This window comes from Sylvia atricapilla, chromosome 5 (assembly GCF_009819655.1).
Source record: "Sylvia atricapilla isolate bSylAtr1 chromosome 5, bSylAtr1.pri, whole genome shotgun sequence".
NCBI lineage: Eukaryota > Metazoa > Chordata > Aves > Passeriformes > Sylviidae > Sylvia > Sylvia atricapilla.
Window position 1 is genome coordinate 42,427,978 of NC_089144.1, and position 288,358 is coordinate 42,716,335.

The 288,358-nt window shown below is 38.7% G+C and overlaps 4 protein-coding genes and 1 long non-coding RNA gene across 8 annotated transcripts in view; 1 reads left to right on the top strand and 4 right to left on the bottom strand.

Annotated features, from left to right (window-relative positions):
* Positions 1 to 197, bottom strand: part of DUSP6 (dual specificity phosphatase 6) — a 4,865-nt gene extending 4,668 nt beyond the window's left edge. Inside the window, exon 1 of the mRNA XM_066319256.1 lies at positions 1 to 197. This exon is cut by the window's left edge and continues 723 nt beyond it. The gene's annotated coding sequence lies outside the window, so the exon portion shown is untranslated.
* A 34,341-nt stretch (positions 198 to 34,538) lies between these two features.
* Positions 34,539 to 85,805, bottom strand: POC1B (POC1 centriolar protein B). The gene is given in 13 exon segments (XM_066319258.1): positions 34,539 to 36,471; positions 39,525 to 39,749; positions 61,158 to 61,244; positions 68,691 to 68,843; positions 72,843 to 72,911; positions 73,665 to 73,798; positions 74,175 to 74,290; positions 75,165 to 75,272; positions 76,547 to 76,726; positions 77,499 to 77,670; positions 85,361 to 85,445; positions 85,693 to 85,748; positions 85,751 to 85,805. Coding segments are annotated over 13 exon segments (1,542 nt in total). The 3' UTR covers positions 34,539 to 36,369.
* Positions 80,672 to 85,257, bottom strand: GALNT4 (polypeptide N-acetylgalactosaminyltransferase 4). The gene has a single exon (XM_066319257.1). The coding sequence runs from the start codon at positions 84,878 to 84,880 to the stop codon at positions 83,129 to 83,131; it is 1,752 nt and encodes a 583-aa protein (XP_066175354.1). The 5' UTR covers positions 84,881 to 85,257; the 3' UTR covers positions 80,672 to 83,128.
* Positions 85,806 to 95,789: 9,984 nt separating the features above from the next.
* Positions 95,790 to 156,899, bottom strand: ATP2B1 (ATPase plasma membrane Ca2+ transporting 1). Of its 4 annotated transcripts, none has more exons than XM_066319260.1 (22): positions 156,798 to 156,899; positions 130,194 to 130,605; positions 125,197 to 125,394; positions 124,116 to 124,370; positions 123,910 to 124,035; positions 123,383 to 123,526; positions 120,538 to 120,576; positions 119,999 to 120,160; positions 118,445 to 118,659; positions 117,044 to 117,286; positions 114,497 to 114,738; positions 111,586 to 111,823; positions 110,531 to 110,710; positions 110,355 to 110,442; positions 109,950 to 110,056; positions 108,591 to 108,782; positions 108,182 to 108,395; positions 107,732 to 107,943; positions 105,757 to 105,864; positions 103,730 to 103,912; positions 103,339 to 103,497; positions 95,790 to 99,147 (listed from the first exon to the last, which is right to left on the bottom strand). In XM_066319260.1, exons 2-22 carry the CDS (start codon positions 130,396 to 130,398, stop codon positions 98,836 to 98,838), a joined length of 3,822 nt encoding a protein of 1,273 aa, XP_066175357.1. In that variant the 5' UTR covers positions 130,399 to 130,605; positions 156,798 to 156,899; the 3' UTR covers positions 95,790 to 98,835. The 4 variants fall into 4 exon arrangements, with proteins under 4 accessions (XP_066175357.1, XP_066175358.1, XP_066175359.1 ...); XM_066319261.1 differs by having other exon boundaries at positions 103,339 to 103,425; positions 156,798 to 156,898; XM_066319263.1 differs by having other exon boundaries at positions 99,006 to 99,147; positions 103,274 to 103,425; positions 156,798 to 156,897.
* Positions 156,900 to 190,117: 33,218 nt separating this feature from the next.
* On the top strand, positions 190,118 to 208,421 carry LOC136360885 (uncharacterized). Its single transcript, XR_010743529.1, has 4 exons — positions 190,118 to 190,304; positions 201,826 to 201,986; positions 205,714 to 205,904; positions 208,019 to 208,421. It is a non-coding gene; the product is annotated as an uncharacterized lncRNA (long non-coding RNA).
* The last annotated feature ends 79,937 nt before the right edge of the window (positions 208,422 to 288,358 follow it).

Here is a 288,358-nt window from a genome sequence, read left to right on the forward strand (position 1 = left end):
TCGCCGCTGCAGCCCGAGCCCTTGGGCTTTTCCTCCGCCACGAGTGAATGAAATCCAATTAACGTGCCGCCGAGTGGGGCTCCCCGGCTCAGCATGGAAGCGCTGCGGCGGTGGCGGTGCCCCTTCCCTTGCGTTCCCCTCCTTTGCTGCGCTGCCACCGCGGCCGCCCGCAGCGCCCCTCGGCCGCGGCCCCGCGCAGCCCGACTCTCCTCAATGGGCACAACCGCGCTCCGCTCAATGGATACATTCTCCGCATCAGCCAATGGGGGCGCGCGGAAGGGGCTGTTGCCGCGGCGACGGGCCGGCTGGAACAGGTTGTGTTGATGAATCGTTAATGAGTTTGTCATTCACAAAAACGGAAAGGAATTTCCGCTCCGGATAAGCCGAGTGCAAACAAGCGGCAGCCGCGGCGCGGCGGGCGGGGGCGGCGGGGGCAGGTGAGGGGGCGCGGCCCGGCGCTCCCCCCTTCCCTCCGCCAGCAGCAGCCGCGGGGCGGCCGTCGCGGCCGGCGGAACGAATGGCACCTTTTTTCTTTTTTCTCCCTCCCTCCATATTTTCGTTCCCTAAGCCATAGCCCGCAGAGGCCGGCCGTGTTCCCCCCAGTTCCCCCGAGCTGATCGTGGCCCGGCTTTTCATTAGGGTGTTCCGGGAATCCCATTTTTAGGGAAGTAGGTAGGCTCTGTCCTCGGCTGATCCCTACGGGGGTGAAGAGTAAACCCCGAGCTAATCTCTTCCTACGCGGCCCGGTTCTATTCGCTGCACGCAGCGCAGCCGGGGAGCCGGCCCCGCCGCAGGAGCAGCCCCTAGGCGCTCCTGCTGCGGTCCGCGCGGGCCACCCCACAAACGTGAGCAGGGAAAGTGGCCCGGCCGGCTTCTCCAGGTAGCTTGTGATTTAACCGCGCTCGCCCGGCCGCGGCGTGAATCCGCCGCCAGCAATAAGCCCGCAGTCCCCCGGGCCGCGGGGAGCTCCGGGGCCGCCGCCGGCCCGGCGGGGTCTGGTGCGGCCCCTCGCACCTGGCAGCGCCCGCGCTGGCTGCCCCGGCCGCCGCACCGGCTCCTCCTGCGGGTGCGGCCCCGCCGCCGACGTCCTGCGCTTCCCCCCGGTCCGGCCGGGCCCAAGGGCGCCGCAGTCCCCGGCGCACCGGCAGGCGGAGGGGAGGGCTGGGCTGCGCTGCCCGTCGGAGCGGCGCTGGGGTAGCAGGGGCCGGGGACCACCCGGGGCCGGTGGGCTGAGGACGCCATGGGGCCGGAGGCTGAGCCGGGAGCGGGTTAGAAAATGGGTGAGGGAAAAGCGAGGAGCGACAATAAATCAGGAGAAGCCTGGCCTAAATGCTAATCCTGCCACCAACATCTGCTTGGAAGTAAAATTGTTCGAGAGAGGCTAATCTCCCTTCCACTGCCTACTGAGCTTCAGGGCTCACTGTTTTTAACCGCAGCTGAAGGAGGTTCTTTAGCGAGTGGCTGGAGACTGTGACCCGGAGAACAGATAGTGGCATGGGCAGTCCTGTATGTTCCACACAGAAAACATCCGTGATGTTAATTAAAGTTGGCACATGAGTCGCTGCAGTTTCAAACAAGGTTGACACGCAGATGGCATTAACGATATCCTCCCTAGCGGGGATTTGAGAGGATCCCTTCTTGCTACCTTTTTCAGAAGCTTGAAAGTGGGACTGAAGTGTTACACAAACCTTGCCCCGCCCCTTAGCCGGGAGATTTCCTTGAACTGATGTTCAACTCACTGGGCACACCACACACCCTGTCCCATGGCTCAGCGCGGGCAACTTGTCCAGCCCACCTTGCCCACTATGGATCTGTCCTCTCTCCTTTCCAGGCTGTTCTTACCAGTTGCTTCACTTGCTGTTCTGCTCTCCATGTTCAGAATATGTGCTGTTTAAATGTCCAGAGCAGTGGCAGATCAAACTAGAAAGCAGGAGCCTTTGGTTTTATTTATTTAAGCATTTCTTGGGTGGGATACCTGCCTAGTAGTATAACAATACTACTACAATAAATAATGATAGTATTTAAAGTTATTTTTATCATTATCACTCAGTTTTGATGGAAATACCATGAACATTAAAGGGTAAGTGTATGAAGGCAGTGAGATGCTGGATGAAGCATACTCCAGAGAGTTGTATTTCCAAAGTGAAGCTGGAGACAGGCTTGTAACGGTGGTAGCTATAGCCTGCTCATTGCATGGCAGCAGTCTGAGGGTGGCATTTGGTGAGCTCTCCAGGCAGGAGAGCTTGCACTGCAGCGGAATTAAACCAGTCAAATACAAATAGCACCCTTTGAATTTGTAGTAGTACCTCTAGTACCTCCCTCAGGACCAGCTGAAGAACTCTACAGGAGAATGAGAACTATGTGACACCTTGTTGTCTTTCTGTTAGCATGCATATATGCACTCCCTTTTCCTCTTTGTGTCTGAACTGCTCTGTCCTGTCAGTCACTGAGGGATGCTGGAGCAGATTCAGTTAACCATGCTACCGTCTGATACTTTGTCAGAGACCAGATGTACAACCCAAACTTCACCAGGAGATCATTTATCCTTCAACTTCCAGAAGATTTTGTAGTACCTGAGCAGTGACAAAAGCCAATCTCTGGCAGTTAAGTTTTCAACTCTGATTTTTTTTTTTTTTTTTGGGGGGGGGGGGGGGAGGGACATGTGTTTGTTTATTTATTTGTTTGTTTGTTTTTATTTTGATTTTGGATTTTTAATTTCTTGTCTGCAAATAGGACTTCTTCAGTCCAGCTCAAAGCTTATCAATAACAAATAGTCCATTTTGCTGGCTTTGGGACCATTTTGCTCATTTGTAGCATGTGTAGAGGGCCCAATAGATCTCCATGAGTGCTTATGACCTGAGCTTGTCTTGGCCAGACATGTAGACACAGAGTACGAGGGCAAGGCATAGATGACAACAATTAAAATTTAGTGTTGCTTTGCCCAATTCCTTCATATCTCTCCTTGTAATAGAAGCCCTGGCCCTGAATTAGAGAGACAGGTTATCTACATAGTGTAATGGGAGAGAGAAGTACTAAAAAGTCAGGTATCTATGACGTTTTGAAACCAGGCCAGCTGGGTCACTCTGATACACTTCACAGTCTGGAATACTAAGGCAGCAATGCAGAGGCATCCTCAGAAGGCTAAGTACTGATGAAGTTTCTTCCTGCATTTGACATCAGGGATGAGGATTTTTTTTTATACAAGTGCTTTCTTCCTCTGAAGATACAGCTTCATGCCTCTCTTCTACTTAATTGAAGCAGAATTTGATAGGAGTCTGTCTTTCTATGAGAAGATGGGGCATAAAATATACAGGAAAGGGTTTTCTGCTTCTTTGGTCACTCCTTTCCCATGTTGCATCAATCAATATTTTTGAGAGAAGGGACTCCAGCCTTCATTTCCCATGTCCCACTGATGATGTGAATCAAAATGGCAGAGACACCTTCTGTATCTGCACTGTTTAATTTCAGGGAAGCAAAGAACACTCTGTCTGCTGGAGAAAGCCAAGGAGCATAACACATACTGGCATCAGGATTTTAGGTGAGATGCCAACTCAGCTCAACTCTGGAAGCACAAGAGCTTGGAAAATGTAGTGAAGACAGGTTTCTCTGACAGGTCATACTTAGGCAGGAATTTTGAGGATCATGACTATCAGCTTTGACTGAGCCAGCAAATGCCTGTGATTCAGCTAAAAAGTCATTCAGCTTTAGATGCTGGAAGTTAGAGGTTCACATTTTACCTACTTATTTCCTCTCATTTATCACTTTCAGAAGGTTTTCAGAGAGGACAAACTGCACTCTGGAACTGCTCAGTTCCTTTTGCTGTCTCTAAATTGTGCCTGGTGGAATCAGCCTGTACTTTTACATGCTTACCTTGCAGTCTATGATTCTCACCTTCAGGTTTATCTCTAAGTCCTTTATACAGTTCCTTTTAGTTTCAGTAAAAGTGAAAAATCAGTGTATGTCTGTGTTGGTTTCTGTGAATGATCTATTTGAAAATAGAAATACACAAATCATTCTAGACCAAATTGTCCATAAAGCAGAGTACCATTGGTGTAAAGCTAGTTAGTGCAAAGCATCTCAAAGGGAGAACAAAAGTGTCCTATAAAGCATTTTATTTATTTTATGTAAAGTACAAACAATTTATGGAAATGACATTTAACTGGTTATTCAATGCCCAATTATTCATGTCTAAAATAATTCCTGAAGTTGGAGAAATAAAACACTTGAATGACTCCATTTAGGAAATCCTTTTGACTCAAGTGCTTTCCTTGAAACAGCAAATAGCTGGAAGACTTCAAGCACATATTTAGTTGTGCCTTGTAATAAAGTAATGTAATTAGCAATTACTTAGGAATGATGCTTTAACATACTTAACAGCTACCACAGACATCCATTTATTTAAGAGGTTTTGTTTTCTTTTGATTCCTTGTGGTATAAACAAGGTTCCCTTCTGAATGCAGCTCATGAGTTCTCCAAATTGCTCCTTAGGGTGTGCAGAGGTGAGCAGTTTTGTTTGACAGCAGATCAGTACTGGCTGTTGGATTCTCTTCTGAGAGGATAAAACTAAGCTTGTAGGAGGGCAGTGTAAGGCATACATTTAACAAGACTCACAGTGTATTTGGCCAAGCACAGAGGCAAGTGCTATAATATTTTTTTTCTTCTTTTTTTCCCTTCCCACCACATGCTGCATGGATAGTGACACTTTTGGTGGCACTGACCTGTGGATCACTTCACAGTGGTTTGCTATCTTCTGGCAACAGAAACATAGTACAGGTGGACAGCTGTCTCTTAAAAATAATAAACATATATATGTTTATTACATATTACACATTACATTATTATTAACAATAATAATGAAGAGAACAGAAGGCTACATGTCTGCACACTTTTCTTATAATTACATGTTAATTTGATAGCTATCAAATAAAAAATGGACTGTATGACAGCAGCAAAAATCAGAAGCAGACTAAATTATAAAAGTGCTACTGTGTGTGATCGCATGAAAATACAGATACACCATTAAATTTGGTGTCAGTGATTAAATCAATAAATTTGCTTACTGGTTGGAATGTAGATTTATATGGTTCTGTTGCCTTAGCTAAGGAATAGGGCAATTCCTATCTAAAACTCCTGATGCGTGGTGCATCAGGAAATGTAATGCTATTTGTATAAAGACAACAATGTGCTTATATTATTTATTTGCCAATACCAAAGAGTTCAATAGTGTCCAGAGACTGTTTTCATGTTGTGCAGGCTGGTGTTTCTCTCTGCTGTTGTCAGCTGTTCAGTGGCAGCCTGTATGACACTATACTGGGCACACACATCACACTAGATGAGGCTGCTGAGGAAATGCTCTAATCTGATTATAATGCTGCCCATTTTGATTGAAGGGCTAACTAGGGCCTAACATGTGTTCTTACCTGGGGAGGCATTAGTACTGTCACTCAAGTATGTTCTGTCAATAGCACTGTCCCATTTTTGTCCCATTCATTCACCCTACAAGGAAGCAAACCTGACAGCATCAGGGAAGCATGGAAAGCAGCTCCCTCTTCCCAATGCTAAAGCTTTCTTTTCCTCTGTGTTTGCAAAATCACCTGCTACCAAATCTCTCTGTTCTGACCATGGGAATAAACCCTGCCCCTAGGATGACTAAAGGCTTTTTCTAGACCATGAAAAGAGTAAACAAAGGCTGTGTTTGCACAGTGCAGGGTAAATCAGCTGTGCAGAGAGCAGAGCAGGGACAACAAATTATGTAAGAAAAAGATCTTCATCCTGAGACAGGCATATTCAGGAAAAGAAATGCTATGCAGCTGTCTTACGTTTTGTTTCCAAAGAGAGGGAATTAGTAGTTCAACCAAGGCATGAACAATTCAATTTCCATTATTTTTTTCTATATGGCCACTGAAATGTGTCCTGAGGACCCCATGGAGCTGAGCACACCAATTGGCTCCAGGATGTCACAGTGGGAGACACATGGACAATTGTGCATCCTGGCACCTGCAACTTCCATTTAGCCCTTCTGCTTTACCTTTCACAGATGAAAAGTTCCTCAAAGGGATTTCTCCTGGGCCAGGAAGGACCTGCACCAAACCAGATATATACACTAAAAAAGGTAAGAGTTTCCTTATAACTGAGCCTAGAGCTTTCCCTTGTGGCCTGCTGCTGCCAAAAAAGGCTCGTAAAAGCTTGTTGAGGAGGATGTACCAAACTGATGGCCAGACCTAGGTGCTAAGATGTGCTACTCTGTTTAAAAAAAAAAAAAAAAAAAAAAGAGCTCAAGTCGCATGCTGATTTTGAAGCACCCATGGTGTTGTCTTCCAGGAGATGGAATGTGATGTAAGTCACACAAACCTTTCTGGTTTAGTTTGCTACAAGTTGCACCTCCATTCTCCCAAAACAAACAAACAAACTAACTAACTAACTAACTAACTAGAATATAAAATAAAGTTGCCAAACTTCAGTGGTCTTAAGGGGTTGGCCCCTACAACTTCTAAATCCCACAGATCAGACAGGTTATTTTATTTGGAAACGTGAGAGACTTTAGTTGGTAGGAGAGGGAAACCAGTAGAAAGAACTTGATGTAAATAGAACAGGTGGGGAAAGGGTAATGCCCTAAATGTGGAGCAGTATTATAAATGTCTGGGGCAATATTGGGTTATGTACATTACTAGAAAAGTATATATTGAGGGAACAGAGTCCTTTTGAAAGGCATACATCTCAAGGTAAGCCATAAATGGGTGTGGTAGTCCTTTTAATTTGTATTTAGGAGCTTTGCAGTATAAAATATACCTCGAAGGCTGGGTGTGTACAAGCGTAATCTCTGCAAATGTTGGCAAGACAGTTACTGTTGTCAAGTTTATTCTGGTTTTAATATGCTAACTAAATAGCAGAACTGTCACATCCAAATACCAGGTCATAACTGGGTATACCATAGCACTATGAAATTATGATTACAGTACTGTTCGTGGTCAAAGATTTTGTCACTTATTTGGCACATTGGTGTCACCAACATACCACAAAGGTAAATTATATTAAAATACTGCTTTCTCTGAGTAATTTTGTAGCAGAGCTGTAAAAGATAAACCATTTTCACAAAGTTTCCTATTCTCACTAAATTGTGTGCATAGATCTCTGCTCAAGGGCTTGCAAGACATTGTTGTAGAGACACCTACAGCCCCATGCTTTTCAGTGGTACACTGGAGCGTTCCTGCTCTTTCTTAGAGGATTTTGTCTGGTAAACATTATAAATGTTGATTGGTTATTGTCTTTTTTTATTCTAGTCTCAGTTTTCAGCAACCTGCTTCATTTCATGTGGCAGTCCCATCAGCTCAAAGAACTTTAGCATTTCTGGTTCACAACATAATTTGAATGGGAATAAAAAAGTGCAGGAAGCAAGGACCAGCATTCAGTGGTTTCCTGCTCCCTTTCCAGTCTGCACCAGATTAGTGCCTTAGCACAGGGTTAGGGTGAGCTGCATGGAGGTGAGCCCTTTCTTTCAGATAAGGTGTATGGCCAACTGTAATAACTGGATTCAGAAAGGTGAATGTTACACAGCATGGAGATTAAAACTAGGTGAGTTGTAGGTACAATTGCTTTTTTGTCGTGTTTCAGCAAGGAGAATCCTGAAGACCACAGCCAGGTGCATCTAATCCCAGTCTTGCCCTTGTATGGGGCTCAGGCAAGTCTTTTGAAAATAGAGACTGCCTGCAGTGCTACCATTTTTGGCTGCTTCCTCTGTGATTGGTGGACAGGATCCTGAAGATATTGAGGGGTTTGGATTTTTTTCCCTGAGTGAAGTGTAACTTTATTTAATCAGGGAAATCACATTAGAATTATGCTATGGATGATGTATCCTAGATGGTTAGGTCGTCAACACGTAGAAGAACACTCAGTGAGTCAGCCCTGCAATTTTTGGTGGAGTAGGTCTATTCCGGTGTGTGGGTGTTCGCAGAACAATTACGTAAGTGTCAGGGTAACGAGGAACTTCTGACATTTCTGGCAGCTTAACTGAGTTCTTTTCAGTCAAAAATACACTAATTGTTGTTCTCTTGCATTAAACACACATCGTTGCCTTAACTGGATTTGGGAGGCGCTTTTTTTTTGTGTCAGTTGTCAGGGCAAGATACTGGAGCAGTTTTATTCTTGAGAAAAGAGATTTTTCACAGTTACAGTGAGACAAACATTTATGAGAACCATTTAAATCTTATAAGAGGGTGCAAAAGTTGATATGCCATATGCCGGGAATTTACTATGATAAAACTAATTACTGCTACTGAATGCAAGGGCCCATCAGCATTTTCATTACACCCACCCTCAACACCTTGTCTTTTTTTTATTATTTTTTAATTTTTTGTATTTTGGTTTGCCAGGATTTTCTGCCTATATAATTTTTCCGATGGAGAATGACAATGCAGCCTCCAAACTAATCCTTGAAATATGTTATGTCCTATATTCAAGGCAAATAGATTCAGTACCCCACTGAAGAATGGTGTATTGCACTGCTTTTCTACATGTATTGCAGATGGAAAGAAGAACTGGTTTGTCTGCAAAGTTGGTCAGACCAGGTCAGCATCCAAATGACACTTTCAGAAAAGATTTCTCTCTGGAGATTAAATATGAAATAAATAAAAACTGGCAACTGTTTTCTTTCTTATTTAATCCAACCATGCCTTTGGATTTGGATCCAAAACCCTGTAGTCCAACTAGTCAATGGGATTAATTTTTTTAAATCTGGATAAATATTAAATATTTCATATTATCGTAACCTTGATACTGTCTCTTCTTCTCCATGGAACAATTAATGAGCCAGATCACAGCTTTGAATGGTGCTGAGCATCCCCCTTACATATCTGAACATCTAACGAAACAACATTCATCATGGATTTTGGAGAGCCAACTAATGGCTGCAGGATGTTTTGAATCTAAAAAGATGTATTTCCTGAAGTCAGTCAGACAAAGGGGCTGTGTTATATGCTGTGTAGGTTCAGAGCGAGAGCAACCTACCAGCTGTGTTGGTGCTTGTCCACATTCAGTGTATTGGCTGTGTTAGCAAGTCCTTACTGTGGCTAGAAGTTTGTGAGGATTCCACCAGTGACAGTATGTGGTGGGGAATCACCAAAGAACCTGGGTTCTTTGGTCTCAAACCAATACAGTTTTGACCAAGAATTTTTATAATTAATGAGCACAACTTCAGCCTAGATGTTCTGTCTTAATGATGTGTACATTATGTGAGAGTAATAATTGGATACAGTGGACCATGTGTGTTTGGGGGGTTTGTTGTGTATTACTTCTCTTTAAAATAGCAGAATCAAAGTTTGAATATTAAGTTGCTGCAATCATCCCATTTGCTTCCCCAAAAGTTATAAAATTTTAGAGGTCTGCAGCGTGAACTGATTGCCTTATATTGCTTGTAGTCTAGTAGACTGAAGGGGTTCATTGTTCTCGTGTGTGCAGGAGGAATTGCTTAAATCCAATGAGCAAAAACAAAGGAACTCTCAGTGCCTCATATTTCTTCCCCAGGATTTATGCAAAGAGGAACCAAGTCTTCTGCATTGAGAGCTTGAGATGAGAGTGCTCTTCACTTCAGCTCAGTGCCTTCAAGTGCCACCCCTGTTGGTTCATGTAGTTACTCAGGGAAAACTGCAGGCAAATAAGCCAAGTTCTAGTATTCAAAGAGCTCTCTGCACTCAGTGATAAAATTCTCTTTTAGATTCAGAAACAGATTCATTATTTAAAAACCATTGTTCCCACTCCTTTAAATTCACCAACAACACCTGATGCTTCTGCTATGACGGGTGGACAAGAACTGTTAGAAACAGGTAGGGAGAGGTCACCTACCCACATCACTCAGCTTCAGGGCAACTCAGAAATGTACCACAGGGATTTTCTTTGAACCATTTTGTTAGCTGGACTTTTTTATTTACTGAAAACCTACAGAAGTAGGTAATAACACAGATATTGTGTTATTAGTTGGTAAAGCTAAGAGACACATTGTTATGGGAAAATACTGATTACTACCTATTAATCATCCCTCTTTACTGAGGACATACCTTTGATTCAATCACTTTGAAGGTATTTATCATCCATAGTATTTCTGCAGTTTTTCAAGCTAGGTTTAGCTGACATAGTAAGGCAAAAGCAGTGTCTGGAATAGGACCTATGGTGAATTGTTGATTGTCTCTTTGCTCTTAAAAGCAAAGCCTATATTGATTTTGCAACAGAGTCCTTGAAAAAAATATATTGCCTATTACTTTAGAAGGTAAATGAGGCCAAAATGTCAGAGAAATTAACCAAGAACTTTTTATTTTCAGGACTTGGAACTGATCAGTTGTTCTGAAGCTGGGTTCAGTACATTGCCTGTAGAAAGAAGGGGAAGATAAACTTCTGACCACAGACAGTACAGATAAGAAAGGAAAAAGAAGCCAGAAGGATCAGGTGCAGCTGTGGCAAGTTTAGGTCCAACCAGGCATTACAAGTAAGGGAAAGATGACCTCAAAACTTTGTGCCAACAGCTGCTCTGTGGACTTGTACAGGTTCAGCCCCATGTCCCTTTTCTCCTTGCCTCCCAAATTCCCACTTGACTTTCATACTCAGGTCTCCAAAAACATGACTGCCACCCTTCACTACGGATTGAAAAGTTTGCCTGTGAGCTATTCCTGGGCATCTGATGTGCGTCCTACACACACAACATCTAATGGCCTGTTGTGAGGCACAGTGATGGGAGGGCTACACGTGCTTGTGAGCAAGGAGCAGCATTTGTTGAGATTGCTTTTGCCTAAGGCCACCCCTTGGAGCAGGAACAGCTTTGGGAGCAGTCAGGAGACTTTCTGCTCACTTGGATGGTATTATGAATTGTGGCTGAGGACGAGGAGGAAGGAGCAAGGTCTAGACAGAATGTGGCTGCCTAACCTGAGAGAACAGCTCCCCATGAAAAATGCTGGCCCTACTCTCTCTGAGAAGAGGTTGCCCATCAAGTCTGAGCTCTTTTTACTGGCTTGGGGAGAAGGTGCCTTAGTTGATATTCTTAGATAGTGACTATTTTCTTTAGCTGTGTAATTTGCCCAGCCAGGCCATTTGTTGATACTCAAGGTGTCGTTTCTGTTCCTGAGGCTGGGTAAGAGGGCACCCCATGCTTCTTTGTGGGCATGGTCATTTGGAGGAAGAAATGCTTCTTGAAAAGGGGCACATGGGACCTTTTTTTCCTGACTCCTTTCCTCCTCTCAGGTCCAATGAAGAGTTTCTAGGAAGCAATTTATTGTTGTCACTTTTGGGTTGTTTTAGAAGACACAGTACTTCTAGAAGACTACAGTTATTGTATACTTGGAAGAGAGAAGATGGGTGTGTCAGATGGGTGTTTCAGAAGATGGATATACCATTTTGTTCATTCAAAATGGATTTCTAAGACTGGTATGTCAACGATTTCCTCCAAGGGTTTCCTTAGCACAAGGTACACGTTTTTCTGAAATTCTGCATATGTTTTCAGGACTTCCATGAGAACATGTGGGCTATATTTGCTATGAAGTGGCCCTTGGACCAGGGTGAATTTTACCTTCCAAAAATCAACTTCAGCTGAAGCAACTCAGAGACCATGTAAAAAAAAAAAGAAATTTTGCCCTGCTATCAGTGACATTTGTGAATCAAATTGTGAACCATCCATATGGCTAAACAGACTATCCGCACTCCTCCACAAGTAGTCACTTAGAGGATGAAAGTAATATTCATCCTGATCATCTGTTTTGTAACAGGATATTTATCTCAAGCTTTCAAGAATGTCATTGTTATTGGCGGAGCAGGGGAATGGGCAGTAAGACAGAATCTGTAATAGATTATCGATGTTGGGAAGTGAATAAGCTGGAGGGAAGGAAACCTGCCTGAACCCCATCATTACCTGCCCTGCTTTTTCCCAGAAAGAAGGGCTGTAGGCCCATAACAATATAAGGGGAAGAAGAAGGAGGAAATGTTCTCCCTGTGGTCAGTTAAGTGTTCAAGGAGACTAAGGGGGGGTCTGAAAAATGGTAGGACCCCAAAAGGGAGGGGTAGCATATTTAATGTGTCTGAAGGAATGACTGGTTCAGACAGGGAATAGGGACAAGTCTGTAAAATTGTTTCTGTAAGCAAGAGAAAGCTAATCCAGCTGCGCTGCAGGGAGGGTGGCAGTGCAGCAGGCAGAATATCAGCTCAGGGACTCTGGCCCAGTTAAGCAAATGACACGGTTCTGACTGATTCTGGCACAGAGTACGGCTCAGCGGCTGTGGCTGCCTAAAAACCACCTAATTTAAACTCCATTTCTGAACTAAGGAGCATGAAAATTTCAAAGCTTTTTGCTTCCAGTGGAGACTTCCAGGGGTAGTATTAATAGCTTTGGTGAACTGTGCTCCATTGATTTAAAGCACCTGTGCTTCTGAAAGTCAGGATTTATCAATTTTTTATCACTTACACAGGAAGCAGTGCTGGGCTTAATGCTATTTATCCAGCTGGACATATTGACTTTGACTTAGGAGATCAAAGCATTTTAGTTAGGGGTTGTGTAACATCTTCCTATAAGAACTGTCAGAGGTAAATTTACTAAAGCCTGAAACTTTGATTGATGATCATTTTGCATGAGTGTTCAGCATCAGGAAGCACACAATAAACCCTTTCTCTTAATGGAGGTACAGGCTGTGGCCTCTTTAAACATACATATTTTGAAAGACATTTCATCACCTCCTTGAGCATAACAGTACACAAAACCCTGCAGGTGCACTTGAAGGTGAGATGTCCCTCAGCTCCAAGGAGGTGACCCAAGATCCTTTAAGATGCAGTTTTGTATAGTGCAAACCTGGAGCCAGTAAGGAGAGTAAGTTATTTGTCTCAGGGTTTTTTCTTCATTTTCTTGCCCTTTAACCATTGTAATAACAGCATTTTCAAAGTAAGAGGTTGGAAAGTACTCCCTCAGGAGCTCAGAGGATCAGTCCTGTGCTCCTGTGAATCCTTGTAGCAGTGGCAGATAGATCCAGCCCCTCCTTGAGGGTATATGAAAGAGATTTGACTTCTTGTCCCAGCTTAAGGTGACACACATCACCTCCTGTGAACCAGCTTCCCCCAACTATTTCTATCTGAGTGGTACTAAATACACTTGTTAAACACTTTGATATCTTATATCACTAATTACTGAGGGTTTGTTCAGATACTCTAACTTTTAAAGGCAGAACACTGTCCTCCTTCACTAGGGTAATGAGGAGAACCTGCACAGAGTTACCTGTGATTCAGGCACCTGCAGGCAACTTGCTCCTGAGCAGCATGGCATTTTGAGTGATGGTAAATTGCTGCTGCCACTGTTTTGTCTGATAGTCACAGCATCCTTTGTCCTGAGAGTGCCACAGCCTATGCACAGCTGACCTGTGTTACTGCAGTGCTCAGGGGTCTCCTGTCTTGCAGAAGGAAATGTTCAATGGGCTTTTCCTCTATTTTCCTTTTTGTTTTTAGCTACAAACAAACACTAAATATTTTGAGTGTGGATTGCATGGCTCAAGGACTCAGGATGATTAAAAGCAGGAGACCTACAGAGACATCCAGAAATTATTGTTTTTAACAGGACAGGAACTTTGTCTGAAAACAGGATGACTTGCTGCAAAAGACGCCGACAAATCCCTGTAGAGCTTTAGAAAAAACAAGCAGGCGCCTGAGTGTGCTTTAAAAAAAAAAAAATCCTGCCTAGTAATAAAAAGGGACGTGAGGGTAAACAGGAAAAGAGCACTCCACACTGTGAGCAGCCCAGAGGAGGAGAGGCTGGGAAGAGCACTGATCTGAAAACCTGATATGGAAACTAAAGGGAAAGATTTCTTGCTATTTCTCAGGGCAAATTCCCTGTAAAAGCCTCGATGAAGCTTTGAGTGGCAGCTGCCCACTAGTTCCTGTGTGCTTTTGTTCTCGTTCTGGGTGTGGGAGGGTAGCACATGCCCTACAGGTTTTGTTGGCTGAATTCTGTGGCTGTAAAGAAGTGTTCATTCTGACTTGCTTGAAATACAGGCTAAAGAGACAGTTCTACTGCATAACTGTATTTCCTGACAACGAAGTGACTGCAGTTCTGCACACCTGTGCAGTTTTACTGCAGTACATTTCACTTTTCTAATTTTAGTGTGAATCTCATGACAAATGTCATTTTCTCCCAAGCCCTAGCTCCTCAAGTTTTGCAGTTTCATGACAGTCTCACTTTTCATGAATCTGAATGCAGTCTCTCTAGCCTTCATGCCTAAGAAAATAAAATCTTGAACTCAAAGGCAGCCTAGCACAATGCATAAAACAAAACTCCTATTATTACTAAGTTTTGGATGGTGATTTTTAAAATCAAATGCTACTTTGAGACTCATGCTAATTTTCAGACTCAAGTACTAAGCAGGTTTTCTATTGGAACAGACATACTGTTAGTGAGACACCGATAGTGATAAAGAGGATGGGATAGGCATGCAGCATCAGGTATAGGCCCAGGTATACCAGAATCATAGGATGGTTTGAGTTGGAATCGACCTTAAATATAATCTAGTTCCAATATCCCTGCCATGGGCAGAGATGCCACCCAATAGATAAGGTTGCCCAGGGTGCCATCCAACTTGACCAATTTGCAGGGATGGGGCATCCACAATTTCTCTGGGCAGCCTGTTCCAGTGCATCACCACCCATTGAGTAAAGAATTTCTTCCTCATATCTAATTTAAATCTCTCCTCTTTTAGTTTAAAGCTGTTTCCCTGGCCCTATCACTGTCTATCCATATAAAAAGTCACTCCTCCCTCTTTTATATAAGCCCCTGTAAGTACTGGATGAACACAATGAATGCCAAAATTCTTTGCAACAAGTTTCTGCTGCTCCGAAGTCAAACACTTCCTCAGAAGTGAAATAACACCTTAGTGGCCAAAGGAGGATTCAGCAGGACATAAAATGTGCTGACAGTAAAAGATTCATCGTCTCAAATGTAGGCTCCGGTACCTACCAAAATGCAGGCGAGTGGTTTGGGCTGGTGGCCATGGTGTGACTTCACACTGGGGCTGTTAGGATGGAAGTCATTCCTCTCTGAGTACCAAGAGTTGACACAGTCAGCTCAGCCACAACAGCTGTGCTCCTACCATCATTGCAAGAGCACTGCTTTTGTCTTTCTTTGGGTCCTGTGGAAAATACAGCAGTTCAGACAGATGCCTGTGACCTTACAGGCACTGATGGGAGCTACAGAGAGACTTTTGGATCACCTCCCCTGGATGCAGCCCTAAATCCCCACTAATGAATATCAGGTCCTCTGGTGCTCCTTTGTCTCCCTGCAGGTGTTTACCAGCCCTGGCCTGGGAGTGCCTCCGTGCTCCTCTGTACAAGGCTGCCTTCCAGAGAGGCTCCAGCCAGTGTGAGTGGCAGGGAGCAGGGAAGCAACACTTGTTTATGAGCTTTTCTGATAATGGAAAATACATTAGTCTCCACCCTTTTCTGGATATTGGTTTAAGGGAGACAAAGAACAGCTCCTCACCTGGGAGGGGAACAGATGCTGGAAGTCCTCAGGGCAGGGGCTGCCCTGAAGCTGGGCATCTCAGCCTGGGGGCCACTGTGCAGACAGTCACAGGGGTGACAGCTGTCCCTGTACACCTCTTCATCCCTACAGCTGGTATCAAGCACCTCCTGCTCTGGACTTGTTTGATTTCAATTTGCAATTTGTTCACCTGCAGCATTTGGTTTTACACTGGCTTTCTCAGGCAGCCCAATACCTCGGGCAAAGGTTTTTTATCCACTCTTTTTTAAATTACATAATGGACTTGGGGTTTTTGTTTTTGTTTATTTTTTCATTGCTTTAGTATAAATGAAAGGTGGTTTGCTATTCTTAATGTATGTGGCTGCTCATAGATCAAACACTTACCTGTAACCTGCACCCTCCAGCACTGCACTACTGAGGCTGTTACATAGTAGAAACTATGATCAGAGACATTTCCAATTTCCAAGAAAGGAAATTAAAGCCAAACAAATTTTTTTATCTCCTCAAAATTAATAGAAATACCATCTGCTTAGTCCACTGATTACCTCATTGTTTGATACTCATATGCATGCTTACAGGAACACAGCTATAGCAGCATGCTTCAGTTTTCCTCTCTAACTTCCAAATTCACAATGAATACAGAATACAAAAACCTACTTGCAGGCTATAGATAAGCATGTCTGTGTAAAGATTTTGAGAATTTCATTCTTACAAGATGTTCTTGTCCTCCTCAGACAAGCAAAGAAAGACATGATATCATTTGTATCAGCCTAAGAAAAAATAATTCTAAGTAGACATGCCAACATGACAAGCTTGATTTACAAATGATTGTAAAACAAGTGTGCAAGATACTGAACATCATCAGTGGGGGGAAAAAGTTAATTCCTTCTCCACAAGAATGAGATACTTAAACTCTGCCCTAAAATGAATACAGATTTAGTATGATGTCCCAGCTTCCATATTCAACTCTCAAGTTGCCAAAAGAGCACAGCAGAAGCACCATCACTGAAGATCTAACATGGCAAAAGATCTCTCATTTCTGTTAAAAAATGGTGAGTTCAGGGCAGCTACCTAGCTTTCTGCATTTTTTTCCATAGCTCTATCCTAAGACCTACTGACTTCTCTTTGTCAGTTTTTATTTGAAAAGTGCATGTTATGAGCTTTCTTTTCCCCAGTGTTTGCATCTGGGGACATTTTAATGCTTGCGAAGGAGTGGTTCATCTCAGCCTCTTGGAAGGGAGTCACAGAACACTGATGCCATTAGTGTAGCATAATTTTTAGGCTATTCACTCTTTAATGGGCTATGAAGTAATTGGTTATTTCAGTGCTGCCCAGCAGGGTTCTTGGCTTGGCCCAGTGTTGCTCCCTCAGTGGCTGCCATGGCTGTGCCTCACAAATGCTTGGAAGCACAGACTCTCTTCACTGACAAAAACAAGCCATTCAAACCAGCTATTTTTCTGTAAAGAAAGCTCACTCTTTTGGGTAGTGAAAACATAGCCTTGTTGCAATACCACTCTCTCCCCAGGTGGACAATGCCATTGCAAGAGCTGGCCAGGCAGCAGGGAGGTTATGTTGGTCACAGAAAGGAGCAGCCCAATGCATGCTCCATGGCCAGGCACAGTGGTGACTCCTACAGTCAGCTGAGCTGTCTGTGGGAAGGTAACTTCTGGGGAGAAGACAGCAGGGAAGAGACCAACAGGGAGACAGTCTGTGATTAAGGTTTGGAGAAAAAAGGGCTATTTGAGCAATAGGGAAGGACCTCTGGAGACAATCCAGTTCAAGTCCCTGGCTCAGAGCAAGGGTCAGCCAGAGCAGGATGCCCAGAGCCAGATTCTGCACCTTTAGCTCTCAGTCTGAAGTTGGAAGCCTTGAAGGAGAAGTTTGGCATTGCACAGTTTATGCCAGACTTATGCTGAGAGGTTCTAAGGTATGTGGGATGATGGTCTAAAAAGATCATTTCAATGAAGTTCTTTTTCTTTGTATTCCAATCAGTCACCTTTTTCTTCTTGCTCCAGGTATTGTTTTGCATTATCCTTGCCATATGGAAGAAAGGAATGGTGCTGTTCTGATCTGCTGCCATAAAAATATGAAATGTTGTTTGTGTGATCTTCAGGGTAGATTAAAACTGGGAATTCCAACTTTAAGGGGATTTATACATGTCAAATTTTATTTGCCTTTAAATCTAGCAAGCTACAGTAGCGTGAAATTTTCCTAAAAATTAGAAGTCTTGTCAGAAATGGATTTGTATAATATATGTTTTATTAGTCTTTATAAAACCTGCTTCAAATTAAGATGTTAACTGATAATTTCCTTTTATTATTTTAGATATTTCAATTTATAAAAGTAAAATTTGATTTTTTTCGCCATCTAGATGCTGAAAATACTCAGTAAGGAAATAGTCTATAGAGACAGAGACAGTATTACTGCTGCCACTGAAGTCCTCCTGGACTTCTGGCAGCAGAGCATGACAAGAATACAAATGCTTTTAGCAAATCCAACACTGAAGGGTGCTATTTAGCATAAAGATTTAAAAAAGAAATAGTGTGCAGATGGGAGCTGCGAGTAAGCATCCCTCCAGTGACATGTATCTTCTGTGCTATGGTTTTGTGGTGAACAGTGGCTCTGGGTTAATGGTTGGACTCGATGATCTTAGAGGTCTTATCCAGCCTCAGTGATCAGCTGCACCTGAGTTGTGAGGCATGGTGATGGAAGAGCCAGTGCAAGGGTTACTGTGTTGTCTGTTTGCCTAACATTATAAAATGGCATGTGGATTTCCTTTGCTGAAGGATTTCCTTTGCCACTCCTGGTAATGGGAATAATACATGTTACACCCAATTCCCACAGAAGGCTTAGGTATCACTGTCCTACCTTCCCAGTACTCTGGTTTCTGAAGAAATGGGGTGGCTATGGTGGCAGTGAGTCAGTGGTCCCCAGGCAGGTTCTCTGCTTCAGCTAATAAATCCTTTGGGAACTGGGCCAGTAGCACAACCTAGTGAGCTGGCCATTCAGTGCCTTGAAGAAGAGCTGGCCTGGCTGTATGGTTCATGCTCAAATGGAGCCACACTGGAGACTGCCTCTCTTTTCTGTCTCAGGAGCTGATACTCTCATGTCCCAGCCACTTCTGTGTGAGCTGATGTCTTTGGGCTTAGCCCCATCGGACACAGCCATCCTACTTCTTGCCTAAGTACAGGCATGGCTGTGTTGTGCTTCCTACAAGCCAGGAATCCTGGCTGCTTTAAGCCATCATCCCAATGGCACTGTTTGTCCCCTGGATAGTTCAGCCTGGACACTAGGGTGGAAACAGATTTGAGACCAGCTCTCATTATACCCCTGTAAGAACTAGACAAATTCATTATTCTTACTGGGGAACTTAGGGTACAGGGGAGATTGGACTTTGCACCACTGTGTTTACATGCTGTGGCCTGTACTGTGGCAGCCCAGTCCCACATGGGGATGGATTCTTACCCTTCCCATCTTCATTTCTTAATTAGACAGAGGCAAAGTTGCAAAGCAAAATATAAAGTTATTTATTAGGGTACATTATACCAGTACTTAAAAACATTGCAGCAAAAAACTCAAATAGCATAGAACTTTATCCCCATGTATCTTGGATAAGATTTTATGGTAGCACAGGAACAGTTTCTGAGGCATTTGACATAGAAACTGCATCTTGTGGCCCTTCCTCCTGGTATGAAATTCCGAACATTTTCAAGGTTTGTTGGCAGCGCAAATGGCAAGTTACTGTGGGTTAGATGAAATGATGCTGCCACAAGTGGGAAGCAATAGATGAGGAGGCAATGACAGCTCTCAGGGTGCAGATGGATGCACTTAACTGCAGCACAGGACAGTTGTATTTTCTTCAGTCCAGAATTGCTGGTAGGTCATCCAGAGTCACCGCTGAGGGAAATAAAGCTGAACTGATTACTAATACAGATTCTCTAGTTCTTTTCTCATAGTCTGAGTCTGTACATCATAGCTCCAGGTTAAATCATATGTGTTAGGAATGAACATAAATTAGGTACAGAGCTCAGAAGTGCAGATGTCTGGGGAATCATATGTTAACGAGATAAAAATTGTACTTTTCCTCCTAAATGCAAGTGGACTATTTAAAGAGGAGAATTTTCCCTGGGGGAAAGACCAGTTCTGAGGGTTTTTTCCCATTGTTTTTCAGCATCATTTCAGCCCAGTCAAGTAAGCCAAGCTACCAGGAACAGGGCAATATCACCTGAGTGATACAAATGCTGCTGGAGAAGGAGAGGAAGAAAATGAGGGATTAGTTGCTGTGGCATTTTGGCAGGGTATTGAGCTAAATCCCGAAGAAAACCAACCAGTGTTCAACTGGAGTTGAGAGCTGCGGCATGAGGGACAGAAAACTGGGGTGTATTCTCTTTCCCAAAAATTATCCTCTGGTAAAAGAGGACCAATAACTATGAGGCAAAAAGAAGTATAAGGACAAGTGAAGGAAATTCTTAGTAAGGGACAGAAAATGACAGGCCTTTTTATGGTCAACTAACACCCTTGTCAAGCAGCAGTGTCCCACTGAAGAAGGATAATCCTGGACAGAGAACAGCCAGCCAAAGAAGGCATTTCAAGAGCAGGGTGTATATGATGCCCATACTTCATCTCCAGGCCTTGGTGGAGGAAAAGGCAGAGAGACTGTCCTGATGAGTAGAAGCAGGCATAGATGGTATGCTCCTTCTTCATTTTTTTTAATGGGGCTGATACTTGGGCTGAACACGTTCATTTGTATTGCATTGCACAGTGTGTGAGTGCTTAGCAGACGTAGGAAGGTATCTGAAATCAAGGTGTTAATGGAGATCAGGACCAGAATGACCTAAATGTGATCACAAATGCACTTTTGCATTGCACAGCAGGACAGTAGCTCCCACACTGAAACAAAGAAGGGGTTTGAATGTGTGGGCTGCTGGCTTCATGCACTGTGGCAATGACCTACACATCGATGCTTATAAAACATCCTAAAGAGTGTCTGGAAACAGCACTGGGGTTTAGCAAGGGCTGAGTAGCTCTCCAACACATTACATTTGAATCCAAGGAGTGAGGGACCTGAATTGGGCTTGGGCCAACCAGCAGCAGTTCAAATCTTGTCAGTAGTGCCAGGCTATACACCTGTGCAGACTTAGTTTGAGCAAAATACTGCACTGGGGCTAGTACAGGCTGGGCAGCCTTTGCTGGTGGGACTTTCTGAAGAGAGTGGAAAAACACTAAGCTGGACAAGCAGGGAAAGAAAGGAGGAGAGATTGAAGACTATTCTGTAAAGAACCCAACTATGGCAAAGTGCCTGGGAATGAGCTTCCTGAGAGCAAACTGTTTCACTTGAAATGCTGTGTTATGATAGGGAGTCAAAGCAAAAATTATTATTGACTTTTCAGGTAAAGGACTGAAGTGCCAGCATGAGAAAATGAGCTCTTCTTGGTTTGCCATAGAGGTGTTTGTTAAGCTTTCATGTGTTAAGCAACAGGAATGCAAAACCTCTTTCAGTGCAGTGACAAGAGGCATCAGAAAAGTATGAGTACTCATCTGATTTAAAAATCAACTTTTGCTAGACTGGTGTTCCTGGCAGGTTACACCTGCTTCCCACCCCATGCCTTGCTGCCACTCTGTCTGGAGCAATGTGCTCTTAACAATAGCTGGTGGCTGGAAGGTACAGCCTGTGCTGCATGCTCATTTCCCCTTCCTCCCACCCTGATTGTTATTGCAGCAGTCGGGAGCAAGAAGGGCTCTTTAACACCATTAAGCTGTGAGAAACCGTGACAGTGAGGACCTGACTTCATGCAATATGAAATTGAAGAAAAATATTTAAAGAGAGAAGATGCCTTCCTGTAAGTACTTTGTACTGTAAAGTGTATGTATATACACAAACACTCACATGCACATGCATCCGGGAGAAGGTGTGTGTCCGTGGGGGGAAATCCTGCCTGCACTGCTCAGTGAACAAATTCCCACTGATCTTGGCAGAGCAAAGCTTCAGTAGCTCTCTGTGCGTGTGCTGGGACCTTGTTCAAGTGCTCAGGCAGGCACACTGTGAGCACTTTACTCACTGTAGTACTGGGGCATGGCAGCTGGCCCATCCTGGCAGTGCACGCAAATACAGCAGGGGCAGGAGGGCGTGCCCTCAAGCCAAGCCCCACTCTACATCACCCTGCTGGCACTGCCTCCTGCTCACACCCGGGCTGGGGCAGCTTTGCCTGCAACTCACAGGGCTCTGCCAGAGAGTGACCTTGCCCACCCCAAGGGACTGGCAGGGGTCTTTGGTCACCTGCTTGGTTTTGGCCTGGGGACTTTTCCTTTGGGCTTTTTTTTCACTCTCGTTGTCCGTCTTTTAACATGTGTTTAGATTAATGTAAAAGGTGGTGAACTGCCTTCATTTAGTCTGTTCCCAAAACAGGTAGAATAGTTTTTGAGGGTCAATTAGAAATGCCAATAAGCCCTTGCATAAGCCCAACATTACATTCACTGATTTCATCTAGCTTATTTTACCCTTTGGTCTGCCTTTGGGCAGGTAGAAATTCAAGAAATACAACTGACCTTAGTGGTTACTGTCTTGAAAACTACTATTTTAAGGTTGATTATAATTCTGTTCCAGTGAATCTTTTTCAACTGTTTTGAATTTGTGCAGCTCTAAGCATCTTTCAATAATATAGATGGAAATTAGGATATCAACATAATGAATATAGATCTAGGTTTCTTAAGGTATTATATTTGGAGAGCCATTAAAAGCAATTTAGGGCACCAAGGTTTAAAGACCTGCTCTAGTATGTTTAGTTACAGTGTGCCAGAACTTAAGTGGCTATTTTCACCTCAATCCCTGCTTACAGTGAGCCAGACACCTGATTTTAGTAACAGAAAATGAATGTTCATAACTATCACTTTCTAATAGCTGGGTTCTCATTTTTTGTCCTTCTCTTGCACCACAAGTATCACAAACCAGCATCAACATATGTGACATTAGCTGTTCCTTCATTCTGACTGCACACTCCAGCTCTTGGAGCATGGAATTAGGTGACTCCCAAAAGCAGAGCTATGATTCCTGCAGGAAAGCATTATGTATCCATGTCTGGGACAGATCTGGGGCAGTATGCCAAGCACTCCTGAGAATTTGGCCTAAACTGTAATTACCATGACTGATGGCTGCCCGCTGCTGAAAATCTGCTGCAGTGTTACAGGCGCTGAACATTTGGACAATCCCAAGATAAAGGCCAGCCAGCCAGTGCAGTGATGCCTTGGTCTGAGGGTGATATGAAGGACACCAGAGCAGCGGCCAGAGCTGCTTGTAAAGGAAAGCAAAAGTATGTTCAGACTAAGAGACACTGTTTGTTCAAGATTCCAAATATCTGATGAAACCAACCCAAAACAGGAATATTACTGAAAAATGTCAAGCATACCTATTTTTGTGTAACAAGTATAAAGTACTGAATCACTTCCACAACAATCTGAGGTACCTTTAAGACTAGCACGTCCTCAGTTCTGTGGAAGGGCCTTGAACCAAGAACCTTCCTGTTGCTCTAGACAAACGCATCCCCCCACTTCCACGCGGAGTTGTGCTCCCTTGGCCATGCTCTGCATTTCACTCAAAAAGCTGGGAACATTGCAAGCTGATGAAGAAGAAAAACTACTGAACTATTTTGGAGCTCTTAGTGGGTGAAATTCATTACAATTTAATGATTTTTTCCATTCATTTTAAAGACATGTATGAACTACTTCAGAATGTCATAATCATCTGGTTTTTAATTTTTTTTTCATATTCTATACACTCTACCCTTGGCACACCCAATATAGGGAAGTGTGTACAGGATAACACATAAAGGATTGTGGTAACCACTCTATAAAGATGTAAATTGCAGACATTCCACAGTACCTACAAACTATATTCTATCACATTTACCTTCAACCTGTGATGTCAGCTGCCCCAAGCATGTCTGGATGACCCTACATGTGTTAGCAATACACTGCAATGACACACATGTGCTCCCACACAGCCCATCCCTGCACTGGCAGCACAGGTTTCTTTGTTCAGAGTCATATTATGCATGTGTTTGTTATTCGTGTTCCTGCTTCCCCAGTTTCCCTTTGATGTAAATTTAATACAGCTGCTTTTTTTTTTTTTTTTTTTTTTTTTTTTTTTTTTTTTTTCCTCTCTCATTATTTGAAACAGAAACTCTGGGACAATAGCAGCATCAAGTATTGGATATATGGAAAAACATTAGGCAGTGTGTTATACTTTTTCTGCAAGTCTAAGCCATAACAAAAAATACATATTGCTCAGAAGAAAAATAATAGGCTTGACATTTTTCCAGGAGCTACAGACTTTGAGTCAGGCTGTGATACCATGGCACTGAGCTGGCCAAAGTCTACTACAGAGTGTTTGTGTCAGGGCTGCCAGGAGGAGACTGCCTGCCTACAACACTGTTGGAGACATTTTATTTGAAGTGGGCATTGGCTTGTAAGTCCCTTGCAAATCCTATAGTGTGCCATACAGAGTTTTGGAAAATGAATGGAAAGACTTATGTGAAGGTTGAGAAAGATGCTTAGCCCTAAGCTTTGTATTCCTCTTTAAATGTTTCTGAGCAACACCTTCATCCGTTATCAGCTTTCACAGCGTATGAAGATCATGCTACTCTGTGTATAACCTTTAAACAAATTTTCCGTGATTGCTGGCCCTGGTTCCCAAAGCAACTGTGAAAAATGAACGGGACAGATGGAAGCAGCCTTTCCCAGTGGATGCTACAGAATATTTCTGTAATGATTTAAAGCCATGTTAAACAATAGCTTGTTCACATTCAAATGCAGAGCATCCCAAGATGCTGCATGAGACAGAGGAGAGAGCTGAAATTGCTTTTGCAGTGATGCTGGGCACAATTAAAAGCTTATGTCTGAATCATACATCTATCAAACTGCTGTACAACAAGGGAAAGAGCTCCCTAAGTAGCTTTTTACAAAACACTAAATATACTATCATAACAATTAAACCTAACTATCCAGCTGCTGGTGAATTATGTACATGTGGTACTGTGTCCATCATGTCTCCTCTCCCCCCTTTAATCTATCCCTTTCTGCTGCTAGAAAATAGCAAAGGTCCTCCAAGGAGCAGCTGAAAAATTTAATAAAAGTAAGTCAGAACTGCTTAATCTGTTCTTGTGATCTGGCTGCACTTTTTCTGAAAATCATGATTGTTCCTTTGGCAAAGTTCAGTGTAAAGTGAGAGCTTTTAGTGTGGCCCCAAAAGAGGGGAGAAAAAAGCCAGTTGCTGTCTTCTCTTTTGACATGGCAAATAAAGGCAAATGTGTGAAGGTATTAGAACCCCACTGCAGAGCAGGAAGAGGAAAACAAATGACACCATGCCATATGCCTGTAATCCAAATTTAAATGCATTCAGATTCATTTCTCTTCTCCTCAGCTTCTCTTTTCCACACCACTGAACAAGCATGTTTGACAACAGAGTGTGGGAATTTCTAGTTCACTGAGCAGGTTTCCTTTCTCTTTGCCCCAGCATCTACCTGAGGCTGCAGCTCCAAACCGTCACCACGTGCTTTAAAGCAAGCCCTGTCTCCTCTCACCACACAGCCAGGCATTGCACACATTGCCAGGGACTCCTGGAGTAATTTGGAGCAAATCAGGAGACAACAGACACAGCTTTAGATTAAGCATTCTCAGTGGCCATGCTGGGCTTTGCAGGAAATCAAATCTTTTAGGCTCCCTAATGATGCTGTGCTTAACCCAGCACCTTTCCCAGGTATGGAGTTTCCTGTGCTTGAGCAATACAGCAAGAGAAGCATTGAGAAGGTGAGCAGGACCTTCTGCCTTCAGTAGGCATGGAGAAACAGGCACAGCACCCAAGGTGATACCTCAGTGCTACTGCTGAAGAATCAGGTAGGGGGAAAAATGCTGCAGGGTGCTTAAGACTGGAAAATACCTTGGAGTTGGTGGGGATGTGAACAAATAAGAGGAAAGCACTATGAGCTACTTATTAGACGCTGAATGGATAGAGATGGGGAGAGAAGGTTAGTGTGTCGAATCAATCTGCAAGCACCAAAATTATTTTTAAAAATGCAAAAGGATGCACTTCCCATTATAAAATCAAATAGGAAGAGCAACAAATAAATAAACATGGTCTATGATTCATAAAACCATTGTTAGATAGATAGCAGAATCCTTTTCTCAGGCAGGAGAACAGACAACTTCATCTGCAGCTTTTCTCATTCCTACTTTTCACAAGGTCCTTCCTCTTCATCTTCCCATTGACATAAAAGCTATTCGCTGGACCTATAAGCACAGCACAGCTTTTCATTGTCTCTTGATTTAAACTCTGTTGCTTTCTCCCTCGTAGGGTATCTCAGATCTCAATGAGAATTCAAAACACTTGCTTATAACTTTGCAGTCTCCAGGTTTTGGGTTTTACATCCCCCTCCTTGCCAGCCTTTTCAGATCTCCATCCCACTGCTTCCTACACAGAGTACAGCTGCCAGGCTGATGATACAGATGCAGAGATAAAATTCATTTCTCAAAAGTTGGCTATGTAAAAGGATTTAAATACACAGTTCCAGATAGTTTTCTCTGTATGCATTTTCTTTATGCTTTTAGATTCTCCACATTGATCTTTGCCTCTTGAAGAGGTAAAGAAATCAACAACAACCGCCATGCTCACTCGTGCCACAGAGAAAGTGAGTAGGTGGGGAAAATATCAAGCAAGTGGCTCAATAATTGTTTAGTCAAGCAAGAGGCTGCTCTGCAAAGTGCTAGGAAACAGGATCTAAATGGACCAGAGCCATCTCTTCCCTTTGCCCCAAGCCAGACTTCTCCCACACTAGGATCTCCTCAGCCCTTCTCCAGACTTCTTCAGTGTCTTGTCCAGTCCCCAGCCACTCTGTGTTTCTCAGATCTACTCCTTCATCTCCTTACCCCAGTCTCATCTCCACACTGAGCTAGCCTTGGTCCCACTCTATTTGCATTTGGTCTGGTCTGGTTCATTCACTGTGACAGCTATCAGCGAGCTGCCTTCCTGTGTCCTCAGAAGAAATGTCTCCTGCACCAGTTATTTCCCATCAGCTGTCTTTATGCTTTCTGATGCTAGAAAGGCTCCAGCCAAGATCTAAAGGGGGAGGTCACGTATTATCTTATTCTTTAAAAAGGCAGATAATTTCTTGAAAATTTCATCCTGAAAAGGATACCTAGCATGGAAAATTTCAATCAAATGTTGGGAAATGTATGCAAACAGCCTCTTACAAGAAGAAATGCAGGAAAGGAGGGCTATTTGTGGCACACCAAGTCTGTGATTGAATTATATGAGCTCTTGTCCAGTGTTTTCCTAACCAGGAGCTCCCAAATGAGTTAGGTGATTCTCTATGTCAAGCCATATTAGCATTGTAAGAATTGTAATATTTACTTAAAATCTTCTTACAGACAATGTCCTGATTCAAACTGGATTCCATAGCTGTTGCAAACAATGTCATTACCATACAGCTTGTTATACCATGACAGCTGGCAGAAGTGAACTTGGTAATTCACATACAACTTTGAGAATGTGCCTACTTTTCCAGCTCTGTCACCCACAATAAATTTTTAATGGCTGCTTGGACAGTCTTTTACCGAACACGACTATACTGATGCTGCCAGCCAATGGAAAGAAATGTGAACATGAGGAAGGTTTCTCCTGGCATATGCTGAGGTTCTGCCCGTGGCCACTTTTTGCTGTGTGACTGTGAAGACCATGCTGGCTCTGTCATGTGAGGTAACCATGAGAGAAATCTGCAAGAAGGCACAACATTTTGAGGTTGCCTCATGTTATTCAGGGTTTGACAGGTCTATTGTTTATACAGCATTAATACCAAATTGATGCTTTTGGGAAACTCCACCCATGAGTGACCCAGAACACTTCCTGATATGCCCAACAAGACTTCAGCCAAGTGCAGTTATTGTCGGTTGTAAAATAACTTTTCAGAGGAAAAGGATGGGAGAGAACACAGAGGCTGAAAGAGGGTGAAAACACAGAGCAGAAGAGATAAGCAAAGAACTGGTGGGCTACAGAAGGATGGACAATATAGGCATGACAAATATTAGTGCAGAAGAAAGCAGAGCTTGTCAGTCCATTTGTGAAGACTTTGCAACCAAATTATCAGAGACTGCATTTAAGCAGAATGGGGTTCATATTTTTCCTCTCCCTATCTCTCTCTGCCTGCATTCAGCCTCTGCTGGCATTCTCTTCCTCTCACACCCTGAAAACTTGAAGCCTCTTCTCCTCAGAAGTTCCAGGGTCTGGCAGGACTTACAACATTGCCTAGAAAATTACACTGGAGCACATCACTTTCTTTCCCAATTCTTTCTATAGCTCCTGGTCATGCTGTGAGAGCAATACAAGGCTGATCTTGTTGGCTGTGCCAGCCTCTTGAGCAATCCACTTTCAGATGTAATGGGTCACTGATTGAGAAACTAAAACTAAGAGGTCTGGAAAAAATGAGATACTCTACTGCTTAAAGAGAATATTAAAATTATGCTTGCAGCTGGATTTTGTTGTTTGGTAACACCAAGACCAAGCTAATGGTTAAATTTGAATAAATAACTAGATCTTTTTTGATGTTGGCCAGATGCTTCTCAGTCAAATGCTTTTCAAAGCCAAGTTAACCCAGATACACAAACACAATCAACATACTGATGCTGACTGAAGTCAAAAACAAGTATAGGATGTTATTAGAGGTTAAGAGTTTGGAGTTCAAAGGCAGATAAAGGTGACTGCCTTGACATAAGCCCTGAGGTGGAAGGGAAGTTATCTGCCTTCCACAGCTTGCTTCACCCATTGAGCCCCCAGGATCCCAGCACATGCCTGCACAAGGCCCTGTCCTCAGATCATCCCGCATTAAAGAGAAGGAAGCAAAGATCTGGCACCCCCAGGTGATTCAGAATGAAGTGCAGAGAAATATCTCTGGCTCCAAGGGAAGATGGAGCAGATAAACCAGGGAGCAGCAGCCAAATCACCAGCAGCTGGCCACAAAGGTGGCTTTCTAGAATATATAACTCTGTGACCGAGGTCCCAAGAAACCACCTCATGCCCACAATTCCAGCAGCCAGAGTGACCAGAAGACAGTCAGCCTCTGTCCCAGAAACTGGCCTGGAGGAAGTGAGTGAAGGAGACAGTGCTGAAGGGCACTGTTAGCATGGAGAAACCACAAGGCAATTGGGCATTTTAGAAAATAGACAATATTGGCACTGGGAAGTCTCGGGAAAGTGCTCAGAAATAAAGCTCAGTGTGATACGAAAAATATTTCACTTCCAAGGCAGTTTAACTGGAGTAGCTTCTCAGGAAGGGAGGAAAACTGCCCTGGGTCTACCATGTAATAAAACATGGGACTGGGACATGCGAGGTCCTTATTATCAAAATGTCCAATTCAGGACAATCAGAAAAAGCCAAGCAGAACCAACGTGTATTTCTGCCAAGACCTTTTACCTCTAATAAAAAAAAAAAAAAAAAAAAAAAAAAAAAAAAAAAAAAAAAAAAAAGTCGAAAAAGAAGTAAAAGAAGTCAGGAAGAATGACAGGTTCAGTCCAGAGCCATCCTGGAGCCATGGAGCCTGGAGAGCTGCCAGGCAAGCTGGCAGGAAGTCAGGCGGGCTTGTGATGGAAACCTGCCCTGTGTTTCATCGGAAGTTCATTCAAACAGAGACGCTTCTGCAAAACATTTTGGTTACAACAAATCAGCATACTCTGACAAAAACCTGGGCTGACAGAAACCTCCCAGCCCCTGTTCCTGATGGCATAATCATTCCTTACATAATAAAAAAGAAAAAAAAAGGGAGGAAAAAAAAAAAAAAAAAAGAGGAAAGAAACTGGGTGTGTCTTAACTAACGTTAATAGGCTACATTATATATAGTTTTGTAAGTGACTCCTTATGTGGAGCAAATCTTAAAAAATGGCTCTCAAGCATGTCAGTCTGATCTTCCACAAGTGGTGAAAGCTCAGCTTTGTTACTCTAAAATGTACACATAGTTAATGGTGTTATGTTAGTTAATTAGTGTTAAGTACCATTACTTAATGGTGAAGATGGAGCAAATTTATTGTATCCATCATCTTTCCTTTCTGAATAGCATTTTTCAGATATTACAGGTTGTTAGTTATTAATTCCTCCTTATTCCTACCAAGTCCATTGGATAGGAAAATACTGATAATTTCTCCTCCAAACACAGATTCTGTAACAAGGGCATAACTCTCTCATAGTTTGAAATTATTAACTAGAGCATTTAGAGAAGAGAGAAATGTAGAAAATATATACACTACTTGGAATACGTGGATGGTTGACAGCATTTTTCTTCATTAAAAAAAAAAAAAGAAAAACTAAAACAAACAAACTAACAAACCAAGACATTTGAATGATACCAGAAACCTCTCTTGGTCTCTTCTTCCACCTCTTCCAAAGGAGTACCCAAAAGGCTATAGGAGAAGGCCTGTAACTGGGGGCCTAGTTCCCATTCTTTACCTGAGAACCAGAGCTAACCTGGGAGGCTCTAATTCAGATAGCTGTGAAATAAATAGCAAAGTACCCTTTTAAACCAAGTAGAAGCTCAAGTTAACTGATGTACTTGTTTTTTGAGTACCTTTAAAAGAAACAGACATCAGCTGAAGGTAATTTTTTTTTCTTTAACCCCCAGTTATGTGAACACAGTGCACCAGATTAAGACATTTCCAGCATGTAAATTCAATCATGTGGGAAGTCCCACCGATTTCAGGCAGTGACTTCCTATTGAGTCAGCAAAGCACTTATGTCTGCATGTGATTTTAAGATGACTAATCTCCCTGGCTGCGCCTGCACTGGTGGGGAGGTGCATCAGCAGGATGTCCTGCGGCCCTGGCCCCCAGCAGACGCCCTGGCTATGTCCTGCCTCTGGTTTGGGACAAGACTGGTGTGACCACAAGTTCCCACCTGCTGTGCTTTCGTCCCTGTGCCCAGAGCCAGCAAGAAGTGCACTGTGCTTCTGTGTAAGTGTAAGAGGCTGCAGCCAGGCTGACAGGGGGATAGGCATCACTGCTGCTGCATGGCCAAAAGCTCAGCTTCATGCTTAGTCTTACCCACATGCTGAACCTCTTTGTAAATCTGGACTGGTACATCAGCCCTGGCTCGAAGGAGACTTTCACAACTTCTCTAATGAACCTCCACAGTCTTTCAATAATGCAGCTATTTATAGGCTAAGTCTATGCTGAATAAATTGCAGAAGCTGCACAAAAGCTCACAGTGTTTCAGCAATGAACCTGCAGAGAAACATCAGAGCAGACCAAAATCACTCAGTGTGGTTACATATAATCAAGTATAATCTATGTTTTGCATGATTAGACTCACTGCTTAACCAAACAGTTAATGCCATTTTAACACATTTATATAATTTTCTTAGAAGTGAAAGCTGTTTTTGTAAAGTACAAGAATTTTCAAGTCTTAGACTAAGGGCTAAACCCTGCTCTTGCTCACAACATCAAACATCAAATTTTAGGTGAGGCATCACTGAAGTTTAACAGAAGTCAGCGCATCAGCGCAGCCAAAGCAGTCAGCACAGAAATTGGACATTGTCAGAAACCATCACCAACCATCTCATCTTTCTCTTTCAAATTACTCCTTTTAGGCCTTAGCAAACATCTTGGGTCTTGCAGTCCCAGCATATATTGTGAAATGAAAATATTAATTAAAAAATGTTCAACTGGTGCACTCATGAGAAAGCATTGCTGCTGTTCTTTTAATCACCTAAGCCTATTTAATTTTAAACATTTCTGAGACGTGCAAGATATAGGCAGCACAAAGCAGCAGGACTTTTTGCATATGGCTCACCTGAATTTTTCTTAGAAGGAAGTCAGAGAATTTTACTGCTTTGACCTTCCCAGACTTATGTCTCTCTGACACTTGTTCATAGAGTCCCAGTAAACAGCAGATTTACATAAACATGCTTTGCTTATGAATGCTATAAATCTTTTCTTAAATCTTTCGGGAGAATTGACCTTCTATACAAGTGTTAGAGTAAGCACTGCAGGCCTTTGGCTTTCACTACTGTGGCCAGAAGAGGGTTCAGTAACACCCTTTAACATAGAGACTCCCAGCTCTTGCTACCTTCTGTGTCCTAAGGTTTTATCTCTCTAAAAGGAGCAGGGATTTCCTCTGGGGATTAGGAGATAAAAACCCAAGACAGAGCTACTATTTCATTACATGACAAAGCACAAATGGATGAAAAAGACAGTCAGTAATTGTCTTTCCTTTTCCTCTTTTGGCAATTGATTCCTCTTTAGCTGCTCTGAAGGTTCCTCTTTTTTACCCAGGTAAGGGCACAGGCCCCAGATGGACTTACAAACCTAACTGCTACTGGGAACTACGGAATTTTATAAGGCATTGAGACTCTCAGTATCTCTTCTCAGTCCATTCCTGCTTCCACAAGTGCACTGAGCAGGTCCTTGCTCTAGGCATGGGAAAATCGTATGCCCCCAGACACCAGCAGTCTTAGTATCCTCATCAATGCCAATGCTCCATCTTGAACTAAATTTTCCTGCACTGGCTTAGACTGTTGATATACCCCAGGCAGAGAAAGTTCACATCCAGCCCTCCTCAGACTTTTGAAGGATGAGGTTAGGCCAGGCATATGAATCCAAACTGAAGTTCAGGTTGCAGTGGACTTGTATGAGTAGCCTAGAAATTCCCAGAGACCTCTGAGCAGAATTATTAAACTATCCAACAGCAGCTCTTTTCACCCTGACACATCCAAATCGTTTTTTTCTACCTCTATCATTAACTTTTGCTTCTGAACTGTGGGAAAATGAAGTGACGCAGGACAAAGACTTTGACCTGATTGTGTAGCTTCATGGCAGAAAATGTGTTAGTGAAAAAGACTATTTTTCTGCTTTAAGTTTTATTTACAATTACACTGGCTGCACCTTGTCTAGAACTGCTGTCTTAAAAATAAATAATTTAGAAAGGATGGCACATTTTGCCTCATGTAAGGTACCTCAGTGCTCACCATTTGACAATAAAATTAAAATTTGACAATATCAATCAACATTGAAAAATTTTATTTTCATATTATTAAGATATTTAATTGTAGGTACAATAGTAAGTTATAAATATGCTCTGTGTAAGATAATAAAAGCAGCTTGTCACTCACTGACTAGTTTAGAAACTCTTTTTTCTGCTGGATTTAAAATTTCTGGTGAAATTGGTGAGAAGTGCACTCAGCACATCATGTTAGCTGAGTCCATTGAAATTGCACCTGTTCTTGGATGCAAGTCATAACAAATGCAACCCATATACATTGTAAAGAAAAGGACTTGTATGCACTTTTTCCAATTAACATCTGCCTTTTGGCAAGTCATTAACCTATTTTCTCACAAAGAAACAGCTTCAATTGTATTATGCATCCGAAGCGTGCAAAAGTCCCTGAGGGGGTACTCTGACAAAAACATACTGTTCCTGGATCCAATGTGAACATACATATTCATTAATTGTTTGGGGCAATGAGTACAGAATTTCTGATTTTTACAAGTCTTACAAGGTAAACAGGTTACATAAAGCTATGTCCCTGGAAATAGCTACATCCTGGCTACTGTTGCTCAGTAGAAAAATCAAGAGTGATTTTATGCTGTGATATGGCAATGAAAGTAATTCAGCAACACTGTAAAAAACCTCTAGGAAGAAAAAAAAAAAAACTTTGTTTACCCTAAAAATAGTACAGCATGTTTATTTCTTTAAATAGATATAAATAAAGACGGTAAGTTGTATTTTTCAAATCCCTCATGCTATATGGATCAATTCAGGCCATCCTAAAATGACAATGAGAACCTGTTCTACCACCATTTTTCCAGCTAGAAGATTGATATAATCAGAATTTAAAACTACAGTTTAGTTTTCATGAAGATGATAATGAAAGAACTAATTATTATCTTACAGGTGTAAAAGCAAGAAACAATCCTCCAAAGACAAGGGAATTGTTCAGATACATTCATCTCTGGGAATTGGTTTTCCAAAACCCTAAATTGATAAAAAGTATGTTAACAATAGCAAAAAGTGAATGCTGAAGTAACAATTGGTAGCATTTCTTTCAATTTGGAAGAGCATTTTTAGTTTGAAATGTCTGCTTGAAGTACGTTGCAATGAGCCGCTGAGCTACTGCACAGTGCTTTGACACTTGAGGAATTTGAAGTTGGGTTTCTCCAGAGACAGTCTCCCAGCAACAACTGTTCCTGCCACCACTTTCTTCTTCTCAACACACAAACCCCAGGGATCTACTACATGTCATTCTTTTTAAGAAGTAATTGAGCCATTTTTGCAGTAGCGGGCCTGAAAGCTGGAAGCAGTCTTTCTCCAACAGGGTGGCCTATTTATATATAGTATCAGAGGGATAATTTACCCTGAGGGAAACTGTATTGCATCAGGTACATTGTTGAGCTTGTTTAGAACATGTATGGGCTATCAGTACTTCAATGCAGTCTCCAACACAGATATAATTTTCATAACTTAAAGATCCAAGCAATTACTTTTTCATATAGTGCAAAAGCCTAACTAAGACTAAACAGCAGTGATTTTTTTTCTAGTTTCATAATTCAAATTAGTAAAGTAACCAGTTATTTGACAGAGTACAAACCCTAGAATAAATGCTTCTGGGAGTTTAACAGCCTTGGCAGGTGCTTTTAAAGGAAGCACCTCCATTCCATAACTTCATTAGAAATTATATGGATCAAGAGAATAAGATAACTTGCCCACATCAATGCTTTTTGAAAAGAAACATCATATTAGATGGTTGTGGCTGTGTTTTAGGAGAGCCATGACATCTTGGGAAAAATACATCCATCCTGTTTTCAAGCAACCATGACCAGACATCCTCCCAATGTCATCGTGTTGAGTTTCAGTATCAACAGACCACCCGACAGAATGACAAAAACATGCCTTAAGTTGGGAATGTTATTTTGGTTCACCACATTCACAAACAACGGAGGAATAATCTGGATTAAGTAGTGAATGTGGCAGATAATAGGTACTGAAAAGAAGTAGGGATTAGTGATAGGAGCTAAGGCAGAAGGGAAAACTTCAGCAGAGACTTTATTAAAAAATATGGAAGTAGAAGAAGTATCCAAATCTTATTGATAAACAATCCTGAAAAAACTTAAAAGAAAAATCTGCAGATTTAAGAAATTACATATATAGTCCACTAAGACAAAACAAGAAATAAGCAAAAATGTTAACAGCTACGTGGTTTTGTGTCTTCCAATGGAGACAAGAAAAGGCAAAGACCACAAGAGTATTTGCAAATTCATTAAGTACACTTGATCTAAAAGAGAGCATTTACATAACTTTGTGTTATATAGTAGCATAAACAATTGCATAATCAAAGGTCAGACTGGAATACGTAAGATCATTCTTTGACAAAAGAGCTGTAGCTAGGATGCTGTACAGAAACAGTTGCATTCAAAAATTTTATAACAGACTGTTTCTTTGCCATAACCAAGTGCTCAAGACTGAGCTGCAAATATGGAGTACCTACTGGTGAAAATCAGAGTTAACTAAGGAAGTGAGCAGCTGTCTGGCTATCTGAAGGTGCTTGCTGTGAGAAAAAATAAGTTATGCAAGAAAAATTGACTGCACATTTCTGTGGCTTGAACTGCAGTCATATTCGCACTCAAGTGCAAATGTTGAAGCTCATGTACTAAAGTTAAACTCTGTTGATATTAATGACGTTCAGTCTGGGAAATGGGCTTTATCTATATACAGTCAGTTGCAGAACAGGATTAAAATGCTCCCTCATTTCAAGTGTCCTAATTTTCAACATACATGTAAAGTTACAGAAACAGATAATTACCTAGTCTTGACTGTAGATTTACAATGGTGTTCTGCAAGTGCCATTTAAAAAAATAACAGACATAAAGAAAATAAATATTTTCCATTAAAAATAAGATGTAAAATCACCTAAGAATTGCATTTTTATTAAAAATAAAAATTAAATCCAAATCATCATACAATGCAAAGTTTCTCCTGACTTATATAGCTGCATTTACAATGCATTATATGACAGGGTACATTCATAGCATGCAAAGCTTGAGCACATGTCAACATTCTCAAAGAATAAGAATCTTTAGTATTTATGACCTAGATTTTGCATAGTTTTGTATTTGGTTTAAATATATTCTTTAAAAGTAAAAACCTGATTTTTTGGGGGTTTTTTGTAAATATGAAAAGTGAATTTTGACAAGGATGTGATACGCAGAAGTGTTCAAATGCATCAGTTTTGCAGCTGAATTCACATAGATGCAATTACAGTTTCAAAGTTCAAATTACTTAATTTTTGTATTTTTAAATAAAAGCTTTCACACTACACCCTCTTGCAATCATTACTAAAATGTTTAGAAGATATAGAATAACTCACTACATTTTGGTAAAACACTTGAGAATACGTAAGGGACAAAGAACACCGCTGGCATGTTTGGTATAATGTTTTACCTAATTTAGGTGTTTAAGTAATGTTGTCTTAGCACAAAGAACATGATTTTCACAGTCCTTGCCTGAGTTTAAAAATCTGCCCAGTGGTAATCTGCATAGTAACTGCTATTCATCTATTAGTGGCTTAGTTCTATTCAAAGATCTTCTTAGGTAGAAACAAGAGTCCTGGAATGTTCAATGGAAATTATTTAGAAAATGCTTGTTTTGATTGGGCTACACTACACTTCATTGAATAGATAACCAGAATATTTGCTTGCTACCCATGTTTGAAAATGTTTGAAACCCTTTTTTTTTTTTTAACTTCTTCCATTTTTATTACTTTCATTTAATATTTCTGCTTATAGCAAAATCCAGTGAAGAAACATTCCTTGTGATTTTATGAAACATATTCATCAACATAGTTCATTTTCATGTTTTATTAGTTCTGTTTTCCCTTAAGTAACATTTTTTGCTGATCTTTCATGCATTCTTTCAATTTATCTTCAGTACAAGTAAGACGTTGTTCCAGGACTGAAATAGTCTGCATGAAGAAGAGAATAATTTCAATTTGGTTTATATTACTCACACAGTATTATAAAAGTGTGCAACACAGTAACATAAGTAATTTTAGCTCTACAGGAAAAAAATACTGTAAGATGGCTTATCCTTAGCTATTCCACTATTTAAAACTGTCTTTAAAAATTAAGGTTTCATCTCCCTGGAGAGTGTCTAAATGTTTTGGTTTTCACAAAACATTTTCCCTGAAAAAGAGAAATACATACATGCATAATGTAAAGTATTCTGAAATACTATGTGAAAGTTGCATTCATATTTCAATAGAAAGACAGCCAACACTGTGACCACAAATGATGTCTTTCAAAAACCTAAAAGAAACTTTTAAGGCACCCTCAAGAAAAGGAAGTTAGGAAAAAATATATTTACTAAATGGCATTCATACTCTAAGAGGTTATCATGATCAGAAAAAGTAGGGTTTTGGACCCAACCTGGCAGTTTCTTTTCCATCCAACGTACTACACAAATCATTTTCAACTCATTACTTGACTCTGTACTTTCTAAAACCTATTTCTTCCTACTTAAAATCCTGCCATGGATTGAAACAGCATCTCTCTGCTAGGACCCTGGAATTCTATGGAAAGAACAAGGACCTGTCGGGGGTAGGTTTTGGATTTCACATGCAGTTCTGGCCACTCAGAAAACAGAAGGCGACTTTTGGTAATACCCATATAAAAGCTGATTTCGAGTCAGGTAACACGTGAGCAGCAGAGGAGATCCTGGCTTAGGCCCTGGCTGCCCCCAGGGTCGCTGAGGCCGGCCGGGTCTCTGGAGCCACTGTCCCAGAGGAGACAGGGCTGCAGTCCGGCAGGTGTCCGGGTCTCTGGAGCCACTGTCCCAGAGGAGGCCGGGCTGCAGTCCGGCAGGTGTCCGGGTCTCTGGAGCCACTGTCCCAGAGGAGGCCGGGCTGCAGTCCGGCAGGTGTCCGGGTCTCTGGAGCCACTGTCCCAGAGGAGACCGGGCTGCAGTCCGGCAGGTGTCCGGGTCTCTGGAGCCACTGTCCCAGAGGAGGCCGGGCTGCAGTCCGGCAGGTGTCCGGGTCTCTGGAGCCACTGTCCCAGAGGAGGCCGGGCTGCAGTCCGGCAGGTGTCCGGGTCTCTGGAGCCACTGTCCCAGAGGAGACCGGGCTGCAGTCCGGCAGGTGTCCGGGTCTCTGGAGCCACTGTCCCACAGGAGACAGGGCTGCAGTCCGGCAGGTGTCCGGGTGTCTGGGGCTGTGGCAGGGATCAGGGCTGGTCGTGGCAGGGCCCTGTTCCGGGCCCCCTGGCTGCCAGCACCCCTGGCTGGGGGGAAAATGGGGCTCCCTCCCTAACTCCACACTGGGCCTTACAGAGCAACTGGAGCCGCTCACACCATCAGATGGAGGGATGGAAGAGAAGGTATCCATCAGCCTCCTCCCACGGCATGGCTTTTAAACATTTGCAGCTGCCGCTGCAGAGATCACCTGACCACCGCAGGCCTGGGCAAGCTTTAACTTTTTTCTGACACAGATTGAGACTTTAAAACTCTAACCCTTCTCAGATATGAAAGAAAAAAGGCCAAATTGGGGACATGTAAAGGGACAATATAGAGATCTCAAAGTCAGTAAAGGAAGAGTGACTTTTAAGTGGTAGAGATGATGAGTTGCCTTGGTTCTAGGCTGAAAACCTCCTATGGATTATAGTAACAGGATAATCTTTTAAATCGTGGACAATATAACTTGGGGAGATGATTTGTGGATTTGAGCAAAGGTACCTGTGATGAACTAAGTGAACATTTTTGTGCTCCCATGGGAGGCTGAAGAGAGAGAGGTGAGAAGAAGCCCTCTGGCAGTGAAGAAGTGAGAAAACTATTTCTCTTCTCTGTGTTGAAAAAAATCCTTTGTTTTTTTTAAACATCACATTTTTAAAAAGTACCACCCCAATTTGTGAAGTCCATGGCCCATAGGTAGTCATGGGAAAGGCTACATGATATGAGAAGGTCCACAAATGCAGATTCTTCTGGGCGAGCTGCTTTTGGTAAAAGTTACCAAACAATAGGAGTGACTTGTCTCTCTCAAAGACTGAATGAAAGACTGTTTTATAAGTGGTACTGACCTGGGGTTCTGAGTTTTGCCTCTTTACACTGTTTGTAGTAAATGAACAGTTTGTAGCGAGAGAAAGGGTTGGTTATAAAAATTAATTTGTGTTGTTTTTTCTTTTCTTGTTTTTGTCTCTTAGTGTATGTTAATAAAATCTGGTTTTACTTCTAAGTTGAACCCGCTTTTGCTTTTTTTTTTTTTTGCTCCCAAAATCCTATCTCTCAGTTAGCAAACAAATTCAGCAAATATAAAACCACCACATAAATGGTGTCATGACTCAGATAAGCAAACCTAAACTATAAAACATACATATTGCAAAAGATCACAGAAAAAAACCCCCTCAGCTACTTCATTTTCAAGTTTTATAATGTCAATATATTACAGACTACAAAGAAGTATCTTAAAACATAAGCTAAATCTGGATTAAAGAGATGCATTGAGCATTTGCAAACAAGTGATTCCGAGTCACTGATTGAGACTGAGTATTTGTGCAGTTTGGCACAAATTGGCACTAGGACTTACTGCACTGCTTGGATTCCCACCTAAGCCAACACCTCACACACTAAAAGTTTGGAAAGGGATTTATTGGTATATTGCCAATTTACTTTATTCATCCCCTGCTAGTGCATGATTGTTGCAGCTGAAATGTCTGCTAAACAACTGGCTTCTGACAAAACTACTCTAGATCTCAGTACTGAAAAACAGCAATTCTCTTCACTCAGAGTTAAAAATACAGCAACAATCTTTACGATTATATACCAGGAAGCTTTCACTTTAGCAAACAAAACACATGTAATCAATATTCTCTGAAAGCAAAACACCAAAACAGTTACTTGACTATAGAGCTATTCAAAATAACCCCATAATCTTTAATGTTCTGATTTATGAAAATTACTCCAGGGTATTGTTGCCCTTTGTGCTATGCACTGTCATTTAAGTGTCACCTGTTATTGCATACTTACTAGAGTTAACATATCCAGCTGCCCCACAATGTGGTTCAAAGCACGGTCTACGGAGGGGGAGATGCCTCTGCGCTGTTTCACACTATGCATAGCTGACCCACTCTCATGCTCTGCCTTCCTTTTTGATCTTCTTGCCAAGGAAGAAGTGGGGGGACTCTGCAGTTCTTCACTTTTGCCAGTACTCTTGAATACAGAAACATCATTTGAAGATCCAGCCACCTTTGTCTTCATTTAAGTGGAACCATACCATAAGACAGGAGAGCCAAAAGTCAGGTTTTTAATTTAAAAAAATCTACACATATATGCATACACACAAGGACAATCAGATTTGCTTTTTAACCAGGTCCGATTCATAACACTTCCATTTGTTCTGACCTAAAAGAGAATTCCAGCTGTGATGGATGAGGCAATAAGGGAAATCTTAACAATCTTTAAGTACATATTTCAGGTATATATGATTGAAGAGCTACATGTGGTATCACTAGGCCTTAAATTAAAGCTTGAATCAATACAATTAGTGAGGGGCATTTTCTTCATAAAGATAGATCTAGTCAACAAAGAGATTCACTCAGAGTAGTCATAAGGATGAAAAATCCACATGTGACTAGATGACCACAATCGCTCCTTCCAACATCATAGTATGAAACTATTGTTTAATATAAAGTAACCTCTTATTTCAGCATTTAAAAACAGTAGTTTTTAGTTGTTTGTTCAGCGATGGTACTTTTTGAAAAATCGATTCCTTCAGAAAATGGGAGAAGGAAACAGAAAAGATCCACACAATGCAACATTGAGAGAAATAACTATTATGTATAAACAGTGCTTCAGGCTAAGTGAGAGAGCATGATCTTCCCCACCAATTTGGTTCTGTCTGTGCCTTGAAGTTCTTAATGGTATTTTTGAGTCATGAAAGGTTAAATCATCACTAATTCATTAGAAATTCCTTCACAACAACTTTACCTGATTATTGATTTATTGAGATTTCTTTGAAAACTTCTTATATTTTCAGACAATATTAGTTTACTTTTACACTAAAATAAATTGTGGTAGTTAACTTTTATTATTTGTAATTACATTTGATATGTAATTAGAAATAGCAAAACTTAACTACATTTACTAAATAAACCTTTTAAATGGTTACAATTAAACTATTTCTCTGGAATCTACTGACAGCCCATGAAAATATTCATTAGCTATGCAAAGGGAAAATTTTAGTCTCACCTGATGTATTTAAAATACACAATTATTGTTGTATATTACAACAATTACAGTTGTATATTACAATGTGCCCGAAATATATTTATGTACTAAGGCTGAATAGATTTTCAAAACAGAGAGTATTAAAATCATTGTCAAACATTAAAAAAAAGTCCCCTGAGCCTCTAAAATAATCTTGTAGAATGTAAATTACTAGGCAGAATTATTGGCAGACTTTTACAAGATTACCTAGGCATATTGATGAGCTTCTGTCAAGAATGGTTTACATGTAGTTGACCTTGCCTTTGAATCACATAGGATCAGACTGATAGATTAAATACTACCACTATGATAACAAAAATATTTTAAATTTAATTAATACTAAATAATATCAATATTATTGTGAACTTATACTGCTGCATTGTCCACAATAACATTCCTGTGTCTTCAGTGCCATCCTGCCAGTCCTGTGTGGTGGGAAATGGCTGAAAGCAGAGACTGTGGTGAGTTAAGAGAGCAAAGAAGCAAGTCTTACAGTCCTCTCAGGGTTAAAAGTTCCATTCTGCAAGGACATGTCTCAAGCCCCTAGGCAAGAACCCAGGAAGTGCAGAGCATGACATTAGTAGAGACAGGGGCAGATACCCGGGTATATTCTTCAAACCTTAACTGACAGTGCTATGAAACCAGAGGGAACCCATCTGAAGATCTGATAGTACCATGGTATTCGCTGACATCACTTTCATTGATTTCTTTACGAACAAAGGAACAGATTAATTCACAGCAAGATACTCCCAGTTTCCCTTCAGCCCTCCTTTCTGTGCTTGGTGACTGACTTAGGCAAATGAACCAGGCATGTCAAATAATGAATGGGCGATGCAACTAACACTGAAATCTATCAGCGATGTCTATTGATACCAGGCTGTGGCAAAAATAAAACCGTGCTAGACATCAAACTAGGTATTTCAAACATTAAACATTCAAGGCTATTCTACAGAAAGACCTAATGGTTACAACATTTGCACTGGACTAGGAGAACTGGCCTTCTTAGTTCAAGTCTACTTAAATTCATGAATCATAGAGCAATGCTTTGTCAGCCAGGCTGTTGCCTTTTAAATGCACAAAACTGTGGAAGAAAGGGGACTCTCTCCAGCCATGCTGCTCAAGTTATGCCACTAGTCAACAGGAAGCTTTAGTTCAGTGCTCAGCCAGGAGCAGGTAAGTTCTGTTCCCATGAGAGGCTTTATATTTTTTATAAAAAGGAATAAAATGAATAAAAATTCCAAAAGAGAAAGGATATGAACCTAGAACTTTCCCACTCCTAACTAGATGGTTTAATTACATCTCTCTCTCCAATACCATGAATTTAATTTTCTTCTCAACATGAAAAAAATTTGTTATGTTAACTTCAAATTATTCCAAAGAGTTGTATATTACAAAAGAGTAACTTGTTAGCACAAAATAAAATAGAATACAAATGGCTTGGGTTTTGGACAAGATAGGCAGAAAATTAATTTCTCATATCACAAAATCTTTGTCAAGGAAAGATATGGACAGTCTTAAGATGCAACAGTCCTATATATACACTTACATGTTCTTCAAAAACATTTTGTGATATGAGATACTGTTAATGAAGTCCTAGAAGAACTGATATTCACTGTGTTATTTCCAATTGACAAAGATGTATCTGACATACTTGGGAAACAGTATTAATGGAAGGCTTTGGCATGTTTACTAAATCACAAGATGAATATAGTCTCAAATGCTGATTAATGTGGGAAAGATTAAGTTAAATTTGGCATTCAAATGTTAAAGACAAAATATTGCCATGTGTTAAAGAATCCCTGTCTTACAACCAATCACACTATGAAAAACACTCTTGCATTTAACTGCAATAGAGAGTCTGTTAGAATAGACTTCTCAGTGATTTATCTAGAAAAACAGGAAAATAGGGAGTTTACAGAAACCTTGCTTTTGTCTGTAAATCTTGACTCTTTGCCCAGAAGATTTCAAACCTCAACCAGGATTAGCTAAATTTGACAGAGAGACAAAGAACTGACTAAGTTGCAACAAATTTTAGGAAAGTTGGAGGCCTGGTACATGGAACACATTGCAGGAAAATCAAGCAGAAGCCAAGCATTACATATTCTGCATGGCAGCAGTAAACCTTCCCAGTAATCACATGCCTTAGGAAACACAGGCAGTTGATAAAGGAAGTTAAAAGCATCAGTGAAAAACACTCAGTGCAGGGATATTTTGTAAATCTTACGCAATTGTATTTTGTAGACACCTCTATGTGTTCTCTGAGAATTATAGCATCTATTGCTGATTTTAATCAAACCTAAGGAAGAGTAGGGTTCTCAGAAATAATTCAGGTCCTGAAAGCTCCAGGAAACCATTTACCAGTACTTCTCATCTCAGGTCAACACAGTTCTGCAAGCTCACACTCCTTAACTCTGAAGGAAATAAGAAAGTGCGAGTAAGACCTGGGCTAGAACCCAGATCTTCCAAGACACCAGGATAAATAAGCTCACAGTAAATAAACTTAGTATTGTTTGCCTAATGTTTACAAAGCTACTTGTACTTATGTTATGGGCAGTACAGTAATTTTCTTGCCTTTGAAATATAAAAGCAACTAATTGCCACAGACAGAACTGATGGAACTGTAAACTCTAACTGATACTCTCTGACTTTGCTTGAAGGCATTCTGCTTTGCAAGTTCAGTGTCCCAAAGATAATCTATTAATCCTCCAGTATTCAAAATTAATAAAAAATAGATTTAACATTCAATGACTTTCAGAAATTGCTTCTGTGATTTATGATGATTTAAAATTAATTTAAATGAATGGAAAAGGAGAGGAAAACAATCTGAGATTATTAGATATTGCTAAGTTCTAAGAACAGTTTTACTCTGATGTTGGTGTTTCTGTTTCTTTTCAAACAAGATTACTGCACTTCACACTGAAAATTAAGTAGAAATTTCAGTATGAGCTCCCATAAAGTGATTACAAATTTTGCTCTTAGACTTGGCCTAAAGAGATTCTTTCAACCCAAGGAGGAAAGCTGTCAATTCAGTAAAGAGAGCAAATGCTAAGCTATTAAAAGTCTCACCACTTTTTTTCTACAGTAAATTGATCCAAAGTTCAATATATCACACAAATAGGCTATGAAAGAATGTTTTGTATCTCAGTAAACTGCCACCAGCATTGCAAGTCAGAGTAGTGGAAAAGTCTTCTTGTAATTTACTGGGTTAAGCAGCAAATTGAGATTTTTCTGTTACATATTCAAAGACTTAGGAGCAGAATTGAACATGAAAGCATTTATAGAAGTGAGGCAAAGATCTTGATGTTTGTCAAAAATCAAACACAGATAAGCAAATAACTGAACTTTCAAAACTTGTGAGAGAAATGAAATGAGACCATTTCAAATTTTCAACTTACCTAACTTGTGTTCAAAATGGTTATTTTTATAATATTATGGAAATCTGTAGAGATTTTTTTAAGCACGGTCAGACATCAAGTATGTTGATATAACTTTAAGGTTATCTGCTTTATATTTTAACCTTTTCAAAATCTAACTTTACAGTCTCCTCCAGCTCAGCAAAGGGTCCAAAACTGCTGAAATCTAACACAACACTCAAATGCTGTAAAGGAGTGACACTAGTCTCAATAAATTTCCTTTACTTTTGGATACCAGTCAGTTCATGTCCAACACTTTCATTCAGCATAATGTTTTATTTTAAATTAAGTTCTTTGTAAAGAAAGTATTTTTACTCAGTCTATTTCACATTAAATGTTTCAAGAATTAAATGTTGTCGTTCCTTCAAATTAGCCCTTTTCTAAAGTACTTGAAATGTTACCAATTCATAAACAATTCTATATGTCACCAGCAATGGAGTAAAAATGTCTCATAATTCAAAAAACCCCAAACTATTCTGAAAGTCATCAGAGCTATAGCTTGTTTTGAGAAAATAAATTTTAATAAGGCAATCAATTTTAAATTGTTACTTCTGAGCAAAGCAAAGAAGAAAATTAAAATGTATACAGTGTTTCCATTCACAGCCCATTAGTAATAACAAAACCCACATTTGGGCAACTTCATGCAAGTTACAAATAAGGAGGAGAAGGAACAGATTTAATTAATCAATAGGAAGTTATTACCATGACATTACCAGCGGATGTTCAGCAGAAAATTAAATTTAGCTTATAAAATGATGTCACAAACAGCAAACCATAATTGCTCATCTTTGTTTTCTGTCAAGCAAAATAGCCAAAACTCTGTGGGTGGTACTTGATCAATTTGTAAAAAATCCTTACACATAACCTTATCACCTCTGCCTGTTCCCAAATGTTTTCCCATGAAAAATTCACACAGCCCATAGGCACAAACAGTGCATCTCAGTCTCTCTTTGCTTCATGACTGTGAAGAATAGAATCTGAGTAAAATGCATCCATATATAAGGATGCCTGAGCAGTTTTATTTTTAGAAATAAAAAAAATTCCCTCAAGGAAAAACAAAAGAAAAGAAGAAAAAATACAAGTCTCTGTCACTCAATTTGCTACCAACAGGCTTCAATCTCCTACAAGCTCCACAGCTGGAAACTACAGACCATCATTTCTAAAAGCATATCTTAGAGATCTCATAATTAAGATGGCTTATAAAAAAGTGACATTGGTAAGCTTCCTAATGAATCACAAAAATTGGCATGGTCTGCTTTTTAAAAACAAACCTTCAAATTTTGAACACATGGTACATTTGCTGACTAACAGTAAAATACTTCTGATACTGTGATTAAAACAACTACAAATAATTAGTCATAAGTAGGGCATTAAGCTCAAACAGAGCAAAGAGCAAAAGCATAACTGTGTCCCACCTTACCAGATGCTGAATTCCTGTGTCTTTTGGTTATTTGAAATCATGAGAAGTTCTCAGGAATAACAGTACTATCATTATCACTGCTTTTTTTCCTTCCTCTTGTGAACCTACCCTCATATAAAAATGGTTCACTGTGGAAATGCTAAATTTAGCCATTCAAGAGTTGTAGTTTTTTTTTTTTTCTCTGTGGTTTGGTTTTTTTAGGGGGTTGTTTTTTTGTAGGGCATAATTATCCACAGACCGTTTCTACTGCTTTGAAATTTTTTTCAGTCAATGAGAGATTCACATAAAACAGCTCTCTGATCTATTAGTCTAACACTGAGTATGTTAAATCACAATCTGTTTTATCAGTTCTTACTGAAGAAAACTTCCCTGTAGTTTCAGCTGATTTCCTCTCCTCTTGCATGCACATGAATCAGCACAGCAACAACTTGCCATGTGCCAGCTGGGGCTTTCTGCCCCACGTTATCTGATGAGGTAGCTCTGGAATAATTTATTTGCAAACTTTATTGAAGTTTTTCATTCAAGCAGTAAAGTGTAGCTAAACTATGCAGTGCATCCAGAACAAAGTTCTACTAAGAATTTCTACCATGAGCAGTCTGCTTTCAAAACTTGTAACACAAACTTTCACACTTCAATCAAGGTCTTTCATGTCATCAGAGTCTTCTTGAGCTTTTAAAAACATGCCCAGGCTGAAATAAAAAATTTAAAGCACTTAACAGAAGTGCATCACATCCAGTCTGACATGAAAACACTTTGAAGGACCACTGAAGGTAGCACACCCTTCAATTTAGAGCCTGATCATGAGCAGTGGTACCAGGTTACAAACTCACAGCCAATAAAACAAGCCAAACTATCAGAGTGTATTCTTTAGCAAAACTGGTATTTTCACCTAAGATGGAAGAGCATAACACTTTAAGTCTTGAAAATAGTAAATTCAGCCCGAAGCTAAATGAATTTATAGAAGCCAGAAGGCCAGTACAAAGCAATGAAAACTAGTAGCTCACTTTGGAGGGGTTTTCAATTTATTAACCGAAATTCTGATGCACTTACAGCTATGGTCTGATTAATCAGATTATTTACTTCTATCAGGATGACAGCTATACTGAATTTAGTATTCCTGTGATGGCATGAAATAATAAACTCTCCTGTCCATAGGCATATCTTAAGATATCCTGAAAGTTCTATGCAAAGAACTCGTACCACATTTTACAAGCATCCTTTCACATACATAATGAGAAACTAACTGACTACATGGTTTTCTTATGACATCTTTTTCCCAGAGTGCTGCTTCTGGTTTGAGAAAACACAGTACATCCAAGGCACTTAGTATTTTATGATTCCACATATACAGAATCTAATACAGAACAAAAATATTTTCTCTGTATTCCATCCATGTCAAGAAAACACTGAAAAAGAACATAGAATAAGCCTTGATTTCTCCAATAAACATAAAATAATAATTCTATTTCCCTAATAAAAACTTCTTAGAAGTCCACAAATATTTGAGTGCATCCAGTAGAAATAAATAAAATTCCTGAAATACTTCTTCCTAAACTCTCAGATCATCATTAATAAACTTTACTTAAAAAAGGTGATTTTTTCTTTCTAATTTGCTCATTAATGTTAATTTCTAATATAACAGTACCCTGCACAGAGTCAGCATCAGTTTAAACTTTTAGAAAAAAATAAGGATTTCCCTCAAAAAAACCATGTAATTCTGGTGAAAAGTCAGGATTTGATAATTAAAAACCAACTGAACAAAAAAGCCCACAAAACAACAAACAAAGAAACAAACAAAAAAGCCCCCAACAAAACAACCAAACAAAAAACCCCAAAGCACATCATGAACATACAAAACAAACCAGGCAGAAATCATTGGAGGTTCATTTTCCAAAGGTGAGAATCTCATGCCAGGAAGTCAATTCTAAAATAACACTCGGGAAGACTATATTCAAACATTTTCATAAGTTATAAAAACACTTGCATAGGGACTAAAATGTAAAAATCTACCCTGTAGAAGAAAGGCAAAGAAAGGTAATTAACTACCTCCAATGTATCTTCAGCAAGAAGCTTTGCAAAGCTAAGGAGAAATAACATGACACTATAGAAGCATTTCCTACTATTTAAAATTACAAAATAAAATAGCCAAGTTTAATTTATGCAAAGTACTTCGGACTGCTTGCATGCATACCCAAGAAAACATCTTATGGTTGAAATAAAAAAAAAAAAAAAAGTTTTCATAATGGCTTCTTTTTACCTAGAGTCCTAATAAAAATTATATTTCATACTCTGCTTGAACTTCTTATCCATTCCAGGGCAGGGAAAAGCTAAAGGAGGGCATGAGGAATACTTGAAGAAAAACTGGAAACATAATGACTCAATAGAATGAAGTAATGACAGAAAATTAATAACCCTATGTGGACAAGACCTCCTTTCTACCACTATAAATAGAATATTCTGCTATTTTTGATATTACAACTGTTAATGAATAAAAACAAATGTATAAAAGCCCTAGAACTTTCCTAGCTTGTGGGTAAACTCCCTGTATCTCAAACAGCAGATTGTGGGGATTCACAGAGGGCATCAAGCACATGGGAGGAAGGAGGCAGGGTTATCCTCAGAGTGTGAGGGAAAGTACAGCATCTTCACCAGGAACACATGTAATCAGAGAAATGACAGCCATTCTTCTGGCTATGCTCATGACTCCTTTCTGTCCTCTTCCCTCTACTGAAAAAACTGAATGGAAGCCTTTAGACCAATACTCAGATAAAAAAGTCTAACTGAACTTTACAAAGAAACAACACCTGGTAACAGTGAGTTTGTTGTACAGAGTCTTAAATTATATATAAAGGACAGTACATAAAGGACAGTACTTCCTTTATCTCATTGAAAGTCACCCAGTATATCCATATTCCACATGAATTTACAATGAAAAGAGATGGATCAACAAATCCAGAGGAATTTATTTTTCTTGAAGGCATGTTTACTCCTGAGGAAAAAATAAATAAAACAACATACTTTACAACATGCAACTGATTTCTCCTAGATAAAGCTTTCATACTTAGTCTGTTGGGGCAAAACTAATCTTGAACAACTTACACTGTACGTAAACAACAAGAACTAAAGAAATACACTTCTGTCTTAAACCTCACCTCTTAATAAGAATGAACAAAAAATTACTGAAGACAAAATCCTGAAGAGACAGACTCTGCCAGAAAAAGAACTGAAGCCTGTGAATAATGTTCTCCTGAGGCCTGCAGAAAGCTGAGAGGGGCTGCAATCCCTGGGTTCCTGCCTGCCCAAAGCAGAATTTTGGTGCTCTTCAAGAGTGGAAGGCTGGCACAGGGCAGAGCTGCCTGTGCTGCAGAGCCTGCCTCCAGGCACTGGCACCGTAGCAGGGCCCCCTGCTGCAGGAGCACATAGGAGCTCTTTGCCAGCCCCTACATGACTATATTCTGACATGCATATCTACACACAATTTACTTTCAAAGTTATATGCAAAGGTCAAAGAAACTTCTTTCTGCCAGCACAGCTGCATCTGTACCAATGGTTTTTGTCAGGATAAGTGTTGGTGCTATGGTACGAATTTTCTTATTTTGCTACCTCATATCAATATAACTTTTATATAACTTTTTATATAATTTTGTTGCACAGACTTTTAAATTGCCTCCTGTTAGGGCATGCTATGGGGGCAGGGTGTTCACACGAAGATTTCACAGAGAAACCTCTTCTTAGCTGAGATCTGGAAGCCTTGATTTCCTTTCAGGGCAGCAGTAACCAGAGGTGGTAATACCGCTTGACCAGGCAGCTATGGACAATACCACTGAGTTTGTTTACTCCACAGAAGCAAGTGTCAAATCTCCTCTAATACAAATTACTTACAGGAAAATATCAAAGAGTTAAAAGCATTTGGAATTGAGTTAGAAACCAAGCATAGCAGAGTCGAAAGTTAAATCCAACAGGGCCAACATAACAGCTTGAACAGTTTGCCAAAGAGACAGATACTACTATCTGCAAAAGAAAAATATAAGTCCAATATTTCATAGCTTGGAACTGAAATCCTCTGACCGTAGCCATAAAAAATATATTTCACTCTGTAATAGAAGAAAAAGGGTTTCTTCCTCAGCATTTTACCAAGGCTTTTTGTTAATGAAGTGCTATGCCTATAGTGGTGGATGGAGGACACCACTATTTATGGAGGACACCTTTGTTTCAAAAGCACATCAAACACTTTAACGATAGTATCACAAAAAACTGCCATAAGGATAAAATGAAGCTTCAAAATTTTGATTGAAAAGTTAAATTTATGTGCTTTTATTAGATTTCACAAAATACCTGGAGAAAGTAGCAGAAGTCCATCCTCAGCTATTTCAGTGCTCAGGATTAGTAAATATGCTGAAGGTTTAGATAAACTGTCCTATTAGTTCAGGTAAAAATAATACTCAGTCCGGCTTTGTTCAGAGGTGGGAATGTAAAAAATTGCTTTGGTAGCACCAGAACCATTTTGTACTTAAGTCAGTTGAGTTTTACAATTTACTGTGATAGGAATCAAATTAGGGAACAGTAGAAACTGAGAAATTTGAGAATTATATACAAACATTCAGGAAATGTTAACTTCGGAGTAGTCTGACAGGCCTGTTACACTCTTGAAAAATAGTTTCTATAACTCAAGGATTATTGGTACTTTAAAAGTATCAGAAACAAAAGAAGCCGCAGCAACAGCATACTTATTAGCTAGAGATGTTAAAGCATTATGCATATTTTTATGTGTCTAATGAGGTATTTTTATCTTCAATTTCAGAAGATATTAAATGTTGTAATTGTATTCCTGGCAAAATACTTTCTAGTCTAATGACAGCGAAAAAGACTATTCGTTTTGAAATAACTTCACAAGTCAGATAATGATACTGATTTTTAATAAATCCTGCAATAATGGAGAAAATATCAGGGGAGTGGGGAAGCTGAAATTCCATCAGTAACCACAAAGGATAAACAGGACAACTGTGTGGTCACAGACAGCATGAGAACTATGTCAGGAAAAAGTCAAAAAGTCAACTAAAAGGTTGACTTAGGACATATAGAGCAAATATTTAAGGCCTAACATTAATACAGTTTGAGGGGACAAAAAAATAAATGGTCTTTCAAACTGAGGACCTCTCTAATGAAATATTTAGTCAAACTGTTACTGATGAAATTATCCCTTCTTTTTATACCCATAATATGCATGCTACAATTTTATTAATGCGTTTTAGGTTGTAATGCATCAGGAACTCAATTAACTAGCTAGTGTTTCTTCAAAACCAGTTACATCAGAAAGACACTGGTTTTAGTGACTCCATTGAAATCTGCTCTTGTTTTAGTCCCATACAAAACACACCAGCAGTCTGGAAAATCAAGTTAAGAGCTGACAAAAAAAGACATCCTCTAAACTATTAAAACAGTCAGGGACACTTGGCATTCTGACTTCATTCAACTGTCAAAATGCAACTTTTGTACATGTGCAAGACACCAGAGAAGAATACACTACGGAGTAATACACCATAGAAAGCAGAGGTGTTGAAAAAAATCTACAGTGATGCATAACTGGACAAAATGATAAACCATTATGATAAGGTTACTGAGTGAAGAATTAAGTATCTTACATGCAACTAACTGAAAGTGCTAAGCAAATAGTATTGTACCATTTCACTCCACTTGCAAAAATTTGAAGTATGGACACTGACTTCCTTTCCCCAAGAGATGTAAGGAAGGATGAAACATCTTGGAAGAGTAACCTTTTCAGTGAGGAACACTTGATACTGCTTAACCTAAGAGCAGTTTAAGGACAAAGCAATTATTTTAAATCTCTGTTGCAAGTAAGGAGTCTTCCTTTACAATAAAAATACTGCAATATTTAACTCAGAGTTGTATTGTGATGCCTTCACTTCAGGATCTATCACGCAGAGTGGAACTCACACCTTGGTGTGCAGGAAATATCCATGCAGCTAGAACATGCCAGAGGACAGCATCTCTCCCCTCCTCCACACCCCCCTCCTTCACCTAACCCAAATTGCTACAACCAGAGTACCGTATGTCAGGGTATACAGAGAAAAAAAAAGAACAAGCCCAAACCCAACCAAACAACTTTTCAGAGCAGTAATGCCACATACCTCCACTGATAGTGTCATCCACAGAGCTACTATTTTTTTCCCAAATACTTTTTATTGCAAAAAGGCAACAGAATCCAGTGTTCCTCTTCCAGAATTGCTAACCATAGACTGCTTCTCACTTGTGTTCCTCTGATGTCATATACTCTCAATTTTTACTTTACAATGCTTCAAATTCAAGTAAAATTATGGAGCTGCCTCCATTCAGTCTCTGCTACCTGCTGTTTACAGTACAGTCATGCATCAGAATCCTCTTAGGCTGAAAAAAAAACCCCAGACTGAATCCAACATAGGTACTGCTTGAACAGAAGGAAACGATTATTACCAGCTCCTTTCCTCCTATTTTTTTCCACTGCAACTTAAGAAAGACGTTCAGCTGTTGTATCCATGCAACACATCTGTATGTATTATAGCACAATCACACTGGATACATGGCTCCACAGACATCAGTCACTTCAGTTAGGTTACAGCAAGCTCTAATCTACTCCTTCATCTCTAAAATTTTTTCTCATTTTTTTTTCCTTTGTGCTCGTATTAGTGTTTGGACAGCTGAACAAATCAGGGAATTGACTTGGATGGAACTAACCAGATAAAGACAGTCATTAACATAGAAATGACTGTGAAATCCTCCTTTAGCATTGTTCTACCCTAATTTCTAATCCCCACACTGTTTTGGTGGAAGATACAAGTCAAGATGTTTTTCTACATCAAACACCTATCTGCTGAAAAATTTTCTTTCCTTAGTTGCTCAATTTTATTTAAAAAGTCACATTTTTTCAGTCTTGTTTTAAGCAACCTATGTAATTTTTTGGATGTGACTCAGTGTTTCCATTATCTCACATTAGGCAAGTAACTACATCTCTTATTGCAAACTCGACAGTAATGCAGCATGGCTTCAATGATAGATGTGTTTTATTGGAACAACTATTATATTTGGAAAACACTCTAACAAGCTTTTAGTCAGAAAGCATCCTCTGGGTTTAGATATCACTCTAATCTAAGTGATAAACAGAATTTGCTAGCACTTGTTTAAGTACTGTCATTTAGGGAAAAAATACGAAAATATTAAATCAGTATTCAACTGTTTGCTTTTATAACAAACTTGCTTTAACAATTTTTAATAACATATGGGTTTTATATAGAAATAAATTTCATTTTATAGTCAAACTTCTACTGCAAAGTTGCAAGCATGTTGTGCTAAACTTATACTCCAGTTGTATTTAAGAACAAAGGGTAATTCAAGGGCAGTATTTTAGTTTTACAATCTTGTTTTCTGACATACTTGATCTGTAGCTCAGCTTTATTATGCAACTTATGATAAACAAAAATAAAATCTTGCAGCCTTCTCAAAGACACACACTATGAGCTAAACTAAGTATTCCCCTACTCCTTAGTCCCACAAAATGTGCAATCTAAGAATTATTGAAGTCCTGTGAATACTAAGAAGTTAAAAACTTTATTTGTACTGCTGCATAAAAAAGTTAAACTAGGTGCTTACAGGGTAACAGAGCCACTGAATGATAATTTCATTAACTTCCATTAAGCTAAATGACTCACAAATGGCATTTAGATCAGTAGTAAATCATCATCTAGGTCAGCAGGAAGCTCATTACAGACTGACAAGCCAAGTGACAGAAACACTTTTCTACAAGTGCTATAGTAGTAATTTCCTGTGTGAAAGGCTTGCTGCTGTTCCTGCATTCCTCAGGGGACACTTCTCCTCAGAGGATGTTACTCTTCCCCAGGAAGAGGAAGGAACCAGTTGTTATTGGATGTGTGGGCTGATAGCTGTCAGGCATTTTCTGCGTGCCACAGAATCAGCTGTGAGAACTGTGAATACAGCTTAGATTTCCAGTCAAAGCAGAGGAAAACACTGCTCGAGCAGACAAGGTCAGAGCATAAATGTACAGTATCTCAGGAAACTCAGGGAGAAATAATACCTGGAACTTCCATCTCTCTCGTTCCCAGAAATGTGCTGATGTGCTAAAGGAACAATATAGAGACATGGATCAACTTGAAAGGCATTCCTGAAACACAGCTGTCCTGAGTAAGACCCTACACAAAGCAAAATTTTGCCAGTTCTAAAAGGCCTGTTATCTTACAAAATATTTGTGTATGTTTGGATGTGTATAATTTTTTCCTGTTAGGTCCTCTCCTGTTCTATAGGAACTCAAGCACGCTACATATGTGTTGAGACACTGTTACCCAGTGGGTCACCAGTAGCTACTCTATGACTATTCCAGTATCAGTTCTCATCCACTGACTTTTTCTTAAGTGATGGCACTAATATGTCTCCTTATTCTAACTGCTAATTTCCAAATCTCATTAAAAAACTAATCTGCCAATTATTTGATTATAAAATTATCAGGGAGACAGAACAGTGACAGACAAATAAACAGTACAATTTCATAATGTACATTTCCTGAGGAAAGCAGGCTAAAAATAGTATAGGAAATCTTATATTCTTTGGCACTCTCTAGTGCCCAAATTCAGAACTCAGTCTCCAATAAAAATCTGACTTTCTCTCCAGCTCCAGTTCACTCAGAGAATATAATCAGGACCATTAACGAACATCAGGACATGTATTATTACTTAATTATGTAGAGGCACAATATACTTCCTGTTCTCTCCCTATAAACCAGCAGTTACATGCTGTGTTAGAATAGCATCACCGTAAAACACAAGGACCATTCGGATCATATTCCTCTTTTATTACACATGTTGGATACACCTTCAAGCATTTGATCCTTAGGCTTTATTTTATACTAGTGGTATCAAAACATACTGCTTTTAAGATTACGTACACAAGTCTTTTTGAACGTGCCTAGACATCTACAGCAGCTCAAAATGCAAGTTTAGAAATTGACTGTTCAGTATATGAAACACTTCATCTTTTTGGCACTTGTGATGAGTAACTTCATTCATATACACCTACCCTCTTTAGAAGGCTCTTAGCTGGGCAACAGAAAAAGCTGTTTCTACTGCTTCACAGTTATTCCAAATGTATTAGAGGTAGCGTCTGGGAGGAATGGTAGACACATTTAGCTGCAGTTTTGGGGAGAAGGCAGTCTATCCTCTTGCCCCAGCTCCACACACTGTACCTTGCACACCTGCCTAGTGTGCAAAGAGTAGAAAGGTCTGTCTTAAGCGTAGTATAAGCCAAGATGACACTAAAAATTGCCTGTCTAAAAAAGATTGGACAGAGAGAGGGATTCATCTGCAAAGACACAAAAGCACAATTCTTATTTTTATTCTGCAGCACTTCAGACTTCCTCCATTTACAGTATTTATTCTGTGTTTGTATAAGACTTCAGATGAGCCATTCAGAGCCTGTTTGAGAGTTTTTTGGTGTGCTCATCTATGAAAAAGGTGCTGACTGCTTTACCTCAAAATTTTGGAGACACAGGATCTCTTCACGCTATTTCCTAATTTAATTCTGTTTATCATTGCAAGTTCAGGGAGTTGACTGTTCAAAGAAGCATTTACTGGTAATCAGAAGAATGGCAGTGAATGAAAAAAGTTTACAGCGATTCAGGGAGTAGCCTTTCTTATTTTTCTGTCTGGGAACAAAGAAGATAAGGTGATGGAAGAGGCTGGAAACTGTCAATTCTTATCAAAGCCCTTTTACTGCTGGATTACTCCCCAGTGCAGAGCTCAGTCTAACTGGCAACCGAGTTTTGGACAAGGAACATAAGTGGGGCAGTGATTCCAGGCTTTCTTTCAAAGGGAATACTGCTGGAACTTTTCTTTGGTAGAGAAAAATATGCATATGTAATTATCAGAGTTTTTGTCTGAGGACATTTAGTAAAGTTGATATCCATGAACTACAGAAAGCTGTTTGTTGTGCTTTCAAATGATCTATAAAAACCAGCAGAGGTAACTACTCTGCACAATGGAGTGCCACATGAGTTTTGTTCTACCAGCTGTTCCCTTCTGAATTGGACTTAGGCCCCAGAGGAGATGATCTATGTATAAAATTGCCATTGCTTCCTTTCTTCCTTTTACCCTCGCCTTAACCTCATTGAAGACAGTTGGTGTTTATTTCCCTGTAAGGCTGAAGCCAGGAAAGAATGGAAACCAGAATAAATGTGAAGTTGCATGGCAAGGAAAATATGAAGTGTTTTAAAAATTAGTTTTTAAGATATTATTTCTATTGTCATTCCTCTCTTACTGTATTCTGGAGTTATGTTAAGCCATGCAAGGAAGAGACATTACTCCAAGATCTTTTCAAAGCAAACTCCCATGAGGAAGAATGGTTGACTAAGCCTTCATGTATGCAGAAATGGAAGAACAGATGCAAATTTTTCATTCATAATTGCTGTCTTTCCAAATACGTGGGGTGTTTTTTGATTTGGAGCTTGGTTGTTTTTTGGGGGCTTTTTTTAATTCAAAACAAAGGCAGAGAAAAGCGTATAAAAATGCCTAAATCCTGAAACAGAAACTGCAAAAGCAATGTGCACAGAACAAGTTGAGAGTATCTGTACAGATACTTACATTTTTTTGCCTCAAGACACCAACTACAAATGCAGTACAGATAAACTTTCTATTTTAAAACTTAGTATGTTCTTTTTGCTCCAAACAGAAACAATCCTTATCTTTCCTTAGTCAGTAATTAACCCAGTCTTAACTTCATAGAAGTTGTACTGTAAGCGAACAATAAGAATGTCTTGTTTTTAGTGTTAAATGGCACTGGAAGAGAAAGAACAGCAAACATCTCCCAGCCAGCACAGACATTCTGACTTCCAGATTACAGTACATTGCTTTGCTTCCTCCAAATCCTGTTTACATGAGCAAGGTCAGGGGATGAAACATTAGACAGCCTCTACAGTGATTTCCTGCTTCTGTCAGTAAAAACTACAGAGACACCATCAACTTTCCCTTGTTTCCAACAGCTTACTAGGGACCAGAGGTTACCAGTGTATTGCCTTATAGAATTTAAAATACCCAGCCTCCCTCACGACTTAAAATTGGAGGATGAAACAGAAACTAATCCCAAAGAGAAACTTCCAATTTTTCCTTTTCAATACATCAGAAAACAAAGGCAATGTTAAGCTGCTTCACACATGGAGAACGGGTGGGAGAGAGGCAGTAATGCTTTCAGAATCTTCAATGAAATAGAAAGGAGGAAAAAAGCACCAGCCCAAGCCCCCAGATTAGACCCCAATTTAGTGAATATTTTCAGAGTGCAAAAGGCTAGAACACACCTAATTTCTAACAACTGCAACATATAAGGACTCCTAAAATTGAAAAAATTAGGATATTACACAAGTACCAGTTTGTTAGGCATACACAGCTAATTTTTATAGTGCTTTCAATAATACACAGAAGAACTGAATAAATGAATCATCAAATCCAAAGCTATTTTCTAACCATAATAATACACAGGAATTCTTAATGGTTTTGTAATTGTAGCCCAAAAGAAAGCAACTCCATACTGAAGATTACACTGAATTTTTTTCCACTGACACAAGGATCAGACTCCCTTCACTGAGTTTACAAAAGAAGTTGCAATCAGTATGAACCTTAGACGAAAAAAGATTTTTCACCATGTTCAAAACAACTGGCCTTAGCACTAAGCTAGAACAGAAGCTGAAAAGATAAGGTGTTCACAATTCAGGGAGTTTAATAATATAAGTGTTTTTAGTAAAAATCCCTATATGAACATTCATATCTACATATCTTACCTTAACCTCTGAAGCAAGAAAATACAACTACGTTAAAAAAAAAAAAATACAAAAGCAGACATTTTAAGTGTAGAAGCAGTGATGGATTGTTGGTTTTGATGAAGCAAGAAATTAAAATTCCTTGAAAAGAGGAGGAGGAGTAGGAAGAAGAGATAATAGTATTTTCTTAGACAGCTACAGCTCAAAGCAAATGAACTGCTGAGAAAATATCTAAACATGTATTTTAAATTCACAATAAAAAAACCAAGAGTGTTATATTTTTAAATAATTGTTTTAAAAATCTTCTCTAGGCAGACTGTTGTCAAGAATAGATGATGGTGATACTTTTCTGCACCCTAATCATCTATAGTGTGTCCTCTTTCAGGCCTCTTGGTCCCAGACAGACACTGACATCCTGGAGCAAGTCGAGTTGAGAGTGAACTAGATAACTAAGGGCTGGAACACGCAATATCTTGAAAAGCCAGAGAGCCAGGTTTGTTCTCTGGAAGAAAAGATACAGGGACATCTTGCTGCCATCTCAGATATCTAACGGGTAGATAGAAAGAAGACAGACACCCACATATTAGAGGACCACTCTGAATTGAAGACAACAGACATGTTGGAACATAGGGTATTCGAGTTACATATTATGAAAAAAATTTTCCTTTTCATCAACCAAACACTAGAGTAAGCTGCCCAGAAAGGTGGTGGAACCTCTCTCCTTACACATTATCAACAAATGAACTAGACAAGGCTTTAAGAACCTGATGCAAGCAGGCTTTGCTTTAAGGGGAAGGTTAGATGAAATGACTCCAAACCTCCCTCTCAACCTATACTGTATTACTCTCACTAACAAATCTTCACAGAAGAAGGAAAAGGAAAAACCTCTTTGCTCTGTCACAAATCATCTTAGGGGCAGTAATAATGTATTTCTCATAAAGGAGTAGGAGAGCTGAAGAAAAGATTCTCAATAAGAAGAGCACCTTCTCCTACTGTTCTTTCTCCTGGACTAGACTGAGACCTACAGATGTTTTTGACCACTTACAGTCAGGAATTTTGGTAGTTATTTAACAAATCATTAAAAGGTTTTCTATAGACTTCCAATCTTTCTGAAGACTTTTCAGGGAGCTCTAAGAAACTCACCAGAGATCCTACAAAAGCTTCAGTGCTGTTACTCACCCAAGAGAAAGGCTGTATTTCTCGGATCACTATCTCAAGTATCTCTCCTTCAGTAGAAAAATTAAATATGTTGATTAGCTACTTCCAGTGGTAGAGGGACTTGCCACTGTGTTTTGCAAGTAACCCTAAGGTCCTTCTGTGTTACATGCATGATAAATTCATTGAATAAGAACGTGTAAAGACACCTAAATGCAGACTGCATTTTTCTCTCTGCACCTACCAAAAGGGCAGAAGAATTCCTTATGGCAGAGCATTAAAAGAATAAGTAGTTATGGATAGGACACATGTAAATTAAAACAACAATCTGATCAAAAATTTTTGTTATTTGAACAGCATTCTTTCACTAGAAGTAGTGCCAAAAAGCCATAAACAGATTTAAAATGGGTCTTGAAATGTTTGCAAGGAAAAAAAATGCACAGTGGTAATGTCTTTGACAACCAGTAGAAAACGAGCAACCCATTGGGGCTGGAATTAGGGATATGTATGAGGTAGGATGATGAATTAGACTAGGAGTAGAGAATGTCAATCTCAAGTTGGAAAAGGATTAAGGAAAAAAAATACAAATAATGCACAAAAGCATTATCATTCAATTGAGGACAGACTGTATTAAGAGGAAATCTGTCAGTAAAGGTGTGATGGATATAAGACCATAATCTGCCCTTTTCTCATTTTTTCTTATGAAGAGCATATCAAGCCTCTATTAGACAGTCTCTCCATACATTAGGGAAATTGAGAAAGCTTCAGATAAAAAGGTCCAAGTCATTGAGATCCAGAACCCTCTAGAAACAAGACACAAAGAGGTGGCTGGCCTGATTAAGAAACAGGTGATAATTCCACAAATGACAGAAGCTGGTAATGCAGCAGATGGACACTAGACAGGAAGATGATGATAAAGGATGAGTTGAAATTAGAAAGGAGGGAGGACCAGATTGGTTGGCAAAGTTGGAGAAAGTCTTACTCACTATGGGAGAGAAGGATATTAGTGGCAAAGAAAACATGCAAATGATGCCTGAATTTGTGTTAACAGGGGCAGAGTTAGAGTTAACCTGTGTTGAAGAGGACAGCTGCCCTTAAGGCTACAGGCCAAGTAACAAGGTTATAGGCATGTTTCTAGATGGAAAAATATGCAGATGGGGAATGCTGAAATGAAACAGTGGTGACAATCAACGATAACTGATAGACTGAGATGCTGGGGAAAAAAAAGTAGTGATTACTGACACAGTCAAGAAGCACAAATTCTGAAGCAACATTTTTGTAATGAAGATTGTAAAGCCAGAAAGCAGTCAAAAAAATGCTGTACTTCTTGGGTCAATGTATTCCTCCATGTTCTGAACATAAAGTTTTATAAGTTGCTTTCATATCAAAGGAATTATTGGAGACTAAGTGATTTGTGAGTATATAATAAAGAATTACAGTGCAACCATACATTTGAATTCTGTGATGAGCAGAGTAGGTAATGAATACAGAGTACTTAATAGCAATAGGTAGTCAATAAATTATATCTACCACAATCCACTATCTGTGAAGCCTACTAAACAGATGTCTGTAAGTCTACAAAGAACCATATTTCCATTGTGAAAACATGACACAACTGATAAACCTTAAAATATCTAACATTATCATCTCTCAGATACAAGTCATTATATGATTATTTGTTTTGAAGTAAAGGTTTCTCATCAACCTGTGCATCATAATCTTCAAAAATTATCTTAAAGAATTTTATATAATACCTTCACAAAATCGCTCTCATAAAGCATTCATGACAAAATAGAACAGCAGAAACCACACTTGCTGCCTTCTTGTAAGTATTAACCCTTTAACCACACAAACTCTTTATGGTAACTAAAATTGCTCAAGATACAATTTGTGCCTTCACAGGAACAGATTCAGAGCGAAAAGAAAAATTCTCATTTTAACCTAATTCTAGAACAGCATGTCTTTTAGATTTCATACCAGGAGAGCATATTTCTCCTCCCACGAAACTACCGCTAAAACATTGCCTTCCTCTCCTCCCACATGCCATACCAATGTCACATGTAAAGCCAACACTAGAAGACTCTAATCCTATCACTCTGTCTTAAAACTTATTACTTTTTTTTTTTTTTTTTCCTTCTAGGTAACTATTAGATGCCTTAACAGGAGCAATAATAAAACTTCACTTTTAGAATTGTATCACTGAGACAGTGATTCTTTAGGGTTACCATTATTTGCAGATAAAGACAGAGCTACAAAAAGTGTTTGTGAATAAGCCACAAATTTTAACAGTAATATTTAGATGCACTGAGCATGGGCTTATAAATAGAATTTGTCCTTAGTATAGTGGTAAAATTACAGGTATAAAATGAAACCTTTGCTATTACACCATCTTCTGGTTAGACTTGGGAACTGTGACAGAAAGTTTAAGTTGAGAATTTAGGATATTGAGCTCTGAGCACTTGACAATTGCTAAAAAATCTATTTTGTTCATATGGACAGCAAAAACACATTTCTATTACATCTTAGCTATACCCTATCCTTCTTCTTTTTCTATTTTTTCCTTTTTGCCTTTTTTTTTTTTTTTTTTAACAACTTACAGGAGTACTGATACTTGAAGATGGTATAATATCGATGACAGTTGGGTCAGGTGTTTGTTTATCAGGGACGTCAAAGGTAGGGTTCACCTGTTGAAAATGAATTATATCATTATTTCAGCACCAACAGAGAAAAGGAAATAAGACAAATAAAAAGTGAGGACACACTTAGCAGCTCAGATCAATTGGTTCCTAATTCCCATTCAAGTTCTAAAGTCATCCACTACTGAATGTTGATATGCTTACTTCTTCTCTACTAACTCTGATTACCAAAATAACTATGAAAGCACTTCTGTGGAAAACAAGAAGGTGGCAACACTGAAATCTGTGATAAGTTAACAGATAGAACACAAATGATGTTGCTCCTGAAGCCACAAGAAAAACTGCTTTCTACTGAGACAATCAGATAAGTCATCACAGTATCTGCAATTTTTCTCTTAGTATCACAGCTACTACTTGCTTATTTTTGGCTATGAGAGTGAATCTATAACTTTTGCAATATTTTGCTAATGTCTTTTCCTGAAAGTGAAGCATTAAAAAAGTATCAGAGAATATGAATTGAGAAAGCTGCTGCTTTTATCCTATTTTAGGTTTCACCTAAGGATTAGAATAACCTCCCTATAAAATCTGTGTGTGTATTATCCCTACCATTATATTATCTAGGTGTATCACAGCCTAGGATGTTTGCCCTCTCAGCATGATACATGGAAGTACTACTCTTACTATTTTATGAACTGGCAAAATTTATAGAAAGACTAGATGACTTTCAAATCACCAAGAAGTCCAATGTAATAAAGAGAAATTAACTCTTCTCTTTCCAACTTTTTATCAGTAATCCAGAGACAGTATTAATTCAAATCACCTTATTAAAAGAGGAAAAAAAAAACCCAGAACCCCTAAAACTCACACTTGCCTAGTGACACAGTTAAGTTTAGTCACTGAAAATTTCTTAGATACAAGGGTCATTTTATTGTGACTTCTCAAGACGAAGATTCTAGTACCTTCCCTGAAGATTGTCAGAATTCTGGCTCAGCTGGAGCTGCTCACTTGGTAACTGCTTCAGTGCTATTTCCACAAGGAAGAATCCCTGATGCTAGGGTCCATACATTGGTATGAAGACCTCTAGGTCAGAGATATGTTTGTTAAGTAGCTTGATTACAATCTCATATCTGGAATTAATAGCCAAGGAAGGAGGGCAACAGCATCTTGTACTGCCTTGAAGACTTTTCATTCTGTTTATTTAGATTTCCATCATTTACATGCAGAAATTTAGGCTAAAATTAATAGAAGCAAGATCTCCCTCAGTGAATACAAGTGGAAGAAGATAGACGAAGTTTACTAGGAAGCTAAAAGGTAAAGAAATATTTAAAAACAGATATAACCTGATTATTTAAAGTGAAAATGATTCTTACACTTTGCAGCACTTACAAATCAGATACGACAAACCTTTCTTAAGGGGAGATCTTGACACTGTTTTTAAGCTTGTTCACTTTTCTGAGTAGCAGTACTTAGCTCTTTTTATTCAGTTTCAACAAGCCATTCTTCATCTATGATTTTTTTGCTGTCTTCTGATTACAGGTACATCAGTCAAGAGTGAGCAGGGACTCAGGGACAATCATGAAAACCCATTCTGCTACATGGTCATCACAGCTGAACACTTAAAATTCTCCCTCATTTATAGATATTAGGATCAAGTCTTGCTTTCTTCCAATTTTATCAAATAGACTTGGAGGAAAGAAAGGGAGAGAGAAGAACCAAAGCCAGGTAACATGGTCTATGTAATAACCTTCTATTTAGCTGAAAATTCTACCATTTTAACTGGACTTCTCCTTCTGCATTTTCTCTGCAGAAACATGATTAATCAAAATCTCCTCTTAATATAGTATTTCTTACCACTTTTTCACTGTAAAGGTGAGCAGGAGAGGAACTGCAAATTTTACCATTTCACCTCTGTACATATTTTGTCTATTGAGATTACATAGGCAACAGTCCCAGAGAGTTTACATTTGTTTAGTGCCCAGGTTAACGAGGGTCAGTTGCTTTTGACATTGTCAGCTCTACAATAAATATAATTAATGCATTATCCAAGTGCCAAACATACTATGGGCAGGTAAGACTAAAGTAATTTTCTGACATGGATCATTTGGGCACCAAAGAGAGGACAATTCATCTGCAGGATTCTGCAGAAGAGGGACAGTAGATGCTCACTAGCTATCAGTATCCTAATGTGGAGGAAATACTGTAGTATTATCACTAATAGCTCTTGAAACATATTCTTTGACATAGTATCTCTTTGTTATATACATTTGAGATATTGCAGAATTAGTTAAAATCTTGATACAGGTTGGTCAATAAATACATGGTATCATTAAGTTAAAAAAATATGCTCTTTTTGTAAAAGTTGTCACATCCTGGAGCTAGAATGGAAGTTTCTCTAAGTATACTTCTGCTTATTGCTTTACCAGTGATAAAGTGAGGATGAGGAGCACTGTAAACACTGACTGGGGTGGAGGAACTGTCATAAGCCATACTAAAAGAATTAAATATAAAACTATTGAGCAACTAGGCAGAAATAGCATCTGAAAGGTCTCTAAAAGCATGCAAAAATATAAAGGCTGTGTCTAAGTCCTTCATACAAACATTAGTGTCTAATATTGCACTAAAAATGAATGAGGTAATGGAACAAAGCTAAATGTAAAAGTTTCAAATTACTTGACATTTCCTGATAAGGTGATGTAGTTAGCTGTAAAATAATGCTACCAAGGGAAGTCTTAAAGGTAAGTCTTTGAAAAGACTTAACTTTTAGGAACAAGACAGAAAAAACAGAGCACTAAAATGCAAGGTAGGGAGTACTGTCACGTATTACAGGTTTTCAAAAACACTCTTTCAAAGCCTTGCTTTAATTACCTGGTAAACTGATACATAAATATTCTCAATATCATCTTCTAACATAATACAATTACCACATTTTGATCCATAGTACAATAAAATGTATTTGAAGGGAAGGCTTCTACAGAGTCTTTCATGAATTAGAAAAATAAAGTTAATAAAATTAGAAGAGGAAGTTTTAAATGACTCACAAAGTATTACTTAGGAAAGTGATTTAGCTACTGGTGAAATAGTCTCTCCAAACATAGCAAGAGAAAATTAGCTTTCAATTTGATTAAACACTGTTCTTTGTTCTAGACTGGGCCCCTCAAGCCAAGCAAGCCATATAATCTTTTTTTCTACCGCCACCTAGTGTATATTTGAATTTCCTTCATCTAAGACAATATTCACAACTGAAATTACACTGAAAATTTTAAGATTAAATTAAATCAACAGAAGCTATTTGTGCACAAGAGAAACTCTATGCACCTTAATATGTTCGAACCTCATAGTTGTTTCAAAAGAAACTAATTTCTAATCTTCCATTTATTTTAAAGAAGTCTTTAGCACATGAAAGATCAATTACGTACAAACATGGCAAATTCAGAAATACAATTCTCACCAAGTGGAATGCAGCTTTTAGTATACTTCACTAAAACCGGATAACTGATTAAACATACTGTTTAATGTTTTCAAATAACTCCACAAGGTCCTTACGTCAAACAGAGACAAAACTGGGATTTATCTCAGCTAAATTTAGGCATACTGCCAGACACCTGCATTTGAGGTGGTAATCACGTAAGATTACTTCTATGGTCAACAGAAAAAAGTAGGCACCTTTAGAGAATTAATAATTTCCTTACATTTCTAAGTTGTCTGAAAAATTGCAATGATTATAAGCATTAAATCTTTACTTATTGAATATTCAAGGATCACATTGATCAGTGCAGTAGGAGAACAGTTATAAAGTTTTACAAGTCAAGAACGTGAAATTCAACACTGCATTAAAAACTCAGACTACTGCTGGGCTGAGTAGAAGACACAACTAATGATTTTCTTGTAAAATTGATTATGCCTCAAAAAATAGGTAGGTAGAGAGAAAAAAAATAGGGAAAGTATCTGAAAGGTATCTGAAATATTACTGCTTTGATGTACAGCTTTTAAGAGTGAATAACAAGAAGTTATCAGAAAAGGCAAAATACACTCAAACTCCATCTTTCTGTCACTATCCAGAAGGTAAATCACCAGATGATACCTGCAATTCTTAACACCCTTGTGGCAGCTGCTTTATACAAAACAGCATTTCCAACACGTGATGTGTGAAAACATTGCAACTGTGTCTCTGACCCAGCTGAATAAATTCTAAGCCAGTTCCATTTCTGTGTATACTATTTCCCCAGAATTAAGTCCTGGAATTGCAGGGATTTCTCTACATTGAGACAAGCAGGGATAGAGAAGCAATAGCTAGCCAAAAGCAGTAAAAAAAAAAAAAAAAAGCATGAAACATTAGGAATTTTAAAAAATAGAGGGAGAATTACTTTCCATGTACATCCATTGAACTTTTTGTGTTCTAATACCTTTAATCTTATCCTAAGGCAATCCCGCATCATTCCTGTTGGAGAGGTGACTAAACTTAACCAGCTGAGCATAACTCAAGGCAATGTATCACAACACATCTCAAGCATTTAGATGACATTGTACTGGCTTGCAGCAAATCTTAAGCAGTCATTGATATTTTTAAAAATCCCATCTGCAAACTGCCTCCTCTGCTGGCCTGTAATTCTTGCATGTTACCAAGTCTCTTAGAATTGTGTTACTTCTGTTAAGATCAATTATCTTATCCTGTTCACATAGAAATACAAAAAGAAAGGAAAAACATTAAGAAAGGAAGCAGTTCTGCATAATCTGAGGTGTAAATGAGATAAGAAGAAAAAAGTGTCATTACAACTGCTGTGTTGTAGTGAATAGATCACAAAGAGAGATAGGAGAATCTCCAACACTCTTCAAGGCCCCCTAACCAGACACTGATGTACCACTGACAGGAAGAAGAGATGATCTCCTGAAGTTCCCTCTGACAAGCCTGTGATCCCATTCCTCTTTTCCTTCATATACTGGAAACATGATGAGCCACTGAAAGACAAGGGTAGGACTGCAGTGGAACAGCCTAACACAAGAATTCTCTTCATTGCCTCTGGCTTAGAAAGAGCTTGATATGTGGAAAAAATAAAATGTTTTAACTGAAGTAGGACAAAATTACTTTTTTCTTTTTTTTCCTTCTCCAGAGTACAGCATAGTGGGTTCTAGACATTATGCTTTTTCTCAGTTACAAAAGGATATAGTTAAGAAGATAGAACACTGAAGAATTTCAAGCACAGTGCTACCTAAGAACTAGTGCATGCCAACTAAAGCATGTTGCTGCTGGTAGGTACCTGATAGCAGTTTTGTCTGAATAAATTATGGTTTTGTCCAGTTGGTGAGGTCTATTCTTCCTCATCACAAGAAAAATCCCACAATTGTTGAGACAAACAGGAGGAGCAATAAAAACAAGAAAAGGCATATGGAGCAAGAAAATTTGATAATTTCACCTTAATAATACCATCTCAATTATTATACTATTACTTTAATTCTAAAAGTTAGCTGCAAAAGATCACAATTACTATATTATTTCATTTACAAATATAAAAATATATTAGAGTAATGAGTTTTGCTGAAACTTTGTCTCAAAACATGATGTTTACTTGAGAGAAAGATATTCTTGTGAAAATATGATGTTAATAGAAAATTAAATACAGCAACTCTTGTTAAAATCCTGAAATCAGGCCTGAAAATATAAAACAAAGAGTCTTAACATTTTGCTATGACAAAGCCATAGAGCTCTTTCACTATTGTGGAGAAGCTCAGGCGCCTATATACAAATGCTGCAGCCATTAATAAATGCAGACATAAGGCTGAGTTAAATCTGTCAAAGCTAACTAATAAATAATTTCTTGACATTCAACTATTGAATTTCCTTGATGAGCCCTTTCAGTACTGATAATGAGGCTTCCTAGCCTTAGTTTAACTTCAGCTTGAACTCATTAATGCTTTTCCAGAGCTTCTCAATTACCCAAGACCAGGAACAATGGAAAAAAAGTTCTGAAAAATTGGTTTAGAGTATATTCACATCTTTGCCAGGCATGTATGCAGCAGAGAGGTGTGAAAACATTGACCTGAAAAGAAAACAATGGACCCTCCCCTTGCAGCTATAAGCTACTATGTTTGTTTAGCACATGTTATAAATAGGTGCAATTTGAATGGTCTTGAAGCAAAATGTTGCTCCAGCAAGACTGGCTGGAATCTGCTGGCAAATGCTGTGATTGAGTTTGTTCTGGCACTGACCAACTATACTGAAGGCTTGTACCAGTAAACTTAACTTCATTTATTTACCTTATAACAAATATGAAAGCCCAGCACGGAAGTTTGTTTGTGAAGCTTGTCATACATGTGGTCATCCTGTTCTCACCAAAATGCTAAGCATTAAAAAGCTTCACATCCGACTTGACACTAGAACCAGGCACAGAAAAAATCTTAGTCGTGGATTTTATCAGAGTTCCCTTCCTCCAGAAAATGTTTTCAACCGTTATACTACTCATTTGCAACACAAATACTATTCATATACTATTCATATTGCAACACACCTACCCACCCCAAAAAATGCTCAATATTTGCAAATGCCAATGTTTTAAAACTCTGAGCAGGAAACAAATGCCATGGCAGCAGTATAATTTTCTATGTAGGCAAACAGGCAATGGTGAATTTCTGTTGTACTCTGATAGCATATTACAGCAATTAGAAAGTTCCCAGATTTATCTCAGATACAGTTTTTCAACATTAGAAGAACCTGGAGACTATCAAAAAAGAAAGAAAATACAGAAAAAAATTGCCATGGAAAAGCCAGCCAGCTCTATCAGAGACTGCCACAAATAAAGCATAAACAATGGCCTCACTGAAGGTGTAGCACTGTTTATCTATTGAGCATAACTTTCAGAGAGTACTTGACAAACATAGGACTTTCCTAATACTGACACAGAACATTTGACATTGTACTTCGGTTCCCTAATTTCCAAGACTTTCAATGGATGCCAGTAGATAGTTTGACAGTAAAGTAGTTCAAGAATGAAATATCAGGAAATCAGACTACATCATGACATAAAACACATTGCTAGCCTAGGAAGTCTTTTAGATAGATATCAAGACCTTCTCACAATACCTAAAGGTCTTGGGAAGAGGGACAGCTTGTGACAATCAAGTATTTGACTATCAGTAAGATCACCACTTCATCATGCTTATAATGATGTATTTTGATTACTATTCTAAAGCTCACTGGAGATTCAGATGCCTCCTGCAACACCTGCAGTATTATTTCAGAAACCAGATTATCGCACATTTTGTCTGAATCAGATATAAAGTACAGACATAGAAGAAGCAATAAAATAATTTCAGTATAAACCTGCCAGCATCAGCTTGCCTAGTAACCCTAATGCAAATGCATAAATTATAGTTGCTTCCAAAGTATATGCATAACAATAAAAAGCTCTCTGCTATACACAAAACACATTTAACTATAAACGTCAGACAGTGTTCACAGAAGCTTCTTGTTTCCTATATTAGACAATTTATTGCACTCACCTGAACTGACTGAACCTTTACACCATGGAAATGAGATGACCTTGGGTAAATATCAAGAAGATGAGGAGGATCATCAATATGTGTTCTTCTAAAATTGTGTTTGACAACTTCTTCATAATCCAATTTATCAAAGTTGGTTTTCCATAGTAAAGCCTGTAAGAAATCTTCATATCAGTAACTACTTGAAGGCTATTCAGTACTCAAAACATAACTATTCAGTAAAATCTGTTATTACTAGTAGATCATTGCATCATAATGATACTGTAGTGACGTCTGAGTCTGATCTCTACTGCAAAATGGGCACTTCCCCAGAGTTTATTTACTTCAAATCTAGAAGATGTGGTTCATTATATTAAAAAAATAACCTCTAAATACATCTATAAGCACAAAACAAACTCGTGTCCCACTGAACTGTTCCAAGTTACTTTTCTGCCAGATCAAGGGATCATAAGCTGTTAAATTTCTGCCCTCTATAAAGGCTTGCAGGTCTAACAAAAAGTTTGAAGGAATAAGAGAAAGAAGAGTTTCACAGAACTCTAAAACAACTGGTTCCTATGTTTTAGCAACAGGAATCTCTTTTCTGAACCTTGCCCAATTATGTTCTAGGTAGAAACAATATACAAGTCACACAATGACCAAATGCAGAAGGCCAAAGGATATAGAGGTAGTCCAAAGGTATTCTATCCAGTCTTCTGAATATTGTGGGAAATGAAATCATAGCACACAACATTGCTCTCTCATTTAACAAAATAATTGCATATTTAAGTAATTTAATTAAATTTACATGACCTGTGAACTCCTTCTTACTTTACATACCAAGGAAGAAAAGAGAAAAGGTCTTTTGAGACACTTAGAAATTACCAGAAGTCCAATGCTGATATCTACAGCTGCTAGCTAAATTAAAGAAAACAAAGAGGGGACTATAATCTGATTTAAAATTACTTCCCTGTCCAGCCAATAATATTTCTGACAGACATTAGAAGTATTTTTCAGATATTAATAATTACTGAGCAACACAAATCACAGATTTGTTCACAGAAATTTCAAGGGCACTATATCATTGTTTTTAATACATGCCTGAATAGCTGTATTACTACAAGTTCTTTTTAGGCTCAACATCTGTCATGACTCCCTTAAGTCAAAGATCCTGAACATGCACTAGGAGACAGTATACCAATAAAGGTGAACCCAGACTAACTCAGACATTAGTAACAGTGAAAAAAGGATGCACAGATCTCACTCAAACTACCTAAACCCTCCTCAGAACCTTCCACTTCCAGGACTGTTAGGTGATAGATCACTTGATTCACAGTAGCTCTTGCTTTCTCTTCTTCCTCAGTTTTGTAGGCTCTACTATTTCCATCATTCAGTCCAGAATAAGGCTACTTACATTATTTAGTCACTTCCCTTCATTTTTTCAGGCTAAATTTCTGCTGGTTTAGTAATCTGAAGTGTTTCAGCATTGAGTGTACCTAAGAGTATAGGCAGGAGGCAGATCACCTTTTATCAGGGGTGACCATTTGAGCTGTTCAAGCTCTAAATATGTTTCATTTTGTTCTATAGTGAAAGGTCATGTCCCTGCAGCTTCATTATTACAGATGAAAAAAACAGCATGGAAACATCCATTTATGCCTTGAGTATCTCAACTGCCATGCGAAAGTGCAAAAGCAACCCTAGAAACATGGGTATTTCATAAAGAAGTATTTCCCTTCAAACCAAGGCCTTCATCAGACACAAGTTGTCTCTTTTACATAGTAATTGAATTAACAGCACAGGCTACTACTTTCCAAACAAACAGGTATAGCTTTACTCCTTCACATAAAAGGTCTTCTATTTTCCATGGCAACAGGTTAATGAAATAAACTGCCATGTGCACATATAGCCAAAAATGTGAGGAACACGAACTTCAGAATACTACACTTTGAGATCTTTTTTGTTTGAGGAAAGAAGCAGATATAAAGAAACAGAAGTATCCAGTGTTTGTTTCAAATATTTAACCTGCTTCTGAACAATGCTGTCAGCTGGTTCTGCACCAACCAGAAACCTGATACAAGAAGCAGAGATACTGGTTTTCCTTCTTTGATGGAAAGGTACGGAAAGATCTGTTGTTTGAAAACATAATAGTCTTGAAATTACGTATGTATGAAGGAAGCAGACTTCCATAAACTTAGAATGTGTCAGCTGCCTCCAATTCATGCTGTGAACATACAGTATATTTTGGGAACTGCATAAGGGGTAAGAGATGAAACTTTTATGGCTGGCCTCTGCCCATAAGAGTGACATTGCTGTTCTGCCAGCAGAACTTTTCCAACAAATACACTCTACAATTACAGTAAACCAACTATCACAATGAGTTGAGAAGTCCCACAACCATCCTCCTGGCACACCTGGAACAAGGCTGTAGACAGTCAGCAAAATAGGATTTTTGAGAAGTACATGTGTTTATACACCAAAAGACAATGGACACTGAAGAAAGAAGTTCTTATGCTTACTACAGATGAAGATATACACCTTGGTAGTTACCCAACAGTGGTTAGCACATTTTAAAACTTAAAAATGTGAAAGTTGCAGTAAAGTAAGTACTCCTCTCCCACTAAAACTTTCATAAAACAAAGGAAAAAACTTCAACAAACACAGGAAGGTCCATTTTTAAGTAATTTAAACAGTTATTAGACCTGCTATGACTACTTTTTAAATTCAACATTTAACTAAGGAAGGTGCTTTCTGATGAAACCGGATCTTCCCTCTCATATACTCAGCATAAACCCGCTGTATCAAACTGCTGAGGAACATGAGACATAGGTTTTTACCTACTTTCTCCATGCTCTCATGCCCCAGAAGCTCTACAACAGAAAATCACGGCAGGAAAAAGGCAATGACATGACTGCACTGAACATGTGATTCATGGGGCCCCAAATTCAAAGGAACTTTGAAGTAAGACAGGCATTCCCAGGGTGTGTTGGCATTCAATGGGGAGGCTGTGTTAGGCTTAATACTGTAGGTCCTTGCCTTCAACAGAGCTTCTCAGATTAATCTTCTGTCATGTGACCTAGTCAATACACACACTTTTGTTCCTCTCAAGTATAATACACCAACAGTCATAAAATACTCACAGAAGGTAAGGTCAACAATTCAGAATCACGAAGAATCTAAGTTGCATTTTGGGACTTATGGAAAATAAAAGAACATACTAGTAGGTCAAGAAATAAATATATTTCTCCCATTTTTGGTTGGTTTTTGTGGGTTTTTCCCTGCCTGTAAAATTAATATTGGACATTTGATAACATTTTCACTCTCCAGTAACTTCAAGTCTTGTCAGTACTTCTTACTTAACACTGTGAGAGAAAGCAATTTTTTTTTTTTATTTCCCAAGACCATCTCTGCTACTAGCCGAAATTTATTTCAAACTCCACAAAACAGAATATAGCCATGAATTGTGGTAAACTCAAAAGACCTTAATTTCAACAGCATAGTTTTTTATATCTACATTGAGCTTTTAGCTTTCTGTAACAGGAAACAATAAAAAAGACAACTAATATTAAGGAACATTTCAGATTGAAAATTTAAATCTTGTGCTACAAAAGTTCTTTCTTTTTGGAAACTTTATAGACCTGATAGAGACGATTTATTCTTAATTATGAGTTATTAAAGCAGATGGCGATTAATTATAAGACCTAGTGTTTAACTTTTTTTTAATGCTCAAATGACTCTTCTTCCCTTTTTAAAATCCAGTACTTTACTGTTTAACCAAAGTAAATTAAAGGTAACACAAGAGCCTTTTTTTCCCACTTCTAGCCAAAGTTTTTCCAGTAATACAACTTAATACCTACAACTACAGAGTAAGGACTTTAAAACCAGTGAAAATCCAACAAAGCAGCTAAACCCCAATATTAATTGCAACACATCTACTATGTTGACAATGGATTACAAGACTTTAAATATTTTTAGTTAAAAATCACTCCTTTCTTTTAATATGTAAATAGAAGTGGCTAGTCTTCTCCTCATCATAACATCCAATGGAAAGCCTATAAAACACACTAGTAGAAAAAGTGCATGTGAGTAATTAGCACGTTACTGTGGCACACCATATTTAACTCCCACCCACTTCAACAAACATTAAGACATTTCATTTAAGGGGACAATACCACAAACCTGAGCATCCCTTCCACCTGAGGCAAATTTTTCACCACCTTTTGAAAAAGCCACACAATGTACAGATCCCTGGGGAAAAAAATAGCATACAGTAAAATTAGGCTATTACTGTAATCGTGGTATTCTAGTGCAAAGAGAAAAACACTGATGCCATTACCTAACACAAAGGATTTTTCAATTTTAATAAAATAAGGAACAATTTTACTGTAGTGAAATTTCTGCAAAACTTGTCTGAAAAGTTAATATCGCATATTTTCATAAGATGCTACACTACAATTGCAACAATCTATACTAGGAAAACAGTGGCATTATCCTTAGATTTTATACTTCAGCTTTGCAATGAAAAATTACAAAATATATATTACATTACTCAATACGTTTGAATGATTAATTATCAAAAATAGAGTTTGTTTGGCATTAAAAGGAAAAGGAGGAAATGCCTGCCATTCATAAGAGAAATTATCTTCTGTAAGCTTCCCTCTCCTTAGAAAACACTGTCTTTCGATAGACAAAATGACTGAAGTGCCAAATAACATGATTTTGAAAATCAAGTGAATTATTAATGAATTCAGAACATCACTTTTTACTTAACATCAAGCATGTAATAATGACAGATAAAAAAAAAACATAGTTACAGGTAAAAACTGATGCACTTCCTTAACCACTTGTGACAAGGTGCATTAATACAACACCTTGCTGTCCATTAAATTTTATCTGCAAGTTGCAAGATAAAAGACACAAAGACATAAGCATTACTTTCCCTTTGTAAAGACCCTGAACAACCTATTAAGATCTCCATTTAAAGAGGATTATTGTGTATACCTTGTGTCCATGAAGAGTGTAAATAAGTCTTTCTCCTAAGAGGTCCAGAATCTTAAGGGTACCATCAGTAGAAGCAGTGATGAGGTAGTTACCAGAAGGATGGAATGATATACAATTAACCCCTGCTCTGTGAACTGATTTACAGAAGACAATATTCAAAGGCTGTAGATATCTACTAGGAGGATATGTACACTTTATTTCTTTGCTTTTTTCTACTTCCCAAAGAACTACTACTTTTAAGGGAAAAATGACCAAAGTGCTGGGGCATAGAAGACTCTCCAAAGTATTTGATTAGTCCTGCTCTAAAAATTAAGATAAGCAAAGAAATAAAAAGGATTCAGATTGAATTCTTAAGGTTGCTAGACTACAAAAAGATACTTACAACATGTCAATATGACTTGTTTGTCTACTTCACCCAGTAAGGGATGAAATAACAGACTCTTAATAAATCACATTTAATTGCAAAGAATCCCACTGTAAAGAAAATAAAACAAAATACATTGTTTTTACCTTTGAAATTCTGCAGTAGCTTGTTCATTCGAATATCCCATAGTTTCACTGTGTTATTGGAACCTGCAGAAGCTATACATGTTCCACTTGGATTGAAATCCACAAAAGTTGCAAATCTAAATATAAGTAATGAAAACAGATTTATAATGTGCTTCCCCAGAAATATTTAGGTGTGTGTATATATATGAAGCCCACAAAATTAACACTGAACTGTCAAAAACTTGTGTGGAATCTGCATGTATGGAAACTCAAATAAGGCATTTCAAGTAACTGAAATAAGCATAAGCAAACAAGATGTGTGTGATAAATCATAATCTCAATTTTGTTGAAAATATGGTATAGTTCATCCAAGTCAAACCTTCAAAGTTTATGCTAGAGTACAAAGTCCCTAGAAGGCACTGCTGCAAAGAGTTTGTAAGCAACAAGTAAAATAATTTTGTCTAAGAATTAAGTATCTAGCTATAAGAACATTTTGGACTCGAAAAAGGATGAAGGCAGCCAGGAAATCAGCAAAGCAGATATACAAGATAAATATTCCACTGACTTGTTAACTACAACTCTGGATCCAAGATGCTTAAGAAAAGCACGTGTAAGTAAAAGCAAGTATTTTTTAAACTTAAATAAGGCAGATCACTGAAGGTAACAAAATATTGTTTTCATGAACAAGTGGAAAAGTCTTCAAGCTTTCTTCTTGTTGAAGCACCCAGTATCAAATAGCATTATCAAAAATGAGGAAAAACATAGATTATTCCAAAATCCAAGAATAATCTCACTTCTGTTCGGATTATCTCTTGATTGTTGGAAAACAGATGCATAGCTGCAGCCAGTTAACCTCTTTAGAAAAACATTATTTGAATTCTTTTACTTGGCATGGATGGGAGAATTCGGTTTTCAGATTTAACATATATAGCTGTTAATGCCACAGAACATTAAATTAATGTCATTAAAAGTACACTATTAAATTTCTTCTTTCTTTCTAGTAAAACTTACCCTTCATCATCTGAGAAGCTATTAACACAGATTTTATTTCTTGTATCCCAGATGTTAACAGATTTGTCCTCACCACAAGATGCTATTATTCTTCCATCAGGTGAAAATCTGGAACACACAAGTGTATGCATTACTTAGCAACTGATCCTGCCTAGATTAGCATTAGAGACATAAGCAGCAAAACACCAGAACTAAGGAAGCCTGTTTGAAATAAGGATGCATAGCATCTAAAGGACATTTGAACTTCTAGTACTTCTCATGGACTAATAAAACTGAAAAGGAAAGCTTCTCCCCCTATTCCACTCTGCCTCATTTCACAATCAACTACAACTAAAAACAGAGCCATAAGCAAAAGGAAAAGAGGGGGCTAGCGGGAAGGTATCAGCAACCTGAGGATGTCACTTCAGATGACAAAGAGATTATTACAGAAAATTTTAAGTTAAAAGACAAAGAGGACACAGTAGAATCTTGTGTTCAATGTTAACCTATATTTATGCTGAGTTCTTTCTAAACTTACAAATAGTGGGCAAAGCTTTCCCAATTATTCCTAGACTAGCAAACTAGGTTTTTAAACAGGAAAACTGACTTCTCTATAACTTCCTCGAGTATTATTATTTCACTTATTGACCAACTGCACAATGACATTAAAAAACTGTTCAAGAACTTTCACATGTGATTTCCTAGAGCTTTCCTTTTTCTTCTTAACAATCAGATACTTCAAAATTTGTAGGGTTCTGCACTTCACCAGTGTTCAATTCCTTTCTCCAGAGGCTTATATCAGGCCTTTCTTAGCTGTAGGGTTTTCATTAATATGGGGGAAAGAAAAAACTTTAAAAACCAGCAATCTTTTTTGTCTTTGAAGAGCTGTCCTGTCTTCAAAGAGTAAGAATCCTAACTTGCTGTCCAAAGGCCTTTTCTTTTACCTTTTCTAATTATGTAAGCTTATCTCATATGGATTCATGACCATTTTTAAATGCCACTACTATTCCAAGAAGAGTTGAGAAAACCCCTACAAAGCATGATAAATCTAGAAATGAGTGCTGGGAAATAAGTTAATACAACAAAAAAGCAAACAAAATTGGGGAAAGACAAGATAGTGACTGAAAATGAATACAGAAGACCCCATTTATTCTTTATTGTAATAGAATGAACACACAGCAACTGATTCAGTACAAACACATATTAACACAGAGCAAGGTTTCATACTTCAACTAGGAGATCTACACAAAACTTGTGTGCGTAAGATTAATTTATTAAAATTTAATTATTGGTGAGAGATCATTATTTGCCATTCACAGACTTGTCTTCTCATGTTTCTACCCTGGAATATAAAATCCTCTTTGTTAGGAATTCTACTTTACCAAGAGAATAAAAACACTTACTTGGCACAGCGAACCCAACCAATGTGTTTGGACAGGGTAAACAAAAGGCGCTGATAGCAAACACTCCATATCTTTATTGATTTATCGTTGGATGCCGACACTACAGAGTTGCCATCATGGGAGAAGCCCACACTCCGAACAGATGCTGTATGACCTTTCAGTACTGATGATTCTCCATGACTGCAGGGGGAGAGCAGAGAAAATGAAACAAAACCCCAAACACCAAGTCACAAATCACAATCATATTAAAGAGCTGAAATCCCCATAAACTCAATGTTAGCACATTTAGAATCTTACCCAAATGAAAAAGCAGTATACAAGAGGCCAAATCTTAATGTCACCGTCATTTTTTACTTATTTAAATATTATTAGAATAACATTCCTTAAGTTGCATTTAACATGACCAATTTTACAGAACAGTGCAATTAAGTAGCAGCACTGGCCTTTAGTTTCATTAGTATTAGAAAGAGAATTTTTTTTAATATAGTAATCTATAAAACACTTGAAAGTTCAAGTAATATCAGTTTAAGATCATACTGAATAACTCATAATTACTACTACTCAAGAACAGTCTGATTAGGCGAGTCAATTAAATTTTTTTTTTCAAAAAACTGTTGTTTTCTTCATCACTTGTCTCCCCAAAATGAAGTGCAGCCATGCAATCCTTATTAAAATATAACATTTATGCCAGAGAATATTAGGAAGCATAGTTCTATACATGTGAAATTGTGACCTCTAAGTTGTTATATTTTTCTTTTGAAACTACACAATATTCAGAAAATAACAAAGTAATACAGTAAAGAACTGTGTTGCTCATGGTCTCCAATCTCTGTTTCTGTCAAAGCCCAGGCATGTGGGAAAGAAAAAGAAACTTGAGTAAAGTCCAATATTCACAATAATGAAACATGTACTCAACATTGCTCACATGCAAGGAATCCATAGTTATACTCACATGCAAGGAATCCATAGCCTGACAGTGTGATCATGAGAGGCTGAAGCCAGCACCTGACCATCTGGTGAGAACTCCACACCTGTAACTCCTTCCTCATGGCCTGCAAATCTGTAGGCTGTGCAGCGTGTCTTCAGCTTCCACAATATAAGAAACCTATCCACAGAGCAGGTAACTGGCAAGAAGTAAAAGATATCAGGAGTCTGCTCACTGTTCTGATAAAAGTCAGAGCTAACGACTGTGGATCTGGATTCACTAGAGAACTGAATGGGGAGGGAGAAGTTATTAGGTTTTAATGGACACTTTGCCTGAGCAGAAGCCTGGTAGCAAGTAATGCCAACACCAGGCTTTCAGAAGGATGTCACAAGACCGGGAGAAGCAAAGGATAATTGTTAACAGGTAGCTCTCCCATGTACTAAGCCAACTGGCTTACGAGTACTTTGAAGATACAGAGCAAAATGTTCAAAGCCAAACATCATGCACATCAGTAAGTATGAATCCAGAATTGGTTCTACCAAATCCTAAAAACAGTACACAAATTCTTCAGTTATCTCATTCCGATTTCTGAGATGGACTTTTCTTCAAGCATCAAGTGTTTAACTTCAGAAAAACATGCCAACTTAAGACGTGACTTCTAACACTCCAGATACCTACACTTGAGTGAAGATAGCAATATATGATAATTCTATAATCCTATTTAAGTATCAATTTTATAATACTAACATTTGCCTAGTTTAAAAGAGAACAAAGTTGTCAGTATGAAAATAGAAAGAGCATGTTTGATGGTGATGCTTTTGCAGTCACTTTGCAGGTGAAATACACTATTTACAGTCAAAAAGGCAAACCTAACTTTTACCAGAGCTTGATAGTTTTCAAGAACCTGTAACAAGCAAAGACAATAAGCAGTTGAATTAAACTGGTACATGTGATTTTCCTACATCCCTACCGTCTTCATCTCTGCTAAATGCTAGTATATAGATATAAATAAAACCAAGGTATTCACACTCCCATCCCTCAGCTGTCAAATCCCTAACCCTAGTAGAGAAAAACAGGGGCCTCCTGGAAGTTGCAAAAGTACATGAATATGGCTTTTCTCTACACAGTTTCTTTCAAGCACCAACATAGCACAAAGAAATTGAGTTTCCTTACAATCACATGTTAAGGCAAGCCTCAAACAAAATATTAACATACTAAATATTAACTATTACATTTCCTTTATGAAATTTATATAAACATACTATGTTTATTCCTAAAAGACTAGCTTCTGCTAAAAGGTGTGAGACCAGACTATCCCTACACCCACATCAACAGGCCAATATTTGACAAAGAAATACAGGATATTTTTCCCCCACTTCAATTCTTTTTCAAGTCTTTCTAATTGTACTTGAAAGAATTCTGTTTTTGGCTAGTGTGATCTACAGTAGAGTAAAACTAAAACAAAAAAATGAAACATAAGCTAAAACAGAATTTGAAGGCATCAGGCTGGATATGTGAAACAGACAAGACCGATGGCTTCTAAAACAAGTCACTGATGAACTACCAAACACCTGTGGTATCTTATGAGCTGCATGAAGGCTGTGCAGTATCAGCTTTTAGTTCTAAAAACTGAGGGAAATTTTCTTAGAAAGATGACAGCACCATTCATTCAGAGCCTGGTTTCTTGTAGCTTGCTGTCTCATAGATGGGGCCATCCTAAGGTAAATGAGACACAAGCAGTGACCTGAAGTTCTCCTTTCTCTGGGACATCCATGACTATCTTCCTTATTTTCCCTCTGGACACCCTGCTGCCTATGCAATCTTAAATTTTGGATCAGAAACAAAACAAAAAAAAAGGCACAGAAGGTACAGAAGAATTTTTTTAGGATGTACCATAGCACAAATAGGCCTGTTGCTCCTCAGAGAATACATGACATAACCATGTTTAGAGGTGAAAGAAAATTTCTTCCTGCTATGATCAACTGAAAAATATGACTAAGATGTAGAAAGCTGAAACTTCACAATGAGCTGATTTCAATATACAACTTACTCCAATTTATAACCTGAGTGCCTTTTTTTTTTAAACATCAATGCTTCTGTACACATCTGATACATCATCAGATAATTTGTTTTTCTGCTGATGAGTCATTACAGAACTGAACACCAAAAAAAAGAAGACCTGGCCTTATGCAAAGGCCAAACAGAGATATTTACAGCAAAGTGCTGTGTAAACAGATACCTGAGCTTCACATATGCCATGAAAAAAATTTTATGGTATTTGCAATGAAACGAAGTTCAGTTTATGCATTGTGACACATTTTTATACATACACACACAAATATATGAACACAAGTAGTTATTATACAGAATTACCATTTCACTCTCATTTCCCACAATAATAAAGTGGCGACTAAGAAAGTTGTGCAAAGATCAAAAGAGACAAACTCACACAGGCTCGATGTACATCTCTCAAAATACTGAATACAATTAATCACTCAGTGCAAGAATTACAGGGCAGATGATGGCTGTGTGAATATTCAAACCCTACCACTGCCAACAAACCTCCACACTTTATAGGAATCCTGCAGCTCTCAATGATACGGGGTACAACATCACAATACAAACACATTTTGCAATGAATTGCAAGATTTCCTATTTGGAGAATAATAATTATTAATTGAACCTCTGTCAAAAAATCCAATCCAGTATTCTAAGCACAGTGGATAAAATACAAAAAACTTTTAATAACTCCCATAAGTTCAAGTTATCGGCAGTTTTTGTTGCATTCACTATGCATGTACCAAGAGGAAAAGAACTGAGAAGTTAGCACACCAGCCAACATTTAATGTTCTGGATTTTATTATTTCAAAAGAAATCCCAAAGCCCTCCACATTTATTCAGTGTTAAGTTTACATTCATTTTCTTTTAAGTCACTTAGAATCAGTAGTTTAAAATATATACAAGCGTTCATCAAATCTTCAAAGTCTAACAGAATAGAAAAGCATTCAAAGTTCCAGATTTTCCAGAAATCTGTACATACTGAAAAATAATTGGATAGGGGTATTGAAATGGTAAGGTGTTGTTTATTTCTTCCTTCTTTCTTTCTCTTTCTCTAGTCCCTCCTCCTTTTATTCACATGTTTTTTATTCCCATTGGGAAGATTTTTTTTTTTTTTTAAGGCCCGGTCATTTATTTTGGGGTTGTTTTTGCTCTCCCCAGTTTGTTACTAAATAACTCCAAAAATAGGAAGGGAGGTCATGGGGAGGAGGAAGGATTCAGATACATAGAATAACTTTTCAAACTGAGAGGCAGATTCACTTATAATTATTGCTTAAATAGATAAGGAACACTTTGAATGCCAGGTTTAACTTGAATGCCTTTCTTTATAAAAAAAGCAGTTTTTGCCAAGTGCTAAAAAATTGTCTGTATAAAATTTGCATAGTCTATATTCACACCATTTAATTACTTTTATCTGAAGAAACATGCATTGCACATACTATTTATGATCTGCCACATAGGAGAACCTAGGCCTTTTTCCTGGCATTTCTACTGAATGTAGCAGTTTTCTATTGAATGAACAGCAAGCTTTCCACAAAAGCACATACTTGATATCATTTATTGCCCCAGTACATAACAATTGGTTGCCTCTTCAAATCTGATAAATGGTTCATAACTTGCAGGTCCACAAAAGAATTCCTGCTGCAAAGTGGAATGCAATTTTTCAGGAATGTTTCCCTTATGTAGTAAAAAGTTCCCTTATTTTTTTTCAAACAAAAAAAATACCCTAACAACAACAAAAAAAACTAACCTAGGGGAAAAAATGAAGATTTAAGGGGGGGAATTAAATTGATCAAATTGCAAGTAACTGCCTAAAAATAAATTAAAGTCTTACAAGAATCCATGCCACACAGTGGCAAGCATTTTTAGCATGATTCAATGCCGCATTCCAAGCTCCAAAATATTCTCCTGTTCGTCTTCTATCTTAACCTGCTTCCTCCCAAACCTCTCAAAGCTTTAAAGTCACTAAGATTTAAGAATATGTTCTAACTTACTCTCACGTTATTTTTGGCAAAACTTCAACTACATCAGGTCTCACTTTTAATTTTTTTAACCCTTCTACCTATTAACACCTGTAGCAAATGCACATCCACCACATTCCTCAAGTCTCCAGATTCCTAATGCTCACTAGCTTAGTTTCTACCCGCAAGCCCCATGTAAAGACTCACTGCACTATGGCTACTGAAGAACATTTATCACTTCAGTGAAAGTCATCAAAGCAGCTGGAATGCCCAACACATTAAGAAAAGTGTTCAACTTAAATCTTATGAAACTAAAATACAGATACTAAGGGAAGATTTTTTTTTCAAGAACACAATATATCTATCACAAAACAAATTAGTGACATGGTTCAAGAATCAGTATTCTTCAAAAACTCAGCATAACAGGAAAAAGAAAACATTCTAAATAAGTAATTTTGCGAACCCCCTTCCTCCAAAGCTGTTCTTTGTCTTTTCAACTCCCCTCACGTCAGAAGCTTCAGCTTCCCAGCCTTACCCAAGGTCTCCAGTGGTATTGTTTTGACTAGAAAGAGGCAGCTTATGCTGTATTATTTCGAAACTCTTTCTAGGGCTGACCCATGCCAACTGTTGCCAAAACATAAAAAGCAAAATAAAACATCCGAAGTGTTCCTCTATGTTACCTTCCTCTACCCTGCTGACAGACCAAATGAAAAAAACCATCAAAAACCAAACTACGATTACATAACTTTTGTGACCTTATGACGTGGGGCTGAACACGGAAAAGCTTACACAGAGGCAAGGCACACATTAAACATATAGCTAAGAAACAGCAGTGGCTATGACAATTTTGTGGTTCCTTTCCTTCTCCATTGCCTTTAAACAAAATTCTTACTTGTAGACATCCCTATTTCTTCCATTTGTGATATAACCAACATGTCCTTGGCTCCACTGCTATCACACTCTCCTCTAAATGCACGAGAGCTCCTGACTAATCCCCATGGGGTAAGATTTTCACAGTAGGTACAAGACCTGCAAAGCAGTGCCAAAGCTCTTCTAGTAAATAAACTTCCTGTTCCTCTATATAATATAGTACCCTTAAGAGTATGTACATTCCCAGAAAAATGCAGACTATTACAAGGCTTAGATGTGACTTTCCACATCAATGTCCATTCAATCACATGCTACTGTAGCATTACTTAGGGTGTTAGATACATATTTTATAATGTATCTGCAAAATAGGTAGGCTAATACCACTGCAAGAACCTTAACTTTTACTTCTGTAAATAATTTTTTTTGTTTACATATAGCATTATCTTGCAGGATTATTGCATAACTTTAAGATGAAAAAAATCCCTCCCCAGTCCACTCAGAAGCCTTTGTTTTATCATAACCAAGACTGAGCAAAGTAATAATGTATCAAAATCTTACAAAAATAAAAGGTGTTAGATGTTCTAATCCATCTTCTAGAAACTGAGCCCCACTATATACTTCTGCTCTCCATACAGTTCATCCTAGTTTCTACATCACTACAGATACATCTGAAAACATTCCAAGGTATTCAATCAAACACTGTCATCTGCTCACACATGTAAAAAGCTTGGAGATCACAGTCCATTTGATGCATATTACCAGCAGTGATTATTTTTCAAATTTCCAAATCTGATTTTTATCTCCAGCATTACAAGTTCTCATTTGCACATCAGCATGCCCCTCAGTCGTACGATAAGCAGTAAGGCACTTCCCCGAATGAGGATGATAAATAGTCCCATCTTCTTTGAAGTGCCAGATAATAATTTCTGGGATGGGAAATCCATCTTTTGGGCAGCTCCTCATACCTATGAAGTCCTCACGCTCAGGGACTTCAGCGCATAGCTCAGTTACAGAGTTAAATCTAATCTCCTGATTTGACGTATATTCAAAGAATTGGTTGCCTCCTTGACCATGACAGCCAAAGAGAGAAAGGTGAGAGCCGGTAGGATTATGTTCCTGTAACACATAGTCAAGGCACTCTGAAGGTATTCCTGTGCTTCGGATAGCACCGTGCCAGCCTGGGCGATCTTCTGGTACGTGCAACTCAGCAAATACATTTTTTAAATACCAGTGAAAACTCTTGCATTTCAAACGCTCTCTAAGAATCTTTCTTTCAGAAATGTCTCCATAGTTTTCTTTCCTTGCTGAAGGATTTCTGTTGTAAAAGTGATCTTTGAACTCATCCATCCACACCTCAGCAGCACGTGCTGTGTTCTGAAGGAAGTTTGGCCTAGCATAGGGCGCGCGCTTTGGAAACACATGGCCCACGTGGGAGCACGGATGAATTTCCAACATGCCTCCACACTGCCAAACTCTAAACGACAATTCTAAGTTCTCCCCTCCCCAAACATCCATTCCTGTATCATAGGTTCCCAGGTACTCAAAATACTTCTTGCTGACAGCAAACAAGCCACCAGCCATAGTTGGGGATCTAATTGGATCGGTTTCAGATTTGCGCCGGAGACGTTCGTGTTTAGGCACCGAGTGCCACTGGAACGTCAGGCGCCAGTCAAACCCCCCAATCATGGGCTCTGCCGTTTGCATGTAGTACTCAAACGTTTTCCAGTCGATGGTGTCAATGACAGGACAAACAATAACAGTCTCATTCTCAGCAATCCTCTCAAGCAGTGGTTCCAGCCAGCCGGAAACACATTCACAGTGACAATCTAGGAATGTGAGAACATCACCGGTAGCGAAGGTAGCGCCAATCAAGCGTGCACGAACCAATCCTTCTCGTTTGTTGGTTCTTATCAGGCGAACTCTTTTCAGACTGCTTATGTATTTTTCGAGTTCAGCCTTCAAATACACTTTATCGCTCAGGTCATCCACCAGTATAATTTCTTTCAGAAGCACTGAAGGTGATGTTTCAAGAACACTATGTATAGTCCGCAGAAGCGTTGACCAGGCTTCATTGTAGAAAGCAATTATAACAGATGTTGTGGGCAGTCTTCTGTAGTTGTAAGATTTAGTTTTGCAACCACTGAGTCGATTATCTTCAATGTGCCGGTGGAGAGAAATTTTATCACTTAAATAAATATTTATTGCATACTTCTCTATCAACTCTTCTTCCTGTTTCTTTTCCTCAGGACTCAGCTGTGGGCGTGAGGGTTTACCCCACTCTCCTGGAGCATAAGGATCAGGTGGGGGTTTGTCATAAACTGGACGAGCCAAATCGACAGCTTCTTCTGCTCTGTCAGAAAAGCGCCTTTCCCATTTCCCTTTAGTGATGCTCTCGCCGGCGAGGGAGGCACCGAAGGAAGAAACCGACAGCTCGACCACAAAGTAAGCGATCATTAAGAAGCCGAGGAACACGCAGCTTTTGCGGACCCACGTCCATCTTCTCGCGAGCCGGATCCTCATCTTAGGCAGTTAAAATCAGCTTCTCAGCAGAGAGGGGTCCGTGAACTCGTGCCGGGTCTCCCCGCGCCCCCGGGGAGGAGGGGACTGCAGGCACTCCCAGCCTCGAACTCAGGCCGCCGACAGAGTTTGCAGCCAGCCCTCCGTAGCGGGCCCGGCAGATTGCAGGGGGACCGTGGCAGCAGCAGAGCCACGGAGCAGCCCCCTGCCCCTTCGGCCTCGGCGCTCCCCTCACTTACTTCCTCCTCCTCCTCCTCTCTCCCCGCGGGACAAACCCCTCCTCCCGCCTTGTGGTTTGCTCAAAAAGTTGTCGCTTAAGGAAGGGGCAGAGACTCCTCAGCCCGCCCGAAGGCGCGGGAGCCCGCCCCGCCTCCGCGCCCGGACCTGCGCCCGGAACCGCCCGGCGGCTCCGGGGAGGGAAAGAGGGAGGAGGGAGCGGCCTGCCCCGCTCGGAAAGCAAACGGCGCCCGGCCCCGCACTCACCCAGCCCCGACGCGTTCGTGTTGAAGGCAACGCCCGTCACCGCCGCCGTGTGGCCGCGGAAAGGCCGGATCAGGACGGGGTCCTCCTGGGGAGAGGGTGCGCACCGTCAGGCTGCGGGCGGGGGCGGCCGCGCTCGCCTTCCCCCGCCCCTCACGGGCCGCTAACGCCCCGCGCGCGGCGGGAGCCGCCGGTCCCGGCGTCGGGAGCGTTTCAACCAGCGGCGGCCGCGGCCGGGCAGCCCTCGGCGCCGGGCGATACCCGCCGGGCGCGGCTCGCCCGCACGCCGTTCTGGCTGCCGCGGCCGTCGGCGGGGGCCGAGGCCGAGCCCTTACCAGCGAGGAGGCCATGGGCGGAGCGGGCAGGAGCGGCCCGTGACAGCCCCGCGCTCCGGCGCGGCCGGCCGAGCCCCGGATTCATCCGCCGCGCCAAGAGCGCGGCTCCCCATCCGCCCATGCGCGGCCGCGCTGCGCGGGGCGGGGCCGCACCGCGGGCGCGGTGCGCGGATCGCTCTTAAAGCCGCAGCGGCCGCGGCTCCGCGGGGCTGGGGTCTTCGGGGAGACGGGAAAGTTAAACCCTCCCAGACCGTCCACCGCCTCGGGACACTGCGGCTTAGGGGGTGGGGGCGCTGAGCTCTCGGTGCGGGGCACGGCTCGGCGGAGCCGCAGACGTGGGATGCTCGGCTAGCGGAAGGTCTGGCCTCTGTTACCTCGATTTTGTGACTTACAAATTAATGCAAGGCAGCTGTATTTAAAACCTCAGGCTGATTTTGTATTAAGCTACCTTAGTTTGGCCTCTAGTCTTCTTTTTCTTCAGTTGTTTCTTATTTTTGTCAGGCTTTCTAGATTTCTAAGTTGGCACTCACGTCTGTATCACACAGAGTGGGCTTTTAACAGACCTTTAATGCTCAGGAAAAAAAATACACCTACCTTAAACAAAAATTAAGAAAACCCCAACGCTGCAACGTTGTTGTTAGTAATGCTGTGTTTATGCAGCTTCATGGAAAGCTGGGTAAGGGAACCAACCTCGCTGAAAAGTACTGCTCCCATAGCTACGCTAGTAAAAACAGGGTTGGCGGCACTTAGCAAGGAGAAGGGCTGTGATGTCAAAGGTGTCATTCGATACGCGAGTGTTCCTGAAGAAGTATCTCATTCTGCAATTACCCTTTCTTTCCTTTTTAAATCCAGTCTGCCTTTTACTGGTTGTTCTGACATTAAATTTCTACATCTACAGAATCAGGTCAGTAATTAGGCCAACATATAAGAATTGTCACCTATAGGACAGTTCCAAATAAATGGTGTTTAACCATGAAATGCACATTTAAAATAATAACTTTGGAAGTGGTAAAAAAAGTAGGATTATCGCAAGTATATGAGGCAGTTTTCATGAAAATCTACTAGCACTCCTTACATTGAGGTTATGTAAGTTGATAATTTGCCATTTTGACTTCACAATATGAAACCCTTTTAAAAAAATAAGTGGTGGGACAAGACATATTGATTTTAACTTGGACCTATCAAAAGCTACAAGTTTTCTGCCGTTATTTAGTTTTGATTTGGCTTATTGATGGAGTTTTGTTTTGGTGTTTTGGTTTGCCTTTTTTTTCCTTCTACAACTTTACCCTCCCATCCTTTCATTTTAGTCCCTGTGACTTAGATCACAGAATAAAATGTAACATTAAAAAAAGCTGGTAATGATAAGACTTAAATGTTCTGCAGTCTACCCCTCTGAAGGAACAGTAAGTTAACTAGTTAAACTTAAATTAGGGATAATTCACTCTTATTAAAGTCTTCCAGCCTTTCTCAAACTTTTTTCCAACCATCTTCTTTCTGCCAGGTTTTTTCAGCTGTCGGTGTGTCTCATCAGGGAAACTACATTTAGATTCTATCCCTCTGGGCCAGTATTAAACTTTGTGTGATCTTAATTTATTCTGCATCTTCTCGTCTCCTGAATGAAAGTACCACCTCTGCTACTTTAATTGTGTGCTACATATTTTTGGGGTTGGATCTGTTCTGGAAGCTCCTTAAAATCTAGCAGTAAGAAACTTGTTACTTTTTTTAGAAACTAAGCTGAATGACAATTCCCAGTCCTACTGAGTCCTTTTGTCTTCTTTAGGACTGCTATGCTTCTAGCAGCTCAGTATATTTTACTAATTTTGGTATGCTAGCAACAAACTGGAATCTCTACCTGCCCACGAAATTCCTTGACTATAAATTACCAGGTGATAGGCATCAAGCAAAGGAAGGGCTGTGATTTTGGAGAGTGGCATCCCTCCTTCTATAAACTGATAGATGAATGTTTCTCAAATTGTAGGGCTTACAAAGTTAGTGTGTTCCTTGCTGTTTCTCCTCACCTGAGAGTGCTTTGAGGACTCAAAAATGCTGATAGGAAGCAACGTATTCCTTTACTGCAGACATGTAATCAACTATAGTAACTGTAGTTATAAAGCTGGCAGGTAATAGTTTTTATGATGATTATGTTCCTGCATTAGTATGTATCAGTTTTATTTTTAGATATTGTAACTCCTAATAATACAGTTATGAGTTGGCATTGTCTTTTTAAGATTGTGATATGCAAGAGCAATTTGCTGTAATAAGTTGTTGTGCACTGTGATGACAATGATAAATGATGCCTCAGAAAGTATGTTCAAGCATCGTGTGTCATCAGGGTGCTGTTTCAGCAGCTATGGAGATTTTTTTTTTCCCCTCAGACACTGTGTTAAGGTAGTATATGTCCAAACAAAAATGGTATCTAGAGAAGAACGCTTTAAGATGGTAATTCCAGGCTTGTGCTGACTGCATGGTCACTGCAGGAAAAGAATTAGTAAGAGGATGTGTAGAATTCAAGGACACATGGACAAACATGATAACCTTGGGGCATGTATGCTGCAATGCACGCATTAATTACACTAATCACATATGATTTCATAATAATAATTGATGTAAAACAATACATAAGCACAAGGGGCAAATACAGTAGGAATATAGTAGCCCACCAAAAATTCTTTCATGTCTGAAAAGAGGTATTTTACCTTAGTGTTAATCCTACTTTTAAATAAAATTAAGAGCCCCTACTGTAATTATGTGGGATCCTATTGGGAGCAGCTGTGTTGGCAGCAGAGCTGTCTGGGCTGCCAAGAGGCCTTAAGAGGTCGTACTCTGTCACTAGAGGGGAGTGTGAGATCTGCTTTACCAGCGTGGTGTTGGATATTCATCCACCTAGATGCAGGAAGAAAATGTAGTCCAAGGGCATAAAGGTTGAATTGCATGCTGTTTTGTTGTTGTAGTACCATTATACCTTATGATCTTTTCTCCTCCATCAACATGGTTATGAAAATAAATATTAAACCTATGAAATAACTTGTGGAGTAGTGTTGGGTTTTTGCTTCTGTTGAAATTTTCTTATCAAAATCCTGTTACAGTCTGTTTGCCAAGAGAATGGAAAAGAAAACAAAGAATATCAAGTAGGTACATAACGTTTTGAAATAAAAGGATGATTTGGAATGCATAGGATGTTACTTTTAGTCTAAGAAACACTGGTGTTCTGAGGAAATTAGCAGATGTAATGGCTGAGCCACGCTCCATCATATTTGAAAAGTCATGATAATCAGGCTGTGACTACTAGTCAGTGGCTGGAGTGACATTGACTACCTGTAACTATTTTAATTGCTTCCTTATCACACCCAGACCCTGGGAACGGCCGACCAGTCAGCCTCACCTTTGTGCCTGACAAGATCATGGAGCAGGTCCTGCTGGAATTCGTGTCAAAGCATATGAGAGGTGATTGTATGAAGGTGATTAGAGACAGCCGACATGGCTTCACCAACAGCAAATCATGCCCAACAAATCTAGTGGCTGTCTATGATGGAATCACTGCATCAGGGGAAAAAGGAAAAGTAAGTGATGTCACTTCACTTCTGTAAAGCCTTTAATACTGTCCCTTCCAGTGTTTTTGCCTCTAAATTGTTGTAGCTTTGATGGATGGACTATTAGATGGGCAAGGAATTGTATGACTGCAACCAAAGAGCTACCAGTGCTGAGTGGTATCTCCCCAGGGGTCTGTTTTGGGGCCTATAGTATTTACTATCTTTTGTGATGACATAGATAGTGGGATTGAGTGCACCTTCAGGAGGTTTGTGGGTGACAGCAAACTGAGTGGTTCAATTGATATAAGGGAAGGGATGCCATCCAGATGACCTTGACAAGCTTGAGAAGTTGCATGTACAAACACCATGAAGTTTAAAATTGTCCTGCACCTGGCTTGAGGCAATGACCGGTATCAATATAGACTGAGTGATGAATGGATTGAAAGCAGTGGAGCAGGTACTGGGAATAGCCAGGGATGAGAAGCTGGACATCACCCAGCAGTGATACGTTGTTCTTGAGTGCTTGTATCAAGCAGAAAAGCTGCCACCATAGAGGAGATAGCTAGACATCTCAAGTTCCAGAATGGGTGATTCCAAAATGGGTGGTGTCATTACATCATATCAAGTCATGCTTATAAAATAGTAAAAATCTAATCAATGGGCCCTATTCCACTGGTGAGGCATGCATGTATAGTGGGCCATTTTGGAGGTAGAAAGTCCAAACTGCAAATACCTTACCCATTCCATGCATTCCTTTTTGAAACTCCCTTTCCTCTCCTGCAGGAAGGCTGTATACATACATAATGTGCATGTGTCAGCTTGTGTCAACTTCTTCTTGCAGTGGTTCCAATTATGAAATTTTATGCTGATCTGAGCATAATGACAGGTTCTGTTTCAGACGGACAAATTCCTGAATGGCTGAACAGGCCATGTACCATAGAGTGGAGTGAAGCAGAAGGAGGCATCTGCTTAGCATCACAAAATACTGAGCCAGGAAGAATGCCTCCAGTTTTCTCATTAGAACATGCTTGCAAAAAATACAACCCCTCAGGCTTCCAGTAACGTTCTGTTGTATCACAGAATGTTACCTGTTTTTATTGTCTCGCATTACTAATTGCAAAGCTGCAGCATGTGGACATACTATATGCAGAATCTCCATCACAACCCGGTTGCAGTTCCCCAGGGTGTTTTACAGTGACAATTAGCAATACAGATACTGTGGAGACTAGTCCTAGCTGCAAGGAGAGTCAACAGGGCCATGTAGCAGACAAGACATGTGCGAAATTGCTGCAATTCATTTTCAAAGTTACAAGGAATACCTAGTTGCCACAACTTTTGCAGGTGCAGTAGCAGGAATTGCCCAGGGAGCATGGTCTGGTGGCTTCTGCCCATTCAGAACAAATCCAGGCAGTTTTCCATCAATATGCTGTAATGCTGCAACCTAACAGGTGTTTTCACGCCATGCAATCTTTCTGACAGAGACAAAATACTAAATTCAGGCTAAAATGATCAGAAGGAAGCCTATTGGAGATAAGAGGTCTAACTTACTCTGTGCACTCTTTACATTTTTCCCTGCTAATTCTTACTTAGAAATTGTTTGCTGGCTACTTTCATTCTAGTTTAAGAGAGATCATCTTTAACTTGGTTTATATTTTGAAGAACACAGCCTGTCATTAATATAAACAGCTTATTCTTGCATCCATTAAAGATGCTATTTTTTGAATTTACTAGCTGTTGCCAGAAAAAGATCTTCCATGATTGCTACAAGAGCTGCCTTCAAGATCACTCCTGCTGCAAGGAAGTTTTCCTGCCTTAGTATTCAATACGATCATGAAACTTTGTCTTCACTAAAAATATATGAACACTTGGAGATAAGCACATTTTACTTGTGACACACCACTTAATTATGTTATCCATGTTTAATTTTGGTATTTTAAATAAAAAACACTAGATTAAGTTTCTTATGTCAGTTTACCAAGAACAGTTGGTGTTCTAGTTTTGTTATGCTCCCTCAAACCTATCATCACTTGTGTGAAATCCTAGAGTGATCCATAGTGGTAGTCAAATTTTGGTATTCAGATTCACAACACAGATCATCACTGGTTCTTCTCCCAGCCAAAACAAGAAGTAAAGGTGAGTGAAATACTCTAGCATAAGTAGATGTCGGATGTAGTGCTCCTGACATTAGTGCCTCAAGCTGGATGAATCTGCTTTAAAACACATGCTTTTCAACTTGTATATTAATGCTTTTTGCTCTTCTTACTCCTACCCTGTTACCCTGCTTTCCTTCCCCAAAAGTTGTCACAAACCTTCTCATTGCTCATATCTTTCCTTCTGCTCTCCCATTTCAATTCCTACTTCCTTCATCTACAGTGCCGTGGTTGTTAGTTCCTCGAGCTCTAAACTGGGCAGCAGGAGTCACAGGGGGAGCACATCTGTGAGTTTTTGCTGAGCAGAGACCACTCCACACCACCAGCTTGCAGCAGCAGTTTACCCAGAAGTGGTTCTGGTGTTGTTGACCACACTCTCACAAAGCTGTTTAAATAGGAGCGCTGCAGGAAGAAAGGAGTGGTAACCTGGGCCAGCATCACATATTGCAACGCTACTCTGTGAAGGGCTCAGTTGCAACCCAATCACATGCCTGCAATGAGGTGGAGCAGTTTGCTTATAAAAGCTACAGTTTTGCTGGAAAGCCAACAAGGCTGACTGTATAGATATTAAAAGTTGAACTTGTCTATGCTCCCTGCTGGAGTAGCAAAAGAGATCCTCAACACCAGGAGATGCTCTTTGAGAGGTGTCTAAGTTTGTTCAAAAGCTTGGCGATGGTAGACCAACAGGCGTGAACAGAAAAATAACAAATCTTCTTAGAAATGGATAAGCCTTTTCATTTCACAACACAAAAGCAAACCACTTAAGCTGTATAATTTTATTATGGCACTTAGTACCTAAATATTTTTTTTCCATGAAGTTTCCCCTAAGGCCTGATTTCTGAGTTTCAGCACAGTCTTAAGACTTACAAAACTAAAACAAGGCAAGAAAGCCACAAAAGTGCATCTGTTTTATTTGGCAATATGCCAAATGTAGTCAGTTTAGAAATTGCTACCTATGGCTTGACTGTTGGACTTGGATTGATTCCAAGTGCAATATTTCAAATTAAGTATATGATAGCATGCATGAGTGTATCCCCATATTTCAGTCTTCTGTGTAAATTATAGTCTTTTATAACTATAAACATACTTTGCAGTGCTCTTTGTCTTGATCCGTTAGAATAATATAATTTTCATCAACTTTATATGCCTGCAAAAAGAACCTTCTTTTTTTAGAAGCTGGCCTTAAACACTTGAAACCAGAATAAAAACATAAGAGTAACTTTGAGAAAAAGGACCAAGTTCTTCCAAGACAGTCCTAAATAGAGATCACAGCAATGAAACCACACACATCTTCAGATAAGCTAGAGATTAATCTTGTTTAAAAACAGCTACATATTTTTTTTCTACACCTGAAAGAGGCAAATAACAGAATGAGAAATCCTTTCCCTGAGGAGAAGCTGATTTCCACAGGTCTGTAGCTTTCTAGAGATCATGTTAAAATCTGTGGGCTTTCCTATGAACTACAGACAGTCAGTTCCAAAAGGTTTATTAGAGCAGAAGTGATCTAAGCTCTGCTATCACGGTAAGCATTACAGCAGGAAAATATCAGCAGGCCTTTTGGTCAGGTAAACTTTAGAGAAGAGGAAGAAAATAGTCTGTTGCTTTCTTGCTTTGCCTCAGGATTGATAATTTCAGCTACTGATGTCTTAATTGAAATCCATCTATGTATAGAAATAATATCCATGAGGATAATGAAGAAACACAATAGAATCACACCTCCTGCTCTAGAATTTCAGGATCACAGAATTACTAAGGTTAGCAAGGGCTGCTGCAGGTTATCTACTCCAAACGCCTGCTAAAAGCAGCATCAGCTACATCAGGTTGCTCAGGGCTGTGTCTAAGTGAGTTCCATAGTGTCTCCAAGGATGAAGACTCCCTAACCTCTCTGTGTTTTCTTCTGTTCAGGCAGTTTCATTTGCTATCACTTTTGACTGGCTGGGACAATCAGAAAATAATTTCTTATAATGGCATCAATTTAGCTATGTTCTGTTAAGACATGATGTGCTTTATAGAATCTTTATGGACTAAGTAACCAGCCAAGCCATTCTGGTGAGATTTGGTCTGCAAATTCTTTTGGGGTTAAAAACTTCATAATGAAACTCATACTTTGTTTTTCTAATTGAGAAAAAATCTGTCTGTCTCTCTTATTCTTTCTTTTTCCAAAGCCAGTTCTTTCCATAGATCTTATTGAAAGAGCTGTCCTATGAATTGCTCTGGGCTACAGCACAGACAAATTCTACCATATAAAAAGTACTCTCACAGTTTACTGAGAGTGGTGAGGTCTTGAAGAAGACAGCGGAAGAAAAGATCAAAAGCCAAGACAGACATAGGATAAAGGAGACAAATCCACAACTGCATATCTTACACCCTCCTGTCCTTCACTGATCCTCTACAATCATCCTTTGGCAGGCTGGAATGGGGAAGACAGGTAGGTGACACCAAGTTGTAATTCATATATATATTCATATATTCATTCTATACTGCTAGATTTATGAGAACAGAGCCTAGTTGATTTGGCAAAAGGAAAGAAGCTAAGAATGGATCATGTTTTGGGGTGATTAATATATGACAAAAAGTACCTTTTCTTTTTATTGGAATGCTTTTTGAATTATGGTCCTCACTGAATTAAAATGTTGCACTGATCAGAATATTAATGGCCAATATATGGCAAGTGATTGAAGAGAAATCTTCCCATCTCTAAAACAATGTTGTCCAAAACAAAATCCTGGTTTCTACCAAAATATTAGTTCAAAGAATTTCCTATTGCGTGCATTCTGTGCCCAACTCACGTATCCTTTGACAGGTCCAACTGCATGGATCTGAATTGTCTAAATTGTTTATTTTGCAGATTTTCTCCTCAAATACATAGCACGAAACACTATGCAGTAGCTGCCAGCACAGTATTCAAAATAAGATATGTATTTCCCCACAAAAAATCTGCCAAATACAGGCTTACCTTCAGGACATAACCTTAGGTCATAATTGAAGAGGCTTTGTACCTAACAGCCATCAGAGCAACCAACTTTTGAAAAACTGAGAAAGTCAAGTTAAATCCTATATTTGTAGAACTGAAATTGTCAAGGATTATAACCAATATCTTCTAGGGTTTATTTATATAGTGGCTTTGTTTTATAGAGTATTTTATTGTATCTTAAATAAAAAGCTTCGGGAGGATTTTCACACAAAGCATTTGAACTGTACATTCTGATTCTCTACAAGAGACTGGAAATACAGGAAAAGACAGTATTCATTCTGTGTCTGAGCAGTTGCCATAGAGTGAATCCAAGACTGTGCCTTTGCCAAGGAGGAAGACATTGAAAAGTTTTCTGCATGATCATACCTACAAGTCTTTCAGCATAATTCAGCTTCATACCCTGCAAGAGAGTCAGCCTAGGAAAGCAGATGAAGATGTTCAGAATAGTTAGATGCTGCTATGTTTGCAAGGGCTCAAAGGGATACTGAATGCATATTCCTATTTTAGTGAGCAGTTGCTGCTTCAGGTTTGTATTGACATTTGTCTTTACACCAGAATGTGAGATGATGTTCCAGTATTCCAGAATGTACACTTCCACCAGAAATACTCCTGTTAGTTATTTTTGCAAGTTTAGATTCCCACCATCTTCTATCTGGGGCAAGTCAAGGAACACTTTTCAAGATTATAATTGTATAGATTTTGCAGAAAACTCTAGGTATACATAACAGTAATAGAGTTATTATCCAGTGAGCTTTTACATGCTATCTTTTTTCAGTTGTCCAAGCCCATCCCATCATTTTCTTAGCAAACCCTCATCTCTGAGCACAAGGGACAAGTAGTACCTGTAGGAGGCCTCTGTTTTTGAGACTAAGTCATATCTCCTTGGTGGATGCTGCAAACTCCTGAGGAAGGTGGTTAGGTATTTCTGCATACCAGTTCAGGGGAGAAGATTGGCAGGAACAGCTCTAAGGCTCTGAATTCTGGCCCAGACTTTCTCATGACATAGCCCTGAATAAGCAGGCCTAATCAGTCTGGAGATAAATTGGAGCTGGACCCTTCATGCTGGCCAGGCTCATCCAGAAAGTTAAGGTACTTCAGCGAGGGCTTGAAATCTGTAAGATCAGGAGAGATGCACTGCTGGGGGAGATGGTGCAGGTAGAAAAAAGCAGCAGCTCCTTAAAACCAAGTACTTGCATTAGAAAAGTTGTACAGACATAAAAATATTCTACTTTAATTTATTTAATACTTACTATGATCTGGATTATTCTAGAGCTCTGCAGTGGCTAGAACTACTAGCAGTAGAAATTGAACTTAGGAGGCCTTTGGAATCACTTTCCAACACTCAGTATACACAAGTTATCCTTCCATGAATATTACATTTGCTTGCTTACCGCAAAACACATTGGAAAATTTGTTGTTATTCTAAGAACGCCTCCAAGAATGTTATTTCTTTTTTTTTTTTGGCTGCTTGTCCTTGCTACAGACCCCTGCATTTACCCACTCATTTAGCATTAAGGCATTTGTTGCCGTTATTCTCTCCAGACTACTCCATGATGCAGCATTTTCCTCTTCCTGTTAAGGCCAATGCAGAAAAAAAATGAGTTCTCTTGCATTACCATTTTCAGCCCTCCTTCAGAGCCAAGATGAGGTGTTCTAACATATTCACAACTACACAGACATCCCACCCAGGAAACCACATTTTAAGCCACTCCAAATAGTAGTCAGTCTAGTTTATGTTTAAAGTCACTATTGCTCAACTGTGACCCTCTTGAAAGCAAATGAGTGTAATATTGTAGCTAGAGCTGTTTTATAGAATTGGTGTGCATTTCAGGTTTAAATCAGTACTGTACTGACATTCAAGAATTTCAGTCCCCATACAGACTGAGATGAACAGCACTTTTATTTATTTCAGTTACAAGAAAAATGACAAGTAAACCTTACAACCAGAAAGGCAATGAAGGCCTCATGAGTTTAGTGAAAACCATTTCATAATCTAGGCAATATTATGATTTCTTTAGATCACAAAGAAAGCATACCCCCCCCCCTTAAACAACTTTTCCTTATTTCTGTAAGGAAGTTTCCTGTAAGGACAGCACACTGATGTTAACAGAATCAAGAGGGACCAGCGATGTACAAAGCCTACATTCACCCTCCCACCCCCCACAAAAGGCTTAAGTGTAGATTTTATTCCAAAAGATAACATGCAGTCATGATCACATCTAGAGAAGAGGGGAAAATAAAGTCTGTTTTGAAATGAAGTCAAACCATTACTCATTAATGAAGTTAAATGAAGATACTTTTCCACATGGCAGTGTACTTCACAGATAAAGAAAGCTCCCTTTATTTAAAGCCAATGCTTATCTGACTTTGTAGTAAAGAGAAAATAGCTTACATAAAAACTGACTCCCCCTCCCCCCCAAGCACTCTAGATAAGAACTATGATGTAAGAAAAGTGCTAGAAACATGTGGGAGAAATTACTATACAAAGTGTCAAGTGCAACCCCCCACCCTCAACCCCCTTGCCTAGAGAATTCAGTGTATTTACTGAAGTACAATAGAAAAGATGGAATTCAGGAGTGGTTGACAGTGGGATACAGTGCCACAGGTTGAACAATATCCACTAAAGGACAACCCCAAGCATGCATGTACCCCACCACATGGGAAAGATGTGCTTGAGCTTACCAACCTGCTCATTTCTGCAGTTAGCTCTAGTATTATTTCCTTCCTCATTACCAACTTAATTCTTGCAGTCCTTTGAAGGGACCACTTTAAAAAAATGTCCATAATTCTAGATTATTTGACAAAACAGGATTGCTATTTTAAATAATACAGAGCTGGAAAAAGAAAATCTTACAAATCATGTCTTCTGTTGCTCTTTTAAGTGGTATTTGACCTAGAAAACATGAGGAAGTGCCAGACCAACTATTGTTTCAGCATCCTTCGCTGTCTGAACAATACAACAGAGGCAGACCATAACTTCTTCAGTCAATCTCTAGTCGATCAGTTCTGGTGCATTTCACCTATGCTTTGTCAGTTCTCAGTCTCCCCTCACTTAAGCAGTCAGGGATACATTCATTACATGGTACTCACAGTAAGTCTCGCAATTTCAGGCAGATCTATGAATTCCCCAGGAGTATCCTTTTGACTCAGTGAAGACTTTTGAGTACCTTAACTTACATTCATTCTGGAGGCAGCCACCATGATTCCATTTACCCAAAGAGCTATTTGGAGTGGGGCTGTTACCATCTTGAAATTGCAGTTTAAAGGTAAGCAGTAACACAGAAGAGTACTTTCTGTATTTCCAGTGAAGGAGCTGAGAAAAAAAAATCTGTAAGAAATCATTGCTGCAATTTTATTTTAACAAAAGGGCAGATTTATTCATGTTTACAAACAAGTTTCAAAAACAAAAAGGAGAACATGTATGCTATCCACTAACGACCTTTCAAAATGCCAACAGCCCTCATGCTGCATGAAGGATTCTATAGATTAGAAAAAAATCACAGTTCCACTCACAGTTCACCAAGACAGCACTAAACTAACATGATTAGACAAAAACAAAGGACTAAGATTCTGATGTATTTTGATTTAATCCATTTTGCCCGAGATAACAGAAATATTTCAAGCAAGTTCCATCACGTATTGATGTCCTGCATTAAACAATCCTACTAAGTTCTGAACAAAAGTTATTAATTAAGTTTCTCAAAATTTTTAAAAATTAAACAGTTGTTTCAAAACCATTAAGTAGTAAATGTATTTAAGAAACTAATTAGGACAGAGGCCATAACTTCATTAGAACACCACTGCTCATGTTTTTACAAAGCATTAGTGTTATCTATTTGGCTATTAGTAGTAGCAATTTATCTACAATATTTAACAAGGTAAATTGCAGGCAAAATTTAGTACAGTTTCAATAGAAACACCCTTTTCCTGAAAATACAGCAGTATTTGAAGGACTAGTTTTTTTGGTTTTTTTGTTTTGTTTTTTTTGTCTTCTCTGCATCATTTATAAGGAAGCTTCCCATCTATGAACAGGAACAAAAAAGTATCTACAAACCTTGTAAACAGATCTGTATCATTTATAAACATAAATAATCCAAATTATTAACAGCCAACAGCAGAAATTAAAGTATCAATTCAATGATCCAGGGCCTCCTTGCCCTTCCCAGCTTTCCCCTCAGAAAAGGATCATGATAAACTAAAGCTCTGCTAACACACTCTTCAGGACCATTCTTAGTACAACAGATGATCCACAGGTCACTTTTGCTGAGTTACTGTTTATCTGTCAGAGTTCATTATTACTCCCACCCCCAGAAAAGCACCCTCCAGTCTGGCAGAAAGCTTTTTTTAAAAAAATAAATCTACATTCGTACAAGTGTTTCTTCTGTTGAAGTCCAAGACAAGAATTATCATCTTGTCCATCATAATGTGTGAAGAGACCCAGTTTCAATTTCTTTACAATGCAGCTAGTGTGTTAACATTCAGCTTACAATCAGAGTGATGTTTCCAAACTATGTAGTGGGCTCCCTGGGGATGAAGAGGTAGCAGACTTGTTCTTGTCTGTTGTAAGGTGAATTCCACTGTCAACCGCATTGTTATTTCTATTGGGAGAGGGAGGGGGACTAGAGTTGCGTTTTGTTGGAGCATCATCTTCAGCATCAGTATCATCAATAAGGGGAATATGAGGCTCGGAATCTTCTATTCTAAACTCAGGATGCGTCATAAAATTGTGAATTGAACTTCGTGTCTCAGGTTTCTCTAGCCCCTCATACAAGGAGCTACGAAATGCATTCACCACTCGGATCTGTAAACAAAGAAAAAATATCGTTAAAATGCTACAGGTTTATTGATAATGGCATGGTTCTTATGAGCTTGAATCCACAAACAGCTAGACATGAGTGAATCAAACTTGTATGATGCAGTGGAACTTGCAATAAACTGTAAAAAATGAAGAGCATTTCAGTAGAGCACTGCCAGTCTAAACAGTAAGAATAAAACTTGTGAAAGTACTGCAAAAAGCTGAAGGGCCCTAAAATTCAGACATGGCACTAGAATTACTTAACATGGGCTAAGCATTTTTCAGAAGTGAAGCCAACTAATATTTACTTATTCAAAAATTAAATAAATTTCAATGAGTGTTTTCTTGAATATTTGGGTGAGATTGGAGGGAGGGAAGGAAGGGAGAGGCTGAAAATAAGTTGGGGGATAAAAGGGCCACTAATTCTCATGCTAGGAATTAGGCTGTCAACTGACTATGGAAAAGCCAAGCAAGTGTAAGCCAATGTCACAATGAACGAACATTTACAAAGTCATGCAAAAAAGGATACCGCTGTAACAGCTGTAAATATTCGAGTATATAGCCATTTACCACTCTAGAGAAAGCTCCTTAGTGAACAGTGCTTTGGAAACTTAAGACCAGAACTAGGAAATTGGATACTGTATTGTACAGTTTAGTAGCCAGGACAGGTTGTAACTTTGAAGAGGCTACTAAAGCAGCACCGAGTATGAGAATAAGCAGGATGATCAGCCTTTGCGTGAGTCTTCAATTTACATTGAATTCATGGACACAATTCCCAGGCTAAGGACTGTTTTGTGTCTTTTTGTTGTTTAATATTTTTTGACCCAAAAAGCTAAGCTAACAGAATTCATAAATAAACCTTCCATAGTAAAATTATATATACATAAGAGAGTACAGCTTTGTTCCACAAACTGTGCATGTCCAGGCTGACTTGAATTTAAGCTTTCTGAATATTATTTGAATGATGAAACCAGCTGCCCACACCCCCCCTTTCTCATGCCCCTTGTTTCCCTGACCAACTAGAGAAACTCAGGATTCATTCTTGAGCTGATAAAACAAGTAAGGTGAGGCAGAAGTTATTGACTGATTTATCCAACACTTTTCCCGAGACGGTTTCCCCCACTGTTGACTCAATTCTCAACATCCCTACCCTGAGCAAGTCTCCGGCAAAGCACTGTGAAATAGTATAAATAGTAAGCAGTAGAGCAACTCTATAATAAACAAGAACTTGCTGTTACAAACAGCAAGTGAAATTTAAAGCTTTTTTTAGCGCATCCAAGATGACTTGTTTCAAGCTGAGAAATACATCATGACTAGTGCTTCCAGAGTTTCTCAGCAGGAAAAAATAAAGTGACTTCCAGGTGAAGGAATGAAGCTGGAAGGTCAAGCAGATCAAGAGCAGAGACTTCAAAAAGGCTAAGATGTCAGGGAAGTTCACTGTAAAGAGAGAAGGGCTCTTCAAAAAGCAATGTGTTAAATCAAATTGGTTAGGCAGAACCACTGTACATGAGAAAGTCTCATGTCCCAACTGTGTTCTTTGACCTCTGGAAGTAGCATCGTTTTCCTCTGCTCCCTCAGACCACTTGCACAAAGAATTTTACTCCAAAGCGATCATGTCCCCATTTTTATACTACAAGTACGTGCTGAGACCAATTAACCATGGAGGCAAGGGAAGAGGGCACAGGGAATAAGGTGACATGAGAGAGGGATGAGGCACATGATCGAGGGGGAGGACATAACTGCCAGTAAGGGGAGGATGGAAAAGAAAGTGAATGTGCTGGAGAAAAGATTACAACAGCAACTAGTAGTTTACTGTTCATTGCTTGAAAAAAATTGAGCATGCTGTCAGGGAGCTGGCACAAGGTTTAAACAAGTCCAGCCAGCTGCCCCAACTGTCTTGGCACTTACCAAGAAAATTAGCAGTGACAATGCCAGACTGAAAGTTTGCAATGACTTTATTTGGCATGATGCATCCCACTGTGCCATTTATGTGGCAAAATGAAATATGAATGTCTCATGGGCCTGTTTTTTCATTGCTTACAGATGAGAATTTAAAACATCAGCAGCAACAAAAAAACAATTGTGGCTTAAGAGGACAGCTGTAATTATCATAGAATATATGCATACCCACAACAAAGGCTTGGTTCCTATGCAGAATGCATACTACAGAAGTGGACTAAAAACTACAGGAAGCCCAGGACCTTTAGAGTCCAGCCACAAAGGCAGGAATCAAACTTTCAGCACTTTAAAAGGGAAAATCTAGTGTTTTCAAGGCTCTATTTTCAACTATTCATGATAATTAAACTAGAGGAATAACTATAAATAAATCATGTAAGTGAGGTGCAAACAAGACAATTTGTTAAAAGTAATTCATACTGTCATCAGGCCTTCCTCATATTAGTACCAGAATAGCAAGGAATGCAGTTGGCACTCCAAATCCTCCTAACCAGATGGCTGCTCAAGGGTTGCAACCTTGCTTCATAGGAACTATTTTCCAACAAGCTGCTCCAAAAAAGAGACAATAACACATGTGCTTCCCATTAATCTATATTAACTTTTATATAACTTCTAAAAAGTTATTCTTCTAGAGGGTGTAGCAGGAGACTGTAATAGTGAGGATTAAGAACTAGCTCTCTGCAATGGTAGCTCTGTATCTGCATTGGTCATTTGATGCAATGAGATGCTGCAGTGCCCAGTAGATTCTGCTCAAATAGCAGCATGGAATGACATTGCTCTCTAGAGAATTCTGAATGTCTAATTAATGTTCTGGAGTGTAGTTAGGGATACAGGTTACTAATTAGCATTTTAACTAGGAGATGCAATCCTGTGCATCCTTAAGTGTTAAATCTACTTTTCATTTTGTGTTCTTGAGGCATGCAAATTTGTGAGCTGAGCTTCTCAGTACGATTGCAAAGTAGTAGGGAAATACCTGTCTCACCATTGGAGAACAAATACAGGGTAAATACTTGTGCAAGCTCACAGATGAATTCTGGCTGACCCCAAAAATAAAAAATAAATTTTAAAAATAAATATGAAGAGACCATTTCACTTAAGACAGCTCCTGAAATTAAGGGTCTTCATCCATGTGGTAATCTGTAAGTTTAAGCAGGGAGGGGAAGGAGGAGAAGAAGCCCTCTCAGAGTTATTAAAAAAAATCAATTATTTAACCCGTCTCTAGGAAGTTAGAGAAGAAAGTTAAACATATATTAAGATGGAAAACTCTGAACAAGATATTGGCTATCAGTATTCAACTACAACTACTATGCATCTTCTGGCTCCAGAGTTTAGACCTACATCCAAGAGTAAATAAATCTCCAGCCTCTACAGAGAGGAAGGCTGAAACTGAAATGCCACTTAGAGCATAATATAGAGAGGGTAGAATTGAGGTGAGACAAACTTCACTTTCAGAGATGGCTTATTAACTGCTCCCAGAAGAACCTAGAGAGGAAAAAAGAATTCTTCAGAGTCGAATGAAAGTTTTGGCATTTAATACTTAAAACTTTTTTCCTTTTTTATTAGCTACTTCATATTCTTCTGACTTGTATGCATTTTAGAAGCCTTGTTTCGCCATCTGAATCCTGATGTTGAAAAAATTGTTATTCAGTAAATAAGGTCCAATGAAAGCGGAGATTCATAAGTTCCTTACAGGCTACAAAGAAAATGTATTTAGTACTCCATGTTCTAACTACATTCATATCTTCAACATACCATTTGCTTCCGAATCAGCTTTCATACTAAAGTATTGTTTGTGCTGCAGTGCAAGAGATCTATTTTTGTTGACCTGGTCCATGATTATACAGTTAATTCACTTATTCAATGCAAGTCACCCTAAGAGGCATATACTCGAAAATTTACAACAGTTTTCCCTTTTTATCTTAAAAATCCGTCTGTACACGAATGGATGAAGGCACAGGATGTGCAGGCTCACAGCTTTCGCAATAAAGTCTTTTGTTGAAATTGTTCCACCTGTTCTCAGCCCTCTAAGAAAAAAAAGTCTTGAGGACTCCACTTTGTGGAAGAGCTCTATAAAAGCCTGAACGATGATTTTAAGTACTAAGGAGAAAATGAGAAACGTTAGGTACGTGAATTAGGAAATGTTAATTTCATGCACTTTAGGAACACACACTCACACCCCACAGTAGTAGAAGCAGTAGTAGAGGAAAACACTACATGTGTAGGGGTAGAAATATTTGTTACATCATGGTGCTGGCTGGCGATGGAGGGTTGCCGCCTTAGAGCCCCCTGAATGGTACTTCCACTCTGGAAAGCATTCACTACATCCATCTGCAAGGAATCAGAGATTGTGACAGCTTGCTCAGCAAGAGAGAGAGAGAACAAGAGAAAGGACCATCCCATCTATAACACACAAAAAGTAAAGAAAAAAAAGGCACTTTTTAAAAACAGAGCAGATACACAGGCAAGAGTTGCATTTAAAGCTGAAGAAAACAGAGCACCCTGAGGGATTACACATCCATCCATACCCCCTTTTGACAGTCTCAGTCACACCAGTTAGAACAGCTACCTTAGTCAAAAATGGAGAGATTTCCCTCATAACACCCACTGCATCCTACCTTTTTCAAGACCATACCTGAGTTTGTATCCTGTTTAGGCCCCTAAACCACAAGATCTGACCACGACGCAATTCTCTCTCAGCATGATCAATCTCCTCTACATCTTCTGCTAGTTCTTCTTCAGGAATCTCTTCCTTTTGTGTTCCATGACCAGCTTCTTTAAGGAATTTCAGTCGGCTGGTTGGAATTGTTGAAATCAACTAACAGTGGATGAAATGTATAAATCAGGATTATTCTCTTTTTTAACAACAAAAAAAGACTAACAGCAGTCTTAGATTTTAACAGATAGCCTGCATACAATTAGCAAAGTTGAAAAAACTAAATTACATAGACAGGCATGAGTGCATCAATGTAAAACAATCACTCCAGCTGAATAGCTGCAAAGCTGTGAGTATACTTACTACCTCAACCAAGGTGCAAAATTAAACTTGGACTACAAAACAGCCTTGCCAGGGACAAAGAATTCCACATTAACATTGCTTGACAATACCAGGAAGTAGCAGTACTGAAGCTACAAAAGCCATTAATCCTGTAGATTGTACTTGTATCTAGAGCTTTTAGAATTTCATCAGTTTGATGAGCATGATGTGTCACCTCAAGTGGGATCTCCATCACCTAAAGTAACCATAATTAATTCAGAAATAGAGAAGAGACATTCATTCATTTGTGACATGGGAGATATCAATCCATTTGCAAGGTGAGTGGCGTTTCTGAAATTATATGTATCTCAAACTGTTACTTTGCTACTTGGTGTATAGCAGTTTATATATCTTAAATTAAACAAAAGCTAGATATGGTTAAGGGAAGTCATCTTTTGGTACATTATATCTAGCAGATCCAGATCAATTCCACTACTGCTTTCCTTGATCATCGCAAACCTAGAAGACCATTTCTGCAGCTGCAGAGGAAAAAAGTCTGCTCCAAAAGCGAGATAAACAGCCCTTTATGCTGAAACTGCTACTATGAATGCTCCCAGCTCACTCTTCAGTTTCTATTATCCTCAGAAAATTAAAGCTCTTTGACTTTAATGAGATGCTAGAACAGCATGAACTGCAGCAGGAAAGCTTTGCCCTTGCAAGACACATTGGGTCAAAGGTATTTCAAGCCATCTCAATTCTCTTCTAGGATACTTTTAAACCTCAGAGTGACTCTATTTGATTTATTAAATAATTAATTTTCCAGAAAACCTTGTTTAAAAGCTTAGTCACTATTAGAATATGTCTATGTATGTATTTACAACTAAAATTCATCCGATCAATTTTATGGTGAAACATGAAGTGTCTTTTACTTAGTGGAAGGAAAGAAACTGTAATGGAAAACTCTTCATGTGGTATGAAAAGTTTAGACAACTATGTCATTAAATAATAGAAAACTCTGTAGCTCTTAAGTTTCACGTAAATAAGCTTGCTGCTTACAAGCACTGTTGTGCATGCAATAGTAATGACACTCGGGGGGGGGGGAGGGGAAAGGAAATAAAAGTCCATATGTAATGGTTAAATAGGTGGGAAGAATTTTCAATTATGTCACAATTATACAAATGAAGATTAAAAAGAAAGTTGGGTTTGAGTTTTGCTGCACTTCTTGCTACTCCAGGAAGTTTTTAAATCAAGAAAATACTTTCAAGTTTAGCAATTCTGATTTTTCAAGAAAACCATTAAGCACCAAGTTGAATATATTTTAACATTAGCATGTTCATTGCATCTTGTATTCTTACCACATTTTCTGGTACTCATATCTGGCTGAAGATATAATTTCATATTTAAAAGGTAACTACAGCTGCTTCTAGTTAAAAATTGATAAACAAAGCAGCCACAGCATCTAGTTATGAAATGTAAATAATTGACCCACTCTGAAGAAGGAATATTCAGCTAAGAATTTTCTAGCTATTGAACAAATAAGTTTTAATTAATATTTACTGTTAGTCTTCATATATTCATATAGTCCTCTTGAAAGATCTGAATGCTAAAGACAGTGTGTTTGGTTTTTCCATTTAAAGTATACTGTTCCAAGTAGATCTTTAGCATTTTGAAAATTCCTAGTTTACCTGGCCCCAAAGTAGTGTGCCCATGCCCAGGAAAATGGACCACAGCCACTGTTCAACTGAGAGTTCTGAGCAACTGAAAGGCTTTCCACCAAACTGCACAATAATTATCTGTGAAGAAAAGCATAATTAAACATATATCCATCTGTGACCTGTTACTAGAAAATTCCCTAATGCTTTAAGATCACAACAGACAGCTCTGCAAAAAAACATGGGATTTCCCATCTTACTAAGCATATTCTTCCACTGTCTCAGCAGTTTGAGCAAGTTTCCAAACCTAGGCCGTATTCTTCTGCTTTTCAGTATTTCAAGAACCACTCATTTACTCTTCAAATGTCACACCCATAAAAAGTTGTTGACTCCTCAGTTTTGCTTGTAGTTTTTTTCCCCTTAATTTCATGATTACAGCATGTATTTGATGCTACAAATGTACAGTGATTACTTTTTCTATGAACACTCATCTTGGAACTAGGTTCAAGATTCATAAATTTGTATTAATAGAATTCATAGATCCCTAAGACATGAAATATCTCAGAAGTAATTTAACAGAATATTACTATGTATCACATTAGTGTTAAATATCAGACTTTAAATCTTGTAGTAAATCTTGGGGGAAGGGGGCAGAGATCTCATAAGCTAAAGTAAATGAGCTGCTACTGCCTTAGCTGTTACAACAAGCTGTATGGGCCCTAATTAGGAATGTATCTCTCTGCACAGGAATTATATGCATGAAAGTCTGCCCTGGACAATCAACAATTCAAAGCAGCAGGGCAGGCATGAAAAGGTGACATTAAATAGGACACCTAACAGCTGAAAAAGCAAAGAGTATCTTCTGTTATTAACTCAGAATAAAATACTGAGATGACAAATCAGGAGCTGAGAAGGCATTCAGTCTGGAACATTTATAAAGGGAACACAGTGGCAGTCAGGAGTAATTTCTAAATGTTTGGCTTTGTGGCACAACAGTCAATCTGCTGCATATGTAACCCTAAAAATAGGAGCAGCTTTCTGAAGAAGAGTAATCTACATAAATCTATACCTAAGAGAGCAAGGTCCCTGACTTAATGTGAAGCAACAGTGCATAAGTTTCCAGTGCTTGAAATGATATGATTTCCATCAACTTCATGAATTATCAAGTCTAAGGAGAAGTTTAATATGTGGGTTATATGTTCCAAATAACTTAATCCAAAATGAAAATGGGTTCTGTAATTAAGTAGTGCTGATTTTTTTTTATTTCTTCTGACTAATTCAAGTGAAGGCTATTTAGAGGGTGAAAATATTTCTTGTAAACTATTTTCTATAGATTCAGTTTTAAATTGGCAATTCTTAACTCCATGTGAACTTAATCAACTGAAGATCATTTCATTCCCTTTGTTAGCATGTACTGAGTTAGCTAACTAGCTTTTATGAATTCCTCTATGTGCCCCAATAAAAGGTCCCTAGGCATCAGGTTTTTTCACTTAAAACAGCACCTCTACAATATATACCAGTAGGTTTATGTACTGATTTCTGCACCAGTAAGGTAAAAACTGACACTTAAATTTCTAAAGCTTATTCGTGCCCTAATCTCATTAAGAAAATAAAAGAAGTTGTACCTTTTCTATAATTGTTTAAATGGACCCTCATTCAGATACACAGGTCGATAGTATAAGATTAAGGGGCAAGGGGTGAATGGACAGATAACATGTATAACTTCTTCATATTTTGCCAAGAGACTAGAACACTAAGATAAAATTGAGGAACCAGAAAATTCAAAAGGTAACTACAAATATAGCATTCCAGCATTACCAATTTCAAAGAAGTCTTACCTGAAAACTCCATCAAGCTGAACTTACAACTTTATTGTGTGCTTGACCCTGAAGGTTTTCCACATTACAGAAATTAGATCTCTGGCAGTAGTTGATTGACATTTCCAAGGTAAGCAAGTACATTAGTGCACTAACTGCATTTTCTCCCCACTGTCCAAAAATCTACTTACCTGCACAACAAATGTTCCCAGCACAATAGAACAGAAGATAGCGTTGTTAAAGATTCCTTCAAAAACATTTCTTTCACCATGAATCTTTCGGGCATTAATTTCATTAAAAAGCTGCATCATCACAAATGTATTAAATACTATAGTATAATGCTCTGAAGGAGGAGCATGCAGAGGTGCATTTCTTCCACTATCGATATCAAAAATTTTCTCACCTGTACATAAAAGGCATTTATGAACAGCTTAATTAGTGTCTTTACACACACACTACAGAAAAAAAAAAACAAACAAAACCAAAAACAACACACACACCTAAAAACAAAACAAAATAAAAAAAACCCACCAAAAACAAACAAAACAAAACAAAACAAAAAAAATCAACAAAAAACCAGTTTTAAAACTACAAGTCTATACAACATTCAGAATAACTTTGCAAAGCCTCAGCTTTCTTACCAGCAAACAGGAGAGTGAAGACCACTACAAGCTGGTAGAATGCATGACCCAAAATGTTCTTCATCATTGTACGAGAAATCAAAGGTTTGTTTCTACCATAAGGCTTCCGCAACAGTAGAGCTTCAGTGGGTGGTTCTGTTGCCAGGGCAAGAGAAGCTAATGTGTCCATTATGAGATTTACCCACAGCATCTGCACGGCTTTAAGTGGAGAATCCTATAAAGATAGATACATAAACCTTCCAATAGAAGTGCAGAAATTACAGCTATTTAAGGAATTTATCATACAATATTGGCACATTCAGAAGAGGATTATGTTCTTTCGACTACTATTTAAGTGAAAGTTTTAACTCAAGGATTAATCAATCATGACTTTTTCAACCTTTATTAGCTGATACAAGCTGGTACGTACTTGTGTTATGCATGCTCCTGTAAAAGCAACAATTACTGCTACTACATTGACTGTAAGTTGGAACTGAAGAAATTTGGAGATGCTGTCATAAACATTTCGTCCCCACATAACTGCTTTAACAATACTGGTGAAGTTGTCGTCTGTAAGGATAATGTCAGAAGCTTCTTTAGCTACATCTGTTCCAGCAATACCCTGATAGAAAAAGAAAAACATTATGAAATATAACAGGATACACTGACTTTTTATTACATGTCTTTGTCGCTATTATGTCCTTGGTCAGCATTCACTTGGATGCACAGTGTCTGAAGGACTCCTCTAATGTAGGCATCCAAAGGCCTTTTGAAATAAGTTCTACTTGAAAGCTCTGCTCAAGCTTGAGAAAATGAAAACCAATCAATGCTCTCTTTAAAATAAAGACCTTAATATAAATTTGAGACTTGACAGTAAAGACACGTTAAGTTCTCTAAAGAAATGTTACTGAACCCTGTTCAAACTGAAGGCCACCAGATGGTGCACTGCTACAGTTCAATTATTTTGTTGTATGGATTCCAGCAGCAGGCAACACATGTGCTTGTGACACAGTAGGATGATAAACATTACCAAAAACCTTTTGCAGAAGGGCATTAGCATTGAACAGTAGAATATGCAATGTCATTGCAAATGAGTTGCAAAGCAACATGACATTCCTAAATTTTAAGCACCTCTAGACTCCTACAGCACCCAAACAGCTGTGTTCTGTTTAATGATGCCTGAAGACACCTACTTCAAAAATCCTTATTTTTCTTTTGGCATTCCAAACCCACTAACTCAATAGGAAATTTAATGATCCTTATTCTTGATATATTATTTTGTCAAGGAAATGAGTCACCTGCACAGCTATGTGTACACTTGAAAAGGTACCTTTAGATACCATATGGTATATTTGAAATGCTATTTAGGTAAGCAGTTAGAGAAGATAGCTCCTTACACAGATGAACACAGACAGCAACTGCAGGAAACATTTGAATATGTATACATGAATGGGACACAGATGATTAAGCACATTTCGTATCACATATTATGCTATTTACAGCCTGAAGCCGCTTTCAGAAATCTTCAGTATTCTGTTCCAGTAGTTTGCAACAAGGTTTTGTGTAAATGATTTCTTAATCTGCAAGTAATTGGCAATCTGTATTTTTAAAGTTTAATTCAATGGTGAATGCCACAAGGACATTTTACATCAAATTAAAAAAAGTGTGGTTACATTGGAATGTGGACTTCATTAACATAGTTGTATACTAGGTTCATGAAACAAGGTTCTTTAATCTTAAGTGATTTGATAAAATATTGAGGATTAAAAAAAAAAAAAAAAAATCCTACCATAGCAAATCCAACATCTGCCTTCTTCAAAGCTGGACCATCGTTGGTACCATCACCAGTTACTGCTACAACTTGCCTCTGGTCAAAGACAGTGCTGTCAATTATACCTAAAATAAAATGACACACAAGTGTTATAGTTCTAAATTAACAACACAGCAGAGACTTAAACAGAAAGAGAAACCCAGTTTTTGTCTTTATCAGTCATAAAATGAAAAAAAAAAAGAACAACAAAACCAAGAGTCACTGAAAAAAGTTCTTATTGGCTCGATTTCTCAAGCAGAACAGAAAAAGTGAGTTGGAAAAAACTTAACAGACATTTCTCATTGTTCAGTCCTATTTTTTTTTCCTAGAGGCACGTGGAAAAAAAAAATTAGCTTTACTTACAAGCTCAGAATTTTTACCTACCTTTTACTAGAGTGTGTTTGTCAGTGGGAGAAGATCTTGCAAGAACACGAAGCTTTGGCCAAATTTTATCTATTCGCTCTTGCTCTATCTGCAGAAAGAGCATTGGTTACATTTTACACACATGGAAGATTTAGAATATCTGTTGATCTACTTGATGAGCGAGTCAGTATGCTTACCTCTCCTTTTTCATTGCGTATTCTCCTGTTAAAGTCTTTGCCTTCTAAACACAAGAAGTCTTCACCAGGATTCAGAATGCCACATTTCAATGCAATAGCACGAGCAGTGTTAATGTTATCACCAGTGACCATACGTACAGTTATGCCTGCCCGCTGACACTTTTTTATTGCATCAGGTACCTGTAAGCCAGAAAAAAAACCCCACAGGCTCAGAGACTGTGCATTATTAAAATAAATTTATTTATTTTATGTGAATGAAAGGAATGTTTATGGCTCAGTACAAGATAACTGTTATTTTAAAATAAAGCCTGTAGCCATGGAACATTAAAAAAAATTAAGTAGCATACCACAATTCTTTTACTAAAAACCACACAAATTGCAATTCTGGCAGGAGGCTTTGTACCACTGCTATGTCTGTTGTTCTCCTTCCTGCAATTTTTCAAATACTGCAGTATTCAAAAATACCACCAAATCTTCGTGACATACTAGGTTGTGCTGAGTAGTGGCACTGTGTCTTGTGATCATGTGAAATAAACTACAGCTCATACTCAACTACTTCACCCATAACTTTTACTGTGAAGTGACAATAGTACAGATCAGCCGAAATTTCCATGTGCATATGGCATAAAAGCTTTCACTATTGAAAAATGTTACAACTCAACCACAAGCCAAATTCTTCAGTTCTCAAGTGACAAGCTCACCTCTCTCCTTCATTCCCATGAGAAGCTGGTAACAAGCACAATGGATAATCTTATCTAAACCAAAAGTCCCAGTACTCCAAGTGGTAAAAAATAACAAGTTGTTTCATTTGCTAAGATCCTGCACAATAAGTACCTTAAGTTATTAGTTTGTGCAGAGCTTCAGTAGCACAGCATAAGTGACATTAAGTAGTTTTAATCTGCTCTTATAGCTCCATTAACTTTTCCTTCAAGAAATTAGATTTTCATTTATTAACTATGCTTAAGGCATACAATAGCAGTTCAGTTTCTTGTACTCTGCATGAAAAACATGAATCCCGTGTAACAGAACCACTGCAGCTTAGCTGGTGACCTTACCTCAGGTCTCACAGGATCTTCAATCCCAACAACAGCAATGCATGTCAGACCAGTAACAATATCATTTTCATTGTCCCACTCTGGCTCAGGCTCTCCTGCTGGGAAGTCTCTGAATGCCAGGCAGATGGTTCTGAGGCCTTCAGAAGCCATTGGCTCAATTACAGTTTTCACAATATCATCGCGGTCCCTAGGTCTAAATACCTTTGGTTCTCCATTAGCACTCAGTATTTTGAAGCACCTAGAATGAAAGGTTTAAAAAGTTATCAAATTTTAACCAGAAGTTCAATCCACTCTTTAGCTTATTAGTCATCTCCAATAAGTTTCAGTAAGCTGTGTTTTCACTAGACTCACACACACTGGCACAAAAAGCCAGTAGTGATATCGCTGCAGTAATCTTCTCCAAATGCACTTTATTTCTTTTGTTGATAAACATAATGTCCGTAGAAAGTTATTTGAGCCAGTCATGCTAGGATGAAAGTAATGCCCGATGAATTTCACATACAAACATCAGCTACCTCCCAGAAGTATCCCTTTCTCCATTGTTTGTAAAGAGATTGGTGTCTGCACCGGTTGCATCAGGCAATCCAGCTTCAAGCTCAACAAAATAATCCCACCTTGTTAACAGCCATAGAGTCTCAGAAATAAGTACACTTTCAGAAGACACATGTGCTGCTTGAACAGCTGCAAGCACTAAACTTACAGCACTATAAGCAATTTCAGGTACTGCTACCCTTAAGAACAAAAAATGCTTGCAACCCTTCCCCTCCAGTCTAAACGCAGAGAATTCAGAGAGCATCTGGTATGTGGGGCAATGTGAAACATTAAATTAAAAACAAATATTGAAACTGATTAAAATGCTTGTATAGGAGACTAGATTCACTACTATGCACTCTAGCATTTCAATACATGCTCTTAGTTATGTTTCTTCATGCCGAAATACCACTGATTTCACAGACAGCATATGTACTTTACCAATACTGATGTCATGAATATGACACTACCAATGATTTTGAACAAGAAATTTAATCTTGCTCATGTGTTCTTCACAAAGTTTTGCCATAAAGTAACACCATTATGCATCTGTTTTACAAATTAGTATCAATACTGCACCAAGGAAAAATAAAAAGAAGGAATTAATTACTTTCATTAAATATTAAGTTCAGACCTTGCAGACCTGCAAAGATGACAAGTGTTACAGTTAAGTGCACAGTCCAAGGCTTTAGGGAATTCCCTAAAAGTTTCCACCTTGCAGAGAAAATAAAAATGAAGGGCTTCAAAATTCATATCATAATTGGAAGCCTATGTGAATTTTCTGATTTTACTTATCTGTTCAAATGTCAGCAATCATTAAAGGTATCTAGAGTTAGCTGCAATCGTAAGGCTGGTGACAAATTCAAACATTCCAAAATGACTAAACACACATGAGTTCTATGCAAAGACCACACTGAAACTCACTTCAAATATTTGACTAAGTGATAAGAATAAAGTGCTCTACTTGCAACGGTATCAGCATTTCTTCTACACTTACTAGTGACTCATTTGTGTCTTATAAATGCTTATGTCCAAGTTTCAGTATTCAAGTGTAGTTACATATGTTATAAGAGAGAAAGAGCAGCACAACTGACAAACCAGATTACAAGTGCTTCATAGCAAGCAGCTTATGATGGCTAAATCTTTGTCCTATTCAGTGCATACTCTGAAGTAGTTTCCTATTTGGACACTATTCCTATAATATTCAAATCAGTCTAGGTTTTCTTGTTCTTTGCCAAATGCCCTTATTATTTATTTTCTTATTTCAATTATTAAGTCAAGTGGACCACCATGAGTCTGGTATTACTGAGTTCTAGTGACTTCTACAGGTCAGTTGTGCAATACTGTAAGTTAGAAAATATCACAGAAGATGGAAGTAATGTGAATATAGGCAAATCTATTAATTGATAAGGTTTGGCTTAAAATCTAGAAAAAAAAAAATTAAGTTCCATATCAAGAGGAACAAGAGTCCTCCCAAGACTGACATTTTGTTCTACGCAAAAAAGTTGAGAAGGAATAGTTCATATTTTTTCTTTAGTACATTAGTACTTTTCTAGATAATGTTTTGGAGATTAATTAACAAGCAAAAAAAGTAAATTTAACTGATGAATATAATCTATGTGCTAAACAGTGTGACATTAGAACCAAAACGGGCCTGGCTACCAACTGCTGTTCCTAGAGAACATGAAGCATACATGTTTGACGTCTCCCCTCATCTAGTTAAGAGTTACCACAGCTGACTTCACATCTACAAAGGTTTGTCCCAGTGGTGCCTAATCACTCACTAAGTCTAATCTCATTCTAATAAATCCTTCATAGGTGGGCAGATGGATAAGGAAACAATTGCTTTGTCATATTAAAACTCCTCAAGTTGCTCGAACATCCAAGTTCAACTTCCTGTTAAAATAATCAAGTTGAACAGGAAGTTGCACAGTCTAAGCAGTAATATGCTAAAAGATATGACTCTTCAAAAGTACAAGCCCTCCCTGGAATTTAGGCATATCAACTGATAGGACTTTACTAGAAGGTAGGTGAGCATTTTGATCAACCACATCTAAAAGTAAAATAGTTTAACTAAAGCATGACGATCATGTCTTCCTTTTGATTTTTTTGTTTTAAGGGGTAGGGCTGGGAGTGCTTCAAGTAAAGTAACCAAAGTGCTAATGGCCCATGTTAGTGTAGAAAGTCAAATAAATGAAGAAGAAAAGCTGTGAAGCTGCAGTCACAAGGGTATAGGACTGCTGCACCTATCTGCTATTAGAGAGACAAGTATTTCACAGACAGTGTGTCACAATGTTGTTTAGCACTGTAGTCAGTCTTCCCACCTATCACAACATTTAGCCAAATTTAAGTGTTGAATCACAATAGTAATTGCTCTTACTTTTTAAGAACTATCTCAGAGGCACCTTTACTGAATATCCGGAAACTGCCATCAGAGTTTTTTAACACAGTACTCATCGATTTTCTAACAGAGTTGAAGGTGTACACTTTGTACAAATCCTCTTCTGGTATCTCATTTCTTACGTCCTGATAATCACGTTTTAAATCCAAGAGCAATCCCAGCAAGGCACATTCAGTTTTATTTCCAACATGACGTGGTAGGCCACCTTCTTTTTCAGGAGGCTGCAAGAAGAAGAATGATCATTGATTACGTTAACTTATAAACCACTGAAGCACAGCACATAGAAAACAAGGAAGGACAAGCTTAGTTCTGGGATGGGGAGGTTTCCTTTTTTTAGTAATGACTTTATAAATTCCTATTAGCCATGACTTAAAAAAATACTGCTGCTTTTTTAAAGTAACTTCTGTACCTATTTAGGATCTTTCAATCCTTCAGAAATCACCCATTAAGTTCATATCAATCCCAACATGACCTTTCTAAAAGACATTTTCCATTACTTTAAATATTTATCTGATCAACTGGGTGGAGATCCTGAACAATTATTTTGATTTTTAAAGTACAGATAAGTTCATATATATTCACTTTAGCAAGCTAAATGGCATTATTTCCGCTAAATTAAAGTATCCCCTCCTGTAATAATTCTTCAATGACTTAGATGATGACCACATCACCTGTTAGCCTTCTTTTGAACAAACTAAATCTTTAAGCTTCTTAAGTCTCACTATAAGTTCTGTTTTCCAGGCCATGGCCTATTTAACTGGAAAGAGTTCAGAAACAAGTTTCCAATCCCTTAATACCAGAAAAAGTTTCTTATCTCAATAATGTGGGATATGCACATACTAGTCCTATAAGTGAAGAAGTATTTCTCTCAAATATTTGAACTATACTTATAACACTGCAGTGTTTTTTGCAGCAAAACAGGGAGAAGCGCATACTAAATCTGTCTGTCTCAGGTAGCTAGAGCTGAACTACATTAATCATAAGTCCATTTCCATTGTTCAGAGCTGCAAGACTTTGAATTTGGCTGTACTGAATACTCACACTCATTTATTTTTAATGTGCAGTTTAAGACATCCAGTTCAGGGTGCCCCAGTATGAGAGATATCAACATCTAGGAGTAAGTGTATCCATGGCACACAAAGATAATACAGAGACTCAAGCACCTGACAGATGAGGATGAGCTGAAAGGGCTAGGACTGTTCAGTAAGAAGACAAAACTGGGAAAAAATTTTGGCGTGTATTAAATGCCGGAATAAGGCAGGTGGTTAGAACAATGGTATGGACTGTTTAGGCAGACTTCCTAGAGGACACCAGGGAATACATACAAAATGAAGCTTTTGAAACTCCATTTTAATATAAGGAAACCCCTTTTACTCTAAGTGTGATCAAATACTTATCACACTGCCCAAAGGTTGCAGTGTCCCGTCATTTGAGATTCTAAAATCCTGAGGGGGTGCCCTGAGCAATGTGCTGTGGCTGACTCTGCTTTCATCAGGAGGAGTGGACAAGGGGTTCCCTTCAGCCCGCTCTGATTCTGTAGAGCAGACTAACTCTACTGCAGTGGATGTAATTCAGTTAAAACTGTAGCAATAAGGGACTTGGTCAGTTTATATACAGCTACCTTTTGCTGGACACAGAAAGAGCTTTAGAAAACAGACTGTGAAACTCCTCCCATGCTGTAACTCGTTACAACATTTCTATCTTGTTTAAGAGAAATCAGTGCTGTCAAACTTTATGTGCTGCCTTAAGTACTGCTATTGTAGAAATTCTTGCAGACATACAATTTTTATTGGCTGATAAGTAGCTTTTGAACTGAGTTTTCACTGCCATTTGTGAACAAAGTGGAGGCTTCTACAAAATCTTGAAATGCTAATTCATTTCCTAAATCCTACTCCTAAAAAAAGGAGGTTAGAAAACATGTTGGATAACTAAATCAAGGAAGCTATATTTAGAGTTTTGTAAAATAATGCACACAAAGCGTTAAATAATCCACTATTTAAAATGTGTAGCAGTCCATTAGTCTTTCATTTCAAAACATTTTGCAAGTTTTAAACAAGACTTTGTCAAATATGTTACCATTCTAAAACTTACAAATTTATATGGCAGTATCTAGAATAAAAACACATTCAGTTCCTTACCCGTAGGTACATTTTTTCATTTTATTTTATTTAATGTACTACTCTTAAATATTAATTGTTTAATGTTTATTTTTAAGTTGTGCACAAATCCAGCCAAGACACTCTTCAAGTGGAGTAAACAGCCCCACTTTTAAAAACAAACAATTGCAAACTTGTAAGGAAATAATGTTGAGATTTTATCTTTTATCATCACTTCTAACTGAAATAAGCTATTTTTTCCCCATTGAGTTTCAAATGAATGGTTGAGCAATTTACAGCAGGTACAAAATACCTTACCCTGCATTGTGCCACACATTTACACTTGAAAACTGCTTTTGGCCATCAGACAATTTTCATCTTTCGCGAAAGCCACTCAGTTATCTTGACTGGAATGAAGAAATCCACTTACCAGTATTTTGGAAGTATAAGCACAATTAACAGAAATTCCTGTCACAAGATAAGCCATAGTTTTCTCTGGAATAGCTTCTGGTTCTGGAATTTTTTTATAATGTTTTTCATTTATGTAGGCTTGGACCACTGTCATTCTGTTCATAGTCAATGTTCCTGTTTTATCTGAGCAAATAGCTGTTGCATTGCCCATAGTTTCACATGCATCCAGATGTCTCACCAAGTTATTATCTTTCATCATTTTCTAAGGAAATAAAAACAGTTGACAGCAATCCATGACCATTACTTCACTTCAGAAATTTTCATTTATGGGGCCCAGTCCTACACAGCACTTTCAGAAAACATTAAATCATCTGGCATATTTCAGAGGAAGAACTTGCAGCTACCACTTTCTGTATAGATTCGTCTAAGTCTATGATGTTACAGTAAACTTCATTTTGAACAAGGTACATAAAGACAGTCTCAATTTCATGTACTTGCATGTCACACTGGCTATTGATACTATTCAGACTGTTAGGAGCAAAGAGTTTATGGTGATATTTAGAAATGGAGAAGAAGTAAGGTTTGAGCTTTACCAGACACAATGTTTAAAAATTGTTTCTGCTTACAAGAAAAGTCTAATACAACTAATTTGATCTATCTGAAAATCAGATAATACAGCTTTTAAAGGTCCTAGATTCAGACTTATAGTCAAATGTAAGTGGGAGTCTAATGTTTCAACTAAAACAGTGAGGGTTACATGAGTTCTATAGCCTAAATATCACTTTAAATTCTTTCTTTAACAATATACTATGCTTGTATAGTATTTTCACCTTTAAGAGAAAGATGAATTTCATATAATACAATAAGGCCACTACCAGTAAGTGCTGTAAGTTATGAATTTAGAATACAGCCTAAGCACCTATCATCTTTACAATTAGATTTTAGATAAACAATCAGCATGCTGATGCAGTGAGAAAATTAAGAACACAAAGAGGTTAAGTTAAAAAACGTGCTGTATAATAAGCAGAAAACAAAATGCTTTACACTATTCAGTCTTTAAAACAGTCTGGAAGTTTTCATAGCAGTTGTTCAACACATCAGATAGCTAGAAGTTCAGATTTACAGAAAAGTTTGTCATTTACAATCTCTAGAGCATCTGTTTATTGTAAGCAAATGCTACATACTGAACCCATTCATCTTTAGCTAGTGACAACAGGCTAGCAATGCTCACTGTTCTTGTCCATGTGTATTCATTCAATGATGAAGAAAAGTATTGCAGGAGAATTCTTATGCAGTTCAGAAAACAAGATAAGATTCTTCACAGTCTGCTATATGTATATGTATAACTCAGTTTGCATTTAACAGCTGATGAATACACCCATCTACCTAAAAAAAATTTATTTGCCCTCTACCCACTTACCTTAACAGAGTAAGCCAGAGATATAGTGACTGCAAGTGGAAGACCTTCTGGTACCGCCACCACCAAGACTGTAACTCCAATAATGAAGAACTTCACAAAATACTGAATATAAATTGGGGTACATTCAGCAAGCCAAGGTCTCTTCTGAACCCAGAAGGTATCAATTACAAAATATAACACAAGGATAATGACTGTGATCGCAGACATCAACAAACCTTGTTAAAAAGAGAATAAGCAGTTTTAAGAAATTATCTCAAATATTTGGCAATACAGACTGTCGATACATGCAAATACTTCTGCCTTTATACAGGCTAGTTTAGAACTAGGGTTTCAAACAGGCACATCAAAACATTGAGGTAGTTCTCAGAGGCATTCCAGCTTCCAATGCAAGTATTTCCTCATGCATTTCACATAGAAATTCCTAGATTTTTTTTCTCCAATTCAATTGCAAAGCATGGAGCTAATTAGTAACAGGACAGACCAATATGTAAAGTCAATTGACTAAGCAGAATAAGAAGTGAAAAAAATCAGAAGCCTTCACCAATTTGATGCTGACTGATTTAGCAGAGTGAGTCAGTGCGGTCTCAGAGCAGGAGGACAGGAAAATCCATGCATGAACTAGCTGAGTATTAAGGCTGTGTGGGGAACTACAATGGGTCAAAAGCTACATAAAGGAAAACAAAACCTCTTGGATGATATGAAAAAAATGATCTTTGACAAGGACAGAAGTTTACAGTAAACATGTAATGAAATTTATTAATCTCACTGAAAAATGAATATTGCCATACACAACCGCACAGTGTTACAGCTAGAAGTTTCATTGTTCCATTTCAGGCTGCAACTCTCTAATGACATAAATAATAAAATCAGCCCTTCTTGAGCTGTGGGCTGGGCTACAAGTCTTCTTGAAATTCCTTCCAGCCTAAACCTACCAACAATTCTACATGGACCAAAATAAATCCTGAAATATTTGAATTAAACCACTACACACTAGAAAATATAACCTAAATTTTATACTGAATTTCACTGTTGTTTTAGCCTACTTCCAAGCAGCAACAATCTACCAAATATTTTGACAAGGCAGCTGAATATTAGCTGGTAGAAAAGTAGGAAGTCAATAAAAATATTATGCATAGGCATATGTTAAGTGGATAATTCTAGACCTCTGAAAGTACTAGAGATAACCTCATTGACTGCACCACATTTTCTAGACTTAACTCAACTTACAGTTCTCTTGGTACATTGCTAGATGCTATATCTAACTTAAAAAGATTTTTTGTAACAGCTGTCCAATGTCATGAAGCTGGAATTTTCCCTCCTAGAAGCTGGCACTTGAAAGCCTGAATCTATTTAAATAAAGAAAAATAAAAGCCATCCACATGTCATAGCCTGAGAGGCCCATCAGCATACTCAAGCACAACAGGGCATACTTCCACGTATTAGAATTTTGCACTTAAGTAGTCAGCCTTGAGTGGTTTGATTATTTTATCTCTTCAAAAACTATGCACGTTCCGACTTTTTTTAGCATGAAATCAACATAAGGAGACACTGTACCTGCTTTGCCAATCTGAACTGCGAGCTTTGTGAGTTTGCCTTGGAGAACTGACTTTTCTTTCTTTGGCAAGTTTGCTTTCTTCTTGTCTTTCTCATCTCCATCTCCACCGTCCTCACTCTTCAGTGGTTGCATTTCCATGGCTGCGCCATCCTGAGCTTTAGCTAGACGATTTTAAAAAAATTGTTTAAATCTGTTAAAATTTTTTTTTAAAAAGTTTAGTCATTGGCGAGGCTTCCAAATCAAGAATACCTAAAAAGCTGAATACACAGCTGCACTAAATACAATAGCACTGAGTATTATTTTGTATCCAGAGAGGCCATACTACACATGAATGCTTAAAGAAGTGCGTTGTGCATAGGTGATAGAATATCAGGTTCAGTGAAACATTTGTTTTGGGCAGATTCACTTAAGCCATCTTTACCACAAGCACTTTGGATCTAAGGATTCAATACACATTTTTATAGGAAAGTCTGTATTCATCACCTACACTCCTAAAAGACGAAGACTTGCAAGAAAGAATCAGAGAACCTGCATTTACCTTTGTTACGATTTTCAACGGCTCCATCTTGCTTTTTACCTGTCAGAGAAGGAAATAAGTTGTGTTTTAAGATAGCTGTGCAGAATTCATTATTTTATTTATGTTTTCATGTAATAAACAAGAAACTGCATTTAAAAAAAAGTAAAACATGTAAGTCAGCTCACAGCACATTTTGGAATTCACTTTTCCCATACAAGACTGCTGCAATGTCTAGCATGGTTAAGTTTGTACAAATTACTGGTACTGACACTTATGGCTTGTGAGGAAAGCTTTACAAAAGACTTCCTGACACGGTTTTCTAGGTAAGATATTAATGACAATTAAGTCATTCTGGTGGCCTCCGTCTTGCTGTGTTCTTCCAATACTTGCCACCAATAACTTCTACCTGACTACCTCTGTAAATAAATTGCAGTGCTTCACTTTGAGAATCAGTGCTTTTGTTTTGTACAACATTGCAGAAGCTACAGTAGTATAAAATATTCATAAATCCACAGCAAAGCTTAGCAGAAGTACAGCACTGGATTACTGGATCTATGCTAACCCTATTTACACAAACATAAGCATAATCTGGAGACAACATACCTCTGTGAAAATAGCTCAAGTTCATAATAAAATATCACTCCTACCTGTGTTCAGAATATGACTCAAGAGATCATAAAGAAACACAGTGAAATAATTAATGAATTTAACAAGTGAAATATTAAAGGTAATTGGAAGACCAACAAATCACTTGTTGTTTTGGGGGGCTAGCAAGTGACAAACCTTATTTCTAAGTAGAGAAAGCAAGGGTTATAATTACTGTTTGTTATAACCTGAAATGAAAGCACAAAATTGAGGAACTTAAAACAAAACACAAACATTTTCAGTATTACTGGTAATTCGCCAAGTTTTTGTCCTAAGGTTATATAGTTCAAAATTTACAAGAGTACTCAAGTAGAAGAAAATCAGAGTTATCAAGCAGTCTGTCTGGCATGACATTTAATATCTCCAGTATACCATTAATATAGACAGTCTGATTTCTATACATAAGATCCTTCCCAGCATTCTCACAACAGTGAACAGGGGAAAAAAAGCCTTTTCACTTTCTCCAGAACATGCCACCTCAGACTTCTTAAGAACTTATCACTGTTTCCTAATTTTGTATTTGTTCCCTCTAGTTCTCCTCTTCCTCTTTCAACAGTGAAGTTCTACATTTGAGTTACTTGTAATTTCTTGTACATATATTTGCTTTCACTCTGAATCATGCCATACACAGCCAGCTAAATATAGTCCCTTTAATCTCCTTAACATTCACAGAGAAGTTAATTTAGTTTAACCTGAGTTTTATCAAGGAGAATCTTATTAGGCACCTAACTTAAGGGAAAGAGGAAGCTGTCTATCCTGGGAGACTAAAAAAAACCCACAAGTGTTCGGGTCCTAGGATACACCAAAACAGTACTTGTCAAAGAGACTTCTGCTTTTAGAATAATAAACACTGGCAGAATATTAATAAAAGCTATAATCCTCTCAGTATCTCCTATGGCAGCTGGTACTGTTGTTTCTTTCTCCTTCCACTGTAAGGCGAAGAGCACAGGACGGCAACTGTTTCACACTAATGACTGCAAGTGTTGCACGTCAGCTTTTCCTTTTTGCTATCATGCTTGAGCTTGAAACTAACTTAGAACTTTCATTTTGCCATAACAAATCTTTTTGTACTTATAAAGAAACTCACTGGTTATTTTCAAGTTTCAAGAAGGGTCAGAATAGTTAAGTATTTCTGGGTTAAGACAAGACAAAAAAGCTTCAATTCAAATTTCTGCACAGAGCACACATTTTAGCAATTGCCTATTGAGTTTGAAGGTCTCTGAGAAGCTTAAAACACATTTCTCTGTGAATTTTCCATTGTTTTGTACCCTCTGATAAAAAATAGTATACTTTGCTTTATAAATTAAGTTTTGGTCCTAGTACAAAAAAGCCTCAGACTTAGTCCCATCCAGAAGACTTCGTAATGGCTTCATGAAAAATTTTCACTGCGAAGCTCAGGGCTAAACATGCCTTGTGAGCAGTACTATTGAAACATCACTGCTTAGCATTTTTAAGCTTTGATTCTCAGGATAAAGACTAAAGTTGGATAGGTGACCTTATAATAAAGAAGACATTTCATGCCTCACAGAAAGGGCTCCAAAATATGCTCAGTTACAAGCCCCCCATCCTTCCAAAAGACTAAGTTACAGGAAAGTGCTGTGCAGAATTTGCCCTCTGTACATCTCTGAGCATTAAAATTTCAGCTCTGCAGAAATGGAGTGGTGGAAATGCCACTCAAATTGCCACAGAAAATGTCATTTTTAAATCAAAATCAGTCATATTTGTTTAAGTCATTCACAAGCTCAGCAGTATGAAAGACCTAAGCTTCTCCCCTTCAAGTGTTATAGAAGAATTCTGTATAAGGGGCATTTTCTATCTGTGAAATGTAGAACTAGGTACTTATCAGGCTGAACTTCAAAATTACTTGTTTTCCATAAACAATTTGCTATTAGACATCAATATACCTTGAAGTTACAAGATGAAAGTTTAACTATTTATACATGGTATGTATGCCTGGTTAGGAATTGTAAACTTTCCAAACTCTGACTGATCAATGAGATCTGAAGTTTAACTAAATTCCATGTGACAAGAGTTATTAGTAGTGGTGCACTCCCAGGTCACTGGACCTAAGTGGTTTTTCCTGTGAAACCTAGAGAAGGCATGTGTTTTTATAAAAGCTTTCTGGCTTTGGGTGACCGGAACATGTTTTTATCCACTAATATTCAAAAGTTCACCACCATCCCCACTCTTCCACTAAGGTATTTAAGATTAATGTGCCTACTTTTCTTTTCCTTCTTTTCTTTTTCCTTCTCCTTCTCCTCTTCATCTCCTCCAGCCCCAAGTAAAGTAAAGATGATTCCAGTCTGAGAGTTGACACCTACAGCAGTAACCACCATTCTTCCAGAGCCTTCCATCACGTGTGTACCTGAAAGATTGAATTGGGTTTTCCACTGAGACATGAGCAGTTATATGGCAGAGCACACAAGTACTTGGAGGAAATAATCTTTTAAACTTGATTTTGGAGAAACGATGAGCTGTGTATATGCACGAATGTGCTCTCCTAAAGCTTTAACTGCCAAAGCTATCTCGAAAGTAAACTCATAAGCAATTACACAAAATGTTTGTCAGTTTTATAGGTCTGATCACGCCAACAAAGTTTTGTACTTGTTGGACTGATTTGGGATAGTTCTAGGAGTCAACCTAGACAAAAAAAAAAAAAAAATTTCTAGTTTTAGCCTCAGAATTTTAAATAACCAGCTTGCCACAGAAACAAACTACTTCATTCAAAAATTATCAAATGCTACTCACCTGACAGCAGCATAGGATCTCTGTCCAGAGATTTCTTAACATGATCAGATTCCCCAGTCAGTGAGCTTTCATCAATTTTGAGGTCATTTCCTTGGATGAGTACACCATCAGCCGGTAAAAGGTCACCTACGAGAGATCACTGGGTTTGTTGACTGCAGTTCCTTTTTTAAAAATCAAAGAAAGTTCAACTTTAAAAATATGTTTACCATATTTCACTTGTGCAATATCTCCAACAATTATGTCAGCTACTGGTATTTGGATGACTTGGCCACCTCTGATGACTGTGAATTTCTGTTCTTGTTCAATACGGCTCTGCAATCCCCGAAATTGTTTCTCTTTACTCCAGTCATTGAAAGCTGTTACTAATACCACACAAACTACAGATAGGAGGATTGCTGCTCCTTCAATCCAACCTGCTTCAGATTCCTCCTCTTCTTCACCAACATTTACTGATCCACATACTGCAGAAAACAGGTTTTAGATTTAAGAAAGTTCACAAAGATATTTCAACAATGAAATTTTGGCAAACAAAAAACTTATAGTTGCTAAACATTTTCCATACTAGCCTTCTTTGCAATTTTACCTTTATTTCCATAAGGGTAACACACAAAGAAGCTAAAGAACCTGAAAGCTAGAGCAACTTGAGGAAGTTAAACCACCCTGCTTACCTGAACAAAAGGGAAGTTGATATAGAGAAAGTTACCTGTCCTTATTTTGTTAAATGATGGCATAAGAATGCCAGACTGGTAAACAACATTCTGCTTTGTCAACATATCCCACTTTACATTTGTCTTAACAAACCAGATATCACAGCAGAAATTCAGTTTAATGAAGTCCCAATCCCTTTATTTTCTGTTTAAAAGTATAAGTATAGTTTCATTTACTAAATTCTGAAGTTACCAGTGTCATATCATAAATCAAGGAAAATTCAACACTTGTTGACTCTCCAAAGAAAGCCCATGACTGCAAATTATAAATTGCTTAAATATTTGAGGCAAAGCTAAAAAAAACCCCACTTGCACAAAGACTAGATTTCAAATAAGTCCTTGCTCCTGCTACTTGCAATTTACCTTTGGTCAGAATAATACCAGATCATGACCAAGGCAATCTCATGTTGCCCTTTTAAGGCAACCTAGAGTTTTAGTAATGTGCTCTCAATAAGGAACAATAAGCTGCTTTTCCACTGACTTACTGTCTCCCATCAGATTTAGAGTAGAAGCATGTTGAACCACGAAAAGGCAACAGTATAATAAAAGTAGATGCCTGCTTATTAGGAAGTTTACTTACATGATTCATTTCCTCCTGGAGGCTGGTAAAAAGAAAGGCCCAAGGATACTACGGCTGCAATTTCTAATATAATTAGTGTAACGTCCTGTAGTGCTTCCCATACTAACTGAAGAAATGTTTTTGGCTTTTTAGGAGGTATAAAGTTCTTCCCAAAAACTGCTTCTCTCCTTTCTATATCTGCTGGATTTCCACTTAAACCTATTTAACAATAAGACAAAGTTAGTGACACTTGCACACATTTCACCCTCATATTAGAAGTGACTCAAGTTTCCCACTCATGGAATCAAGTCCCACTACATATTTCAGTAACAATACCAAAAAAGCCACATCTCAAACATTATTACATAAGTAATACCCTTAAATCAGAGTCACTATAGAAAGGCCAGCTATATCTCACAATTCTCACCTTGCCAAAATAAAGTTGATGGTCTACCTGCTTAATATGTCACTTAATATGACATAGGAACAGAGTAATAATAACACACATACCTTTGTTCAAAGTAAACAAGTTTGCAAGACAAGATCATTAGTAGAGTTACTACTATTGAGACTGAGTAGCACCATAAAGCTTTAGCAAGACCACAGCCCGTGAAGGCAGCTCTGGTTCCCAGTGTAGGGATTCTGTATTCAGAGACAACATCCTAGGATCCTAAAAGTAACGTAACATTTATAATGAGATGTTGATTATAATTAAAAATGTAACTATTATAATTATTGTATTTCAATATTAATTATTATATAAGATACTATTAAAAGTTGTTGAAGCTCTGCAGGCATCATGAAGAAAAGATTTATGATGCTGCTTCCACCTGGAGTGGTGGTAGTTATTTGCTCTTTCGAAGCTTCATTTGCTTTCTATCTCCTCTCACACAGAGAGAGCCCAGGTTAGCACTATTGCCAGGTCAGTCACCTCAGTTTTGCACCCATCTTCTTTCTTATATGGCACATTTGAGTCCTCCTCTGTCCCAATTCTTTTACCTTCCTAAAGGACACTAGCAGACAAGAGTGAGGGGCCTACAGGAAAAGCTACAGCATGCTTCATGGGCTTGCCAAGATCTTAAAAATAAAGGAATAGCAAGTATTTTCAGTGCAAGGTCAAGCACTCAAGGTCTTCCGTGAGCATACCTCCTGGCTACTCCTCTTACTCTTCTAAAAGTTTCCAGCCGACTAACCCACCATTCAGAATTAAGCTACGAGCTCGTTTTTCAAATCAAAATTGCTAAACTTCAAGGCACATTCAGAGCAAAGGTCTGGATATTTCAATCATATTGACCCCAAGGTTATGATCAGCACCAGTTTAAAGACAACTATTTTCTTAGTAGCAATTTTTTTAGTAGCTAACCCAACTGCTTATTGATTAAGGTGTTGCAAACATACTAGGTAATAAATAAGAACAGTAGCCACTGCAGCTGGCTTTCATAATAAGGGGGAGGGGTATTTAACACCTCTAACAGACATAGAATCATCACATATTTCAAGACACTTTGCAAAGGCTACTGAACTGCAAAGCTCAATTTTAAATGCTAACAGCTGCTATGGAATCACTTAACTGAATCGCAAACTACGTGCAGATCGTTTCAGAAGTGAAATGAATTAAACATACTCTGTGTATATGATAAATTACATTTATTCTAACAGACTTCGATTCACCTTGAATTCATGTCTTTGAAGGAGCAATTGTACTCATTAGCCAAAACCTTACACTTCTTGCAGCTCAAGCTTTAAGGTGCTTACTTTCACTCTCAACTCAAGGAGCACTGCAAGGAGCACTGCACTATTTTCAAAATCAAGCTATACATTACAGGATCTTTACAGCGCGGTCATTCCAAAAGGCTGGGCCATATTGCTATTTTGCAAAATATATTACTTCTCTATTCCTTTAACACGGCAGAGTTTGGAAATTTATTTACATCATGTTATCAGCATCACTTTCTTCCTCCCTTCGCAAGGGTACTACAGTGCAGAACATCGGAAGTATACAGCAAAGTTCTTTGAAGAATGAAAAGTGTTTCCAAATGAGGCTCTATAAAGTCAAGCTACTCTCAGAACCACTTAGTGAAGATTAGTAAATAAGCCTAGCAAAGAAAAACCATTTGTATTTTTAGTATATGCTATAATACACCATGCACCATTACTGAACTTGCAGTTTACCACGCAGCTGGAAATTTCTACAGTCCTGAGGTCAAAACTACTGCCATTCTTCATTATGTGTCTTAACCAGAGTAATTTACGTTATTTGGTGTTGAGTTTAAAAAATATTAGCCAAGGGACTAGTTAATGATTCTTATTCAAATTTTATTAGAAATATCTGTATCTGTCCAGAATGTAAGACAGACTTCTGCTACTAAAGATATATCTTTCATATCTTTATATATGATAGCTATGTATTTCATATGATATATCTAAACATTCATTTTGCACATTTGTATACAGGCAAGCAGTAAAGTCTGCACAGTGTCCGTTTTAAAGTAATACTGACAAAGGACTGTTCCCATTTCAAATCAGGTAAGTTTAATCAAAATTTTGCCTGAAAACAGACATTGCCTTATATTGTCAACAACTTGACAGCAAGAAATGGAACAAGATGAACTCATCCACTGTGTACTATGTCAGAACTACCTGTACTTTTCCTGTGAAGCCACTGGTAATTATATAGTGGAGTGTCATGTCATAAAGAAAGCATCTGATATGGGGAAATGTCACAGGGCCTTGCAGGTATACACATAAGGTTTTGGAAAGCTAGGATTAGCATAAGGCATAACAGTTTTCTGCAAGAGCTTCCCTAGACTTTTTTCCATTAGCACTGCCTCCCTTTCTATACTTATGATTTGAATTTGACAAAAGTGGAGACTTAATTCTACCTTTACAAGAGCTCTCCAGTACTACCTCCAGAAAGTTTAGAGCAGGTTACCTGACAGAAAGGCTGATTCTCTAAAATTTCATGTGGTTTAGAGACAAAATGACACCTCTGTTGGATGCTGCTCTAACTTAACTCAATTAACCTTTTCTGAGCCTGTTAACAATGTTCAGCTGTTGAGTCTTTGGTGTGTTATGAGCTTCTCTCACACATAAAAAAAGATGCTCTCCTTTTATTGAGTCACTGTAACTGATTACAGTGTACATCTAAATGTCAAATCTTTTTGAAAGTGAAAGGCCTTGATTATTCACCCTCAGTATAGGACAATCAACCTTCAGGAAAGGGCATCCAACCCTTGAGTTTTAGTGTGCTGACAGTCATCACTCCCTTGTGTTAACCTGTATGTTTGTTACATTAAGAGACAAATTGAATCCTGCAGTATATATAAGAGGTATTTGGTGCTTACTGCATCAAGGCTGTGTTAAGTGGTACACCCACCTAGCTTGCAGTAATAATGGACCTTCAGCCTTGCAGATCACTGTACAACAGAATTCAACTCTCATTTCAATTTCCAGTTGTAGAAAACTACATCTCTTTTCATTGAGAAAGGAAACTGCCTTTCAATACTATGCAACAGGTCAACAGGGTAACGAGAGTCTTTTGCTTCTGAGATGTGTTACACTGCTTATACACTACAGTGCTTCACACACATGCACTGTACTTGACAACTGCCAAGGAACAGAAGTTTGTATTCATCAAGTTTTACAAACTTCTTCATCCTGAAATTGGTCTACTCTCATTCACTGGTAGTTCAGCCATGTCAGCTGGCTGCTTTCAGTTTGGTAAGAGGAACCCAGTTCATAAACTGGTAATTTCAGGAGTTTAGAAATCAGGAGTCTGGCCTCAAAAGCAGATCAAGCCAAAACATGCTAAATGCAGATGTACCCAGAGGTACCTTACGGTATTAGTAGGCTGTTCTTGGTCCAAGAAGACAAATCTTTCCATAGCATTTCTGAAGAACAGAAAGCAACGGCTCTCCAGGATTAAGACAGCAGATACTTTACTGCCACTAACATGACACCACATTGGTTAAAAATCTACGTGAGTCCTTAAATGCAGAGACACGACAATTTGCCAAAATCTTGATTTTGGTAATTCTCAATTGCTCAACAGCAGGACTTCTCAATAAGTTTCAGTTAATGTTTTTACAGTTTTTTATTTAAGTACAGTTTACTGCAAGTACTACAGTATGTAGATAGATATATTAACAAATACACTTAATAGCTTTCATTTACATTGGAAGAAAGCAGTAAGAAAAAGCCAGGTCTTAAGGACAACTTCTGGAAGGTTCTTAAGGAGACTTCATAAATTTATTTAGGTTATTTTTTCACAATTGTTAAATCTCTTGCAGTAATAACTCTAGATAGCAAAAACATCGTGTAGCTACACTTTACAGAAAGCCACTAAGTACAACATGATAAAGACTCCATAAGCTTGTTTCTAGGGAATAAGGTCATGTAATCACTTTGCAAACCTTCCACTAAGAGTACCCGTTAATGCTTCAAGTTATATTGATACTTATTTTGCATGGCTCAAATGAAACACGGAAATACTGCAGATTTAAAAACTAGATCCTGCTATTAAGAATTCAACATAGCACAAACAGAAAACATGTAATCAGTTTTTAAAATTGCTGCATTAGCAAATCCAACAACTAGGTAGCCACACAGAAGCATTAATAAGCCCTAATTAGATTATTAAAACCTTGGGCTCAACAACAGCATGATCTGAATTGTGAACTATAGGTCATGTGAACTATTCAGAAAACTGGTGCTTTCACAGTGAGCTGAACACTGCTATGTTGCATTGCTATTTCATATGTGAGTATTTATCTACATCAATAAACTTTGTTCCAAGAGCAACTTCATTAATACAACATCTCACATGCAGTTAGACCAACCAAAAAAACCTCTTGCTTACTTATTACCATGGAATAATTCTGTCTTAAAAGAACAAGAAGCAATATTTTGTTATGGCAACTAAAATGCTTTTACAGACTTTGTTCTATTAAAAAAACCAGTTTGCTGACTAAGGTTTTTCCTAAATGGAGTTTCCTCAATAAGTGTTAAAATTTACTTACCTTCATTTGGTGAAGTTTTCAACTTTGTACAGATGCCATGTACATCACCATAGCATTCCTGTATTTTATGCAGTGCATCTGCAGCTCGAAGTTCCATAAGAGAACGGAGTTCTGCAAGAGTAACTCCAAAATCTCCATGATTAGCTTCTTTTACAGCGTTTTTTACGCTGCTATATGCAACCGAGTTGTTTGCCATGTCACCCATGATGCATGCAGTCTTTAGCGTAGGCGGTTTCCAGTAAGGAACAAAATTTCAATTTAAAATATTTCCAAAAGGAAAATAAATCCTTTGGGTATGAAGACAGTCAGGAGAGCAGACACATCACCCAAGCAAGAGAGCCCGTCTGGAGAGAGATCTTTGAGGTTGTCCCATGGTGCGTTCTGTTCCCCAAAGCCAAAAGGCATGTACAGTCTAGGGAGAGAATAAATAAATACACATTCAGTTACATAAGAGTTACACTGAAATCTATTGTAAGACAACACTCTATTACTGAGGTTACAGAACAATTTCCTTTTTAAATTTTCTATAATGTTTTTAGTTTGCATTCCACAGGCAAGAGTGACAAGGAAGAAAGGGGAATAAAAAGGACGTTTCCAATCTCAAAACAACCATGCATTATTGGATTTCCTTAAATCATTAACTTTGTAACAACTGTTGCCTTTAACACTGGCATTTTCCTTCATATGTCCATATGGTTTATCATCAAGCAGCAACCTTTAAAATACCTAAAATTAAATCTGTTTCCAGGGAAATGGAGCTTGCAGCATCCACAAGTGATGTCACATGGGGAAAGAATATGCTCAAATTAAAAGTCCCCGCTTTCCAATGACGCTCTCACCTCAGAGTTTGGGAAGAGCAAGCATTTTTGTGTTCCCATTAATTCATTTGTGCAAATCTCAAGATAAACAACTTCAGCACTAAGCTAGCCCACACATGAAGTACTTTTGTATTCTAAGTAGGATTATATCTTCAGGCAGACCTAGCTTTTAATAAATTTTTCATGCCCATACAGTTTTAGCCCTGCTCCAGCCCACTTCATCACAACTGCAGCCTTGCACAGCATCTCTGTTTAATTCTTTGAAGAGAGGGGAAAATTGCACACCACCACCTTTCTACAGAAGGGGTGAGGAGACTGAGAGCAGTTCCCCAGAGCAGTCTGATGATCAGTGCATTGTAGCTGAGAGATTATCATCTAGCCACGGGACTCTGAACTTGCACAGGCATTCTATACATAACCCCTGCTCAGCTGACACATCTTGCACATACACATGTAGCTACACAACAGTGCAGTGCACACACAAACTCCTCATGCCTGTGTGAAGACATGCTGTGTGCCAAAACCAGATGTCTGATCATGTGAGTCAGTTTTATTGGCACAATGGAGTGCAATGAGCATGTGTAACAACATATTCCCCCACAAAGCATGACTGCCAGGCTCAGATGAACAATAACTTGGACACTTCCAGGTCAACAAGACCCTCAGGTGTGATATTCCTAGCAAAGACAAAAATACGAAGGCAAAGTATCAGCAAACAAAAAAATTTTAGCTACTTCCCTGACAGGTTAGAGGACTGTTTGTCTGAACTGCTGAGTCTATGTTGAAGTAAAGGCATAACCACCCAACTTTCAGAAATTTAAGGTCTTGATTCCAGGAAAGACTCAAATTTCTGCTCTGGAAATAATCAGTTGCAGCTATATCAAATTTAAAGCACCATGTCACAGTACTTCACTTGCACTGTAAGCCCCCAAACTGATGTCACCTGACCACAAGTGACAGGCCCATCTCTGGCAGACCTACAACTTCTACAACTGCAACTGCTCTTCCTGTCACAGGAGATTCTGAGAAAACCACTGTCCATGGCTGTTTTCCAGAGAGTAACAAAAAGCATACAGCAATCAATATTCACGTTCATAAAATTTGCAACATCCTATTGCATAAAAAAAAAGTTCTTAATGTAAAAATTAATTAAAAATCTTTTATGTTTTCTCTGTTACTTGCAAGAAAATATTGCAACAGTTGAAGAGTCCATGATGATGATGCTAGCCTGCATGCTAGGATGTAGTTTTGATTAAGACTCTAATGAGTTCTGTTGGAGTATCCTGCAAGTGAGGAATTTCATGCAAACCATGTATGAAAGAGTTTTCTTCAAAGACACACCACATTGTTATCTAATGCCCAAAAGCTGGATGTTGTTGTCCAGCTGGTAGCCTAGGAGGATTTATCAGCTGGCATCTAATCATAAGCTATGACAGTATAACAAGAAGCAGATCAGGCAAATGAGTTTGTATAGCTATGGAGAAGATGCTGCAGCTGCTAATTAGGCAAAAATAGACCAAGCAGAAGGCCCCACAACCAATTACATCAAACTTGATTCAATTTTAATTAAGAAAAGCTCTGTTCAAGCCTCTAGCAGGAGCCCTGTACTTAATGCCCAAATACACCCAAATCCAAAAGAAAAGGATAGGAAAAGCTACAGCTCTAGTCACTGTTCACTTGTCATCAAAACGTTGTAAGACTTTCTCTCCCCATATATATGCATAGAGTGGACAAATCTAGGCTTCATATGCAACTGTACCTAAGGGCAGTAACTCTGCTTGGTCATAACTCAGTGTGCTTTGTGCTCCAGTTCTAGCCTCTCTATACATCTATATCTATTTTTACTAATGAATAATAATCCAGATTATTAATAAGTTTATACTGAAAGGGGTTCTCATATGCTCTAAGTGCTGCCGTACCCAACATACCAATGGACCCTTAGGGTTCACAGGCAAATTCAATAAGCATGCATTAACTACAAAAACAGTGCAGTTCTACCAATCAGATCTAGTAGTGATACAAACTATTTGGTACATCCATGTTAGCAAAGAACTGTGGAAATTTGAAATGAACAGTATGAAGACTTCAAATTCTGAACACTGAGCAAGTGCAATGTTGCTCCAAATGATAAAAACTTGATTAAACATTATCAATTTTTACACAAAATCAGGATCTGCTTCAGTAGTCCATTTGTGCCAGACATTTCAACAGAGAACACAATAGCTCAATAGCTTCTTGTTTTACAGTCACAGGATAGACTTAGTTTAACACAGATGTTTCTGTAGGAATCAGCAAAGAAACTTTCTTAAAGAAATATCCTTAATGCAGTTTTTAAGTAAAACCTTGCAACATTCGATCAGTTCCTGTTACAGCAAGTTCCAAGAGTTCACTTTTCTAACATTAGTGGCAATGCATAATGAAACTATTAAGACTGAAATTTAGTAGCATAAAAGGAAGTGGATTTTAAAGCTACAAAGATTATCTAACAGTATTTATCTTCACAACTAATGAAATATTTTATTTGTTTTGACCAGTGTTTCATTTCTCACTTATTGCATCAGCCATTTGAAATAACTGAATAGCATGAGCTCTGAAGCACCATAGTTTAAAGCAACTCACCTCAAACTTCTAATCTGTTAATATCTCAAATTTTAAATTCAAGAAACAGTTATAAAACTAAAACTCATTTATACACCACTGCTGAAGTTCCCACCTATTTAAAGTTTAATTCAGTTGAAGTTTTGTGTTAGTGTCCAGCAGTGTCCTGCTGCATACAAAATTATTATGATGTTTATCATTTATTAGACACATCAAATTTTGGATAATCCTTTATCACTGACACTTTGTTTATCCCTTTATATCACTGAGACTAGGAATAACTTCAAAAGCTATTCTCTTTCACATTCAAGTGACTAAAATCTTGAACTGCAAAGGCACATTATAATACCAGCACATACTCTCACAGGTAGGATTCAGATACTTATGTAAATCCCTTTGAGAAGACCTTGCTGCTCTTTGGCTGTAGTACCCTCACTGACACATCATATCATTGTAGCTACTTTTGAGTAACTTCCTTACCCAAATCAAATTACTATTTATTGCTAAGGGACTGTGTTTTGTTACCAGACAAAGACACTAGTTCAAACCCATAACCCATTAAACAGAAGTTAGACAACTTTACCGGTGTTAAAAGTTCAATGTCATAAGCTTCTGTAGTTGGACTGGAGAAAAGAAAAGCTCCAAACAGAAGTCTACATGTAGAGACAATTACCAAAGCAGTAAGAAACTATAGATTACTTGTGTATTTGGTACTACCAGAACATTCTGTGCTGACCAAATTAGAAGCTGCAACATATTTTTTTAAGATTTCCTGTGGTGGCCCAATTCCTATTGCTCAGATGCACGGGACCTAGCATACCTTTGACTTCTATCCAAGCTTTTCCTATGATTACATTTACAATTAAGACTTGTTTTACTAACCTACAAGGAAACACAGTTTTCTTAATCAATAGTAAAACACTTAAGCACACTCATACCTCAAGAGTCAAAGCTTCACCAGTTATAAATCTTGTGTCATTTAATTTAACTTATACATTTATACAGTATGCATTCAGATACTGAGCATTAGCTGGTAGCATTTGACCTTCAGCAACACACTAAAACTGGGCCCTGTAATATAGGAAAGGGCTTGCAAAGTGATTATCTCAGGAAAGCCTTTGTTTAATCTAATTAGTTCAATGAATACCAGACAGATCTGCATACCAAGAAGCTGTGGTGATAAAAACTGTCCCCATATGTTTCAGCTGTCATGCCTTTTAACCTGCTTACAGTTACAAAGATACTGAAAATATATATGCTTTTGCATACTTGAGTTTGGGTGTGATCCACAGCTTCAAGCCATTACATAACATTAGGGGAAGAGAAATGGGAAGTTGTCTGCAATATTATAATGGAGTATTATTACAATGAAAAGTAACTGTAACTGAGAAAATAACCTGGAAATCACACTGAAATTGACTGAGGTCTTGTGCTCTGAAGGGTCAAACTTCTTAATGTAAGAGACAGATCCTCCCACCTACTTGACAGGCTACAGAAACTCACCAGCTGTTTCACAAGGAATATGAATGAGTGCTGATGAAGCAAAATGTTAATACAGAACAGTATGCATTTAGAAGTCTCTCTTCTGTAAGTTAAAATGTGCCTAACTGAGCAAATAGGAGCTACATAATTTCAGTGTCATGCTATTGTTTTAGAGCAAACATCTCAGCCTGGTTTATGAAGAGAGAAGTACAAGCAGACAGAAGAACTAAGGGGCAAAGGGCACAAAGGAAGTTTTTAGCATATAATCTTCAGCCTTTAATATGCCCAACAGTGTTGTAATGACAAGTTTCAGTTATTACAGCCTGTGTGCTATAAATGGTAAATTCATCAAAGGTCATGACTTTTGCTTAGTTTTCAAAGAGAAATCTGATTTAATTCTGAAGCTTAATCTCCTGGGAATCAGATGTACTTACCTATCTGAAATAAAAACTGGCCTAGATTCTGCATTGGATCTAAACACTGGTATTGTCCCTGCTTGTGGGCAGGGAGGTTGGACAAGATGACATTTAAAGGTCCTTTCCAACCCAAATTATTCTGCGATTCTGTGATTTATGGCACTTAATCTAAGGAATTTGTGCTGCCTACTGTGATTGACACTTGTAGAAACCATTTCATCCATTGGTGGTTTCTTTCCTTTAAAACACCAATTTTTTTTTCTTATTGAAATGATAGCAAACAAATAAAAATTTCAGTAGTCTAAAGTCAGTTTGCTAGTAGTACAAATTAACAGTGTTCACACACAGGTTCTGCAATCATTTTCCTCCTATTTTGGTAGCAGCAAGGAAAAATTGTACAAGTCTTGAAGGTGAGTTATTATGGCATGAAGGACATAAGCTGCTCTTACAAAGCAGCTTGGTCCACAGCCTCTGCCAGAAGCCCAGCAAGCAAGCAGACATTTTGTTATGCCATCAACCATCTGCACAGGCTTTCATTGCCCTGCCTTGTCCAAGGCATGGCCTCTCCCCACTCACAAAATAACTCAGCTCCAGCTGAAGTGACACCTGGTTTAAGAAACTGGATCAGAAAGTGCTGTATAGAACAGTCTGGGTAGGAAACTATTTTATCAAGGGTTTAAACTAATCATTATGTAACCAAATAGAGGTAATCAAATAGATACTACTGATCCAAAAACAGTCAGTCTGATACAACAAGAAAGGCTTCAGAAAAATCTATGACCAATTTCAAGGAACATCAGACTTTGAGACATACTGGAATATCCCAGAGGACAAAACCACTGTGATCAATAATCATTAAAGAAAGCATCAAGTGTTTCACGTGTTTGAAACACTAGACTTTCATAGTCACCTACTTCATATTACATTGCTGGCTTGTCCACAAGACGACAAACACTTAAGACAAAACCATGCAAAACCGTCAAGTTTTAAACCACTTTAAACACCTCTCTGCAGTTCACAGCTCTGATCAACATTCAGGCAGCTTCCCTCTTCTCCACCCACAGACCCTGAAGCTTCTTTCTCTTTACTTCCTTTTCCTAGGCTCATCTACTTTCTGCTCTGTGATGACACTACAGACTACATTCAAGAGCACTGTTTGCAATATAAGGTTACTCCAGTTTAAGAGTATAATTCCAGTGGGGGGAAAAAAAAAAAAAAAAAAAAAAAAAGCTTTTTCTGTCTCATCCAGAATTTTGAGTGTGTTCAATTATCTATAATGCATTTACTGTGTGTGTCAGCTTCCTCATCTAACTTGAGGTGAGTGAAGCTGCCAAAATTTGGACCAAGGGAGCTGATAGCTGAAGGCAAATCTGCTGGTGTTTAAAATGCAAAAAAAAAAAAAAAAAAAAAAAAAAAAAAAAAAAAAAAAAAAAAAAGTTTGCCCAAAGCCCATCAATATTTTCCTTTCCTTCAGATCCACTGAGTCCTAAATAAGATAACTGAGGATTTCAAGTCTCTTAATCCTGCAGAGTTTAGGAAAATTGTGCTGTAAATGAAGTTCTTTTAACAGATCTGTCATATTAATAATAGCTAAATATATAAACCTAAATGTCCTTTTTTTAAAAAAATGTCGTAAAGTCAGCCATTAACAAATACCTATATTACCAGGTTCATGAACAACTTTCCACACTTTTCTCATCAATATGTCAAAACCATACAGACAAAAATGACAAGACAAAGCTAAATTTACTTAAAAAAAGATAGAGTGGTAGCATATCAACTCTCTAAAGTTATGCATCATAAGATTACAACAGAGTTTACTGGCATTCCCAAACTGCAAAATGTGTTCTGGTCACAAACCCTGACAGGTGTGTGTCAAATGAGGCATATGACATCACTATATGCAACTAAGTTTCAAGTAAAGGTAAAGTGAGATGGTGCCAATTTTCATCCAACAGAGATGGAGTTGAATCCCTGGATTTCAGTCACTTGTTGCATTTAAAGCTCAGAGCAATGCATCCAGCTGGTCAGTTCTGACAATGTCATCAAACCAGCAGCTGACTTCATCAGTTATTCCTACTGGTCTTGAGAAATCTTCTCACCTTTTTTTCACAGAACTTATATTTACCATTTCATCCTGATTTGAACACTCTGCAATTTTTTTTTTTCCTTTCAGAAAGTATTCTTTTATACTAGTATCCATTTATGCAGAGCAGGAGGCTTTTGACTATGATCATGCATCATGACATCAAAGAAATGCAAAAAGCTAATTTAGATTTATGAGCCTTCAGGCAAAAGCCAAAAGTCCATTCTTACCTGATTTTTCTTGTATTGAGAAAACTTCAAAAGAAATTTAAAATTAGTCTTAAAGCTACTAGGAAATATTTATGCCTATGATATTAAGCCTAATTACTTCCATAAAGTCATTCTGTATATAACCAATTCCTTTCTATTAGAGTAGTAGAATTAACTTATTTCAGTTAAAAGTTTTAAGGCTTTTATTGCTATTTTGGACTACCTTACTACTATGTATAAACAGTGCCACAGAATATGGCACTATATGCTCATTAAACCATACAGGTAATATACAGATCATGATATTAATGTGGTAAAGGATCTATTTATAATCCTCAAAATCACCATTCCAACCAAGCAAGAATCTGGAATGTAAGCAATATAAAACTAAAGCCTCAGGTCTGATCATCCATCTCAGTGAGCCCACACTATGGCGCTAAATAGAATATATGTTTTGTCCTCTTGTGGCCAAATTTTAAGAAGTTTCCCTCTTGGCCTGTTAACAAGCCAGTCTGAGAATCTTCATCTTCAGATTTTTCACAAGCCTTCTGGGAGTACCAGACCACAGTATACCCCTATTCTTAAGCCCTCAAAGAGCCTTACTTCTTCAGATATTTATATTTTGAAAGCTATGCTTTCAAAATATGCCCCTGAATGTAATTAATCCCTGCCTGCCAGAAATACACCAAATAAACTGGCTAAAAGAGTCATTCTGAGAAAATCCCTTTCAAAAATTGCAATTACATTTGTCATCTTCTCTTCCTAAGGAGACAGAGGGTTTTTTAATGAGAATACCATAATAAGTCCATACTTGAGCAGCACTTTGAGAAATACTTCACAACTTTGCTGCTCCTGCTGTTATGGCAAGAGGTTCAGGAGTCCTTTTTGTTTGTGGGGTTTTTTTGGTTTTGGGGGGTTTTTTTTGTTTGTTTGTTTTGTTGGGTTTTTTTTTTTTGTTTGATTGGTTTTTAAGGTTTTGGGTTTTTTCACCTCAATATTTGAAATTGAGAATCCAGTGTACAGCTTTGCAAAAATACAAGAGTGAAATCTCTTGGAAAGTTCTTTATTACAATTACACTGGTCCTACCTTTAGCTCTTTTTGATAAGTTTTTTAGAGCTTAGCTCACTAATCCATTTTACTGGGCCTCCACAATCTGGTACAGTGTAAGAAGCATGTTCAGTAGGTTTCACCTCAGGGTATTATCTGACATATTTTACAATTTAGTAAGGCTATATATTGCTTTATCCTTCAGGGACAGATCTGGCTTCAAAACCAGTCTTTCCTCATGATAATACTTTTCCATCTCTCTGAAGTCTGACACACACTTAAAGGCTAGGTTGTCATGCTGCCTGCACTGTCACACACTTCTGGCTACTCCAAACTTTCTCATTTATGCAGGTTTGGTTGCTGGTCTGGGATTGTTTTACACACATTGAAGCGTTACTGCAATATAGCTATTGTTACCTGTCTTCAGAATGATGGTAACTGCTCTGTGATCAGAACACACATGACAGTCCCATGTCCACTACCCAATATAATAAATACTTCTCTCAGAAGTTTGTTTCTTTAACACAGGGAATATATAAGCAGTATTGGTAGACAGAATGCACAAAGCTGAGATTCCCATCACAGCATTTTGTAACTAACAAAGCAGCAAGTCTGTCACATCCTCAGGTGACCAAAGGTACGGCTGTGCTACAGTGACACGGTGTAACACTCCCACACTCACAGAGGTCCTGAAGCAGCTCTCATTATTTGACACTAACAACACTGCAACTTACACCTGCCACCCTTATCCTTTTGCAATGGGAAAAGCCATCAACTCTGCCAACTGCATTAATGAAGTAACAGAGTATGGGAGGTCTGCTGTTGCAACAGCCACACAGGCAACCCCGGGCCCAGAACATACACTACTTCTTGTGTCCTTTTTCTACTCTTCTTTACAGCACCTCAGCCACTGAGAGAGGGGATTTCGGTTTGGGTCCTGCTTTTAGTTCATCTCTCGAGATATACAGAACTCCAAATGATTTTGGCACTTCTTTACTAATGCTTTTTTCTTCTTTTCACTGCTCTGGCTTTCTCCATGTACTTCTATGATCTTTAAAAACAATTCTTTTCCAAGCCATGAAACCTGCCCCTCCAGGATCCAAGGAGAAAGAAAGCACCATGCCATGTTGCCAAGCCTCCACTCTCCCATTAGCTGTGATGGTAGGCATGCATTTCATGGCTCTACATCTGTGAGAGGGTTACTTGTAGTTATGTGATGCAGAAAGCTGTAATCTAAAAAGGATCTTCCCCACCTCAGTGAAAGAATTTAAACAGCAGCCTTTCTACTGTTTGAACAAGTTTTCCCACAAGACACCAGGAGGGGCTCATTTATTTGTAGAAGTCATACAGGCAATGTAGATATGCCAGCTTAAGGGACAAGATACACGTTCAGCTGCTGCTAGAAGCATTTTTATCATGGAACTATATGGCTGCAATCTTTAAGATAACATTAAATATCCCTTCAAGGAAATGTTCCTCTTCCATCTCTTATTTCAAGTTGTAGTGGGTTGAGCAAACCTAGGATGCAAGTCAAGTGATGTGCCACTAAACAAATAGCATGGTACATCACTGTTCAGTGAAAGGCAGACACTGTTTGTTTAGACTGAACAGCAAATTCACCTAACTGTCAGATAACGGCTCAAGCAAATTTAGTAAATTTAATTAATTTCTCAGTTTTGGTAGGCTATACAAACTGGTTACATGCAGTCAATAATCACAGCCTCACTCTCAGTTGTGAAGAACTTTATTGTGCATAACTCTTTAGATTTCTGAGATTACAAAGACATCAGTGCTTGATTAATCAATTAGAAAAAATAAAGCAATTAGGGAAAAATGCAAATAAAGCCATGCTCCATGATAATATTTTTAAGTCCTATGCCACACAGTAAAGGAAATCCCTTATCCAGTTTCCCTTAAACCAAAGGCTTTAAGTCTTCACTAGCATCAGTGGGTCCTAATGCACTTTGCAGACAGCTCTGCTTCCAGTCTAATCCGCAATCATTCAAATTATGAGGGAACTAGGCATCTAATTTAGCTCTGGGTAAAATCCCCCAGGTAGGGAAAGGCCATGCCTTGAAGAACTGCACTGCAACCAGCCAAACGTACTCAGTGCTGAGGATCAGCTGTTAGATTCCCTTCACTCCCCTGCCCTATGAAAACACAAGGCTAGAGAACTGAAGTGGCAAACCCGCAGGCACTCACATGCCTGGAGCATAACTACCTTTGGCATACACAGTGAGGTGTCAAGCCTTCTGATGAGGCAGCTCTGAATCCTCAGTAGCACTTGCTAGTTTAACAAGCTTAATATTAGTCCTTCCAAAAGATGGTATCTGATTGAGAGCCTAATGCATTTGGCGCAGCTAAATGCTCACCGTTCAGCTGCAGCTGACCCTCAGGGCCAAGAGCCTACCCACCCACAAGGACTACAGGTCATCATTCTGACTCACCAAAGTCAGACATATTTTGTTCCTTCTACACAAAGCTACTTCCTACAAGTGTTGGTTTTATAGTGGCACATTGTAACTGTGCAACTGTAGCAATTATTCTGTCTCTAGTGATACCAAAAGCATACAGTATCTCTGAAGAAAGGGAATTGGGAAAGGCAGTATCAGCTTCTCCACTCAAGTGACAAACTTCAAGCATCTTGCTGAATTTGTATATGTTATCACTGCTGATGGCACAAACTCCTTAAATAACCAAGATTTGTATGTTCAGCTCATGGCTTCCTCAGAGGACCAGCACGATCGCACGTCTGACTGTATCACACCTCGGCTCTTTCACTATACAGCTGAGTAGGGGCTCACAGACCAACTTGTGTTGAGTCAGAAGCCAACTATATTTTTAATCTAAACCCTACAACTCACAAATTTCTCTTATGCAGGTAAAGCAGAGTAAGGAAGACAAGAGCTTCCTCTAGGATGAAGCTAGTAATACTTAGTGAAATGCCTGTTTCCCCAGTGGAGAGAAGTGACTGGGAAGATCAAGTATCGTGAAACAAACAAAAAGTTACACAGCATCATGAAAAAAATATAAACACGAATTACCCAAACTCTCACAGTTAGGGGCTTATCTTTCTGAAGGTAATTTCGGGAGATTCCTTCTTTGTTCCTATTGCTCCACTTTACTAAGCAAACTCCTGTATCCCTGTTTTCCTCAAAGGATGCTATCACCTGGTTCCTCAGCATTTTTAATAGACCCTTTAAGCTTGAAGGATTTAACACAACATTTGGAGAAGAGAACAGAGATTACTAGGAAGCAGCTGTAACAGGACTGTTCTCCAAAAACCTGCTTTTCAGTCCCATTAAGGGTGATTAATTTTAATTAGCTTGTCAAGGGAAATATATAGAAAGAAGCCATCTGAAAACTTCTATAATTAAGCCTTTTTTTAGTAGCCTTTCAAAACAACAACAACAAAAAACCTACTTGATGTAGGCAAGTCTTATAAAAAACTGGTGCAAGTATGAAATCTGCTAGTAACAAGTAGCAGACTTGTTATTCACACTTTCAGACCTGAGGTAAGGAGAACGCGGGTAAGGAAGATGAAATGAAACTTAATAAAAAGTTCTACACAGTGAAAACCAATTATACACTTCATTTCAAAGTTGTTACTAATTTGGCTTAAGTTGCACAGGAATTCAAGTCTGTACACCATGACAAGCAGATTCACAGCCAAGTTCTACAATGGTCTCTAACCTATTAATGCCTTCGTTTGATTTTATTTTCATTATTTTACAACATTTGTTTTCAATTTTCTTCTTTTCTCAAGGAAAGAGATGTTTTGAAAGAGACAAAAATTTATACCAGTGGACTCGTAAATCATCTTCATGATAATTCAGATGTAGCAGCCCAGTTTATAAACATTGTTCCCAGTTCACCCTCTGAAAAACTTCCATGCATTATACTGAAAGTTTATACGTAGCTTTGCATGTTGCACTCAGACTTGTTACCAGTAGCTAGCAGCTTGCTCTAGATTACTAAGAGCAAGTTGCTACTTAGTGTGTCATACCCCTGCTACAGGAGTCAGATTTTTGCACATGTATCCATTGCCTTTGAAATCTGCTCTAACCATTACAACATGAAATTAGGGAAGAGGCTGGTTTGTTTGGGGGTTTTTTGGGGGGAAGGGTGACTTTGGGGTGGTGGTGGTATAATTAATTTTGTTGGTATTTGAACAGTTGAGAATAGTTATAGGAAGTCAGCAATGTGATCAAAGAATATACAGTCAGAATCCAGAATCAAACTAAGTGTAAAAGAACAAACAATTTTAGGCAGTTACACAGCTGTCTGTCAAAGTCACAATCTAGTTTGATGTGTGATGCTTCAGGCACATAATTAAGCTAAACAGCTTTCAAGACAGCTTTCTTCCTTAAAACTGAAAAAAAGTAGCTAGTCAGTAAAACATTACCTTGTTGTTGAGCAATTATTATTGAAATAAGCCATCAGCTGTCACAAAGTATTTTTCACAGAGCAAATATTTTCAAGTATTTAAGCAATTACATCATAGCAAAATTGCCCACAGGAAGCCTAAACCAAGCTATTATACTATTTTAGGATATTTTAAGACCAGGATTCTCTCACTCCTTATTTTGGAGATTTCTGAAACCTATTATTAGATATTACTAAAAAATCAATGCACTTCCCTGTGCATGGAGAATTCTCTATTGTTCTTGTTTGACAAGACCAGGGTTGAAGGCAGACATTGCTAAGCTAAATTTAATGGCCTATATTATGGAGGTCCCCAAGTTTTGATTTGCTTGTCAACTTACATGATCCTTAAAATAGAACTTTGAACATTAAAAATATATATATATATTGAGCATGGCAGTAAAGCTCTGAATTCTGATCATAAGCCAAGTCACAGGGATAAACTTCAAGAACTTAATTCACAGTAGCAGGGGAAGAGCAGCATGTTTGATAGAGGGAACTACCAAACTCACTTGCTGTGAGAAGATGACTTGTTCTAACCTCTGTGAAGGCCTGGGCAACTGTCCGGTTTTTTGCAGCTAAACAGTCCCTTCCCAATAGAGCAAAGCCTGAAGATATTTGCAGACAGCCACAGGTACACACAAAGAGAAATTCAACAGAAGGAACTACAGTGGCTGCACTGAATTCTTAATTGAGTTTGCACAGTAGTTTTACTGTTCTGGAATTTTGACAGTTATGAATTATACAAATCAAGTGTCAGGACAAAAGTCTGTTTTCCAGGAAATGCATCTTGCAGGGTCAAAAATCCAGAAAATCTCCTCAGACATCACAACCAGGAGCCAGATTCCACATCACAAGGCTCAAAGATTCCTGTTCAGACATGTTTTGAATTGGCAAATTGCAAAAAGTCTGTCTGGTTTATTATTCCACTTATCTGGCTAGTGACCAGAATATTAGGGAGGGTTACACTTTTAGTTCTCTGAAACTGTTAAACTGCCACCAAATTCCACAAACTAAAAACATCCAGAGCAGTAGTGTAATAGAATAATAATTCCAGAAAACAAGATAACAGAACTAACTACATTGGCATGTAAAGATGTCAATTGATTTCCAAGTACAATTGTTTTGATTATGTTCATAATATCTATATATACCAAGACTTTGTTCAAGCCCAAATTTCTTCCATTCTGGCTGGCAATTTTTATATTGATTATCTCTTCACATAGAAAGAAACAAGTAGCCTCAGAATAAGCAAATAAAGGTATTTGGCACTCTATAGAAATAGTTACATTTTCTTCCCCCATGTGAGGCTTCTAATCATATCTCCTTATGTACATATAGAACACAATATCTATAAAAGTAGAGCTTAGATGTATAACTAGATGTACAAGCATTTTAATGGATAGCCCCATCCAATTGTTGATACACAAAAACAGATCAGACTACAATTACAAAGGTATATACAACACCGGTGTTTACCATTATAGCAAGAGATAGCATCTGAGACACCTGATTAGCTTTCAGCAACTATTTGTTGACCCATTTTTCAGGAAAATCCCTCTTCTATTCATTAAATTGTTCTTAAACTCAGAATTACACACAGGCATATTTGTAAGAGGTGCTACTCAGCTATTAAAAGTCACGAAAGCTACTTTTGCAGAGCCAGCAGAGGGAGTACAGACATCATTTTACTTATCAGCTGTGAAAAAGATACCTTGTAAGAAAGCACTAAAAGAGCTGTGCCTGCAAATCTAATGCACTTAGTTTAAAGCATGCCAGGAACTTCCTCGGTCTTTCATAGACATGTATGTAAGTGGGCAGTAGAGTTGGTGTTTTGTTTCTGATCCTCAACCAGCTGTCACGTCTTAAAAGTCTCATACATGACGAATGGCAGGAGCAACTCTTAACAGTAATAACAAGTACCATAAGGTCTAATGCTTCATACATGTAAATAACACAAACAAGAACCCAAACAAACAAACAACAACCTCAACAACCAAAACCATCATATAGCTGCAATTCAAGTTTTTATTCCTAGGGATTCTGCTGTTCCTCAGTTTCTGAAAAACTAGACCCTTGTAATTGGCCATTTCTAAGAAAATAACTTCAACTGGAGGACAAGCTGAAAAACTCAAGAGTTCAAGACAGCCTTAAGAAAAGGAGCCAGGATGTCACATACAAGTGTTGGACTGGAAGGTTACAAACAGCAAACTTTTCTGCTGATATTCACAGACCCACACAGCTCCTGGCAAATCTGGCTTTACACAGCCTCTGAGCCAAGAGCTCTGCTGCTTTATTTAGCATTTCCATTGATCAGCCTGCTTTGGAGTTGACAATTATGACTGAACGGTGTTGACACAGTGGCGGCTGTGGAAACAGTTTGGAAAGGGAAATTGGCTTTGAGCAGACAGATTGATAGCTTGTTGCCATCTCATGGAGGTGAACCCAAAACTCTAGGCCAACATGAGACAAAATACCTTCCCAAAAGGCAAAAACTCCACAAATGGGCACCCACATTTTTTAATCTCCAAAACTGACTGGATTTTTATTTTTTTTCTTAAATAAAGTCCACATTTCTTAACTTGTTGGTATGAGGCAAAGCTCATATAAAAAATAAAATTTTTTCCAATCTTAAGCATTTATCAAATAATTTTTTGGGGTGGCTATTTCTAAATTTCACTATTTAGAAGTTTGTATATGAGAAACTCATACAAGTGCAATAAATGCCTTTGTCTCAAAGTTTCCTTGAGAAGAACAGCAAAACACTCCTCCTTCCAAAGAAAAATTTCCATCATTTTAAACTTCACATGAACTTTAAAAGGCTTTGACAGCTCAAATAATTTGATTTTGATCACTACCTCCCAAAGAAGAATGTGCCTGTAGCTACATAATTTAGCCTTCACTTGTTTCAGGTTTTAAAAATAGAAGAACCAACCTTCAGCAAATTAGATGGCTGTTTCTTCTTCCCATCAACATGAAAGTGGTGTTCACTTCTCAGCTTTGTTTTCACGTGGCAGATTCACACAATTAGTAAGTCAGAGTGGGCTGAACTGGATCCCATCATACAGAGCTTAAACAATATTTTATAGCTGACTAAAAAGTTTTACCCCTATCATGCAAAAAAGCCACCTCACAGTTTTGCTGCTGAAACTCAGAGCTCCTGCAGCGCTCTCCATTCCTGTGCTGTGCCTGTGTGGTTCCCAAGACTCCAGCTAGGCTGCTCAATACATTCTATGCAGAGCAAACCACAGCAAGGAAAGCCATGCTTCTTCCATCACAAGCACGGTAATGATCAAGTACCAGGATGCATACCAACCACTCTGATCATCCCCTCCTTTCCTAAGTCATTGCAGTCTCTTGCGACAACAGTGAAGTTCCTGCAGGTATACACGAAAAGCTAATGCAGACAGTAAAAATGCTTTTCTTTCCAAGCGGAATGGTTATCTAACCAGACTTGCCACACAGATAATCCAATGCCAGTGCCAGCTCAAAATACAGCAAGGAACTACACTGAACCTGCTTGAGTGAAGCAAATATGAAACCATATTCACAGGAAATATACCACAAATTCTAATTCATCCGGCAACTGGAGCCTTGCTAAGCTCACAACTAACCATGTTTCTAACACACTTTTCATTTGAGAGGCTGACATTAGGCTTCTAATCAGCAAGTTAAGACACATGATCCATTTATATAAAGTAAGTAGGGTGTGGTGGAAAGGGCTGAAAAGCCCCTTGAAACATGAGCACTTCCTCTTGGTGAAGTTTCTACAGAAATTTCCACAGAATTTTATACTTTAGAATTACTACAGATGCCTTTAAGAATCGACGGAGGCTTCTTATCTCAGTTTTAAACCTGAAACCCTTCCATTTAGTACACAGCTGAACAACTACTGTTTCTAACATTAATCACTCCCCAAGATTTAGTACTTCAATAATTGGTAATAGACAGCATGCAGCAGATGCAAGAGCTTTTTTAAAAGTCAGTGCTGAAATTGTGCTCTTCCCCATCACCTGTTTTCACCCCGTGAAGGGTCTATCTCAAGTTCTGAAGCCAGTGCACATTTCACGGGTTAAAATTTTACATTCCTTCCATCATATGCAAGATTCACCTGACCAAACCAGAACACCCACCTTTAAGGTAAGCACTTCAGGTGTTTCTTGTAAATAGGCAATGGAAAAATTAAAACATATATATCAAAATATTAAATTTAGGCACCTAGGACATGATCTAAAATAGTCACATGAATCTCATCTTGGATGTGCTTGTGTCGCTTGAGCAACAGAAGCAGCCCAGAGTGACTAGTTTCAGTTTTTTAAGACGCTTATGTAAGTGGCCAGGATTGCTCTGCCAAAGTTAAGCACAGTCGGCTGGGCTGAACTCGCATATCAAGCAGCTGCACTACCATGTCAGAGCAAGAGGAAGGATGTGGCTTCACAGTTAGTTTAGGACTACCCAAGCCTGTGATACTGCCAGAAGGTACAGCCCTGCGCCAGCACCGCCGCTCACCTGACCTCAAGGTCAGGGGACAGCCCTAGATGAGAGCCGGTGACAAGGATGACAGCAGCAACACCTGCGGTTCCTCCTGAAGGTCACACAGTGACAGGGACTGCCCCTTCCAGCCGGCACAGGCCTCACCAGCTCAAGTCAATCATGGAAGCTCTTCTCCACACCCCCACTCTCATCCTGGGAAAAAGGTGAGGCTAGCTGCACCTGCCCTGCAAGGCTCCACTACAGACCATCACCAGGGTCCCTCTTCAGCCTTCCCTTTTCCAGGTGAAGCAAAGCCACCTCCCTCTACTTCTCCCCACACCCCGCAGGACAGCCCCGCATCGACTGTCAGGAGAGGTGCAAAACAAAGCACCATTTTTGGATGTGGCCTCAAAAGCACAACTTAAGGCAAAACCCACTGGTTGCACACTTGCTCATGCTGCCCAGCACGGGCCAGTCCTTGCAGCACAGGAGAGTCCTGCAGCTGGCTCAGGCTCTCTGTCTTGCAGGGTGACCATGACCTTTCCTACAGGCATCCTCCTCCTCACAGTAGGGTACAGGTGCCAGCCAGCCTCAGCTCTCCTGTTCACCCTCACTCCAGGAATCTAGGCCATGCAGTAGCCTACAACCACGTCACCATTTTCAGCTACTGCCAACTGTGACAGTGAAGAGGAAAGCCCATCAGAAGTGTTTTTACTTTGTCAGCTCAGTAATGCTCAGGAGGGGCCTATAAGGAGCTTGAAATTGGCCTGTTTTTACAATCGCTGCTTTAAAAGCAACATGTATTAACTTTGTCCAGTTCAAAGCATTTTGCCCAGGATTATATATAAAACCTTATTCTCTATATTAATTTCTGTAGCCTTATATTTGACTATCAATAGAAGGCAAATATAAAGCTTTGAGCCTACGCAAATTCAGCGTTCAAGTTTTGGAATGAGAAGTTCATCTATCAAGAATGTTACAACTATCTTCCCAGAAAATATTAAGTACTCCCCTCAAGCATACATCCCCTGTATTTTTCCATCTGGTAAACCAATTTCCTGTGTTAGAAGGTAGCACAACACAGTTTTAGGTGTCAGACTTCACACGACCAAGACAACTTTTTCTAAACCATTCTGCTAATATGGTTTGAGGAGCTGCTCTCCAGTGCCAGGTAACACCAGGATCAACAAGAAAAAAAGCAAGCCATACACAAATTATTCACTCACGAGCAAGACCTAGCATGCACCACACTTCATATGCTGGTATTTAATTTTGGATGTGCGGATTTTTACCAAAGTTCTTTTAAAAGGTTCCTATAACCTGGTATGCATTGCAGAGAGAGTGACTCTGTGGGAAGGATAACTCCACTGTAAGTGCCTCCACTACCAGTAAACAACACATGTACACACAAATTCAGAAAAAGAGACCATGCTTTTCTCAAATCCCAGAGAATTTAGTCTTTTATTCCCAAATCTCTTTCAAATCACTTTAGAAATACAGCTCTAGTTTAGGAACAAATCCTTAGATCTGCAGCCACCACAAGATCTACCTATTATCAAAATGCATCTGAAAACAGACTCTCTGAAGATGTCAAGATGTTTCACTATGCAAAGCAAGCTCATTGCAGAATACGAAAAATCACTGTCAATGTTAACTACATGGATTTGAACAGAAGTAGGTGAACACAAGCTGAAATGATTTGTGTTATTAATAAAGTAGAAGTAAAGCAGTTGTGCTAACAGTGGCAAAGCACCTTCCCTACTCTCTCCAGCTGTCAGTCTCAACCATGCATATTTGAAAGCCATCTGGTGCAGACCCCGACAGCCAGTTTAAATCATTTCATGTTTCATACAGTCTCAGCTGAGTGAGGCTGATAGACACTGCTCTAATTTAAGTATTGATTTGCACTATGTTCCATAGGCTTCATGAAGTTCTGTACCAGCTTCATTCCCAAGTGAAGAAAAATTGGCAGATCCAAGCAATGTAAAGCAATTTGAAGTGCAGTATTAACACTGATAGCAGTAGCACCTGGATGAAAGTGAAAAAACTCTTGTTCAATACAGATATTAGGATCCTGATCTACTATCTACTAGATCTAAATAACCAGAAGAGATTCAAATATACCACCCTTTCTTAAACAGCCTAAGGGCTAATCATACCTTCCACGTTTTCTATCCATTTATTGTTACTATCTACTCAGTCTTCTCTGTGTAAAAACATCAGAAAGCAAATCTGGATGCTCAACACAACAAGCACAATTTCTTTTCCTCCACTGTAGTATCAGAAACCACCTAGGCATATAGTCCTTGTTTTTTAACCCAAATATAGTTTTATGAAACACCGTTAGTTGAAAACTGGCACTCAAACCACTTTCCCATCTACTGTCAAAACAATAACTTCAAGTTCTCCCATGTGAAAAGGTTAACGCTCTCCAGGGAATGGTTTCACGTGACAACTGCACAAGGAGGAACATTCCCATCCACCAATCCAAAGATCCGTGTTACTTCCCACATGTGAGCCTCACTTCTCACATTGGAGAGACCAACTTGGGCACAGAGATTTTGTAACGAAGCATCTAGTGGTACACTGAGCAGATTTAAAGTGGCAGAAATGGCACAAAGGAGGGGAGAATTATTGCAGATAGCCTAGGATGGAAATGAAAGTAGCCATGAGGCCACCTCAGCCAGCCCATGAAACTTTGCACTCACAGTCACAAGACAAATAGGCAATTACAAATGATGCTCTCTCTGTCCTTAGTCTCTTGGACTATGCTGATCAACAAGCAGCTTTAGAAGGTCATCATAAAAGTCTGGCAAAACTTTGGAATATTAAAAAAGCATCAAACTTCAACAGAAGTGACTAACAAATCTTTTGATGGGGACTTAAAAGAGTCTTATCTCTCAAAACACCTACTGCACAAAACCAAATGTTTCCCAAGCTTTTGGAGAGTCACTGTGACCACCTTCAACTTTTTAAAAAGAATATTTGTAGTGTCCTAAAAAGTGTGCTGTAGTTACAAGACTTCTTTATTGCTAGTGGCCTAAGTTCCTTATTTCAATACAGACCATAGCACAATGGTTATTTCTTTCTACAGTGCAAAAACTCCATCAAACACAGCTAGTGACTCTTCCTCCTCTCCCACTATGGAATCACCGGTTGTTTTACTTAAAATCTAGATGGAAGCCCAAATACACACCGCAAGCAACACATCCTTGTATTTGCAGAGACAACAGAGGCAATCCTGAAAAAGCCATACAGACAAGCTACCAGTCACTGGTCAAATAACAAGCACAAAAAATGTTATGTGATTTTTACATAAGGGCACATTTGTAACGCTCCAGCAAGGAGCACTTGATTTTTCTTTCACTGCTGTATGGAATGTAAAGGTGATTAAGTTCATCTTTGATTCAAAAATATTAAAATTTAATATTAAAGTTTTAATGAAGACATAAGCAGAAAAAGAGCACACCACTATAACCCTTGGGGCGCACATCCCAGAAGCTGCTTAAAGCAGAGTGGGCTGAATCATCTTTCCTGCCTTGAGTTGGGGTTTGTTGCTATCAACTATGCAGAATTTGGTACATCCTGGGCCTCCTCTGACCAGACACTGTACACCAAGTGGTGAGAAAGCAATAGTGTTGTTTTCCCTGCTGCTACCTTATCTTTCTGTGAATATAAGGGCACAAGTAAGGGTAGCAGATTACAAGTGATAGGCTCCCAGAAGTGTGTTTTAAGAACATGGTGTTTCCTGTGCTCACTGGGAATTAAGGCAACATCCAGCTCATACACTATATATATTAAAAAAAAAAAAAAGGAGAGAGACATGCAAACCACTGAAGTCCACTGTAAATACGAAGCCATGCAGAAACTTACCTAAATCTATTCTACAAAGCAGCATCAGATTATAGCCAACAAGAAGCCAGGGCTACCCCTAGTGCTGAGACTGGTCATGCAGTAAGTGGCAGAACCAGCTAGACTTAGTGGCCAGCACCAAAGTTTACCAAATGTAATCCTCAAAATACATCTGTGTACTCTTTAACGGTACAGTACAGTTGCAGACACCAGTAAGGAGGAATAGATTTTCTCAGTCCACTCCTCTTTAAAGACAAAGCAGATGTTATTTATCTGGTTTTTAATAGCAATTACATATTATCTCTTACTGGACAAAAAAATAAGTTATATTTTATTTTCACATCTAGTTTTGATTTCTTTTTTAAATGCCTCCTACATTTTTCTTAAATTTCTTCTCCCACAAGACCTTTGAAAAAGCACCGGGAGAAAGCCTCATACCTACTTTGCAATTCACCAAAATTAAACTAATAACACCTCTTGCTGTCATCTGTCAGTTAGAGTAAGATTTATAAGTGGCAGCAGAAATAATTTTAATAACGTTTACTGGAATATCAATAGCTTGAACAGACAGATCCTTCAAAGACACTGCTCATATCAAGTGAAATCTGTCATGAAAACTAGAAATTCATTTTAATTAACTGTATTTGAAAGCCTGATAATTTAAAAATAAAAGACAAACTGGACAATACCATGTGTTTGTGCAGAAATGACATTCTGTGTGAGTAAATGCAACTGTTCCAAGATGGGTTAGTCGAATATTTTGCCTGTTGATTTCATTGTACATGTCACCTCCTGGAAATCCTCCTTCTAGACTGCTTGTTATCGTTGCTTACATCTTTTGTGTGAAACTGCTGAACACATTTTAATTTTTTACACGTGTTAACAGATGTTTGGAGGGCTTCACAAACAAAAAATTCTTACCTACTTTTTCATCACTCTGCTGTTCAGTTAATGAATATGGTCTTTTCAGCTAACTGAAGCCTAAGTTAGGAGAAGACAAACATCAGGTGTTGAAAAGTGAAGGAATCCAATCTTTATAAAGGCAAGTTATTTTGAATTAAATTAATAAATCTTAATGCTTGTGAGAAATATTCATCCTCTACATAAAGCATCACAGGTTCACTTCTCTTTTTCAAACCATCAACAGTATCACCTTGTCTCTCCTGCCTCCCTGGTTCTTCAATTTGTTAAACTTTGCAAAAAGAAATAAAAATGTCTTCAGAGAAAATTTAACAGGTTTGAATAAAAAAGAAAAAAAAAAAAAAAAAAAAAAAAGCCTGCTTGAGACCATTGCACACACTCTAGGAAGCCAGTAGGCAGAGCCAATCCTAGCTTTTTGAATACAATTCTGCAGATTCCTAGATTTTATCTAGTTTTTAATTAAAATTCTCTATAGAGAAAGATCCTTATCTCCTTAACTGCAACTTTTAACAAGTCTTATTATTACTTATTTTAAGACAAGTAGAAAATACTAGAGAATACAAATTTATTACTGCAGTTTTATTGATCCTTTTGTAATAAAGTGTGCATGCATTTCTGTAACAGAGATCTCTTCTAAATTCAAGCAGTCCTCCTTATTTGTCAAAAGATATTTACTTTAAAATGCCTGAGACTAATCATAGCTATTTGCTATTCTGCATTAAATTTTGTTACCTGAAACCTGACTTCACCTTTCAATAAAACACGAATCCCTTTTTGCACTAGTATTATTTTCCCTTTGAAAAAAAAGATAACATATATAAAAATAAAGAGTTCAAACACTGAAACACATTACTGAGGTCACATTTCAGTGGTAAAGAACGCCATTAATATTTAGTCTACCTTAATGGAAGAAATTCGAGTTCGAAGATACTTTAGGTTATCTTGTCCACGCTCATGTCAAGGGAGACTTGCTTGCTATGGCATGTTATTGATTGTTTTGCAGGTTCATTATGAACTTGTCAGTTAGTAGCAAGTTCCCAGCTCAAAAATCTTAAATATTGGTGAAGTTAATTATTCCAAAGTACCTGTTTTAGAGGTGGCTTTTGCAGATGGACCCTATGTTTCTTCCTTCTTAGTATCATCTCATGATTACCTCTCATTTATCACATTCTTCTTTCCAAATAAATTCAAACAGTTTAAAATAAAGGTAATAGTAGTAATTACTAGACATTCGTGACTTTGCTACAGGGCACTTTCAAGCCTCTCAATTTCCTTTGAAGCTTTCTACAACACAGTTTAGAGGTTCACAATTTTAACAGCTGACAGAAGTTCTCTATATTGTGGTCCACAAAAGAGTGACTTTCTAAATTACTCTACTTTTTAGACTACAGTGGATTTTAATTCGCAGGATTATCCCCAGATTATTAGCCGAATATGTATTACATGAATGGGGATCCTTTCCTGGTATATTACCTGTAGATAATGCAACTTTGTGCAAGAAAGTAATACACAGTTTAGTCAATGCTAATGGGACAGAAGTCTTGTTTTCTGCTTTAAGTTCCCAAAAACATTTGCTTAATATGCAGAAGTCACAGTATGTGTGCTTACAAATAGCACATCCAAAATTCATTCCCTTTAGAATTAGTTTCGACTTGTATCGTTTTAATAATACACATGGCTTTCCATGCGTTTTTCTTTGAGTGGACAGAAGTAATAATGTTGCAATTTAGCACTGACATAGAAACATTGATTAGGAAAACCTGCAAGTATCTGTACGAAACAGGATCCATGTTTCCTTCAGCTAACTCAGCCTGGGTCGGTTACCATAATCATCAGTAGGAGCAGCAATAAACCGAACCACACAACGATGCTCTTCAGACCGAAAATTTCACATTGAAGTGTATGAGTTTTTTTCCTCACTGAATTCAGTGACCACTTTTTCCACTGACACCGAGAGTTTCCATTCATTATGCCATAAGTATTAAAGTACATTGGAAGCTATGCCTGCCAGAAGAGCCAATAGTTTAAAGATACACAAGTTTACTTCTATGGGAATTCACGATTTGTGATGTTTGGAAGAAATCCTTGAAAAGCGCCAACAAACAGCTGAAAAAAGGTAGCCCTGGCTATAGCTACAGATACCACCTTCTGAACGCACAGTATCATGAACTAAGGAATTGGCAAGTTGTCTAGCCAACACCTTTCCAAGCACTTAAACGCATTATTTTAACCCAAATTCATTTGGACCCAGGAATGTTTAAGAGATGTAGCAGCCTTTCTACAGGGGGTGGTTTCCCAAATTCACACTCACTTCACTCTCCAGGAAGTCAACAATGGCAACCACTAATGATGGAAGATATTTCACAACTACAGTGGGCTTGGAACTTGACAAAAAAGAAGGGAGATGGTTTGAATAGTCACCTACCCAGTCACCTCTCAAGCACTGGGAGGCGAGATACCCGCAAACGTTCTCTGAATGAGAACGTTTCAGACACTGCATTAATGTACAATCACCAGCTCCTTCTGAACAGACCTTGAGAAGAAAGCCTCACCAACTAAAGTTACAAATTTACAAATGCCACGTAGAACGGGTATTTAAGGATTTCTGCAGTGTGAATCTTAAAACGACGCGGAATTTTGTTACTGTTCATGTCTGTCGTCACCAGCCGCTACAGTTTAAAAAGTCAAATGTAAAAAATATTTCTGTGCAGTATGGATCATGCACAGCACTACATAAACGCCTGTTACAGCTGAACTAATACGCTGTCCCTCAGGCTACGAACCCTGGGACAGACTCAACCACGGCTCTCCGTTTCTTAAAACACTTCCCCGGCCTCAGGCTGAGCCCCTTCCTGCCCCTCGTGAACACCACTCGCACGGGCGCTCTAAAGGAAACGCTCCCGCGGACCACAGACCGCCTTTCATGAGATCTCTCTCTCGAAATCCTAAGCCCTTCCGACTTCAGCCTTTACCGACTGACCATGGGGCTCGGCAGGAAGCCAGGGCAGACGGCGGCGGGGACACCCACCCCACTCCGCCCCACTGCGAGCGCTGCCTCCCGCGCTCGGCAGCGGCCAGCCATCCCCGGCGGAGGCTCCAGCCCGCTCCCAAACTCACGTGGTGCGACAGCCAAAGGTTACATGCACCGCTGGGACGAGGATGACACCGCTCTGAGAGGCGCTTCCCACCGCGGAGCGGCCCCGAGCGGGGACAGGCTCACATGCGGCGAAACGCCCGCGAGGGCTTCGCTCTCCCGGCACCCGAAGTGGTGCCGCATCCCTTCCTCGTCCGCGTCGGTCGATGAGCAGCCCGGCCAGGCATCGATAAATCAAAACAGCCCGTCCGCTCCGACGGAAAGCTGCGTACGACTCAGCCGCGGCCAAAAACACCGCCCTGGGGGCGCGGCGGGCGGGCGAGGGAGGTAGGGAGGCGGCGGGGGAGGCTGCGCGGGTGCCGGGCTCTCAGCCCCCGCGGGGCGGCGAAGTGCCCGGGATGTCGGTGTCGTGCTGCCGCAGAGGGCTAATCCCGGCTACTTAACCCGGCGGGCGGCGGGGGCTGAGCACCACCTTAATCCACGGCGTGTGCGCGCCCGCCCGCCGGGAGCTTGCTGGGCCGTGGCGTGCCGGCCGTGTCCGGCCGCGGGGTCCCCGACGGTGTGGCGGTGCGCTCCCGCGGCGGCTCAGCCCCGCATCTACTGCCCTCAAGGTCACGCCGTGTCCCGGCTAACACGGCGGCGGCCAGGTGCACGCTCCTGTTACCTGCGGGGAGAACCGGCGAAAGCCCGGGAGCGCGGCACCCGGTCCCTCCGGCCGCGCCGCCGCACCGAGCGAGCCCGGCCACGGCTCGCAGCCCCGAGGCGTGAGCGGAGCGACGCTGCACCTGCCGCCACGCTGTTGCCCGCCCCGGTCGGCTAACCGGGAGGAGAACCGCCCCGAGCCGCAGCCGCGCTTACCTCTGCGCCGTGGGGCCGACACGGCCGCCAGCCGGGGGCCAGGACGAGGCGCCCGTGAACCTGACGCCGCCCGCTCGTTCGCTCGCCGAGCGCACAAGGTCCCCGCGCTCCCCGCCCTGCCCACGACCAGTCGGCCCCGCCGCGCCGCCCCCGCCCTGCGGCCGCGAGAGGAGGGCGGGAGAGGGGGCGGGGGGGTGAAGCAGCGACCGAATTGGGGAGGGAAGGAGGGAGGGAGGGGGCACCGGCGCGGGGAGAGCCGGGGGAGGAGAAGGAAGGAGGGAGGGAGGGGGGTGCGGACCGCCCACCCCGCCCCCGTCGCCTCACCGGCAGGAATCAGCGATTCGCCCTCCTCGCGGGAGCTCCCACCGTCGCCGCCGCCGCCGCTCCCCGGGGCCCGCCCGCCTCCTTTCCCCCGCACGCACCGGGCAGCGCCGAGCGCGCCGCCGAGCCCCTGCGCCGCAGAGCAACCGCTACAGGAGCCGGGCGCCACCGGGCAGGGCGGGGCGGGGCGGGGCGGAGCGGAGCGCCGCGATCCGCCCGCCTCCCGCCTCCGCCCGCCCGCCGCGGTCACTCACTTGCCCGCGCCAGCCGCCCCCTCCTCTCCCGGCGCCGCGGCCGCCGGTCCCCGCCGCCTCCCTCGCCGCCTGCGGAGTGCGGGCCACGTGACGGGGCCCCTCGCTCGGCCGAGGAAGGGGGGTCTCGACGTGCGGAGTCTTCAATGGGGGAGGCGGAGGCGGGGCCCCGGTAGGCACGGCGCCCGCGGAGGCGGAGCCCCGCGCCTGTGCCCGCCCGCCGCCGCCGCCACTGGCGGGAGGGAGGCTGACGCGCTTGTTTCCATGACGTCGGCGGGCGGGGCCGCGGCGTTTGATGGAGCCCGGCGGGCTTCGGGGGTCGGTGACTTTGCCACGAGCGGCTCCCGCGGGGCGGGGCGGGGGCGGGGCGAGGCGGGCCGTCGTGTCGCCTCCCTCCGCCCGCGGGTCGCGCTGCGCCGCCAGCGGGGACGCGGGCCGCCTCGGAGGGGCGGGGATCCCCCGGCGGCGGGAGAGGCCGCGGTCCCACGAGGGAGGGGCGGCCGCCGTCCGGACCGGGGAGCGTCGATTGCCCCGGTGGGCGGGGGCCGTGCGTGGTGCCGGAGCTGTCCCGGGGGCGGTGCCGTCGGGGGAGGCGCCCTAAGGGACCGCCGGGCGCCTGGGGTGCGGTCCTCCCCCGCCCCAGGGGCCGCGGGGGCGCCGTGCGGTGCCGTGCCCGCCGGGGCCGGGGCCGTGCTGCCCCACGGACTCGCCCTCCCGAGAGCGGCCGGTGGGAGCCGCGCTGGCGGCTGCTGAGCAGCGGGCGCGGGGAGCACGGTGCAGCCTGGGCGAGGCTCCGTTGTATCTGCCGGGTTGCGCTGCGGCAGGAGGGCCCTGTTGCGTGGGGCCGCTGGCGGGTCCGGAGCGGCAGGAACCAGCGTATCGCTCGCTGCCGACGCTGGGGATTAGGGAGCTCCGGATCCAGCCTCCCGTCAGGCGTGTCCGCCCCTCGGGGAACCCTGGCAGCTCCCTCAGGAGAACGGGAAAGGTGTGGAGGCCGCAGATGTTCGGCGCTTCCCGGTCTCCAACCGAAGGCTTTTCGATTGGAGAAAGAAAAACAAATGGGGTTATCAACGTTTGAGCCCATGTGAGTTGTCCGGGGAGACGGTGGAAGTGAATAACAGGACTGGGAATTAAACTGGAAATTAAAATCCTGATTTCAGTTCTCCGCCAATGCAGTAGATCTCCCACCACCCTCCCCCCTCCCGAAAAATACCCATCCATAAATTATGTCATTCTATAACGTATTTGTTTGGGGGGTTGAGCTGTGTTTTGACATTCTCCACTCTCCTCTGTTGGACATCTCACACGAATGACTGGCCAGCTGCATCCCAGGCTGTCAGGTTCTTGGAGCCTGCCATAAATACCCTGTTTCACCTTCGTTATCATTCAAATCCTAATACTGCAAAGGAAATGAATGGAGAAGCTTATGCATCTCTACAGTCGCAGACCCGAGATGATGCAGAGCTTAGAGGGTTAAAGCAACAGGATGAAGTCAGCACAAAGCAGTCCACAAGGACTGGCAAATAAATAAATCATCCTAACTACGCTATTATTATGGCTTGCCTGAGGTTCATTGTCTCTTTCTTTTTTACCTGAATGTCTGTTATGTTTTTCTCCTTGTTCAAGAGAAGCAATCAAAGAGGCTGCTAGAACTAAATGGCTCCTGCCCATTTTGAATGTTGCTAAAAATAGTACCTTACCTCTCCATATCTAGAGGTCAATTGAAAAATCAAAATAATGAGGTAAACAACCCTACAGACTGTTCTGTAGAGGAGATTTCTTACATTTCTTCCCAGAAGGAGACTATAAAACTATCCGAGCATACGTAAAACAAATTCTCTTGCATTCTGCTTGCAGTTCAGCATCATTCTCTGCACTTATGTCTCTAGCTCAGTGAGGCTTCCTTCCCCAGGCTCTTGGAAATTACATTTCTCAATACAGCTTTATAAGACTGCCAGATGTGTTCTGCACAGTTTTGTCATATCTCCTAGCTCTTGGGCAGATAAAATTAGCTTTGGTACAGCTAAGAAGGAGATGATGTGTTTAAAGCACTGCAGTTTGGGTACATGTCTGTACCTGTTTCTGTTTGTCTTGAGAGAAGTTAGGTTGCGCTTCGGTATTTTTTCTATGAAACGGGAATACTGTCCTATTTTCTTCACACAAAAGAAGCAAAGGTGGCAGGGGTACATATCATTATCTTTTATGGTAGAATTCTCTAAGTGGATACATTTCTCAAGGCACACAGTTGTCATTTAATGTTCCTCTTGCATTGATATACAGGACTAGCATAAAAACATGTAACACATTGACTGAAAATAAGGACAAATTTCTTAAATCTCCACAAAATCTTCTCCCTGAGGATTTAAAATTTTTCCAAATTAATCTTCAGTATCCAATTTTAATATTTTTTTTTCTTTTTGTGAGAAAGAGGTGCTCCTGCTGTTTCTAAAGACTAGGATGTATAATTGACTAACAGAAAACGTTCCTTATAATGTAGGTCACCAACAGTATAAAGCAAGCAAAACCAAGATGTAGAAATGAATATTTCTGTAGGTCTTTCATTTCACTTTGGAGGAAACATTACCATTTCACGAAAATTCAGATTGGTTTGCAAACCATTTGGAAAGGCCAGACTTGACGAATCAGAGCCAATACTTCATCTCAGTCCATGACCAGCGTGCTAACGACACAAGCATCGCACATTTCAATAGACACGGAAAATGTGTCACAGCTAATTGAAGTGGATTGCCTCTATCTAATCTGCTTACTATGAGACTTTTAACGCAAGAGTAAGAGTTAGAGTATTTTGATCATTACAATATTTGGTCAAAAAATTATTAAGGTGGCCAAGATCTGAGTGCTCACCTCACCATCCTGTATCAACTAGGGAATTTTTGGCAAAGTCTCATGATGGGCTTGATCTGAGAAGAGAGAAAACAGGCTTTTCATTGTTTATTTATAGATCTTAACTTGCTTGAAACAGTTTTATTGACTGTTCTGCTGGTGCTGATTCTGTTCAAACTCAGTCAGTTTATTAAATTGAATGGAAGTGGAGAGCACAGAAAAAGCATGAGAAGTTAGGGGAATATTTGTGTATGAGCAAGGAGGTATGAATGTCTAAACTGCGACGGGTTTTGCAGAACCAAATGTTTCTGTACAAGGTAAAGGTGCCCTAGTTGTCTTACTCAGTTCAGTACTGCTGTTTAACCAATCTCTTCAGTCCACCATGGAGAAGATTCCTGTTTTCTATATCCCTGGCTGATGCCCTGACCTCGTTCCTGACAGGCCCCGGAGGCTGCATCTTGCGATTGTTCCAGTAACCTGCACCCTAAAAGATCAATCTGTTGCCTAAAACACTATAAACAGCCACCTAGATAGGCAAACAATAGACCATTCACTCGTCTTGTAGATAGCACAATGCCCAAATTGCTCTATTATTCACCCATGCAGCCTAGCAATGACTTTGTGTAACAAAACAGTATCATCATTTCATCCTGAAATCCTCCACCCTACCCTTAGGAAAGAGGTCTATCTGTAAACATTTGCATTTCTATCAGCTCAAAATTCTTTCTCTTGACTGGTCGGGAACGATGGATTTGTGCATAATGTGTTTCCCCTCGAGAATGCATGTGATAATTTCAAATAGTTGATTTTATTTTCTCTATTTCCCTCTCAACAATTTTGGATAATTTGGTTTTTCGTTTGCTGTTTTTTCGCATTCAGTTTCATGTTTTACTGTGATACTGCAGGATCGGGAGGGTGGAAGATTAAAAGAATAAACAAAGAAATGTGAGGAGTAACAGTTATTGCACAGATCAGTTTTCATGTATATTGTATATGAAATGTATCAGAAAAAGATACACTGAACTTGATATGTTAGCTGTTTCTTCTTTACGCGTACTTTTCAAGTGAGCCTGCAGCTCAGCAACATTACAGTTCCAAAGCAGATGAAAGAGTGGAAGGCTATTTCCTGAGCAAGGACACGATGTCTACACACAAAAATAAATAAAGAAATAAGCAAACAATCAAAACAAAGCAACAAACAAACAAAAAACCCGAAAAAAAACCTGGAAAAAAAAAAAAAAGAAAAGAAAAAAAAAAAAAAAAAGAAAGAAAGAAAGAAAGAAAGAAACCCAAAGCATAAGTCCTGGAATTGATGGAGAATTTGACCAGTTAAAGGAATTCGAGCAGGCATGAGAGAGACAGGGAAAATCGAACAGGGTGGGGTAGCAGTAATTTACACGTCTGTAAAGAGCAGGGATGGAGGAAAAAACCCAGCCATTTGTGAAGCCTTTCATGATAAAACATAAATCATTAGAACCAAGCATGGATGGTGGTTATGTAGTAGGACTACGGGTGCCTCTTAAAAAGTGAGAAATGACTGGTGAATGGATGTGTGTTATCACTCAGTAAATAACTACTGAAAATGCATCCAGTGAGCATTCAACTACCTCCACAAAAGTGTACCTTCCTATGTAGTACTTCCCCAGTTTGGATACTTTCTCCCCCATGGCAAATTCATTCTTGAATTCCTAAAGGATGGCCAAAGTTTCAAGCAAGGTTGTGCTGGAAGCAATTTCGTCCAGCTGGCTAGAAGGGTTTGTTAAAAATAAGCTACTGTTTTCATTTCCCAGGAACTGCTTTTAGACATCAGTTCTCAGTGCCTGTCCTTGGTATGGACAGACATCGCTCTTGCAGCTCACCTATCACTCCAAGACTCAAAATGTTAGGCATGTCCATTTATACTTAACAAACTACAAAAGTCCTTTCGGGAATTTGTGGTATGTGCAACTCTGGATTCAAAGGAAAATGTTTGTTCATTAGGTTAATGATACTGTGGGTGCTTTTAGATATGATGCTTTTTAAGGCTTCTTACTAGTCTGATGAAGTTGTGGCCTTATCTTTGAGAGCTTCTTTGCGCTGATGCTAGTTTGTGATGCTTCATTGATTTCACTCCTTTTTGTGACATGTTCATGCTGACTGAATATCTTCTTTGTAAATTGTAATGTTGTGTTTCTCTCCTCTGTGATCAAGTGACAAGAGACTTATTTTTCCTCCTCTCCCTAAGATAAGAAGCAAAAGGAGTAACCAAGCTATCTCCCTCCGATCAGCATCACTGACCAGTCTGAGTCACACTCCTGACTCAAAAAAATTTGTTTTATGAAGAATAAATGTAGCCCTTCCCTGATCTCATCAGTGCTGGGTAATTTTCTTAAGAAAAAAAAAAAAATGTCTCTTAGCAATGCTAGTTCAAAGTCCTTTGGATAATATAATAGATAACTCAGTTAAGCTTTTGGTTCCTTCAGCAAACATTGGCATTTCTGCCCCTTGGCAATTATTCAAGATGAGTTTGATGCATTTAAGTCATTAGAGGTAACAGTTCCCATTCTGCATTTCTTTCAAGGAGGAGTAACAGAAAAGATGCACTACCTTATTTCTACTCCCTTAGTCAAGAATTAATTGTTCAAATGATAAGTGATTACCGGAACATAGCCAAATAAAGTATTTGTTTACTTTGTTGATCACATACAGCTCTAAATCATCTTGTCTGGTTTCAAGATACTAAGGAAATTATCTGACCTACAAAATTACTTTTGAAGAATATTACTAATGATCTACTTCAGATGCATTTTTTAATAGTTTAGAACTCTGGGCTCAGCCTTGCAAGATTTATTTGGGAATAATTTTTTCAGATTACAAATACAGATTTGAAGATTATCAAGGCCAAAATTTTGATATCTATGAAAAGGTGGGGATATAAAATATCTAATATCAAAGCTTCAAAACAAATCACCGTCCACAGTAGTATAAATTAACAAAAGTATTTCAAAAGTGTTTGTATTTGTGTATATTTAGAATCACTGTATAGCTTACAGTGTTTAAATGTAGACTGTGGGCAGTCAAAAGAAGAAAGTCTTGTCTTGAATGTTGCTTCTATTGTCAGGTAATAACAGAATCATATATATTAAGGTAAGTAGAAACAAACTTAAAAATAATTCAATTAGAAAAATTTACTAAGTTCTTGTAACACAAACTACATTTCTAATATGTACTTGATGAAAAGATCAATAGGATTTTCCTCTAAATTCCCTTTTGCCAATATGACGATATGGCAGCCTTGTCTTGAGCTAGAGGAGCTTGAATATATCCTGTTATGGGTACATCTAGCAGTAGTACTGCTGTAGGTTATCTTCAGGTTACAACATGTTAGGCAGCAGCAAAGGTGGCATGTTTTACAAGAGAAGTAGATTAAAAGATAGAAAAATATTTTGTTAGTGACAGCAGTCCAAACATTGACAATTTTGTTATTTTCAGTTCTGACTGGACTCAATGAGAGCTGCACATGCTTAGTAATTAATAAAGCTGACGTCTATTTTAGTAAAAATATCTTGGATTACTAAAAGATATTTGAAAATAAATAAATGCAAAAGACTTTTAGATCTATTCAATATTAGATCTACAGTAAAACTTAAATTTGTTTATTTAGTGTGTTCAGCTTGATGTCAAAAACAACCAGGCCATTTTACTGCTTAACCACTTCTCAGTGCCTTTCATGTTCAAGCCCCCAAGCCCTGGCAGTGCCTTTTTAATGAAGCTATGCACTCAGAATTGTCCACCAGGACAGCAGAAAGGGCCCACAGCTGCTCTGTGAAATTAGTTAGGAATAATTGTATGAGATGTCCTTGACAGCATTTGTACTGGCCTTTAAAAGTGTTGCAAGATCAGCTGGCCCTAGGAAGAAAATGACTGTGGGTCTGTTAAGAGATGTGGTTCATGGAGTTTCTTAAGAATAAGGTTTGAGTTGCAGGGTCGAAGTACCAGAACTATCACAACCTGTTTTGCAAATGTCAAAAACTTTGATCTTTCTAATCACTGTGTGTTTATCTGCCTCCCACCTTTATGGGGTTCTGTTGAAGTTCGTGATGCTCTGTCAAAGTACAGGGAAATGTAAACACTTGGAAAAGGGTCAAGAATCCCCCTAAAAGATAGTGTTGGTATGTATAAATAATTATAAAAATATGCATATACATATAGAGGTCTTGCTTTAGAAGGAAATTCTAATCTAAAAAGACTTACAGCTAAAATTTTAGAACAGTATTATAATTAGCAAAACAAATAAAATTTTTAAAATTGTAAGACAACAGTAAAATGATCATAAATTCTGTCAGTATTAGAAAATTCACCTTGCTACCTAAGCCAAAATTTTTCCTTTCCTAATTACTATTTCTTTTCCCATATCCCTATCCATTTCAGTTTGCCGTGAAGACAAGCGAAAACATTCATTTTAGAAAAAATGTTAGGAGAGCTGATGGTTTTAGATGGGAACCATATAAAATGTTGTTGGATTTTGTTTGTTTATTTGCTGTTTCATTTGTTTATTTTTGTTTGTTTGTTTTAAAAAAGGAACTAGAACTCTTATGGCAAACCATGGAAGTTAACCACAAGAAATGAAATCAGCAGGAGTTAATTAAGACCTCTGTAGCTGGAAAAAAAGATAGTGTTGTACAGATAAGATTTGTTTGGCTTTTTTCCCTTTTCCTCTGATCTATTCCTCTTTCCTAAATTAGATTAAAAACTCCATGAAACATTAAATTGGCAGGCAAGTAAAGCTAAGATAAAGCACCTCTTTAAAACCCATAATGCCAGGAAATTCAGAGATGTAGCTATTACAACACTCTTACCCCATACTGCAGTACTTTTAGTGTGTAGTTTCTCATTGTTGACTGAGATAGATAAAAATCACATAGTTTTTTTGCCTCCCTCCTAAAATTTTTGTTTTAAGGTTGAGGAGTAGAGTTTTTACATTGTTTACTACAATATTTCTACTTTCCTCTGTAATGTGTTCTGCACACTGGGTTGTATTCTTATAATATTTTTGGGTTTATTGTTGACAAAAATAAATACTATTATGTGAGAAAAATCAATGAATATAATATATATCTCATACTTGCATTAGATGGGGCTTTTTTTTTAGTTATTCTGTTGCAAGCTCCAAACAGATGAGGTATATAGATTAACTTGAACTTGTATGTGCCTTTGCAAGTTTAGGACATAAACTGCCTAAAGGAACTCAGGAAATTTTATTACTTGTGTTGTGTCAGGGAGTTTCTGCATCTCTCTCAATACAGACATTGTCTTCCATGTGCAATATTTAAAAGCAATTTCCAGAACTGCTGCCTGTCTTCTGAAAATTAAAAGAAGTGCACTTATATGCCATCCTTACGAGAAAAAGGAATGTTTGTTGGGGTTTTTCTCTTGAAATATTTCAACTTTATTGCAGGCCTGAAGTACATTAAAGAAGCATGTGATCTGAAGCCTCATAGAGTGTGTCATTTTCATCAGGGTTAAAAGGATCAGCAAGTGCTTTAAAAAATCAAAATCACCAGGCAGGTCCAACTTATTTGTTGTTCAGCTTCCCCACTTTTTTACCTGTGGCCCACTGGGTGGAAAGGATGAACAACTTTGCTGAATGCTCACCTCTTTCACAAAGTAGTACAAATAGTTAATCATATAAAATCATATATAATATAAATCATTCACCTGTGTTCACCTGTGTACTTTAGTTTGTATTTTGAACCATTGGTGAAACAAGAGGTGTGATACCTTCAAATGCATCTAAATTATATATCAAAAGTTATTTATTAGTGTCTAAGACAAATATTTCATTTGTATACCATAATCTGTATGGTATGGTGTGTTTCTGCTTGGCTTTAGTGACACAAATTTTGGCGTATTGCTATGATTATGATGATGAAGATGATGATGATGATGATTTGTTTTTAAACATGACTCATGAGATTTCTGTATGCTGGTTATATAATGCTTCTTTCTTCCTGATACTGTCTGTTCTCTACTTTCGGCTTGCTTTTTTTATTGTTATTTTTTAATTGTGTGTATTTAGTTGACTAATGATCTGTTTAATTAATTCAATAATTAAAGGATAGTTGTCATATTTACTGTATATTAAATGCCTTAATTTTTAGATGTGAAATAATTTTTAGTATTTAGTGCTTTCATTTTATTATTTTATGGAGTTCTTATACTATGATATCTGTTATGCATAATCTGTTACAAAGCAAAGCAAAGCAAAGCAAAGCAAAAAAAATTTTTTTTAAAAAATAAATATAATCAGGTATCCTTGATGAAGCTTTGTGCTGTCAAAATCAAATAATCAAATGCACAAAGGAGGAAAAGGTGATATTTGTGAAAATTGTGGAAGGCATATCAAAGTTTCATGAGAATTCAGATGAACTGAAACAATGTATATTGATAAGAAAACATACTTACTTTTTAGTGTGATTAAAAAGGCAAGAGCCTTCTAATGGGTTGTCAGTGCAAGAGCTTTTAAAAAAGCTAAATCTCTAAATGCCAGATAGTACCAGTTTAGGTGGTAAATAAATGAAGCAATATTCACCAGAATGAGCATGGCAAGCTTCTTATAGTCCAAAGAAATGCTGGGGGGAAAATACCCACATTTTATTTTTGTCTCCTCTGATATTTGCTGTTCTTCATAGTTAATATTTATCCTAACTGTGGGTTTAATATTGCTTTGACAAAGAGAAGGTATAATGAAAGAAAACATGCATCAGTCATTAACATCAGTTAATACTCTAATTTATAAAATTTGAATGTCCTTAATAAAGTTGTAAATCCTTATTTTTAAAGATAAAATCTAATCTACAAAGACATATTTGTGTGATTTTTGTTACATTTTAAGTTTCGTATATTGTTCACTCATTAAATTTAGTTTTACAAGTTAATACTAGTGTTGTACTTTAATTAATATAGTTTGATATAATTGCTACTGCCTATCTAATGATAGAATAACTTTGTAATTAAACAATATGCTTTACCCACAAAAAAGTTTCCATGATACAGTTTTGGGTTTTTTGTGGGTTTTTTTCGTGGTTTTGTTTTGGTTGGTTTGTTTGTTTGTTTAAAGTCCATGGAATTGGTGCTGATTTCTTGGTGAAAATTTAATCACACTTTTTCATCACCCTCATCTTTTTATTGAATGCCTACATAAATGTTCTCTTGAACTTTGGGTGTTGGATTACAGGTAAACAAGGATCAAAACATTTGATTTTTTGGTCACTACTCTTTGGAAATGGAAAATAAATAAGAAAAAATAATGTCTCTGAAGAGTTGAATCAAATACAAGTTGTTTCTCATAGCCAATATAAACATACCAGGGCTATGCCTCTGCAGGATAATGATGAGATGCTTTGGAGAACAAGAATTCAAATTTCTATTTTTGATGACGGGTGGTTGTCTTCCTTTAATTGTACCTCTCTTACAAAATAAGTCATGTGGTCTTTAACTACTCAGTTTTGTAATCTCTCTCTACTAACTTACACAGTCATTCAAATGTCCTGTCTGTACTGCAATGTCTACTCATCAAATCTGTAATCAGTACCACTTGTACAGTGGTTTGGAGTGATGTGTCACATCAGCATTACAGCCTATCTGACAGAGACCACTGCACATTTCTGAGGTTTTTCAGAGACATTGTCTCCTTGTATGTCGTCAGAGCTGCTTTATCCATGAAAAACCCTTTTCTACTCTAGCAGCTTGAAAATCTTAAGAGTATTCCCCTTAGGAGAGGTGACTTATACAGTATGATGGCAACATCCATCAGCTTCTCTTCAGAAAAAAACCCTACAATCCCCATAGTGTAGGTAACATCACACTGAAGAGCTTTCAGGGAATTCCTCACTGAAAATATCTGCCAGATTGTTTATGCTATGGGGGAACAAATGCTAGGGAAAGAATAAGGCAGGAACTGATAAAGCATAAAGGCCTAAATCTTGAAAATATAAATCCCATGTCTACCAGAGCTATATGAGGGTAACAAACCACATTTGGTTTCAGTCTCACCTCTCCTGAAAACATCCTCTGCTAAAGCTGAGAAGGAAAACTTGCCTTTATGTCTATCAGACCACAACATTTGGTTATTTTTATAAATACATTGCTATTTTACTTGTTCATGTTCATAGTTCTTCAGTAGCCAACAAGCAGCAACCAGAACACATACATGTCACCACAGTTTAACTATTCCAACTTGAAATGTTTGCTAATGGCTAGGATGTGTTCTTAACTTAGTTTTTCTGCCTTTTGCCCAGTTTTTAATATCAAATACTGCATATTAGATCCAAATTTTGATAATGTAAAGCACTACTTTAGGCAAATTGCCTCTAAGGGTAAGGCAGAAACATTTTTTTTTTTTTTTTATTTTCTAGGGCAATTAATTAGACTTCTACAATGTTGCTCCCACACTTAAATTAATCTCCATATGTTCAGTTATCATGGGGGAAAAAAAGAAAGAAGAAACTGAAATGAAAACTCATATCTACAACACTGCAATGTATATTTCAGACACTTAAAATTCTGTCAGCTTTCTGGGAGTTCATAACCTCTTTATTACATGCTTAGCTAATCAACACGTCATAATTTCTACACAAACAATAGCTCTGTCACTTTTCATCATATATTTAAAACAAAAGGGGAAAAAAGGAGAAGTGTCACTGATGAGATTTTAGTACTTTTATTCCATGCAGTTTAGGATAGTTACTATTTACCTGTAAAATACTACTTTTGATTTAAATAGTACTTCACAAGTTACTTGTCTTGTGATATATTGTCTTTGGTTCATTTAACTTCTTGTTTCATTTCCTAGGTAATTTGGAAAGCAAAATCCATACTTGCTTGGTTATTTTTCTGAATTGCCAAAGTTATAATAGGTCTTTTTACAGACTCTTTTACGCACTTTAAATTAAGTATCTTGTGTGATGGGTGGACTCAGGAGAAAAAAGAAATAGAGGAAGCACATCAGAACTATGGAAACACTTTAACACAGGAAATGTTAAGAACTGGCAACTAGTGAAATGTAGCAATATTAGTTTGTACTTATGTATCCTTAGTCTGATACATTTGTTTTCTTTATGCAACATCCCTGTGTTTTAAGGTATTATGTGTTCCCAGCCAAAAGTTCCCACCCTTGCCTACAGTGTTTCAGTCGCACTCAGTCTGGCTGATCAGCAGGTGTAACAGCAGACAGGATTTACTGTTGCATGGGGTCAGGTTGGGAGAGAGTTGCTTTTCCCAATGGCAGCTCTTCTGGTGCTGTGGTGCGCGTTGGTGCTAGAAAGGTGTTGATAACACACCAGTGTTTGGCAGCTGCTGAGCAGTGCTGGCACAGCACCAAGGCTGTCCCTCCAACATTGTCCCCTTACCAGAAGGCTGAGGAGGGGCCAGTTCTTGGAAGCGGACAGCCAGGACAGCAGACACAAGCTGACCAAAAGGATATTCCATAACATGTGGCATCTGCTCAGCAACAAAAACTAAGGAAAAGGGGGTGGAGGCACTTATTATGAGGTTTGATCTTTTGGAGGAACCATTTACATATATGAGGGCCTACTTCTCAGGTCAGGAAGTGACTGGACAACTCCTACTGATGAGAAGTAGAGAAGAAATATCTTCTTTTCCCTTGCTTCTCTTCATAGCCTTTTCTTTTTCTTTATCAACCCTGAGATTAGCTAAGTTGTTTAGGGCATGGTGCTAATAATATTAATTTTGTTGATTTGGTCCCTATGTGGACTGTAAAGTTAGACTCAATTATCCTTTTGGGACCCTTCCAACTCAGAATATTCTGTTATCAACTGCCTCTTTCTGACCTGTGAGGTTTGTTTTGTGTTTTGTTGTTGTTGTTGTTGTTCCCTCACCCTGCCTTGCTGAGGAAGAAGAGTGATAGAATGACTCGGTGGGCACCTCTCATCCGGCTGGGGTCAACTCACCACAACCGTATCGGCTCAAATCTTGCCCAGCTAGTAAGTCACAGACTCAGCCATCCTTCTAGGCTGGTGTATGCACATGTTTAGGGTCTTACCTGTACAGGTCTGGTTGATAAGGAGTTTTCTTCTCCCAGCTTTTGGAAAGGAGCATGACAAACGAATTCTAGCCATCTAAAAAGGCAGTTGAACCATGCTGCTACTATCATTCTTTATTCTACAGCACCCATAGTTTCAAGTGCCCCATATGAACCCTAAATGAACTTGCTAACCTGGATTTTATAGTTTCAGTAAACAGAATTACACTAAGGAGGAAAGAGTCCAAGGCTTTATGTAAAGTTCTGCTTGATATGCCTTATCTGTGATCGGAAAGTTCTGTGACTTCCCCATCTTTCAGGCCTCATTTTTAACTTCTGCATATCCTTAGGTCTTATGATCTTATTTCTTACTTGGTTTAATGTTTTCTTGAAGCTACTATCTGCTTTCTTCTATTTTTATTTCCAACTGGGTCTTTCATCTGGCATGGCAATAGGACCATTAAGACAGAGAAGACTGTCTAGCTGTAGCCCAGACCTGTGTGTTTTTGTTTTTCTTTTCGTTTGTAGAGATTGAAGACGGATGTTGGAATTTAATCAGTCTAAAAACAGCCCTTCCTCCTTTCCCTTTCTCTCTTTCCTTCTCCTTCTCCTTCTCCTTCTCCTTCTCCTTCTCCTTCTCCTTCTCCTTCTCCTTCTCCTTCTCCTTCTCCTTCCTATTTTCTCTTCTTCTTCTTCTTCTTCTTCTTCTTCTTCTTCTTCTTCTTCTTCTTCTTCTTCTTCTTCTTCTTCTCCTTCTCCTTCTCCTTCTCCTTCTCCTTCTCCTCCTGTCTTTCTCCCTTTTGTCCCACCCTTCTTCCCTTCCTCTCGTGTTTTTCTTTTTTCTTCTTCTTCTCTCTCTGTAGAACCACTAAGGAATTCAGTAAGACTTCTGAATTGATTGTAACTATATAACTAGACCTTAATACAATTGTACTTCTGTGTAAGGGCAAATGAAAGAGACATTGAGTGAGAAGATTTCCATGGAAACAATATTTCAGTAGCAATGAAACATATTTCTCACCACAACTGCTAAAAATAACTTGACAAATAACTTCAAATAATTCGACTTTTTTTTTTTTTTTTTTTTTTAATAGAACAGGAAGAAAAACCATAGCACTTCTCATCTGGAGGATAGTATGCCTCATTCTGAGTTCTGCATCACTAATTCTTTAGTAGGATAACTTTTCATTTCTCGACCCACTTTTTAAAGCCTATTCTGATGTTACTTATCCCTGTTCATCTAGACAGAGGGATTACAAAGCAAAATGGGCTACAAGGTGTTCTTGGTTGCTTGTCACTTCCTAAATTCTGCATTTTAATGTTTCACAGCAATCTTAAGATCAATTTCCCTGGAAAAGAGCAAGCAGTTTGTACCTGCATATTCTTTGCTATTGCAAGGAAACTATGTCCTCTTTTACCTTACTTAAATTTTTTATGGAAAGGTTGGTTGGCAGTTCCTCTACAAGGTACAATAGAGCAGTTAAATTGGATAAGCAGTCCTTTGTGAGAACTCTCATTTTACCATATATTCTGCTTCTACTGTCATTTGGCTTATGAAATTCCCTTTGGGATCTCAGTTTATGTTTGTATCTCCAATAGTCATGTAGATCCTTGGCTTTTGGTTTATTTTTCTTCTTCATTGAATTGTCAAATACAAATATAAAAGCATATATCTGTGATGATTTGTGTCACTAATACTGCAAGGGGTACACAACTGAGTTGCAGACAGCAACTCTGTTTTGTCTGTAAGCACTGTATGGTCATACTTTTTTCCCCATGGTGTTTCATTATTTCAATGAAATAAAATTTCAGTGGAATCATCTGTATAGTTGGTTTGTGTAGCTAACTGAAACATTGTAGTAATAGAGGAAGGAGTTAGTTTCTATGGAATAAAGTAGAACTGTAAAGATTACTTGGTCAACAGATTTGTGCAGCAGGGCTTTGTGGTCATCTGATGGGTCTTGTCTGACAGACTAGAAGAATAAGCTCCAGAAGGAGATAAAGTAAATCACAAACACCTTCTCATTTTTTGTCATCTTATTTAAGCAGAAATTTTCTGCAAGAGCAGTTTGAAGAAAGAGAAAATGTTCTTGTCTTGTTGCTGACTGCTGGGCCTTCAGGGCTTTTGGGATGTATGGACTTAGAAGTCTTGTATATAGACCTGCTACTTATATAGCAATCTCTGACTATGTTTGTTTTCTCCTTTGAGCAGGGGAAATTGTGAGCTGGTAAGGGTCATGCAGAAGGGCAATTTCTCATAATAATTTTCTGTGGTTTTTTTTTTTTTTTTTTTTTTTTTTTTTTTTTTTTTTTTTTTTTTGAGAAATGTGCATTTAAACTTATGGTGGTAGTTGGAACCGGATCTCATGTAGACATATCTTGGTTTTGACTCTTAGAGGAAATGTTAGATAATTGGTCTATGTTCTTAACTGGAAAAGTAGCACTTGGATTCCACCCAGATGATGGAGGTCTCAAAATGAGAGTCAGTAACTACATCTCCTCAGTTGCATGAGAGTGCCCAGAACTGGGCACTTTATTGGGTGCTATAGTGGAGAACAATACAGATTATGCTCTTGTGCTAATCTGCCAAGACCTGCTCCTCTGTGGCTGTTTGTGAGCCACTCCCAAGATGAAGTATGTTACCAGCTTAAGAAATGATCTACAGAAAATCAGTGAAACTATCACAACTCAAATATGTAAATACTTAAGCATGAACAAAGCCTTTAGGAAGTTAGGGTTAGTAGACCAAGACTACATAGTCTTCTCCAGTCATATGACGGTGAAGCAAATTTTATGTTCTTTTAACCATGAAATTATGGGGAAAATAATTTGAGATGTAAGATAGGACATACAACAATAATACAATGACAACTTTGTTGTATTGACAAAAAAATTATTCTACAGTTCAGTGTATATTTCTTCGGTGTTTTGTCCACCTGTATGGTAACGCTTTTAGATCAGTGCGACTGAAAGTTGAATATCTGTGACATATTCATGTATTGGTGGGAAAGAAAAGACCTAAAATTTGTATCCTGAAGAAGAAATTGAGACAAAACTCTGAAATTAAATTTTGACTGAAATAACAGATTGGAGGTGGAGTACATACTCTTATTTACAACTTTCTGACAGAATGAAGTGAACACAAGAGCTGAGATCATTGAAAAGGGCCAATAGAGAGGTGAAAAGAAAATTGAACCAGTTTTAAACAGAATTTTTAGGTTAGGTAAGGACAGCCTGAAACCTTGTCAGCCATAATGCACAGAGTTTTGTGGCTGACAAAATAGATAGGGTCAGGACCCATCCATCTTGACAGTCTGAAATGCCTTTAGTCTACAGTGGTCTTTTCTGGAAGAGTCAATTATTTTTTAAAAATAGTCTTAAGATGCAGGTTGGCTTGATGTAAATATATTCTAATTAGGCATATCTGCATTGATTAAATTGCTAATTTCTTTGTGCTTTGAAGTTTTGTGGCAATCTCATTGGTGATCATGCTTTGAGTAAACCATCTTCTCTGCACAGTGGATAAAAAGATACTGTGAGCTTCAGCTTTTGCAGTCAGAACTCCTTTTAAACAGATTTTGGAATGTCAGACTGAACATACCCTCCTGCCTGTGATCCAGAGCAGTCACCCATGTGAAAGGTTTTCAGCCTCTATTTGTTTGTGCTCTTGGCTCCACTGGCAGTGTAGGTTTTGCACAGTTGATTTGAGCTGACTGTCAATAAGCAGTTTGCTACTGTTAAAGGTGCTGGTAGCAGCTTAAGCAGGATATGTAGACCATAACTTGCAAACCTTCAATTTAAGAAGCTGTTACACTACAGCTATGTTATACAACCTATTAAATGGTATGTAGCATGACAGACTTGAAATGGGCTTGTAGTAATGAGCATCTTATGTAATAATTATCTTAACTAGGCATTACCAGAGCCTAGATAGAGAAAAATATATATTTATGTGAGTCTTCACTCAAAGTTTATTTGACTGGTGACCTCCAGCCAAGATCTCATAGACATTTACATTGCATATGCCTAAGGTTTACTCTAGCAGAGTCTAGCTTCATTCTGTAAGATGTGGATGTCCTCTCCAGGGGCTAACCTTGCTCCTGTGGAGTTTGGAAAGTGGATCAGTGCTGAAGTGCTATTTATGGGTGGCAAATATAGGTAGTTAATTTTAAAATATGGAAATTCAAACTTTCCATTGCCTGTCACCTGTGGTGTTTGTTCTTACCAGCAGTTTTGCAAGTGGGCTTAGGTCTGACCTGAGTATGCTCAGAGATACTGACAAACTCACAGATGTGAAAGGGTCACTGGAATGCATAAATTAGAAATTGGCTCTTCAGTCATCTAATCCACTGCATGTATTCAAAGAATGCTACTAAAGAAAACCTACTCTAAACCTCAACTGTGATGATGAAAGAGTCTCCTTTAACTGCTAACCTGATGGTTAAACCTCTCACCTGTTAGGAGATATCAACTTTCTACTTCCTGCTGAAATACCAACTACTAAGATATTTGATATTGGGTTCTTGTAGCCTCCTCTGATGAAAAATAAGAAAGAAAATAGTTCTGTGGAAATGCAGTGTTCACCTAGGTGAGGCCACATACATAGTGTCAGCAGCCCTGGTGGGTGCCTGAACATATGTTGTGACTCTCCTCCCACAATGATAAGGAGGGCTCCTTCTACTTGGGCTGCTTCAGTTTTTTGACTCAACCATTCTTCTCACAAACGATATGGGACTTTACTTGTTCTGTGTTTCACAGAAGTGGCTTTCTTCCATTCTTGCAATGATAAGAGGATTTTAAATATTTTTAAAATATGACGGAATATTACTATTATTTGAGATAGGTTGGTTGTATTCCTTGTGTTTATATAAATAAGTGATCAGTGTTTCATTCAAAGCCAAAACAAGGCTGAGAAGACAGTCCAATCTAAATGAAAGGGTTGCAGGCACTATTAACTCTCCTCCAATGTGGTAGCTGATGTTGTGAGAGAGAGAGGTGAGTCAAACATTGCTAGAGATCTAGCTCTTCTCAGCACAGGGAAATGCTGCAAACTGGCCCCAGTGCTGCTAACAATTGTTTTGGTCCTCAGGTGCTGGCAGCATTTAGAGCCTTGTGGTAAACAAAGCTGCCAGCATTTTCAACACTGTTATCTACTTAGAGCAGACCTAATCAACACTGCTTAAAATGCTAAAGGCCTTCTGTGCTCTGTGCTGTACCTCCCAGCTTTGCTGAGTAGACAAATCAGTCAAGACTGTAGGTTTCAACATGGTTTAGAGCCTTTGCAGCTTACAGAGTGTAGTAACGCATTTAACTACTCCTTAAGAGCAGGGATGATGGTGAGAGCCATAGGAGGTTTGGAAGGAATGCAAGGGGTGAAGAAAAACCTCCAGTCAGGAGGTTACTACCTAAGAATTGCCATCAGTCATCCTCAATGATGTAACACAAATCTTCTCTTCTAGCAGAATAAAAATGATTATATATATATTTTCAATTAAAAGTTAATAAATGAAGAGGTCTTCCTAACTTTAAGATAGCTAATGAACCAGACTGCATGCATATAGTCTTGTGGATTTCAGTTGTATCAGAACACATTGGCACAGTTTTAAACTATAGATGACTCTATTAAAATTTTTATTTGTATTCCCTGTGTCAAAGTCTTAGCTTCTGTGACATAAATCATATTTTGATCCGTAAATCCTCACATATGGTGTTTTGCACTGTAAACCACAGGTGGCTTTTTTCAATATACATTGCACTGCAAAGTAGAAAAAATCTTTTTAAGAATCAGAGGTAAATAAAAATGTGTTATAAAGCACAATTATAAAATTGCATGGTGCCTTCTACTGTGCCTTACATGACATAAAAATGTATTTTAACATAGGATAAGGAGGACACAAAGCTTGGTGAAGGCCCTTGGCTATTTTGGTAATACCTTAACTGTGTGGTTTGCTGTGCTTGCTTTGGTTTTATCTTACTTTTACTGAAAAATTATTGTTTTTTAATATTAATGTAATCATCAATTTGATTTTAAGCTGTAGTTTCCTTTATGTTATCTGTATATCTTTCACACTACATTTTGTTATAATTTTATCAGAGTGTAATCTTAAAGACCTGATTGGAATTTTTTCTAGCTTCTTAAGTGAGATTCTTGGAGAAACTAATTTCACTTTGTCTGGCATTTCTCTTTCAAGTTTAGGATAACATTCCTAAAAATGGAGATTTAGTCTACACAGAAATTTTTTGTCACTGACCTTTTGTATTGCTACTCTGCCAAGTTCAAAGTACTGCAGAGTTGCCTCTTTTTTCTCTTCAAGTTTAATTTGTTGCTAAGTTTCCACCACCATATATGGTGTCATTGTTTCACTTATTCTTTGTATTTTTGTTTTCTGACTAGATTTAGTGCAATGATTGAAAACAGAAAAGTTCTAAGCATGCTTCGTGGGGTACTAAAGCAGTATTTAATTTCTGGCAACATATTGTAGGTATTATCTCAGCTGTGTTGCAAAAATACTTAATATGGATAGAAGGAAGGAAAATTATGAGAAAGAGACAATCTTGCTCTTCCTTACATGGTTGTAGAAGACAGACAAGGGTGTGGAAGGAGCAAATAACATCTCTTTTGTAGCCTGTGCAAAGGTTTTTGTAAGACCACCGGCTAGATGCTGTCAATTTGCTCATCCTGAAATAGACGTTGGAAAACAATGGAGAAGTGGGGAAAAAGGTCACTGGCTGGTCTGATGAATGAATATTTTACCTGCAAAAGTGTGCACCAGTTGACTTCCCCTCCTTTATTGACACAGCAACTTATCTCAGGATGATTCTGTGAGTGGCAGATTGCTTCCACAAAAAGCCCTGAGCACCCAGAAGGTTAAGTAATTGGTTTGTTCTTCCATGCTTTGCAAAAAAAAAAACAACAAAAACTAGCAAACAAACACATAACATAGTTCCAAACATAGAGGTCTTCTAAAGATAAACTTTGGACAGTACAGATGATGAAAAAAGTTCAGGAAGAGGAAGGTGTGAACAAAAACTGGGTAGGGTAGTACAGCTGCAGTGAGGTATTGAGCTTTAGATACGGGTTGAAAGCAAAGAAAGATGCTTGGCTGGCAATGAGTGAGGTAGGAAACAACATTAAAGAAAGTGAAAGAGGCAGAAAGATAAAAGAAATGAAGAAAGAAACCAAAGCTGAGTGTAGGGACACAAAGAGTTACTTGAAGTTTTACTGTTCCATTACACTTATCATTTATTACACTTACTGTTTTTTACCCTCTCAGAATGTCCATCTCTTCAGTTGTCTAACTTTTCACTGTCTTTCTCCACTTTTGTTTCTTTTTAGAATGAGTTTTATAATGAGTTATGAAACATTAATTTCAATATATTTGTGTTTAGAGCCACTAAGCAGTATCAATTCTAGTCCCACTTTCCCCTATACTGATAATAGAAGAGAAGTTAAAAGTAATTTTTTTCTGTTTGTTCATGAAGCCAAAATGAACAAGGTTGAGATCTGAGACTTGTGACTCAGAACCTCAATAGCAGCTACATTTTAGCTGGGAAAAAAATTACATTGATCTGAGACTTGGCTTGGCAGGTTTTACATCTTCATTAAATATTGATACTCAAACATCATCTTTGTTTACACTGCATGTTGCTTCCTCTAGGTTTTAAAAAAGGTGGATATTTTTGCTGATAATGCTGAAGTCAGAAGTTCATAACAACTTACTTATGTGTGATAGGAGTTTGTCAGTGTCTTTTGAACAATATGTATATATTCTGGTATTGTTAATGATGCTTAAAATCTATGGGGTTTTGACATCAGATTTTTGGCTCCATTCACCTTAGATATGCTTCTAATTAAATCATATTAGAATTAATATGATTCTAATTAAATCATAGTCCAATAAATAATCTGCATAAGTGTCACACTATGTATGGTTAATGCACTAGGGTGTGAACACTAATGACATCAACATTTGAAATGGATTTAATCTGCAGTATTGTTCCAGATGTTTGCATTGTGTTTGCTTTCCAGTGGAACATATTCTGGTGATTTAAATGATAAAAGATTGCTTGAGTCTATAGTTCTTAGTTTTAATTTTCCTGTTGTCAATAAATTAATACATTTGCTTTTGTATTTGTATCAGAGTCCAGGGAAAGACAGAAGGAAGGCTGACAGGAAAAAATTTCAAGGTGTTTAGAGGCACCATTTTTAGCTATTGTGAAGATAAGCAAGGTCCTGCTTGTGTGTTTAGGTTCCCAAAACCGGGCCAGATCCTGCCTTGAGGTTATTACCCAAGTAAGTTTTCTGCTGTTGGCTACAGTTGCCCTGTGGATGGAGGTACAGGAACTGCACAACTGAAGTCACTTGTAACATGAAAGCTCATTTCTTGTAACTGAAAGCGGATTTCACTCAGGGTGCAGTGGAAAGGGGAAGAGCTACCTCCATTTTACTTCCCCATGTTTCTTCTAATAAACTCACAAGAGAGAGAATTAAATCAGCAGTTTTTTACTTCTGAGTGATATCAGTACCCTGTGAGTTCATGGGAATATAAAGTTCAGGATACCTACACAATCAGCAATGTGTCATGGTGACAAAGTTTGCATGCTGCTAAATCAGTGTAGATTTATGTGGTTCTGATTGCCACAGAGATGAGAGCGTGGAGTTGTATCATGAATACTTACTTCAAGGGTATGACACCAAAAGCATGTTAGAAGGCACAGGAATATATAATTCCATTTCACATTTTCCCATAGCCACCCACTCAGAGCTCTTCTTGCTTCCACTGTGTGCGTACAATAATTTTGGCTTAGCTTATTGTCAATTGCAGCACTAGGGACGCCTATGTCATATCATATATAACCACTTCTTATATACAGAGGATCCTGGCAGATGCTATCCGCTTACTAAAAGGAAGCTGGTTGAATCTGCTGCAGTTTCAAGTTACTGAGTAACACCCAGATTATACAACTGAGAAACACCCAGATTATACAACCACAGCCTCCTACCACCCTCCTTTCAGAAAGCAATCAAATTGCTCCAGCCATCATCCACTTTCTACACGCTGCTGGTCTGGATCCACTACTTTTTCCTAAGAGGGCAAAACTAATCCTAAACTAAAGATACAGAGATACCTGTTAAGCAAGCTTGATGGACTATTAGAATAATTTATCAAAGGAGACAGTGGATTTTCTGTTCAACTCTTACAGATTGTTTTTCTATTTCATGGACATACCATAGTTCAATCAAAAGCTCTATCCAGAAATTAGTTGGATTAAAAATGATGACCTAGATTATCACTGTGAATATATTTGTTTTGTAAACAGAGCCTACGCAATAATCTGCTTATATCTGGCTGCAAAGAATAGGTAGGGATCAATGTAATTTAAATAAAATAAATCTAAGCATAGACGCAAACTGCAAAAATTGTCCCTGAAGTCAGTATACCTATTCTGCTGTAAACTGGCACAGGTTTGCTGTGAATCACAAGCTAGTCATAAATACTGTTCCAAAATTAAAGAAGTCACATGGAATATTGATATCAAAAGCAAGGAGTAAAGGTGAGTTACTATTACCAGCTCATTTCATTTACCACAGCAAACAGTGGCTATGGAGGGAAAAAATTACTTGATAGTTTTTCATGAGTAAGTTTTTCCGTTGTATCTTTTATGCCCACACACAGCAATCGAAGATGCAATGAGTTGTAAAATGGTTTCTGAGATTGCATGCCACTGGCAGGCTCAGGGCAGGGGTAGGTGTGGACCTGCTGCTGCCTGGGGCTCCCATGCAAGGGAGGATGCCAGGACACCTCACTGTCCCAGGGCTGCTCCTGCTCTGGGCCCCAAACTGGACCTTAGGACCCATCACCAGCATCAAATCTGTTTATCAGTGCTAACAGAAGCCTAACACTTGAATGCCAGTTGTGTAAGTCAGCAGATCTGAGAAAAGCAGGAGAAAGAAGGCTGAGTGAAGCCTGGATATTCTGTACTAGGAAAAATGGGAAAAAAAATAATTATCTTGCACAGGAGTCACAGAAATCTGGGCATATGAACAATGAGGGAATGGGTTGTTGAGTCAGTCTTTCCAATGGACAAAATAACAGCTAATGCCCTGAAAACCACCACCATCCCTTCCACTTGTTTATATGTGTCTGACAGTGGGAGAGGGAAAGGCAGAGTGAGAACGGGAGTATCATTCACAGAGAAGACAAATCTAGCTAGTCTGTCATCAATTCAATGTGCTTAGCTTATTTGCATATTAGCCTTCAACTCTAAGTTCATTAATTAGTTGTTTGTTTGGGCTTTTATTCTGCCAATTTTTGACACTGCTGAGAGATATCTTGCATCTGTTTCTTAAGTTGAATGTTTTCTGGTGAGAGAATCCTCTCTGACTGCATGTAACATGCAAACTCAGCAGCTCAGCTTTTCTTCTTCTCATGCTTTCCTGAAATGTCAGACAGCAGCATTCAGATCTGTACAATGACAGGGCAGGAGTCAGCCTGAAAAGAGATGCAGTTCTAGTTTCTTTTCAGCTGAGCAAGTATGTTTTTGGTCACTTTTAACAGTGAGTTAAACCATGTTTCTGTAAGTGTATGGGAATTATGCAACCCTGACAGAAGTAAGGTATGGAAATTAATGTACAAACCAGCTTGACCACTACTCTTCAACAGTGCAAAACCAGTTGATTAATCTGGGTTTATGCTGCTTCATACTGCCAAATAAAATAAAGCTAGATTTGATAAAAAACAAGTATATCAGAAAATAATTTAAAAGTTATAACAGGACACATTTTCCTGTATTATCTGATTGTCGCATATTTCCCTATTCTTAGAAATACATCCTAAGACAAGTGATAACAATGGGAATTTCAGTTGCTGTATGCCTTACAGAAGAGATCACACAATTTTGTTTAGACTTGAGAGAAAAGAGTGGTCTCTAGCAGTGCTAGTTTCAAGAGATTATGAAAAATATATTTATAGCAGTTATGTTTGACTGAAATAAACTGTATAATTGATCAATGTCCTAGGAGAACACTCCTCTTTTCTGGCATGATTTGCCTGTTACAATAAAAACCATGAAGAAACAAGTGAGACTTGAGCTGACACAGAATTGTGAGTTTGAGTGACATCTGAATGTTCAAGATGGCTTTGTCTACAACAGTACACAGTAAGTCATATATAAATTAGTATAATTTCTTGATTATAATAAGTTCTGTGATGTCTACTTTCAGACATAAAATGCACAGTTTGTGGCCTCTGCAGGGTAGCATGGAGGAGAGGGAGCTGGGTATAAAATAAGACTACAGTGCATACTCATAAGCAAAAAATTCAAGTTACTAAGACTTCAATGGCTTTAATGGTTTCTTTAGTCCTGAACACTGGTTCTAGAAAGAATAGAGAAAACATGCATTGACTGAGAATTCATTTTGCAGATGTGTGAACTCTTTTCTGCAAAATGCTGTTTGATCAGTTTTGACCGCACCTTTCCTGTCTTCTAAAAAAAGCTGAAAATATAAACGAGGAATTGTGGTTAGAAACTGACAACACTTGTTTGGTTGCATGGTTACAGGCTGTGAGCATATAATGTCTGTTAGGGTAAATGGATTTACATTATTGTCAGCTCTCAGTGTTTTGTGAGGTTGTTTCTATGTACAGTTTCTAGAAATTGTTGTGTAGGTGAGCAGAGACTTAAACTACGATTAGTGTTTTGTGAACGACTGCTGAGTTTGATCAAAAAGGAAAAGGAATGACTGAAATAGTGAGTAAAATTCTATATGTTGGAAATGAGAATGATGTTTACATCTTACTGTAATTTTATTGGGGCATTAATGCGATTTGGCTCTGCATTTTTGAGGGGAAAAGGGAATGAAAGATGTCTTAAAATAGCAATCACAGAACATAAACTGCGCACAACTGTCCCTGAATAGTCTTAGTACCTTGAACCTTGATAACAGGCAGAGTTGCCATATCTTCAGTTCATACTTGGCCTTTAGGTTAACCTGGTTAGGATGTGCTTAGCATTCAGTATATATGATAAAGCTGTTTCCACTTACAAATATTTCACAATCTGAAAATAAAGTGAGTACCTTCAAAAAAATGGACACAAAGAACATTGTCAAAGGCTTCACACTTGAAATGCAGTGTAGGCTCAGGAACCTACACTAAATAGAATAAATTAAAATAAATAATATAAAAATAGACCTGCATGACCTGAACAGGGTCTTCAAACCTAAGTTTCCTGGAAAAAGTCCCATGCAGGGACATGCAATTTGGTAGTTAACATAATATCCTGTGAGAGCGAAGGGGCTACTCAGCTTCAGCTCCCCATTGGGTACATTGCAGGAATAAAAAGTAATGTAAAATTCAGAAGGTTTCCTGGAAACAGACGATATAGTAATCCTTCAAACAATATGCTGTTGATTTAGAAACAAAATGGAGCAGCAGCTGAAATGAAAGTGAGGCAACAGGACAAAATGTCACAGACACTGTTGTGTAAATCCTAATGGTATTTCCAGATTGTTCTTACCCTCATTGCAGTCACTGATAAGTTTGTTGGTTGCTCCCAGAAGGATGTATAGAAGCAGTCTGGCTGTGTGTAAGTACTGAACCTGTCTAGCAGAACTTCACTTCTGTAGTGGCTTTGATTTATGAGGGTTAGAACTATACAAAGCCTCACTAGATTCCTAAAATTTGCTTGCTAGCAGGGAAAATGTTGACTTGTTATCCAGCTGTCATGATGTGTTCAACCATACAGCTACCAGACTTGGGATGAAGGTACCTATCTCTTCAATCTGTCTGTAGAGAGACAGTAATAACATGGCACTACCCTAGAACTGTTCTCTCGTTCTTACTAGCACAGTAAATGGAGCATAAGACTTTTGTCAGACAGCTCTAAAAGGGCATTTTTGCAGCAGGCCATTATACTGTGCAAACTGGTATAACACACGTTGACTGAAATAGAAATAGGCTGATTTATGTAGAAGGTGTCATTTGAAAAAGAAAATCTTCTTGCAGAAGTCTGCACTGCTGCAGAACTCTTGGGAAAAAATGCAAGCAGGGCAATAGAAAAAAAAAAAGCCCAAAACATTTTAAGATTATTACATTAATTTTGCAAAGTATCAATGTACATACTACTAAAATGAGTTGTAAAAGATGGGCTAATGACAAAATGATGTATTAGATGATGGAATTAAAACCAGGTGCTTGCTACATTAAGAACACTTGATAGTTCAGCATCATCATCTATATATTTATCAGCATAGTGACTGAGATGGCATGTAATTTGCTTCTGAAAGTGCTCTCCTGCAATCCCTGGGTCTTCAAAAGCCATTAAAGCAAATTAGCCACAAAAATCTAGAGATCAAAAATAGGCTGCCAAATAGCTAGGCATGGATTTTCAAACCCATAGGTACAATAAAACCAGATAAAAATCTTAATGTGTCCCTGCAGTTGCAATCCATGGCAAACATCTGATCTGGCAATGGTTATATTATAATTGAAATCTACGCAAAAAATCTATACCTTTAATAGACATTACAGATTAAGTTCACTAAAAGTTAATGCTTTCATTTTTTTTTAAAGTGGCAAAGGACTTCTGTTTATTTAGCTGTTTTTTTAAGGCAATCCAGCTGTTACTGCAACTCACCAGAAATTGGATGTAGTTTACAAAAGTTTGTCTGCTTAATCTAGCCCTGGTGTATATAAGCATGCATGTCTGTAGAGTCTGCAGTATTAAGACAAGAACAACATTTGGCAGAGAGGAGTTATCTAAAAGGGAGGTTACAGACTGCATAATGTTGGTAAAGAAAGCTCACACTGTTTATGTCTGCACCATATGGCCCATGAAGTAGTTCAGTACTTATCTCATTCCTACCCAACATTCTCTTCCTCTTATTCTCATCTTCACTTCCTTGTTTATTTTTTCTTTAACATCAACAACATTGTTCATGGATAAGACAGGCATGAGAACTGGAGTTTCATATGAAGTTGCAATTTCCCTTACTTTTTTTTTTTAAATTACTTTTGCAATAGTCAGCATCTTAACTACTCAGAAGTGTATACAATCTTTAAATATGTGAACCGAAGTTCCTCAAGCCCAGCTGGTAACTGAGTTCATTGGAACTATGTTAAAAGGGAATAGGACCACTTGTGCCTAAAGAGCAAATCCAGAGGAATAAAAAATGTTATGCTAGATTGTCACTGAACTGGGTTGACAGTGAGCAGTTGGATGCTAAATGATCAGCCGTGAAGTTTAACAAAGCTATCATCCAACTGAAGATGGACAATGATTCAACCAAATCATGTTTGGTTTATTTGCTTCTAGCTTGGCTGATGATACCGGTAGTCAGCCAAAGGAATCATGAAATCCTGTTGCTTCTGCATTACTGTCCTTGCTTAAGAACAGCTGATTATATTTATTATCTCTACCCTGTCTTATATCAAATAACTATTTGATAAGATATACTGTGTATCTTATCTGATAAGATGTATTGTATAGGATATACAAGGAGAAACTCTTTCATATTACCCTTGTGTGTTCCCATAGGCTTCCACTGGCACTACTAATGCTGCTAATACTTCAGGACTGAGCAGCAGTATAGAAGTACCAGAAAGATGGAAACCTGTGCTTTTAAACCTACATACATACACACCTGTTTTCACATTTGCATATACACTCTGGCATATATGAGAAGATGTATCAGGCTGACAGATGAAAACACATTTAGCAGCACCAAACTGTTAAGGATTGAGGATGAGCCAGTAGAATGAACTGCTTGCAAAGAAGGCCATCATCGTCCTGGATTGTGTTAACTGGTGCACAGGCAGTAGATGGGATTGATTCTTCCCTTTTACTTGTGAGATAACATCTAGATATTTCATCCAGTTTTAGGCCTTCCAATACAGGAAAGTCATAATAAGCAAGTTCAGCAGAGGACCACCAAGTTGGTTGGGTCTGGAGCACCTGAACTGTGAGGAGAGACCTGGGAGCCAGGGCTAGTTCAGGCTGCTTGAAAGAAGGTTTCAGGGAGACCCAATCAATAGCTCCCCTCCACTCCAGCAATGCCCAGTACCTACAAAGTATCAAGACAACAGAGCCATGCTCTACATGGTGGTGTGTGGTGGGTAGACAAAAAGCAGTGGTGATTGATCAAGGGTTTCCACCTAATAAATATATAATTTTTTTGACATGAGAATAGTTGAGAAGTGGTTGGCTGTAGAGGTTGTGCTGCCTCCAACCTTTGACGTTTCCAAGGCCTGACTGGATATAAGTCTCTGAGTAATGCAGTCTGATCTCAAAGGTGAATCCATTTTGAGTAAGAGTTTGGATTATAGACTTCCTGAGATCCCTTTCAACTGGAATTATTCAGTGATTTTATGATTCTATTATTCTGCATGGATGAACACATTTCCTACACTGAACTATAAATTAAGCCCTACTTAATCAAAGGAAAAATTGGAGACTATTCTGCCATTACCAGTGCTATGGCTATGTTTACAAAGGTAAGATGTTTCTCAGAGGAAATTTCTCTGAACAAACATCTATGTCTGTGTGCTTCTTGCATCACTAAACAGGTAAGAGTGATGTTAAGCACTCAAGGTTGCTCAGTGAATCTGGCAGAAGGAGTTAGCTCAGATCTCTTGGGTCTCACTCTATTTTGAATTTAGTTGTGAAGACATGGTCCTCAGAGGTTTTCAGTTCTCTTATTCTACAATATACACACTTGTGCTCAAAATGCCCCATTGAAAACAATCGTCTTTAACTATATCTGTTGTTTAATAGAAAATAGAAAATAGAAATTCCTTTTTTTAAAAAAATACAGACTGATTTAGCAATAGGTTCAAATAATGTTCTATTTTAGAGAAGGGCTAACTTGTGCCAATTGTTTATATACCCTCATCTGTGATAGCCATATAATCAAAAACTTGCTTTCAGTTTATTCTTGCTCTGGGTGAGAATCACACGTATTTATGGTTAGTTATTAGGATAGTATATGCACTCCAAACAGGACTGGTGTCTCATTCATTGTAGGTGCAAACATGTAGAAAAGACTGTTCTGCCTGTGGAGAGTTTTCATGATTAGCTAGATGATTGATTGTTAGAAACATATGACATCCATATTTCAGCTAAGCCGAGTCTTGAAATTCATCAGCCAACATTCTTTAGAGGTGTCTCTATGCAGAGGTCTTTAGGTTCATACATGCTAACCTCTGTTTAGTTTTAAAACCCACTGAAAACCATATAAAAATGTAAAAAATACAACTAAATGGAAGTGCAAGTGTTCCTTGTTTGCTAACTGAGTCTTCTTCAACAATGTGAACCATCTGTCTCCTCACTGGATCTCCAGTAATACTCTACATCTTGAAATTTACTCATTCCAATATGGAATTACTTTCTTCCTTCAGCTATCTTCATGTCAGTGCCTGATTACCTGACAGCTATTCCTGTCCATTTTACTTTCACCAGGGAAATAGTAGATAGCATTGATAGCATTTCTATTCTGCCTGGAATCTGTAGAACCTCTTCCTCCCAAACAGTTGGTCTGCTGAGATGAAGAAAAGCACAGTCTGTTACTGTTTCTTCTTCTTCTCAGTACAGCTGATCCATAACACTTTCTATTATATTGTCTTGTCCATTTCCACAGAATGAGTTTTCTTCTATTTACCTCATCAGGTATTTGCTCCTATTCTTTTAAAACCTATCACAGAAGCACAGAGCTCAGAATAATCTAATTACCTTATCAAGTGTCCCATGTTGAGCCCCATGCTGCTCTGTTGAGGTGACTACTGTCAACTAAAATAGGTAGTAGGTTAATACTGGCTTAAATACAAGTTTTTACAGTGCAATAGAGGTGTCCAGCTAACATATGTTATGTCATTCAACTTCCAAAATAACTAAAGTGATCTTTCTTTTTTCTTTTCTTTTCTTTTCTTTTCTTTTCTTTTCTTTCTTTTCTTTTCTTTTCTTTTCTTTTCTTTTCTTTTCTTTTCTTTTCTTTTCTTTTCTTTTCTTTTCTTTTCTTTTCTTTTCTTTTCTTTTCTTTTCTTTTCTTTTCTTTTCTCTTCTCTTCTCTTCTCTTCTCTTCTCTTCTCTTTCTCTTCTCTTCTCTTCTCTTCTCTCTCTCTTTTCTTTCTTTTCTTTTTTCTTTTCTTTTTCAATTTGAAGAATGGCTGCTACCCAAACTGAAGGAGGACCATGATAATCATTACAAAACTTTTGTTACAACACTTTATGTCTCCTGTCTTAGAAATTTATGTAGTCATATGGAGAGCTATGGTAAAGAATTGCACCATTTACTTTGTTTTAAGTGCAAAATAAGTTAAAGTTGCAATTTCATATACAAACTGGTTAATTAGGTTAACCAATCATGCTATATGTGTTTAAGCAAAATAAAACTTGCTATTTAGAAGTGCTTTTTTTTGTATATATGGACTTTTTCATGACAGAAGTGATATTGTTGTCTTGATTGCATAATTGAAGACCTCCAATTGAAATTCAAATTAATTAAAGACAATATATAACAGAATCATACTATGTTTAAAGACTAAGAAAAGTAAAAAATTATTAGACTGGTCCTCGATATTACTTTGCTAACCTGGGTGGAGGGAGGGGAGGGATGGAGAGGAGGGAGAGGAAGCTTTGTTTGCCTGGAATTATAGACATTGAGGATGAGTTGCCATTGTGACAGTGTAGCAAAAATATCTGGTGTGGCTCCTAACAGTAGAAATAGATTCCATTGCCATGGAGGTTTTGTCACCTTGGTGCTCCTGCAAGCAACTCCTACTGGGACAGTGTATCCATTTCATGTGTCCAGAAGTCAAGAAAAGTATTGGAAACTGAGAACAAATGAAAGAAACAACTATTAGGAAGATGATAAATGTGTTAGCAAAGAAGATTTCAGCAGACACCTTGTCTGCATTTGAAGTAAAACATGTTCCGTTCTGAATTAATGAACATGTCAGTTTTGGCTTGATTGCTTTTGTTGTTGTTGTTTTTGTTTGTTTTGTTTGTTGGTTGTTTTTTTTGTTGTTGTTGTTTTTAATGTTTCTTTTGTTTTGTTTTTTTTTTTTTTTTCAGAAAATATAATTAGATATTAGAATTATTTACCAAGGTGGATTCTTCATCACTAAAGCTTAAATAGAAAATAGTTTTGTAATTAAAACAGGAACAATTTGGAAAAAGTCCTGTACCCTAGCAGGGATTAAAAATATCAGACACTACATTTGGTGGACTGCTAGACAATTCCTAGCCTGCATAACTTATTATACTAAGGAGAAATGTGGGAGTAGAGAGGGATGCTAATACTGTTCCTACTAAGCTCACAGGGGTGATATAACTGAAGAACAAGAAGAGACATCAGCCGCTAATTTCAATTGCTACAAAAGCAATGGCAAATATTAATATTTCATCATGGGTCTGAGTGACATTGCATGTACTTTTCTCAGAAGAAAAATTCTTGAAAACAAAAAACTGGAACTTTCAACTTTTCTTAAAACAGAAAAACCAACGTCTTCCTGACCTTCTCCTTTCAACCCTTGAAAACAATGCACAGTTTCACCCTGAAGTGAAACTCAGAAAGTGATATATAAAAGCATGCACATACTTAATTTAAAAATAATTGGGTTTTTTTTCGAGAGAAGCGATTAATGAATTTTACATGCTTGATGTTGGTAGTGCTGTCACTAACACACTCGATTAATACACTGATCTGGGTACTCTAGACACGTGCTTCTTCATCTGTAGAGAATGCAGAAAAGAACAGATGTCACCCAGCTCAGATCACATGAGCAGGACATTGCTGTGGCTCAGCAAAGTAGTCTTTAATCCTGAAATCACTTCAGATTCCTGGTAATGTTTTTTTTTTGGGGGGGGAGTTTTTTTTGTTTGTTTGTTTGTTTTAATATCTGTGAAAATCATTCAATTGTGAATTACAGTAAAGGCTCCAAAAACGTTTTTAAATTTTGTTGAGGCTACAAACAGCCAATAAGAGTAGGAGACAGAGGACGGATTCTCACAGAAGGAGTAGGCTCTTTCCAGCACTGCCTGCTGCCTTACACCACCTTCTGTTTTTAAGGGTCTTGACTTCACCAAGGGCTTGCAATAAAAACTTCCATGCAGCAGCACTCATTAAGTCTGACTGGGTCTAAAAATTTTCACTACCTGTTTGCTTCTTATGCTCCAACCTGGACTCATAAACTAAGGCAATGGCTTCCTAAAGCTGCTTAGTAACTTAACAAGGAGCCAGTTCTTAGGAATGTAGGCTCCTCCGATGAGTTAGGGACCTATGAGATCTACATACCCTTAATTAATAGTGGTGATAAACTAATGATGAGACCTGAACCACAAGTATTTTGTTCGATCCTTTGCGATTGTTCTTAGAGAAGGTATTGCATATCTTAACTCACTGAAGTTCCAATGAACTGGGTTTTAATGCTGTATAATTTGTAATAATAATTTCATAAGTTGCTGTTCCTTTTTGATTTCTCTGTATTATATTTGGATATTAAATATTAATTTAAAAAATTACAGAAATTTCAAATTTTTTTAGGAAGGGATAGCAATTTAATTCAATTTTACTTCTCTGACTTATTAATTTCCAAATGTTTTGGAGTTACATGCATGCTTGTTTTGTTTGAGCAGACATTTTTAATTATTGTGTGTTGTGGATAGTAGGCTCTGTCTTGATATACTCAGAGTTGTATATAGTTGTATGGTCAGAGCTATCAAAGTTTGAACAATTATTTTGTACCATTACTTTCGTGTATATAATCTATAAAATCAAAAATAATTGTAAACTAGTATATACTCCAACTGGACATGTGTGATTCCTAAAAGCAGTACAACCAGAAGATAGCTTGGGACCTGCAATTGATAATTCGAACATGAGTTAGTCAAAGTGAGTAAGTCAACTTCTGTGTAAGATACAATACAATATTTTTAAAATATATTAAATATCAAGTAGATCCTTAGTCAGCCAAGCTTGTGAAAAGCTGGGAGGGAAAGAAGCAGTGGACTACACAGAGCAGTAATTGTATGATATGCCATCTTGCTAAAGGTCAGGTCTCTGGCCTCATGTCCAGTTGCCCCCAAGGTTTTCAAGCAGTGCAAGACAATGAGGAATCTGCTCTTAGTAGATTCTAATCCTTCTTGTTACAGACTCCTGTTTCCTTCTCCTACAGCCACAAAATGCTAAATTTGGAATAGATAGCTTTTACAGCACTCATATCCATTATTCTGACTAAGCGAAACTCTCTTGATTGAAGATTTGGATTATGAGGAGATTTGAGCCCCGGCCTTATGGATTTGTCCTATTCTGGGCTGGTGAAGTGGTCCTCATGAATATGCTGTAATCTTGGGCAGCCAGAAAAACCTTACTCCCAAGGCTTCTCTTGGAAACCCAAGGTAAGCCCAGACTGTGAAAGTTAAAAAGGGATATTTTAAAGCCTGGTTTTGTGTAAACCGTGATCACAAATAACTCAAAGTTCTTCAGGAATGTGGAAATATCTGAATTGCATCCCCTGGAAGCATTCAAGCTTGGACTGTTCTTCCATGTAAAGGCAAGATGACAGAGGAGAGTTTTGAAGTTGGTGCACTTTTTTTAATGCAAAGAGTATTAGAAAGTATCAGTTTTGCCAGTGTCAGTTTTCTTGCCTGGAATGTGCCACTGACATTTCTGTTCTTAATCCCAGGTTCTCCCATTCTTCATGATTGCAGCCACAGCTGACCAACATACTCTTATGCTTTTTTCTTAGCAACACCCTGCAGACCTGGCTTTCTATGACTTTAATATGCATTTTGTTGTCCTGGCTCTACTACTGTGGACAACTTACTCCTTTACCTGGATGTAGAATTTGCCCCAACTATAGTGCCATTGAATATATTCAAAATCTTTAAGAAATTCTAGACCACTTGAGAAAGAAGTCAACATCCCCCTCTATTCCATTGCTACTGCTTTTCCAGTCTTTTCCTCATGAGGTTTTTAATATTATGGAAGCAGAAACTGAATGCTTTTGGTACCAACTGACCTTGATATTACCTAGACTAATGTTGCTTCATTCTTTCTGTTTCTGTGGTTTTCTCCACATAATTGAAATTAAGGGTCTGTGCTTGTTATTGCTGACAAACAAAGATCACCTCTTCCTCTATTCATGTTGTTAAGGTTAGCCTAGTGACTTCATGAGAGAGAGAATTCAGGTAACTGTGTGGGAAGAATTCATTCAGAGTCAGAAATCTCAGTATCCTGGAGACAAAAAGGATTCCTCATATTCTACACTGCATAGGATTCTTGTTTTAAGATCTCTTCCAAGGCAGGATCTCACTTCATCACACATAGTGCTCCCAGGAACATATGATTGAATTGCCTATGTAATTGTACTCTGACCACAGAAAATATGTCTAATGACTGTGAGAAACCCCTCTTTAACCTCATATGTTAACATGGCATAAAGGCAGCTTTTTAATGTAGAAGACACTTGAGCTTCTATCCAGAAATGTCAAATCTTTATTTTGAAATATGTATTTCTTTCCTATACTGGTGTCCTACTTGCTGGATTTGGAATTCATACTGCCAGAATTGTTTGCAAATGTGTGTATGTGCATATTAAGATATTCACATGTTTCTGAGTAGTGGTGAAATTATAAACGTTGATACAAAGGAGGCTAAAACAGGATTTCAACGTATCTAAGTAACTACTGGAATGTTAAATTCAGAGTTTAAATTTTCCAATACTAGCCTAGATTTTAAAACGAAATTCTTTGTGACAGTACAAGTCAGTCATTTATATGGAGTTAAAGTATTAAGAACAATAAATGGGAAGAATGATACTGTTTGTAATTTTGAGGTAACTACTTTCAGATCCTTAAATAAACCTATTTTTTTGAGAGTAGATCTTCATCACTTTCTAGAAAACTAACATCTGTGAAACTTTTCAGTGTGGATATCAAAACATTGAGTTACATGAAATCATCAGGTTCTGCTTGATTACAACTAGTGCCCAGAAAATTATGGAAAATAAGATTCTTGCAAGTATAACAATCTTGCTTTTGCAGCATTGCATTTTCTAGTAACAGCAAACATTTCTAAAGCATGTTATTTATGTTCTGCTTTTTACAGACTTTTGGTTAGATTTTGTATTGATTCTAATCTGTCAACTGGATTTAGATCACTTTATTCTTATACCTTTGTTAGAAAGTATATGCATATTCACAAAGAGGTAAAGCTATATCTGGACTGAAATATCTGCAGAACGCCTGAGGGAATTAATTATCCCACCACACTGAACTCGACTGACTGAGGTGAAGCAAATGGAAAAACCTTACATTGGAAAGTTTAAAGAATCAGAAATTTAAATGCTTGGGTTTATTTGCGTTTGACCCATGCTTAGAATTTGCCACTGTAATTGATAGCCATGAAGCGTGCTAGCTGACTTCTGTGTGTTGGTGCTATAATAAGCACTGTTCTATTTCATGGCCAAATTCTCTTCATCAACAGAACATTTTAAAAGTTTCAACTGAAAAATTACAGCAGCTTTCATGTTGGAAAAATTTTAGTAAGATGCTGGTTTCAGACAGCTTCATATTTCCTGGCAAGCAAGTAAAGCAGGTTGAAAAATTTTTCTCTTGGAAAACGTGGCTTTGCTGAAACAGGAACTTTCTGTGAGAAAATGTCAATTTCAATGCATATTTTTTAATATTATAATTTGGGTAATAAAACAGAGCCCTCCAAGTTTCAAAGTGACAGTTTGAAACAAACATACTTTTTTGGTTCCAAATAATTGCTTGAATTAAAACCAACCAAACAAAACAACAGCTCAAGTTGCTCAGCAGCTTTTATTCCACTCAGAGGTCTGATAAGTTTCCACTTTGATTTTTTCATTTTGAAACTTCTTATAGTTTTTCATCTTAGGGGTTTTTTTTGTTGTTGGTTTGTCTTTTTGTTGTTGTTGTTGTTTTGTTTGTTTTTGTTTGTTTGGTTTTTTTGATACTCCGATTTTTCATCCTGTTTTGAAGTAGAAACTAATTTCCTATGGAACAAAATTTTGTTTCGCAACCAGTTGTGCAAGAGACCCATCAGTCTAAGATTTTCCATAAAAGGGAGGAATACTTCATAAACATATGAATGTCAGTTACAGTTGCCTGACTGATGTCCCAAGCTGTTTTGAAATAGCTCAGGAGAAAACAACGTCATTATCAGATGTGATGTACCTCAGAGTTTGTGCTCATCAGACAACCCTTACAAGCAACATTACATGTGGGAAGCTGTTTTAGATTTTCCTTTGTCTGGGTTACACAGACAAGTTCTTCAGAAAGTATCTGGGTTTGCATCACTTCTGAAACCTTTCTCAGGCCTGTCACTAATGTCTCTGAGAACTGGGGACAATCTTTCCATGTGAGAAGGATGTAAAGACCTTGCCAACATTTTTTGCTACCCAACTAATGCCATCCTGCGTGATTGGTGATTAGTCTGATTTTTTTCTTGTTTTATGAAAGTGTATTTGTTAGCATGTGTAGCCAAGGATCTAACAATCTGAAAAATAATATCTGAGGATGACCTCTCTCTTGATTTCCACTTTGTTTAGGAAATAACTTGTTCACTACAAGACCTTCAAAACCACCCTCTGTTTTCTATTATAGGCAATGATCTACACAAGAAAAAATTGCAAACTGTACCTGAAGGACTTTGCAGAAGGGTAGTTGAATTACTATTATAGTTAGAGATGATCAAGAATTCTGTAGGAAAGAAAGGATTCTCTAAACATAGATTTTACTTATCATGATCACTTCTATCTAGACTTCACTATCTGGCTCCCAGAAATATGGGATTATTTTTCACTTAAGTTTTAGTCTCTGATGTTCTGAATATCTAGATATGCTGAAAAGTGTTTCTCTAAAAATAATACATCCATCTCACATATTTTGGGAAGATTAATCAGCAAAACTTGTGAATCCAACTAATTATGTCATAGTTTATGATTTTGACTGTGGTGCTAGCAAATCAGCACCATTTTCTCTAGGAAATAACATCTAACATATACATTTTCCAGTGCAAAAGTGGTGCTAGAAACAGCATCAGTAAGCCTGGAATTCACCCAGTGATGTGGAGTGCTGGATGTTATTGGAGAACAAAATAAATCTGTGTTTGTTTCTGAAGGTCATACAGTTAAAAAGATGTATAATGCTATAAACAGCTTGTTTCAGAACAAGAATTTTCATTGCAGAAGATATGTGGTATTTTCCTCATTCTTTCCTGATTCATTCTGAGGGTAGACTTTAGTGCATCATCTAAAAAGGGTGTTATTAGGCATAAATAACAAGAGACTGTCTCCTTAATAATATAATAAAAATCTACAGTTTGATTAGCCAATCTGTGTTTCACAGAATGAATCAGAAAGCAAGATGATTCCTTGCAGATAGAACATGCTCTTAAGAAAGGGTTTTTGGAACAGCTTGAGGAACTAAGATTAAATGTCTTATACACATATACAAACCCGTGCATCTTGGATATATCCCAAGATTTAGGATGTAATCACTGGAAAAGATTCAGCTTTCCCAAAGTGTTATAAATGGAAGTAGATAAATGCCCTGATGATCAAGGGAAGGTAGCCTTGCATAAGCTTTGCACTTTACAGCACTGTGGCAATCAGTGCATGGCTAGGCAATAATTAGCATAGCTGTCTCTCAGTGATAGCATTTATACCAACCCTCCACACAGTTCATGGATGTTTTGTTTCAGTTCCATCAGGGGTCATGAACAACATGTGTTTCAAATGGTGTCTCAGACTGGGATGGTCACGAGGCTTCTTGAGAAGAGATGCTTCAGAAAACTCAATCTGCAGAAAGCAAGATGTAGAATACAGTTCTTTATGAGACTTTATTCCTAAATCATATACCTACTATGATTCTGTGAGGATTTTTATGCTACTTCTGGCATAAAAATTGCTCAGTTTCTTATAACATTGGAACATTTGGATCTGCTTCGATTCATTAGCATTGCATGAGGAGGAGAGGAAGCTGAAACTCAGGTTTTGTTCTGCTTGGATGCACTCTTTCATGGTTTCCAAGAGGTGCCAAAGTTCAAAGTAGAAAAGTTTTCTAATTTTGTTTTTCTGCAAATCTTAGCAAGAAATGATCTGTATGGAGTAGACCTAATCTATCAATAGGAGCTCTAAGACAGTACATGGTTGACATGTCTTTTTCTGTCACAGGGGTGACACTATTCAGCAAGCAGTTAAACACATTCGGGGAAAAAACCAGTTTCTTGCCATAATGCAGTAGGTTATTATCCAATTAAAAATGATCTGATAAAAACACTTTTTAACATTTGTCACATTTTTTGCCTCTTTGTGATCCAGCCAAAGAATTTCTATCATTTTGTGACTGCAACCAAGATATAACTAACTGTTGCCATACCAATAACTAGGAAGAAAAAGAACCTCCTCCACATGTACTACCCACACAGATCTGATGGGCACAGTTGGTGAAATGCTTTGGGAATAAAATGGAGCGGCGACTGATGCACATGGCTGCTGCAGTTGGATCTGGCCTGGAACTTACATGCTCAGTGTGTGTATGTGCATATGGAGTACGTGTGAATCACTGAGGCACTGTGTCTGCTCCTGCTCACAAACACAGCTCTCATTTAACTCACTCAGTACTTCTTTTCCTCAGTCTGTCAAATTCTGCCAGAGGAGCTGTGGGCCTGAATCTGACTGTAGCTGCTTGACTGTACACCTTGCATAATCTCCACAGCAGAATAATGAGATTATTCTTATTTTCCTTTGTTCTAATTTGGGGGTAGTTTGCCTGTGTAATATCTTGTGGTGTTTGATGTCTATGTGTTCAATGATAGCTTTTCACTGACGCTAAATGCTTTGACATTCATATGTAAAGTGAGGAAGTCTTCATATAATGCAACTTATATTTTTCACTTTTAATATGTCCACTCATTTTCCCTTTAAAGCAGCACTTCTTTTTCCCATCTTTCTATCTTCTTGGATGTTAGATTTGGAACATCTTGGAATAGCATTCAACTATTTCTGGATGATAGTAGTGGGCTTAGCACATCATGAGAACTAATGCATATATATTTTAAAATGGATAAGGTTCTGAAGAAGTGTCTGAGCTACTTATTTCTCACTTATATTATAAAACAGCAAATAAAACCAAAAGTAAATCTCTGTAGTCCAAGGAAAACACTCAGTAGAAAAGAGAATGAAGAATATGTAGTTCCTTAATCTTTAGACTCTCAAAGATATTAAATTTACTACTCAGTTGCAGTTGTCTTGTAATGCTAATGTTGTGATATGACTTACTGTTATGAATAAATACAGTCATTGAACCTTCAACATTGAAAAAATTAAGCCAGTTCAAGTCCAAATAAATTTTGCACAATAAGGGAGGATTTCTGCAAAATGAAAAGAAATCCCATGCTGCTTCAATTTCATATCAGTCAAAAAAATATTAATATAAATTTAATTTGGTTGTGGGCTATTTAAGACTTTTAACCCTTTCTTTCTCATTTTAATCTATGATAAAATTCTTCTATTTTGATAGCATAGAAAGCAAAGAAAAATTCTGAGCCTTCCAAAATAAAAATTTCAAAAATATTTTGGCTTTTAAAGAGTTCTATTGATTTTTTTAGCTAACATTTTTCATCAGGTTCTACCCACACTCATAGATAGCTTCTGCAATATGTGCCCCTTCTCTTCACTGAAAATGCCATTAAAATATATTTAAAATTCCACTAAAAAGTATCTGATGACAGTAACCAGTCATCAATAGCATAGTACCTCCATTTTAACAATGAAGTCATACTTTTATATACACTTAACTGTGTGCAAGGTTTTAAAAATCATCTTCCAATGTAAAATATGTGGTCATTTTAAATGTGTCTAATGCACTCTGTATTGAATCAAAGCTTTCAGCACTCGAAAATATGTGTTCTCACATCTATGAATAACTGTTTTTACATGGTTGCTAATAAAGATATCTTCTAAGATATTGAATGGGAAAAAAGTTTAGGATAGATCTACCTCTCTGGGCAGCCTGTTCCAGTGTTTCACTTTCCTCATAAAATAAAATTTCTTCCTGATACCTAGTCTGCATCAATCCTCTTCCATTTAAAACCATTATCCCTTGTCCTATTGCTACAGGCCCTACTAAAATGTCTGCACCCACCCTGCTTTTGTGCCCCTTTAAGTACTGACAGGCTGCAATGAGGTCTCCCCGGAAACTCCTCATCTCCACACTGAGCAACCCAAACCCTATCAGACTTCACTCATCAGAGAGGTGCCCCATCCCTCTGGTCATTTCTGTGAATTCAACAGATCCATTGCTTTCCTGTGGTTAGCACCCCAGAGCTGGTTGGAATAGTCCAGGTAGGATCTCAGAAGAGCAGAATAGAGGGGCATAATCCCCTTCCTTGACCAGCTGGCCATGTCCCTTTTGATGCAGCCAGAATAGGGAAGCAGTCTCCTAATCTGACTAGACATCATAGGCTTCACCCACTTAGATCAGCACTGGCTCCAGCAACTCATGATGAAGAAAACTGCTCAGGGCATTTATGTCAGATTTGATAAAACTTCTACTAAAACATCAATTCAAATAGGTCAGAAGTTTTAATGGTGAATCTATCAGACATTTTTTCTGAGGTCATGAACTGTAAAGAATTTGTTCCTTCTGGCTGTCAGTAGGTCTGCTCTTCTGGAAATTAAAAGCAGAATTTAGCTAAGGATACAGCTTTCCTTTGGGACGCACACATGCCACTTCATCTGATTTCAGTGGGGCTTATGAAGTTCTCCTGAGGAATTAAATGAGTCCTCTAATAATTAATTGTAAAGATTTTTAGGTTAACTTTAACTGTTCCAGTTAAAAGTTTAGATACAGAACCATTTATAGTAACAGACCAAGCAGCCAAGCAGCAGAAAGGCATCAGTCTCTTTATCACCTGGTGTCACAGATAGACACATGGCAATTTTTTGCTGAGGTTAAAGGAAAAAAGATATTAAACGTAATTTCTCTATCTCCTCACTTCTGTGTTTGTGAGAAACTTGGCTTTTGTTTTCCATAAGAAATTTCAGCTCCAGTCAAGTCAGCATCTTGTGTCTTTACATGACCTTTTAATTTACACAGGCACTGATAACAGGGGCCAAGAGTTAAGGGAAAACCTCTCCCACATTATACAAGCTAACTGGGATCACTGAATGCACAACTTGTCCTGCTATTTCTTACATCACAGATGAGTAAGAAATATTTGAGTGTCTGTTCTTATGGTGCACACAACTGTGTAGGTTAGATTATATTTTAAGATTAACTTAATTTTGCACAGTTAATAAAAAAATTCATATCTTTCCAGATATGATAATAGGATTTTATGGCCAAGACACAAGTGTTTCCCTTCAAGTCAAGAAGTTGTAAGACTTCGTAAAAGGTTCAGAATTTTGCAAATGTTGCCTCAAGTTGTGGTCTTGATGTTGTATACTGCACTTTTATATATACTCCTTCATAATGACTTTCTGTTTACTTAATGGAATGGTACTTAGCTTTTGGAACTTTACAGTTTTTGGCACACTAAAAGAAACCAACCTGCTTTATTAAATTCATGATTGAAGGAAATCACTCTAAGCCTAATAAGATTTATGTGTTTCCATTCAATGTCAGCAGGGAGTCAGATTAAATCAAGGCTGAAGGTTGCATTCAAACCCTTGATCAAGCTACCAGTGCTTCAGTTTGAAAAGCATGACAAGATGATTAGATGATTTAAATAGCCCTGTCCTTTTTGAGATTGCTGATATCATGAAATAAATTATTTTCCCAGCAAAAGTATGCATTTCTTATAATCATATTAATAAAATGTGGTGTAATGGCTTAACTCCAGTTGGAAACTAAGTACTGCACAGCTATTTGCTCACTCTCCTCCCTCACAGTGGGATGGGGAGGAGAATTGGGAAAAGGTAAAATCTGTGAGTTAAGAACAGCTTAAAAATTTACTTAAAATAGTGTATATATATATATATATATATATATATATATATATATATATATATAATAATATACTGATAATAATGAAAATATCAACTAACAAAAAATAATACTAGTAATACCCATAATAGTAGTAATAGTAGTAATGGAAAGGGAAATAACAAAAAGAGAGTACTAAAACCCGAGAAAAACAAATTATGCACAGTGAAATTTGTCACTGCCTGCTGATACCCAGCCAATCCCAGAGTAGTGATTGGCCCCTCCTGCCAACTTCCTGCAGTTTATAGGCTGAGTATGATGTTGTCTGGCTAGTTCAGGCCAACTGTTCTGACCATGCTCTCTCCTGGCATCTTATGCACCTGCTCACTGTCAGGGAATGGGAAACTGAAAAGTCCTTAACTTAGAGTGAGTACTACTGGGCAACAACTAAAACATCAGTGTGTCATCAACATGTGGATCCTCAATGAGGTAGTCTAATCAAAAGAATAATTTATTTTGTTTCATATGGTTACCTGTTATACAGGTTATCTATTATTAAAAAATAATACCTAATGCTTACACAAAGTTGTCCTCAAAACATTTTACAAAAGAGGTCTTTGTGACCCTTTTCTATAAATATGGATTGCAATATATATTTAATGTTGCAGTTATTGAATGATATGCTGGGATTTCAACACCTGTGCTGATCTAGAGTGACTAATGAATAGTAACCTACCTTTTGAGGTCTTATTCCCCAAATTAAGTTTAAGTACAGCTAAAAGGAAAGAGCCATTTAACCAACACATTTGAAAGAAATTTTCTTGTACCATTTGGAGATGAGATAGCATTAATTGGTGTGCTTTCATGAGGAATAGTCCAAAAGTTGCCTGTAAAAGTCTTCAAACTGACTCATCCACTTTTCCTTCCAAGGTGACACCAATGGTGCACCAATGCTTTAGTACCTGGTGCATACATGATACTTGTAGTCAAGGATGGATGTCAAACAGATGCTGGATTTAGAAACATGTCTTTTTGAATTTTATTGCAATTAAATGTATCTTCATTTTACTGAAATTTATGCAAATCAGACTTGGATTCTGGGCCACTAAACAGCCTATTGAAGAAGTCTTGGGAAATGCAGTGAAATCTTGGGAATCTTATTTTCATGAGTTTATGTGATGACAGTATTGAAATCAGTCAATCAAACTACATTTCTGATAAAGCACATACTTTGAAAGCCAAAATTATTAATATATCTTTTGTCCCAATGTCTGCAAACCAAAACTGCAATCCCCGACAGTCGGTCTGGGAGCTAAACTCTGTAGGTAATCAATCCATTTGTCATTAAGTCAAAAGATAAGGTAAGCATTAAGGAGGATGGTAGATATGGAAGGTTACAAACTTTCCTAAACTTTATCCAGATTAGCTCCTTTCTAAACCACATTTCTCTTCCTTCATTAGCAGAGAAATCTTTGCTGGCTTTGTCAGTCTGCAATGCTGTGCAGCTTGATCCAAAAGATGGGCACCCTTACAAAATGAATGAACAAATCAAACCCAGTTTGTCAACAAGGTATTTCTTAGTGCTCACTATGACTAAATGACAACCTGTGACACTGAAAGCTGACAGTAGAATTTAGATATTTAATAGCCATCTTACTGAGATTTTAACCTGTATCCTATAGTGGACTTTGGGTACAGGCATCAAGTACCTGGAGTAGCAAATAATCAAGGTGTAACCATGTGGTGCTAGAATTTTTCTGTAGTGAGAGGTGTAGCAGAAAACTACTTTTTGGATTCTCACATGGAGTACAAGTAACCCTAACACTCTTCCAGACAACGTGGATGTGCAGGGTAGAGAAGATCATGGATTGACACTTCATTGGGATAGAGCTCTTCACAAAGGAAAGGCCTTCTAGGTACAGAGACATCATTGTTGATAATGTCATGGAATTGTCTGAACTGTGATCAAATTGCTCCTGCCTGGGATAGCCTGAGACTGCCTGGGAGATAAGTACTTTCCCTTTGCTATTAGCAAAGAGATAACTGAGAACTCTCCTTATAATATTTCAGGTTACTGAAAGCTATTTTCCCCTCAATGAACATCTTAAAGAAAGATGATGAGCAGGTGGACAAGATGATTCTTTAAAATACATTACTCAGGATTGTGTGGTCAAGGATCTTCTAATGAAGCACAATGTTGTGGGCTGATACAAATTGTCAGTCTTCTCCTTTCCTGCCACTGGTCAGTTTGTTGTGGTTGGATAATATTATCAGTCTACTGGAGAACATTGATATATAGAGATAAAAAGTTTCCATGATTTATCTCAATCAGATAAAATAATGGGAGTCTTAAATACAGTTCCCCCTTTAATTTCAAACTGTATGGGTATGCAGTTATGTTTGACTAATGTGGGCTGTAAAAATTGCAGATAATGCAATGGCTGAAACAAGAAATCACAAACACATTACATTCTAGATGCAGTTCAGTGAGTACTGACTGACCATTTACAGGTCTCTGGCAATAAATTCTGTGTGGTTCAGGAGTCTCAACTACAGAAGTGTCTTAAAATATGTAAAACTGTCCCTTAGGAAGTACAAACATAAAAAAATAATTTATTCTATATGGAGGAAGCAAGAACTATAAATTTTAGGTATGTATAAAATGTTTGTCATTACAGAAAAAGTGGCAATGGTTAAAGGAATCGAAGTTGAAAAGAAACTCTCCCTTTCTTTTGTGATCAGATCAATAAGGGAGTATTTTGCAATACCATCCAGTGAACTGATTGAGCTTTCCAACATTATTTCAGGCTACTGACCACAAAACAAAATACTATGCATCTACTTTGTTACAGGCTGTGAAATGTCATATTTGCATAGAACTCGTTTAATGATGAAAGTCTGGTAAAAGAATTTCGCTTCTTCCTGCATGAATATCCTATTAAGATGAATGCCTTTTCTCAAGCAGCAGCCTTGGCCAAGCCCCTGCAGTGACTGGCCAAGCTCGCACAAGTGAGATAAGACAAGTTCTGAATGGAGGATGTCAGGAGCAAAGGCAGCGGCGCGACGTGGGACTGCGTGGAAGGGGCCGGCTCGCTGCCAAGGCCTCCCGGCAGCAATGTGCTTGAGGTATGTGTGAACCACAGAATTCTGTGCTTCAGTTGCAGGGCTGCTCTTATCCATTTTGTATATCCTCACATATGAAATGAAATCTCCGAGTACCCGAGATAAAACTGCAGCAGTGTGAGACCGACAAGCACATGTGCATTCGTAGCACCGAGCACCCTCAGATAACTTGAATGGACTCCAAAGTGAGAGGAACTCATGTCTGCTGTGATAAAAGAGCCAAATGATCATGGGCTTCACTGATAACTGGCCATAGAGAGGCACAAGGTAGGCTCTGACACACACTGGGGCTGCCATAAGTTCAGTGCTAACCTCTCCTATCCATAACTGCACGAACCCATTTGCTCCCTGGAATGAATAAAGAGGAATCAGAGTCTGTCAATGACAATCCCATTCCTGTCTCTTCAGAATCAAACAGACACTCAGAGACTCAGTGTTCAAGATTTTTTCAGATGCTAGCTACTAATTTACAAGGAGATAGGAAATCATTGTGTCTGTCAAATAACAATGACACAATAATAGCAATAGATCCTAAAATGTCCTGGCTCTAGCTTATCTCTAGGACTTGCAAAATACTAAGTGGCATACACACCCACACAAACTCCACAAACTCCTGAGGGTGAGTAGGAAAACACATGCTTCATGCTTACTTAGCCTCTTTCTTTTCTATCCACTCCCAGGGATCACCATTCTGCCTCCTAACTGCTTGAGTGTTTGAGGTTTTAATCTTTAATGTCTCCACATGTTGCTTTTTATTTAGTTAACAGCACCAGCAAGTAATGGATTAAGTGTCTTTTTTAATAAGTTGCTATGATTGTTTATGAAATGTAATGTCTGCATTGGACTTCTCTGAATATTTGGTTTTGCTGCTATGATAGAACAAAGGCCACTGTTTAAATGTTGTCCACTACTGTTGGTGGAAACAATAAGCTAATATTCTTAGCCATAAACCCAGGAAGCCTTGTTCTTCTTTTGTTTTTATGATAATGCAGAATTAAGGCACCTTCATACTTGTGCAAAATGCAATAAGAGAATCCTTGTCTGATAGTATTTGTCTCCTTCCAGAGACATTGATTCCTAGTACAGGTTGGGCAGCTGCTGGGCGTTAGCCCAGGGGTGCTTGTACAACTCTCCCTTGTATTGTAAGAATAGATGGCTACCTGCTCCTTGAGTCTCACCATCCAACAGGTCTGAAAGCACTGCTTTTATCCTGGCAAGTCAATTTGCTGTGCAACTGACCTGTTATTACACTTCACATGTTGGAATAAGCACACAGGCAGAGACATGCTGCAGCTCTTCTTTGCATTAAATGTAGGGTGAGAGGGTGAGTGGAGGGACAGAAATTGCTATTGTTTTTAGAGTCTTCGCAAAATTATGAAAAAACAGCCATATGTTTGGATAAAATTTGAAATAACTTTAATTCAAACCCACATGACAATGAAGATATTGTAACTCCGCCACCTACATATTTTATACAAAGTGAGCCAACAGAACAATGAGCATAAAAATTGCTGTACATCTTCTTGCTTAATCACTCTTCCCTGCAGCTCTGAACAACACATTAGACTTCTCAACATTCAAAACTATTTTTCTCGACAAGTGCAGTCTGAAGGAGTTCCTGCAGAGAGGACTTTTTTTTCCTAAGGAAAGGTTCAGGAGCATTGCTGGCTACTTGGATACAAAGCTGAGGCTCCTCAGCGGTTGTAAATCAGTCCCATCTTGTTAATGTCAGTAAGGCTATGCTAATTTATGCTTGCTAAAGTACTCGAACCTGCCAACAGGCACCTGGTTAAATAGGTATGTTTAACCTGCTGGAGTTGCTCGGAAACAATTAAAGCAGCAGCCACTCCACTGGATGTGGAAAGGTTACACAGCTCAGGTCCATCTGTCCCTTCACCATCAGCGGCATTAGGGTCCCCTGCCAGTAAAGCCTCTGATGGAAATGTGAAGGCAGAGTACTCTAGATAACAGCAGTGTGCAGTAGGAGCAATTGAAGAGGGAAGCTGAAGGCTTGCTGAGACCTTGTCCTGCTGTGCTGAATGACGTTATGATCCAAACGTCCTCCCCTATTATCCTTGCAGTCCTTACTTTTGCCTTCTTGACCTGCCATATTTCCTTGGTCTCTTCAGTTCTTGGACAAACTTTCATTTCGTTTATCATTACCAAAAACCAACCAACCAACCAAAACCAAAAAGAGCCCTAATCAAAACAAAAAAACAAACAACCCCCCAAAAAATGCCCAAAACTCCAACCAAACAAAAACCCCCAAACCCTCCAAAAACCAAAATCACCTGACCTGATGTTGCTATTGCTGCTAGCTCTGCATACACACCTCATGCTTTTCCTCTCCTTTGTATTATCTACTTGGACTGTATACTCTGAGCAGTTTTCAGCTAAGTGCTGTACAAATAATGGAGACAAAATCTTGGTTTGTCCTCAGGCATTACCATAATAAGAAAGGCATTTCAATTAAGAGCAGTATTGTAAAAATGTGGCTGTTCTTAATGACAGATTGTCTTTCCTAGGTCCTACCAACACAAACAAAGCAAAGAAAGACCAGAATACTCATTATGAACAGTGCTTCAGGGCGATCCTGCTATTTCATTGCTTACTGCAGTCTACCACCCACTTCTTTTCCATACAAAATGTACCTTTTTAACAACAGTTAAATAATGTAATTAAACTAAGCAAAAAAGTATTATTCTAATATGGCAAATTGTGTCCTTGCAGAACTGATGACAGAAATGATAAAATAAGTGTATCAAGCAATTAGATTAATGTTGAAAATATATTTACATGAAGGAATAATTAAAAAACAGAATACTGTAAATTTGAAATGTAACTTTGTGGTGGCAAGGTACTTAATTTTTTCTGTGTTTTTTGCTTTGTTTAGTTTGCTTGTTTTTTCTTTTAATTCTTGTTATCATCTACTTTTCTGTCTTTGCATGGGACACTTTCATACAGCAATAACAGCTTTCTGTTAGGATTTTATATGGGTTGTGTGAAGTCAGAGATGATTTTGGTTGCTTGATTTTCATGCCAGTGGTTGCTACTGTTCTCCTGATTGCAAATTTTTTGTGGAAAGCTTTAATCTGGCCAATACCATTAAAGAAACACATAAATCTGAAATGCTAGGGTACTCATTCACATGGAAAGGAAATGTAAGCGTGGATTATTTTTGCAACTCAAATCAATGGTACTCTGCTATCTTTCTTTATTAGATGGAGATATGAGACATCTCACCTAACTGTAAATACCCACACTGTAGATATCTCCTTTGACCAAATTATGGTACTCCTTTTATAATCAATGGAAAGAACTGTCTTGTTTTAGCCATTTCCTTCAGATGAGAGAGATTATGCCCTGTGAATGTTTGTTTCTCCCTCTTAGCTCTAACGGCCATTAAGCCTACAAGCTCAGATGGGGACGTTTGCATCACAGATATTTGCATTTTGTCAACTCAGTCCTTTTTTTTTAGTGTGAGGTTTGTAAAGATTGAAGAAAATGCACGTTCCAGAAAGCTTCACTCAATACATATAAATTTATCCTTCTGTGCATGCCAGGCTTGGACCAGAGCTGAGTCACAGCTTCTGAGTTCGAGGCAAAAGTGAAAATTTCTGTGTAATGGGAAGGACAGCCAGAGCAGGGTCTGCAGCGCAAGAAGGAGCAGGGCAAGGTTGGAAAATTTATAGGACTTGGCTTAATGGTCTCACCACTTCTCTCCTCACAGCTCTCACCCCAGGCTCTGAAACCTCCCTTGGCTGCAGCAATCCGCCTGGTCTCCTCTGGCACAGGGAATCCACGCTCTGAGCCCGTGGCCTTTCTGACACCTCTGCTGATTTGCTGCTTCTGGTGTCTCTGACATGAGCTAGTTTTGACCTGAGAAAAAAAGAGGAACACCTGCTTCCAGACCAGGGATGCGTCGTCTTTCCTCATTCATCTGTCCAGCTGCAGTTTTTATTTGCCACTTACTTGAAAGACTGTGATAAGTAGCAATTAGTAGAAGATAGTACAAGCAGGCATCTGCCTCCCTTAGGAACAAAGGAAACAAAACATTGTGAAGGAATTTGCTTGCCTTAGAAACTTAATTCTATTTAAAGGTCTTCCTGTCATTTCAATAACTAATCTCAGGAGGAGGGAAGTGTCTTGAGGGTTCTGGGGACAGTTAATTCCTGACTGCCACTCGTTCCTTATGAAGAGTAAATCCTTCACGGTTCACTCTTCCTCAATCTCGCTTTCATTCTCCCAAAGATGCCTGAATCTAATATAATAGTGAATATTAAGGATCATATAACTTTTTTAGCAGTTGTGCTAAGCCTCATAAAACCAATGCAGGAGAGGAATTTTGACTATTTTGTATATCTATGACAAAAAAACCCACTATGGGAATGTTCGTGGGAATTAAATTATGGTCAAATTCACAGAAGAGTCTCGGAGGGGACAGGAAAGCCCAAAATACTTGTTTCAATAGTTAAAGAATTATATATACCTTTCTAGTCTGTAAATCTTGACATTTTGCAATTATTTTATATTAAAGACTTTTTTTTATTCAAAGAAAGGGATTCCACAAACAAGAACATAAACATATTTGCTTTCTGAACCAGTCTGAACCAATCTTTTTCATGAAACCTAAAAGGCCATTATTCATAAAATTGTACTTAGAAAAACTGGAGGCAGATGAGAGAAACACTTTTCCCCCAGGCTCCTTGGAGACCAGTGAAGCTGCTAGTAGCTTGCTTTAACGCAGAACTGGAAAAAGGCTCTACCTACCCACACAGTGTAGCTGTGCTTATCTGAAAGTATTCCTATTATTTTTGCCTTGGATACAATTAATTATTTTGCACCAAAGGTGTTCTGTGGCATGCCATACATCACGTTAGCCTTGTGTTTGACATCATACTGATGCAATGTGATACATTAGGAGTTCTACCAGAGGTGTTTTAATTAGGCAAGGAATTTTATTCACTTGGCGAATATTTACTTTGAGTTGCCTGCCCAAGGCCATAAAATACAAGCACCTCAGTGCTCCCAACTAAATGTCAGATGGGGTATCCTACACTCTGCTGATTAATTATATCATACTTAGATCATTTAGCTAATCTGTTGAATGCATATCACACAGTTAATGAAAGACTTCAAAGCTGCAGGCAGACTCAAGAAATGAATCATCGTGTATAGCAGTCTTCATTACTCATTGCAGAAATGCAGCGTTCATAGTTACTAAGTTTGAACTGGGAGAGGTGCAAACTGGCAGGGTTACCCTGCCAAACTCTGCTTGCTTTTTCTTTTCTTCCTGTTTGAGGAGTCACACGCAGCAGGGTGAATAGATACTCTCTGGGTGTTTTCTGGAAGGGCAGAGACTGGTCCCTGAGGCACTGATAGGGAAAGGGATTCATCGGTATTGTTCCAGTCTCTAGAGTACTGCAGTACCCATTAACCAGGCTCACCTCTTGCATTGGCTGACCTCGGTAAAATTTTAAGGCAGAAAAGGAAAACAGTAATGTTTGCCTAAGGAGAAAAATTCTGTGAAGAGCTAGAACCTGTGTACACTTGTGGGGTTTGTTTTGTTCTTTTTTTCTTCCTACATGGAGGTAGAATAATGAGCAAACACAGACTGAAAAGTCAAGACACTATCATCATCATCATCATCACCTATTGTCATGGCTTGAGTAGCTCATTCCATTTTCAGAGTGGGTTTGGTTTGGGGTTTTTTTTTCAGCCTATTAGCAGCAATTAAAGGTATCAGTTTATCACTTGACTTCTAAAATGACCATGATTTTTTTTTCCATACATTTGAGGACTTGGAGTTGGAGTTTATTCGGTTTCTCTCGGATGGTGGAGGAGAAAAGCTTGTGTGGTGTTTGTTTGGGGTTTGTTTTGTTTTTATTTTTTTTTTTTTTCTTTTTAAGTATCTTTTTGTTTTGTTGTTGTTGTTGTTTTACGTTTTTGGTTTTCTTTTTACGGCGGTGGGAGTGTGGGAGTTGGTTTGGTTTCGTTTGGTCTATTTTTTTTTTTTTTTTTTTTTTTTGGAAAAGATCTGGGACCGTGGAATGGAAGCTTCACTGAACAGCAGCTCATTGATGTTTTGTGATCAATCGCTAGGTCTGGTCTGAAAGCCTTAAGCTTGCAGCAAAGATAGTTTGTGAGGGCTTGGATGAAATGCAAATTAGAAATGGTAAGGAAGAAAGGCATATGGGTTGAAAGGGCAAAAAGGAAATCCATCTAGTTATTACAATTTAGCTGATCAGGCAACTCCTCACAGATTGCCTGTGGAAAGAAACTATGTGAATGGTGTGACATACTATCACGAGGAAATCCAAAATAGTAGAAATTCCCCTTCAGGATACATTCAGGGGGCCCCAGAGCGACATTCATCCCCACACCTCTCACATCACAGTTCTGCACCATTATCAGTGCTCAGTAACACTGAGGGTCATCCTGCCCCGGTCTTCCTTTGTGGGAGGACTTGTAAATTCTCTCCCTATCTGACTCACCCGAAGGAAGCTGGAATAGCTAACAATCACCTACTCTTGTTTAAAATTGCCTCTGGCTGAAGGAGATTAAGCAGTATGTGAGCTATCCCTCTGTCCTCTAACCCTCCAACCAGGGGGTGGAAACAAACATTTGAGGTGGGAGTGTCCTATCCACTCCAGACACTTTCTGAGTTAATTTCCACTGGGTTATGGGGGACATATAGAAAAATACAGCTTACATCTCCTCCCCCTGTTTAAAAAAATCCTGTATGTGGTCAGAAACTGAGTTTTTTTTTCTTATCTGAAAGATTACACCTCCAGGAGAGCATCTTAGGAAAGCAATCTAGTACTGAGTCAGAGGGAAGAGAATGAGTCACTGCAGCATTTAGATTTTTCTTGGAAGTTTCTCACTAAAGCATTGCCCCAGTCTGACAATGTTTAGTAGATGACATCAGAGAGACTGGAGTTTATGTTAAATTCAGAATGGATAAAGGCTAGGATCCCAGGAAAATGTTTTTAAAAAAGTGGTTAATTTTTTGTGGGACAGACAAAAAGTACTTAATTGGGGGTATATTCATCATACACTTACTGTAAAACCAGAGTAAACAGAAAAAAAAATAACAACAAAACAAAATCCCACAAAAGAACAACAACAAAAACCCCAAAACCAAACCAAACAAATAAAAAAATCCCACCCGAAGGCAGGACTAACCAGAAGTCTTAGGCTGCTAATGTAGAATGAATAGAGCATGTGTCACATTGCAGACTGTTCCTTCCTTTAGCAGTGGCACAAAAAGTGAACTCATTATAATTGAATTTGGCTAGGAAAAATGCCGGTCTTTTTTTTTTTTTTTTTTTTTTTTTAATCTTACTTTGGAACTACCTGATTTTTGCAGTAAAGCTGCTTGCAATCCTGTGAAGGATCCCCTCAACAACAGCAAGACATCAATGGCAGTGCCAGGTTGTCATTGTGGAGTAGTGCTCTAGTGATTATCAGTGAATTGACAATGATTAGTGACTCACTGTTGCTCATTCTTAATCCAGCCCACTCCACCACTGCTTGTACTGCCTTGTGGGAAGCAAATCTAAGCACATGCAGAGGAAGAAGCCCAAGTGTTATTTTGCTGGCAGTCTTCTAGAAACCTCCTTTGCATTGTAAGTGCTCATCTGCTTGCTACCCACGGAATTTGCCATTCGGCTGAAGATTTTCTTCCAACCCGTCAGGGACTTCAGAGGGTAGACATTGTACATTAATGCCAAATGGTCAAAAAGACAAAAGGTTATTTAAGCCAGTGAGGCATGAGATGTACATGTGTGTGTTGTGAATATACCACATGTGAAGGAAATGGCAGGAATCACCGCTGGCAGTCTCCTGAGGAATCTCCTTGTGCTGAAGAGATCAGCTGCTGCGGACAGGAGTGGTACCTACCTTAGCATTCTTAAGAAGGGACCCAAACCCAGAAAGGTTTATATAAGTTTCTTTTCTCCGGCTTCAGGCTTGAAGTCACATGGCATGCAGACAATTGAAGATGAGCAGAATCTCTGTTTGCTCTGTCTTGTCCTCGGTATACTACTTCTAGTAGAAATCAGATGAAGTTGAAGAGTGGTGTGGTTGCTGCCTGGCTCATGTGCCTTGACTCATCCCAGTCAGATATGTCAGAACAACCCGTAGGCCAAACATCCCCTCACCAGGTATCACAATTGTATGACATCAAGAAAGGACAGTAGAAGGGCAGATCAGAAACTGAGTGAGTTCAGCTTCAGAAGGGCTTTTAACAACCTGAGCTGGCAAAGCTGGAAATGAACCTGCCAGTGTAAGTATCTGATATTCACTGTGTCTGTCTCAGTTCTCTTAAAATGCTATAAAATCTGTCCCTCTCCTACTATTGCCTTCTGCCTTGGTTGTGCCAACATATTTCCTCCATGAAGTTGTCCAATAAAACCTGAAAACCTGAGCTTCCTTTATGACTGAGCATTCAAGGTGCAAGCAAATAGAGGCCCAATGTATTTTCTTTCAACAGGCAATTCTTAAAAAGATGGAGAGAAGAAATAGCTGCCTATACAAATGCCTTTTTAGTCTAGCCATTATATTTAAAGCAATATTTTTCAGAAACCATACTGAAGGCAAAAAACATGCTCAACAGCTATATGTTCAACAACATTGTTCTTGGAAAGAAAAAACATTTCTGATACTTGAATGAATTTATAAAACAAGGCAAAGTGGTTTACAACCACTTTGAGAAAAAAGGGGTAAGTCTGCTACAGGGTCTCTAGTCTTTGCTCTTCATGCCAAACATATTTTGCTACATTTGCTCTCATTGCTTTGGGCTGTATCTTGGCAAACCAAGCAAGTTCTTCTTACTGCAGCTATGCATCTTGAACAAACATGAATTTGTTTATATGTACAGTTTTGACAGACGGAGTGAAAGCTGGCATTTCAAGGCACATTTCAAGAGTTTGCATCCACGGTTTTTGGCAAACTGGTACATTGTGGAAAAAAAAAAGGTTCTGCCTCAACGGTATGGAGAGCTATATTAAATAGCTCAGCTATATTAAATGGGCAGCCACAGGTAAAGTGGCATCCACACAGCTGCCTGCCAGACACTCTAGGTGGGTGTCTAGGCACAGAATCATAGAATGGTTTGGGTTGGAAGGGACCTTAAGGATCAGCTAGTTCCAACCCCTTTGCCATGAGCAGGAACGCTGTTCACAAGCCCAGATTTCTCAAGGCCCCATTCAACTTGGCTTGAGCACTTCCAGGGAGTGGGCAGCCACAATTTCTCTGTGCAACATGTTTCAGTGTCTTACCACCCCCACCGTTGAGAATTTCCTCCCCATATCTGTTACTGCTCGTCCGTGGTGACGTGGTCCTAGGGAGAGACCCGCGTCTGTGAACCCGGATGGCGCCGCTGTGATATCACTGACAATACGGCAAAGGGACGGGACTCCTTTGGATAGCTGAACACTCTTTATTCAGGGACACAAATAGGGAACAGCAAAGGGGTCCAGGGACGAGAGCAGCTTCAAAAAGATTCAGGGATGAGAATGGCTTCGAATAGACTCAGGGATGAGAACTGGACTGGGCTGAGGGCACAGGGTTATATACAAGACAAAAGGAGCAGATCTGAAGGACAAGGGACAATAGGGATAAAGGGAAATGATGCAGGGAGGTGACCAGGAACTGGGAGGAACCTGTAGGATAACGGGTAGAGAACTGTGGCAAAATTAGGTCAATGGGGGTTAAGGGAGGGAAGAACATTCTGGAAAGGGTACATAAATGGTAGATGGGGCTGAACAGGGGTGACATCAGCTAACTAACCAATAATGCAATAGAATTTAAAAGGTATTATCATGTGGCTGCAAAGACCCATGGGAGAGAGGCTTTTCTCTCCATAATCTAGAGGGGTGTTTCTCCTTGTTTGCATCGGTCCCTCCAGGGCTGAAGTATAACTACTCTGGTGGCAGGCTCCTGGGTCCCCACAAGTATCTCATCTAAACATGCCCCCTTTCAGTGTAAAGCCATTTCCCTTTGTCTTGTTACTACATGCTCTTGTCAAATGTCCTTCTCTAGCCTTCTTGTAGGTCCCCTACAAGAGTGGGATGGGGACCTTTGTTTTGTGCTGCACAAATGAAACAGGGCAGATCATGCTGCAAAACTTGTGTGATGTGTGAAGTGAGGTGTGTCTGGTGGTCATGGCTCACCCGTCACCACTTCTCCATGCCCTTCATTAACAGCTGCAATGGCTGAGAAACCTTAGGCTCCTGCTTTAGACATAACTCCAGGCAGCATCAACAAGTGTCCCAAGGACACGTGCTGTGCCTGTGTTCCTCATGCTTGTTGGAGCAGGCTCTTCCCCTGCTGCAGTTGAAACCAAGGGACAAAACACCCATGGAAACTAATGGGAACATGGGCAAGCCCACTTCCCATATGGTGCCTGTCAACCATGTGCTTAGGTAACATCTGATATATTTTTTTTTTGTATCATGTGTTTGGTATAATCATTGAGATTTGTTAGGTCCTGAGACTGTAGACCTTAAGTAATTCCCAAGTTTTGTATAAATATCCAGCTTTGTTCTTTTGTGAGAGAATCACATGCCAGTGTGAGAACTCATATGATTTTGGGTGCAACTTAGAGAAGCCATCTGATTTAAGGTACACTTAAAGTGCTCCATAGCAAACTCTGCTACTCCCGTTAGGGCAGTATTTCTTTACACAAGCATGAAGTGCAAGTAGCTTTGATTTTTGACGAACAATTGAGAAATATTGAGGCTCAATCTTATAATTTTTTATATTTCTGTGGGTTTTTCATATAGGTCTAGAATATCAACCACCATGGCAGCTTAGTAATTGTGAAGCTATAATGCTATCAGTAATTTTTGTTGTAAAATGAATTATATTGTTTATAATGTTTATTTATTTGTAATGTTTGACAGGGAAACTTATACAAAATTTTAGCTGAGATCATAACCTTTACATTTAAAATATTTCTTGCAATAAAGCTGCTATAACATAAAATCATTGGAATGATATTTGATCCTGGTATTTCTTCTCCACTGACTAATATCTTTTTAGGTGAATAATTTCAATTTAAATAGGTCCCTGAACTTTGGGGAGATAACCAAAATGTTAATATGACATTACAGTGGACAAGATTTCTCTGTTATGAAACACACTTACTGTTTTATGTCACCTTGACTTTGAGAAAATGTATCACATTATAACTGAAATTGTTCAGAGTACAGTGGAGCATAAAAGAAAAATGATTCTGAATGAGGCACAGGCACAAGTTGACTTTTATTCTTCCTAAGGACAGAGACTCAAGGAAAGTGTAACATCATCTTTGTAGGTTTCCTTTCCCCTTCTGGAGTCATCTGGAAGTCTCCCAGCACCCACGGGATTGCACTTGAGTGGACTAGATGTAAATAGTCTATGGCTTTAAAAAAGATGCAAAAAACAAAAGTACCTTCTCAAAACTTATTTATGTCATTGTAAATTGCTGACAGTGTCACCAAAACAGAGACTATCTTGTGTTTTCTTATCTTGACAGTAACATTCAGGATTTTTTTTCCTATTTTACTGTTTCATAATTGTTATACTACCTTTATCAATCCTATTTTGCAAGTATGTTTGTGAGCAATAAATGGCTGGTAGAGGAAAGGAACAGAACTGCACAGCAGCTATATTTATAGGAAGCCAGAGTGAATTTCATATAATTTATTCTATACAGGATAAAAATCGATATCTAACTGAAACAGCTAAGAACCTATCTTAAGTGGACAAAAATCTTCATTTACTTCCACTGCACCCACAGTGACTTCCCACTCTGCTGCCTGAAGCTCATTCTTCACAGTTAATAATAAACATCCTTGACTAAGTGATGACTGCAGTTCCTCTGCTAGAATCACAAGCAATCACTTATGTTCCAGTCAGTGCTGTTCTTCTTTCAGAGTGCACTCTGCAATACCAGACTCTCTGCTTGATTACTAGCTTCAGTCACCACCAAACTCACTTCAAGTAAAGATGTAAACATTTTCCAAGTAGTAGTGGAACACCTAATAAACCGGAGTGTTATACTTGTTCTTTAGTTAGTCACTGCTTATTTACCATAAGGAAAATGGGACTTTGACCTGTAGAATAGAATTTCAGGGATGATCTCATCCAGAACATCTGAAAAATGTGTCACCTCAAGCCACTAACCAATTTAACCTTTACTGTGTTTCACAATTAACAGGGAAAACAATTCCCTCTAACTGTATCCTAAGGGTACAGGAGAGACACTAATATCATTTACAGTGTGTTCTGGTAGATAAGGTTTCATTTTCATCTTTGGCATTTGAAGATGTTAAATCTAATGACACTGTATAAAAATGACAATCATTTCTAATTTGCTAGTGCAAAAGGTGAATGGTGATTAACTTCTGAAAGCAGTTCATCCATCTACCATTAGTAGAAAATACTGGCTTAACTTCGTAATAAATAGGTGATTATGTCCTGGAGCATTAACCAAAACAGTTGCTAGAATCTGAGAAAATCTAAAGGTTATTTGAAAGACTTGTGCATTTTTTCTTCCCAAAATAGATTGGAGAAACTCTTCGTGTGTGGTATGTTAGTTCTCCAGTAGTATAAAATGCCTGTAAATCCTGACATTCTATTTGAAGCATTTCTCAGACCTGTGGTTGCAAGGCATCCATTTTAAACATTAATGTTAATCAAGGTTTGGTTATGAGTGAGTGAAAAACATGCCTGATTTACAACACAGTGTATCTCCTTAATCTGGACAACCTGTGTCTTGCATCCATGTCACTGAGAAGGTTTCTCCTTCCTTGATTATTCTTTACTCTCTTGTAATCTAAGATATAGTTTACCGTAGAGACAATAAGCTTTCCATGACAAATGCAATAGGAAAATGTTAAAGTTCCAAATGTATTTGTCTTCCTGGTGATGCCAGGCACACACTAGCCATGTAACATGATACAGTGTCATGCCATTCACCAGCATGGGTGTCACTCATGGCAGCCTTGGGCTGCTCATGAAAGGCCTTGAGCAAAGCCCTGAGAGGCTGTGCCCACCTTCCTGCATGAAGACTATGCACCAGAAATACTGGATGTTATGTTTCTGTCTCAAGTAATTAATTAATGAAGGCAGAAATAATTAATGATGGGTGTAACAGAAGTATGGTGTAGGTACTAAGGTTAACAAGTTAATCTTATTTCTCACCATCTATTATCTGTACATCTCTGTTATTAATTGGATAAATTGCCTAATCAAGAATTGGGTAAGTATAATTCAAAGCCTACGAACCCTGCAATATTCCAATTTCATTTTTGGCAGTGTGAAAGATGTGTGGTAAGTCATCAATGTGATTGCTGAAGCAAAAGTGCTGCAGGTAGAACCAAAAAGATCCATTTCCCAGGAGCAACTTTTTTTTCGAGACTGCCTATTATTAAATGGGAATGCTGTCTAAAGAACAGCAAAATAATGATGTTTTTCTAGTTCAGTCTGGATGTTGATGTTATTTGTGTCAAAGGGATCAGAAAAAAATCCATTTTGTAGGCAGATTTCAGCTTGGCTTCAGTTTTTGTTCAAGTGTTGGTGGAAGGTGCTTAGGATACCTCAGGAAAAAATTAGCATCTCAGTGAACCAGGTTCAGAACATGGAAGAAAACAAAAAAGAAAAAAGAAAAAAGAAAACAAAATCTTTCCTGTTATTAGAGAAAAATTTCCCAAGAGCATCTGGACTTTCCAAATGTTTAGTATGTGGATGACTCACCAGCTTTATGCTAAGATATTATGCTGTTATTTCAAAACCGAAATACCAGCTTTGACATTTTTACATGTTGTACAGAGATCCATAGTATTTCTCCTTATTATATATTATTTAATCTTTTAAAAATCTAGAAAGAACCTTGGATTAAGTGTGATGCTGATTTTGAATCTCTTATAAAATGATTTTTCTCTTACAAACAATTTGTTAGAGGAATTGTGTTTTTAAAACCCTTTATTTTTCTTGCTTGGCCAGACTCTCATTTTAGCTGAATTATACTTGTTGCAGAAACTGAAATTAAAGTAGTTTTCTATTGAGCTCAGGACTTAGAACCAAAGGCTTCCCTGAGCTGGGCCGATTAGGATGGTCTTTCTAGAACTTCTCTGCTCATTTGGGCCTTGCTAGAAGGCAATTCAAAATGCAGCTTTTTTGTCAAGCTTTCACTGCCCAGAAACACAATTTTTTAGAGAGAGTGAAAGGAAGGAAAGATTTAAAATATCTTTTTATGTATATATCTCTATATATAAACATGCAGACACATACATACATTTATATATATATATATATACATACACACATACCTACATGTATATATACGTATATGTGTATATTTTGTAATTTCTGAGACCTTTCACCAGTATGAGTGGTTTATAGCAGGCTTTGATTTCTGTTGCCTTGATTTCTCGTACAAAATACTAAGTAAAATGCCCTCCTTAAAGTATTGACATCTGCAAGGCTTCATTTTGGCTTCTATGGATGTTTTTAATTTTGGTGCATAAGGAATTATATGTGTTCAAGGAATTTATACTAAAACCTTCAGTTTTGGTCATGCTAATCATCATTTGGAGTAAAATAAACTAAGAGTCTTCTTGAATGGCTAGTATGAAGAAGATGAAAGCCTAAGCCAAGGAAAGGGAAGTGCTGACACACATCTATTGCTTGTGATTTTTGTTACAATGAAGCATGGAGTTTCATACAAAACAAATGAAAAACTTAGTCCTCAGAGGTTTCCAGATCTTCAGATGAGAGTGATCTTTTAGCAAGTGTAATAGAAAGAGTAAGACTGATCCATCTTCTGCAACAGCATCTCGGGATCTCTAGATTAACTCAGACTGACAACAAGATGATCTCAGGATGAAGAAGAAAATGGGCATACAAGGCTTCTCTATCTCCCCAATTTAGTGCTCAGGTTGTGCTGTAAAATATGTGCATATTCACAAAATTCAGGGAATGATTTTTGATGTATGGAGACCTACATCACAAATACAGGAAGACAGATCTCCGCGTACATAAAAAAGAAGCTCTGAAACTGCTCTGTATTATTTTTCATGATGAATTTGAGTCTTTCCTTAGCCACATAGGCTTGTTAATTTCACATTTCCCTGAGTTCTCTCCAAATAGAAGGAAGGCTACTTTTTACTGTGGCTGTATTTGTATCTAGTACAGATATCAAATTATTTTTATTTCTTTTATTAAGAGCATGACTATAGCAGGAAGATCCAAGAGTACAGAGTCTATCTAGCAACTCTTAAATTATATTTTTTGTCCTGTTCCCAGAAGACCTTGTTCTCAACATGGCCACTGAAACACAGGTGTATACAGGTCTGACTAAAAGAGGTATAGGTAGGACAAGAGACCAAAGTCTTCCAAAAAGGCTGCACCATTTACTCCCATCAAAGTAAACTAGAAATATTTAGCTACACTTAAATGTGATCACTGGCCTCGACATGCAGATATAATAATTGTAACTTTATAATCTCCCTGTCTGTGGTCCTTGCTATTTTCCTGTGGCTCTGTAGATGCTGTGGTTTAAGCCCAGCTGCCTACTAATCCCCAAAGAGCTACTCAGTCACTGTGTTCCCCAGTGGGATGGGGGAGAAAACTGGAAGGACAGAAGTGAGAAAAATTGTGGATTGAGATAAGGATAGTTTAATGGGGACAGAACAGGAAAAAGATAATAATATTGATCAAATTAATAATAATAATAATAATAATAATAATAATAATAATAATAATAATATACTAAAGTAGTGATGCACAATGCAATTCCTCACCACATACTGACCATCCAGTTCCCAAGCAGCAGTGGCCCTCAGCCAGCTTTCCCCCCAATTTATATGGTGAGCATGATGCTATATGCTATGGAGTATCCCTCTGGCTAGTTTGGGTCACCTGTCCCCTCTCAGGTTCTTGTGCCCCTGCAGTCCTCTCACTGGCAGGGCATGAGAAGCTGATCCTTGATTTAGTCTAAACACTGCTTGGCAACAACTAAAAACATCAGTGTGTTATCAACATTATTCTCCTGGAATCATCACACTATATACCAGCTTTATCTCTATTCCAAACAAAACTATGGCAGTAAATAATATGATTGAATAAGAGAGGGACAACTGCTCCTTTTCTGGAGAACAGACTGTCTTGAGCCCTGAAAATCCCTTTGCCTTCCTGCTTCTATGCCTGCTATCCATTGCATCTCATTAGATATACAGTTCCCTCTCAGTTGCTAATGAGACTTAAATAAACATACTGAGAGACGAACATGGCCTCTAGAGTTTAATAAATGATGCTGATTCTGGTTTCAATTACACTGGTGTAAATCTGGAACATCACCACTGCTCACAGTTGAATCAGTCTAGATTTATATCACAGCTGAATTTAGTCCATGGATTTCTTTTTTTTTAACCCACTGGAATTTTATCATTGTAATTCAAGCCTTTTAAAATGCCCAGCATAGAGATAATTTAATAGATCAGGTTGTGTACCTATTTTTTCCATATCTCTTTGCATACTGGACCTCTAGTTTCATTTTTATGTTTTTAAGCTTTACTCTTCCAATAATCAAGGAACTGATAACATTGTACTGATAACAGATAACATTGCATATTATAATTAAAATATCAATTATTTTTTCTTAGTCTTTTGATTCTGTGCTTGAATTTTTTTACTTTTGGCTATAAGTAATGTACAACCAAAGTTTTTAAGCATAGTTTGACATGCTGTTCAGGATTAAAACAAAGTGATTTGATGGATGGAAGAAGCATAATGCATTTTAAACTAGTCAGAAGAACAAAGTATTATTTTGTTCTAAAAAGCAAGTAGTGCTATCTATACTATAATCACATCACCAGTGTTGTCATGAATAATGGGTTCAGAATCTGCCAAAAATCAAAGGTGAGTCAATGGAAAAAGGTTGAGATGGGAGATGCAGCCAGTGAGCTCACAGGCAAAACAGACCTTTGAGTGCAGCAACTTTTTACCACAGATTTTCCTTCAGGTATAAATGTTAGTAAGTGACAATTCTGTCTATAGAAATTGAGTAGACTTCTTTTAAGTTCTTCTTAGCTCAGACAGAGTATGAGCACCCATAACTATATAAATTATAAAGAAGAAAATTTCTATGCATCGAAATTATAGGACAAAAATGCCAAACATTGATAAAATGTCATGATTTTAATCTTGTTTGAAGCTGATTCAGCTCAGTTCAGCTAGAATTTGGTGAAAAAGGGAAATATAAATTGATGTAGTAAAGGTGTTAGTGAGCAGTAATCTTAGATTGTAGGATTCTTGAGAATGTAAAATATGAAGGCAATCTAAACTGACTGGCTTAAGTGCGATTGCCAGTCTTGATTAAGCCATGGTCTTTAGTAATGTTGAGGACAGGAATCCACAGATTTCATAATAGTTATCCGTATCTTCTTGTTATAATAAGAAAATGTGTGTAGGAAGGGGGAGGGGGAAGAAGAAAAACCTGTGCAACAGAAGCCATTTAAAAGGCAAGATTTGCCAACTATCGTTACCATAGTTACCTTGCATTATAATTATAGGAGAAAGATCTGTGGTGGACTTATTTAACTATGTGTGGGATGTATTGGTGATTGGATGATGACCCTTGTTCTCTGAAATAAAGATGAGACATAGCCTCTCTCAGGGCGTCAGGCTCATGGAAATTAAATATCATACTCATTAAAAATATCAACCTGTCAGTGCAATAATTAAGAATTATAGTTATTTCAAGATAGCTGGTCACATATCCTGGAGATGTAGAATTGAAAGTTTCTTAAAAACAGGAAAAAGAAGGTTAGCTGAGTGCTTTAGTGTTAACTTTCAAACCCACTGAGTCAGGACGTGTGCTTCTAGAGAGCTGATATGTATTTGTATTGAAGAGTTAAAATATACTGATGAGTCTAGATTAACTGTAAGAATTGGAGTCTGCTTGTTAAAACTGTATATGTAAGACACTGTGGTTCTTTGTTCTTCCTGTTTGTAAACTTATCATTCCTGAGACATGCATGCTGTCTTCCTATATCTCACCACTTTGTGGTGTTTGTTTGGTTTTATTGGTTTGTTATTTTTTTTTTTTTTTCCTTGTTTTCTTGTTTTCTTGGTTTTTTTTTTTGTTAATTTTTGAAAAAAGGGAATTGAATGTTTTTCAGAGCAAGCTTAACAGTGTAGGAGAGCACACATTCTCCAGCTGTCTTTTCTTGTAAATCATACTGGCCCAGATCTGTGTAGGGCTTGGAAGATGCAGAAATTCTGACATTGCCATAATGCTGTGAAAGTCTTCTTTGGATTCCAGTGCCTGGTACAACCTATGGAATGGCTGCCAATCATTTGCCTTACCATTTTTCTACCATTTATCTTGGGGACACTGAATACAGTACTGCACAAGGCAAAGATGCATGCTAACTCTCATGCCTAGGAACTGCTATTCATAGAAACCCAAAAAAGCAAACATTTTGAATTTAAAAATTTACAGTATCAAGTCTTTAATCCTTTGCAATTGGCTACCTCCTCAAGTCGACCTGTTTTTTCCCTTTTCCTAATACATACAATTATGAAAACCCAACAGCTGAACAGAACATAAAAACAGTACTTAGTTGAGAGAGGGATTGATTTGAAGCCTGGTGGATTTTGAGTCACAGCTGCATTGGCCTTTCCAGATGCTTAGATATATTTGTTGTGGTCAAACAACTGTTCTTGTAAAGTGCCTAATTTGGGACCTGCTAGCATCATCATCATGAGAGCTCAAGTTGACTGCCCTTGTATTTGTCTGCTTCTGGGGTACATTTTGCAGCCTCTTTTGAGCTAGTGGCTGCCTCTTCTACTGCTGAGATTAGGACCTGAAATAAAATTTAAAATTATACTAGGTGTGTCTGAAAGGGTTGGAATGCACCCCTACAAATGTAAATATAAACCACTCTGTGCCATGTTATGATTCATGCTTAACTTTCTATTAGTTTGGCATTTTCTATGGCAACACTACTACTTATTTTTTTAGATCTCTTTGTTTCCCAAAATTTCTCCCTGAGAAAAATCAACCTGCCTGGTCTCCTGTTTTACCAGCATGGCTATTGCTATTTTTATCACCCAAATCATAGCATACCTGTGAAGAAAAGAAACACTCTAGCAGTGCACAGTATAGAGAGAAAAATTAGTTTACATAAGGTTCCATAAGGCTTCTAGGGCATTGAACACTTACCACTTCCCGCTTGATTGGTTTTTAAACCCCCATCATGGCTCCAGGGGAGGAGCTATCAACAGTTCTGCCACCCCCTTCTTCTGAGTTTTTCTTTCATTCCATTGTAGTTCTAGTCTGGTTTCCAAATTTCATTCAATTCTACATTAAAGATGCCCTGAAATATGAAAAAAATCCCCATTTTGAAACATTTTGCTTTTTAGGTCATTAAAATTTTACATGGCAGTAAAAGTCTGAAATGTACTTTTAATCCATTTTGCCTCTGTTATTTGTTTTCTACTCTGCCACTGACACAGAGATATCAGTTAGATATCTCTGTGTTAGATAGTTCCACTTTTAGGACATATTTTTAAGTTAATGTAAATTGGAGTAACTCTTGATTGTGCTGGGCTGAGGCCAGAAAACATATATTGATAATCTGACCTGTAATTTGCATATTCTCTGTGTACTGAACATTTACTCATCCTACACCTCGAATGAAGTACAGAAGTGGGAAGGAAGAAGTCTGGCATTTTTCTTACTGTGCAAAACAATTCTTATTCTACTCACATACTGCTATGCCAAAGAAACCAGTAAATCTGTTTCAGGTCAGCATTTTAACCTTCTTTTTCTTTGTGATGAAGGCATTAATCATAGACATGCTATACTTTCATGGCAGTGAAAAATATACTGATGGAAATTATTTTTATGGGTCTCACAATGCCTTATTAGTCTCCATAGCATAGTAAAGCAATTCAGAAAAGGAATTGAGGGCACCCTCACTGTACCTCCCAGATTCTATCCTTTCTTTACAGGCTGGCATTTATTTCCTGGAGATATTAACTAAAGACTGGAAAGACTCAAATATTCCATACTTCCTGCATGACCGTGGAGTCTACAGAATTTCTGAAGTCACTTGATACTATTTCTGCAATCTTCTGCAAAGCCTAACAGCCTGAATAAGTGTAAAAATATCTGTTAGTTAATTTTAGGTGGGGGAGGCTGTAGCTTTTAACTGATGCTCCTCATTCATGAATGACTAAATTTAAGTCTGTTAAGGTCTTTTGTCCAGGTGATCTGCCATGACAGAGGGTAGGGGAGCATTTATTCTTTCATAGGGGAACATTTCTGCTTTCATTTTGAGTACCCTCCATTTTACTCAACAGAAGTGGTAAGTATCACAGATTCTTCTGTGCTAAGTGTAAGGCTGTTAAGATGTAACTGCAGACTGTCTTCATTTTGAAGTGGTTTTCCTTTTTTGTTCATAGCAGTAGTGCAGTAATAAACATGAATAATTTATTATTGCTGTAAAATCAGATGCTAAATCGTTGCACAAGCAAATAGTTTGCTTATGCAAGGGCGATAATAGAGCTTTAAAATAATTTTGCACATATTAATATTGCCTAATATTAACATACTACCACGGAGCAAAGGCAGTGGTTGCAGCTTATGGGACATGTGGAGAGACATATGTACAATGTACAGCATCTGCTGATACAGTGCTGGTCAAAAACCTCACATTGAAGAAATCAGCCTCACTGAGCTCTCTGATTTTAAGGACCAGATTATTTATTTATTATTTAAGAATCTCTTTAAATTCATGTTCAGGATTTAATCCAACAAATCCATAGTAGGTGAGAAAAAGCATAGTAGTTTACTGGTCTATTCTATGGGAATTGTTACTGAACAGAATTTGCAAGCCTAGAATGTTAAATTTGAATCTTTTCTGTGAGCATGATAATGTCCAATTGCAATTATCCAAGGAGAGAGAGTTAATTGAGGTGAGCCTATGTCAAACATCAGGCACCTTGAATCTCAGGAGGATTTGAATCTTTTTACACTTTTCTGTCTTATGTTTTACTCCTACATCTGAAGTTTTGAATATTCAAGCACAAGCTGAGAGAGGGAGTACAGTATTTTGGGCTACTGGTATTTAGCTTGAAGTTGTCAATCAGCCTACAAGCAGTGTACAGTGAAGAATAAATGCTGCCACAATCTGAAAAAGACGCTCATTACTCTTGATACAAAATTAATCTATACAAAAAATCCCAAATTAAATGTTTATAGTTCTCAGATTGTGTAGTAAGTTTTGGTTCATGTTGACTTCCTCACAGGGTTCTGCAGTAGTGTTAACAGAATTACACGTGGTGCTTAAGTAAAAATGACTTCCCACAAACTCATTTTTTCTTACAGTTTCCTCAAGGTCAGTAGCAATTTGCCTGCAGTGAATTAAAAAAATGCAATTTTGTTTTGCTTTCTCTGTATCCTTCACACAACTGGATTTAGTCTTAACACTCCAAAGCTGCTACTCATATAAAACAAGAACATCTGCACATGCTCAGTCTCTTGTCAACAAAAGAAACTCAACCTTCAGAAACTGCTCAAAGAAAACTGTAAAAATTCACACATATCCAGTAGCTCTTATGCTATCATCAGCTCTGGAAGAAATATAAGAAAATTTATAGAATGTTTCTCAGTAAATTAAAAATTTCCAAAGAATTTGAGATATGAAGATGCTTATACAAAAACTTGGGAATTAAATTTTCAAAGCAGTGTCATTGTCAAGTTGTTGAGAATTGGGTAGAACACTACCTTTTCTATTTTAACCAGGAAAGGTGATTTTTCAGGAGATTAGATGCCACAGTGACTTCAGCTGAGCTGATGGCTGAAATTTGGCCTGAGGAATGTTGGTCTGGTGCCATGTTGATGTGGTGGCCACCTGTTTGATTGGGTTTTTGGCACTGTGATGGAATTACTTATAAGAAGCCATGCAGAACTGCAGAGAGGTAAGTGGAATGGTTTAAAACTGGAAAATACTAGATTATGAAGATTGAAAAAATTCCATACATGCATTTCCTTTGAGAAAAGGGTTTGCTAAGAGGGGAACTCATATCCAGTGTGAAATTTCTATTCAGAAAGAGAAGAGGTAAATAGACAACTTTACGGCATCTCAGGGTGCTGTAATATCTCTTTTAGCTTGCTGCTGTTCTGAGTAATCTTGGGTCTTGAAGAACACTGTACACTGGGTATTTTCTGGCTGTTTTTTTAAACCTGAGTTATATTTTTAATACTTATTTAGGAGAAAACAATAATGAAAAAAAATTCCCAGTTCTTAATGGTTGTTGATGCTGCTGTTCATTAATTTTCTGCTTTGTACTTGCTTAAGATTATGATTTAAGAAGTTTTTAAAAGATAATTAGCATTTATTTTTTTGATAAGTTTGTTAGCTGTATGTGACACAGAACATTCTCATGCATCTGAGTATGTAATATTTCTTCTTTCAAATATAAAACTACTTTGCAGTGCTAGTAGAGCAAATTATTAGTAATTAGTAGAAATCAGACAATGATGTAATGTCAATCTGAAAAGTTTGAGCAGGTCTTTTGAGGGCAATGAGTAGTGAACAATGCACAGTCTGATGTGCATCATCCTTAGTATGGAAGATAGTACTTCTAGCTAGGCAGTGAACTCTGCCAGAAGTTCCTGAACCTCCTGAAACCTAAACCCTTTGGAGAAGAGAAATCATTGCTAAGGATAAAGGTAGACGAGCACTGTCATTACAGGCGTAACTGAGGGGTGGTCCCTTGATTTATCTTGTCATAGTGTGAAACTGGAAATTCTGCTTTTAGAAATTGTTCCATGAATGTTAATTTCTTGTAAAAATAATTTTCTTGTTGAACTGAATTACTATAGAGCATGTGCCCAAGTCAAGATTGATCAGGTCAGGTTAGGCATTTGGTCAGGTTATCTCCTTGCAGAACTTTCTGTGAATGTGTTTTAATAAGGAATTCACTTTTTCTAGTTAGTCAGATTCATGTTCTTGTCCTACCATTCACAACCAAAACAACTGAAGAGTGAAATAGCTATATACTTAAGTCAAGATTTTACTTTGACTTGTTTCTAAGATTTTAATTTTTAAGCTTTTCAGCATAATTTTAAATGGTGACAGAGAATATTTGTGTGGGTCTGATATTAAGGTAGATACATGCTGTTCTAGTCATGTAACATCAGCTTCAGAAAGCAGTCCTTATATTTTCACTGAATGTCTTCTGGACTTCCAAAATTAACTAATATAGCTTGATCCTGCAGAACTGCTTGCTATGTGAATCCTCTGTTGGCCATACTTCAATACTTTGATATGCATTGGAATCACAAGGCACTTTTAGCTACAAACTTCCATCAGCTAAATTATGTATCAGTATAATTGTACTAAATCAACAAGGTGCTGTTGATACAAATACAAGAGCACCTTAAACATGGAACAGAATCCCATCACATGACCTTAGAATTCATCTCACAATTTTTTTACTTTTGTCTTCTGCAGTGTGGGGATTCTAAGCCACTTTGTTCATTGTTGAACCATTTAGAGAAGCACCTTGCTTCTCAGTACTAAGTCATGTGAAGAAAAAAATTGATGTAATCCTTTTCAGCCTTGCCTCTTGACAGACATATACTTCAGGGGAAGATCAATGTTGTCGACATTTTGAAGTCAATAATCTTTATATAACTTTCTGTACTTTGAAGGAAAGGACCATTCCCTTTTCCACTTGCATTTTAAAATGATCTTCTCACTAAGGTTATAGCCCTTTACTGTTAGGCTTTGACCTGCTAAACAGCCATAAACTTTGGTACTGTAAAGTGCAGCTTCAACATTGCTGACAGTAAGAGGTGGAAAATATGTCTATTCCATGTTTGCAAATACAACAATCTCTTCTAAAGCAATGGCAACTGCCTGTATATTTTGGATACAGAAATTTGCCCTGAATTTAAATGAATGTATAAAAAAATCTAAGAGTCCAGGATTTACAGAAAATATTTATTTGCCTGTTGGCTCCAATGTAGCAATTCAGATATAGGTTTATGAAAGCAGTGACTATTTGCTGTCACCATTTGTTAGTCTATGTGAAATGAGAGAGTAAAAGCTGCCAGTTATGTTTTCTGACTAATCCTATGCCTGCTCAGCTACCAGAGCTGAGAATGTGCCTGAATAATGAAATATTTCCCACGCTCAAAATCAAGCAGGAGGTTTAGTACCTTGATGAGTCAGGTGTCATAACAGAAAGCACTATAACTCTTAAGGCTTGTTGGCATGTCTATAGGTAGGCTCAGCCAAGAGGACCAAAAAGGAAAGGACTTCTCAGTCCAGGAAGCTTGTTGGCAGTGTAATGTGGGAGCTTACCCTGTCACTGCCTATGCTGTGCTGGAAGATTAATGGTTATTTTGTTCTGACTGCATTCAAGTAGGAAACTGCTACAGCTTCTTTAAGAATGGATAAATATTTGAGTGTGCATATCTGTACAAATGTTCAATTATATATAGAATGCATGCATACATGCACAGCACACACACACAGACTCTCATAAATGGCTCTGCTCCTAAGGGGATTCACAAGAAAATAAACAAAAGTCTCACTAGTCTTTGTCTACACCTTACAGCTATCACCTCTCAATCAACCTTTTTCCTTTTTTTTCTTCTATTTTTTTGCTTGGGGATAACACCTTTGCATTGCAAAGTGAATAAAACTAATTAAGAGCAGCTAACAACAAAGTAGGAATATTAAGAATTGTAAACTTTGTGTCTAACCAGATGTTTTTCAAGATATTTATCATTATAAATTTTCTTCATGAAAGAGTGCTGTACAAAATACATCTGATAAAGTCCTGTAGTTAAAAGGAAGGGAAAAATATTTATTTTGTGATTTCTAAGGACTGGGTTTTCAATGACTGTTTTATTTTATTTTTATGTCTCAAAGCACACACATAGACAGACAAGACCAAAAAGTTCTTTCCCAAGGTCTTCAAATACAACGGTTTGTATCTCCTTTTGAAAGCAGAGACTTTATTCACAGCTCAGAGGAAGAGTAAACCACAGTAGTCTCTGGGAGAAATCAGTTATCATGATTTTGTGTCTGTGCTGGCTAATCATGCACATGAGGAAAGAGAGAGGCTCATTGTAACAGTAACACACTGTCTGTATATTGTGCCCTAGGTATGGCTTCAAGGGCATCAGCAGGAACTGGATCAGCCACAGCCAAATGTCTGTAGCCAGACAAGGGGCTGGAATGATGTTTTTGCAATTTTCTTTGCTCGGAGCACAGCTGAGGACTCCTATACTAGATTCTTGTGTTCAGAGTGCAGTGTTCACTTGTATTGCAGCATGACTTTCTTCTGGTGCCTCACCAGCTGTCACTGCCTGGTTGGTTAGCTGCCAAAGGCCACTTGTAACAGCCTGGAAAGGAATATTGAAAAACAGAGCTGCATGTTAGTGAGTGTGAGTTGGCAGAAATGTTTTTATTGTCTTAAAAAGAGCCCCACTGCCTAGAGAGGAGCAACTACTGGGTAGCACAGGGAAAATCCTTTATTGCTCTCTAATGGCCGAAGAGACTGCAAGGGTAGTGAATTCCCTTAATGTAAGTGATGTATACCTAAAACCTACATAGAGAGTCAAATGTCATGGTACACCCATTTAGTGTGTTTTATATTATACCCAGGGTGACTAATGAGTTACATATTTTTATGCCAATAAATAATTGGAATAATAGTTGATGTACTTTGATGGCTTGAGTCAATGATCTTAAGTATTTTCCGACCTTAATGATTCTATGACTCTATTCTGAATTAACTGAAAAATGCATTACTTATGGAATAAGCTAGTATTGACAATCATGGTTAGGCTGTTGGGTGTTCAGCTGAGATACTCAGGAAAAGACTAATTCACTGAAAGTGTGAACAGGAAGACCATCCTGTTGTATCCATCTGAAAATGGAGCAGCTCTGAGATGCTCCACATTAGTAAGGCAGAAACCTAGATGTCCCAGGAAGTTAGATGCTTTGCAGTTTTAGTGTTTTGGATTTTGTTTTCTTTTTTTCAAATGAGGCACAGGGAGAAACCAATTTGCAAAACAGACCATTGCTCTTTCAATGTTTCATGAAACAGCCTTCTTGCATGAGCTGTACCTGGGATCACCACACAGAATCACTAAGTACATGCCCAGAGTGTAATAGCAGAAGGCAGTAAGTTCACTCCAAATTCTCAAGAATTTGAAACAAACTATTCTACCTTCTTCTCTGGGTTTTTATCTCCTTAATTGACCTTTATGTTGTTTTTAAATATCTAATACCTATCTAAATTTAATTTAACCTACAATAAATAAGACTGTAAGAAAAAGAAACTCATATTTGTAGTATTACACTAATAGGCTTAATGACAATAATCTACTAACATCTGCAATCATAAAATAAAAACTTCATTATCATTTCAATACAGTTAATACAAAACCTCAGGTTCGCCAGCTGTGTCCTGGTGCTCAACAACACAAAACAGCAATTCATGCAAAATTACCAGTCTTTGTTACTGACTCTTTTCCTGGCTCCAGTCCCAAAATATTCCTGCTGTTCAGGTCTTTTGTTTCCTCTCACTGGAAGCCTTTTATTTTCTAGAAGGATATAAAAGATCATCTCCAAGAATGACTTCAGTAGCCTTCTCACCTCCAGTATCATGCCTCTAACTCTTTGTTCCTCACAGTTAAAAAACTCAAGTGTTTGGTTAAAGGTCTCTACTGATTTTGACGATATGCTTCTTTGTGCAGTGCTGCTGGCATTGCTCTAGACATGTCCATAATATTTTCTAAAACCTCTAATCACCTTGGAAATTTAGAGCATTAGGAAAAAATATTCATTTAACAATGATATTTTCTGACATTCCCTTAAGGACAGAAAGTGCTCAGAAAAGCAAATCAACCAGTATCTAATGCTTGTCTTTGAATTAGTATGTAGCTAGAAACTTGTGGTCTTAATAACAGGCAAGGCCTGAATGTGCTGGGCACAGTGCATGCCTTTCTAGGAAAAGTTCCTCAGAAGGAGTTTCCTACTTAAAGACATTACAAAGGCAAGAGACTAAGAGGAGATAGGTTCAAGATTAAATACTTTTGTCCTGGATTTGAGCCAGCAATTCCGAGCAAGTCCTATTGCACTGGACCTACCAGTTCAACCAGTAGAAGCAGCTTTCCAGCGTGCTCTCTAAACCTGCCCTAGACAGATGACAATGATTGCTGAATTTGTGGTACTGAAATATCATTCATGTCACTCTTAAATAGCTTCTCATCTCTGCCAAGTAGCCAGCCAGAGTAAGGACAGCTCATGGTTCAAGCTGCTGAGTTACCCTTCCATCTCACTCCGTTGACTGAGGCAATTTTGTGTTTGCAGACTGAGATAATGGGTGTCTTCCTAGCAGTTCTTTTGGGAGGGGAGGAAGACCAAAGGAAGTAAAAATGTTTGCCTGTCAGTTGTCTACCTCTGTTATTCCCCAAAGTCTACTAAGAATGTAAAAAGAGGAAAGAACTTTTTAGATAATGTCCTTTTACATGGCAGACCACATATGTCAAGCTGCCATTGAGATGAGATTCACCATTGGTAGATGACAGAATAGTCTAAAATAATTATCCATTCTGAGAGGATTGGCATCTTTCCTGAAAGCATCCTCCACTGTAACTTGTAGAAAGAGGACACAAACTGCCTTAGATCAATGCTCTGGCTATGCACTGTGTTTATATTTTGGGAAGCATAAGTGCTTCCCAAAGCATGCCCCATGGTGCTCTGACTAATAGACTTCAAATGAACAATCTTTTAAGAGCACAAGTTTCCCAGGTGACAGGATACATGTCCCTTTATATTGATCATTTAATCACTCATTAGGAGGAGAATAAAGATAGTCCACTGGTGTCTAGAGCACAAGAGTCTGTAAACAGCTTAGTTTTCTCACTAGAATGTGAAATTACTTGAGATCTTTAAAGGTGTTTTAATCTCATTGAGAAGTGAATAATGCTGTGTTTTGATATTACTTCTGAAATAAGTATCAGAATTGTGTTTGGACAAGTAACATATCTGTAAAATGGGCAAAACACTTGTGACTTGAACTCATGAAGGGTGGGGATCCAGATGCTATACTGCAATCAGCCATTGTTCTGTTAGACAATATCACTTCCTCAGTGTTATCTCCTCCTGTTATTCCCCATCTTGTTTATTTGTATTACAGACTCCTGACAGCAAGACAAATTTCCTAGTAAGTGTCTGGGCAATGGCTAATATTTACTCCTTGTTCGTTGTCATGATGTTTTCAGATCTAAAGTGATTCTTATGGATCAGGTCAAGGGTAACTGCACAGTGCTTTTAGTGCAGTGGAACAAATTCAGGTGTGTCTGCACAGAAAAATGTACTCCAGTCCATATATAACTGGTACTCTTTAAAAATCTAGAGTTATAATTTGGCTTTTAAGGTCATACTTTGTAAAAACCCCTGAGAGTTTGTTTTTGTTGCTGTGCATAGAGAATTTTTTCATTTTAACTAAGTTCATATTTTAAGTCTGTAATAATTTATCACAATGCCCAGGATTATAATCTTTCAATTATGGGAATCTCTGTTAATTTTTATATTTAAGAAATAAAGTCCAACCCCAAACCAGCTCTGGACTTGTTATGAATCAATGGATTTTTGATTTTTGATTTTTAGATAACTAATTGAAACTTGTTCACAAAATGCAACTTAATGCTTCAACATGAATTTGCAGAAATGAAAGATTAAAAAAAGTTTTTTTCAGTTTGATTCAAGATTGTCACACAAATCATTTGGTTAACAGCTTTATGACTGTTCCATTCTGCTATCATTGCTATGTCTAAAGGTCAATCTCTTTACTCCATAATACAGATTTATTTTGTTTGCATAGCTGATTCAGTTTTTCCTTCCTGAGTCAGATGTAACAATCTCCCTTTGACCTTCTCTGTAGGTATTGTAGACAAAATTCTGCACAAGTTGTTATGAGCAAACATGCAAAGACTTTCCATTTTGACTATAGATTTGGTAGAAGTAAGGGAAAAAGAGTCCAGTGGCAGTATAGGGATATGGAAACATCCCACACAATTGGGATGCTTTCCTGCGCTCTTGGGAAATAAGTATCCTCTCCTCAGAATACAGTGCAGCTGCTAACACATTACTTAGACACAGATTAGCACTTTGAAATACCATGTATTTGATAATCTTTATATAGTCTAAAGAGACAGCTTGATGGATGACTATTCTGATGACAGCCTGTCATAATGACTCTCAACAAACTTGATATTTACCCTCTTTTTTCACAATTTCTATTCTATAATAGTAATAAGACAGTAAGCAGAGAGTTTCCAACCAATGGAAACAGCGGAAATCATTCAGTCTTCATTTGTGTTTCCAGACTGAAGATCAAAACAATTGCTTAGATAGAACGTGGACATTCATTGTCCGGTCTCTTCAGGAAATCACAGTCAGCCTCCAATTTTTGACTGAATGAGGTAATTTTCTTTCAAATGGTGCCTATAATTCATCGAAATATGAATGACCTCAAAAATATGAATCCAAGCATGCTGTTCAAGAAGGACGGCTAGTTCAGCAGAATCCAATGAAAACCAAATAGTCTGTCTTTTCTGTGTGATTGGCACTAAGGTTCTGTCATGAGAAGCAGACATTTTAGGTATGATTAATTTAGGATTTGGGACACCTGAATTCAATTTCCTGTGATACCTGTCATGTCCATTGGGATACTGGACAAATGTAGATCCAACAAAGGAATTTGTTGTGCTGCAAGGCACCATCCAGTCAGAGTGAAGAGTTTTGTTTCTGGCAGTAATTAGGCTTCCTATGTAGTGACCTGATATAAATGAGATATAAAGTAGTTTTTTTATTAAGGACAAAGTCTTAGGTGTCTGACAGCACTTTAGATCTTTGGTGCCTGTGTCAGGGTGGCAGACAAAATATACCATTCATTCAAGTAAGTAGTGCCCAGAGAAAGATGCCTAAACTTCTGTGAAAGAACAGGGCAGATTTCTTTTTTTTTCTCTCCTTTCTGTGTCCTGCATAATACAAATGATAAATAAAAGCATAATCTCCTCAGTGACTATCATGTTCACCAAGTCCAGATTTTAAGACAGCATGACTGCAATTACTTAACTCTTCGAGAAAATCTACCTTTTAAGTTTGAAGAACTACAACAAAGTTTCCAGAAGACTTTTTTTTTCATTTCTTCAGTGTTCCTCAGCTTTTTAGATGAAATATCTGGAGGAATGTTGTCAGGTATTGTACATTAATATGGTTCTACTCTGCTTTTACACTCATTGATTCATGCTGAGAATCTCAGTAAGTGTATCTGTTCCTACCTTTTGCTTCAGCAAGGCAAACCTTTTCTTTGTAGTCATGAGTCCTGCAGAACGCAGGAAAAGCTTGAACCATCTCTTTTATAGCTCACTGTGTGCTTGCCAAAGCCATCCTAGCATGATTTCAAGCAAAAGACCATTTGCTGTCTACAGCATGCTATGTCTTACCTATTTCATAGGCTTGTTGCAGGTTGTTCAGTTTGCAAGTGCATCTCAAAGCACCTAGTAAACTCAGATTGTTGTAGCAGCAGAGCAGCCTAAAATGATTTCTAAAGCATTTGTCTGGTGCAGAAACCCTCTTTCTTTTGAGTACTGCTAGAGTTCCTTGTCTTCCATTCTGCCACCTCTCACTGTGTCCTCTGCACTCTTCTGCCTGAGGGCAAAAGGTGTGGGGAGGGTAAAGAGAGAAAGTTTATCTTATACCTGGTTTGAGCAATAGACGACATTGTCTACTTCTTATGGATGTCTACACATTTCTTTTTTTAGTGCTACCCCTTAATAAGGCAATTTCAGCATTCAGAGGCACAGGCAAATCATGGTTCCACAGTGCCCAGCTGGACATGCAATCTTTAGTTTCCATATTTCTGTAAGCAGCCAGTTCCTGGAACCATCTCACAGAAAGGACATCTTTGTCCCAGGGGTGTTCTGTCAAGTAAAACCTGGTTACGATGAGTTCCTGTTCCTGAGCTAAATAAATGCAAAAGCAGTGGGTACTGAATAGAAATCTGTCCAGGGATTTGATCCAATAGAACCTTTGAGAGTCAAGCACTTCTGACCAGTAGTCCTATGCTGTGCATCTTACATGTTAGTCACAAGAATCATCTAGAAAAGATATAGATTTTGTAAGCGATATGATATGTTGAAAAAAACTTGTTAGCATCAGTATATGAAGAACCTGACTTAGCCTGCCAGTCCATTCAAAACTCCTGATTTTGAAATTGTCCTACATGAACAAACTAGTAGACTTCAATGCATATTTACACACAATTGCCTGTATTTCAAAAGGTGTAATAATAATATTACATTATTATTTTCGTCACTAGCTACGACTAAGCTTTGATATAACCATCAATCTGCACATTTTTATTCAAATCTTTCTGGCTTAGAGATAGACTCTGATTTTTAATAGGCATAGTTATTTTATTTACAGTACCAACAAATAGATATAAATAAATATGAAGTGCAAACAATGTTTTTTCAGGTTTTTTATTTCCGCAGTAAAGGATTTTTCAAATGATGGTTCTGAGGAAATAGTGGAAATTGATAGAACAGAGAAAAAAAGGCCTATTTTAAAGTGAACTTGTAAGAAATTGTGTGCCCAACATTGAATAAAAATATGCTTTTGCATTACTGCATGCTTGGTATGCATTAGCTCCTGTCCCAGTTCTAATGGGCTACAACATTTTCTGGATAGCGGCAGTTCAGCAAAAATAAGTTACCTTTTCTTCTAAAATCCTGTATGGAGATCAGAATTTTCCACTGCATTTCTGTGACTGAGCTGTACATGAATGGTATTGACAAAAAGCAAATGTTAAGTAGGGAATCCATTGGTATTTATATTATAACTCATCTCTATTGCATTGGAGAAGGCATTGGTAGTCATGGAAGAAAGGGAGAAATCCCTTTCAAAAGCTCTCTGTCACAGAGCACGTATTAGGCTGCCTGTGATGTTATTATCTGTTTAAGCAACATTGGCAGGTATATTGTGCACCCTGCGAATAATAAAAAATAGAAATATAGACATTATATTAGACATTTATTGGAACTGAGACTAATTTTTGGTCTCAGTTCGCTGTCTTTAAGGAGTCCTTGTACATGAATGTGGTTTGTTAATAATTGGAAATTTAATTAAAATAATTAATTGTATTGCATCTTGATGTTGCAAGGCTTTGTTCAGTCAGGTAGGAATTAAAAGACACCGAGAGGGAAGATTCAGATTTTGCTCAGTTACATTAATCCTGCTTATTGTCAGATTCCCACCTGACTTTTCCCTAAGAGTCCAAGGTCTGATCATTTCTTCAGAGCTCTTTCCTTATAAAAATTCTGCCCACCAAGAGGAGTAGAAAACACATTGTTATACTCAGTAATTACTCACAGTGAATGAACATAGGTCAACTTTTTGTCAATATTTGTGTTAGTTTTTTGTTAAATACCTTGTCACCTACTGAGCTTATGTAATGAATTAACTAAAGGAGACCAAGGCATTGTCAAGAAGTATTCCCAACCAGAAAAGAATCCAACTTCATCACGTTAATGCCTCAGCTGTGTTCTGCAATTTTCATGACACAGTATCTACAAATTTGGGTTGCATGCCCTCGTCTTTCTAGCCACAACACTCAGATTTATGACAGCATAGATTTCCCATTGGAACAGATGGTATACTGCAGCAGAATTTATTAAAGCTCCATTTCCCAGATCCTTTTCTGTAGCACTTTTGCTCATTCCCTCCTTTTCCTAACGTGACAGAGCATTGTATGTCTCTGACACTCAAATTAGCACATAGACGTGTGCTTCCCTGCAAATCTGCTCTGCATAAATAATCATTCAGATTGCTGACCTGATAACACTCCTAGCTGGCAATCACACAGCAAAGCCTGTAATTTCTCCTACTTGGTGCTGCTCCACCATTTCCTTATCCTGACTTCTATATCGTTATGCATCTCTCATGTCTGACATTAGAGAAAATCATCAGCTGGGGCTTAGAAACATTATCATTCTACGTCTTAAGTGTAAGTATCTTGGCTTAGTAAGAAGACAGGTATCAAAAAAGGATGTGACTCAACAAAATTAGGCCAAGTTAAAGTGTTTATGTTTTCAGGAAGTATTATAATTTTGGTTTTTCCTTAAATCAGACTTGTAACAGATGGTGAAATGTAGGTCAAATGCAGCAGATATCTTTGTAAGCACTTGTTTATGGTTTCCTTGATAATTTCTGTCTCTCTTGTCACATGATAAATGATGGTTCAAATCAGTCCATGCAGACCACTTACAATAAAAAAGGAGCACTGACTGAGAGGCCAATCCTGCAAAATAAAGGCAAGATTGTGACGTTCTCTTTTGCCTTAGGTTAATTTCATCCTGGATGCACACTGGATAAAGCAAGAAGCATTGCAGGCAGGCAGAATTTGCATCCCTGTTAATAAGTACTGTGACACATTTTATAAACAAGATTACACACACTGAGGTGAAGTTCTTAAAATCACAGGGCATCAAAAGGCCAAGGTAGGACAGAGTAGCAGCCTTGACTTTGAATTTCCCACCTCTTTCCAGCTGAGTACCTGAGATTTATGTGTCTGCCTTTGTATTTTGAAAAAAAACTATGTGGGACACAGAACCACCTCCTCAAAACAATATTTTGTTTATTCTCAGTAATTTCCTTTTAATGGCTCACAGGCCCTTCAGTAAATATATATATATATATATGTATGAGAATTAAAATCATCAGTGTTTTAAATTAGGTATCCCTTGGAGCAGTGAGGGCCCGCTGTATAAATACATCATTGCTCACAGGCGTGAGGGATGTAGCTGCTCCTTGGAGCTTTAAGAGGCTCTGATGCTGATGCTGTGCCTGCTGCACACGCTGCTGGCTCTCATCTCATGACGTACACAGAGCTGCATGAGCACAGCTCTGCCCCTGCAGCTGCTCAGTGTATTGCTGGGCATAGAGATAATAGAGATCTCTGCTACTTATGTGATCTAGCTTTAGTGTAAAAATAAACATGCACAAAAAATTTCAAAATAATCTGCCATGTTACCCTTTCTTCCTGGACACCATTCTCATCGCTATTGTTTTCCTCACATCTGATATATTTCCCTAAATTAGACATCATGTTTCTCGTTTTACAACATTAATTGTTTGCCACCAGGATTTGAATCCACAGGAGAAGGTCATTCAAACCCAGAGATTATTTTTCTAATGTATTTCTAATTTGCTTAGTTCTGAGCTTTAGACCAAATAATTTTGAATATTGTTGTTATATTTTTTAACAGACTTCATTTGTTTATGTGCTCTACCTAGAGAAGCCAGGCAGTAAAACTCTTGCCTATGTGCTTAATTCAACAGAATAGCCAGCCATTCATCTTGAAGATATGCTTAAGTACTTTGCTTTCTGGCAACACTGGATAGAGCTGCTAATAGGAAATTACAGTTACTGATACAGAAAGATATACTGATTTCAAAATCCCTGTCTTAAAATACTCTGCAACCTGCATGGAAAATAATTCTGAACAAGACTCATCTCAATGGGCCAAAGGCAGGTAAGAAATTACATTGTTTCCCTGCTGTACTCTAGGGAACCACTGTTGTTAAGTGCAAGTGAAATCTGTGGTGGGACGGATGAAGGTCAGGCTGAGTCTTCTTCTTGCATTAAGAAGGTGCAACAGGAAGCCTCTGTTCGGGGCCTAAGGACAACATCCACTGGAACTGAAATCAATTGTAATCTTTCCATGGCACAAAATAGCTTTGGCTAGGATCCAATAGAAAAATAAATTTTAGCTCACTGATGGAGTGAGTGGAACTGTTTGTTTAAAAGGAGTATGCAAAGTACCATTTCCCCTCACACAGCAGCAGAAACTTGTTAAGAAACCACTCTTCTGGTGATACTCCTACATTCCCCTCTAGGGCCACTCATCCCACAAATGTCTTTTTGGGCCCTTCTGAAGAATAGCAGCCAGTACTTGTTCTGGCTCTGTTTCTTGTTCTTCCTTGCTCTCTTTTCTCTTGTTGCACTGAGTTCATTTGCTGGTTCTTCTCTAATACATACAATAATAGTAATAGCAAGAGACAATGAGCTGGATAGGGTCATAAAAGCCTTAATGAAGACACTACTTTTGTTTCACCAGGAGTTACACAGAGATGTTTATAGCCTTCTTATCTTACCCTAAAGAAATCTTGCAACTCTCTTTTCATTGCAGAGATTTAATCCAATTTATCACATCTACATGTTGTCTTCCTTCTAGATCACAACAAAATCAGAGATTTATCTTTTGTCTCTCTTTGGCTTTTGGCAATTGGTTGTCTTGGAAAATACAGGTACACTGGTGAACTGTTGTTGACTGAAAGATAAAGACTACACACGTAAAAGACTACACACTCCTCTTCACACAACTCCAAGCTGAAGATTCTTTTGACACTATAAGCAGTTGGGATATGTACTGATCAAATATAAAATATCTTTGATAGAAAATTATCTGTATAGAAAAAAATATGTCAGAGGTTAGTTACTTCACTTTTATAAGAAGGGGAAGAATATTGTGACTTGTGAACTATACCTAAGCTCTGAATGATGGGCCATTTAAATGTGATGTCAACATTCTTCAATAAACATATCTTCATGTTAATGTCTCATATCTTCTGGATGGAGAGTAACAACCATTTTGCCTTTCTCCACCTCCAAGAGGGTTAGAAATTAACTCTTTCTCTCCTTTCACATTCTCACTGTTGCAGCACACTGCAAAAAATTACTTGTGCCTCTTTGCTTGATGTCTCCCTGAAATCATGCATAGTAAGGGATTATCAAAGCAGAGCTGCTCTGATTGGTAAGGACATTTTTCAAAATGGAGCTTTGACATGGCATAGAAATTGTGCTCTGGCTTTAAACAGTGTTGATGTGGATTTGATAAGCTGCAGAGCCAGAGCTGGAACCACAGATGCAGAGTTGTGTCTCTTTTTCAGTACTCACACCACCAGGAATATACCCTCTGATACAGCTCCACAGACACATGGTATGGTTACCTCAGCTTCAACCATTTAAAAACAACCCAAATAAAAAAACTAGAGAGTAGAAATCAGTCTGATAAAGATGGCATTTCTCAGGATATCTTCAAAATATGTTCTTGTTGGCCATAATTGTTGAGTCATTAATTTTCTTTCTGGGCAAGCAATTAGTGCTCTTTTTCCTGGGAAGAAAATTTCCTTTTGGAAAGCAGTGAGAGAGATGGACAAATGATGACATTTTTGCAGAAGCTGGTCATCTGCCTAATCCTTAGAAAAGTTTCTGGTAAGATGTTTTTAGACAGGGACACTTGCATGTCCATAAACATCCATGCACACTTTTCCTTTACACACTACAAAGAAATGTCAGTCACAACCCAGGCCTCACCATTCCCTGTGCTGTAAAGGTAGAGTTCATGCCTAAATTATAATAAACTCCACAGCTGATGCCATCTGAAAGGTGGTAGATTAATGGTATTCAATTTATAGTCAGAAAAACTAAATTCCTCTGCCTTTATTGGAGTTTTGCTCCAATAAAGATCATAAACCAATTTTTAAAATGAAAATTTATCTAATTATCTTATTTGAGTGACAACAGAGAAGAGAAATAAAGAGAAAAACTTTATTTTTCTTCACTCTTTGCTGTGCATTTAATCTATTTCCATTATTGCAAGTGAAAAGTAGCAGACATTAATAGACTGAATGTTTCTCATGGTGCATTTTATTTCTTTTGTTAGTGAGTGCTACTCACTTCAATTTCAAATCCAGTTCAGACTGCAGAGCATTAATAAAGTTAACTGAATGAAACAAATTTCACCTTTTATAATCCTAAGCTCTGAAACATTTACTAAATTCTCATGTTCTTCTTATGTGACTAACATAGTCAGAGGAAAATATAAACCTGCAGCTGGGCAGATAAGATTTAGGGAACCATTGCCTCATAACAACACTAGGAAGAGGATACAAATGTTAAATTGAGTTTGCTCAAAGCAGAATGTAAAGTGATGGGAGGAGCCTGTGTCTGTGGTGGGAACCCCCTCCTGCTGGGTGAATTGTTTTTTCCTGGTGCAGCAGCAGTGGATAACCAAAATAATACCCTATACATTTTCATTCCAGTTAAAAAGGAATATTCATGAATAAACTTCCTACAGAATATTTTCCACCACTGAGCATGACATTTTGTATAGAAAATTGCCACCCCATGGTTTTCAAAGGCCTTTGGCCATGTGAACCTATTCTGTAAGGGGTTGGATTTGAAGGCTAGGTGTTCTGGACAGATGGCTCACTAGATGGGTAAGGATGGGAACCTTCCATCAGTATCTCGGCCAAAGGTAATGAAGGCTGAGCCCTCAACTGCAGATTACAGTGCTACTCGTGGAGCAATGTGCTGGACTAGGTTCCCATCCTATACAGATTCTCAGGGCATCAGCAGAACCTCAGACTCTACCTGCAAAGCTGACCACATGGTTTGACATCTTCAGATATCAACCCCAGGTTTTGCCTGAGAAGTGATCTAGTGGCCCTAATCTGTTGAGGGATTTCTCTGGGTAAGCAACAAATCTCTCTTCTTTCATACTTCATCTTCTCCTTCTTCTTCTACTCATGAAGTGTAGAAGGCAGGTTTGTTGGCTGAAAGGAAGGTTAGGAGGGGAGGAATAACACACCTCTCTGTACTTCTCTGGTGTTGGAGCTGCTGATGCAGAAGACAGAGCCACTCTGTCTCATTAAGAATCTGTAGCTAACATTCGTCAGGACAAATATTTAACTGGGTGCTTTAGGAAACAGAAACACCAGGTCTTCTGGGGTCAGTCACTTGAAGAAGGTAAGAGTAGTAAAAAAAAGGAGACAATGTTCTGTCTCTATTTGCCAAGCTATTTCCTCATGTTGGTTGTTTTTGCCTGTTTCTGGAAACGCAAAGGGCCCAGAAAAGGCTTTGGACATTTTTGTCAGCTCTCCTTTCAAGTTTATCCAAAGCTAGAAGGAAGAGTAATCTGAGAATCAATTTTTGCTTCTGTTGAGCTCCGAAATATGTGTCAGATTTGAGCTTCAAAGAAACTGCTTATTCACTCACACAAGTTTCCCCTTTTTTATATTCTCCTTTGCATTTTAACTGCACCCAGTGGACTGCTCCTTCAAGCAATCAGACACTCAGCTGAATACCAGCAGCTTTTGTGAGATATATGCTGTGGTAACATCCCTTGTTTCTTCTGCTGCTGCTGCATAAAACTTGAACTGACTACTTTCTCCAAAAAGAATTAGTATTCTGCTTTCTGAGGTTATTTCTTAGAACTGATATACATGATGGTACATAACTGTTGACTGGACGCTTACAAAATTTTTTCTCAGTGAAAAACCTCAGTGATACTGTTGCTCATGTAAGAGAGTATCAATCATTACAGAGTTATAAATAAGAAGCATTACCTTGAATGATTTGTGGTTCACATATCCTGAAGATCAACTGAATACCTACATTCAACGGCTGATATCTAAAATGAACCATAATCTTCAATATTTGCATTATTCTGGATCTTTGAGAAAAACATAGGGCCAGCTTCAGGTCAGACTCCTGTCTGGAGCAGCACAAAATCGGGAAGTTTGACTGTAGTAAAATTGCTCCTTATTCTGAAGAGGAGAGTTAATTCTCAGGCATTGAGGCAAGTAACAGAGGTGATTATCCAGTACCTTGTGATTATCATAATATCATCTGTCACTGTGTATTGTCAGCCAGCACAGGATCTATTTAATGTGCCACCTTACAGCCATCAGCAATGAGCACAGTAGATCCCAACTAAGGGATGTATCAGCATCTGTTGTGGCCAAACAGCAAAATGCTTCTCCTATCTGTGGAAATTTATACTTTGAACCAGAGTGTATCACTTCCCTGGAGTGGTAAATCCTTGCTCAGGCAGATTCTTTCTCTACTCAGGCTCTGTAACAATGTGGCAATGCAGGGGACCATGTGTACAACTTAGATCTGATCTTGCACAAAGCTATCTCATATTAGATTTATAGCCAGGAGTTGTGGAAACAAGCAGGGCTTATATTTGTTCCTTCAAGTGTTGATGTGAACACACTTCGCTCATAAGTCTATTTGCACAACGGAATTAGAAGGATGTCAGCTTGCCTGACTGAGTTGAGTTTCACGCTCTTATGTGCTTAAGTCTACCTCAGCTTCTGGGGCAGCAAGAGGAGGTAGCTGAGTGCATAGGCTCACTCTCAGGAACAGTCCAGTGACGTGTAGATGTTCTCCTTTCTGTGCCTTTGTTCTCCAGGTGCCCTCTTGTCTGTGTTGCCTATTCAGGCTGTAAGGAATTTGGGGCAGGGATTGTTTCTATTGGTATGTTAGAGTAACAGGGTGCACTAGTTTGAAGTCCTCACCAGCTCTGTACACATCCCTGAAACAGAATCACTATAGTAATGCCAGAATGCTGTTTGACCATTAAATTGTGGAAGTTGATTAATTCAGACAAATAGCACATTGACAAAGTTATATTTTCTTCCAGTTCTTCCTACTCTGCTCTGCCACACAGCTACACATATAAACAGCATTCAGGCTAAAGGGACCTTGATGATGGACAGGACTTCTATATACTCTTGTAATAGAAACTAAGGACATCATTGAATGGTGACCAAATTACTTAATCAGGAGTAAGGTGAACATCAGTAATTGTTCAGTAGTGCTCTGGATGACAAATATGATGCCCTCATGGTCCAAGAGGGCTAAAGTTTGAGAAGTGAAAGAAAAGAAAAGAAAAGAAAGAAAAGGAAAAGAAAAAAAGAAAAAAAGAAAAGAAAGAAAAAGAAAAGAAAGAAAAAAGAAAAGAAAAGAAAAGAAAAGAAAAAGAAAAGAAAAGAAAAGAAAGAAAGAAAAGAAAGAAAGAAGAAAAGAAAAGAAAGAAAGAAGAAAGAAAGAAAGAAAGAAGAAAGAAAGAAAGAAAAAGAAAGAAAGAAAGAAAGAAAGAAAATGAAAAGAGAATAAAGCAAGAGCAGCTCATATTGAGCTGTAAATTTTTAGTGCAATAAATTGGAAATTGAGGGATGGAGTAGGAAAGAGAGTAACAGAGAGAAAAATTTAATGTCTTCCCCCACCGATAACATATGTATAATTGTAAGCCAGTGCAAAGCCAGAGCTGAGTCCATCTTGTGGCACAGAAAGGAGGTAACTGTACCTAGGCTACCTCTTCTTGTTATGCTTCTAGAGAGATAAATGATTCATAAACAAGAACTACTTTCATGTGTTTCGGGGTTTTTTTTGGTTTTTTTTTTTTTTTTTTCCATCTAGAAGGTACAGAACTCATTACAAAAAAAAATCTATTTCAATACAGCTGTTTCGTGAACTGTGAACTAGATTGAAGTAGATTTAAACAAGTTCCAGGCTCCAGCCTGCAAAAAGAGACCAGGATAGCTGTTGATCCCCCATCTTACTGAGGTAATAGGAAAATAACTTGATTTATAATGAGTTCCTTTGGCTTTGTTTATATATGGACTTGTGGCAAAAACTTCCGGAGGGAGGCATTCCTACTCTCATTTCTGGAACTTACACCACTTTGTTTTGTAATTTTTATTTTTGGTAATCTCTTTTGTAAACAGTGTCCCGCAGAGACCTACAGTAGTGAGTCCAATGCAAACAGCACATCAAAACGCATTACATTTGAAAACACATGCTGGTGTATAGTTAAGATTGCCGACACTTAGGACTACAGCTTGTAACATTATATAGGGCTACACTGTACAAACACTTGAAATGAAGAATTTCTCACACAGTTACTATTATTTTTGAGGGAGTTTATGTTTGGGTTTCTCAGCATCTTATCACAGACTTTAATAACCTTTCTTGGAAAAATCCTCCCTCTTCCTTTGTATGTGACAGAAACCAATGTGCAACCATTCCTCGAGGATACCTTTGCTCAGGCAGACTAAAGCAGACCTTGAAGGCAGCTGGGATTGCAGGTAGCTCCAGCTTTGGGCAGCACATGCAACGACCCCTGGGGGAGCAGCCCTGGCCTGCAGAGCCCACCGAGTGGCAGGGAGATCATTCAGACCATGTCTCACCTGAACTACCCCTCTCGCCCCCCTCATTGCTCAGCTGCAGCCACACTGAGCACTCAGGGACAGTTTTGTGGTCCCCAGTGTCTGCCTCACTGTGTGTGTCCCCTTCCCGTCCCTGTTGCTGTCAGGCAGGGGTGGCTGGATGGTAGCAGCGGGAGGAGTGGGCAGTGGAGGGTGTAGAAGGCTGGACAACTGTTCATGCTTCAATCTAAATTTAGTGGCTTCTATTGAAAAAGTAGAACAAATGTAGAAATAAGTAACATTCCCATATTTCATCCTATATCCTATTTCATCCTTATATTGAAAGGAGGCCCCATATTGAATTGGAAATCTAGAACTTATTTGGGACCCACTTCAGCTTTACTAAGTGAATTAAATTGGAGGATCAGGGCTTAGTTCTGTCTGGTAGAGTAGAAATATGTGAAAAGGTTTGGCCCCTGTGGAAGATAGTTTCCAGTCTAATTCACTTCAGTGATTTCCGTGTTTGTCTTGCAGCTTGTCCTGCAATGAGATGGAATGCCATACTGTGTGGGATTTCACTGTTTTGTAACTAGTGTTTGCAAAGAAAAAAGGACTGCTTTGATAGAGATATCATTCAGTTTTGGCAACATCCAAGTTTTGCCAACATACAACCCTGGCCTTGCAGCCTGCTTAATTTGCTAATATACCACAGGAGTGCATCTCAAGCTTCTCACATAACTTTGATTATTTCCTCAGGCATAAATTAGTGAGATCCTGAAAACCATGCCGTTTACCCTCTGTGGAGATCCCTGGGTTTCTGGTTCGTCATAGTCCTTCCCAGCTCCTTTTCATCTATTGAGTTTCTTGCAGTAGAAAGCAACAGCAGTGCAGGCGCTGCTGAGACAGTGTCCCTACAGCCATGAAGCTACCACATTAAGACAGTTGACAAGGCAGCTTTTAAAAATCTCCTGACACAGCTGAAAAAGAACGTTTGCTCCAAAGACTTGTCTAACCATATCAGTTAAAAGAGTGACTCAACAAAGAACTAACTCCGGTCTCTATGGTGGAAACAGAAATCTGGAATTAATTTCTAAGCACTGAAGTGCATTTACTAAAGATTTCCACTTGCAGAGGTAATACCAGCTTTGGGTCCATATCACAAGTCACATTTTAATGATCTATGAAAATTTGCTCTCAGTGTGGCTAAAGTGTGTGTATATGGATTTTAGTCAGAAGAAATATATATCTGAGGAAATTCTAGACTATTTTTTAGACACTAGTGAGGTAGAAGCAGCACTTGTGAATTAAAAACAGTCCTAGAGTCAGCCTTTGGACATTACTTGCAGAAAGATTGATTCCTATCATCTTATCAGCCAAAGCATATGACTGCAGAACACACAAAGAGCTGGCAGGCTGTTTCCACTGCTGTGACACAGAAATGACCATCAGATTATCTACTTGAGTACAGAAGGTCAGCAGTCTTGCTGGGATCTTGGAATACAGGGAGGACAAATTCCTTTTTGTTACCAGGTACAAGTTAAATGGGAAAAAAAAACCCCAAACCGGAAAAGCAATCAATTTTAATGAGTGACTCTGTATTTACACTGTTACAGCTGAGACCAGAGTTTGGCTCATTGTGTGTAGATATATCTGTGAATAACCTTCTTAACCTGTTGGAAAGCTAATGATGGAAAATATTCCCCATAAAAGTATATATATTACAGGTGTGTAAATATATTAAAAACCCTAAACTGTCAGCAGACTTGCTGGCAGATGTATGAATGTTTCAGCAAGATCTCTGTATTCCACATAGCTTCATTTTTATCCTCTATATAGGCACGCACACAGGCACACACGTGTATAGACTTAGTAAAGTCTATACTTTTAAAGTAAAGTTTTAGAGCACAAAACTCTTTGATCAGTTAGCTCCTCCAAACAAACAGGATCTGTGGCAGAATACATGTTACGTTGTACTGCTTATGAAACACATTTTATAAGCTTTACCTGGTTGCCAGCTGTAAAATTCAGCAGGCAATTTATATAACAATCCCAAGACCTAGGAAAGAGAGGGTCTTTTTTGCTCGCTTCATATCTTCCAGGAGAGAACAAGAGACAGCTTATGATGGCACTGAAGTCTCCCCATATATGCCCCAGTAAGACTAGAGGAATTCCTTGTTTTCTAGCTTTCATCATGGGTTAGTGAAAAGCTTTTAAGGAGTAAGAAACAAACATGGAGCAGGAGTCTCTAAATCCCTCTGCCCCTTGGTATTACTTGTGGAGAGATGTGAATGACAAATTCAGGGCTAAATCGTAACCCAAACGTCCACTATTTCAGTGGAAAAAAGGGGGAGTAAGGGAGGATTTGACACATACTTCTGGTATTTTTAAAAACTAATAAAGTGGTTAAATGTCTATAACTGAGCAGCTATAGTGAGCAGTGAGGTTTTTTTGCAAGACTGTTAAGACATATTTACAGCATGCAACTGGAAAATAAGCTTGTTATATGTTATAAATAAACTATTCCTAGTGACAGATTAAGAAAATATTGGATATGTACAAATGACAGCATTAAACAATGAAAGTATTTCCTGAGGAGCTGAGCCTTAGCAAAAGCCACAGACAAAATATTTTTAGTGGCATTCCAACACTCTGTGTTTCAGAGCCATTTATAACAGAGCTCATTATGAGATATTCCTTTCTGCTACAGGCCACAGCTGGATGTACCAAAAAATTAAAGAAATATTTACCTACGAGAAAGAGTCACAGTACCTGGTTTTATTTCATACAGCTAATTTCTTCTCTTCAATCCACCATGTGGGTTCAGGAGAAGAATTTGCCCTTGTGTCTCCAAATTCTTAAGTCCCTGCCTCTCCTGAGAACTGCTATAAATCCAGTCATTCCCATATGCATGAACAAAAAATCACAGAAAAAGACTTCTGCAGCTGCCTGTCAGGGTAGGAAGATACCTGTACCTGTGGGCTGTAATTGCCTGCTCCCTTACATCCTCCTACAACAAGGCAGCTCTGAACTCTCTTACAGCACATGCAAAGTGGATCCTGACTTCAGCTATTGTGCTGGGCAGGAAAACTAGCTTTCAAGTGAGTCATGCTGCTAAAAGCTCAGGTATATCTTCTTGTCTCTTCAGAGCAGCTAAACTCAACCACTAAACAAATTATAGCCCTTAAGGACTCAAATGGGGTGGTGAGGTGGAAGGTGAAAGGAAGAGAGCACAAGTGTGAAAATGCATTGTCTCTGAGCAGCAGTAGCTTGAATACCTTGAGGGCGTTAGAAAAATGCTAAGAGAAAGTACTTTGTGCTTTTTATAAAAAGGTAAAAGCATTATTGCCTGCAGAGATGGCCTGCAAGTACAGGCCAGCTGCGCTGCTGTGCAGTGGCACCAAAAAGAGGATTTTGTTTGCTTTGCGTTGGGCATGCATCCTCTTGAATAACATTTGTGCTTGTCTACCTTGTCTTTTGGGTCATGACTCAAACTAGAACTCACTACAAGCATTTTGCTTTTAGGAACTGCTTTTTAGCAGTGTTTCCCCCTTACCAGGATATGTCTGTTCTTAGGGTGTTTTCACCATATTCCTCCCAGCCAGGGCAGATGGCACAGTCTGTTACTGATCTGGAAAAGCTGCTCTAGGGAGAAGAAATAAATTGGGAGGAGGCACAGAGATATCACTTTGCTCAGGGAACATCTCAGTGGAGATCTAGATTCAGTTTTCCCTCCTTTCCTCTCCTTTCTTGTGTGAATGGTGTTGACAGAGTGTGTGTGTAAGCCTGCCACACTTCTGCAGCTGCCTGGCTGGTGATCCTCTCCTGGGGAGCACACATGCAGGTAGAGCTGCCAGTTGGCTTCCCTAACTGTGCTTGCTGTATAAATATGGACACTCCTCACATGTTCGCCTTGCTTTTGGAAAATACTAGTTCTTGGGTCTCTGGGTGACTAGCACATATCAAGTGCCACCTTGCCTTCCCTCCCTTTGTATGCGCCTCTGTAATCTGACCCAACCACCAGTTGCACATACAGATGTGTGTAAATGCATTCCACTGTATGACAGCAGCCCTGTCCTAGAAGTTAGAGAAAAAGATCACTTGGATTAGTTAGTTTCTCCCTCTGTTGACTGGGGATGCAATACAGTCTGAAACAGCAAGCTAGAGCTGTGTAATAAATTGCTAAGGCATTGCCTGTTTTGTTTTATTGCTCTTGTTTGTTTGGTTTGTTTGTATTGGGGTTTTTTTGTGGAGTTTTTTGTGTGGTTTATTTTTTTTTTTGACAGTTGTCGTGTTCATCAAGCGTTTATTTAAGATTTTATACTTCTTTCATGAAAGACCATGAAGCTACATTGGTGAGCTTCAATGTCAGATGAATCTCATTTCAGACTCTTCATAAATAAATAAATCAACACCAATTGTTCTAATCAGGGTGATCCAGCTTTTTTTGATGGTAAACTTTAGATCCTCACCTGGAACTGACAGTGGTGAGTCTTGGCTCTAAAAAGAAATGAGAGTATTCATACTTCCAATTCCTCCTTCTGACAGCCAGAATCACAGTGATGACAGATATTCTGAGCTCACAGAAAGATTTCACAGGCCTGTCCTAACCTGTGACTCCCTTGCTCTTTTGAATGATGTGTGCTAAATGTGATGGAAAATTAGTTTGAGAGTCCAAATTCTTTTATACCAATGGACGTATGGTATAGCTGAGATAAGATTTTTGGCATTTCTACTGGCCTGATTTTGTTTGACTGTCTAGATTGATTTTACAAAAGATACAGAGAAAGCAAAGCTATTGCAATGGTCAGAGTTTCCTTTTGGGATCATTCTAGTAACTTAAAAACTTAACTAGGAAATCAGATGATTCTTTACAGAAATATATGAATTATGTCTTTTTCTTTCTTCCCATGAGAACTGCAAATGAACTGTAGCCAGGTATATTTGCTAATTGTTGCATGCTTTTTCCATGAATCATATCACATTTGGTGCTAATTGCAAAATAATTGAGGCATATTTTAGATTAGATTGGAGAAGCCAAATTCTATTTGTCCATAGTGTAAAACTAAAATAGTTTTTCTAGGATTTATTCCCCTAGTACAAAATATCACCTCAATTGAGTAAAACGAAGTGTCTCAAATAGGGTTAAATGGATCCACTGGGGGTTATAGGGCAGGGCAGCAGAAGAGAAATGGTTGAGTCCATAAACCATGTAGAAGAAAAATGAAACTCAATGGAAAGATTACTTTGTAAAGCAATAATTAAGATTTTACATGTTCTCATGAATCTGTATTTACTGTGTGTGGCTAGGAAAAAATATTTTTATTGTAGAGGTGGTGCAACAACAGCTGGAAAAGGTTGTCTAGAGGAGTTGTGGAGTCTTCATACTTACAGGTATTCAGATTGATCATGGTCCTGAGCCAACTTAGTTGTGGATTTGGACTAGATGATCTTCAAGAGATCTCTATCAATCCATTTTGTAATTTTCTGAATGTGCAATTTCAGGAACTATAAAATACACTTCTTCTTTTTAAAAAGAACTTTTTGCTTTAAAAGCTTTAACTTGCTCCAGGAACAAGTAAAGGCTTTTGCCTTATCGTTTTTTTTTTTAATGGAAAGTTGTTGTAACTGTGAAGTGGAGCAATAACACAAAAAGAAAAATTGTTGAAGGTAAATAATAAATTTGAGTACATCTTCTCTCTTCCTGGATTTCATAGCCAGAGTAAATGGCACAGCAGCAGTAGAAGTGAATGCTGGAAGAAGGGGCTACATTCAGAAAGCACTAATTCCTGTTAGCTGGAAGCATAAGCAATAACCATATAGGAGAATGGAGAGGCACCAGTATTATTCTGCCCTTTGGAAATCTGCTGATGTGAAAATAGGTATGGTGACTCTCATATTCAGTACAAGTAGCTAAAGGGCAATTATAGTTAAATTCCTTCAAATTTCCCTGTAATTAGACTAATTATATATCCAACATGCCTGTGTCCCAAGTTGCGATCATGCTAGTAAAAGTAATTTGTTTTCATGAAAATCTTATTAAGCTGCATGATCACTGGTATTAATCTTTCCCTGTTAAAAACTTCGTTATTTCTAATAAGTGAAGTCATTGTATTGTGCTTTCTGTATTGCAAAATCCATCTGTGCTTTCCCTCAAGGCAAAAGGTCTGAAGCAGCTGTTAATGTAGAAAAGTCTAACAGTATAAATCATTTGAATTTCTCTTCAGTTTGATTCTAAGCAACAGCTGCTTTAATCTACATCAAAGCATATTATATTTGTAAAACAATGCAAATTGGGCTGTGTTTCAGTGGTTGACCTGTTTGTCTGGCAAGTGTTAATTCAACAATGGTACAGTTTTACTGTCATACTTATAAAGGACAACTGATTAGTTTTCCTGGAAACTCTGTCTGGTTATTTTCCACCTTTTGTAGTATAGTAATAGATTGACTTCACTTGGACCAGAAGATATTTTCTTGCCATGGAAACATACATATCCAACCAAAGTTGCTGTATTTCTTGTGCAATCTAGTTAAGGGACAGAGTGTTTTTTATGATCTTCCCTTGTGCATTGATTTTTACACGGCAGGCCTGAATGGAACATTCCTGAAAGTATTTACTGCACCTAACAGTCATCTAAGTCCGAGTAGCTACTTTTACACAAACATCCTTTGCATATTTTGCTTACTCTGAAAAGGTTAAAAACCAGCAAAATCTTTTTCCTGTCTGCTTTGATATTTTATATTCAGAAACTTGATATGAATAAATTCATGGTTTCACTTTACTCTTGGTGTATGCCTAAAGTTTGTGCCTTTTTTATTTCCACAGTATTCTTTTAATTTGCTACATTTCTCCCAGCCAGTTTGAAATAGTTTATATTTCAATTAAGCTTAAGATAGAGGTAAGCAAAACCATTTGAGAATAGTTTTTCAAATTCTGATTGACTTTTCTCATCTTAAGTTCATATGTTCATACATCTTTGCTGTTCGATGAATTTTAGGTGCTTGCTTATTTGAAGAGCAGAGAATTTCTACTTTTGAAGTGAATATGCTCATATATGTAACAACCATGCAGGTTGTTAAAACACAAACTGTCAAATGGTGTGCTGTTACTGTAGTTGGTGTTATTGCATGCATCAAAACTTCCTAACTTTGTTTATAATGTTTTTAGACAGCTAAAAGCAATGCAGTGTCAGTGAATGGTCAGGATAACACTGACAGGCGAGCCCTGGAAGGTCTTGCTGAGCTAGTGAAATTACCACTTCTTTCAAGAAGATATAGCTCCCAATTAAAGAGCTGGCAGAATAGAGCATTTTACTGCCCCTCAACTGTACCATTTTACAGCCCTGCACATGAGTTTAACTGAGCAATAGAAGTTGTTTTGCAGTAAGACACCAGATTATGAGTTGAAGCAGCTGAGGTGCAGCAGGTTTTGCTGTATCTGGAACGGGAGCAAGAATTTCTGGCAGAGGGTCAATAACAAACAGCTGGGATGGGGGAGAAGAGGCAGTAAGGTCTTAGCCACCACAGCTGTTTGCTTAGTGAATATGAGTCAGAGCCTTGAGAGAAGCATATACTCAAAAACAGTTGAATAGTGCATGAACCACCTGTAGCCTGAAATACATTCACAGGGAGTATTTGTTGGACAGCTGTAAATGATGGGTGAAAGTACCCATGTCTGCTCTTGGATCACTTGAACAGAGAGCAGAAGGCTATATCTGTAGTATAAAATTTCCTTTATTAAGTTCAAGGTCTTATACCCGGACTTTGAAGGTAAAATATTTTGAATGGAGGTTGTTTTTGTAGGGTGTATCCTTGTAACTAGTATGTTCTCGGCACTTTGCAAAATCCATTCAATGTTCTTCTGAAAATGGCACCTGCTACTTACAGCAGGAGGTTACAGTAGTATGGTTACAGTACTGACATAGTTTATTGGGAAATACCACAAAAGAATTCAGAGGATACTGAGGAAAAGAAAAGCTATAGCATCAGTAAAAAAGACTCTCAGTGTCAAAATGCTCACTCTCTTTTGACCTTTTCTCTTCTGACAATTCCTGAACCTTGCCTGTGAGAGACACTCACAGCTATTTATTTATTTATTGACATTCATATCTGTAAAACATATGACCTCTGCCCAAGCACCTGGTTGGATTTACATTCAGAAAATCTAATAAATAATACACAACATATTACCAACTACTCTAGAAAAAAGAAAATCACGTAGCTAATTAATATCCAAGAGCACAAAAGCCCTCTAGAAAATTCAGGTGTAACAAATTTCCCCACTAAGTCTCTTAATATAAGAAGTATGTAGATTTTCTTATGAAGAAACACAAAAATGCTTTGCTCTCTGACTTAAAGTCTAGTAGGACTAGCAGTCAAGGTGGAAACAAGTTCTAGAACTAAGCATTTTTCCTGGCAAGTATTTTCCAGTCCATTACTGGAACTGAGACTGAAACAGAAACACTATAGGTGAACTCAATGGCTTAAAAGATAAAGCAAAGAAAAAAAACACGTCACAGACCACTGAGGGCTTTGTAGCTTATGCCAACATGTTCAGTGTTATTGCCCCACAAACAAAACTTTATAGACTGCTTTCATAAAAAAATGCACTTGGAACTAAGAGTAAAATGGTCATGGAGTTCATTTATGACACAATAAAAGTAAATTAGTCATGGAGCAATACTATCAGGTAAAATCAGATCAGATTTGCTTATTCAAACACTTTACAACCGGGAAAATAAAAGACAATAATTTGTAAAAAGTTTTATGCCCTGACAATAAAACCTTTTAGCAGTCAGATGCATTATCTTGCATTTAATGTAGGGGCAAACATGTTAAAAGCTGTTTAGAAACCTGAAGAACTCAATGACTTATACAGTAAGAGTCTAGCAGAGGAGTAAAATTTATAGAGATCTGCTGACATAGGCTGGATGTGACCTTGTGGCACATGCCCTCGTGTTAAAGCTCAAGAAGCTGACACTGGTCAGAGATTTGCAGGGTTAGTTCATGGATTGCATTCCACAAGTGCAGGATTTCTCTATGTAGTTCAAATCCATTGGGTATAATACTATTTCAGCAGCTGCTTTTGCTCCTTGGGTCTCATTAGGAAGGGAAATCTTTCTTTGTCCTGTAGGGATACTTTCCCACAATTCCTTTATGATCTCTCCCCTTTCTCCCCCACCAGACCATTATTGTCTATTGGGAAACAATGGCAATGTTTGATAGGGGCTTTACCACTCACTAAAGATGGAGGAAGTTCTTGTCCTTAGATTTAGATTAGTATTTGTGTTGGAGAAACATTTTTCAAAATGTCTAAGGAGAGTTTAGAGGACATTGCTGAATCTTGGAAAGAATTGTGCAGAAACATTGAGTATATAGAGGACATAATAGTAAGTGAAAAGGAAGATAGTCTGCTTCTATTTGATCCCAAGAACATTCAAAATGCACAACTAATCAAAACTCCCATAAAATTCTAATTCATGCAGAGCATTTGCTTGCTGTGTATCTCATTCAATAAAATCTCAGAACTCCTGATGCCCAGCAGCCTGTAAATTCTAAAATTCAGGAAAATCCAAGAATTCCCCTTCCTGGTGACACAAAAGTAATTATTCCCTGTATCAAACAAAACACAAATCCTACTTTTTGTCTTCTCTCATGGCTGATGGCTAAAATAATTTGCCATGGCTATAGCCTCCACAGTTCAGATGGGCCAAGCTATGGAGAACCTGCTGAGAGAGATTCTTCTACTTTCTTTCCAGCTCTGTCATTCATGGTTATGTTTCTATTCAAATAGCAACTGTCTTTTGGATAAAATCAAAGAGATTTGATTTATCTATGCACTTATATTTAGTGTAGGACCGTTGCTTTAAAATGAGAGAACAAACTTAGAGCATATTCAGAGCACTCTTTGTGTTCAAGCTTGTGCCTTACTTCATAAAAAAGCTGGCATGAAGTTGTTTATTACCAGTTTGCTAGAATTAGAGCTCATTGTTCTGAGGCCACCCTTCTGAAGCAGATTTTTTACCATGTATTTTCTGTTTATTCTGACCTGAGTTTTCCTGATAATCAGGCTGATACTATAAACTCACTGTCTTCAGCATAGATATTTCTGTTTTATTTGCCTCTTTTTTTACAACCGAGTTATCATTCTTGCTTAAATAGCAATAGGAGTTCATTCAAGACACATTCCCTAGCAGTGTGAATAGCATGGGTGTCTTTTTTTTCCCTTTCCCTAAGGATATTTCAAGTTGAGACCTGTGCCACTTGAAGTGTCTGTCACCTTGCAACCACCATCTGTCCTACCTGCAAATTCATCAGGAGCAAAGCACAGATAAACAAGAGAGGAATCTTTCCATGAGGTTTTTCCTGCTGCATTGCTTCATCAATGTTTAAGGATAAAGAGGGACCTACTGTGGAGCACAGTGGATGGCACCACAAAGCCTGCAGCCCTCACAAGTCCAAATTGGCTCCCAGGAGGGCACTGACTACAAACCCCTCATGAAGAGGGCCTGAGACACCAGGAACCCTCCTGTGCTTCCCAGCAAGCTCCTAAAGCAGCCAGGCTGCCGGAGAATTCACAGGGGAAAGCTCCCCAGGGTTGTGAATACAGCTACAGTCTTAGTCCAGCAGTCTCTGTACTGGTGAATAAGAGATGGTGTGGTGACTTGAAGCAGTATTTACTCCTGTTATCTCTTGCTTTTATATTTTTTCTGTACAAATTGTAACTCTACAAACAGTATGTTAAGAGTCTATGTAGAATATTTCTGCTACCACAGATATGATCACCAAATCTTTGTTGTGAAGCTCTTCTCTAATCCTCTATAAAAATCTCTTGCTCTTTGTACTTCAGAATGTGGCACAGACATCCAGTGATATCAGTGACCTTTCAAATCCCATCCAGAGTTTTCCCAAAGGAGAGATAAATCAGTCTACTAACACTGTGACAGTCAGAAATGTAAGCTTTACATCAGTAAATGACATGCCCTGTGTTTCTTCCAATAGGCTACTTGTACAGGGAACTGAAGGTCTGCTTCAATGTACTATGCATAATCATGACTAAGACCAAACAGAATATTCCACTATTTAAGAGTGTCAAGACATCTATCTTTTTAGAATGGTATAGGCAAGTTGAAATGTGAATAGTTCTTTGCTCTTTGTCAAGTTATTTCCAAAGCTCTAGCAAAAAAAATGCTTGTAAAAATATAGATGAATAATTTTTATTCATTCTCCTGGGGTAAAATTAGATCTTGCATAGATCTGTGCTGCTCTTGAATTTCATTAATTCAATAATTTTTTGTGAAAAACAAGGGTGATCTTAAATAACTTCACCCTAGATAAATTAAGTGCAATACAAAAGTGGGCAGATGGGCTCCCTGACAAGAGTAGAGGCAAGTCTAGTTGGCAATTTACCTTCTTCTAAACCAGATGTTTAAGTCATCCTGGCATAGCACCACCCCTGAAAGTGCCTCTCTCTACTGCGTAACAAGGGCTTCCCAAAAATGAAGGCCTCCTTTTATTTGACAGGTTCAATCAGCCCCAGCTCTAAGAAATGCAATCACTATTGTATACTCTTAGGACATCCCAAGTGTTGTTTCTAATATTGTATCTCTGTTTTACTGCACCAGACTTAATAGAGTTACAACTTAGTGCAAAGATATTAGCAATCAGAGAGTATTGACAACAGGCTGTGAGCAGCTGGCAAGAATGACCAATCTTTTTCTTTGCATCATTTTGTAAAGTTAACAAGAAATTGATAGAGGCAGGAGGCAAGGAATGAACTTGGTTAAAGCCAATGCCGCTGAAGGCGTCAACATGGTTAGAGTTGTGTGGATGAAAAACAAAACCCTGAGTAACAAAAACACCTACAAGCCTTTCCAGGGTACATTTATGGATTTCAGTTTACATTTTGGTATCTTATAATTTTCTGCTTCTAAAAATTTTTGTGTAAGCATCATGGTCCATTAATTCATCTACCCACATAAAGATAGAGGAATAAGTTAGTATGAACTCAGTGGACTGAATGAATCCAGTACTTCACAGAGAAAGCAGACCACATTTCAATTTATTTACTAGTGAGTGAACAAAACATTGTAACAGGGGATTTATTATAATGCAGAATGTGAAAATGGGCAAGGACCTGATTCTGAAAATTGTTGAATGACAAAAAGGTTGTTTGGGAATGATAGGCTCCACGGGAAGCATGAAATGCTGTGGAAAATCTGCACTTACAAGAATGTCTGTCATGGCACTGCCCATGGGATTAAATAAATACAACAGCTGCACTCATTTCCATTGCCTCTAATTTTCCTTTGGTTTCTGAGACTAAACTGAATGATGAAAATTTCTGCAAATATAACATTTTCCTTCCTTCAAGTGCTTTTTGATATATCTGCTGCTGCTTATCATCACAGTAACTTGATGATAAAGAAAAAAGACAGGTAGAGTTTCAGTCCTTGGTACAACAGTTCTTTAATCTGGTTCTTTGCCATAGAATGTTCAATCAGATTTTAACTACTATGAGCTGCTGAAGTGATAACAAAAAAAATATTACTGAAAAGCTTTCCAGCTCAGGGACCAAGTTTATGATATTATTCTTTTGTGACAAGTCTGGTTCAAAGCTTGTAAACAGTCAACACGCTAGAAAAATTAGGTAACAAGATAGGTAGAATAAAAAAAAACTGTCTTGATTGCTTCACACTCGCTTGTGTCATGTCTGCAACATTTTCCTTTCTGCTGTGGATTGGTGTCTGCTTTAGTTACAGATCTGACAGGACATGCTGTAGATACCTAAGCAGAGGCATGTTACTGCAAACCAGTATTGTGCAATTCTGAATACTGTTGGAGGTAAAAGTGATAGTCCTGGTGTACCTCAGCAATGGCTGTGGCACAGCTGCCTCTGTGCTACACAACTTGAGTTGTTGGAATGAAGAATGCACTTTTTGACCAGAAGCATTATATTTTGGAGACTTGTCCTTTGATGCATAAAATGAAATTTCCCTGCTTCCAAAGTGCTGAAGGCTACATGTTAGGTGGCAACTACAGTAACGGAGAGACTTAGGAAGTTTAGAGTTCATTTCCTCTCCTCTCCTCTCAGATCAGAAATCTGATATAGGTACGATGAATGAATTTGCCTTTGGCTCTCTATTGACAAACAAGGATGTAAATGGCCTCTTTCCTCAGCTCACATGTGTATATGTAACTTTAGATGTTATGGCTTCTGTTCATTGAGGCTTACTCACTATAGTAATTTATTTTGATTAGTCACTGATTTTGAAATATTTCCAATGAAGATGACAGTTGCTAATGTGACTGTAAGCCCATATAGGGTCAGGATGGCTGTGTCTGATCTCGACTGGATACTTACTCAATCTCTCAGTTTCTTTAATGTGTTTCATAAGATCAGACTTCACACAGCACCTTGTTTGTCTTGGTCCAGAGCCATGACTTTTAAAAATGGTATCTTACTGGTACAGTAAAATTTCCAATTACTAGTGAGCTGAACATCTACATTGTTCCTCATATTATAAAGAGAGATTGCCGGTAAGCCTAAAATTAGATCTATTAGTTCTGTATTTTTGTTTGTGAATGTTACATGAGCTTGTCATACCACCCCTCTATTCTGCCTGTCCATTCAGTTCTTGTAAGTAGAGACACTGATGCAAATATGACATTAAGGGTCATGCTCTCAAGTCTCACATACTTCATTACCTTGCCTGCCCACAAAAGTGAAGCAGAGTAGCAGAGTGGTGTGACCTGCACATATCTGCACAAAGATTGCCTTATTCCTCTGGGTTTGCTGTGACCATGGCCATGATACCCTTGGGAAAACTGAATTTTAGCAGTATTGCACTTTGTCACTGGGCAGAATCTTGGTTCTAAAGGGGAGCAAGAAAAATAATGTCATCGAATGGATGGTTAAAAATGGCACCTGTCATTCTTAACAATATCAGTCTTAACTTGAACTCAGTCCTTCTTTCAAACACACAGAGCTATGAATGACACGAAGGATTCATATTTAGCTGCTGACTGGCAACCACAGTATACAGAGTGCAGCTATTGTTTTATGGTCATGTAACTTTATTATAGAGCTGCTTAATGTTATGCAGAGAACCCAGAGGGGAAAAAATCACAATGGGCTGTAAAATCAAGTCTACTAGGAAACTCTAATTATATCTCTTGCAATAATCTTAAAGCCTCTGTATAAGTCAGCTTCTGTCATCTTGTAGCTCTTGACAGGACAAAATGTTAAGAACCACCTCTCTTCCTTTTTCCATTTCATAGTGCTCCATAGGAAGGTTGAGAGTACTCTTTATAGAAAGAGAGGATACCACAAATTTGTTCTATGCTGCCTATGATTGTAGAGATTGGACCAATAAAGGCCAATGTTTAGCCTTGTACATACATGAGGTTACATATTAAAGAAAGTAGAAATTTGTGAATTCCTCAAACTGACATATTTTCTAAAGCATTCCAAGAAGATCTCTTAAGGCTTAGAAAAATTGCTAGTACATTCCAAACACTCTAAAGGCATTCTGAGACATAACATGGAAAAACTCAGGAATTTAAAGTTCAGTTGTCAGGCTTGCTGTGGAGTATTGATGCAGATGTTCAACTTATTAATTGAAGATATGCATGAAGGGACAGAATGTACCTTCATCAAATGTTCTGATGATACAAAACTGTGAGGAGGTACTGACAGACAATAAAGCTTTATTGCCATTCAAAGGGGTCTTGACCGGCTGGAGAGTTAAGGAGAAAGGAACCTCATGAAATTCAACAAAGGCAGATGCAAGGTCCTGCACCTGGAGAGAAATGACCTCATTTACTAGCACAGGCTGGGGGTCACAGACCTGGTCTGTGAACAAGGACCTGGGGGTCCTGGTGGACAACAAGAGATCTATCAGCCAGCAGTGTGTCCTTGTGGTGCCAAGAAGGCCAACGAGATCCTGGGGTGCATCAGGAAGAGCACTGCCAGCAGATCAAGGAGGGTGATACTGCCCCTCTACTCAGCCCTGGTGAGGCCACTTCTGGAGTGCTGTGTCCAGTTCTGGGCTCCTCAGGACAAAAATACTAGGAAATCCTGGACAGAATTCAACAGGAAGTCTGCAAAGATGTTTAGAAGAAGGGACAGGAGCATCTCTCTTATGAGGAAAGGCAGAAGGAACTGGGCTTGTTTAACCAGGAGAAAGAGGACTGAGAAGGGACAGTATCACTGCATATGCAAACCTTGAGGGAGGGAGTCAAGAGGATGAGGCCAGACTCTCTTCAATGGTTTAATAGGACAAGGGTCAATGGGGCTAAACTGTAACACGGGAAGTTCCATCTGACTATGAAGAAAAACTCCTTTGCCTTGAAAGTGAAAAAAACACAAGAACAGCCTGCCCAGAGAGGTGGTATCTCTTCTAGAGATATTTAAACCTGCCTGGACCTGATCCTATGCAACCTGCTCCAGGTGAACCTATCATAGTGTGTGTGGGGATTAGATTAGATGAACTTCAGATATCCTTTCCATTCTATGATTAAGATGTAATGTAATGAAAGATGAAATAGTAGAGTAAGTAAAGTAAGATATCATGTATGAGCTACGGATCAGGAAGACCTAAGGCAATTGTTAAATCATGATTTTTTAAAAATTTCTTCATCTGTTTTTTTAAAGACCTGTTAACCCACACTCCACACTCCACACACACTTTCCACCTGCTGAAACATCAAAAGAAAATGGTTGGAGTCACAGCAAGGCAAGACAGAGGTTTTTTCCTTTGCTTGTTTTCAGCACTGGACAGCAGAGTGAATGTTTAAAGATAGATGGATGAAATTAAAGTGGTCCAAGGCCTAAAATACGTTAATCCTTTCCTTAAACAGAATTCTTATGATAAAATGAAAATGATTCACAATTGCCAACCTTGTATCATAGCATAAGTGTAGTGTGTATGTCAAATTTTGTGGTTGTAAAATCACATCTTGTGTATCCTCCCATATGATGACAGAAGGTAAGAGAAGTGCCCACATCGGAGCAGAGACTGAAAAGGCCAAAGACTTGGTGAAATGCTGATGTTTTGTTCAAGGATAAAGAGCAAATCACAACTTAACTCCAAAGAATAAATTAAGAAAAAACCTCCATGTTTGAGACTCTGATTAATCGGAGATGGAAAAGTTGAGACAGACAGAGTGATACATAAATCTAAAAACAGGTGAGTCTAAGAGCCCAAAATACTTTTAGAATTAAAAAAAAAAAAAAAATCAAAGCAATCTTCTGCAAAATGCTAAAAAATCCAGCAGAGTTTTTACATGTACCTTCTCAATTAGGTGACATTAACATATTTTGGTGCTACTTATGCCAAAATCAACAGTGCACGAGTGATTCTAGCTGACAATAGAGTCTACCTGACAGTAATAGAAGACTGACAGATGCTTTGTTTGCCTGCTGAGAAATGCAGCTGTATGGAGTCTCTGGACCATTTGAAATATTGATGTATTACCCAGAAATTATGCTGTTTTCATTTAAATACTCTTCTCCATTTCTTAGGATAAGGGAGAAAATGTGCTTTACTTTGGAATAAGAGCAAACTTGGTTGTACCCCACCAGGAAACCCAATCTGTATTCTTTATGAGAAGGGCTCCCTGTTGGGCACTTTAACAGCTCAAAGTCAACTATCATTTACAGGTCTCTGAGATAGTTTTCTTCCATCAGATGAAGACAAACAAAAGTATTATTATCATTCATCCTCATTCTAAATGATGTGGCTGCTAACAATTTGGAAGAAATATTAAAAGAAAGGGTCTCCTGCCCCACTGATATTGGGGATCTGATATATGATACATGTTGGCAGCCTGCTGGGGGTCTGTTGGTCCAACCCAGAATGCCACAACTTTCCCAGAGAGAGAGGTCTCACTAGAGACAACCTTCCAGGGGTCTTGGGCAGTCCTCTGGCCACTGGGCAGCCTCAGTAAGGTGGGTACAGCCTGTGGCTGGAAGTGATTCAGCTCTTAGCAGTGATTTCAGCTCTGCCTTGCAAGGTGATCCCAGGCCGACTCAGAGAGACAGGAGTGCCATATGGTGATTCCACAGGCCAGCCTTTATTGTCCAGCACCTTGCAAAGGGGGCCAGGGACGAGAGCTCCCTGCTGAACTGGGCAGAAGCTGGGGTATTTGTGGGGGAAAGCAGGGATGATACCAAAGGGGGAAAACCAATGAGTTAAAAAGAATCAACATGGGTATATTGAAGCATTATGGGAACTCGCCATGACCAGGGAGGACAGCTTCATCTAAGGGCTATCTCTCCCAGGGAGGGTTGAGATCAGTTTATCACAGCTCATTCAAGGCACATCGCTCCAGGGGAAAGGCTTGACAAGCTTATCTGCCTCCACAGATACAGAAACAGTGTATACTAAGAACTGCCTGGAGTATGAGATATCAACTGTTTACCATCATTCCACTACTCCAATGGAAGAAGGCATCTACTGACATATTAAACAGAGGCAAAACCATGGAGAGTAGGTTTCTAGTTAGCTTCACAAACTTATCCTGTGGATCTAGTTGGGATTCCTTTGTCTGCAAGGATGTCTTGATAGGGAAATGCAAGATGAAGACATAATTCCTGAAGCCATTACTAACACCTACTTTGAATAAAAACCTTCTAGAGTGAGAGACAGACAATGACGTTAATGAGAGAAGCTTCACTATGTCTACATTGACTTGTTTGGGTGCCACTTAATGTCCTTTCTTTGTCTATTTAAATTGTCTTTCAAAAACTTCCACAAGCTTTATACTGGCAAGTGGAAAGACAAGGCCTTGGTGTCATACAGGCTCTTGAGTCATGACACATTTTGTGACAAACTATCCCACTGTGCTCTTCACTTAACAATGAAGAATGGTTTTCTCAATAGCAAGTTATCTAGAATCAAGACTAATTTGGACAAAATTAAAACTGGACTGATGTCTTATTCAGAGACTTCTAGTCTGTTCTTTCCTTCTTCCCATCTGTAGGAAGGTAAGATAAAGTACAAGTACAGCAAAACACATTTCCTTCCTGCTGACGTCTGAGTCCTACAGGCAGTGTACAGGTGGGAGAATTCATCACCTCTCTTCTCACCCTCACTTGTCAGTTCAGCCAAGGGAGACTGGGCATAACAGAATACTTTTCCCCACTTATCTTAGACACAAAATGGTAGAAATCTTGATGTGGATGTATTAGTTTAATAAAGACTACAGAAGATTATACTTCAGCCCTGTAAGAGACAAATGCTTTTTCAGAGGGCCCTGTATGTTCCCTCTGTAGTTAACTAAGAGTTACATGTATTTTCAAAGGATGATTCATTGAATCATAGAATGGTTTTTGTTAAAAGGGACCTTTAAAGGCCATCTAGTTCCAAACCCCGTGCCATGGGCAGGGATATCTTTCACTAGACCAGATTTCTCAACGCCCCATCCAACTTGGCTTTGAACATTCCTAGGGATGGGACATCCATAATTTCTCAACTTTTTCTCAGGTTAGCACCATCGTCACAGTGAAGAACTTCTTCCTTATATCTAATGCAAATTGACACTCTTTAAGTTTAAAGCTGTTTCACCTTGTCCTGTCACTACATAGCACTGTACAAAGTCCTTCTCCAGACCTCTTGTAGGCTTCCTAATGGAAGGGGTTATAAGCTCTGACCACTGAGGTATTGCTCTCTCCATACTGAACAAGTACAACTCATCCTGTCTTCGAAAGAGAGGTGCTCCAGCTCTTTCCTTATCTTTGTTGTCCTCCTTTGGACTTGGTCCAACCTAGTCCATGCCCTTCCTTTGTGGAGGATCCAGAGCTGGATGCAGCACCCAGGCAGGGTCCCACCAGAGCAGAGTAGAGAGGCATAATAATCTTCCTTGACCTGCTGGCCACACCTCTTTGGATGCAGCCCAAGACATGGTTGGTTTTCTGGGCTGCCAGTGCACATTACTGGCTTGTGTTGTTCTTTTCATCAAACAACATCCCCAAGCTTTTTTCTTCAGGGTTGCTCTCAATCCATAATCAAAAATTAAGTGTGTAGAATAGAGATGGGATGAACCCTCCAGAGGAACAATGTTGTCTGCACTGTCTGTTCAAATAACATAGATGATGACAGTCTCAGACTAGAGGCTTCAATTTTGCAAGCCGGCTGTTAGATGAGGTGAACCCTACCTAAACTTAAAATTCCAAATACGCAGTATCCAGAGTAGCACATTAAATGATAAATATGGCTGAGTTAAACCTGCATGCCTATTGAAACACAATGGTAGAGGTTCATACAGAAATTTTGAAATTACCAATCTACCTAGTGGAAACTGACAAAAATCATCATCCAGTAATAGTCATTTACAGGCTGTTTGTTTTCTTTATTTTTTTTCCCCTGCAGATCAGTCATTTACATGAATAGTCCAAAAACTATTGTACTGTTTTTCCTGTCCAAACATGATCTCTTTAATCCTTTAAATTTCTTTTGAGGAAGAACATTAGTGCTTTCTGATTTTTAATGTAACTGTTGCTTTGACTAATGATTTAATTGTTTAAGCAGTTCCAACATGTAAAGACTGCCTCTAAGCTAGACCTTATTTAATGAATGGCAAGAACAAAGCTTCTACAATATATATTAGAGAATAAGTTTCATTGTGGTGAGATCACCGATTCCCTTGTCCACCTCAGCAGTCTAGCCATTGTTTTCCATGGAATAAATTCTGCCATGTATACTTGAAATTTAATCAGGAGAAAAGACACAATAACAGCACTAAGAGAGACTTCTGGCAGAACCCTTTATAACCTGAAGCTGTTTTGCTTTCTTGGCAGTATTGTGCTCCATTTTGCTTGACATGATGATAAAGCTCAGCAAAAGGCAGTGCTGTCGATCCTGAGCAAAGCCGACCCACATCCCTGCCTGCCCACTCTCAGAAGTGTGATGAGAAGGTTTCACTCATTACCTTTACCTTTCTTTTAAGAAGGATAGCAGAGCAAGAGAGTTTTTATGAATGAAATGTTATGCATTATCTCTGTGCTTCTAAGTCATATCTTCTAAAATCCCCTGCTCTTTTCTTTTCAGGTGACATTGACCCCTTCTTCCACAAAACCTCACCCTGTTTCATCTCCCCTCCCTACCCATATTTCTTCTTCCCTGCATTGATCTTTTGCCACAGTGACAGTCTTCTCATTTCCATTAATTGAACTTTGATGGTGTTGAAATAAAGGAAATATCATTGTGTTGGTGTACTGCTGTGCACTGCTTTGGATAAAAATACACTTTTTTCTTTCTGCTATTCAATGCTTCTCTTATTTTAGTGCTCAGTGCTGTCATCTCTTTACTTGCTTCCTCCAACTTGCATCTCAGCAGAAAGCAGGAAAGGCAGTCAGCTTTTAGCTCAGGATGACCACTCAAATACATAGAAAAAAGTGAAAGCACAGTCTCATAATATGGGAGCTATTTTGTTCTTTTTCTGAAAATCAGAAGTGCTGAGAATTGCAGAACAGGTGCCATTCTTCTCCCTGACTTGCTGCAAGCTGCAGTCTGTTGGGCTTTTAAGTGACTCTGTGATTCCACATGAGTAGTTCATGATAAAGGAAGTGATTCAGTGCCCCAAAGTCCTATTATCAAGAATGTACAACCTGTTAAGTAAGTGCCTGCTCCTGGATGAAGATAGTGAAGTTGTTGAAAAAACTCAAACAAAATAATCCTGCCTATGCTATAATTAAAAGCACAGGAGATAATGTGAGTGGAATACATTGCTTGGGCTGACAGCTGTAAAACAAACATTATCTTCTACTTTATTGCATGTTTTAGTTAATTTTTATCTGTTTAAAAAATACTCATTAGGGATGAGCTGCAGGAGAGTGACTTTTGGACAGCTATGGGGCAAAATGAGCACACAATGAAGGGTGACCTTTCAAACGGGGATTATCTATAAATAGCAATGGTTATCCCTCACACGCCTTCTGACATAAACCCGCTGGGAGTATGAAAAAGGAGACCCTTTCCACCAGTTCCTCCGACATGATTTTAGATTGGCACATGACACATTTTGGCCATGAATAGTTGAAGACAATTTGCAAAGGAATCAAGCAAAAAGCCTTAACAGCTGTCTGGCTGTCAATATTCCCCCGGGTTTAAAAATTAGCTCAGAGCTTCCTTCTCTTTGCCCATGAACAATGGAACATGCTTTACTAGAAAAGTATATTAAGATTTTATGTTTGAAATATGTCACTTTGGGAGCTCATCTATTAAAAAATTAACTATAGCAGTTTTTAAAATTAGCCAAGCAATATCAGCAGACTTTATTCAAATACCAAAGGGCTTTAGGATCAGACTGCAGTTCTTAACTACTGTTTTAACTTCTGCTCTGCATCATTAAACCCTTTATTTGGAATGAGGAAAAATTGGTATCCCTGGCCACTTATTCTTTCTAAAGTGAAAGAGGTGAGTCAGGAAAAGATAATGGACTATTCTATTTGTAACGTATGTCCTTTGCTTATTTGTCATGTAATATTGTCATAAAATAGTACTTCAGAGATTCTATTTTTGAAGCTTCATATGATATCCTTCATATCATATGAAGGATAACCTGCAAAGGGACAGTGCACAGAAGATGATAGTTTTAAATAGCCAGATGAGATCTGTGTCTGAACACTTGTGTGTTTGTTGCATGCTTGTGTTTTAAGGTGTGTCCTGTGCGCAGCCAGACATCACCAGCAGCCCTTCCACAAAAGGCAGAACTGCACTGTGCTCCTAACTCCTGTGGCCTCATGTATTTAGGATAACTATTCAAAGCCAGAGCTGCTTGATTACTGTTAGATGCATATTGAATGATTACTGTGTTTATCATCACTACCATAATAATGAGTATTAAAAACCAAGATCTATACAAAAGATGCGTGCACTACATGCACTACATACTGTTGGTAAACATAGCAAGAGACAGTCTTTGTTGGAAGGCATTTACAACCTAAATAGATATGCAAGCAAAAGGTGTTATCTCCTCTTCACAGATGGTGACCAAGATAAACTGACATGATGTGCCAAGGGATACAGGCAAATGTGAGGGGGCAGGGAGGGAGTGAGCCCGTGCTGAAGCTGGGTTACCGGTTTGCCCTGACTGTGACCACTCTTCCTCTTTGCACCCACTGCAAACTGAACTTCCCTCTGCTTGCAGACAGGCAGTGCTTTACAAGCAGCTTCCTCTCCAGCTTCTCCAGGCACACTTTGGCTCTCATAGTTGACTTCTGCCAAGTGGTGCAAGGTTCCTGTATACCCAGGAAGTATTTGTAAATGGTGGCTTTGCAAAGGAGATTTTTTGATTCTATCTTGCAGATGTTGTTTTAATGCACATTTGACAGTTGATTCTCTGCTTTAACATCGTGATCTGGAAGCTGTTCACTTTGAATGTTTACAGCTGTTCTTGGATTTAACAGCAGTGCTTCATTCAAACCTTTCCACAGTCCAGGATTGCTCCCTGAATTTATCACGAGGAAATGTTGCCTTTAAAAAAATTAGGATTCTTACAGATGGGTTACTGAAAGGCATTATATAATACCGTGCTGGCATTAGAAACAGGCTCTGTGACCCAGAAGATAGCTTCCAGTCCTGTGTTACTGCTGCCTATGATACAATTACTTATTTTCGGTGCAACACCACTGAGCATTGTAAGTTCTTTCTGACATGAAAATCCCCTGAATGGTGACAGGGAGCCGATTACTCTTTTGCTGTTGCTATCATGTATTTATATTCAGATACAACTCCAGTTCAGGATCAGCGTTCTATTTTGACTTCTCCTACAGGGACAGGTATAGAAAATTATTCCTGCCCTGAACTGCCAGTACAATAGGAAATGTTAGCAGATACTAACTGACAATTTACATCTCCTGGTTTTCCTTCTAGCATAAAATTGAGGGTGGGTTTATCAAGCAGTTGTGTTGCTGCTCCACTCTAACTGGCAGATGAGTTTTCAAATGAGACTTATAATGTGAATCTTGTTTCCATGTAGGAGTGCTTCCACATTACTGCATGAAATTTGAATGTGTCGAAATAATGGGCATGCAGTGGTGGTGGTAGCTGAGAGGCAGGGATTATATGAAAGCTTTCAGGATGCTCCTAGCAGTGTGCTGCATTAGCGAAGGGATTTTTATGGGCACAGAGGCACAAAGTAACCCCTCTAATCCCTTTCTCACTGGCTTACAGACTCTGAAGAAGCTTAATAATTACAGGGGAATGCAGTCAAAGTGTTTTTAAGGACATATGTGCAGAGGCTTATTTTAGTCATTTCCTAACAGCAAATGCATTGGCGGATTCTCAAGGAGAAATCTGGGCAGAAATTTTCCCTTCTCTCAACCCTCCAACAAAAAGATGATTTACGCTTATATCAAAAAGAGGCTTAACCAGTGTGGAGCTGAAAGAATATTTCCCAGCCTGTAGGATTATGGTTTTTCCACAGCCTCTCCTCACCCTCTCCTTCTGGTGAAATACAAAGCATATCCCTGTTCTGCTGAGCCTCACAGATGTGCCTTTTTTTTTTTTTTTTTTTTTTTTTCCCAATGAAAAGGCCAACAGAAAGCCTGCATGTTCCCTTTAAAATATTATCCTATCCTTCTGGACTATTTCACCTTCTCTGAAATCACTGGTTCAGCTGATGGTGACTCTGCTGCTTATGTATCGCTATCCGTAAGTATGTCCCTAACTGCGTACTAAATATATGCATAAGAAGGAGGTGTCCAGAACTGTCTCTGTGCTAAGCTTTTAGCTTCACAGCTATGTCATTTCTGGAGGAATCTGTGCCTGAAAGAGAAAGATATGGTGGATACTCTCTCACCCCAGAGAGTTCTTACGATTTTTTTTTTCTCTGAGAATCTTTCCTAATTCAAAAATTATGGCGTGGATTTTCCCTCATTCTCCTTCAAATATAACCTCCTAGGAAATCTGGGCACAAAAAACCAACAGTAACTTGAAAAGTTTTTTGAGCATTAATGGTAGAGGAAGATAGGAAAGTTTATACTTGTTTCATGGTGCATGCTAATGCAGGGCTTGGTATCCTGTTGCTTGGAATATAAACTGCAATAAAAATGAAACAAGTTATATCTTATTACTGCAATACTAACTAAAAATTACCTGTTTTCTCATCTTTGTAGCAAAGATGGAAGTTGGTCCATGGACTTGCCATTTCTGTAAGACAGTCCCAAGGCCTGTAAATTAATATAAAAAATATATGAGGTAAGAATTAGCCTCATCTCTCTTGAATTCTTCTTTTAAAATTGCATTATTCTGCCTGCACCTTAGCTAAAGTCTTGATCCTTTTCTGCTATGGGTGCTAGGAAAAGTTTGCTCCTGTTAGGATAGCAAATTAACTGTAGTTTGAGCCCTTAGCATTTGCTTTTCTTGATCCAGTTTACTGTATACGAAATTTTGAGATGAAACAATGTAAACTAATCCATAATCTGCTTTTCCTGTTTGGATATTAAAAACCTGTGACACTTTCTGGAGAGAGAGTTTTGATGAAATGACGTGAACCTAATTTTTCTTTCCTATGGCCTCAAACATTTTTCCCCTAGGGAAACTAACTCTGGTTTTACATACTGCTTTCCCACCAAGGGCAAGGCTGCCTGGTTCCAGTGGTCTAATCATTTTAGATCTGAACTGACTCAGCAAAACTCTGTTTTCGAGTCAGATACCAAGAATCTAGATACCAAGACAAAGCAATCAGCACTTGTGTTCCAGCATATGCGCAGACTCTTACTGACTCCTCATGAGCGTGGGTGCTATTGACCCACTGGCACCCTCTTCTGCTGCTTTCTCTTGCTTTGCACAAGGCATGTCAGGGACCACAACAGCAACAGGAGAGAGCCTCACCCTGCAAATGGGAAGGTCTGTCTCCTTGCCTATGTAGTGGCTGCACATCCATCCCTCAAACAGAGCTTTAAGGCTGTCTGAATTTTCACACACCCACAGCATCTTCAAAACTTTTTGTGGAAGGCACACAGTAACCACACAGTATTTGAGATGGGAAGGTCTGTGCCAGTTCAATTAACACATCCCAGCTCATGATAATACAGTGTTCTACAGACTCTTAGAATGTGACGTCTAAAAATTACTGACTGAACAGTATTGCTCTTATACCTAGTTCTACAGACTTCTATGAAATGACTTTGTGTGAGCACAAGGGGAGTAATCCAGCCGTTCACATTTTGAATTGGAGTTAACGGTTTAAAAGAAAGGAAATTAAAAAAAGTGGAGGATTTGGACCTTAGATGCCATTACCCCAAGGTGTTGGATGTAATCTGGTTTTATTCTCTTTGAATGTTTCTGGGAAAATCTGCTTCCTGATGCATGGAACATGGAAGATCAGGAAAGTGACTAACAGCATGGGAACCTTAATGACGCCTATCAAGTTCAATAACTGAGAACACCACGGATTGAAGCAGGGATAACAAAATGGGCTGTTTAGCACAATAAATGCCAGATATTTTTTTCTAGGCAAATGACTGAGACTTCGGGATGATTAGTCTATAACCAGAGGAGAGCAAAAACACTAGACAGGACGAGAAAGGGATTGTAAAAAACAGGAAATAAAACCCTCAGACAAACTTCCTCTAGACATGAATTTCACCCCAAAACAGTCAATTATCAAATTTCCTCCTCATGTATGACAATAGTGTCAGCACATTTGAACTGAGTTAAATATATCCTTTTATATATATTTAATTGTTTGATCACAAGTTAGCTCTCATTGGCAGTAAAAAATGATCTTTTGCTGCTTGAATATATCTTCAGCCTTACTCTGTACACCTTCATGCTGTCCCATCGGCTTTATTGGTAGAAGAGACTAGAGATGTTATTTCATGATGAAATGTTAGCATTTGCAGCAGAAAATCACCACCAATGACAACTTGTCATACTGAAATAAATTTCATCCATAGACTCATACATTCCTGTGGTGTCTGTCTGCTCCAGCAAAGACCTCATGTTACAGTAGGAAAACAATCTAAAAGGCAACATGGCATTAAAATATTGATGGAACTATGTTAATAGGACAGGAAATGCATATTTAATAAGTGCCTAGATTCCTTTCATGTTTACATGTGACACCAGATAACTCAGGCTAATCAGAGTGACGTTGGGTCAGTCCTTGTGAGGGAAAGGTTCCAGACAATACATGGGGATATCCTGTTGTAGCTGGCTTGAATGTGTTTTTGGCGTCTTGACCAGAGGCAAGGAGCAGGATAATACATGTCTTGAATCCAGGTTCTGCTGGGGACACTGTGCAGGTAGCTCTCCTCATGTGGTATCTCGAAAGGCCCATTTCCTCCACAACTAACTCCATCATAAGGAAGCACAGGCTTTGAGATGCTGCTGTTGCAGTTTTCTGTGGGCTGATAGGGAGGCTGGAAGACATACTACTCACTGTGTTTGCTCACATGAAAGCTGGGAGGTGGCAGGACTCCTGATCCACCAAGAAAGTCCCTGTCAGCCCAGAGAAAGCATCTGAAAGGGTAAGGCAAAAATCTCACTGTTCCCCAAGTACCCTATCACAGAGAAAGGTCAAGAAAAACATAACCCAGACTGTTAATGGCAACGAGCTCTAAAAGCTTTGGCCTCTGTGTCGTGAAATTGTGCTTGTAACTCCAATGCACTTTATAACCTGCAGTTCCACCTAGGGCTGCACTGGGCCTAAACTCAAGGGGCTGTGTGTAAATGAGTGTGCACATCCCCATGCTCTGGCTTTCTCCAAGGTGCAAACTGCGAGCAGCTGCTTGGTTTTACAGACCTGACACACACCTTTCAAATAGCTGCTGATAAATTGAAAAAGTTCAGCTTTGAATTGTAAAATTGTTCTTTGTGTCAAAGTACATAAGGAGCCCCATGTGTGCCAATGTGTGTGTGGGTATGTCCGTTTAGGTGCTTGCTCCTTTATTTGTCTAAAAATGATTTATAACACTTACCAACAGTACCCTGTACATTTTTGTTAATGCCAGCTCTTTAGCTCTCATACCCAATGCATTTGGTATAAGTAATAAAACTTTCTTAATTGCCACAATGAAGGAAATTTTCTATGGTTGAATTTTGATAAAATAAAGTAATGGCTTAATAGAAAAGTTCTTGGAAACAGTGACAAACCTTATTATGAATGCCAGCTATTGTTGACTATGGTGAGTTATAGATCACTTTTTAGTTTTTATCACTATAATCTTTAGCAGTATTATCTCCAGTACTATTATCTCAAGTTTTTCCACTGGAGAGTGTATGTTTCCTTCTAATCAGTTAGTTAGTGGTGAGAAAAAGATCCCTGGTAATGAGAAAAGAATCCCTGGTTAATGAGAAAAAATTACCTCAGTTAAAGGAAAGGAGTATTTTCACAAAACTTGCACAAAGCTGAAGCACACTAGGCAATTATTTGTAGTACATTACATCCCAGGCAAGGTAGACTTGCAAAGCATTAATAGTTACACACACTGAGCCAGTGATGCTTTCATTGTAAACGTACTCCATGTTCTGGCACATTGTTGCACCATGAATCTTTGAGAACAATTATGTTATCATAGAATTCCCTTGAGATGTATTCAGTGATCATGTTGGTTATAAAGAACTTTAGAAAAAGATAGAAATATCACGGTCAGGCCAGCATTTCCATGTATTGCCAAATTACCATTAATAGACTCACTAAACTTGGGTTTGATCTGTTACACAGCTGGTAGTTGGTTTATTAAATATTAACAGGAGAAGAAATCTATATTGGTCATAGAAATGCTGGAAAGTAACATGACATCAAGAAAAAACGGAATCTAAATCTTAAGACTGGGAAATTTCTTTAGCTGTACCTTTTAGTAGGATATTCAGGAAGAATTTAGAAAAATCTATCAGAAAGAATTGAAAGTGTAGGACTTTTGAGGAATCAAATTACTCAGCCAGTAATGCCTGGTTTAGAGCCTTTTCTGAAGTGAAGACAGCACTTTATAGTGATATTTAGCATATGTATGGAAACAGACATGCAGCTACTAAAAAGGGGCCTATAGCAACATTTCAGCTATCTATTTGGGATATTGAGATGTACAGATGTAACAAAGCAGCCAATACAAAACACTTCCAAATGAGTTGGAATGCAAAATATACATAGTGTTGGGAGTATTCAATGCTAAATACACACTGAAGTTGGGAGAACTATAGAGCAACCACACTGTATTACATGAAAAATGCCAGTTTGCATATCTTTCTATTGAGTAAACACCCACAATGGAAAAAAAAAAAAAAAAAAAAGCAGGCACCTGCATTCCTCTCTTTGACTTCTCCTGTTTTATATCCTAGTCCACGCTGCCTCCAGTGGATGGGGCAAGGGTACAACACCAATGGGGGTGGCCTGATGACTCCACTGGAGAACATTTGGTCATACTACACCTGTGGCTTATTGGCACCAGCCTTTTCTTGAGAGGCAAAGATTAATGAGAGCAGTGGTTGCAAGAGCTACTGACCTGGCAGATGTCCTTACACTTCGCTTATACAGACATTTCCAGAAAGGAGCTGAGGTGCCTTTTGCATGGATTTCCTTTGCAAAGCAAGGCAAAAAGTGGGAAGACATCTTCCTATTCTTTCCTCTTCTTCTCTAATCTTACCCCAAAGTCCTAGTCCCTCACAAGGTCATAGGGCCATGAAGAGTTTCTGGCAGGACAGAGGACCAGGTCTGTACATAGAGGGGGCCTGTCTACGTGTTGATTATGAAAAAAACTGGCTCAAGTGGGGGCTGAGCTTGCTGCATCCAGACAAAGGTTTGCATGCACTAATATTCCTAAATGGCAAATATTGGACACTATTTTACTCACTGGAGCTCCAGATCAGAATAATTAGTGAATTAAAATGGATTTTCTGCTAGGCAAGACATTGCTGAGGCTTGTTTTTGAAGTTTGGGGTGTTTTTCTCCTTCTTAATAAAGAAAAGCCCCCAAACCAAAAACCAAAAAAATCCCTCCAAGACAGCTGTCTTGTGAGGGATCTGTATTCAATATTAGAAAGCTGCACAGCTGTGGAGTCTGGATGCTATCATAAAAATTGAATAGCAGAGACATGGCATTGCTGGAATACAACCCACTTTGTAAGTGTGCTGGGTGCTTGGAATGTGCATATCACACAATAAATGTGCTGTTCTCGTCTTCAAAGCAAGAGCACCAATAGGCCTGTGGAGCTGTTGTAATGAGATTCAGGCTGCCTTCAACAGCTGAAATATTCAGTTCAGCAAATGGATATTTCAAATGTAAATATTTATATGGGCCAAGGGCTTTTTGTTGCTTGCTATTTTGACATTTTCAAATCCCTCAGCTTTACTTTTGTTACAAAGATGGTCTATTTGCTGATGAGAAGAACAAAGGTCAGTGACTAGTTATGCAGAAATGGTATTATTATCACAGCAAAATACCACTTCTCCCAATCCACAAAGCTTTGACTCCATATGCTTCAACATGATAACCTATACATTAATAGAAATAATGCAGGTTGTTACAAGGAAGTAGAATAATAAAATAAAGAAACAACTAATTTGAGGTAATTATTGGATAGAATTAATGGCTCATCAGAAAGAAATGTTACCTACATTTGGCTTTCACTACAGAAACTTTCCCCAGCTGCTCTTAACAGGCACTTGTAGCATTTTGCTGGACTGGTATTTACCCTCAATACCACTGCCACTACAATTCTTCACTCATCTAACAGTGCGCTAACTTTTTGATTTTCTCCCAATTTAGAGACTTAAGAGATGCTTAGGAAACTTATATTTTGCCAAAATTGTTGCTATTATTTAATCTCTAAAGCTTTAAAATTAATAGTAAAGTCTGAATGTTATCTATATGAGTAATTCTTTTCCTCTCTGTACCTAGGTGTGACACCACTATTTTTTCCCTTTTCTGTCTCCTCACACCTTCCCTACTCTTTCTCCTTGCTTTGCTTTCTGCTTTTCTTTCCTTTCCCTTCCCTTCCAGTTTTAGCCCCTCAAAAATGTCTCTGTCTCCTTGCAACCAATTTACTCTCTTCTGTCATTTTCCTGGGCTGTTGCTAGCTCTTTTGCAGTCTGGCTTCGCCAACTCAGCTCCTCAAGTAAAGTTTCTTAGTTTGGGCTTCTCCCCACTCAGTGCTTAGTCTGTTTATTCTTACTGCCACTTTCTTGCAACAGTGGGAACTGTTGAATTATATATAACTGCTTCTTGGAAACTTGAAACAAAGATTGAATGTTTGCCAAACCACTCTTTGGAAGATAGCCAAATTTAAATTCATATTGTTGGCTTCTTCCATAAATTGTTTTCTATAAAAATAGAATACCAATCGTTCTTCTGAGGAACATAAACATCTGGAGAATAAATTCTTCCAAGATGATCAAAGAACATAGAGGGTGTTATGGCCTTGCTGCTACCTGCCCAGATGAGAGATGTCAGGTTCTGAGGATATTTATTTTTGTCCACTTTAAATATTTAGGTCTTGAGCGCTGTTGGCTACTCACTGCTGCTTTTGATAATGGATATGCTGAGGCATCATTATTCATATTTGGTTACATTCACTACCCAATTCAGAAATTAAGAGTTAAACTTTCAGCAAAAAAAAATATGATTCATATCTGGAGCTGTATTTAACTTTTAAACCAAAGTAGGGTGAAATGCTTCCCTGCAATATTCTTTCCTCCAGTCACCAATTCCTTCCTCCAATCTCCACAGACCTCTGATTATTTCCTTTGCTCATCACCAAATTCTCATTCTTGGCGAGAAAGTCTCCAGGTGTTATTATTTTTTAAAAACTTTGGAACAGTCTTTTCTTAAGCAAAAACTGAGCTACATTAATTGCCAGGGAAAGGAAGTTTTGAAGATATAGCTGTAGAATCAGGCTGCTATCAAAGTACATGTGAGGTCAGGAGCACATAGGTGTCCTAGAAACATCTGACATTTTTGGACTGTGAACACATGTACGATAGGGTAATAAGTGTAATACAGAACTCTGGTGTAATTGCAGAACTCCAGCTAACCTCTCAAAAGAGGAAGCCATAGGTAAACAGCATCAATTCTCCTCTAGTCCCTCTGGTTTTCCTCCATTTTCAAATATGAAAATTTATGTCTTAGCATTTGGACCATGACTAACAAATGCCCTTTTTTTATGAAGGTAATTGATTTTCCACACTGAGCCAATTACATATTATGTTAATATCTTACAATCCTCTCAGGTCACAACTTGTGTGTATTGTCTGATGGGAATGGATTGGGAGAGATGTGCTGGTGTGTTTGTGAGAGTAATTCTGATCATTAGGTTTTATGAAACCATTCATGGTTTAATGAAAATTTCACTTGCCCATCCTCCCTTGCCAGAGATAAAGCAAGCTTTGACAGAATTTCTCTCACTAGACAAAAATGTTCCTTGAAAATATTCTTTCCAGGTCACTGAGAAGCTCATGGAGAAGCTTCATTTTTCATGCGTGCTTTCATATATTTCCCCATATGTGCATACACATGTACATTCTAGTTTGTCAGGTGTCCTGAAAAAAATATTCAGTGACAATTCTACTCAACTATAAGTAGCAAAATCTTGACTTCACTATCCTTTATCACATTTTGAAATAACCACATTCACAGAGTTCAGAAGCTGATAATTTTTTGTCATGTCCTAAACTATAGCACAAGCACAAAGATCTTGAGTTACTCTTTTGAGCTCATTAATGTACCATTGGAATCCTTTTAGGCACCACCAAGTTTAAGCATCTTTTGGAATATTTGGCTTAAGAAGCACTCTGCTCTCAGATATTTTGTAGTTTATCCCCAATATCAAATTATGATATGTTTTACCAGTGATTTTTCCCTTTGAATTGGTGCACTAATTATGTTCTGCATCACTCAGGCCAGAAGAGACACAGCTGGAGTGTTGGATCCCCAGGCACATTGAGATAGTGGCCTGAGTTCAGTGAAGGGTCACAAAGATGGTGGTGGGATTGGAGAATCTTTCATAAGGGGAAAACCTGAGAGAATCAGGACAGCTCTGCCTGGAGAACACAAAGCTCAGTGGGATATTGTGAATGTGTGTTATATACCTGAAAGACAAGAAGATGGAACAAGGCTCTTTGTTCAGTGACTGGAAAACAGACAGTGGGCACAAAACATTTGAAATAAGAAAATACATTTTGACTATCAGGGTGATTGAACAGCAGGACCAGTTTGCCCAGACAGGTTGGGGGAGTTTCATCCTTGAGGGTCTTCAAGGCTTAAATGGACACAGACCTCAGCAACCTATTGTGCTTCACTTTGCTTTGAGCAGAGGCTGGAATTAGGTGATCCCCAGATGCTCCTGCCAAACGCAACCATTTTATAGTCCTGAGATTATCCTTCACACTCTGATAAGATTCTTCTTTTTCCTTGTTTTGCAGGCCTTGGTCTGCTTTTTCATTGCTTGCTGGTATGATTTGTTTTGTCATAGGTAATGTCCTCAGAAAAGTTTGCTGAGTGATTTTATTTCTTTCACATCTGCTTATGCTCTTAAATAAAACTTAAGTTATTTTAAATAAAGCTTTCTTGTGTTTTTTTGGATTGAATGTAACTCATTATTCTAGAACTACTTGCTCAGTGTAGTTTTCTGACTTCTTGATATTTCTTTTGCTTTTGTGTGTTGCCTGGCTAGGTTTTATAGTATGCTGTGCCTGGACATCTGTATACATAGAGATATCAAAGCTTTACTCTGTCTTAGGTCCTGCAGTCCCACAAGTTTCCAAAAAAGTCTTCACAAAGCACTTTCTGTACATTTGGACAGGAGAAAATAACCCTGTATCACTATTACTACCTAAATAAACCACATCCCTGTATCTGCACTAACATTCATTCATATGAGAAAGTCAGAGATTTATACTACTCTCCCTCAGTTTGTGTCCTCAGCAGCTTCACTGTCCTCTAGACTGTCACCTGTCCCTGCCTTTCAGTACCAGGGAAGCCCTTCTCAAAATATTTTAATTTAGTCAATGTTATTGATGACATATGAAGTAATGTCCATAATACAGTCCTTCAGCAATGGGATTGAAAACTAAGTTTTTTGGCTCATCCTTGCAAAAACGTATTTCACAATATTTCATCTTCTCATCCCCCTCTCTCCTCCATTCTTTTTTTTTTTTTTTTTTTTTTTTTTTTTTTTTTTTTTTTTTTTTTTTTTTTTTTTTTTTTTTTTTTATGGGGTGGGTGGGAGGGAAGGGATTGGAGGGAAGGGGATACATATGTACTGCATGTCTTTTTGGTGCTACAGATGCTTCTGAAAATGTGGGGTTTTCTTCATTTTCTTCCTTAATATAAGCTGACAACTGAGCAAAATGAAGAGGAAGAGCCCTTCTGAGCTGTGGCAGCTGATAATTACCTTTCTCTGCTCAAGGCTCTCCATAACCCCAATGTTGTGAGAAGTGTGCTTGATTACAGTGTGTAAGCCCAGCTCGGTGTGAGGGTTCTGCTTCATTAGGAAAATAGGGCTGCAGTGCTTCTGCTGATCTTATTTCCATCTCCATTTTTGCCCTTGCGTGGAAAGTTAAACTACCTCTGTGCTCAAGTAGCTGCTAATCTTTTGTCCTTGGAGAACTTTAGAGGTAAATGCATGGAACCAAACAATTGGTAAAATACTTGTAAAAGTAGGTAGGATGAGGAGAGGATAACCTGGAAGACCAATAGATTCTCTCCAGAAAAGAAAAAATTAATGTTGTGATAGGATTTCTATGGGGAAATAATAGTGCTTATCATTTGAGTGGGTTTGTTCAACCCCTAGAGAAAAGAATCCCAACCAAACAAAATACCAATGTCTATCCCACAGGGAAAGAGGTGTGTTCTCCTGGAATAGGCAATGACTGAGTACAATGATGATGACCAGAGGCCTTTTAATTTAGAAAAGTGGGTACATTGTGGCTCAACAGCCTGGTTCCAGCTAGGTGCAGAACCATGGCACTCCAAAACAATCTATTAAAGTAAGTAGGGATTTGGGGCATGAAGGAGACGTAGCCGAAGGGATTGTTTACACAACAGAGTGATATTTGCCAGGATACATGTTTTCTTTTGTCAGTGACCAAATATCTAAATTATAATTGTGTGGATTTCTGATTTGTCAGCATTTCAGAGCACATATAATGATACTTGACAGGTATCTCCTCTCAGCCCTGGCACTGTTCTTTAGTATTTTGCAGTGAGCATGCAGCCCTGTGAGCAAAGCTGAGAATCAATCTTGGACAGGAAAATTATTCATGCAGTTTTAGACCTAACAGCAGTTTTGGAATTATTTATTCTTTCATGGACTCAATGTTCAATCCTTAATGAGTTTGTAAGTGTAGCTTCACCAGCATCAAAGGGATGGTGCAAATTTAGGGATAATTAGGGTGTATGAACACACTGTGATAAAGCAAGGAGATCCATGAGCTAGGACAGTCTGGGACCAGTGCACACTTAGTACAGTGCAGTCAGTAGCAACTAGCTTTGGGTGGAAGGCAGATAATATCCTCCTAGATCACCTCACTTCCAGCAAATTCAAGCACAGATGGCAAGAGAGAGTGGGAAGTAGGAGGAGTGAGTATCTCCCTTCAGGTGATGTTGCTCTCATGCTCAGTTATGAGTCAGGTTGCTGCCATTTTTTGATGGCTGTGGAGTCCTCGTGGGGTCAGAGCAGGGTACCACCATGGCTGTCACAGATCCAGCTTGGCTGGCACACTACTACTAGTGTAGAAACCTCATTAGCTTTTCAGATCTCATGCCTGTGCTACACAGACAATGCAGCAAACTAGTTGTTCTGGTTTCCTCAGCCATGTGTGTCTTCCACTGATATTCTAAATGCTGCAGTTTACTTCAGAGTGATTTTCTGGATGATTTTAAAATCTGTAGGTATGAAAATTTGAATTTAATTATTTCCTCACTTATATTGACTTTAAAAAAGCTCATCACAGCTATCTGTACAAAAGCAAAAAAACTGATCTGAATGCCAGAAAGCAAGGACTATTTATACGACCATTTATTCCATTCTTAAGTCTTCCTTGTGGTGATGGGACTGTGTGCATTTATTAGTACTGTGCTGCAGCGTATTAAGCATGACAGAAACAATGAAAAGGGGCTAACATTTCTAACAGAGTAACAGCTGTTACTCTGCCAGCCATCCATGCTCCTTCTGGTTACATGAACTTTTATGGAGCAATGCTAGTCCTCCCCAACCTGGTGCATTTCCCATGCCTGTACACTCAGTAGGTTCCTCTTTTTTAACCAAGAAGAAGATTCACCACATCAAACCTATTCATAAAGCTACTCTGAACTTCATAATTCTGCTTAAATGAAGTTACCAGGGAAGGAAAGAATGGTCCATGCTATTACAACAGGGTGAAGTAATATTACTGGAAATTAGGTAAAACAAACAAAAAACTCTCATTACAAATAAACATCTAACCTACCTTTTAACACTGCACAGAGAAAAATGAGTTTTATTTCCACCAGTGGCTAAGGTTTAAAATAAGATCTTTCCTATTATGCTGCTCATGACCTCCTTAGATCTTGTCTCAGTCATAGTGCATGGAATGGAGTATTACAGTGTTGGCTCCCAAGGGATGCTTGAGTCTTAGTTACCTTTTAAATTAACTAAACCTTTTGGAAAGATTAAACCATTCCTATGCTATTGTGTTTCATCTGGTAATTTTATTGTTTTAGTTAGCATTTTATGTTTTACTACCTTTGATGAACATTTTCCCTGGATCAGAACAATCATGAAGACAATTCACCACAACAAATTCTTCTCCTTTTTCTTGCCTTACTACAGTCCCTGGTCACGTTGTGAGCAGCACATATGTGGCTCCCAGTGTGATGTCCTCTGCCTTATAGTCAAATGTGCTGTTTTCCTAGTACTGAAGATATTTATAATGTAAGGGCTGCTGAAGATGTCTCAATCAAATCCTTGAAATATGTTAATCTCTTTCTATACAGTGAATGTAGTGCAGTCCTTGATTGCACCATATATTTTATTGGCCCCATGCTCTGGTTCTTAGGCAAGATTCACTGCTTTGAATCAAGATCAGGCAGGAAAGACATATAGGCCCAACTAGTTTTGTATGGCCATTTTGAGGCTTCTCTGAAGCTGTAGCCAAAGCCTGTCTGCCTCATTTATTCCTATAGAATTCTGAGGTTTTCTGTGCTGAAGCACAGCTCCTCTTCCAATCTGTCATCCTGTGGTTCTATTGCATCTGGGGATCAGCGTGTCACCAGCAGAGCAAACTTCTGTTCCTTGCCTGCATCCTCTTTCCCCTTGGACACACCATCCTCTACACAGTGGGCTAAATTTATCTAAGACTCATTTCTAGGAAAGCAGTTCCAGATTCAAATAGAATCCAGGATGGCTGAAACTGGTTTCATATAAATCGGATGTTCCCTTTTTTTCTTTTTTAGAAGTTCCTTTTTGAAATCAGGGTTCAACAGCAAAACACTTGTGCTACTACAAACCAGCTTCAGTATGTATGTTTCTATATCCTCCTGGGTTGCCTTGTGGAAGAAATTATAAAGGTCTGAGAGAAAACTCACTTCTCAATGCTTCTAAGAGCATTGTATCTCTCTGCTTCCAGCTGATAATACTGGGGGGTGGGGGGGTGGTACTAAACTTGGCACCTTAGGGTTATTTTCCCAGTGTAGGAATAAGTTAAAATCTGGTGTGCAACCAAAGCATCTTCAGCAATTGTCTTCATTTGATAGATGAAGCATTAACAGTGCTTAGGTAGGCAGTTGTGTGAGACCCATGGCCACTGGATAGTATATTTGACAGTGGCTGTGCACCACATTCAGGTATGTCTCCATTGCAAGCTACAGAGATCCAGGATATTTGTAGCTCTGCTAGTCTGGCTTTGGGAAATGGTCTGGTTGTGGTTAAAGAGGAAAATCTATCCTGCCAAGAAACAGGGAAAGATTCAAAATAAGATTTAGTGGGCAAAGTTTATATTATGCAGGTAAAAACCAATGGTATCTCAGTCATGTACAAATGAAATGAGAGAGTGTTGAATCAGACTTTTTTATTTTTAACCGTGGGAAACAGACACTGGAATGTGTATGGGAAATGCAGCAGAATGTGCTATAGCTCAGGAATCTGCAGAAAATCTGCTTTCATATTCTGGATAGACTGTTAAGGTAGGAGAATTAATAGCATTAGCAGCCTCTGACAAGATACACAGCTTTCAGATTTCCTAAGTGGGTGGGTGTTAAAGCAAGGTGGATGATGGCAGGATGATTTTCAGTTTTAAAGAGAGCACCCAGAGCTCCAGCAAACAGTTCTAACAGCTCTAAGAGCTTGTTACCAAGATGAACAGCAGTGCTAAGACTGGGGAAGAAGAATGGGGAAGGGAAGGGAAGAGAAGGGAAGGGAAGGGAGAAAAGAAATATCCTGAAGATTACCATCAGTCTCTGTCTGAGTTTACTGAAATACAAAAGGAACTACTTGGTTGATTCAGCTCTGCTTTGTGTTGGGAACCTCCTCTCCTGCCCTCCCTCACATCTGATCTCAGCTCTACACTGGAGAGCATGTGTCAAGCACAAGGGAGAAAAGCTGGTTAGTATTTTGGTCACAGTCTGTTTCTTTGCAAAAAGTACAAGATATTTTGAAACTGAAGCATGTCTCCTGGAAACACCTTTCCCCTTCCCTTTCCAAACCACATTTACTTTTATTCTAACATTTGTAATCCCAACTCAGGTCAGTCTAATTTTAACCATAAAACTTACCTTATTTTATCTTCTTTCCTGCTGTTTGGTAAACTCTTTCCTTCACAAACGCAATTCACATTGCCATAGCAATTATGGTCTTTTCATCCTCAGCATCAAAATCATGTAGTCAAATATTCTTTTTTTAAAGCTGCCACATGGTACGATATTGTGAACAACGAGAGTATGTCATATTTAGAGTCCTCCCTCTCCCAAACCATCAAATGCTAGTGGGTAAACATTTAAGATATCAGAGTAAAGAAAACTGTATTTCAAGAGCCCCTCTCCCTGCTGAGAGGGAGCCAACTCCCCAAATACCCCAACCTGTGTCCCTGGCTGGCTTGGGGCACTGCTGTTGGATGCATCCCTATCCCTTCTGCTGTTTACAGGCTGAAGAAGGAATTCTTAGTAAATGCAATTTGCTTGGGGATACCTTTAATTTTTTTTTTTCTTAGCCTGGCAACAGCATGCATGATGAATCTATGCTGGCACATGTTCCTCTTGCTGCCACCCCCTCTTTGTCTGTTCAATGTCCTTGCCTATTCCTGTTTTAAACTGGGCTATAGCATCCCATGTACAACCCCTTCCTTCCTCAGCTTTTGTGTGTCAGAAGTCCCCAGGATGATGGGACTTAATTCTGTGGTAATGGGCCCAGAGCCCGACTAGTCAGAAGACTCACTTTTACAGAAATACTGAATCTAGCCCTAGCCAAGAATATTGTCAGTTACTCTCTACAGTTACAGCAATAAAGTAGGAAAGTGCCATTTTTCATGCATTATTCCCTGACTTCACTAGCTCCTCCATGTTTTAATTCCTGTTGAAATGGCTTTTTATCTCTAGGAGGCTTCTTTAGAAGATCACCCTGTGGTGGCTGGAGCTACCAGACATGCTGCACAGAAATGTGTGATAGTGTAATGGGGCTCTGTGTTTTCTGCCACTGGCAGTCTGGTGGAAACAGGCTGTTTCAGAGACCCTACAGATATGTGTGTCAAATGCGAAATCTTAGTGACTGCAGGCACTACGTATGGGCCAGGTTGCAATTCATCAGCAAAACAAGTTCTGGACAAATGCCTTGGGTTGAGTGGCCTTCCTCCCCCTTACTTTTTTGAGTCAAAACCAGCAGAAGACTAGGAGGTGTTGGTTGCATTCCCATGGGCCTGAAGCTGAATGAAAATTTACCATGATTGCTGCCAGGTGGGCTCCCTGCACTATCAGAGATCCCCAGGCACCCTGAAGGGATCGTAAGGGGTATCCAGGACTGTGCTGCAGCAGGAGAGGTGAGACACCATGCCATTGGGAAGGTTGCTTTATGTCACCATGGTGGACACCCCAAGCTAGGCAGGGCAGTCTCCCCATGCTCTGCCCTGAGACCCCTGCAGAACTCCCTGCTGCTCTCACGCCACTCACTGCCCAGGGAAGCCCACACAGGAGGGCAGTTCCTCTCCTGAGCTGTGCTGGGTATAAATAGCTTTTGAGGTGACTGGAAAGGGCTGCTGTCTTGCCAAGAGGCTAGAGTTGGTGGCACAGAGAGGACTGGAAGGGGTGGCAGCAGCAGGCTCCCCTCTGGGCTGTGCCTCTCAAAGCCTCCTCTGTCTCAGCTGGGCTCCCTTTGAGCAGTTGCTAGGTAAAGGCAGGTGTGTCAGCTGAAGTAGTGGAAATTTCTATTCATCTTATAAATAGTTGAACAGCCCGACTTGGTGAAATGTGAAACGAGCAAACATCCCATCTTCTCCTCTGAGGGCAGATCGGGATTCAGTCTATAGTGCTGTCATGTCAACTGTGTCAGTGCTGCTTTCATGATGCCAAGGCCCCATAAGTTATTCATGTGAACACAGCAAACAAAGGTTTAGCTTAACCAAGGGATGAACATTCCTCCACCTGCAGCTTTCTCCACAGCTAGATGCAAAAAGTGCAGAGGTCACTTAATCTGTGACAGAAATAGACTGCACTGTCTTTGGGGCAGTATGGTTTGCAAGTATAGTAATATGACTGCAGGCAGGTCTGAGGGCTTCTGGCACGGCATCCTTGGTAGCAAGGGAAAATGTCATTTAAATCCCCTTGCAGCTTGGCTGGCTTGCTTGAAATTTGCTGGACAAAATTATAAATTTCCCTTCTAATCATGTTTATACCCTAGGCTTTTAGAAGGATTTTTCCTGCTGCTAAGCCCTCACGCTTCTTGTCGAACTACTCTGACCCTTGTTCTCTTGTGTATTAAGACAGATCCTCATCAGTGGTTAATGCTCCCTATGAGACTGCAGGAGCTTTTCAGGTCTTTCTTGGTGACAAAAGGGTTTCTACTCTTAAAAAGATGACACTTCACAGACTGAATTTGAAGCTATATGTCAGTTTGGCAATATATTGAATGGAGTTTATTGTAGGATTTCAATTGCAGTCAATTTTAAAGTAAAGATATTGCCTGGTGATATTGCCTGGTGATATTGCCTGGAAACGGATGTGTCTGGGCAAGCTTTAATACTACCTCAAAGTACCTAGTCATCAACATCATCTAGTGGTCAAAGCAGAGGGCTGTGAGTAAAGGTAATGTAGATCCTAATTCTGCCACAGGGCCTTTAGCTGGACTAACTTAGCCAATCTGCTCTACATCTTAGATGATCAAATTGCCATGGGGACACTATGAATAACATGCACTGAACAGCTTGGTGTGCTTATTAGATGAAAAGGAGTCTATAAGAACAAGTTTTTGTTTTCTTATTTTCCCATTTATTTTTGTTAACCAGATGGTAGGATTATGCTGATCCATAACTGATCTGGGCTCCCACCTCCATATGGAGGTGAAGACACTGCAGTGGCCCTGGGCAGCAGCTACTGCAACTTACTGCAGTGACAGTGTCTGAGTGACATGGTCTGAAAGACCAGCACTTTATTTATGTGTAAAACAAAACATGTCATTTCAGGTGACTGGCTTATTGGTGAATTAGCATGTCCTGCCTTCATTTGCCATCGTTCTATGTAGCTGCTTCTGGAAAGGGGTGTCTTGTGGAGAGCCAAAGAAGTCTGCTGTGATGAGAAGCCAAAGGGGGTATGTGAATGAAACCCAAGCCATTTAAGAGCATCTTATGCCTCTCCTGCATTTCTATTCTGTTATACTCACATCCACAGAGAAGGAAAAAATCAGCTTTGTTAGGTTGCCCTTAAACCCATGTTTACCTGTAATCTGATTAAATTCGGGAAAAAGGAAAGCAATCAAAATTAAGAGAGATGACAGTGCTCAGTACAAAGCTGGTGCTTTACCCCATGGCATGTGATGTAAGCTGTAAGTGAGCCTTGCTGCCTTCCTGGGAGATTGGTAAGTAAGCGGAGCAGTCATATTTAGCAGATGTAGGAACAAGAAAGCCTATAGCTACAGCATGAAGGGGGAGGATAAACAATTTATAAGTACTTGTAAGTGATGATGGCACAGCTCTGAGTCGCTGCTCTAATTTACTGCTTGCTGCTTGTCTCCCCCGCAAGCCTCAGCCAGCAGATTGCAGGGCCACTGTGTTTTGAGCTTTGTGCAGTCTCAGACACATGCTGAGGGCTATGCTGTATGAACCACACTTCATTTTTGAGAGCATACATGAATAGCCTCACTAAATTCAGTGGGATGCTTTGCATAAATACTCACTCTGTATGGCTTACACTGGATAGTGCTTATGAGGTGAGCTACTTAACCACAAAACTTAGCAAAGGCATAAAAATACAACTGCTTTTTATATAGAGCTACTGTAGATCATTGGCCTCAAAAGCCCTTGTTTTTAACATGATAAATGGCTGGCTCCCAAGTGTAGTCACTACTGTTGTGGAGTGTAATCTGACACAGAATGGTAAACAAGGTTTTATTTGATGTACAGTATTGAAGTGAATTAATGATTTTAAAACTCCCTCCTCTATTGGTTCAACCAAGCACAGTGTTGTACTTTACACAAGTAATTATTGATGTGGGCTTTTCAAATGCAAATATTAATAAGGTATTTCTTGAAAGTGTTACATGGTCTCAATTACTTAGATGCAGGAAGCCATTTCTTGATAGGATTCCACATCACCTCAATGGAAAGATAAAATTTTTTTGAGGAACTGTGTGCAGATCAAAGACACTCTTTGAACTGCACCTAAGTATTGGTTAGGCCTGGGAAATGAATTGTTATGGGAGATGTATTTAACTGTGTGTGAATATATATATCTTAGAGCAGGAGAAAGGAAATTGTAGTTTCCTTAGAACTTCAAAGGGAGGAAACTTTATAATGCAAAACTAATATACATCTTCATGTAACACTTCAGATTTTGTGTCTCCTGCCATTGTGTAATCTTGCATCAAAGGATACTTAGGTTAATATTTGAGGGAAGCCATCAGCAAGGAGAGCAGCACCAACTATGCAGGGAGAGAGGAACAGAGAACTATCAAAAGGATTTGAGTTTGATGAACAAGGGATTGAATAAACTATGTTTTCCCATATTAAACTTTTATATTTGAAGAACAGCTTTAAGAAGTTGTTTAGACATATTGTGTGACCTGCTTACTGTAAAAAAGTCCATAAGTAAATTCACATTTATCAAAGGGAAAGTTTCTACTGTTTTATTGTCCTTGAACATTGTATGGAATTTGTTTCCCACCAACATTTATGAAACTTCTTAGATTCAATTGCTTTCAAGCAGATGTTGAGAGATACTTTTGATCATCAAATTTTATATTAAAAATATTTTTGATCTAGTAAAATACCTAAAAATCTGAAAACATCCTTAGAAATATATATATGCATGGAGCAGGTACCATGGTGGTAATGATATCATTCTAAAGGGAGAAGATTGAGGTAGCCAAGGATGTGTATCATCTGTACAGTAAAGCTAGAATATAGTTTAAGTTTTGAATATCCAATGTCCACAGTAAACCACTTTTTGCCACAGATTATTAAAAAAAAAAGGTAATTAAAATAGTTTTGAATTCTGAATGAAAACTTCAGTGAGCCAATGGACAGTCTGAGTACAGAAAAAAAGAGGTAGTATTTATTTAAAGGATCATTTACTAGGGATTGTTTGCAAAACTTAGTTGTCCCCCATCTTTATTTTGCATTTTATTGCAGCTCTTCCAGTAGATGTTTATCTTGTTGTTCAAAGTCTGTAAAAGCAACTTAAGATGCATATGACTACTCAGAAATCACTTAGATGATAAGTTACTAAAGTTATTTAGGGCTGCTTGAAGTTTTGTTCATGAAAACCAAAGTCAAGTAGAAGCTACATAACACAGCAGAGTTTTTATTCTGCTGTTCACTTAATTCAAAAAAACACAAAAAGTTTATGCAGAGGTATGTGAGACAGTGCTACCTTTTCTACAGATGCTATTTTGTATATAATACAGATTTCTCTTATACCATTGAGGGCAAGTTGGTAAGCAGCAGTGGTATTCAAACCTGTTTTTCTGTGGATTTTTGTGGTAAAGTTGAGGTCATATTAAGCATCTGTTACGACAAATGAAGTATGAAATCTCATTTCAACCTTTTCCTCAGTGAGGCTGTCATTGAGTTTCTTCTTGTCATACACCAAAGTTGGTAGAAAATCAGCAGTGGATTCAGAAATTATTAAAGGAAGTAAGAGATAGTCATTAGCATCATATAACCCTTACTAATTTCAACAACCACACAGCAACAGAAAACAAACAAAATATACTTTGGAATATTCTCTTTCTATGTTTCTTCTTGGTGTCTGCAACAAAACCATGCCCTCCAAATTTCAAAGAGCACTTGTGAAAATTGACTGAGTATTTAAGAGTGCTTTGTAAAATGTTACAGGTACTGGAATGCAAATGCTGCTCTAAAGAAAGATAAAAATATGCTTAATGGTTTTTACCAGACAGAACAGAAGAAAGTCAGCCCAGCCTGCCAGAGAAGACTGCTATGTTGAAGGTACTGACAATATTGTAATAAATGATCAGTCCAATTTCATTGATATGCCATTTTTTTGGGAAAATATTGCGAAATAGGAATTTTGAAAAAAGCCACAATCAACAGACAGCCTCAAGCCCGGGATCGATGCTGGTTGAACCTTAGAACCAGCAGTATGCTGTATCTTCCCTGGTTCACAAAGTCTGCCCTTGCATGGTCCACTTTTATACAGTTTTTCTTGCCAGAGGCGAAATTGCCTCATTTCATTGTCCCCTCTGTTGGTGTTTCATATTCATATTCCTTTTCTCTTCATTCGCCTGTCTGATGAATGGTTTTCCGGGCAGGGCTGAGGTTTCTGATTATATTTATGGGAACCTGGCATTCAGATGTCCACCCAGCCTGATGTAGATAAGAGCCCAATCAGGTGTTGATCACCGGGTCGTTGACAATCTCATCTCTGGAGAGGACCCATCTCCTGGTGGGGACACCCTCCTTTGTATTGTAGATGGGTGGCTCCCCTCTTCCTGGAAGTGGCTTGTAGTTGCACCATCACTTTTATTTTGTGGAGGTAGAGGCATTTGATGAAGTATATTTTTATAAAAACACGAATTAATTCCCCAATATCTTTAACAGTATGATTGTTAAACTCTAACTTGCCTGTAGTAGGTTGTACTATAAATAAGAATTTTATTCTTATTGGTGGTCCTGTGGTTCAGCATATTCCATCTACCAGAAGGAAATGGGGAATATTTAATTTACAGAGACTAAAGTTAATCTCGTTTTCTCATTACCAGACAAGGAAGAAAGGTACACACTTGTCATTTATCAATACCTTATCTTTCACCACTGGGAACCTGGTGTGGCACCCACCAAGTCCTTGTGGAATGCAGTGAATATTTTGGCACCATACGTGTTTCAGGTTCCTATGAAGGATTTAAGAAAACAGATTGGATAGATTCCTGAAAATGTGTATATGCCATTCATCTATTCTGCTGTAAAGAGAGCTTAGTGGCTCACAGGGGAAGATTTGCTATTTACAGCCTTTTTTCTTCTCCTTTCTCTATCTGTGGTGTTACATAGTAAGCCAATATGCCCCAAAGTCACAGAACAGAAGAAAAGGGACTCCATCTGCAGTAGGCAGCAAACTCTGTCTCAGTGACAAGTGTTGCAGCAGCCTAACAGGCATTTAGTCATGTGTAATTAGCTCCCTACCTGCAAATCTCTGTTTTAATCTTTCCTAACTGTAACACGGCAAAACTTTAAAACAAGTCAGTCTGATTCTGCCTCCCTTGATTCTATAGGAATCTGTGGAAAGAGTCTGTTTAAAACTCTGTTGTCTTGAGGGCTTTTTTTTTGCGCACAAACCCCATTTGCTCACAGAAGAGTCTGTGATGTCCCCTCAACAGGATTTTATGTTTCTGCCGAGTCTGTAAGAAATTCCTCTTCTGAGGATCTCAGCTGAGTCAGAGGTCCACTGAGATTTATGGCTTAGCATGGACACAGGAAAGACAGAGAAAAGGGATATTGTGTCTTGCTGCTTTCAGACTAGCCAGATCATTTCTGGAAACTAGGACAAGTCAGGCCAGGCATCAATAAAGTTCAGAGCTGTATCACATCCTTTTGGAACCCCTAGTTCTTCTGCTGAGCAGCTGCAAGGGGAACCAGATCAAAGGCAATGAACATTTGTGTGCTACATGGAGGAAGGCAAGCTGTGCTCCACTGAGACACAGCTGCC

Bases quoted from the DNA above. Each gene is read 5' to 3' on its own strand.
- GALNT4 (XM_066319257.1), bottom strand. From the start codon at position 84,880: ATGAGGATCCGGCTCGCGAGAAGATGGACGTGGGTCCGCAAAAGCTGC.
- ATP2B1 (XM_066319260.1), bottom strand. From the start codon at position 130,398: ATGGGTGACATGGCAAACAACTCGGTTGCATATAGCAGCGTAAAAAAC. The intron at 111,824-114,496 runs GTAAGAGCAATT...CTTTCATTCTAG, and splicing joins TCTGAGATAGTTCTTAAAAA to GTGCTTCAAAATACTGAGTG. The intron at 103,913-105,756 runs GTAAACTAGGAA...ATCCACTGTTAG, and splicing joins GCACACTACTTTGGGGCCAG to TTGATTTCAACAATTCCAAC.